Source organism: Rattus norvegicus, chromosome 13 (genome assembly GCF_021556685.1).
Source record: "Rattus norvegicus strain SHRSP/BbbUtx chromosome 13, alternate assembly SHRSP_T2T, whole genome shotgun sequence".
Classification (NCBI taxonomy): Eukaryota; Metazoa; Chordata; class Mammalia; order Rodentia; family Muridae; genus Rattus; species Rattus norvegicus.
The window spans coordinates 26,901,828-27,190,185 of NC_141546.1; the positions used below are offsets into that span (position 1 = coordinate 26,901,828).

General features: G+C 35.9%; 1 protein-coding gene across 2 annotated transcripts; it reads left to right on the forward strand.

The window, feature by feature from the left end:
• Window positions 1-75,716: 75,716 nt before the first annotated feature.
• On the forward strand, window positions 75,717-228,777 carry Cdh7 (cadherin 7). Of its 2 annotated transcripts, none has more exons than XM_087580490.1 (12): window positions 75,717-76,123; window positions 86,636-87,041; window positions 137,128-137,422; window positions 141,077-141,196; window positions 149,447-149,614; window positions 159,627-159,814; window positions 185,259-185,512; window positions 202,697-202,833; window positions 203,652-203,773; window positions 204,439-204,556; window positions 207,758-208,009; window positions 226,557-228,275. In XM_087580490.1, the coding sequence occupies exons 2-12, from the start codon at window positions 86,832-86,834 to the stop codon at window positions 227,048-227,050; spliced, it is 2,358 nt and encodes a 785-aa protein (XP_087436616.1). In that variant the 5' UTR covers window positions 75,717-76,123; window positions 86,636-86,831; the 3' UTR covers window positions 227,051-228,275.
• The last annotated feature ends 59,581 nt before the right edge of the window (window positions 228,778-288,358 follow it).

The window sequence follows — 288,358 nt, forward strand, 5'->3', positions numbered from 1 at the left end:
GTGGAACGTTTGGGATCACTTAAATATACTATCATATCATCTGCAAATAGTGATATTTTGACTTCTTCTTTTCCGATCTGTATCCCCTTGACCTCCTTTAGTTGTCTGATTGCTCTGGCTAGAACTTCAAGAACTATATTGAATAAGTAGGGAGAGAGTGGGCAGCCTTGTCTAGTCCCTGATTTTAGTGGGATTGCTTCAAGTTTCTCTCCATTTAGTTTAATGTTAGCAACTTGTTTGCTGTATATGGCTTTTACTATGTTCAGGTATGGGCCTTGAATTCCTATTCTTTCCAGGACTTTTATCATGAAGGGGTGTTGAATTTTGTCAAATGCTTTCTCAGCGTCTAATGAAATGATCATGTGGTTTTGTTCTTTCAGTTTGTTTATATAATGGATCACATTGATGGTTTTCCATATATTAAACCATCCCTGCATGCCTGGGATGAAGCCTACTTGGTCATGGTGGATGATTGTTTTGATGTGCTCTTGGATTCGGTTTGCCAGAATTTTGTTGAGTATTTTTGCGTCGATATTCATAAGGGAAATTGGTCTGAAGTTCTCTTTCTTTGTTGTGTCTTTGTGTGGCTTAGGTATAAGAGTAATTGTGGCTTCGTAGAAGGTATTCGGTAGTGATCCATCTGTTTCAATTTGTGGAATAGTTTTGATAATATTGGTATGAGGTCTTCTATGTAGGTTTGATAGAATTCTGCACTAAACCCGTCTGGACCTGGGCTCTTTTTGGTTGGGAGACTTTTAATGACTGTTTCTATTTCCTTAGGAGTTATGGGGTTGTTTAACTGGTTTATCTGTTCCTGATTTAACTTTGGTACCTGGTATCTGTCTAGGAAATTGTCCATTTCCTGAAGATTTTCAAGTTTTGTTGAATATAGGTTTTTATAGTAAGATCTGATGATTTTTTGAATTTCCTCTGAATCTGTTGTTATGTCTCCCTTTTCATTTCTGATTTTGTTAATTTGGACACACTCTCTGTGTCCTCTCGTTAGTCTGGCTAAGGGTTTATCTATCTTGTTGTTTTTCTCAAAGAACCAACTTTTGGTTCTGTTGATTCTTTCTATGGTCCTTTTTGTTCCTACTTGGTTGATTTCTGCTCTGAGTTTGATTATTTCCTGCCTTCTACTCCTCCTGGGTGTATTTGCTTCTTTTTGTTCTAGAGCTTTTAGGTGTGCTGTCAAGCTGCTGACATATGCTCTTTCCTGTTTCTTTCTGCAGACACTCAGTGCTATGAGTTTTCCTCTTAGCACAGCTTTCATTGTGTCCCATAAGTTTGGGTATGTTGTACCTTCATTTTCATTAAATTCTAAAAAGTTTTTAATTTCTTTTTTATTTCTTCCTTGACCAGGTTATCATTGAGTAGAGCATTGTTCAATTTCCAAGTATATGTGGGCATTCTTCCTTGATTGTTATTGAAGACCAGTTTTAGGCCGTGGTGGTCCGATAGCAAGCATGGGATTATTTCTATCTTTCTGTACCTGTTGAGGCCCGTTTTTTGACCAATTATATGGTCAATTTTGGAGAATGTACCATGAGGAGCTGAGAAGAAGGTATATCCTTTTGCTTTAGGATAGAATGTTCTATAAATATCCGTTAAGTCCATTTGGCTCATGACTTCTCTTAGTCTGTCTACATCTCTGTTTAATTTCTGTTTCCATGATCTGTCCATTGATGAGAGTGGGGTGTTGAAATCTCCCACTATTATTGTGTGAGGTGCAATGTGTGTTTTGAGCTTTAGTAAGGTTTCTTTTACATATGTAGGTGCCCTTGTATTTGGGGCATAGATATTTAGGATTGAGAGTTCATCTTGGTGGAATTTTCCTTTGATGAATATGAAGTGTCCTTCCTTATCTTTTTTGATGACTTTTAGTTGAAAATTGATTTTATTTGATATTAGAATGGCTACTCCAGCTTGCTTCTTCTGACCATTTGCTTGGAAAATTGTTTTCCAGCCTTTCATTCTGAGGTAATGTCTGTCTTTGTCTCTGAGGTGTGTTTCCTGTAGGCAGCAGAATGCAGGGTCCTCGTTGCGTATCCAGTTTGTTAATCTATGTCTTTTTATTGGGGAGTTGAGGCCATTGATGTTGAGAGTTATTAAGGAATAGTGATTATTGCTTCCCGTTATATTCATATTTGGATGTGAGGTTATGTTTGTGTGCTTTCATTCTCTTTGTTTTGTTGCCAAGACGATTAGTTTCTTGCTTCTTCTAGGGCATAGCTTGCCTCCTTATGTTGGGCTTTACCATTTATTATCATTTGTAGTGCTGGATTTGTAGAAAGATATTGTATAATTTGGTTTTGTCATGGAATATCTTGGTTTCTTCATCTGTGTTAATTGAGAGATTTGCAGGATACAGTAACCTGGGCTGGCATTTGTGTTCTCTTAGGGTCTGTATGACATCAGTCCAGGATCTTCTGGCCTTCATAGTTTCTGGCGAGAAGTCTGGTGTGATTCTGATAGGTCTGCCTTTATATGTTACTTGACCCTTTTCCCTTACTGCTTTTAATATTCTTTCTTTATTTTATGCGTTTGGTGTTTTGACTATTATGTGACGGGAGGTGTTACTTTTCTGGTCCAATCTATTTGGAGTTCTGTAGGCCTCTTGTATGCCTATGGGTATCTCTTTTTTTAGGTTAGGGAAGTTTTCTTCTATGATTTTGTTGAAGATATTTACTGGTCCTTTGAGCTGGGAGTCTTTACTCTCTTCTATACCTATTATCTTTAGGTTTGATCTTCTCATTGAGTCCTTGATTTCCTGTATGTTTTGGACCAGTAGCTTTTTCCGCTTTACATTATCTTTGACAGTTGAGTCAATGATTTCTATGGAATCTTCTGCTCCTGAGATTCTCTCTTCCATCTCTTGTATTCTGTTGGTGAGGCTTGTATCTACAGCTCCTTGTCTCTTCTTTTGGTTTTCTATATCCATGGTTGTTAACATGTGTTCTTTCTTGATTGCTTCTATTTCCATTTTTAGTTCCTTCAACTGTTTGATTGTGTTTTCCTGGAATTCTTTCAGGCATTTTTGAGATTCCTCTCTGTAAGCTTCTACTTGTTCTCTAAGGGAGTTCTTCACATCTTTCTTGAAGTCCTCCAGCATCATGGTCAAAAATGATTTTGAAACTAGATCTTGCTTTTCTGGTGTGTTTGGATATTCCGTGTTTGTTTTGATGGGAGAATTGGGCTCCGATGGTGCCAAGTAGTCTTGGTTTCTCTTGCTTGGTTCCTGCGCTTGCCTCTCGCCATCAGATTATCTCTAGTGTTACTTTGTTCTGCTATTTCTGACAGTGGCTAGACTGTCCTATAAGCCTGTGTGTCAGCAGTGCTGTAGACCTGTTTTCCTCTCTTTCAGTCAGTTATGGGGACAGAGTGTTCTGCTTTCGGGCGTGTAGTTTTTCCTCTCTACAGGTCTTCATCTGTTCCTGTGGGCCTGTGTCTTGAGTTCACCAGGCAGCTTTCTTGCAGCAGAAAATTTGGTCTTACCTGTGGTCCCGAGGCTCAGGTTCGCTCGTGGGGGTGCTGCCCACGGGCTCCCTGCAGCGGCAGCAACCAGGAAGACCTGTGCCGCCCCTTCCGGGAGCTTCAGTACACCAGGGTTCCAGATGGTCTTTGGCTTTTTCCTCTGGCGTCCGAGATGTGTGTGCAGAGAGCAGTCCCTTCTGGTTTCCCAGGCTTGTCTGCCTCTCTGAAGGTTTAGCTCTCCCTCCCATGGGATTTGGGTGCAGAGAATTGTTTATCTGGTCTGTTTCCTTCAGGTTCCGGCGGTGTCTCAGGCAGGGGTCCTGCTGCTCCTGGGCCCTCCCCCACGGGAGCCCAGAGGCCTTATACAGTTTCCTCTTGGGCCAGGGATGTGGGCAGGGGTGGGCAGTGTTGGTGGTCTCTTCCGCTCTGCAGCCTTAGGAGTGCCCACCTGACCAGGCGGTGAGGTCTCTTTCCCACACGGTCTGGGAGCAGAGAGCTGCTGCGGGCCGGGATCCGCGGGTCCTCAGAACACATCTTAAACTGTAACTTCTCTTAAATTTTAGACTACCTGGACTGAAATAAAAACTATTAATCTTTATGTTAACAGTTTCCTTGTTTTGTTTGATGTATTATAGTTGACATTTCATTTTAATTGACTTCTGAACCTTAATTTTGAATTTGGTTCCTTTTAAATGACTTTTCCCTCATGAGGTTTTCTTTATATTTCTGATATTGTAAAGCAGTTTTTACATATAGCTCAATGAGTGCATAAACTACTTTTCTCATCATTCTACTCATAACCAACTATCAGAAGCAACTTAATAGGTAAAGAACATATTTATGTCCACAAATCCAGAAGACACAATCTATAATAGAGGCATATTCATTACCACAGGAGCAAGTGGTAGCTAGTAACTATGTCAGGAAAGTTGATAGGAATGAAAGACAGAGACAGAGACAGAGTCAGAGACAGACAGACAGACAGACAGTGAGAGAGACAGAGACAGAGACAGAAAGATATTTGTGTTGAGTGGACATGAATCACAGTGCAAGTACCAATCTCTAAACAATATCAAATTACTTTGCTGAAATTTTAGATGTTGAAAGAGATTAGAAAATTAGAGAATTTTTCTTGATTGATATCAGTTGTATGCAGGGCTGAAGAGATTGGCTGAGCATTTAAGAACACTTGCTTGCCTTTCTTTGAAGTATAAAAGTTCTGTTTCCAGTTCTCATGTTAAGCAGCTCACAGTTACATGTAACTCCAGTTCTATTCGATCTAGTTCTTTCCTAACCTCCACAGGCACCATACATTTATGTGGCAAACACATGCCTTGCACTGCACTTCTGGGCTACATAAATAGTGATCTTAGAAATCTGCCTAAATTTACTCTCAATTACAGTTCATCAGTAATATATTTTCTCTGAGCTATATCAACTCAGAATTACATTTAGATTTTCTCTTTCTGATAGTTGGTATTGGAAAATCCAGTTTTGGCTAAAGCAGTGATGGAGGGACAGTCACTGATACAATATAAATGTCTGTGACGTAGTCTGTGATGTCTAGGTCTGCTCCTACTTGCCTAAATATTCATCTTCTGTGGGCTAATGGAGAGTCGCCATTCTTCTTCCCCAGTCAAAATGTTAGGCAGGAGAAACCATTGTTCAGAATGTCAAGTTCCATTTCATGTTCCTTTTATGTCTCTGGTTAGATAATCTCTTTATACCAGGATAAGCAGATAGCCATAAGCCATATCTTTAAGAATGAAACATGTTTCTTTTTTGTAAATGACATACACTTCCTTGTGTCTAAAACTAACAAACTCAATACCTCATTAACATCTCAATGCATGTGGACTGAACCTCCGTCATATTTTTCCTAATATTTTGGTGGAAGAGAGGAATTGGTTTGTTTCAGCTTATAAACCCAACAGAAGGGAATCCAGAGCAATAACCTGGAGGCAGGAACTGAAGGGGAGAGCATGGCAGAATGCTGTTTACTGCTTTATTTTCTTCCTTTAATCTCCTTAAAAATTAGAGAGACCTTTGTTTAGATTGTGGACTTGCTAAGCTTGTGAACACATGTTCAAACAACACATATGGGACTTCTTGCCTTCTGAACTCATAAAGACCTATGAAGCATCTGTTTCTTAGTAAATTTACCAGATCATTTAATCCCTCAAAATATCACTAGAGTACCCTCTGTATGGTACAAGTGTAATTTCTAACATGTCCTCCAGTTCATGCTCACTGGTTAGAATGATACATAGCATTCAGTGTGGTGATTCAATATTCTTAGAGTAGCAGTCTATAGTCAGCACCTGGGAAAGATTGTAGTTACAGGTTTCTTGTTTGTTCCTCAGTTAGGCAAATTAATTCTTATAGTTCTTTCTACAGAAGAGTAGGAATTAATCTGTCAGCCTAAAGCTACCATGTGCTGGAGGCTTTGTTTATGTTGATATATCAAACATACTGTGATTGGCACAGTGAGTATTTCTTCTGGGTAGCTATTACCTGAAGAGGAAGTCTCTGGTTGTCTTACTAAGGCAAGAACCATAGGAGAACATGTGATGTTTGGAGAGAGTATAAATAGGTCTCAACTGACACTAACAGGAAACATACACAGAACTTTGCAAAGCTTCTCTGCTCTCTCTCTCTCTCTCTCTCTCTCTCTCTCTCTCTCTCTTATATCTATCTATATTAAGGTGTATATTGTAACAATAACAATGTAAGAAGAGGTCATGAATTTAATATATTTGCTGAGTAAATATTCTGAAAGTTATTGCATTATATCAATTTTAATATCAAAAGATATTTATAATGTATTTACATATATTCATTATATATTTTAGTGTTAGATATATATTTTATACATATATAATTTAGTGTTAGAAATATTTGTAATTGGTTATTTTATTTATTTACATTTCAAATATTATCCGCTTCCCAGTTTCTCCTCCACAAATCCCTTATCCCCTAATCCCTTGCCCCTGCTTCTGTAAGGGGGCTCCCCTACCCTCCTGCTCCTGCATCCATGCCTTGGCATCCCCCTATGCTGGGACATTGAGCCTCCACAGGATCAAGGGGCTCCTATCCCATTGATGTCAGATAAGGCCATCCTCTGCTACATAAGAAAATGTGGACACTGGGGAAATTTTCCTGAACAAAATACCAATGGCTTATGCTCTAAGATCAAGAATCAACAAATGGGATCTCATAAAACTTCAAAGCTTCTGTAAGGCAAAGGACACTGTCATTATAACAAAAGGCAACCAACAGATTGAGAAGAGGTCTTTACCAATCCTACAACTGAGAGAGGGCTTATATCTAATATATACAAAGAATTCAAGACGTTAGACTCAAGAGAGCCAAATACCCCTATTAAAAATGGGGTACAGAGCTAAACAAAGAATTCTCAGCTGAAGAATATTGAATGGCTAAGAAGTACCTAAAGAAATGTTTAACATCCTTAGTCATCAGGGAAATGCAAATCAAAACAACCCTGGGATTTTACCTCATACCAGTAAGAATGATTAAGATCAAAAACTCGGGTGACAACAGATGCTGGCAAGGATGTGGAGATAGAGGAACACAACTCCATTGTTGGTGGGATTGCAAACTAGTACAGTCACTCTGGAAATCAGTCTGGAGGTTCTCAGAAAATTGAATATTGTATTATCTGAGGACCTCATTATACCACTCTACCACTCCTGGGCATATTCCCAAATCTTCTCCAACCTACACAAAGACACATGCTCCACTATGTAACTATCAGCCTTTTTTTATAATAGCCAGAAGCTGAAAAGAACCCAGATGCCCATCAACAGCAGAATAGATACAGAAAATATAGTGCATGTACACAATGGAGTACTACTCAGCTATCTAATCAGTGACTTCAAGAAGTCCATAGGCAAATGGATGGAACTATAAAATATCCAGAGTGAGGTAACTCAATCACAAAAATACACACATGGTGTGCACTCACTAGTAAGTGGATATTAGCCCTAAAGCTCGAATTACCCAAGATACAATCCACAGACCACATGAAGCTCCAGAAGAAAAATGACCAACGTGCGGATACTTCAGTCCTTCTTAAAAGGGGGAACAAAAATATTCATAGGAAGAAGTATGAAGACAAAGTTTGAAGCAGAGACTTAAAAAATGACCATTCAGAGTGCCCCACCTGGGAATTTAGCCAATATCTATCTATCTATCTATCTATCTATCTATCTATCTATCTATCTATCTTATATTGACGAAGCCAATAAATGCATGCTGACAGGAGCCTGACATAGCTGTCTCCTGAGAGGCTCAGCCAGATTGTGACAAATACAGAGGTTAATGCTAACAGCAAATCATTGAACTTAGAACTCGGTCCCTATTGATGGAGTTAGAGAAAAGATTGAAGGAGCTGAAGATGCTTGCAACCCCAAAAGAACAACAATATCCACCATCCAGAGCTCCCAGAGGCTAAACAACTACCCAACGATTATACATGGACAGGCCTATGGCTCCAACTGCATATGTAGCAGAGGATGACCTTGTTAGGCACCAATGGAAGGATAAGTCTTTGGTCCTGCCAAGGCTGGACCCTCTCAATGTAGGGCAAGTCAGGATGGGGAGAAGGGATGCGGGGTTGGTTGGGGAGGCAGAACACCCTTAGTGAACAAAGGTAGGGGTAGGGATAAGGTGATTATGGATGGAAACCAGGAAAGGGAATAACATTTGAAATGTAAATAAGTAATATCTAATAAAAAATATAAATCTGCATATTGCTTTTCCGTTGTGGTGTGGTATCCAGGACTTGCTGTAGTGGGAGAACTGGGTTCTGATGATGCCAAGTGGGCTTGGTTTCTGTTGCTTATATTCTTATATTTTTATATTCTTATATTCTATTGCTTATATTATATTTCTTGCCTCTGCTATCTGGCTATCACTAGTGCTACCTGTCCTTGCTGTCTCTGACTGAAGCCTGTCCCTCCTGTGATCCTGATTGTGTCAGAACTTTTCAGAGTCCAGGTGCCTCTGTGATCCTATGATTCTGGGATCCTAGGACTCAGAGATCTTGGGTATGTCAGAGCTCCTGGGAGTCAACCTGCCTCAGGGATCCTGAAATCTTTGTGTGATCAAGGTCCTGAGATCTTGGTGTGTCAGAGCTTCTTGGAGTCAAGCTCAGGGTATTTCAGAAGTGGGTGAGGAGCCAGAACCCTGCGTTTGCTCAGGGCTCTGGTGCAAGCTGGAAGGAACCTATCCCTCTGGCTGGGCAGAGTTTTGTATTTCCCTGGTTTCTGTGGGGGTTTCAGTTATGCTGGGTGTTTGGAAAGATGTTGTGGCTTCAACTGTGATCTTGAGTATGTCAGAGCTCCAGTGCTCCTGGTTGGAACTGATTTCCTGGGAGTTGAGCTTCCTCTGTGGTCCTGTGATCCAGTGATTTCAGAGCACCTGGGAGTCGGGCTCCCTCTGCGTGTTGTAAGAATGGCTGCAGAGCCAGCACCTCAGGTTCAGGTTCAGACCAGAAGAATCCAGTGCCACTGACTTAGCAGTTCCTGCAACCCTAGGTCCTGGGAGACCCAGGTACTACAGGTGTTTGGATAGATTTGTGACCTCTCTTTTGATCCTGGGTGTTTCAGAGCACCCGGGAGTCAAGCTTCCACTGGATGTTGTGGGACAGGTTGTAGAGCCAGTGTACAAGGTCTGCTCAGGGTAATGGTTCAGATCAGAAGGGAAATCTAGAATTTTAAAAGTAAAGATTTTTCATATAATTCAAGACTTTTTTTCTGTTGTAATCAAAACAGAATATCAGGACCCTTCTTTTGGTATATATTTAATAAACAATTGGTTTTTCTCTATTCTATTAACAAAGATTCACTCTGAGGAAACTTGTTTATCAATATTGTACATTCCTATCCATACATTCAACTTATGAGTATTATACTTAGGTTTATAAATAGCATTTACTTTAAGAGGTACAACCGTTTTTTAGAAGATATTACAAACATGTTAACTGACAAGGAAGAAACAATCTACCTTGCAGATGCTACTCCTACTTACTTTGATAACTTCAAGGTGGGTCATATTCTTAATATGCACTTCATCAATTAACACAAAATTCTAATGAAAATTCTACCTTTAATGTGTGGGAGGTTTGTGTAGTCTTAGTATTCTTAAATACTGGTATATGTTGACATTTAAGTTAAGGGTAGATGTCCACTTATCCTTTACTCAAAAGTTACTACCATAATAATTTCTAAGCCTAAATATGATTATCAATAGTATCACTATAAAAGCTTGTTTTCACATCAGTTATTTATAGTGGTTCCATTTAAGTGATGGAGTGAAATCATGATATTTAATAATAATATCTAATAATTTTAATAAAACACATAAAATTAAGCTGGAAATGTTAATTATGCTTACAACATTTTTCTTTCTGATTTTATTTGGTTTCATTTAACTGAAAACTGTGTATAATGTTTGGAATTTTGGGGAAATTTCTTTGGCAGGATTTCAGTGTACCAGTTTGGTTCATTATGTTTGTGACCTGTGTGAGTTTGTGTACATCTTTGCAAGTAATTGTAGACTGCAGAAATGGATGTCAGACTTTCTAGTGCTGAAGTTACAGATGATTGTGAAACTCCATGATATGTGTTCTGAGAATGAATTTAGATCTTTTGTAAATGCAATGTTCTTTTAATTGCTAAGCTATTCCTTCAGCCTAGTGGACATATCATCAAATCCAATACTTCTTTACAGAAAAGTTAATAAGTTCTATAGTTTATTTTTACTTGATTGCTTGCTTGCTTCTTTTTTACCTTTTCTTCCGTTATTTCTTTTCTTTCATTCTTTTCTGTCTGTCTTCCTTTCTTTCCAGTTCAATAAGAATTTTTTTGAGTAAAGCATGATTATTTCATAATTTTAAACAAAATAATGTATCTTAAAATTTACACTTTTGATGGTATATTATTCTATGAATCTTGGATAAAATTTCATTGTACTAACAGAGAATCACCTTGCTTCTGATGGGGAATCTAAATATAAAACCGATTTTTAGTTGTTGCCTTTTTCTTTACTTCTCGACTATTGATATTTTCACACCAAGAATATCCTATGAACTGTATAAAAAGTGAGTGCTATTTCAGCCATAACCACCTGCATGTGAGAAAAGTACATTTGAGAGCTTCCATTTAGACTTTCTCGTTCTTGTACACTCAGTAACAAAATCCATCACCTCACTCAAATATTAATTCAAAATTCACTCTCCATCAGACAGATGTTCAGTGCTCATCATGCTTAAATTCTGATTCTATTTCTAAAATTGCTAATTTTCTTTATTTTTGCAAAAAACAGAATATTTTAAGAGTATTTTATATATAGGAATAAGACTCTCATTAGCCAAGATAGGTTGATTGAAAAAATACAGTTGAATTCTGGACAAAATAACCCAAAATCTCCTTGGACTTTCGTACTCATATTTCCATGGCTCTCCCTGATAATCAGTCCACACAACATATCGAGTAGGATGCTGTACTACAGCAGTTATGAACAATGTTTGTAGGCATTTAAAGGAGGGAGAATTGGCTATAAGAAGAGAGAAAACATTCCAAGAGAGACCTCCTTGACAACAAGTACTATTCAGAACTTTTCCTCAGCAAACATAGAAGTCCTGTCTTTTAAATGGGTCTATTAAAAAGTAAAACAGGTTCACAGATCATATGAAGCTCAAGAAGAAGGAACACCAAAATATGGATGCTTCAGTCCCTCTTAGAAGGGTGGGGGGCAAAATACTCATGGGAGGAAATATAGGGACAAAGAATGGAGCAGAGACTGCCCCACCTGGGGATCCATCTCATATGCAGCCACTAAAACCAGACACTATTGCTGAAGTCAAGAAGTACTTGCTGATAGGAACCTGATATGGATGTCTCTTGGGAGGCTCTGTCAGAGCCTTACTGAAACAGGTGAGGATGCTTGCAGTTAAGAATCAGACTGAGTACAGGGACACCAATGAAGGAGTTATAAAAAGGACTGAAGGAGCTGAAGGTATTTGCAACCCCATAGGAAGAACAACAGTATAAACTAACCAGATTCCCCAGAGCTCCCAGGGACTAAACCACCAAACAAATAGTACACATGGAGGGACCCATGGCTCCAACCACACATGTAGCAGAGGATGGAACTATCTGATATCAATAGAAAGAGAAGCCCTTGGTCCTGTGAAGACTTGTTTCCCCATTGTTAGGGAATGCCAGCGTGTTGAGATGGGAGTGGGTATGTTCAGGGAGGGAGCATCTTCATAAAAGCAGGAGGATGGATAGGAAGTGGGGAAAGGAAATAACATTTGAAATGTAAATAAATATAATACTCAATTAAACAAAGTTTCAACTGTTCTTAACCTTGGTGAAATTCTTACTGGGTTTCCCTTCTTTCAGAAAAAACAGGTGTAATTTTCTCCACAATAAGAGGAAACAAAAGTCAGTGACAATACAAAAACTATTTTTGTGATCAAAATGGATTATTATCTCAACTGATGGTCACTGTTTCCTTTGTGAAGCATGGTCCTTTGCTTAATGAGAAAGGTTTAAAGAGAATTGGGAAGATAATTAGTATTAATTGTCAATTTGACAGCATTTACAATCACCTGGGAAAAACATCACTATCCAACTAGGCCTGTGGGGAATTATCTGGATTACAGTGTTTATTGAAGGAACACGATGATGATAGTGAACAAGCCTAGTCTTTAGTCCTGGGAATTGAGACTTCAGAAAGTAAAGAAAGTGAGTTGAGGGGTAGCAATAATTCACTGTTCTTTGATGCTGATTATGGATACAAATTCACCAGATGCTCTTAGCTTTTGCCTTTCCTGATTTTCCTGTTTCAATGCACTGTTCCCTTGATCTTTGGACACAAATAAGCCCTTTCTTCCTTAAATAGTTTTGTCAGAATATTCTATCATGTGAGAGTAAACAAATGGGAACAATGACCATGACAATTTATTCTTTGAAGGAACTAAAAGTATAGACTTAGTTTTTGAATCACTGGATTTATTTTTTGAATATTTTTTGTCTAACATAGATTATCAGAAATTATCTATATAGTTAGTGTAGAGAATGCAAACAACTCTGCACTTATTTTCGGCCACAACTTAGGAAGACTACAATTAAAAGCAAATGTTTATTATATCCATAGGCCTATGATTAAGAAATAGATTGTATAATTTATGATAGACACAAAGTGATAAAGAGAAAGTGGCAGAGAGAAATGCAAAAGGGAGTCAGATTTAAAAAGTGTTAATACATAGAAGAGCAATAAGGGTGAAGAATCGTTGGAAGATCTGAGTCACTTGGTTGAATAGAGCACTGGCAGTTATGTTTTCACAAAAGAGTGACCTTTGAAAATTGTCTCCTTTATTTACTTTATACTCTAATTTTCTTTTAAGACAGGGTTTCATTCTGTGAACCAAGGTCCCCTCAAACTGATAGTAATTATTTTCCTTCAGCCTTACTCATGTTCCAAGCTCTATTATAGTTAAGTGAGTAATTAATTTTAGTGATTTTGAATGGAGACTTGTCTATCACACTGATATGGTTGTATTTTCTTTAAAAAAAATAGATGCTCTTGTGCATTCAGGTACGAAACTGACAAAACTTTGCAAATCTGAAGCCAATACAATAATGAAGGCCATTTTCACATAAAGTCATTCTACTTTATATTTGTTGCTTTGACACAGAAATTCAAATACCACCCTGTTTATAAACAAAATCTAGCTTGTTCATTCATACATATTAGATGGATGGATCAATTTCCAAGGCTTGGAAATATCTTTTATATTTTTAAGTTTCAAATTATTAGTTAATTATTATATATCTTATTGCCAAAACCTCCCTGTCTTCTTCAAATTCATAGAAGCAAATATAAAACGCATTTTATGTAAAAATGACTTTTTATTACATTAGTCTTAGAAAAACTTTATTATTATTGCATGTGACTATGTGTAGAGATATGTATTCTTAAACATAAGCCAGACAGCGAATATACTATTACAGGGCTAAGCAAAGTTTTGTAATAGAACTCTACTTGATTAAACCATTATATTTCATTTAAAGTTATGTGAAAAGAATTCTTTCAGCATAAAACTGGAAAGGGACACTGTCATTAGGACAAAACGGCAAACCACAGATTGTGAAAAGATCTTTACCAATCCTACATCTGTTCAAGGGATAATATCCAATATATACAAAGAACTCAAGAAGTTAGACTTCAGAAAGCCAAATAACCTACTACAAAATGGGCACAAAGCTAAACAAAGAATTCTCAACTGAGGAATATCGAATGGCTGAGAAGCACCTAAACAAATCTTCAACATTTTTTGTCTTCCGGGAAACGAAAATCAAAACAAACCTGAGATTCCACCTCACACCAGTCAGAATGGTTAAGATCAAAAACTCAGGTGACAACAGATGCTGGCAAGGTAGTGGAGAAACAGGAACACTCCTCCATTTTTGGTGGGATTGCAAACTGGTAAAACCACTCTGGAAATCACTCTGGTGCTTCCTTAAAAAATTGGGCATTGCACTATCTGAGGACCCAGTTATACTTCTCCTGGACATGTACCCAAAAGATGATTCAACATAAAACAAAAACACATGCTCCATTATTCTCATAGAAGCCTTATTTATAATAGTCAGAAGCTGGAAAGAACTCAGATGCCCTTGAACAGAGGAATGGATATACAAAATGTAGTACATCTACAAAATGGAGTATTACTCAGTTATCAAAATCAATGACTTCATGAAATTCATAGGGAAATGGATGGAACTATAAAATATTATTCCAAGTGAGGCAATGCAATCACAAAAAACACACATGGTATGTACTCACTGATAAGTGGATATTAACCCAAAAGTTCGGATCATCCAAGATACAATCCACAGACCACATGAAGCTCTAGAAGAAGGACGGCCAAAGTGTGCATGCTTCAGTCCTTAAAAGAGAGAACAAAAATCTTCATAGGGGGGATATGGAAACAAAGCAGAGATTGAAGGATTGGACATTCAGAGTCTGCCCCACCTATGGATACAACATATATATATATATATATATATATATATATATATATATATATATATATATATCCACCAAAACTAGATAATATTGATAAAGCCAAGAAGTGCTTGCTTACAGAAGCTGATATAGCCATCTCCTGAGAGGCTCAGCCAGAATATGTCAAATACGAAGGCAAATGCTAGCACCAAACTATTAAACTGTGAACAGGGTTCCCATTGGAGGAATTAGGGAAAGGATTGAAGAAGCTGAGGGGTCTTGGAGTACCATAAGGACAACAATATCAAATAGCCAGAATTCCCTGGGACTAAGCCACTACCCAAAGAATACACATGGACAGATCCATGACTCTTGCTGCATGTGTAGCAGAGGATGGCTTGTTGTACAACAATGGGAGTAGAAGCTCTTAGTCCTGCCAAGGCTGGACCCTCCAGTATAGGGCAGAGAGGCGGGAAGTGGGGTGGTTGGGGAGGGGGAACAGTCTTATAGAAGAACGGGTGGGGGATTTGAAATGTAAGTAAAAAATATCCAATCATTGAAAAAGGAAATAAAAAATAAGTACAAGTATAAAAATAAGCATTTGCAAGTTGGGAGGTGGTGGTGCACATAATTCTAGCACTTAGAAGGCAGAAACAGGCTGATCTCTATGAATTGGAGTCCATTCTCATCTCAATCAAAGAGACTGAGTTTGGGACAGCCAAGGCTACACAAAGAAACCCTGTCTCAAGGAAGGAAAAAGTAGAATTTGCTTTCAAAAAAAGAAAAACTGGCAAAATGCTGGCCCAAGGATGGAATCAATAAACACTATTCTTCCATAGATTCTGCTTTAAGTTCCTATCCTGACCTCCTTCCAATCAAGGGCTGTGACCTGGAAGGATAAAATGAAATAAACTCTTTCATACAAAGAACAACAACAACAACAACAACAACAACAACAACAACATGTCAGCTTGAACAGATGTGAAAAGTTACATTCTTATCAATGACCTCAACTAAATCATGTTTGGGAAAAATCTCTCCAAACACATTAAATTAAAACCAATGTCTGTATACTCATTCAAAGCTTACATCATGAAATATAAAACATACTCAATTGCAATGTAGCTACAAAAAAATTGGTATCCTGTGGGATCCCCAAAATCATAGATCTACACAGTAGGCGAACAGCATCCAAACCCTGTTTGGCAGAGATGCTGCTCTCTCAACAGGGGGAGGCTGTGGCACAGAACCAAAGCATATCTACACCATCTGCTCCTATTGGCAAAGCTCATGTCAGCTGCCAATTGTAATACTCAACTCTGTCCCAAAGGCCTTTTACTTCCTTTCAGGTTATTATAATATATTAAAGCTTTCAGTGTACTTATGTAGTTTGGTATTTCTGTATCATCTTAGCAGTTGTAAAGAAAAAAATGTTTGAAACACAATATTTTATTTTAAAATTTATAGGCATGAGTATTTCACTTAAAACTTAATTTTTCTTGTAAAGGTTTTGTCTATTCTAGATAACAGTTTATATTAGAATAACTTATTGGAAATTTCAGAATGTAGTTTAAACACATTCTTTCCTTGCTTTAGTTCTCCATCTTCTTGTATTTGTGAGTAAACTTTCATGCTTTAAAGAGTGAACTTCTTATGCTTGTTGAATATGCACCACAATTTTAGCTTCTCATAAACATCTCACTATAAATCAGTCCCACATGAAAGCCATGTAGTACTCAAAATTACATTCATATATTTTTAATTAAAATATAGGTATATTACTTCATACCTTCTACCTCCAACCACTTCCACTACTCCCCAATACCTCTCAAACTGAGCCACTGTTATTACTTATCCATAGAAGTTACATACCCATAGAAGTAGATAAATATATAAATACAGAATGCTGAGTCAGGCATAAATATCCATTTAGGTCAGGGCTATGAGCTAAATACCTTACAGTGAAGCATACCATCACTGCCAGTTTTGACACATCCATTATCCATGAAAGAATTCTCCTCTGACGTCTACTCATTCTTTGTCTCCTTTCTTTGCCTCTGTCTCCTGGCCCTTGTCACCTCTAAGGTAGTTTATTGTGATAATATATTTCCAGGTCTTCAAGAGTCCAGATTGTACCTCAACTTTCCCTACACAGCTTAGATTTCAAAATCTAAACAGCATAATCACATTGCTGCCCTTTTTTTTAATGTCAAAGTACCTCCTGGTAAGCAGGAATAGATTTGGGAAGTTGTGTAGAGCCAATATTTGAAAACAAATAGAGTAAGATGACTAGGAGATAGAAGGTGAAGTTTTCAGGTTTTTTTTTTTCTTCAGCTAACACCATTAAAATATATTGCAGTGAAATAATGAAATCTTAAAATGTAAAATTATAAAAGATTACATAATATATATGTTAATTAAAATTTTAAGTAGAAATTAACTCTGAATAAAACAAAAATTAAAGTGTTATATTAAGTAAGAAGCAAATAATAATTAAAAGTTTTTATTTATCGTATATAGTTCATTAAGTATTACTTTGAGATAAATTTTCTTCTCTAGAAAACAATTATAAAATGAAAAAAAATTATAATGATTTATAAAGCATATTTTATATTCTCAAGAGGAATAGCCTACAACACAAATATGAAATAATACTTTGAAAGAAAGAGCTTTGTCAATCTCTTGAAAAATAGCTGTTTTTATATATCATAGCATTAAGAATGTTTGCGTTGGCCTGCAAAGATACACTCACTTTTATTGTCTATTATGAATTGGCTCTATAATACAAAAGTCACCTAATCTCGAGGTTTTTATATCAAATGCTGAGTATCTCCAACTAATACTGTCTGTCATATTAGCTGTAAATGGCTTTAATACATAAAATACTGTACATGCTTTGGAAACCATTGGTATCAGCTGTTATTTATGGAGCAATGACATTGATAAAAAGATTTGTATGTGCCTAGTCCAATCATAACTTCTATTTGTTGTGGAATGTCATTTCAGAGAGGCAACGTTTGGTGGTACAAGAACATGGTGATAAGAATGATTTTTCACAGCAGCTATGAGTTTATTCTAGAATCTGTTAGTGTGCTACATATGAAAAAGCCTGAAGCCTAAAGAGGAGATCAAATACATTAGCACTGCTAACATTTAGGTTGCCGTCTTAAACTCACATTCCTCAAAATAAAGCAAAGTATCTTTACTGAATTCAGTATGAGCCAGGAAAACAAGATTTACTTTGCATATCTTACAATATTAGATGGTGAAACTACTATGGTTACATTGATACAATTAGGAAGTATGATTCCTGCTCAAAACAGAGTAGCACATGAGAAGAATATAACGTAGGACATAGAAATAAATCCACAGAGATACTGACATCTGATTCTTAGGAAAGTACCAAAATCATTCATTGGCTAAATTGCAGTAACCATAGAAAACATTGTGGGGAACCAAGATATCCACATGTAGAAAGTAAAGTGAGATCCTTACCCCTCAACTTATGCACATAATCAAGTTATACTGTGAAGTGAGACATAGATGATTGATAATACTAGAGGAAAACAATTTAAGATATAGCAAGAGGCAATTCACTTCTGAACAGGACTAGCAAGTACAGTTTACTTCCTAGATAGTAACCGTCATATTTTAGTATATTCAGTGGCTTTCAAATACAAGAAAATAAAGATTCACTTGAGGACAAACACAAAAAAACTAATGCTTCAGTCCATTTCGGGGAGATTTAAGCAAAATTTCAATTCACTTAGCTTACTTTTTTTCTCATCCTCATACCTCCCGTCCTTACATGCAACCTTGTTAAAGGGCCTTTGAGGAAATATTCTTCATCCGATTTTATGTCCTACATTGTATCTTCAAGGGCATCCTGATCCAGGACAGTTGGTATCAGGAACAGTCTTAGTAAACAAATTCTAAAATGGGATTTAGAGAATGAATCACTTGCTGGACAGCTGGCAGTGTCAGCACTCTCAGTACTGGTAGGTAGAATATGAATAGCTTCTGGCATGCCATGCCAATGTAATAGCTAAATATTTACCATTGATGCTCTGGAATGAAATTCTTATAAACAGAAGATATTCTGGAAGATTTAATGTGCACTTGAATTTGAAAAGTACAAAGAAATGCTAATCTTAAGAAAGTTAAGTTGGGTCTCTGTTGCTTATTCATAGCAAATAATGTCTAATAAGAGCAGAGTGATTAATCACCAATTCAAAACAAGCTGTGAAGTTATCCTCAGTAATATGTGAAGAAAACAGAATCTTCTGCAGCCTGACCTTAAGTACAAACACCTAGTTCCCTGTCTTAATCATTAGGGAGGAAAGAATTAGACAGATATGAATTGTCACGTATAGAAGAGTCACAGATTCTAGGCCTAAACCACAAGCAATGTAGGGCATAGTCAGTCAGGAGCTGATTAGTGCTTATTATTTTGGGTAAAAATATATAGGCATATGCCAGAGGGAAACATAAATTAAGCAGTTTCCTGAATACTCTGAGCTGTAAGGTGCTCCCTTGGTTAAACACAGTGCCCTTCAGCCTTCCTTAAAGAAAAGGAAGGAATGAATCACATTGAATGCTTCACTCAAGAGAAAAAAAATCACAATCTTTTTAGATATTTAAAGGAAAATTAAGTATTAGCAAGGTGTCACTGAGAATGAAGAGGGAAGAGGCACCTTCTACACCAAAGAAGTTTTAGGCTTTAGCTAATTTTCCAGCAGAAGCTTGAACATGCATCTCTAGCTGTAAGATTTCTGAGTCCCATGGAGCAGAGCATAACTTTGTGTAATGAAAAGTGTATTCTGATGAGATTGCAAATGTGCTTGCACTTTCTTGCAGTGCTGGTGAGAATGCAAAATGGTGTTACTCTGTAAACTAGCTAGTATTTTGAAAATATACAAAAAATGTGCTTATCTTATGTGTATCCTTTACGTTTAGTTATTCCTGACTATTATGAAGGATGTCATTTCCCTAATTTGTTGCTCAGCCTGTTTATCCTTTGAGTAGAGAAAGGCTACTGAATTGCTGTAGTTAATTTTTTTAGACAGACAATTTGATGAACGTGTTTATAGGCTTCGTAGTTCTCTAGGAGAACTTTTGGGGTCACTTAAGTATACTATCTTGTCATTTTACCTCAGATTCTGTTGTTATGTCTCCCTTTTCATTTCTGATTTTGTTAATGCGGATACACTCTTTGCTCTCTGGTAAATCCAGCTAAGGGTTTATCTATCTTGATGATTTTTTTTTCAAAGAACCAGCTCCTGGTTTTTTGTTTGTTTGTTTGTTTGTTTTGTTTTGTTGATTCTGTATATAGTTCTTTATCTTTCTACTTGGTTGCTTTCAGCCCTGATTTGATTATTTGCTGCTGTCTACTCCTATTGGGTGTATTTGCTTCTTTTTGTTCTAGAGCTTTTAGGTGTACTGGCAAGCTGCTAATGTGTGTTCTCTACAGTTTCTTTTTGAAGGCACTCAGAGCTATGTGTTTTCCTCTTAGCACTGTTTTCATTGTGTCCCATAAGTTTGCGTATGTTGTGCCTTTATTTTCATGACATTCTAAAACATCCTTAATTTGTTTCTGTATGCCTTCCTTGACCAACTATTCATTGACTAGAGAATTATTCAATTCCTATGTATATGTGGGCTTACAGTCATTTTTTTGTTATTGAAGACCAACCTTAGTCCATCCTGATCTGATAGGATGCATGGACAGGATAGGATTATTTCAATCTTCTTGTATCTGTTGGGGACTGTTTTGTGACAGAGTATATGGTCAATTTTGGAGAGGGTACCATGAGGTGCTGAGAATGTATATTCTTTTGTTTAAGGACAAAATGGTCTATAAATATCTGTTAAATCCATTTGGTTCATAATTTCTATTAGTTTCTCTATGTCTCTGTTTATTTTCTAATTACATGATCTGTCCATTGATGAGTGTGGGGTGTTGAAATCTCCCGCTATTATTGTGTGAGATGCAGTGTGTGCTTTTAGCTTTAGTAAGGTTCTATTATGAATGTAGATGTCTTTGCATTTGGAGCATAGATATTCAAGATTGAGAGTTCATCTTGGCGGATTTTTCCTTTGACGAATATGAAGTGTCCTTTCTTATCTTCTGATAACTTTTGATGAAAGTCGATTTTATTCAATATTAGAATGGTTACTCCATCTTTTTTCTTGGAACCATTTGCTTGCAAAAATGTTTTCCAGCCTTTTATTCTGAAGTAGTGTCTGTCTTTGTCACTGAGGTATATTGCAGCAAAATGGTGCTCTTTATATATCTAGTCTGTTAGTCTATTCCTTTTCATTGGGGGAATTGAGTCCATTGATATTAAGAGATATTGAAGAATATTAGCAGCTTGATAGCACAAGCTAGATCTTAAAGCTCTAGAACAAAAAAGTATCAAATACACTCAACAGGAGTACATGGCGGGAAATAATCAAACTCAGAGCTGAAATCAACCTAGTAAAAAGAAAAAGAACTATATAGTGAAAGAATAAAACCAGGAGCTGGTTTTCTCAGAAAATCAACAAGATAGATAAACCCTTAACCAGACTCACCAGAGAACACAGAGACAGTATCCAAATTAACAAAACCAGAAATGAAAGGGAGACATAACAGAAACTGAGGAAATTCAAAAAAATTATCAGATCGTACTACAAAAGTCAATATTCCACAAAACTTGAAAATCTGAAGGAAATGGACAATTTTTCTGATACAATGTACCAAAATGAAAATTGGATCAGGTAAACCAACTAAACAGTCCCTTTACCCTTAAGGAAATAAAAGAAGTCACTGAAAGTCTCCTAACCAGAAAAACCCCACAACCAGATGGGCTTAATGTAGAGTTCTATTAGACCTTCAAATAAGACCTAATGCTAATACTCTTCAAACTATTCCATAAAATAGACACAAAAGGAACGCTACCCAATTCATTCTATGAAGCCACAATTATGCTCATACCTAAACCACACAAAGATGAAAAACATAAAGAGAACTTCAGACCAATTTCCCTTAGGAATATCTATGTCAAAATACTAAAAAAAAAATAAAAAAAAAAAAGAAAGAAAAAAGAATCTCGCAAACCAAATCCAACAACACAACAAAATGGACCCATGATGATCAAGTAAGCTTTCTCTCAGGGATACAGGTCTGGCTTAATATACGGTAATCCATCAATATATTCTACTACATAAACAAACTGAAGGGGAAAAAACTACATAATCATCTCATTAGTTACTGGAAAAGCATTTTACAAAATTCAGCATTCTTTCATGGTAAAAGTCTAGGAAAATCAGGAATTCAAAGCCCATACCTACACATAGTAAAAGCAATATACAACAAACCAGTAGCCATTCTCAAACTAAATGGAGAGAAACTTGAAGTAATCCCACTAAAATGAGGCCCTAGACAGGGGTTCCCACTCTCTCGCTCCCTGTTCAATATAGTACTTGAAGTGCTAGACTGAGCAATCAGAAAATAAAAGGAGGGCAATCAGATACAATTTGGAAAGAGAAAGTCAATATATCACTATTTACTCACGATATGATAGCATTTTGAAGTTAACCACCAGAGAACTCCTAAACCTAAATACTATCATTAGTAAGGTTGCTGGATTTAAAATTAACTAAAATAATCATTAGCCTTCTTCTACACAAAGGTTAATCAGTCTGAGAAAGAAATTAGGGAAACAATTTTCTTCACAATAGTCACAAATAATATAAAATACCTTGGTGTGACTCTAACCAACCGAGGGAAAGATCTGTATGACAAGAACTTCAAGTCTCTGAAGACAGAAATTGAAGATCTCAGAAAATAGAAATATCTCACATGCTCATGGATTGAGAGTATTAATATATTAAAAAGGGCCATTTTACCAAGAGCAATCTACATATTCAATGCAATCCTTATAAAAATTCCAACTCAATTCTTCATAGAGTTAGAAAGAGCCATTTGCAACTTCATTTGAAATAACAAAAAACCCATGATAATGAAAAATATCACAACAATAAAAGAACTTCTTAGGGAATCACTATAAGTGACCTCAAGTTCTATTACAAAGCAATCATGATAAGAACTGTATGGTATTAGTACAGAAACAGGCAGGAGGATCAATGAAATAGAATTGAGGGTCAAGAAATCAACACATATATCTATGGTCACTTGATCTTTGAGAAAGAAGCTAAAGCCATCCAGTGGGGGGGAAAGGCTGTATTTTCAAAAATTGGTGCTGATTCAACTATCAGCCAGCACATAGAAAAATGCAAATTAACTCATTCTTATCTTGTACAAAGCTCAAGTCCATGTGGATCAAGAATCTCCACATAAGCTTCCTGGTTGCTGCCGCTGCAGAGAGCCCGTGGGCAGCACCCCACCAGCGAACTTGAGCCTCGGGACCACAGGTAAGACCAAATTTTCTGCTGCAAGAAAGCTGCCTGGTGAACTCAAGACACAGGCCCACAGGAACAGATGAAGACCTGTAGAGAGGAAAAACTACACGCCCGAAAGCAGAACACTCTGTCCCCATAACTGACTGAAAGAGAGGAAAACAGGTCTACAGCACTCTTGACACACAGGCTTATAGGACAGTCTAGCCACTGTCAGAAATAGCAGAACAAAGTAACACTAGAGATAATCTGATGGCGAGAGGCAAGCGCAGGAACCCAAGCAACAGAAACCAAGACTACATGGCATCATCAGAGCCCAATTCTCCCACCAAAACAAACATGGAATATCCAAACACACCAGAAAAGCAAGATCTAGTTTCAAAATCATATTTGATCATGATGCTGGAGGACTTCAAGAAAGACATGAAGAACTCCCTTAGGGAAACACAGGAAAACATTAATAAACAAGTAGAAGCCTACAGAGAGGAATCGCAAAAATCCCTGAAAGAATTCGAGGAAAACACAATCAAACAGTTGAAGGAACTAAAAATGGAAATAGAAGCAATCAAGAAAGAACACATGGAAACAACCCTGGATATAGAAAACCAAAAGAAGAGACAAGGAGCTGTAGATACAAGCCTCACCAACAGAATACAAGAGATGGAAGAGAGAATCTCAGGAGCAGAAGATTCCATAGAAATCATTGACTCAACTGTCAAAGATAATGTAAAGCGGAAAAAGCTAATGGTCCAAAACATACAGGAAACCCAGGACTCAATGAGAAGATCAAACCTAAGGATAATATGTATAGAAGAGAGTGAAGACCCCCAGCTCAAAGGACCAGTAAATATCTTCAACAAAATCATACAAGAAAACTTCCCTAACCTAAAAAAAGAGATACCCATAGGCGTACAAGAAGCCTACAGAACTCCAAATAGATTGGACCAGAAAAGAAACACCTCCCGTCACATAATAGTCAAAACACCAAACGCACAAAATAAAGAAAGAATATTAAAAGCAGTAAGGGAAAAAGGTCAAGTAACATATAAAGGGAGACCAATCAGAATCACACCAGACTTCTCGCCAGAAACTATGAAGGCCAGAAGATCCTGGACTGATGTCATACAGACCCTAAGAGAACACAAATGCCAGCCCAGGTTACTGTATCCTGCAAAACTCTCAATTAACATAGATGGAGAAAACAAGATATTCCATGACAAAACCAAATTTACACAATATCTTTCTACAAATCCAGCACTACAAAGGATAATAAATGGTAAAGCCCAACATAAGGAGGCAAGCTATACCCTAGAAGAAGCAAGAAACTAATCGTCTTGGCAACAAAACAAAGAGAATGAAAGCACACAAACACATCCAAATATGAATATAACAGGAAGCAATAATCACTATTCTTTAATATCTCTCAAAATCAATGGCCTCAACTCCCCAATAAAAAGACATAGATTAACAAACTGGATACGCAACGAGGACCCTGCATTCTGCTGCCTACAGGAAACACACCTCAGAGACAAAGACAGACACTACCTCAGAGTGAAAGGCTGGAAAACAACTATCCAAGCATATGGTCGGAAGAAGCAAGCTGGAGTAGCCATTCTAATATCAAATAAAATCAATTTTCAACGAAAAGTCATCAAAAAAGATAAGGAAGGACACTTCATATTCATCAAAGGAAAATTCCACCAAGATGAAGTCTCAATGCTAAATATCTATGGCCCAAATACAAGGGCACCTACATATGTAAAAGAAACCTTACTAAAGCTCAAAACACACATTGCACCTCACACAATAATAGTGGGAGATTTCAACACCCCACTCTCATCAATGGACAGATCATGGAAACAGAAATTAAACAGAGATGTAGACAGACTAAGAGAAGTCATGAGCCAAATGGACTTAACGGATATTTATAAAACATTCTATCCTAAAGCAAAAGGATATACCTTCTTCTCAGCTCCTCATGGTACTTTCTCCAAAATTGACCATATAATTGGTCAAAAAACGGGCCTCAACAGGTACAGAAAGATAGAAATAATCCCATGCTTGCTATCGGACCACCACGGCCTAAAACTTGTCTTCAATAACAATAAAGGAAGAATGCCCACATATACTTGGAAATTGAACAATGCTCTACTCAATGATAACCTGGTCAAGAAAGAAATAAAGAAAGAAATTAAAAACTTTTTAGAATTTAATGAAAAAGAAGGTACAACATACCCAAACTTATGGGACACAATGAAAGCTGTGCCGAGAGGAAAACTCATAGCGCTGAGTGCCTGCAGAAAGAAACAGGAAAGAGCATATGTCAGCAGCTTGACAGCACACCTAAAAGCTCTAGAACAAAAAGAAGCAAATACACCCAGGAGAAGTAGAAGGCAGGAAATAATCAAACTCAGAGCTGAAATCAACCAAGTAGAAACAAAAAGGACCATAGAAAGAATCAACAGAACCAAAAGTTGGTTCTTTGAGAAAATCAACAAGATAGATAAACCCTTAGCCAGACTAACGAGAGGACACAGAGAGTGCGTCCAAATTAACAAAATCAGAAATGAAAAGGGAGACATAACAACAGATTCAGAGGAAATTCAAAAAATCATCAGATCTTACTATAAAAACCTATATTCAACAAAACTTGAAAATCTTCAGGAAATGGACAATTTCCTAGACAGATACCAGGTACCGAAGTTAAATCAGGAACGGATAAACCAGTTAAACAACCCCATAACTCCTAAGGAAATAGAAGCAGTCATTAAAGGTCTCCCAACCAAAAAGAGCCCAGGTCCAGACGGGTTTAGTGCAGAATTCTATCAAACCTTCATAGAAGACCTCATACCAATATTATCCAAACTATTCCAGAAAATTGAAACAGATGGATCACTACCGAATACCTTCTACGAAGCCACAATTACTCTTATACCTAAACCACACAAAGACACAACAAAGAAAGAGAACTTCAGACCAATTTCCCTTATGAATATCGACGCAAAAATACTCAACAAAATTCTGGCAAACCGAATCCAAGAGCACATCAAAACAATCATCCACCATGAACAGGAAGGCTTCATCCCAGGCATGCAGGGATGGTTTAATATAGAGAAAACCATCAATGTGATCCATTATATAAACAAACTGAAAGAACAAAACCACATGATCATTTCATTAGACGCTGAGAAAGCATTTGACAAAAATTCAACACCCCTTCATGATAAAAATCCTGGAAAGAATAGGAATTCAAGGCCCATACGTGAACATAGTAAAAGCCATATACAGCAAACCAGTTGCTAACATTAAACTAAATGGAGAGAAACTTGAAGCAATCCCACTAAAATCAGGGACTAGACAAGGCTGCCCACTCTCTCCCTACTTATTCAATATAGTTCTTGAAGTTCTAGCCAGAGCAATCAGACAACAAAAAGAGGTCAAAGGGATACAGATCAGAAAAGAAGAAGTCAAAATATCACTATTTGCAGATGATATGATAGTATATTTAAGTGATCCCAAAAGTTCCACCAGAGAACTACTAAAGCTAATAAACAACTTCAGCAAAGTGGCTGGGTATAAAATTAACTCAAATAAATCAGTTGCCTTCCTCTATACAAAAGAGAAACAAGCCGAGAAAGAAATTAGGGAAACGACACCCTTCATAATAGACCCAAATAATATAATGTACCTCGGTGTGACTTTAACCAAGCAAGTAAAAGATCTGTACAATAAGAACTTCAAGACACTGAAGAAGGAAATTGAAGAGGACCTCAGAAGATGGAAAGATCTACCATGCTCATGGATTGGCAGGATTAATATAGTAAAAATGGCCATTTTACCAAAAGCAATCTACAGATTCAATGCAATCCCCATCAAAATACCAATCCAATTCTTCAAAGAGTTAGACAGAACAATTTGCAAATTCATCTGGAATAACAAAAAACCCAGGATAGCTAAAGCTATCCTCAACAATAAAAGGATTCAGGGGGAATCACTATCCCTGAACTCAAGCAGTATTACAGAGCAATAGTGATAAAAACTGCATGGTATTGGTACAGAGACAGACAGATAGACCAATGGAATAGAATTGAAGACCCAGAAATGAACCCACATACCTATGGTCACTTGATTTTTGACAAAGGAGCCAAAACCATCCAATGGAAAAAAGATAGCATTTTCAACAAATGGTGCTGGTTCAACTGGAGGTCAACATGTAGAAGAATGCAGATCGATCCATGCTTATCACCCTGTACAAAGCTTAAGTCCAAGTGGATCAAGGACCTCCACATCAAACCAGACACACTCAAACTAATAAAAGAAAAACTAGGGAAGCATCTGGAACACATGGGCACTTGAAAAAATTTCCTGTACAAAACACCAATGGCTTACGCTCTAAGATCAAGAATTGACAAATGGGATCTCATAAAACTGCAAAGCTTCTGTAAGGCAAAGGACACTGTGGTTAGGACAAAACAGCAACCAACAGATTGGGAAAAGATCTTTACCAATCCTACAACAGATAGAGGCCTTATATCCAAAATATACAAAGAACTCAAGAAGTTAGACCGCAGGGAAACAAATAACCCTATTAAAAAATGGGGCTCAGAGCTAAACAAAGAATTCACAGCTGAGGAATTTCGAATGGCTGAGAAACACCTAAAGAAATGTTCAACATCTTTAGTCATAAGGGAAATGCAAATCAAAACAACCCTGAGATTTCACCTCACACCAGTGAGAATGGCTAAAATCAAAAACTCAGGGGACAGCAGATGTTGGCGAGCATGTGGAGAAAGAGGAACACTCCTCCATTGTTGGTGGGATTGCATACTGGTACAACCATTCTGGAAATCAGTCTGGAGGTTCCTCAGAAAATTGGACATTGAACTGCCTGAGGATCCAGCTATACCTCTCTTGGTCATATACCCAAAAGATGCCCCAACATATAAAAAAGACACGTGCTCCACTATGTTCATCGCAGCCTTATTTATAATAGCCAGAAGCTGGAAAGAACCCAGATGCCCTTCAACAGAGGAATGGATACAGAAAATGTGGTACATCTACACAATGGAATATTACTCAGCTATCAAAAACAACGGCTTTATGAAATTCGTAGGCAAATGGTTGGAACTGGAAAATATCATTCTGAGTGAGCTAACCCAATCACAGAAAGACATACATGGTATGCACTCATTGATAAGTGTTTATTAGCCCAAATGCTTGAATTACCCTAGATGCCTAGAACAAATGAAACTCAAGACAGATGATCAAAATGTGAATGCTTCACTCCTTCTTTAAAAGGGGAACAAGAATACCCTTGGCAGGGAAGAGAGAGGCAAAGATTAAAACAGAGACTGAAGGAACACCCATTCAGAGCCTGCCCCACATGTGGCCCATACATATACAGCCACCCAATTAGACAAGATGGATGAAGCAAAGAAGTGCAGACCGACAGGAGCCGGATGTAGATCGCTCCTGAGAGACACAGCCAGAATACAGCAAATACAGAGGCGAATACCAGCAGCATACCACTGAACTGAGAATAGAACCCCCGTTGATGGAATCAGAGAAAGAACTGGAAGAGCTTGAAGGGGCTCGAGACCCCATATGTACAACAATGCCAAGCAACCAGAGCTTCCAGGGACTAAGCCACTACCTAAAGACTATACATGGACTGACCCTGGACTCTGACCTCATAGGTAGCAATGAATATCCTAGTAAGAGCACCAGTGGAAGGGGAAGCCCTGGGTCCTGCTAAGACTGAACCCCCAGTGAACTAGACTGGTGGGGTGAGGGCGGCAATGGGGGGAGGTTTGGGAGGGGAACACCCATAAGGAAGGGGAGGGGGGAGGGGGATGTTTGCCCGGATACCGGGAAAGGGAATAACACTCGAAATGTATATAAGAAATACTCAAGTTAATAAAAAAATATTAAAATAAAAAAAGAATCTCCACATAAAACCAGATACAATGAAACTAATAGAAGAGAAAATGGGGGAAGAGCCATGAACACATAGGTAAAGGGGAATTTTTCCTGAACAGAATACCAATGGAATATGCTCTAAGATCAAGAATCAACAAATGGGATCTCAGAAAACTGCAAAGTTTCTATAAGGAAAGGACAATGTCAATAGGACAAAATGGCAGCCAATAGATTGGGAAATTTTCTTTACCAATCCTACAGCCAATAGATGACTATGTCAAATATATACAAAGAACTCTAGAACTTAGACTCCAAAGAATCTAATAACACTATTAAACAAAGAATTCTCAGCTGAGGAATATGGAATAGCCAAGAAGCACATGAGGAAATGTTCAATGATGTCTACAGCCTCATATATGGCAGAGGATGGCACTTTTGCAAATCAGTGTGAGAAGAGGCCCTTGGTCCTCTGAAGGCCAAATGCTGCACTTCAGGGGTAATGCCAGGGTGGGGAGAAGGGAGGGAGTGCATGGGTGGTTGGGGGAACACCCTGATAGAAACATGGGGAGAAGGGATAGGATAGGGGTTTACAGAGGGTCAACCAGATCACGGGGTAACATTTGAAATCTAAATAAAGAAAATATCCAGTAAAAGAAAAAAATTTAAAAAATGAAAAACAGAAGATAGAAGTGTCACAAGGTCATGAGTAAGGTTATAGTTCATGATATATGTATATGCAAATGGATTTACTAAATCATCATCTTGTATAATAAATCCCATAGGGGAAATAGTCTATTGTCTCTGAGAGATTTCTGGAGATATTTTAGTTGTCTACTAATGTTTGACAAGTGTGTGTGTGTGTGTGTGTGTGTGTGTGTGTGTGTGTGTGTGTGTGTGTACGCATGTTTGTGCACAAGTGTGTGAATGGGTATAATATATATATACATATCTGTATCTGAACAGAAGAAAATTATGTATTTGTTTACCATGGTTTACCACATTATCATGGTTTATATAGAAAGACAATATATGTACAGTTTCTAGTGCTTCTACTGCAAACAATATGTACCTTAAGCATTTGAGTTGTTTAATAATTTATATAATATCTTAAAATGCTTTTTTATATTTTAATTTTGATTAAAGTCTTATTGTCTTTTTTTTTCTAAATTTGTTCTTTACTTTATTGTTTAGTTTTTGTAACAATTCTGTTCCTTTTGGTAAAAGTTTTCACAATACAAAATAAAAATAAAATATGGTCATATTATCTCACAAGTGATTTGCAAATGGAGAGACTCTTAGTGAGAATTCTAGTAGCTGTATCTCATTAAATGTAGAGTTCAGAATCGACAGAATTGCTAGGTGAGTCTAATGAGTACACAGTGTTCCTGTTGACAATGCGGAATCTCAGGCATTGTACATTTTCATACTGCCTCATCTGTTTTTGGTCAATCGTGGTTGCAATGACTAACTCAAAGCCTTTATCTGACCTATTAATCACTAATTTTCATCAAATTAAGTAGATACTTTTGTTGCGATTGTAGAGTTAGTGGTGAAAGACAATTGCACAAGTTAAATAGTTGTAGTTTTAAACACATAAATTTGAACATTGCAGAGAATATATTTAGGGTATTTTAATGCTAATTATTTTAACATATATTTAATCTACTTAAATTTGTAGAAGTACTTGTAATACATTCAGGTCATTTTGAAACTCTTTTGAAAATGCATAGGATACATTTAGTTTAACCAGCACCATTTACAATACCACAGGGTCAGCAATCATTGCTTTTCTCCCTAATCTCTTTCTAGCAAGTAGTTCAACAGTAAGAGGTCAGGCCCATTGAACCCCTTTTTTATGCAGGGCTGATTTCTGACAGATTCATTCTTATGTAGACTCAGTTTAAGCATCCTCAGCTGCTGTGAGTTCTGGATTGCAATGACTGTGTCTGCCTAAGGAAATGATAGTTTGCAGCCCTTCCCCCTTCCTTTCTGATCTTACATCCATCCTTTCTATCCCCATTTCTCCAGTGTGGCTTAAGCTTTAGAGTTTGTAATATGATTTCTCTTTTGGGCTAGGCACTTTTCTGACATGTAAAGTCAGTACCCTTTCAGCCATGAATCTCTGCATTACCACCTTTCACGGGAAATAAAAGCTTCTCTGATTAAGGTTTTTTTCTGTGAGATTAAGCATATATACTTTGAAACAATGTGATGTTGTAAATTGCCAAACAGCAGTATTCATGATCCCTTGACCATGTTTTTTTTTTATTTTTTTTTCTTATAAAGTTTACAGGATGAGGAGTTCTCTTCTCTGAAGCAGGTCTCAAATCTAATCAGAGACCACTTGGTTACTGCAATAGCAATACTGCCACTATTGCACAAATGAGCATATCCTACCTAGAAGGGTAGATTTCTAGTTCATAGGTCTTATGGCTAGTCAATACCATTAATACATTTTTCTCTTCAAATATTCCAAGAGCACCTTTCAAAAGTATGAAAGCTAGTCAGATGAAGGAAAACATCTCTTCAGTCACTACTTAATTTTTCTATATCATTAATTCAGTCTTTGTGGTATCTTCAGCAATATTATCTTCTTATCTAGTTCTTCTGGGCAACCAAAGGGAATGGAAAGAATCTTCATTGTTTGATGATAGGAATCTATGGCAAACCCCTGACCCACCACTGAAGGAGATATACCATGATGGGACTTTTGTTTAATAGCCCACAGTTTCTATGAGAAGCCTCAAAATGTATTTATTATGAACACAATTATATGATAAATGGCTACTTGTAGAAATCACTTAGTAAATGAACTTTTGGGTTGACACAATACACAAAGCTTTGAAAATATTAGTACTGAGCTGATGGTTTAATTGGAAAGAATATTTTTGTTCTTAAAAAGAACATAGGTTTGTTTACTAGCATCCACATTGTGGCTTAAAACAGCTTAAAATTCTGTTTTAGGACTCCAACACCCTACTTTGATTTCTGCTGTCTCTTGAATATACATGGTGTATACATACACTCAGACACATATACATGCATATGAATTAAATAATATATTAAAATAAATTATATTTATATAATAAGACTTGCCAAAAATATATGAATGTTTATATAAAACATTAAAAATAGACAAGTTTTTGATAACTGTAATATAGTTTTAAAATAGAATGACATCCCTGAGAAATGACATGAGTATCAAATAATTTTTATACTATTCAAAAGAACAAATGTTACCTTGTTTTAAAATGGTCTAATTATATAAATTTGAACAAAAATATCTGATTTCCTTTAGAGGAAATCACTCTTATCCTAGGTTTAAAATTTATATCCTTCCTTCGCCAAATGTTTTTATTAATAGAAAACAATATGATAAGAGCAAAAATTTAGGAATAAATATTACAAATAACTTCAAAAAATCTTTCTAAAAACATAAAAAATTCTACAAGTTACATTTAGTTGTGTTGAAGTTTTCCAGCCCTAAGGAATCTGCTGAGGTCACTGGTTTTCTACACACTATTCTTCTCCATTTTCTGAGTACAGAGGGGAAACCATAACTTCCTAAATTTTTTCTACTTTACTCTGACAGGAAATTTTTAGTTAGTTGGTTGTGTGGCTTCATAAACTACTGTACTGTATTCATGGATATGTCAGCCTCCATTGAAGACAGAAGTGCTGTTCATATGTATCAAGATTAGATTGATTTGATTATTCTGTTTTTCAAAACACTATCAGAAGAAGAAAAAAAAAACATTTGAGATTGTGAACATCACTGAGTTAATATGTGCCATGTAGTAGGATGTTAATAGCATTGAACAGCATTAAAAAAAAAACCAAACATGCGAATGCTTCCCTCCTTCTTTAAAAGGGGAACAAGAATACCATTGGGAGGGAATAGGGAGGCAAAGTTTAGAACAGAGGCTGAAGGAATACCCATTCAGAGCCTGCCCCACATGTGGCCCATACATATACAGCCACCAAACTAGATAACAGGGATGAAGCAAAGAAGTGCAGGGTGACAGGAATTGGATGTAGATCTCTCCTGAAAGACACAGCCAGAATATGGCAAATACATAGGCGAATGCCAGCAGCAAACCACTGAACTGGGAACTGGACCCCCGTTGAAGGAATCAGAGAAAGGACTGAAAGAGCTTGAAGGGGCTTGAGACCCCATATGAACAACAATGCCAAAAAACCAGAGCTTCCAGGGACTAAGCCACTACCCAAAGAGTATACATGGACTGACCCTGGACTCCAACTGCATAGGTAGCAATGAATAGCCTAGTAAATGCACTGGTGGAAGGGGAAGCCCTTGGTCCTGCCAAGACTGAACCCACAGTGAACGTGATTGTTGGGGGGAGGGCGGTAATGGGAGGAGGATGGGGAAGGGAAAACCCATATTGAAGGGAAGGGGGAGGAGTTAGGGGAATGTCAGCCTGGAAACTTGGAAAGGGAATAACATTTGAAATGTAAATAAATACTCGATTTAATAAAGATGGAAAAAAAAAACCTAAACAAATATTCATTTGTACAGTTTCCAAAATTAATTAGTCAGGGTAGTTTGGTGGACATTTCTCTAACTTGCCCTTGGTGGGAGAAAATGATGAGAGTGGAGAATCCCAGTCATGATAAAGATAGGCAAAGAAGAAGGTAAGAGACAAGAGTCTAGCCATATCACATGGGCAGTCACTGTGTTTGAAAGACTATGTTTATTCTCTTTCTGTAATGGGATGAACATGAATGTCTATAGATGAACAACTAATGCCTCTTCTAGCTCAAGCATATTGATCCATATTAACAAAAAACAATGACATCAATAACATTAAAACTTTAAAACACAATTTTTAAGAATGAAGCATGAAGTTTTATTGTATTAATTTTGTTTAAAAAATTCAGGACCTCATTTGTTTTACATCATTTTATCCCAAGTTCCTCACACAGTATAATATTCACTACTTGTTCATAAATAGGACTGAAGAGGAAAAGAGGAGATACTCTAAATCAGCAGTTATCAGTGTCTGAAAACCTTCCCTGATGTTTTCAAATTATAGGATTTATATATAGTTCCGTATGTTGTGTTTGGTAGTTTCCTGAAGTTTATATGTAAGACACTTAAAGCATACATTTTCATTCTTAAAGTTAAAGGCTTTGCCATTTTTAACAAGAAAGACACAAACTCTTTATAAACCCTTTGTACCCATTAAACCAGTGAACAGATGCATAAATCCATCAATGATCGTGTTACAAATCGAAAATGTAATTAAAATAAAAAAGAAACATTGTTTTAGTTATGGTTTCTATTGCATTAAAGAGCCATCATGAGCACAGCAACTCTTTTAAGCATTTCATTGGGACTGAGTTATGGTTCCAGAGACTTAGATCATTATCATCAGGATGAGAAATGTGGTTGCTCACAGGCAGAGGCAGTGCTCATGTGGATCAAAAGACAGCAGTCATACTGGGCTTGGCTTGAGTGTTTGAATCCTAAAATTTCACCCCTATTTCACATATCCTCCAACAAGGATGCACATATTCCAACAAGGTTAGAGTCTATGGGGCTAATTTTCTTCAGTCCATGACACCAATTCCTATGATCTTTGCACTGGGTATCTAGGTGACACTTTAGAAAAAAAGCACTGTGTCTTTTACAGGCTACATTTTATATGCACAGATTGAAGCAGCTTTGTTTTGAAAAATGGGGTTTATCTAATTTCCTTATACCTGTTTATTTTTTTACAAATAATTAAAAGGTAGAAATTCCTTATAATTACTAATAGCTGCCTCATATGCTTCCTGACACAAATTTATGGGGTTAACTCTAACACTAGAATTTTACTATTCATATAGATTTCTTTTTTGTATGGTGTCTTAGTTCGAGTGACTATTGCACTGATGGAACTTCATGCACAAATCAACTTGAGGAAGGATATATTTGTTTAACCTACAGGTAACAGTCCATCACTGGAGCAAGTCAGAACAGGATCTCAAACAGGACAAGTACATAGAGGCAGGGGCTGATACAGTCTGTGAGAAATAATGCTTATTAATTTGCGTGTAATGGCTGCTTTCCTGTAGAAACAAGAACCACCTGCTCAAAGGTGGTCCCACACAACATAGGCTGGGCTCTCTTCCATCAATCACTCATTAAGTAAATACCCTGTAGCCTGACCTTACAGAGTCATCTTCTCAATTGAGGTTCTGCCTTTAAAATGACTTTTCCTTGTGTCAAGTTCTCTTAAAACAAGTTGGCACATGGCTAGTGAGTTTGGAATACCACTAATGAATTCTTTAGGAATATCAGAATTCCCAACCATCCATTATTCACAAAAGATGCAAAAACATAAAAAAAATTTCAAAAATGAGTGTTTGTATTATGTCACAACTAATAAAGTCTTAACAGTGAGTGTTAAAATGCATATCCATAAGTACAAAGATGACAAAGAGTGCTTTTTTTATTTACAAAACACATGAGACTCTATCTGATTCATTCATTAATCTTAAAATCATTCAGATTTGGTGTTTGCTAGTTAAACAAAATCTAGGAATGTTTTCATGCTAACAAAGACTCAGATTGACAGGTTTATAAGTTCTGTTTTAGATACTGATTATAACATGATAATGAATATTTTAAATTCTTCTTACTGTATATTTCAGGATACATACTAGAGATGAGTACAAATATTCTTTTACATAGAATTAAATATAATTATGAATTCATATACAGAGAAACTGAGAAATAAAGCACTTCTTGTTTTAGAAAGTCAGTAATATAAATATCAATGATATTCTAACAGCAGTATGCTCAGATTAGTGATTTCTCTATGAAAGATAATTCTAAAAGAAATTCATGCTATGTTCCTTGTAATTTGAATTCCATTTCTTCTTTGCTATTATTTAAATTTACCATGTACAATAATTCATTCACTTGCTGTATATAATAAGAGAATGTAAGAAATGGCTAAGAAATTACATTTAATATACAATAAACCTGGGAAAGGATAATACATTAGCAAGTCTCTTTTAAACCTTGATTATATGAAATTTGTCAAAGCATCTAGTAATTCAGATTAGTAATCTGTATCTTTGAGATTTTATTTTAGAGTAAATCCTGAATACCTGATATTTATCAAATTATGTAACATCGTAATAAAAATTAGAGTAGAGAAAATTTCAAGACATGATATTCACAAAAGTAAAAATAGTACCTTTAAAATTACATAAATGATGCAAAACTGAGAAGCATAACAAAGAATAATATAAATGATTCAAATGAAGTCTGTAAAGATCTTGCGAAAGTAACAACAGAAGTTGAACCTGCAATTGTGTATGAATGTAGTAGGCTGTTAAATGTAAGTTATTATCAATTTAACATTTGACATGTAACCTTTATGAAAACAAAAAATATTTAAGAAGCACACACACACACACACACACACACACACACACACACACACGTGTGCGCGCCCGCAGCTCTTTTATAACTAATTAATTAAACAAAAAACAAGATATTACTTCAAATGTAAGGGAAAGATATACAGGAAACAGGAGACTGGACAGAAACATGACTCAGCAGTTAAAACCGCTGACAACTATTCTGGAGGATTCAAGTTTGATTCTCACTACTCACCTGGTATCCTACCACTGACTCTATTTCCAGTTCTAAGACATGCAATGGACTCTTGTGGCTTTCTCTGGCATAAGGCACACCTTCAGTACACAGACATGATTGCAGACAACTTTTTGGAAAGATATAAAGAAGAAAATTATAAAATAGTCAATCATTCTCAATAACCACTTCAATGCTGGGCATAACAGTGTAAGTCCACATGAGAAATTGAGGCAGAAATAATACAAATGTAAAGCGAGCCTCACTTGTGAAAAAAAAAAAGAGAGATACAGATTGGAATGCTTTAAATGAAATGGGTGAAAATTTCCAATCCAAAGACAGTGATTGATACATGGTAAAAAAAAATCTGATGTACTTCCTGCTATCCATAGAAGTCTCATGTTTATTTTTAAAAATACAAATAAATAAAAAGAATGGTTAAAATATATACTATATGCAAATAGTAATCAAAAAAGAACTAGCATAGCCATAAGATGGTTAGGTGAAATATACTTTATGTTTAAAGGGTTACAAAAGACAATATAGATTTTGTATATTGAGCTGTTGTAATTTCTCGAAAGGGTATATCAATTAAAACATATACATCAAACAAAACTACTCCCCCAAAGTATGAAATATAGATTGACAGAAATGACGGGAGAAATGGCATTTCTATAATAAATGCTGGAGACATCAATATATTCCTTTAAACGATAGATAGAATGTCTAGGCAGAAGATCAATATGGGAATAGATTACTTGTACAGCACAATGAATCAGCTAGGGCTACAGACATATCTAAAACAATTCACCTAACATTAACAGCAATAATTATTTTCAAGTCCTCATAGAACATTCTCCAGGATAGGTTTAATATTAGGTCCCAAAATACTTCTCAGTTATAAAATAATATAAAAAATATAAAATAATAACTTGGTTATACGGTCTTTAGAAAATGTATTATGGAGTGCTTTCTTCTGTTGATAGAGAAGCACCCTGTAAATTTTAGCACCTGCATGTGATTTTTATCTCTGTTCTCTAAGTAAAATTTAGGTTAATTGTATAGTATAAGATCTGAGAGGGTAGTCACATATCTGGTAAGCAAGATGGCATCTGAGAGACAATAGACTTGTGTAATAAACACAGCCCATATACAAATGAGTGGTGTGTTAACCAGTCAGATTGGAGTGTATGGTATTTCATCATGTTAGCTAGAATTTTGTTAAAACTAGTTGTTTGTTATTTCTGGAATTTTAATTTAAAAAATTTCAGACTATAATTTAACGTTGGTACCTGAAAACAGAAAATAAATGTGTATCAAGATCCTAGTGTATTCCAAATGCAATTCTATGTGTCATAAGCATTTGGATCTTCTTGCTATGTAGAATTGGAAGGGAACGCAAGTACTTAAAATAAGCGAGGAAAAGAAAAAGAAATGCTTATGACTCCCTACCACCCCACCCCCTCACACCTTCCAATTCCATAATTAATGAAGAGACTATAGTTGTAAAAATAGTATAATGCTTGTACAAATATACAAAAATATCACTATGCAATGTCAAAAATACACCATATGTAATACCTCACTATATAAGTATATGTATGTGTTTATATATGTATATTATATGTATATATGACTAACTGACAATGGAGAGATTACTTGGAAAAAGAAATAAAACACAGCTTATAGGAAAAATCTTAGACAGAAATTTTCATTACCTTGAATTTGGAAACAGAACCTTAGCTGTGACACTAACAATATTACAGTTCATCAGATTAAAAAATGATTTTTTTCATGCCAAGGTGGATGGAGAAAAGCCTGTAAATCCTCAATTTCTCCAGTTATACATATTTTTTTAATTTTGATACATTGTATTACTTACATTTCAAATATTATTCCCCCTCCCTGTTTCCTGTTCATAAGCCCCCATCCCCTCCGCCTTCCCATCCATTTCCCTTACTGCCCTCCCCATATCCCCCTGCACTGGGGGTCCAACCTTGGCAGGACCAAGGGCTTCCCCTTCCACTGGTGCTCCAACAAGGCTATCTCTGCTACATATGCAGTTGGAGCCCTGGGTCAGTCCATGCTTAATCTTTGGTAGTGGTTTAGTCCTTGGAAGATCTGGTTGGTTGGCATGGTTGTTCTTATGGGGTTGCAAGCTCCTTCACCTCTCTCAATCCTTCCTCTAATTCCCCCTAAGGAGGTCCTGTTCTCAGTTCAGTGGTTTGCTGCTAGCATTGACCTCTGTATTGGACATGCTCTGGATGTGTCTCTCAGGAGAGATCTATATCCCATCCCTTTCAACATGCATTTTTTAGCTTCATCAATCTTATTTAGCTTTGGTGGCTGTATATGTATGACCCACATGTGGAGCAGGCTCTGAATGGCCTTTCCTAGTTGCTGTTCTAAACTTTGCTTCCATATCCCCTCCTATGGATATTTTTCTCCTTTCAAGGAGTGGGAGCATCCACATTTTGGTCATCCTTCTTGAGCTTCTTGTGGTCTGTGGATTGCATCTTGAGTAATTCGAGCTTTTTGGCTAATATTCACTTATCAATGAGTGCATACCAAGTGTGTTTTTCCGTGATTGAGTTACCTAACTCAAGGATGATATTTTCTAGTTCATTCCATTTGCCTGTGAATTTCATGAAGTCATTGTTTTTGATAGCAGAGTAGTACTCCATTGTGTTGATGTACCACATTTTAATCCATTCCTCTGTTGAAGGGCATCTGGGTTCTTTCCAGCTTCTGGCTATTATTAATAAGGCTGCTATGAACATAGTGGAGCATGTGTCTTTGTTATTTGTTGGAGCATTTTTTGGTTATTTGCCCAAGTGCGGTATAGAGGGTCCTCAGGTAGTGCAATGTCCAATATTCTGAGGAACTTCCAGACTGATTTCCAGAGTGGTTATACCAGTTTGCAATCTCACCAACAATAGAGGAGTGTTTCTTTTTCTCCACATTCTTGCACCTTCTGCTGTCACCTGAGTTTTTTTATCTAAGCCATTCTGACTAGTGTGAGATGGAATCTCAGGGTTGTTTTGATTTCCATTTCCCTGATGACTAATGATGTTGAACATTTCTTTAGGTGCTTTTTGGTCATTCGCTAATCCTCAGCTGAGAATGTTTTGTTTAGATCTGTACCCCATTTTAATAGGGTTACTTGGCTCTCTGCAGTCTAACTTCTTGAGTTCTTTGAATATTTTGGATGTTAGCCCGCTATCAGATGTAGAATTGGTAAAGATTTTTTCCCAATCTGTTGGTTACCATTTTGTCCTAATGGCAGTGTCTTTTGCCTTACAGAAGCTTTGCAGTTTTATGAGGGCCCATTTTTCGATTCTTGGTCTTAGTGCATAAGCCATTGGTATTTTGTTCAGGAAATTTTTCCCAGTGCCTATGTGTTTGAGACTCTTCCCCACTTTTTCTTCTATTAGTTTGAGTGTATCTGGTTTGATGTGGAGGTTCTTGGCCCACTTTGACTTAAGCTTTGTACAGGGTGATAAGAATAGATGGATTTGCATTCTTCTACATGCTCACCTCCAGTTGAACTAGCACCATTTGTTGAAAATGCTAATGGAAGATTATATTAACAAAGTAAAAATATTATGTACACAATGAAAATATTTCCAAATGGTTTTATCTTTTGTTTTGTTTTATTTCATTGCACACCATGTTTCACTGTGTAGTTGGCTGGATTTGGATTGGTCTTTTTAGGCCACATATGGTTACATATGTCTATATATGCGAAACGTATACACATAATGTGTGTAACACATACATCAGTAATCATTATTTTCCTGCACTTCTGAAGGAAAGATTTTTATCTCTTTCAGTTACTATGTTATATATAATTTTCCCATCTTAAAGTGATCTGCTGCCAATAAAAATTCTTCATTATCTAAAGATACAAGAACCCAGGTTAAACTAACCCACAAATTCAAATTTTAGCACATGCCAAACATTCTTGGCTTTGAACATTTTATTTACTCATTTATTTATTTATTCATCCCTTTCCCCTTCTTTTTAGTAATCCAATCTTAGTATCCTAGATAAGTGTTCTTTCTTCCTTGTCATATCTGGAGTGAACACATAGTTGATTTAAGAGTTCTTTTCATGGTGAAGCAGGTGGTAGGCCTGAGGATGCTGGCATACTTGTGCTTTTACCTCTCAGCACAGTACAGATGGTAGAATCACTGATTGAGACAATGGCCTCATATGTAAATCTGAGCAACAGGGACAGCTACTACCCTTCTGTGCTTCCCCTCCCAATTCCATCAGGGAAAAAGATTTCCAACTCAAGAAAAAAAAGACTTTATGGGGAAGTCACTGGTTGAAGAAAAATACACTTTGTAAGATGATAAAGACCCAATAGATAGTTGCCTAAAGAAAAGAGTTTAAGTGTTTTCAAGTTCTTTTATGAGCCAACACCCAATGTTGAAGTTCAGGTTCTAAATGAATATGTGAACTTTTCATTATCCAGTTTATCCCCTTTATAATACACATATATTTGTACTTGTTAAATAAAATATGGCTTGTGTCCCTATGGCCTAGACATATTCTAAGCAATAAATACAATCATTGATTTGTGTAATTGAAAGGAAATATCAAGTTATTCTCATTTATAATAAAAATTTCTCTCCCACAAATCTTATCTAGTGGGCAATTTTTGTCTTTCACAGTATGTATGTATACTGTTATAATTTTGTTTCAATGTGGCAATTTTAAAAATGACAGTTTACCACATTTTTCTTCTTCTTTCTATTGCTTTGTGATTGTTGTAGTTACATTCATCAAACACCACATTCATATACAGCAACATAATTGTGGCCATTTAGTGTCTATAATCGCTGACAGAGAATGAATCAGAATTAGTCCTTCTTTGGAGTGGATAAAGAAGGAAAGTGCGAGCTTTGGTGTTTAAATACAGATGAGCCACTTCCTACCTTCAAATTTCTTGCAAGATGTATGCCTTGTCTGATTTTCTTTAGATTGGGAAAAGTGTGTGCATCTAAGAGGAATGTAAATAAGTATACCATACGGTTGTTATTTTTGTAGTAATATAATATCATGTTCTGTGTTTAAGCAACTCACAGATTTAAAGTTCAGTGTGACAGACATCCATTCATGTTTTGGTGATCTAAATATCCAAGGAAAATTTAATCTTCAGAGAGAACATTTCAAACATTAGGAATTTTTCTTTTCATATATTCCTTAAGGAAGTATGGAAACACTGAGGCGCATACCATAATCACAACAGCATTCCATTTAAATTAAAACACTTACTGATGCTTTGAAATTGTTTTTCATGCAGCATTTTCCTTTCTCTCAAAGAAGTACAGAATATATTCTTGCTTTTAAATGTGAAAACACTGTACTCATATTGGCTTAAGCAAATTGGGGAAAGAAAGAAACTCAGTGATGAGTGGTAAAGTTTTTCTCTTTCAATTTCCTTCTTATTTGTTCATTGCCAGGAAATTTGTTATAACTAAAAAAATACCATTTGTTTATCACCAGCTTTAATATGAAGTGCTTAAAGAGTAAATCCTTCCTCTTTTAACAAGAGGATTTCTCCATAGCGATACATGCAGTGAAGGCACAAGATGGTCTGTTTTCTGAAGTGCAATCCTATTTTGTTTAGGTGTTACAAAACTTTTGAGGAAAAGCTGAAAATTGCATTCAACAATAAAACATGTTGTATTCAATGTTTCCACTATTCAATTATGACTGAATGGATAACGAGACATCTTATCCTGAGTCTTCAACTGCTTCATTTGTGACCAGTAATTGTTTGAGGGAGTGCTGAAGAAGCAATTCTAAATATCAATGATGAAAATTTATAATATGAACAAAATTGTCCATTAAAACATCATAGAAATGCTGGAATTTATCATTATGAAATGCTAATGTGTTAGAAGGAAGAGCAACTCAATAGTAATATCAATAGTAATGAGAAATATCAATAGTAATGGCAATAATTATAATTAGCAATAATAACAAAAATATTAAATGTTGCATATATTTCTAAAGTCCAACATCTTTAATCAATATTGTGTCATAGTTTAATAGCAGAGTTAATTCCCATTATTAGAACAGGAAATAATAAGTGAAGATATACAACCAACTCGAACTTAACCAGAAAATTAATGAGCCTATGGATATGTTAATAATTCTTGTAAAATGAAATTTAGAACACATTGTTTGTAACTGTTCAATGTCATTGTTTGAGTTAGAAGTGCCTCCACATGGCCTCAGGAATTTAAATACTTTGTACCCAGTTCGTGGCACTGTTTGAGGAAGCATAAATGATACAGCCTTGCAAGAGAATGTAGGTCATTAAAGGCTGTGAGAGTAAAGCACATCCCATATTTACAGTTTTCTTTCTCTACTTCACACTGTCCCTCTTAGCTTACTGGCCCAACAGTCATGCCTGCCACCATAGTATGCTTCCTCACAATTAACATTCTGGAACCTTAACCTCAAGTAAACTCATCCTTCTATAAGTTGCCTTGGTTATGTTATTCTATTACAGCAGTAATTTATCAAGTAACACAGCATCCTACAGTATCCAAACTACCTTGCCAGGACTTGCTTTTCCAAGAATTGTAAGAAATAATATGTATTATTCCTAACACTGTCAATCAAATGAATTAATAATGAACAAGAGTCATCTGTTAGGTAAAGGACACAAGCTCAAGCAGCAAAAACAAGTCAGTGTTCTCAAATCCCAAGACCTGATTGAGAGAAATGATTGAAAGGAACCAGAAGCAGGAGAGAATAAAAGGATACATAACTAAGGTCAAATTAGGATAGGGACCTTTTATATTTTTCCTTGGTCTACAGATTACAAATAGCTTGTACCAGCAATGAGGAGTCAGAAAGAGATAAGATATTTGAGAAAATAAAGGTGACTTACAAAGACTCAGTGTGCTGACACTGTTCTGGAACAGCTAAATTTGTCAGTAGTTATGGGAAGCAGTGAATCATGAGAAGAATGCTTCAGGAGTTAGGGCAGCTGATGTGAGTTCTAGGCCAGGCCTCATTACTAACGGTTTGAGAGGGGTGGAAGTCATCTTGCGAGTTATTATATTCTCTTATAAAATTAAGTGAACCAATTTGTTTGTAATCTACTAAAATGTCAATTCTAAAATTTATTTAATTTATTTAATTCTAAAATTTATGTTTAAACATTAGGAAACCAAAAGCTCAATTTAAATTGTTAACATTGCACAATTTAGAATCACCAAAGAATTGAGTCTCAATGAGAAATTATCTAGATTTGGTTAGCCCGCTGGCTTGTTCATGAGGAATTATCTTGATTATGTTAATTAAGGAAGGAAGACTCTCATTCTGAGGGTGCAATCCTTTCCTTAGCAAGAGATTCTGAACTGTTCAAACTTAAAGAAAACTGCATACCAGGATGTGTGCACTAATTAATTGGGCTGTTATATTAACTTTGAATATAATATATGAAGCTGCTTCCTTGAATTCTCTGTAATGATAAACTATTATCTGGAGTTGTGAATCAAACTATTTCTTTCTTAAGCTGCTTTAGTCAGAAAGTTTTGTCACAGAAACAAAAATGCAGTTAAGTGTAGCTGGTGTTTGCTATTTTATGGGTTCTTTTTCTTTCACCTTTCTCCACCCCATTTTCTACCCTCTAAACTCCTTAATATTAGATAAGAGAGAAAAAAGAATAGAAAAAAAGGGTATGATTGCATAGTTAGCCTACTTTCTGCTGATGAGAGTTTCAAGTTACTTGGGACAAGTTTGATCTTCACTGTGAGGATATATAATTTCTTGTTTCATTTGGCTCAAGACTACTTAACAAACTGACTAACAACAATCAACAATAGCCAACAGCAACCAATGCAAACAATCTCCAATGAAAAACCCACCAACTTCTTGGGACCAAGCATTTATATACCCTCTGGAAACTGCCCAGAATTCCAATGGTCACACAATCACAAAAACCACATAATGCTAGCAAAATCTCTCCCCTGCTAGATCATGAGTCAAATCAGAGTCAGCTGCAGTGGACAATTTGAAACAGTCCCATTTCCCACTCATGTTTGAAAACAAAAACATATTTTTATATTATTTCTGTTTGTGTGTTTGTTTTTATAAGAAATCAAAATTCTCACTACAGCTAAGATAGTAGGAAACTGATATTCATGAGGGAAGAACAGTAAATTCTATCAAGGAACAAGAACTACCAGAAAGGTAACTTACCTGTTTTCCTTGTACAACCTACTGATCATCAACATTCCATTGATAATAGGAGTATTTCTTTCTTACATTTTCCCACTTGCTATTTTTGAAGTTATCTTTGGTAAAAATTTGTTGTAGTTTTATAAACCAAACACAAAATAAGTATCAAAATCTTTGTCTTTGCTTCCTAACACCCATTTAAAGGATTTTCTGTGGAATAAATTCAGCACTCAAATAGAGATCTAAAGAGATAGTTAGAAATAACTATTCATCATGGTTCTGGGTGAAGGAATTGAGGTAGCAGAATAAACTCTATTTTGTTTTTAAGACTCCATTCTAAGTTAACTTGCCCTTAGAGAGGCATGGTCCCTACCCTTGAGGTCTGATAAAAAATCATTAAATGTCTCTGACAGTAGCAAAATAGACACAACACCTGCAACTAAGTGATAACAAGAGAGTGGGCTAAGAAAACATAAGTTATTCCAAGGACAACATGTTCCATTTTGATGTATGCTTCCTCCTTTTTGTTTAACCAGGTGCTGTAAACCAATTAGCTTAAAGACCAACAGTTCTTTACCCTTTCATGTAATGTCAAGGCTAGGAAACCCCTCCTTCCACCTTGTGTTTGTTTTTGCTTTCTTTATAAACCCATTTCACCTAGATTTGGGGGTTACTCCTATCCCTTTCCTCCAGGAAGGTTTGTGACCCAAGCTCCAGCTTGAAAAAAGACCTTCTTGTGCTCGCCTCAGAGTTGTGGTTCCTGGTAGATTCTTTGGGATCTTTGTAACATGGGCACAATTATGGGCACAGTGCCTCCTCTATCCTCACTTTACATTCTTCATTCTTCAAAATCTTTGCATTCTATCCTGTGATAGTCCCTTTCTCTGCTACTTCCTTTCTGACACAACAGGCAAGCATAGATTCTTGGGAAAGAATCAACTTCTCTGTAATTTTGTTTTATATAAACCTATTTCATAAAACCAGTGGTAAGTTGTCCAGATTTCCACAATCAGACATCATAGCCTTTCCCATATTGCATGTAAATCATCGTGGGAATTTTCAAAGATGTTTGGAACAGAACAACTACCAAATGTCATATAAAGTTTTGCACATATCATTTCTCCTTATTACCTTGTTTATACTTTTGTTTTTCTTTCTGATTTTTATGAAACTACTCAGAATTTGAGTACAGAGTATAGACTGTGCTCCAACTCCTTTACTTAACTTTAGAAAGCTGAGATTTTTGTGTGCTTGAGGCATGAATTTCTTAACTTTTAGATAATTTGACTGTATGGGGTTATTATATCATTTCAATTTAATTTTAAGGATTAAGTTATCATTATATAGTATTTAATATGAAAGGAATAATTTGGTGCTAGGTCTTTCTCACAGTTATAAAAGCTAAACACATTTTGTTACTAGGAGGCTATTTTCTAAATTGGATTAAAAATGTTCCTCTTGGTTTTAATGTTTTCTTAGCATTTGTGATTAAGTATAATTTCCAAGAATGAAACATTATGATTTATTCCAATATGGACTAGAAGCACATGATATAAAAGAGAGAGAAATAAAAAGAGGGAAAGGAGAGAGAGAGAGAGAGAGAGAGAGAGAGAGAGAGAGAGAGAAATAGAGAATGAGACTAGTGTAGATACCACTTATTATAAGCTGTCCAGACGATGCTATGTGCTACACATGGTAAACAAAATTGAAGAAACAGAGGACACAGATTGAAAGACATTACTGCTATACTTATGGGGCTGTGCTTACTCAACACATGTTAGTAAGAGTCATAGGAACATAAGAAAGGAAATCATAGGGTTTGTTTTAGTAAACAAAAAATATGCTGGAAAAGTGGAAAAAGAAAACTCTAATATGGAGGATCAGAAAATACTTTATGAGAGAAAAATAACATTTGAACATAGGCTTTGATATGGTAGCAGATCAAACAATATTAACAAAGTTAATTGATATAAATATATTCTGTGTTCAGAGAACAGTAAGTAGTTATCAGAATTATAAAAGTGTGCTTCAAGGAGAGGAAGAGACCTAGACCCCCAGACGTGGGACACTCTTGAGAGCTCAGAGGTAACATCTACTTTCTGCCCATATTCCTGACTCAAGAGCAAAAGACATAGTGCCATCTGTGCTCGCTGCTTACAGGGACCTAGGAGCAGTCAAGGAGAGTAACCTTCGGGTTTCTCCCTGCCCCAAGAGCTGAAAGCCAGACTCCAGGAGCACCTACACACCTGAGAACAGAGCTATCTGTTTGCAGATCCAGCTGAAAGAAAACAGGTCTACAGGAGTGCTGACATACTGGCCAAGGGTCAAGCCACTGTCAGAGACAGCAATGCAAGGTAATACCAGAGACAACCTGATGGCAAGAGCACATCAGGAACCTAAGCACAGGAACCTAAGCAACAGAAACCTAGAATACACGGCATAATCAGAGTCCAGTTCTCCCACCAAAGGAAATACTGAATATACAAACACTGGAAAAGCAAGACATATTTAAAATCACATTTCATGATGATTATGGAGGACTTTAAGAAGGATACAAATAACTCCCTTAAAGAAATACAGAACAACACAAGTAAACAAGTAGAAGTCCATAAAGATGAAAAACAAAAATCCCTTAAATTATTACAGGAAAACACAACTAAACAGGTAAAGAAATTGAACAAAGCCATCCAGGATTAAAAATGGAAATAGAAATAATAAAGAAAGCACAAAGGGGGACAACGCTGGCGAGAGAAAACCTAGGAAAGAAATCAGGAGTCATAGATACAAGTATCACCAACAGAATACAAGAGATAGAAGAGAGAATCTCAGGGGTAGAAGATACTAGAGGAAACACTGACCCAGCCTTCAAAGATAATGTAAAGCACAAAAAGCTCCTAGCCCAAAACATCCAGGAAATCCAAGACACGATGAGAAGATCAAACATATGAAAAGATTCCCAAATTAAAGGGCCAGTAAATATCTTCAACAAAATTGTAGAAGAAAACTTCCCTAACCTAAAGAAAGAGATGCCCATAAACATACAAGAAGCATACAGATCTCCAAATAGTTTGTACCAGAAAAGATATTCCTCCTGTCAGATAATAGTCAAAACACCAATTGCACAAAATGAAGAAAGCATATTAAAAGCAATAAAGGGGAAAAGATCAAGTAACATACAAAGGCAGGCCTATAAGAACTACACCAGACTTATCACTAAAGAAGCTAGAAGATCCTGGACAGATGTCATATAGACCTTAAGAGAAAACAAATGCCAGCCCAGACTAACATATCCAGGAAAATTATCAATTAGCATAGATGGAGAAACCAAGATATTCACGACAAAACTAAATTTACACAATATCTTTCTACAAATCCATCCCTACAAAGGATAATAGATGGAAAACTTCAGCACAAGGAGAAAAACCACACCCTAAAAAAAGCAAGAAATTAATCTCTTTGAAACCAAACCAAAAGAAGAGAGACACGCAAACATAAATCCACTTCTAACAACTAAAATAACAGTAAGAAACCATCAATATTCCCTAATTTCTCTTAGCATGAACGGACTCAATTCCCCAAGAAAAAGACATAGACTAATAGAGTGGATACGTAAAGAGGACCCAACATTTTGCTTCATACAGGAAACACACCCCAGAGACAAAGACAGCACTACTTTAGAGTAAAAGGCTAGAAAACAACCTTCCAAACAAATGGCCCAAAGAAAAAGCTGGAGTACCCCTTCTAATATCAAATAAAATCTACTTGCAACCAAAAGTTTAAAAGACAACAAAGGACAATTCATATTCATCGAAGGAAAAATCCACAAAGACGAACTCTCAATCCTAAATATCTATGCTCCAAATGCAAGGGCACCTACAACCATAAAAGAAACCTTTCTAAAGCTCAAATCACACATTGCACCTCACACAATAATAGTAGGAGATTTCAACACCCCACTCTCATCAATGGATAGATCATGGAAACAGAAATTAAACAGAGACATATTGAAACTAATAGAAGTTATGAACAAAATTGATTTGACAGATATTTATAGAACATTTCATCTTAAAACAAAAGGATATACCTTCTTCTCAGCAATTCATGGTACCTTCTCCAAAACTGACCATATAACTAGCCACAAAACAGGATTCAACAGATACAAAATAAAAAAATAATAATAATAATAATAATAATAATAATAATAATAATAATAATAATAGGAATATAATAATAATAATCCCATGCATCCTATCAGATCACCAAGGACTAAGGCTGGTCTTCAATAACAACAAAAATGACAGAATGCCCACATATACATGGAAGTTGAACAATGTTTTACTTAATGATAACTTGGTCAAGGAAGAAATAAGAAAGGAAGTAAAGACTTTTTAGAATATTTTGAAAATGAAGGCACAACATACTGGAACTTGTGGGACATAAAGAAGAAAACTCATAGATCTGAATGTCACCAAAAAGAAACAGTAAAACAGATTGAGCACACCTTAAACTTTTAAAACAGAAAAAGCAAATACACCCAAGAGGAGTAAAAGGCAGGAAATAACAAACTGAGGGCTAAAATCAATCAAGTAGAAACAAAAAGTACTATACAAAGAGTCAACTAAACCAAGAGTATTTTCTTTGAGAAAATCAACAAGACAGAAAAACCCTGAGCCATACTAACCAGAGGGCACAGAGAGTCTATCCAAATTAACAAAATCAGAAATGAAAGGAAGACATAACTATAGAATCTGAAGAAATTCAAAAATATCATCAGATCCTACTTTAAAAAAAAACCTATATTCAACAAAAGTGAAAAATCAGGAGGAAATGGACAATTTTCTAGACAAATACCATGTAAATCAGCAACAGATAAACCATCTAAACAACCCCATATCTCCTAAAGAATTAGAAGCAGTTACTAAAAGTTTCCCAACAAAAAAGAGCCCAGGAACAGATGGGTTTAGTACAGAATTCTAACAGACCTTCATAGAAGAACTCATACCAATCCTGCCCAAAGAATTCCACAAACCAAAAAAGAAGAAGCACTACCCGATTCAATCTATGAAGCCACAATTACTCTTACAGCTAACTCACACAAAGACCCAATAAAAAAGAGAACTTCATAACAATTTCCCTTATGAATATTAATGCAAAAAATTCAATAAAATTCTCACACATGGAATCCAAGAACACATCAAAATGATCATCCATCATGATCAAGTAGGCTTCATCTAGGGATTCAGAGATGGTTCAATATATGGAAATCCATCAGTGTAATCCACTATATAAACAAACTCTAAGGAAAAAAAAAAACGCATGATCATTACATTAGAGTCTGAGGAATCATTTGACAAAATTCAACACCCCTTCATGATTAAATTCTGGAAAGATCAGGAATTGAAGGCCCAAACCTAAACACAATAAAAGCAATATACAGATAACCTGTAGGAAACATTAAACTACATGGAGACAAACTTGAAGCAATCCGACTAAAATCAGGAACTAGACAAGGCTGCCCATTCTCGCACTACTTATTCAATATAGTACTCGAGTCCTAGTCAGAGAAATCAGACAACTAAAGGAGGTCAAAGGGATAAAAATTGGAAAGGAAGAATTCAAAATATCACTATTTGCAGACAATATGATAGTATAATTAAGGGACCCCAAAAGTTCCACTAGAGAACTACTAAGCCTGACAAACAACTTTAGCAAAATGACTGGGTATACAATTAACTCAAACAAATCAGTAGCCTTCCTCTACTCAAAGGATAAAAAGGCTGGGAAAGAAATTAGGGAAAGGACACTCTTCTCAGTATTCCCAAATAACATAAAATACCTTGACATTACCCTACCCAAACAAGTGAAAGATCAGTATGTCAAGAACTTCAGGTCCTGAAGAAAGAAATTGAAGAAGATCTCAGAAGATGGAAAGAACTCCCTTGCTCATGGATTGGGAGGATTAATAGAGTAAAAATGGACAATTTGCCCAAAGCAATCTACAGATTCAATACAATCCCCATCAAAATTCCAACTCAATTCTTAAAAGAGTTAGAAAGAGCAATCTTCATATTTATCTGGAATAACAAAAAACCCAGGATAACTAAAACTCTCCTCAACAATAAAAGAAATTCTAGGGGAATCACAATCTCTGACCTCAAGCAGTATTACAGAGTAATGGTGATATAAAACTGAATGTCACTGTTACAGAGACAGGTAGATAGATCGGTGGAGTAGAATTGAAAACCCAGAAATCAACCCACACACCTATGGTCAGTTGATCTTTGACAAAGTTGCTAAAACCATCCAATAAAAAAAGATAGCACTCTCAACAAAAGGTGCTGGTTCAACTGAAGGTTAGCATATAGAGAATGTAAATCGATCCATTCTTATCACCCTGTAAAAAGCTTAAGTCCAAGTGGGTCAAGGACCTCCACATCAAACCAGATACTCTCAAACTAAAAGGATAAAAAGTGGCGAAGAGTCTCCTACATATGGGCACTGGGGAAAATTTCATGAATATAACAGCAATGGCTTATGCTGTAAGATCAAGAATCAACAGATTGGATAAAACTCATAAAACTCCAAGGCTAAGGCTAAGACACTGTCATTAGGACAAAATGGCAACCAATAATTTGGGAAAAGATCTTTATCAGTCCTACATCTGATAGATGGATAATAACCAATATGTATAAAGAACTCAAGTAGTTAGGCACTACAGAGTCAAATCACCTTATTAAAAATGGAGTACAGAGATCAACAAAGAATTCTCAGCAGATGAATATTGAATGTCTGAGAAGTACCTAAAGAAATGCTGAACATCCTTAGTCATCTGGGAAATGTAAATCAAAACAACCCTGAAATTCCACCACACACCAGTCAGAATGACTAAGATCAAAAACTCAGGTGGCAAAAACTCAGGAAAGGATGTGGAGAAAGAGAAACACTCCCCCATTTTTGGTGGGATTGCAAACTGGTACAACCACTCTTGAAATCACTCTGGTGGTTCCTAAGAAAACTGCACATTGCACTACTTGAGGACCCAGCTATCCCACTCCTGGTATACCCAAAAGATTCTCCAAAATACAGTGAAGACACATTCTCCAGTATGTTTATAGCAGCCTTATTAATAATATCCACAAGTTGGAAAGAACTCAGATGCCCTTCAACAGAGAAATGGATACATAAAATGTGGTACATTTACACAATAGAGTACTACTCAACTATTAAAAACAATGACTTCATGAAATTCATAGGCAAATGGATTGAACTAGAAAATATGCTGAGTGAGGGTAATCCAATCACAGAAAAACACACGTGGTATGCACTCACTGATAAGTGGATAGTATTCCAAAACTCAAATTACCCAAGATATAATCCATAGACCCCATGAAGCTCAAGAAGAAGGATCACCAAAGTGGGATGCTTCTCTCCTTCTTAAAAGCGGATCAAACATATTCATAAGAGAGCATATTGAGGCAAAGATTAGAACAGATACTGAAGTAACAGCCATTCAGAGCTTCAGAGCTTGTCCCACATGTGGCATATATATATATATATATATATATATATATATATATATATATATATATATATATATATATCTCCACCAAAATTAGATAAGATTGATGAAGATAAGAAGTGTTTGCTTGACACTAACCAGATATAGATGTCTCCTGAAAGACACAGCCAGAGCATGTCAAACACAGAGGTGAATGCTAGCAGCAAACCATTGAACTGAGAATGCAATCCATGTTGGAGGAATTAGAGAAAGGATTGAAAGAGTTGAAGGGGCTTGCAACTCCATAAGAACAACAATGCCAACCAACCAGTACTCCCAAAAACTGAATCACTCCCCAAAGACTTTACATGGACTGACCCATGGCTCCACTTGCATATGTAACAGAGGATGACCTTGTTGGGCCCCAATGGAAGGAGAAGCCCTTATCCTGCCAGATTTGACCCCTAGTGTAGAGGAATGTCAGGGGATGCAAAGGGGGGAGGTGGATGTGGAGGGGAACATTCTTATAGCAGAAGGCCAGGGAGTTGGGATATGGGACGTATGTCCGGGAAACTGGGAAAGGGAATAACATTTGAAATGTACATTTAAAAAAAAAAACTCTTTCAAAAAAAAGTGTGCTTCCTGATAAAGTTCTAAGGCAAACTGTGGGCGTATTCACCATACTCTTGAGTGTCTCGGTGAGAAATTTTGGCAGGTCTTAGGTAATAGGAGCTTAGCAGATTTGGGACAGAATGTTCTGAAAACCTCAAATAGATTAGAGAATTGACTCTCAGTCATACAAAGGCGTTCAAAACAAACAAACAAGCCAATGGGAAAATGCTGAAGAAGATAAAGCACAGGAAGTGAGAATACCTAAGAATTTCTCCATTGGCCAGGCAACATAAGGACAACACAGGCTAAGACTGAGATCAATAGGAAAAATGATATTGAGGAAGATAAGTGGGGAAGAAAGCAATAATTGACTTATAAACATATGGACTGCCTGTTTTTTAAAGAGGATCATAAGATTGCAGGATGCCTTCTCCTGGAGACACAGATCCCTGGATGAGATCTGTGACAGAGCTATGGTAGAGCACATATTTAGAATGAGGATGAATATATTGACTTTCCTAATCACAATCTTTGCTCCAAAATGTTGATACCGATACTGAAACCACCCAACAACCCCCTCCCCCCCCAAAAAAACTTAAATTTTAAATACCAGCTGTCTTCATACAACAACATTGGCTAGCTTAATTCATTCAAAACATAAAGGAGATTCTCGTGGTATGTAAATCGTTTTAGCATATTCAAAAATGTTCCCAAATGAATGTTGTGATTTTAAAATATGTGCCTTGAACATGCACTTCCAACAAAGCCAGATGTTTACATGACTTAATCTATGCTAGGCTATGACTTAATATAATACTATGCAGAAGAGTTAACTAATGTTGGAATAGATATTTCTATCTAAGCATATTCTCCAAATAACTCTGAGTGGCCACTTGTACTTGGCTCCTTTGCGGATAACAAAGTCTTTAACAAGTTCTCTCACTAAATGCTAATATTTTCTTTTTTTTTTCTGTTATTTCACGAGTTTCATGAGCTCTTCACTCAGACACAAAGGGCTGTCTCCCAGTGACAGTCTAATTCTAGTATATTATAAAGAATGCTACTATAATTAGTGGACTTTTGTATAAGCCACACAGTCTACTATCTTTCCTCATAACCACTGGGAAATGTTGATGGCAGTGTTTTTGGTGGGGACTGGCAGAGAAGGAAGTCTTCAGAACTGGACAGCTCCAGTTTAGAAAATGATGAGGGCTGGGGGTTGGGGATTTAGCTCAGTGGTAGAGCGCTTGCCTAGGAAGCGCAAGGCCCTGGGTTCGGTCCCCAGCTCCGAAAAAAAAAAAAAAAAAGAACCAAAAAAAAAAAAAAAAAAAGAAAATGATGAGGGCTGAATTGGTAAGGTAATAAGAGAATTACTGGATGAAACAAGGTTTGGAGTCAAATCCATCGTTGTTATCAGTTCTTAAAAAAGCTTCCTATTAACTTAACTAGAGATTGAGTAATAAGAATGAGAGGTTTATCAGAAACAAGTATAAACTAAGGTGTACATGAGTGAATTTGAGCCTCATGCCTGTTAATCATAAAGCTAACAATCCTCATTGCAATTTCATGTTCACGGAATAACAGTCTGATTACACTGTGGCTTCCCATGTGGTATGCCTGCAGGTAGAGTGTTTGGTTGCCTCTCCAATTTGATTGCTCATTATAAATTGATAAACTTATGTGCATCTTTCTTTTTTAAGCTAGGTTAACTAGAGGCCCCTCCTGTTTTCATTATGGTGATAAATCAGCTTTCTAAGTTCTCGAGTCTTTTAGCCAACCCTTGATCCATGATGGATTTCTGAGTGTCACCTGAGAACCTTCTTGGGAGATAGATAGAATTTCTTTCCTTCAGACTTCTAACTTTTCATTGATTGCAGCTTTTATGAATTGCATCAGGATAATTGCTACTATTGGCAGACTGAAGGTCAGGAGGAGCTAAAATATAAGGTACCATGTTTGACCTAGTACTGTCACAGAGTCAAGGTGAGGATATAATTCAGAGTTTGGTGCCAGATCACATTTGTAAGGGAAATATGACAACCGAAAACTTAAAAGCCAGATGATATAAACAGGGCCTGCCCCAGTAATACATTTTGGGAACTTAAAAATTCCCCTTCAAAAAACTGAGATTCGCTAACTGTAAAATTGAACTGAATATTTAAATGATGACTATTTGCTTTCAGTGAAGATGTCATTATCCCATAGTACATAATGGGCTACATCTGCCATGAGATCACTCAGAGGTCCCTTAAAGTGACATGGCACATCTCCCTAGTTTTTCTGCATCGTGATTCTATAACTCAGACTATAACCTCTAAGACGAAATCCTTGATTAGTACTTAAAACTAAAGTAGAAATTTCAGTTTGTTATTTCTTACAAAAGGACATATTTCAATTATTGTTTTCTAGACTCTTAGGATTTCTTACATTCATTTAACTTTTAAAACAACTACCTCTCTACATTTTCCAGGAAGCAATTTTTCTCTTCTCAAATTTTTGAAACATTTGTGAAGTCATACAATTAAGAACCCTGTGGAAGACATGAAATCCAGAATATTAAATTTTTGAGTATCACTGGGACTTGTACAAGTAAAAGGGTACAGTACATGTTTAATATAATAATATCATGTGTGTGTGTGTGCGTGCGTGTGTTTGTGTTTGTGTGTGTGTGTTTGTATATGTGTGTGTGTTTGTGTGTGTATGTATGTGTTTATGTGTGTGTTTGTGTGTGTGTGTGTGTGTGTGTGTGTTTCTTACAATGCATTCTCATCCTTGGGCAGAGTGAAATGTCTCAGTGGAGACTTCATTTTTTTATAATTTTCAACACAGATCATAGAAGAAGACTGCGTCTCTAATTCTTATGAAGTTACATTTTTATTGAAATTTGTTAAAATTAAAACATACACTAGAGAAAAAATACAAGTAGAAAAATAAAATAACACTTTATTAAGAAACAAACCAAGTACTGTGCTCCAAATGGCTCCCTCTGATTGTTTGTCTTGTCCTGTTTGCAATAACACCTCATAGCTCAGGTGAGATTCAAATTCACTTTCTAGGTAAGGATGACCTTGAACTGCAAATATTTATTGCCTTACTCTCTTCATGCTAGAATTATAATAATGTGCCAAGATACCTACTTTTTGCTCTGTGTTTGATACTGTTTTCTGTTACAGTGTCAATGCTAAGTTGCAGGATGAATAATCCCAACAATATAATCAGAAAAATTATATCAGTGAAAAATAATTCTCATATAATAGTTTATTATTTATATAGATAATACAGTTTCAACTATCAAACACAAAACAAGTGCAGTAAGTAAATAACTGAATAAATAAACAAAAATTGTTTTTAGTGCACACCCTAAAAGTAAATCAAGAAAGAAATAAAAACCTTGCTACCTATAGCATAACTTCTGTTTGTCATGTAATCATGTTTTCAGGAAAACTGGACATAAGCATAATATACTCAGAAAGTGGACAGTTATAAATGGTTAACTTTCGAAGACATTATTCAAGGAGAAAAAATTCAAACTTACGTAATTCATTCTCAGTGAAGCCAGATGGAAAATGTACTATAGTTTTCATGATGTGAAAAAATAACATCATGTCTTTCTCAACACTTCCATTTTAATGTGTTCAAGCTGATAATAATGAAATAGCCATTTTAAAGACATTACTTCAAGGAAGAAACTTTTGTTTGTGCAGAAATATTAATTCTGAGTTGTAAGAGCAAAATTCTGTTATATTAATCATAAAGTGGCAACATTCGTTGAGTGCTTTCAAAAAGTAGGCATTTTAAAATTACTATGCATATGCATATGTTTCTCTATGTTAATACACTGGGAATGGAATAATTATATTTCCATCAGAAACATGAATAAGCTGAGGGCCAGTGATGTATTCAATGTCATTATGCTAGTAGATATTTCCTCTAACAATCTAACTGAAGAAGTCTGCCCTTAGAATTCTCACAATTTTTTTTTTTCTTATATACATTTCGAGTGTTATTCCCTTTCCCGGTTTCCGGGCAAACATCCCCCTCCCCCCTCCCCTTCCTTATGGGTGTTCCCCTCCCAACCCTCCCCCCATTGCCACCCTCCCCCCATAGACTAGTTCACTGGGGGTTCAGTCTTAGCAGGACCCAGGGCTTCCCCTTCCACTGGTGCTCTTACTAGGATATTCACTGCTACCTATGGGGTCAGAGTCCAGGGTCAGTCCATGTATAGTCTTTAGGTAGTGGCTTAGTCCCTGGAAGCTCTGGTTGCTTGGCATTGTTGTACTTTTGGGGTCTCGAGCCCCTTCAAGCTCTTCCAGTTCTTTCTCTGATTCCTTCAATAGGGGACCTATTCTCAGCTCAGTGGTTTGCTGCTGGCATTCGCCTCTGTATTTGCTGTATTCTGGCTGTGTCTCTCAGGAGCGATCTACATCCGGCTCCTGTCGGTCTGCACTTCTTTGCTTCATCCATCTTGTCTAATAGGGTGGCTGTATATGTATGGGCCAAATGTGGGGCAGGCTCTGAATGGGTATTCCTTCAGTCTCTGTTTTAATCTTTGCCTCTCCCTTCCCTGCCAAGGGTATTCTTTTTCCTCATTTAAAGAAGGAGTGAAGCATTCACATTTTGATCATCTGTCTTGAGTTTCCTTTGTTCTAGGGATCTAGGGTAATTCAAGCATTTGGGCTAATAGCCACTTATCAATGAGTGCATACCATGTATGTCTTTCTGTGATTGGGTTAGCTCACTCAGGATGATATTTTCCAGTTCCAACCATTTGCCTACGAATTTCATAAAGCCGTTGTTTTTGATAGCTGAGTAATATTCCATTGTGTAGATGTACCACATTTTCTGTATCCATTCCTCTGTTGAAGGGCATCTGGGTTCTTTCCATTTTCTGGCTATTATAAATAAGGCTGCGATGAACATAGTGGAGCACGTGTCTCTTTTATATGTTGAGGCATCTTTTGGGTATATGCCCAAGAGAGGTATAGCTGGATCCTCAGGCAGTTCAATGTCCAAATTTCTGAGGAACCTCCAGACTGATTTCCAGAATGGTTGTACCAGTCTGCAACCCCACCAACAATGGAGGAGTGTTCCTCTTTCTCCGCATCCTCGCCAGAATTTGCTGTCACCCGAGTTTTTGATCTTAGCTATTTTCACTGGCGTGAGATGAAATCTCAGGGTTGTTTTGATTTGCATTTCCCTTATGACTAAAGATGTTGAACATTTCTTTAGGTGTTTCTCAGAATTCTCACAATTTAAGAACATCTGAAGACACAGAATGATGGCTACTTACCGGTGTTAGTCCTGCTGTGCATCATTAGATAATATGTCCAAGTAACAGAATGATGTGTAAGGAATTTTACAGATTTAATTTTAAAATCTATGCATTTAATACATTTTAATTATAATTACTTTAAAATAGTATTTGTAATTATTGCATTCTTTTCGAGATCGTCAATAGCTATAAAGAAGAAATAAAATAGTTGACAATGGAAAGCATTGATTAATTGAAGTTGGCAAACCCTAATAATGGAGACAACCCAAATGGCTATAGTCCAAATGCAGAGATGACAATTTATCTCTGAGATAATATTGGGGAAGAGAGAGGGGAAGCTGTCCTTCACCCACACATATAACCTAAGAATTTGGAGCAACAGTCATCCAGCCACACAGATAGTTTGGCATCCAATGCTATTGTGAGCAAATTCCTTCCAAACACAGGAAAGCGGACACAGAAGGTAATGGTGTAGATCTATACATATATGAAGTAGAAATTAATCATTGAATTCATATTTCACAGAAGTTGAAACATATATCCTATTTCTATGCCCACAAGAAGCCAGAGACCAATAAAGATGCCAAGCTTAGATTCTTGCTCATTATAGCCATTTTCCTTTCTGATGCTTTGCTGTTCATTAAATAAATGCACACAAAAGTACACAATAAATGTAAGTTATTTTAAAATAATTCGTCTTTTGCAATTTAGAAGTTAGTGAATTTTGAAAATCTCTTAAGAATTGGAAAGTGAAGTATAAAATATAAGTAAGGGTGGCATGACTTCCACTGATGTAGGATAACATGCTCTGAGAAATAGGGGTTAACATTCTGGAACTGACAGAGGGTAGATTTTGTCTGGTGGCCAAGGCCAGATGTTTCACTGAGAGGAATAAACTCTCTATGATATATTTAATTTCACGATACTGTACCAAAGGGGTGAATATCATCCTGACCCATCTGTTGAACAGCTTCTGCCCTGAAGCATGAAGATTGATAGCTAGTACAATTCTACCCTAGCTCTTGTACTGTAACTGCAGACACAAGCCTTCTTTCTATGAATGTTTAATTAGTTTTAGGATAACTTTTTCATTCATATCCTGTTGCCTATGGTTATACAGGTTAAAATGATTGTTTTTCCTTTTGTTTTGATTTGATTTGATTTGATTTTGATTTTTTTCCAGCTGTCTCCCTCCCACTCTCTCAATTCCCAGCATCCACCTCCCCAACTTGGATCCCTCAGGCTCCAGCAGACTTCCCCCTAGTTCATCAGCAAAATATATTCTAGTTCCCTTTCCAGGGAGCTTCATGTAACCTGTGCTGTTAATCCTTGAGAGTTATTCAAGTTATTAGAGGACACATGTGGGTTTAATGTATGTTCTATTTTGCTAGCTACAATCAAACTGCATTTTTAAATTAGGGGTTTCCTATTTAATTTGTATTTACCTCAATACTTGGAGGAGTACCTTGAGAAACTTTTTTCAATGAAAATACATTAGTATCACTATTCCCATGTCAAGTGTCTTTAATCTATATCAATATATAACCATGTAGGTATTCCTTTCTATTAATTTTCCTATAAATCCGACTGTGTTCTTTTACACCCTCTAAGTTCTATTGTAACAAATCAAGACACTGGCATTATATGACACATAGAGCAGTCAACAGTAGTAGTGGCAGAGTAGTTAATTTTCAAACAAAGATATCATTCCCTATATTCACTATCAATAGTGTCTGCCTAAAACAGAGGTTCTCAACCTTTCCGATGTTGCTCCATTTTTAATACAATTATTCACGTTGTAATGATCACTGACCATAACACATTTTACTGCTATTTCATAACTGTAAATTTCTAGTTATGAATTATAATGTAAATATCATGTTTTCTGATGGTCTAGGGTGAGCCCTGTGAAAGGGTAGTTTGATCCTCCATGAGGTCATCACCCAGAGTATGAAAACCACTGGCCTAGAGTGTTTACTTCCATTTATATTGACTATACATCAGAACAACATATTGTCACTTTCCAAGGTCACTGCAAAATTTAAATAATACGGTATGACTCTTAATATTATAATAATATTAATATAGGTAAGTGAATAAAAGTAACAATATTCAAATTTCTATTTTAAGAAGAATGATTCGTGGAGGAACACACATGACAAATCTTCATTTTAAATGTTAGAGAAAATTTAAATTGTCTTTTTATAAATGTAAGCCAAGTATAGTTTAGATGACTATGAAATTTAGTATAAGGTACATTTTTTTCTGTGTGGAGATGGCTCAGTGAGAAAATTACTTGACGGGATGTATGAGAAGGTTGGTTCAAATGTGGTGTAAGCCTCTGTGAAATCTGACTTCTCCCATGACAAAACTGAGATTTTGTACGTACAATCCTGCAATTGGCGGGCTGCTTAACCTAACAGATGCTGTAGTGAGGCATTATCTCATGAGATTATCCTTTGACCACCATATCCACATTCTGGCATGTGTGCACTCTCCCATACACATGTGCGTGCATGCATGCACACACACACACACACACACACAAACACACACACACACATACACTCATACACAGTAGGACACAAATATTTTTCTAAAGATAATCTTTCACTCAGGCCACAAACTATATCTAATTAGTTGAATGTTCAAGTAATTTCTTTCTTTTACTTAAGCAGATAATAACAATAAAAAAGTAAATATTATGCTTATTGCCAGATAGGAAAATGCATTTAATCTCCTAATTTTGCACTATCATGTATTATTATATATCAGTATCATTCAAATTATTGTTTATGCTATCATTAAAGCAATATTTATATGAGAATTTTGATTAAAATGCACAAGCATGAACACCAGATTTTTTCTTAATTTCATTGAATTTTTTGAGAATTTTTCTCATTCAATATATTTTGATAATGTTTTCCCTCCTCTAACTCCTCTCATATCCTCCTCACTTCACCTCCTACCTAAATCTATATCCTTCCTTGCTCTCTCTATTGAAAAACAAATCGACAGCTAAAGTAATAATAGTGATGATGATAATAATTGATAAGATCGAATAAAAACAAATAAGAATGAGAAAAACAAGAAAAAAAAAGAAGCTGACAGAAAAAAAATTCAAAAATCCCACAAAATTAGAAATTATAGTATATAATCGAAATACCTTTAGGATAAGAAATAAATGAAAAAGCTGAAAGATGATAGAGATAGAGGGAGAGAGAGATACAGAGATAGAGATAGAGGGAGAAAGAGGGTAGGGGTGAGAGGGAGGGGTTGGGGAAGAGGGAGGGGAAGGGGGAAGTGGAGGGGGAGGGGAGGGAAAGAGAGAGAGAGAGAGAGAGAGAGAGAGAGAGAGAGAGAGAGAGAGAGAATACCCAGACAAAGCATTATGAGACAAAAATAAAAATAAAAACCTGGGTCCTGGCCTCAGTAGAGCAGTGGATTAGAGATAAATAACTTTCCATTGGCAAGTAATTGCCAACTGGTGATATCTTCACGGTGAGGGATGGTGCATGAATTCACTTCAACTATAAGCACTGGGACCCTCTCAGGTCAAACCTGTGAAGGCTCTAAATGCTGCCACAGTTCCTATGGGGTTATGGTGCATTAGCTCTGGTTAGTTTAGAAGGCTTTGTTCCCTTGCAGTTCTACATGTCTTGTGGCTCTTACAAACATTTTGTCTTCTCTTCTTTAGAGTTCCCTGAGGTCAAAGAGGATGGCTTTGCAAAAGATAAACCTTGCAGGACTGAATATTCCCAGATCCACCCCTCTTTGCATGTTTTCCGTAATGTGTATGTATATTTGTTCCTGTGTACTGCAGGAGGAAACTTCTCTGATGATGGCTGAGCAAGTCACTGAACTATTCATATGACAGAATGTCATGGGGAGTCATTGTCTTGCTAAGTTCCTTCATCAGAATCATGGGTTTTGGTTTTATGCTTGGTCATTATATATTTTAGATATTAACCCACTATCTGAAGTTACCTAATAAAACTTTTCCCATTTTATAGAATGCTGTTTTGTTTGCATAGTAGTGTCTTTTGTCAAGCAGAAGCTTTTCAGTTTCCTCAGGTACCATTTACTATTTTAAGCAACAGTTCAGTGTACATAACAAGACATAGATACTGAAGTCTCATCACTGGTTCCAAATCTAGATTTGTGGTTGTTAGTCAGGAAGTAGCTTTCTAAGAACTCTAAAACCATAACCTTATGTTAAGTTCTATGAATTGAGACTTGTGTTATTGGTGCTAAATTCTTCTATCTAAACAATCATATATCCTTATATAAAATAAGGGATTAGGGCAAATTTAATTTAAAACTAAGTAAAAGACCACTAGAGCAACCACACCTGATTTTCTGTCTCACAATCAAAGTTCAATTCAAAGTGAGTGTCATTTAATCAAATTTGTACTTGTTTCACTACTTTTGGTAGCCATTTGAACACTACTTTCTACTGCTGCCATTTTTTTCCTGTATAAGTCTAATTTAATTGTTTCAAGCTGTGTGGACAATTTACATTTTACTAGAAGACGTCCTTGTTAGTCTTCATCTATCACCATGCTCGTGCCTTATCCAGGTGTCGTTTGTTTCAAGTTCACAACTGTCTTCATGTAGTCTTTTCACACGAACATCTAGTGAATTAGTTGTATACCTCTGTGCAAGTGAGAAAGCCACAAAATTGGGCACCTAAATATGAGGGTACTTGATATTTAGACATAATTTAATAAATGTTCAATTACTGTTTGTCCTCATTGTCATTTGGAGAATTCTCTTCTGTCTTTATGGCCTACTTTAAAGTATAACTGTCTTTATTTTGAGTGTATCAAATTTGTTCCAATGGTTTATTATAGGCAACTGTGTGGTTGGTGTGTTCTGAGCTTTCCGTCCTCTACGGTGAATGGAAGTTATACTTATGCCCTGATGATACATTGACTCACATCAATTTTTTCTGGCAATCAGAGGCAGCTGTTCTATGTGAAGTGCATGAGGACCACTGAGCATCACATTAGGACTGGCTTCAGACTGAGTGTAAAAGACTCAACCCTTTCTGCCAGGTCCAGTAGAACTTGTGCAAAGAGATCTGCTAAAGTGGAAAGTGATGCACTGGTTTAAAGCCTGGCTTGCACTCTTATCCCCTTTATCATGCTCCTGGATTTTTGTTTTTATTTCTGTGTACATTTTTGTTTTACTTCTTTAAAAGTGAAACAGGATAGCCCACAGGCTGGTATTAGCTTAGCAACGTCTGTTGCCTTTCACAGGGGTCTTGGCTCAGGAGCATATTTAAAAAGAGGGGGGAATCTGATGCCCTGATGAAAGGGGTGAACTAAATAATCTCTGCTTAAGAGAAAACAGGAGCACAGTAAGTGCTTTCCTGAATTCATTCAAAACGCCTACAAAGAAAGGGTTTTTTCCTCTTTCTGTGATGAACCTGACAGAAAAAGGAATTTTAGTGATTGGTAATTAGTGAATTTAAAGAACTGTAGTTACATTTCACATCTTCTCCCGTTTATCTTTAGTAGCTGGAGCTCAAACTCAGATGAGGAGCAGTGTAAAGAAACTGCTAATCCATCCTTCTTGTCACTTCACAGTTGTCTTTTCATAATATGTCTATAGCTTTTCTTTTTCTTGAAATGATTGATCCACATATATTCTCCCCATAAATTTATCTTACTTTGCTTTGTATAGGAAAAAGATTGTGCTTCTTTTGCAAGGAATTGTTCATGAACAATATCATTGACTTAAACAGTCACTGTTTACAATACCCAAATAAAATGATTTAGCCTGTGTGTGTGTGTGTGTGTGTGTGTGTGTGTGTGTGTGTGTGTGTGTGAGAGAGAGAGAGAGAGAGAGAGAGAGAGAGAGAGAGAGAGAGAGAGAGGGAGGGAGAGAGGGGGGGGAGAGGAAGATGGAGACAGAGACAGAGACAGACTCAGAGACACAGAAAGAGAGAGACAAAACGTGAGTGACTGTTCTCCTTTAAGATTTTTCTCTCTGAAAAAAAAAAAGATTTTTCTCTCTGAAAAGAAGGGAAAAAAATCAACACCAGAATCATGCTTTCACTGACAGTGTATGTTTTCATGGACATGAAGGGGGACGTATACGTACATAAGAAATTCATACTACAGTTTTAAAATACATGCAATATATCTAAATATATGTATATATACATATATATAGACACTGATTGATTTGAATAACTTTCTGATATTTATAAAGTGTAATATTTAATAAACACATATAATGTATGCAATAGTATTTGATTTTATACATGGCTCTTTAAAATATAAATAATGTGGCCTGGCATCCACATAATTTATTACCTTTGTGTTTAAAAATTAGTTAATTTTATTTAAAAAATCTAAATGGTTATAAATGTACTTTTATTTCAAAATTAATGCATAGTGCCTGAAACCATTAAACACATCCCTTTTAGATCAGCTGCATTATTTGTTTTCTAACATTTAGTGTTTTCATTTAAAACCATGAATCTGACCTATGATTTTATTTGTGGTTATCAAGTTTTCATGATTTTTAACTAGAAAAAAAATACCAAAATATTTGCATTACAATTAGAATAGAGAAAGATAAAATCAAATATATATTATATATTATATATTATATATTATATATTATATATTATATATTATATATTATATATTATATATTATATCTGTGTATGTATATATAATATATATATATATATATATATATATGTGAAATAACTTTTAAGGAAAAACATCTTAAAACCATCCATTGATTAATATCTAGAGCATCATTTTGTTACAGAGACTCAGTTTAAGATAGTTTCTATTTTTTATAATGTGCTGATTCATGATTTGACTCTTTTCCAAAAAAAAAATCACTCTTATATCCCTTTAAATCAATAAAAATGCCAAGCCATAGACTTTGATGGCACAGCAAACGTCATTTTAAAATTGTTCTATAATAGTGTGTTTCTGCCCCAGTGGGTGGAGTAAAAAAATTTCCCAGGTATGGAGTAATAATTCAGGCTTGAAGTACAGTGAGTAATTCCATTCATTTCAACAACTCATAAAGCCTAGCCTGTTGGCTTGGACGTGTAAATCTAGCATCCAGCAGTTGCAGCCCAAGGACTACAACTTAAAGGACTTCCTTCCCTGCAGTGCGTACATGACATCCTGACAATTTTGTCTCTAGAAGGTAGAGCTGAGCTGGGACAGATTTGGTAGGACACATTAACTTCAACCTCAAGTGCCAAGGAAGAAATAACTAGACAAGGTTGATCATTACATACAATTGCTAGGGTCTGGAAGAAAAAGATTAAATAATTTACAAGGATTGGATACAAACAAAATCTTAGCCTTTAAAGTAACTTTACTTATATGTCATCTCATCAATATTAAGAATTTGAAACTCACTTGGCTACATGGTCTATACCTGTAAATGAGTGAGAGAGCTGACTAGTATGCTTGTGACTGGTCTGTAAGGCAAGTATAGACACCTTGAAATTCCCCTTAGACGGTAAGATAACAAAGCTATGGAGAATCGGGTTTGATCTGAGTTTATTATTATGCATAGTCTTCAAAGAACAACCATTAGAAAACCTTTTAAAAATGAGATAAAGAACAAAACAGCACCGACAAGGGAACAGAATAGGTTCTGTTGTGCAGGAGGGGAGGGCTGGCTGTAAGAAAGGTTGTTAAGTTAGCAGAGGTTGGTTATTCAAATGCAAAAACAGAGACATGCCTTTGCATTGCTCCATTTAGTGCCCACTTGAATCTAAAACTTCTGTTAGGATAATTTGCATGGTTAATTAATGAACTGTTTGAGACAAATTAGAAACTTGGAGAGATTAAACTTTAGTTGTCTCAATCTATAAGGAAATAATTAAATATTTAAGAGTATCTAATAAATTTCAAACAGGTGATTTATAATGGTGTTTTAATCAACTACAAAGTCTTAACTGTTTAAATTCTGGAGGAAAGTGCTTTCATATTTCCCACTGAAAGTATCTGAATTATAAATCAATGTAAATACTCATACCTCATAGCATGTTCCATGACTTATTTTTTCTTTTATTTTATAGTCTTCCTAAATATTAGCATTTTACTCTTGCTAAAATGGTTAACTTGATTTTTCAGTCTTTTGAGAACTAAAGGCTCATATTAATAGTTAAATACAATTTTGGGGTTATATCACACAGATTATTTTTATATAAAAATTCAGATAATGGAAACCAAGCCTTAAGATTTGGATGAAATAAAAACCACTTTCATCTACATTGTGTGCCTAGACATTAAAAATCAACAAAACACTTATTAAACCTTGTATTCCTGGAACACATGCACAAATGTTTCATGACAGCAAGAAGAAAGTTAAGAGACCATAGCGAATAAAGCACAATGAACAGAACCTTAAGGCAACAACATTATAACACCTATCTTAATATGCCTCAGATAATTCCTAACTATTGATGGTATAGAAAGGCCGTGTTACTTTAAATACATTCTATAATATTTTTATAACTTTCATTTCATGTTTTTCTTAATTTTTGGCTTTTCTTATAAATTATGAAAGAGCAGACCAATTAAACTCAGAATTTTTACACATTTTATAGCTACTCTAAGTAACTGCAAGACATGTATCTACCTATACTGGTACATAGTAATGGATCTACCTTTCTTTTTCTTCCTGTGGAGACTGGAATGAATACGGTTTCTAATGAAAGCCCAGTCTCCCAAGTCCAGCATAGCTGCTTTCTCTTCCCTGGTCCTGATGGCAGGCTTTTCTGTTATCCTGGCCGAATCCTGCAGAAGCAGCCAATGGACATTTGCTTTACTCGTTTTCATTCACACTGGTTTGTGCTGGTGTGCAACAGGACTGTGGTAGTCGTCCTGCTAAAGTCACAGAACATATTACAAGCAATATACTACACAGGACACATTAGACATATAACATGCAATATCTCACACATGATATTCCATATATAAAGAGCAATGCACACAATACATGTAGTATCTTATACAAGTATCTTACATATATCCAATACATAATATATTACAAAGAATCCAATACATACATGTGAAAAAGAGCAAGAACTCATGTCTACACATCCACTTAGCAACTGTGTTGTAGCACAGTTTTGGTTTAAATACAATTTTGAGGAGTGCACAGAGAGCTAATTTATATAATAATTTATGAAAATATATTATTTTTAATAATTATTATAAATCGTCTCTAGGTTGAGCTCAAATAAATACCACCTTGAAAATGAGATCAGCTATAATCAAATACTTACTCTGATTCTTAGAAATTCTTAGATAATTAGAAAATGTTAACTAAGATCTTCCTTGGTATTTGTAATTTAAAATAGCAAGTAATAATATCTCGATATATGGATCTGTAGGAATACTGTTGATACTGCAGAATAGACCACAGAGGCTTTCAGGTGAGAATTAATTCTGATTTACATATGTAAGGTTTGTTAGGAGACTCTGAGCCAATGCTTACACATTTCTGCATTTCAAGTCTATCACGAATAAAATAAGAGAATACTATTATATGTCTTCAAAGATGTCATATATAGGTAATTTCATGCATAAGGTATAAAATCCAATTACCAATAGTGGCTGTGTGTCCCCTGTAATTTTGTTGTTTAATGATGCTAATTAACTCTTTTGAGCCCCTCCCTCACTTTAGGATCTATAACCATCCTTCAAAGGCAATAGGTATATCATTATATATCACGCAAGTCCAATGTAAAATGTGAAAAACACTAACACACTAGTGCTTATTCATGTTCACTAGCATGTACCCTCACAAACAGAATTTATGAAGTATCATTCTTCATTTAGTGCATGAGATCTATTTTGTTTATGTTGATCTCAAAATATGGTAGTTTGCATCCTTCATTGTGAGGCTTCCTGGCTTAATTTTTGGTTCATGATAAACACTTTGCCAGATGGGTATGGTATAGGCAGAGATGTATTTTATGTTCCTTTGTGTCGTTACGATACAAACGGAGAAAATGTAAACAATGCACAGAGATAATAGTTATTTCTTCAGTGTTCATCTTTGTGCATGATGTAGTTCAAGTACATAAAACGTCTCTCCCATGGGTACCTTCTTGGGCAGCGGTGTTTTAACAGTTTCCTTTGAAGACAGTGGCTCATCAAAGCATTCTTTCTTAGACATATAGTTTCCTATTTTTCTCTGCTGGAGATTCCTTCTGAATAAGTGGTTAACCCTAAAGTCTCACACATTAGACTCTGAGCAGTTGCTGTGAGTAGGATCATTTCTGCATGGGCATTTCATGTGTGTGCAGAGAGAACCAAGTAGAATTGAGTGGACAAGCAGAGGGCAGTGAGGTTAGTGCTACTAAGAGAAGCACAGCAACTATGCTGAGAGTGAGAAACTGTGTCCCCCACACAAATGCAATAGAATGAGTGAAGGCATCCTTGGGGAGGGGTCCCTTTCTGTTTAACAACATAAAAGTGTCCCCTATAATCTAATTCAATTTTTATTAGTCCTTTATTTTTCTCCTTCTAGAAGAACATTTTCCAAATACTTCTCTGATCTTTCCATCTACTTCATCTCCATTACACCCATTTGTAAATGCCAACCTGAAGGATCAAGTATCAGCATGCTATGAGAATACTCCAAATAACATACATATGCTTCTTTCTTGAATCCTATACCTCACTGCTTGCTAGTTACTTATCAGTACATCTTTATTGTTTTTGTATAGCTTTGCATGTGTGAACTGTGGCCTTGGCCTTACTTTATTTGTGGATCCTGCAGTTTATGCATTTAAACCTGCAGTACAGAGGAAATTCAATAAATATTTTTGAGCTAAGTTGTATTAGTGTTGAAACCTACTTTTCCCCCCAAATTTTATAGCTTATCACAAAGCTAAAGACAAAATAGTGTTCAGTGGAAATTTCCGTTGTTGCTTTTCTCTGCAGGTTCTAAAAGAATTCAAGAGGCAGGTATGTGTGGTATAGGCAAAGATGGATAGTACAAGGCTAGCTGTAGTATTTCTGTGATGTTTAATTTGAGATGTATTTTAAAAAATAATGTGTGGAGTCTGCTCCCTGGAAAAGGCTATATTTTGAGGCATACCAGAGGATCCTCTGCACTCAGAGACTAAAGTGAAAACCATGTCCTCCCTGAAGTTCCATAGCTGCCACTGTGAGCCCATGGACTAGAGGACCCACTATCTCCCCAACCTCCTCCCTGCACACCAAATACTACTCCCCTTCTGCAAGGTCATTTCTGCTGAGGCAACATGCTGGCTAGTCTCCCTGGAAGAGACAATATTTTGAGGCATACCAGAATATACTCAAAGCATTTGACTGCTAGCTAGTCTGCTCCCTGAAGATACCATATCCTGAGGCATTTTAAAAGTTCGGCTGCACTCAGAGTATTTGATACCACACCTGGAGACATCTCAGGAGATCCACTGCACCCAGGACACAACAGCTTGAAGGCATCCCAAGAGTACCTTTGTACACAGAACAATTGGGCAAACTATACTACAGTCAGTCTGGAGACCTCTTGGGGCTCTGTGGCATACAGAGCAACTACCCAAAAGACCAAAAGCCTCACTGGAGTTTGCTGTAAACAGGGAAACAGAAACCACAGTCCACAGATCCCCTCCCCCACCGAAGGTCTTCATACAGGGCAACAGTTTGACTTCTCCTCTGAAGACCCAACAGTCTGAAGTCCTCTCAGGAGATCTATTACAGCTAGGACAATAAATCAGCAGCTTCTCCACCCCTCTGAAGAACCTCCGGTTGGAAAGTCCCTCAGGAGATATGCTACAGTCAGTGAAGCAGAACTACCAGGAGACCTGTAGCAACCCAGGGATAAAAAAGGCAGACTCCAGACAGAGTTACCCAGACCAGTAAACACCAGGGATAAACAGATGGTAAGAGGCAAGCACAAGATTATAAGCAACAGAAGCCAATATACGAGGGCATCATCAGAACCCATTTCTCCCCTCATACAAGCCCTGAGTACATTAACACACTTGCAAGTCAAGAAGCTGACCTAATATCCTATTTCATGAAGATAATAGAGTCCTCTTAGGAGGAAACCTCACCAAAAGAAATGCAGGAAAACATAGGTAAACAGGTAGAAGCCCCTAAAGAGGAAATAAGTAAATCCCTTAAAGAAATACAGAAAAACACAATCAAACAGGCGAAAGAACTGCATAAGGCAGCCCAAGACCTAAAAGTGGAAGTAGAAGCAATAAAGAAAACACAAATGGAAGCCTAGGAAAAGGAAATGGAAAACCTAGAAAAGAGAATTACAGATGTAGGTATCACCATCAGAATAACAAGAGAAGTTCTCAGATGTAGAAGATACCTTAGAAGAGATTAACATGAACTCTCCAGGATAATTCGCAGCATAAAAGTCTCCTAACTCAAAACATCCAGGAAATTCCAGACAACAATGAAAAGACCAAATCTAAGAATAAAGGTGAATGAAGATTCCCAGCTCAAATGATCTGAAAACGTCTTCAACAAAATCATAGATGAAAACCTCTCTAACCAAAAGAAAGAGATGGCCATAAAGGTACAAGAAGCCTATAGAACAACAAATGAATGGGACCAGAAAAGAAAATACTCTCGTCACATAATCCTCAAAACACTAAATGTACAAAAGAAAGAAAGAATATTAAAAGTAGTAAGGGAAAATGGTCAAGTAACATATAAAGGCAGACCTATCAGAATTACACCAGACTTCTCATCAGAGGCTGTTAAAGAAAACCAGAAGAGTCTGGTCAGAGGTCATGCAGACTTTAAGAGAATACAAATGCCAGCTGCTACTGTACATAGCAAAACTCTCAATCAACATAGAAATTGAAATAGAAGCCAAACTATTCCAGGAAAAAGAAAACAAATTCAAACAGTATCTATCTACCAGTCCAGCCCCACAGAGGCTCCTAGAAGGAAAACTCCAACACTAAGAAGACACCTACACCAAATAAAAGACAAGATAGTAAGCTTCCCACAAAGAAGCCAAAAGGAGAGAACCACAAACACACAAAGCTACCTATAAAAGCAAATGTAACAGGAACCAAGAGTCATCTAGCTTTAATATATCTCAATATTAATTGACTCAGCTCACCTATAAAAAGACATAAGCTAACAGACTGAATAAGCAAACCCAATCCAGCATTTCGCTACATACAAAAAACACACCACAGTAACAAAGACAGATACTGTCTAGGAGTACAAGGCTAGAAAAAGATCTTCCAAGAAAATGGTCCCAAGAAACAAGCTGGATTTGCAATCCTAGTATTCAATAAAATGAACTTACAACCAAAACTTATGAAGCAGGATGAGGAAGGAAATTTCATATTCATCAGTAGGAATATGCACCAAGATAAGGGCTCAATTTTGAGCATCTACGCCCCATATTCAAGGACACACACATTCATAACAGAAACTTTACCGAAGCTCAAACCACAGATTAAACTCCTCACCATGTGCTACACACTGTTCAAAGATGTTTGTATCTGTTGTTTTATAATAGACTTCAAGATCATTGTGTTACTATTCCCCAGCCTAGGAGACCATAAAGTGGCAATTCTAATTATGTTTACTGAATAACTGAATAAACTATCTGAGGTAGAATCTCTTCTCAAAAATGTTGCTTTTTCAATAAAAGAAAATATGCCTTAGTAGGCAAAACAAATAGAAAATAGCACCTGAAAATGATAAATACAATGAAATATATTTTATAGGTATTTATGTTTATGCTGAAAAAGATGGTAATGAAAAGCTCAGCCTGTTGAGATCTTGTCTCAAGGAACATATTTTGATTTTATGCCCTAACTATTCCTTTTCTCCTTATTGCTCTCAAGGCTGTTTTGGCCTGAGTTCTCAATATTAAGCTTTTTGAAATTCAAAGCTATCAATGCTTTTAATTTTATTTTGTATTGTACTGATTTTATTCTGTTCAGATATGCATGTATGTGTGTATATATATTTTTGGTATATATATATTTTTGGTATATATATTTTTTGATATATATATATATATATATATATATATGGTATGTGTATGTATTTGTGTGTATGGATGTGCTTGTACCAGTGCCTGTGAATGCTGATGTACATGCCTGTGTGTGTGTGTGTGTGTGTGTGTGTGTGTGTGTGTGTGTGAGCGCATGCGCGTTCGCACAGTGGTCAGAATAATAAGTAGAAATCAATTCTCACCTGCTACTATGTGAGTTCCACGGATACACCTCAGTGTGTTAGGCTTGGTATCTTGGTATGAGGGTATTAGGGTATTTACGCATATGTAGCCATCTAGAAGGCCTAAACATTTGGATGTAAGGAAATATCAGGACAAAATAGATGTGTGTGATGTGAGTAGCAATCTCATCAGAAGCTATCCACTTGTATAAAATCTACTTCACTTTCCACACACTTAGAGAAGCCATAATAGATTTATTCAATTTCTTTCCATTCTCAAGTTGTATAATTTAATCAAATTGAAAAAGCTTTTTTAAGTAATTCAAAAGAAGAAATTTATAGTATATTAAATGACCTTACATACAATAAAAAAGAAATAAAGTTTTTGATTCCACAGGTTTCATTTTCTTTCTTCCTCCATTCCCTCTCTCTATATCTGTATAAATATACGCATATATTCTCATATGTATATGAATAGAGACAGTATAAGGTAAGTGTGGAAGTTTTAATATATTATCTAGTTTGATATGCACACACAAGAAGTTGTTGATTAGCAAGTTTGGCTTCACACATTAACAGCAATTTTATTTGAATTTATTTACTCAGAAGACTAGGTTTCCTAATAGGCAAGGAGCCATGAGCAAAGGAGAGAAGAATTAAGCCAATAAATCATGCCTTTGTCTAATGACTATGCCTTAAACTTGAGAGCTCTTCTTTTACTATTGCCCTCATTGTTTGGTTTCATCCTAGGAACAGAGCGTAAATATATCTTTCAAGAAAGAGAAGGCTCTGAGAGACCTATAACATAACAGATATTATGGAGTCCATCTCTGCGATAAGTTGTGGTTCTAAAGTATACTCATCCCTTTTGTTCCCCTTTCTTCCTTCTTGTTTTCTCTGCACAAATCATTTTTCCTCAGATCTTTACAAACCCTACTATTCATATCATGCTTCCTTAGCTTAAGTTCTACCTGCTCAAAGATGGCCTGGCATGTTTAATCTTGCCAACCTGATTCAGAAATACCAAGGACATTGAAGTACGCTTCTGGGTATATCTGTGAGGGTGTTTTTATAGATATAATCACCAGAACTCTGTTGTAATTCATTTTGTATTCTGTTGGTGTATTAGAATTTTGAACACAATTGGGAGGCAATGAAAAGACTTAATATTGGAGGCAGGCTCGAGAAAATGAGTAACTTGGAACAAGACAGCATGGAATGGTCCTTCTGAACCATGAGTTCCATTTCCTTCCCCCAGGTAGTCAGGTATTTTGTCACCACAGAAAAAATCATTTGACTATTACAGGGACAGTTCCTTAAGTCGTCAGATGGAAGTTTCTTTTAGTCTCTGTTTTATCATTCTCATCTGTTACCTTTCCTCTCTAGAATGTACTATGTGTCCAAATGAAGTTACACCTTCCTCTGGAATGAGCTGCTAGGTGAACAGCTTTTGGAGAACACAATAGCCAAGACCAATACTCTGGTTGACTGAACACATTGACCCCTTTTACAACTGTTATACCGATTCTGTTTGAAGGCTTCTTTACTTCTGTAAGGAAACCAGGTAAAATGAAAATGTCTGTTTTAGGATACAACCCAAACTTATAATTAATCTTTATGTGCAAATTCAAGGTGTGTGTGGGGGGTGGAAAGCTAAAAGTCTCACAATTTTTATAAACATTTTTATTCATATTGTTATTTGTGTAAGAAAGAGGATCTGGCCTCATGGTTAGCCTTGGTTATATAGAAAGTTCGAATTTCAAAGCTAGACTGGACCATCTCTCAGAAAAGTAAATAGAAAACATGGTACTGTGAATGCAATGACGGCAAGTCAGTGTCCTTTTCTGGTTGAATGACTCAGGCACACAGCAACATTCAGTTAGCTTAGTGTGCTCCTAATTAAATGTCTGGATGAATACAGACATTGGTTACAAAAACATTTATTACAGGATCCAAACTTCCTTCATATTTTCCTCCAAATGAATCCTGGTCTTTACCTTTTTGGTAGTTTTCAGTCCAGAAGGGCTATAAGAAGAGTTAGTGCCCCAGAAGGCAGTTCATTACACAAAAATTGAGAAGAAGGGCACAACATTGCAGATTGTATGCCAGGAGCAAGGAAGACTTAGGATTTGAGCCTTACAAAGAACTGGAACTATATGCCAGTGTTTAAGGTGTACATATCTGTTTCCCTGGCCATAGAGAAGCATAGTCCTGGGGAAATCAACATACGATCTAAGAAAAAAAACAAGGGCATTTTCCAAAGCCCTTTTAGTTTTGGTATAGCAATAGAAAGTAAAGAAGCAGCAGAATTACTGGGAGTTCAAAGAGACTAGATTACTAAAATAAAATTTAAGATTTTACAGTATGTATTTCTTGTTTATATTTGAGACAAGGTGTTTCTGTGTAGCCGAAATATCTTTGATTTCATGATTCTCCTATCTTAGTCACTTGAGTGCAGTCCATTTTAAATACTGGGCAGAGGGGGAGGGGAATGGAAGTTAAAAGTTCAGAACAGACTAAATTGGATGAAGAACAAGAGCGATCTACTGAAGGAGAAATCAAGGAATCAGAGTCTGCAGGCAAGCCTGTGCTCTGATTGTGGAGTGGGTTGAGTAGGTAGAAGGAGGAGTCCATTACCACAACGGGTAGAATGAAAAGCAAGAAACAACACACAGATCTGTTCACCTCTCATCTCCATGATCAAACACCAAGTCACCAGGTTAAATCAAGCACCCAAAAGAGGAAAACAAAGCGAGTTCCATGCAGATGGCTGAGTGCATTGTGAATAAAAGCACAGTTGCTCTCTCCTTCCCCTCTTGCTGGCCTCCAGAAGCTCCTAGATTCCACCCTGCGTGGAAATCACACCTCTCGGAAGTTTTGCGTTAAAGAGTACAGCAGGGGAGGACATTTGCTGCAAGTAAAGAAAGAAAAAGTAGGGCAGTCCGAGGAGAACGAAAGGGCAAAACTATCAAGCAATAAAATTGTAAGTTCTGGTTAGTTTTATGACTGCCTTGGTGCCTCAAGAGCTTAATTGATAAAAGCTTCTTCGACAGGGGAGGGCAAAGGGTTGAAAGTAATTCCTCAAAACTCCCCTATTTTCTTGTTTAAGATGCAAATACTTTGGTGGTGGAAAGAATGGGGGGGGGGGACTTGAGCCCCTCACATTTTCAACTGTCTTTATTTCTCTGCAAAGGAATCCATCTGCACTGATTAGTCAGCCAGGAGCTGGCGGAGGAGAGAGAGAGAGAGAGAGAGAGAGAGAGAGAGAGAGAGAGAGAGAGAGAGAGAGAGAGAGAGCGTGTGGCGCGCGCGCAAGCCTTATAAGCGGCTCCCTCTTGGTAATCTTAGCCAAGAACCCTTCTTGTTTCTCCAGCAGGTCCAGAAGTCTCAGTAGCTTCTCAGACAAGGTGCTGTCAGTGGTAAACGCGGGGATCTGCATCACCCTCTAACGCTCACTCCCAAATCGGCCCCCGCGCGCCCTCTCCCAATCACCCGGGCTCGCCCTCCCGCCCTCTCTGGGGACGCGCGCTTTGGTAGGCTCCGGACTTGGTACCCAAGACTATTGTGCAGAGGATTAGCGTGTGTGGGGGATGGGGGTGGAGAGTGGGGGTGGGGAGTGAGGAGTAATGATGGCCTTTTTAGTCTCTGCCAAGAGCGGGACCCTAGCATTCAATGACCCCCAGGGTCCCCGTGCCCAGCGGAGTGTGTTGTAATTGGAAGAAGAGCAGGCTGCGGCGGGCTGAGCAGGTGCTGGTCTGCTGCCTCTGTGTCTGCCCCGCGCCCATAGCTGGATCCCGTGGATCCCCCCAGCCCCCAACTCCCTTGCCAAGTGCGTATTCTTTTAAATGCAAACGCCATGGTTTCAGATGTCTGACGCCGCCGGCAGGGTAGCCAGGCCCCAGGTGAGTGTGTGTGCCTGGTTTGGGTCTGGGGAGGTCGCCCTCGCAGATGCGCGCCCTTGCTGCGCACCGCGGGGAGCCGGAAAGATAAGTGAGCAAAGAGCGGGAGGGCAGGGGGGGGGGCGGTATCCGTGCGGAGTTCCCTGTGGCGTTCCCAAGTTACTGCGTGCTGTGATGAGACCTGCTTCTGCCTGGCAGGACAGGCGTGAGGACTGAGTACTCCCGGGCTCGGCCGGGAAACCAATGTTGACAGACACCAGGTGCAACGCAAGGGAAGTAGTCAGGGCGAGAGTGAATCCCAATCTCAGCCCACTCCAGACGCGGTGTTTACACTCGCCATCTGCACCACGGTCCTCAAAGAGGTACCCAGCGGACCCTTCCCTGGACCTTGGACTGATGCAGGCACAACGCGGAGCAGACTGTGCCTCCGCTTTTTGCAGAGGTCTGAGGCTGGAAGGAGGTGTGTGCCTTATGTATACAGGAGCAGGAATCCTTTGAACCATCTGCCCTAGACCTTTTTGGCTTTCTGTGAATGTGGAACTCAAGTAAGGTTGCTCTTTTTCCCCCACTAGTAATTAGCATTCCGTTGGTCAGGTGCATCTTCAGGGTTTGCCTCTATTTCACCTCTTGGTACCTTTGTTGTGAGCTGGGAAAAGGGCATCCTGCTTCTTTGGAATGCATGTTGGACTTGGACATCTTCGTGGATTCACTTGGCAAAGGGCTAGTTGCTGGTATTCAGCCTTCCAGCCTTCCAGCGTGGATTAATACAAAAGGACCTTTGCTTTGAATGGCTTCACGTTTTAGATAATTAACCCTTCGGATTTCTTAGATATCATAGTTCAGGTAAGTAAAGATTACCAAAATGAATTAATTCTGAACTGGAAAAATCATAAGCTATTAGGGGTAAAAATTGTAGATTTAGAATGTCAAGACTGGAAATTTGCATACTAATCCATTAATATTTGTAAAGCACCTCTTATTTTGCAAGAGATACTTTAAGTCATGTATTAAAATCAATATTTATAAAAATAAGACTTACCCTCCACAATGTCAGTGCCTAGCAGGTGTTTTTTGTTTTTTGTTTTTTTTTTTTTCTACAAAGGTGGATAAACAGAACTTTAATCTCTCTTTACGGAGAGTAAAGATTAATTTCAGCATATTGAAAATGCAAATTGACAATATTTGTTGTTAAAGATAGATTGCCAGCGCAAAAAAAAAAATGCATTTTCAGAGTACTGCTGTAGTAGTAAGCGTTGTTAAAGGGAAGTTTGTGTAGATGCCTGGTCAGCAAAATCTAAGTAGTTTTGAGTCTCTCTAAAGAGAAGTTGTTATGGGGAAGGAAGAACTAAGAGTAATTCCAACTGCAGCTTCCAGAAACCCACTGGAACAGCTTGTTTTCTAAAGAACTGGATAGACATCTGGTTGACCCAAATGTTTTTCTTGTTATTCTATGTGGAAGAGAAATGAATGCAAATGGTTTTCTTTGTTTTTAGGGGCTATTTTGAAAAGCATAGAGTAACTGCAAAAGTGTAGGGTGCTAGTCTGGCCAGCAACTTTAAGGCAATCTTCCTTGTGTACTCTTGTCAGTGGCTAAGTGGAAGCTGTGAGGCAGCATCTAGTTTTCGTAGATTTATCTGAGTAAGCTTGCTGAGATTTTGTGTGTGGAAAGAGAAATGAAACAAGCAGCACAGCCTACCACACTTCTAGAAGCTATTGTAGTTTGCAGTGTTCCTAAAAGGGCACTGTGCACTCTCAGAGGGCGGTATCACTGTAATTAAGGACTGTGATAGGTCATTAGAATTGTGTTAACTGTAAGTTGACAAATGCACGATTCTTCCTAAGTCTACTTTTACTGATTTAATGACAGAGAGTTGTTCTCTTTCTTATGCCAGTTGTTACATTAGTGAAACTTACCCTTGAATTGACTCTGGGTTTTAGCATCCAATAGGGAGAGAGGGTGGAGAACGTATTTGTTGGCCACTGTTCAGTCTTTTTTGGTCTGAAAAATCAAACCACTGTCTCTTCTCAGGCATCATTTCTTGCCAACATTCCTATTATTCAGTATTTTGGTTTCTAAATAGCATCAAGGATCTAAACTTCTCAGACTATATGTGGATATCAAGAAAAGAAAAGAGAAAAGAAAAAGAAAATGAATACATTTATGTGTTAAGTTAAATACTTTTCCAGATCTTTCAGAAAAGTGCAGTTAACTACTAAATTCATAACTTGTTTTCTGTTGTACATATTATTGCTGAGTGATTCCAGTCTTCCTGAGTTTTTTAAGGTTTTACTTATAAAATTTATTGCTTCAACAGCTTGCATTACATCACAGTGCTCTTTCTTGGATGAAAAGGGAAATAGAAAATGTTTTTTACTTCATTAGAAGGTTTCAAAGACATATATATCTTAAATTGAGAATTTTAGAAACTTCTAGAATAGCCATAATGCATGAGTTAATTTCAAAGGGACAGAACAGAAATGCAAGTGTTTCCTCCGTGAATAAAGCAATCTGACTTTTCTTGCTGTGGTGGTAAAGGGGAACTGAGGACAAACCATGTGACAGAGTCCTGTGTGACCATCTCCCTATCCTCTAACAAGCAGAGGATATCTAGCTGTGACCAACAGTACAACAGTGCCTCCTCTGGGAATTTGTTGGTTCTGCAGAGAACCCCTTGATCGCTGTCCCCTCCCCCACCTTGTCCTTCTGCAAGACTCCTTAGTGACATAGTTTCCAGGGCCATTTAATATGCAGATGTCTACCCATACATTTTCTATAGTAATATAGATTTTTCATTCTTGTAAATTTTATTTCATGTTATTTTGTAAAGTATTTATTGAAACATGAAGCCTTTCATGGAAGTCATGTAAATCACACCTGACAGAAAAGTGTAATACAAGGGCAAATTAAAAATTAAAACTGGAAAAGCTAAAATTCCTTATAAGAATGAAATATAAAGAGATAGTCCTGGAAGTACAATACTTCCATTTAGTTAATATATAAATAATTCAGGAGGGCTGTGCTTTGTTACTCTGTTTACCTTTCAATTTGTACAGGCTTCTCTCCTTCAATATAAACCCTGTATCTTTTTCCTGTTTATTTCTTTCTCTCAAGATAGAGGTTGTTTCTGTTTCAGTGCAATTAAGTATATAATCCACTTAGGGAAGTTTTTCTTTTATGTTTGATAGCCAGATGTACACTAAAGGCTATGTGATTAATTTCTAGGGCCCCTGACTCTATACTTAAGCCGGTTACCAGTAGGAGATTGTGGTGTGTGGTTTAATGTTGTGTAGCCTATGGAGCTAATGGATTTCATCATGGTCTCATTATGTGAGGAATCTCAAATCACAGAAATTCCCAAGGCTCACTAATTGAAAGTAAATTATATACATACATACAAACACACACACACACACATATACACACACACACACACACACACACACACACACACAAAGTACATAGGAGGAGTTTCATCAATATTAAACTCACAGAGTGTCATGTTAAATAGCATTCAAATTCAGCCTAATGCACAACCGTGTATTATCCTGCTAAAAACTGTAGATGGTAAGATTAAATCTAGAATGATAATAATAGCAGACATCTTTAAAAGTTAGGATTTATAGTAACAACCCATAAACTACAACTGGCGTACTAGTTATTTTCACAATCAAAATGGTTCTATTTATTCATTTTATATTCTAAAATACTGCTCTAAATTGATGTCCTATTTCTAAAATTCTCAATGGAATGTTGTTCAGTTTTTCAGTAGAAACGGATAACTTCTTAGTGTTCTTAGTTTTTGATAATCAAGTTATTTTAGTAGTGAAAATGTAATCTTATTTTTGGATATTGTTCACTGTCTGTTTTTTTTAATACAGTGAAAGTTTCTAGAAAATAGTTTCCTTAACCATTAACTGTCATTCCCAACTTCCTGTTTTTCTGAGTTGCTATCAAAATGATTTCTTATGTCAAAAATTACAAGTTAAGTTTAAAAAGAGCTTTGAATATGATTACATAATTCTTGCTCATGAAAATGATTGGAACTTCTGAAAATTGAACGTAAAAAGACTCATTAACTTAACTAAATAATTCTTAGCAAACATTTAAAAGTACTCCCTACATCTATTGTCGCAAATACAAAAGAATGGATCTTTGTGACCTTGCACATTGAGTGAGAATTCTATAGAATTCATTTCTGTGGCTTATGCTTCTTATCTGTGTCTTTACCAATATATTCCAATATCAGGAACAGTATATTTGTGAGTTCTTCATGGTTTTCTCTTGCATGAACTCTCGGTATATCTGGAGTGTTTTATTCTTCGTATCGAACCGATATTGTCTTAGACTGTTTCATAGATATTGCCCTTATTAGCTTGTCTAAAGACACAGATGGAATTGAAAAGTGGCTGATACTATGAAAGTCTTCTTGTCTCAGTCATCTCTCAAAGGCAGAATTCTGACACTTGACCACCCATGAGTTGAAAATTATTAGAATGCCTGATTTTATTTTAAAATATATTGAATGTTTCTCCATTATAAAGAAAAGCAATAATGAGAATGTGATATCCATTATGCAAAGCAACTAGATATCCCTCAATGCAAATTCCTCCTGGAGCTTAAACTACACCACTTTCTTCTAAGGATTATCTGCAAAGGAACTGTCTTCTCTCTCAGACTTAGCCAAAGAACCAGCAGTGAAAGATTGTTCTAATGCATCGTGATTCTGCACAGTACCTGCTAACTACTTCTCTTGTTGCATTTCTACTTTTAAGCAAGTGTGTTGGTTGTCTTTCATGAGAATTGATTTAAAATGTTCTGCTTGTCAAAGTGTAGTGAAGTTTTACAGTAATCTTGAACATGACAGTTTCTTCCCAATACAGCAAGAACCTAATGATTTTCACTTGATATTATTGTTACAACCATTATTTTGTGTATTGTCATGCATTAATTATAAGACAACAAAATAGGCAAAGGATTAGTAGTCAGATTCTGCAGTGTTTGTCAGGCAACCATTCTGGACTGTGGTTCTCATTGTCTGTTTCAATAACTGCATTATCAGCCTTCAAATAGCATGTCCTATCATTATTCTTAAAAAATAAAAAAGAAACTATTATGAATTTTACAGTATTATGCTCTCTTTCTTAAAATCAATATTAACTGTTGTAATTAAGTTGTGTGCTAGTATGAGATTCACCAAATATATCTTAAAGCAGTTTCAGGACTATGCTTGATGCAGACTCCAAAGATCATCAGTTCTTCCTTGCGTAGGGTTCAGTGAATTGTGGAAGCAAAGGATCTCACATTATAATAAAATACTGCTTATTTACAGCAGACTTCAATAAACATATTCCAATAACTGCATAACCTAAGCTACTAACTTTTTTCATACTATTGACAGGCGCACATCTCATCTATTTCTGTAGAACATTTAGCACAATGTGCTTTTCTGAAAACATAGTACTGCACATCTACATTGCCTGTTAAATGATCTTTTAATTGCTGTTCATATGTATTTTTCTCCCAAAGTGCCTGTATATAAGGTAGGATAACCTTGATAGCTTGCCTCAGTCTCCCATGTGCTGGAAGACTAAGGAGCATATCAGTACATTCTTAGGTATGCTTAAAAACTGTTAAGTTATCTGTTAATGTGCAGGATCTTAGTAGGAACTGCTTTACATGGCCTCTCATGTTCATGTTGTGCTAAATTTTATTTGGATGGTGCAGATAGGCAATTTGCATTTTTGATGATTGACAATTGATATGCTGAAGCATAAAACCTTTTACTCCTTTTGAGTGAACAAAACATTGCTTCTAAACAAAACATTTGGTTAACAGCATGACAAGCACTTGTTTATTTTTTAAAAGTGGTTTTACATAAATTTCAAGAAAGGAACAAAGTCAAGAAAAGTTGTAAAAATGAACTCGTTTTGATTAAACAGTGTTCTCTAATGAATTTGAATATCTAATAAATAACCCCTATAATAATTCTTGGCGACTTATGCGAAATTAAAGATTGCACTGAAATAGTTGCTGCCAAGGTTATTTTAGTTTAAATAACTGGTGTTGATTGGCTGATGCTCACCATTTCCCATCTTCTCTTTACTTCATTGCATTTGACATTTCCTTTCCAAGGCTCTGATGACCCGATTGTTTAATACGTACAGTATGCTGATTATCACTACTAGTCATAATGATATTTCATATAAACCACTTCAGAAAAAGTACAAATTTTATAAATAAAATATAAGCCTATACTCTAAAGTATAATAGCAAGCAAAGATATCTTTTAAATCTTTCAATATTTTTCCTTCTGTTTCACAGTGAGATCAGTCTTACCACTTGTTTATAGTCCCCTTGTAAACATTTTTCTTTTGAACTCATTTACTCCTCTTCTCACATGTAAGAAGTTTATATATTTATATATATATATATGTATATATATTTGCAGTTACAATGCTGCAAATCTGAATTTCTTCTATACATGACCACGATCTGGAGAAATTTATGGTTTACCTTTTAAACCATAAAGATTGTGTATACTTTTACTAAGCCATCAGTTGTCCACATCTCCATAGAGTTGACTTCTTCCGTTAGTTATTCCACAAGGGCAGACAGCCTAGCCTAGAACATGGCCACTTAAGCTTCTGCTTATCTTTGACTTAAGTATGTTTGCTGATGTGTGTTTGTGAAACTCAGATATGTGAGAAGGCCACAGGGAAAATGAGGAATTATGGAAAACCTAGGGCTAAATGTATTGTTCTTGGTTTGAGACACAAATAGGGGATGATATTGGGCTTGTTATGAAATGCTGATATATGTAATTTGTTCTGCTTAAAATCAGTCACATGCATAAATTGTTCTGTGGTACCATTACACACACAACACACACACACACACACACAACACACACACACACACACACACACACACACACACACACACACACACACACACATATATATATTAGGGTGCATATTCCTTGCGTAGTCAACTACTACTAAAAGTATTGGTTAATATGCCATGAATACACCAAGTTCAGATCAGAAGTATGAAGATACTATTTTCTGATTTTCAAGTAATTCTTGAAAGGGCATTACTATTTCCATCACACAACAGAATTCCACTCTTTAATCTTGTACACAAAGCCAACTGAAGTATCCTGGTGTAATACTTCAGAAATCAAAGAAAAATGCAGATACTTTGTTTAACAAATAATCCAAATTCTGCAATAAAATATGTTAGATTTATTACAAAATTATATTCATTAATATGATAGAGATGCCAAATAATTCATATATTGTTGGTTAATATTCCACAGTGGAGATGAAATATATTGGAATGCAGACATTCTCTAAAGACTTTTTCTACCCTGTTCTAGGCTCCAGGCCTATAAAGTACATGCATCTGTTAGTCAAGGTTAGTTCTTAAGCCAACTTCTTTCAAAACCCTCTATTTAAATGAGAGAGCACACAATTATTAGGTATCTTCCCTTTGTTGATATTATCTCAAGAGTCATAATGTGTTCAGCAATATTCCTCTTTGTTCTAGTTGCTATAATCAATCTACAATGTTTTTAAACAGGCAAGAAAGAGTCTTCAAGAAGCAATAAGAGTAAATTGAACAGACCTTGTTGCAGAGTTCATTGTGCTTCACAAGCAGACCAAGAGCTTCCATTGCAATCTCATTTCTTTGTAAACTTCTCAAGCTCTTGTCTTTAATTATTAGCAATAAGTTTCTCATCACAGGTTTAAAATAATTGACTCATGTAATTCTTAAAAGTCTAAAAGTAAGAATTGGGAAAAGTATCCGAGGCTATATAATGATATTTATTTTAGGCTTTTCATTTTGTACATAGAAAGAATAAAATTTGAGAGGAATCCAAAGTTATACAACAAAATCACAGTGATCTCACCCTATTAGTATTTTGGCTTCATTCTCCATCATCAGGGGATACCCTCATACCATTAAAGGAAGTGAACATAAATCAACTGCAATTTCAATCCAGTGTTTGGTTTGCCAAAAGTGTCTTTTGGAAATAGAGTACAATCCCCTCCCCCACCCCTACCCCGCCCCAGCAAGTACTGTAGGGCCTAATGTCCATGTGACTGTGTTTGATTCATGAGTACATAGTTCCTTGCCATTGAATCTGCCTACTTATAATGTTTACCTTTAGGGTAAAAAGTATCTCAATAGATTGACTATTGGTAACCTTGGAATAGAAAAATTAACATCAGTTCACTAATCATCTTTAATTTCCAGATAATGATTTCAACACAAAAAAAATTTTCTGTAACAATAACCGTATTGGCCACATTTAATCACGTTTATACATGCCAAGGTCCTTTCTTAGCATTTTATAACTTGCCAGGAGGATACTATTGCTACTGTAATTGTTACTGTGACAGGCTAAGGTGTGTGACACTGAATCTAGGAGATTTCTGCCTTTCTTGTAACTTTCCTCATCCAAGATCATGGAGCTTAGAATCACAATCTCATATTTATTTGAATGGGAACATGCATATGCTTGGCCGGTATTATTTGGACTAAACCCCCAACCATTTTTTTGATTTCAAAAATAAATTCCTGTTTATTTCCTTTAAAAGTTGGATATATTTTTACACTGAAACAATGCCTTAAAGATGCTCATGTATAACCTATTCTATATAATTCAATTCTAGTTTTTCATCTTTTAAAGGTATTTATTAAAAGAATACAAAGTAGAGAAGCTGGAACTCTTCTTTGTTCTGTTTTCATCTGACTATGACCAAAACATCACTCCTGGTGCCCAAAAATGCAGTTGGTGGCTTGGTGTAGGAAAGGCAGACCTTGTTTTACTTTTGATTCGCCACTCTTATTGCACCCATTTGTTTGCACGACTCTTAGGTCTTACCCAATATTTTCGAGCACACATTAGATCACAGAGTAGTTTTAATCTACTCAGCTACAGATAGCCTTCCTATCTGTGGTTTTTGTATCTTAATTCACCTGCCTCTCTGTCCCACTCTGGTCTTCATTTCACTTTGCCATTAGTAACTGGTTTGGGGATCTTTAATTCACAGCAGGCTATAGGCAGTAAAAGTTTATTAGAATTATCTCCTTCTCATGGGTAGCAGCTAACATTATTTACTAAATAGTGAATCACTCTGAACTGCACTCTGGATCTGAACTTTATAGAGATATGTTTTAAAGCAATATAATAATATTCACAGGACTAAAGGTTACTAGGATTTCTTACTTTCTTCCATGATGCAAACTGATTTATATATCCTCAAGAAAATTACATAGTCCTATGCTCACTTTTTTCTTCTTTGTATCCTTTTTTCTGAAAATTTTAACTGTTCAAGTATTTATCTGTTGATTAGCCAGTGTGTTTTGTTACATAGTACATTATTACAAAATGAAAAATAAAATAAAATATAAGGATAATTCTTTTTCTTCTTTAATAAGTAGAGAACGTTTGACTTTATGTTATTGATATTATTATCTACTCTACATACACACACACACACACACACACACACACACAGAGGGGGGGGGAAGATTCATCCTTTTGATGATTACTAATGGAAGGTAAAAAGTCCAACCTAGTGATTTATGTGAGAATTTTGTCATGAATTCTTATCCTTCTGTGCTTTGAGGTTGTATACAGGGTTTCTTTGTAACTGATTTTCTATACCTTTCATAACCAGGATGCTGTGCCTGCAGTAAATAGACACCTGAGTAAGGACTTTTCCCACACTGTCCCTGAACCACCATCTGGTTGCAAGCTTAAAATCAATAAGATTCTCAAATACAGTGCTTTTTTTGCCTATCTATTGAACATTATGAGTCAGTTCTTCTACTACTTATAGAGTAAGACCCTATTATGTAAAAGTTTTATTGCAAAACATTTAATAAAGATTTATGGAATAGCAAGTGACTACAGTAAACTCATACACCAACCATGCTACAGTGCAAATGACAATAAGTTTGAATCTTAGAAGATGGAAATCACTGAGCTTTAAAGATGATCACAAACCAATCGGAACACATCAAACACATCCTCAGTCTCAGTCAACCAGTTGGTAGTGAATCACCTCATGCTTTATTTCTCCTTGCAGTTTCACTGGGGGGATTTAAAATACATAGCACATATCCATCTGCTAAACTCCCTGGTTTGAGACGGTTGCTTTTCACATCCTAAGACCAATGAATACAACTAACTGTAATTTTTTTTAAAGGCTAACTTTAAAATATCGTTTCACAATGATGTAGAATTAATGTAGAAAAAAATCATACCATACAATGTCCCTAGAAGATGAAAATTGTACTGTGAAATGAAGATAATTCTTCAAATGGCAGTAATTTTGTAATTTATAAATGTGGCTACTATTATTATAATTTTGTAAGTGTACATATTAATATTTTAATGTTTATACAAATACTCTTCATGGTAATTTAGTATTCTTCCTAACTGAAATCTTAGCAAGATTACATACTCTGATTTCTGACATAAGCTCTTGTCTCTGTTCTAGGAACTTATTACGCCATTCCTTGGCAAGTGCTCTCCAGCACTGGTGACCTCTTCCAGTCCAACACTCTGCAAATTATTATCTCTGGTCTCCCAGCTGACACACTGCCGGAGGCAAGAGCTACGAAGCCAACTAGAACTTTGCCTTTTCTCTTGTCAAGGTTTTTTTCTTACACAGGAAAAAGGAAGAAAAAAAAAAGATGAAGCTGGGCAAAGTGGAGCTGTGCCGTTTTCTACAGCTTATAGCTCTCTTCCTGTGTTTCTCTGGGATGAATCAAGCTGAGCTGCCAAGGTCCAGATCCAAGCCATACTTCCAGTTAGGAAGGTCCCGGACCAAGCGCAGCTGGGTTTGGAATCAGTTCTTCGTGCTGGAAGAATACATGGGTTCAGATCCCCTCTATGTAGGGAAGGTAGGGCATTTGGCCTTTTAAAATTGCAAATGGGTAGTGTAAATGTCTGTAGTTCACTGGAGAGCTGCTAACTTTTTCTTTTGTGATAAAAGAACAAAATTTTCCTCTCTGAAAGGATCTATAGTGCTTCTGTTATGTAAGGTTGGACAGTGAAGCCATAAGTTAAGGAGTGATGTTTCTTTTTAAAAGATCTTAGTGGCCTGATTTATCACTATCGAAACACGCTGCAAAGTCTTATTACCACAGTTAGAACAAGACGGCACAGTTTGAATGCAGTAATATGGTTCTTCCACCAGTTGATATTGAATGAATTTTGTCTGTAAAATATTGGAACAGGATGAGTTTCATTATAACATTTCCATGCATATATATTATGAATTTTGACCATATTCAAAGCCATGCCTAATACCCCCAGGAAAACCCCTCCTCCATTTTAGACTGCTATGCTTCCCCTTGCCAACTAATCTACTATCTGATCTCATCATTTTTGTTTATTTTAGTTGTTTATTGTTTAATGATGCAGTATGTTTCATCTGGGTTTCTTATAAGAAACTGTGGGAATGATAGAGTTACTTCTAGGAGTGTTCTCAACTTCCGGTGTCTATGCCATGGATGACAACATCGGCTCCTCTAACAGCCAACTTTACAGTTGAGTCCCTAGTGGGTCGTTTTGGATGCTGTGTAAACATACCCAAATCAATTATGCTTACCATTACAAATTGCAACATGAAATTTTCATACCTTATGGATTCACTTATTAGAAGTCCAAATCCAGGTTCTTAATTATTTTTTTCAAAGAACTGGATTTATTGATTGTTTGTTTTTGGGTTTTTTTGAATTATTTTTGTGTTTTTCCTTTTTCTTTTGAAAATACCCTTTTGTAACATAAGAGTATGAATAAAATTCAGTTTGAGACATTACTAGGCAAATGATAAGCAGTTCAAGGTGTATGTTTCTCTTGGTATGTGACAGGCAAATGGAAATTTTTTTCTTGTGTAAATAATTGGATAGGAAATGTTGTTCTATGTTACATGAGCAAGGACTGATGCTAACTCTTCCCTGACCTTATTCCCAGGCCATAGGCTTTTCAAAATGTTATATCCTAAGTCTCTTAGTTTAGTACTAGCAATGGGAAAAGGATCAGGAAGGACATTATGTAACTGTTTATTTCCCTTTCCCCTCAGCAGTTTTAAAGTGTCTCATAAAATGTAGCAGTGTTTCCAGGTATCTAGAAATAAGGATTTTTTTTTATTTCAGAGATTAAAAAAAAGGAGATTGCATATTTGATATTGGCGATTTTTCAAATGAATAGGTTAAAATTTTGAAAAAAAATAATGAATAGCTACATTGTTATAGGTAAAATTTGGAGTATTTATTGTATTTTTTTAATATTTAGGACACAAATTGATTCTGTGTGGGAAAAGAAAGATATAAACTAGTTAAAGTGTCCAAGGACCAGGGACTTGCATTTTCCTAAAGTAAAATAACACATGTAAATACCAAGAAATGTAACATATATAGTTATTTTACAGTCATTATCTTATACAACTACCAAAATCATTTATATATGTGCCAAAATTTTACTCATTATATTTTAATTTGTTTCTTTGTAAAATAGTGATTTAGATTAAGTCACTAACCACAAAGAACTAATGTGAATTTAATCCCTATGACTCACATAGTCGAAAAAGAAACTAAGCCCTGAAAATTGTCCTCTGACTACTGTCCATGCATGCGTTTATCATATGGGCTCCTAATTATTAAAAAACACATTACAGACTTTTAAATATAACAATATTAATCATAATTCAAAAATTTGACTAAGAAAATATCATTTTTCATTATTTAACATATGGATTAAGCTTTCTTTAGTCTTTCCTTGATCATGACATTGAAATAATTCACAAACAGCATGTAGTACACATAAGTTTATTTCGTGACCATGTTCACAAGGTTTTAAGGACAAGAAAAAGTTTCCTATTAAGTTAATAATAACTGAGGTTGTTATGAACAAGTTGTGACTTTGAAATTCAATCAAATTATGAAATACTAAAATATTTCTCTTAACTTTCCATTTCATAATAATTCAGAATAGAAGTTACTAAATATTAATTTAAATTTACAAAAAATGTGTGCTTTAAGTTATTTACACTGAAATATGTATTAAGTTATTGAACAACATTGTGTTCACTTCCTATGGCAAATAGTATAATATCTAGATATTGCTGGGCTTGTCTTTAATCTTTTTTTTTTTTTTCCGGAGCTGAGGACAAAACCCAGGGCCTTGTGCTTGTTAAGCAAGCACTCTACCACTGAGCTAAATCCCCAACCCCTCTTTAATCTTAATTAAGAAGTAGAAAAGGAGAATCATAAGTGTAAGAATTGAAGGCTAGCCTGGGCTACTTTGTATCCTGTATCACAGAAAAAGTGTGTATGTGTTTGCATGTGGGTGGCTCTGTGTGTGTGTGTGTGTGTGTGTGTGTGTGTGTGTATTTGTGTATTCGAGTGTCAGAAGTGAAGACATATATTATTGGACATTTAAGTAAGCCTGTGTGTTTTTTCTTGCACAATGTGAATTGAAAATTACCAATGGAAGTTTTTCCAATGAAGATAGAAAATGAGTTCATGAAACATGTCCCTGACTACAACACAAGAAGTAAAAGTAAAAATCTAATACTTGATTCCTTGATTGAATGAGTGATTTATATTCCAGGGCAAAAAAAAAAAAATTAGACCACATCGTAGTAATTTGTATTTTTTTGTAGAGCTTCAACACAGAAGATGAATGCTGTATATTTTGTAAAAATGAGCCAAAATTTGAATCTTTGGGGGATTAGTGATCTGAAGTAGCATAATAACAAATTATAAAAATAAAACACAAGCAACTTTAACATTATACACGTAAGGTTATATAATAATTTATGTATCTCCCTTTTTTGCTTAGTTAAGGCATGCAGTGACTATGGTCAGATGTGCTTGTAGGACAGAAAGCTAAATATTGCAGAGAGAGGTTTGGAGGATAAGTAGGCTGATGCTTATAAAGAAAGGCAAAGCAAAAATACTTTCCAAAGACATATGTCAAATTCTCTATCATGGTAAAGAGCTGGCCGCACACTTTATGAACGAAGAGTATAAACAAAATCTATGTTTGTGGATATTTTAGAAGAAATTGAAGTGACTTTGATAAACATCTTGGCTTTAACGGGTCACATAATCTAGATACAGAGCACATCAGATTGACAATTTTTGTTGCTCTTTCTCCCAATTAATGTGGTTTATGTTATTTGAAGTAAATTGTCTTTTGCCCTTAAAGTTTTCTTACGATGCTTCTAAAATAGAAATACTGACATCTGCTGTTTATTTTTACCACTTAGCAAATGATATAAAATATTAGGCGAGCTACTGCGATGTCTCAGCTCTTAAGAACATATTTCCTGCATCCAACTAAGGCAGTTTACAAATTTCTAGTGCCGTGGTACTACATTCATGTGTACAAACCCCCACAAATATATATACATGCGCATAAGTTAAATTGTTTTTAAATAACTTTAAGTATTATTATTCTGGGTATTCAGTGTAATAATAATTTGATATTTTGCCTTTGTCACATAATATATAATAATAGAGTTATGGATACTCCATGTCAAATTCTTTATTAGTGATTCCCTACATGAACAAAGCTACTGATATATACATTGAATAACATTTGTACTTATTTTGAATGTTTACAATAACTGTCTATTTGAACTGAGCTAAGAAATGAAAAAATAATTTCTGTAATCTTTTTCAGAATTTCAAACTCTAAGGCTATGGTAATACCACAAGACTCCCACAGTTAATTCAATAACTGCATGGAAAATATGTTTGTCATTAAGATTCCCTGACTTGGCTAGACTGATTGGACAGCAAGCCCCAAAGATCCTTATATTTATAGCTATGTAGCCCTGGGATGGCAATTAGAATTCAGGTCCTAGTGGGCAAGGCAAGCGTTTTACTCTGTAGTTCCCAGGACTAGACTGATTTCAGATATGATTAAAGACCTTCATTGATACCTTTCCCTGCTTTTCATGATGGAAATTGAAAAATTAGTGATCCTAAATGCACATAGAGTTAAAGAAAAGTCAGTATTTTATAATGATTGAGTTCTGTTTAGTGTATGATTTCTTGTTAGTGGAAATGACGTGAGGGGCTTTTTGTTGTTCTTGTTGGACTGCATATCACAGTGGATTGCATGATTACATTGCTGCAGGTTTACAGCTCAGTCTTTTCCTCACCTCGGTACTTCTCACTTAACATGCCCTAACCACCTGACAAAAAAAATTGTCTACAAAAGCACCAAGATTCTGTTCCAGGTATTAAGTAGTTTTCATCTTTCCTAACTGTAATGGGCTGCCAGCCGATGGCTGCGCCCGAGGCCATTACTTTCTCAGAAATATGTGCTTCCTGCATCTCCCACAGTCTGCTTCCCTCATTGTTAACATCATTCTAGCCTTTTATGCTACTCCCCTTTCTTCTGTACTCATTCAGAGAGAATTTATTCCTATTGCCCAGTAGAAATCAAATACATAGAAATGTAGTATTCCTGACTCCCATTCCTTTAAATTGAAAGTGTTGGCGAAAATTCCCTACATGCTTCTTTCATTGCACACCAGCACATCCTTTTCCAAAAGCGTCTGTACCTTTCAACACCGTGACTGCGTTCATTGCTGCAGAAAACAAATTTTATTATGAAAATAAATTACATTAATGGGATGAATTCCAACTTATATTACTTCTAGATTTTGTTAGACACACAAAGGAGAATAACAAATTCAAAGTATTAATTACTTGGGAAAAGCATATCTTTGTAGTTGAATATATATTATCTTGATTCTAGCATAGGAAAAATAAATCAAAGAGAACTGTTCTCTAGACATATATATATATATATATATATATATATATGTATATATATATATATATATATATATATATATATTTGCTAGAGTCAGTTTGAAACATAAGAGGAAAAACTGAGGTTTTGTTCTTATTATTGTCGATGTTGTGGCTATTGTACGAATGAATAGGAGCTGGTTTTCTTGAGAATTCTATAATCATTTCGTGGACTAGAAGGGTCTTTTTCCTTAATTCTTAACTTTCTGATAGAAGCCTGGAATTCCTGGTGGTTTCAAAGAATTTGGACATGGATCAGCTCTGTGGGAGGCAAATAAGTTCCTGTTTATAATAAATACTTACAAGCACTTAGTTTTGCTTGCAATAATCAATTACCCTGATACAGAATTAGATGAATTCTCTCCATATAAAATCAGTAATTGAAAATATTTGTTTGCTCTATTTTTCACAATATGGAAAATACACTTCCATAATGTGATAGAAAATGCAGAAACTTGCAATTAAGTGCATTTTCCCATCTCTGTTTTATTTATGAATGAACATGACCAACCCCAAAGATTCTCTTGGAACAGTATAAAGCTAAAAGTTGGAGGGCATGAAGATGGATTGGATTACAGACAACTCCATAGTTATGGATGCAAATTTTCCTTTCAATCTATGCTGCTCAAAATGATGTAATGAACATTCTACTTTCACAACTGTTCTTACTGACAAAGCAGCAACAATGACAAGAAGGCTTAAAAATGAAGGATATAATATGATCTGCTCTTGCTTTTTTAATACTGTGTTTACAGTGAGGTTTTATGTATAATAGATAGGATGAAAATATTAACTCACATGATGTTTAAGTTCCTATGAAAAGTCAACTGTCATTATCTTGATGTGTTCTGATATGATTACCCTACTGACGTGGAGCCATTGATCTCACTGCTCTTTCTTGGGTCACTAAGATAATTACAGTATTACATAATAATAAATTAGAGACAAGTTTTTTGAATTAAGCATACACAGAAATGTCTAGCAATGAGAACTTTTGGCCCAAACATTTTTACGAATAACCATATAATTTTAGGCCTTAGTATGATTGCCCAGATAGTGTTTTCACAAACACATTCAACATTGTGTCCCACAAAATCTCTTTCAGGATTTAGTAAACATGACATTTGCTTCTTTTCCCCCCTCTTTCTATCATTCCTTCCTGAAGTATGACAGCTCTATTTTGAGGAAATACTGTGCTCCCATGCATGATTGAAGAGTTGAAGAGCTCAGACTAAAGATATTTTAATAGAAAACACCCCTAGATTTGTAAGCAAAACAGGTGACCAAATGACAACAGATAGCAGTGAAGTTTAAGATGAAACTTTAGTTGTGGAGGAGGGGAAAAACAGAAGTGCTGACTCAGGGATTTGTGAACAAATGATTATATGAGCATCCACAGTTCTGTAAATTGCTTTATATTTTATATAGATTCTTAAAGCCAAGGCAAAATTGGGAAAGCAACATATCTCCCTTGGAAGTAGAACAAAGTACTCTAAAACTCTACTGGGAATCTTTACCAAGCAAGTTGATAAAGCTGTGGTTTTCTTGTTATTTTGAGCATGTGATTGAAACAATTCTTCATCTGTCAGATGAAGATACATATTCTAACAGTTTTGAAGATATTTTAAGCATAAGAATAAATTGCCTAAATTGAGTTTTTTCAAAACTTAATATCCTAAGTGAGTATTATAAATACTAAAACTAGGAACATGTACTAATCAAGTTGTGTTCATTTTTTTTTTTATTAACTTGAGTATTTCTTATATACATTTCGAATGTTATTCCCTTTCCCAGTTTCCGGGCAAACACCCCCCTCCCCCCTCCCCTTCCTTATGGGTGTTCCCCTCCCAACCCTCCCCCCATTGCCGCCATCCCCCCATAGACTAGTTCACTGGGGGTTCAGTCTTAGCAGGACCCAGGGCTTCCCCTTCCACAGGTGCTCTTACTAGGATATTCATTGCTACATATGGGGTCAGAGTCCAGGGTCAGTCCATGTACAGTCTTTAGGTAGGGGCTTAGTCCCTGGAAGCTCTGGTTGCTTGGCATTGTTGTACATATGAGGTCTCGAACCCCTTCAAGCTCTTCCAGTTCTTTCTCTGATTCCTTCAACAGGGGACCTATTCTCAGTTCAGTGGTTTGCTGCTGGCATTCGCCTCTGTATTTGCTGTATTCTGGCTGTGTCTCTCAGGAGCGATCTACATCCGGCTCCTGTCGGTCTGCACTTCTTTGCTTCATCCATCTTACTATTTGGGTGGCTCTATATGTATGGGCCACATGTGGGGCAGGCTCTGAATGGGTGTTCCTTCAGTCTCTGTTTTAATCTTTGCCTCTCCCTTCCCTGCCAAGGGTATTCTTTTTCCTCATTTAAAGAAGGAGTGAAGCATTCACATTTTGATCATCCGTCTTGAGTTTCGTTTGTTCTAGGGACCTAGGGTAATTCAAGCATTTGGGCTAACAGCCACTTATCAATGAGTGCATACCATGTATGTCTTTCTGTGATTGGGTTAGCTCACTCAGGATGATATTTTCCAGTTCCAACCATTTGCCTACGAATTTCATAAACTCGTTGTTTTTGATAGCTGAGTAATATTCCATTGTGTAGATGTACCACATTTTCTGTATCCATTCCTCTGTTGAAGGGCATCTGGGTTCTTTCCAGTTTCTGGCTATTATAAATAAGGCTGCGATGAACATAGTGGAGCACGTGTCTCTTTTATATGTTGAGGCATCTTTTGGGTATATACCCAAGAGAGGTATAGCTGGATCCTCAGGCAGTTCAATGTCCAATTTTCTTAGGAACCTCCAGACTGATTTCCAGAATGGTTTTACCAGTCTGCAATCCCACCAACAATGGAGGAGTGTTCCTCTTTCTCCACATCCTCGCCAGCATCTGCTGTCACCTGAGTTTTTGACCTTAGCCATTCTCACTGGTGTGAGGTGAAATCTCAGGGTTGTTTTGATTTGCATTTCCCTTATGACTAAAGATGTTGAACATTTCTTTAGCTGTTTCTCAGCCATTCGGCGTTCCTCAGCTGTGAATTCTTTGTTTAGTTCTGAGCCCCATTTTTTAATAGAGTTATTTGTTTCCCTGCGGTCTAACTTCTTGAGTTCTTTGTATATTTTGGATATAAGGCCTCTATCTGTTGTAGGATTGGTAAAGATCTTTTCCCAATCTGTTGGTTGCCGTTTTGTCCTAAACAAAGTGTCCTTTGCCTTACAGAAGCTTTGCAGTTTTATGAGATCCCACTTGTCGATTCTTGATCTTAGAGCATAAGCCATTGGTGTTTTGTTCAGGAAATTTTTTCCAGTGCCCATGTGTTCCAGATGCTTCCCTAGTTTTTCTTCTATTAGTTTGAGTGTGTCTGGTTTGATGTGGAGGTCCTTGATCCACTTGGACTTAAGCTTTGTACAGGGTGATAAGCATGGATCGATCTGCATTCTTCTACATGTTGCCCTCCAGTTGAACCAGCACCATTTGCTGAAAATGCTATCTTTTTTCCATTGGATGGTTTTGGCTCCTTTGTCAAAAATCAAGTGACCATAGGTGTGTGGGTTCATTTCTGGGTCTTCAATTCTATTCCATTGGTCTATCTGTCTGTCTCTGTACCAATACCATGCAGTTTTTATCACTATTGCTCTGTAATACTGCTTGAGTTCAGGGATAGTGATTCCCCCTGAAGTCCTTTTATTGTTGAGGATAGCTTTAGCTATCCTGGGTTTTTTGTTATTCCAGATGAATTTGCAAATTGTTCTGTCTAACTCTTTGAAGAATTGGATTGGTATTTTGATGGGGATTGCATTGAATCTGTAGATTGCTTTTGGTAAAATGTCCATTTTTACTATATTAATCCTGCCAATCCATGAACATGGGAGATCTTTCCATCTTCTGAGGTCTTCTTCAATTTCTTTCCTCCGTGTCTTGAAGTTCTTATTGTACAGATCTTTTACTTGCTTGGTTAAAGTCACACCTAGGTACTTTATATTATTTGGATCTATTATGAAGGGTGTCGTTTCCCTAATTTCTTTCTCGGCTTGTTTCTCTTTTGTATAGAGGAAGGTAACTGATTTATTTGAGTTAATTTTATACCCAGCCACTTTGCTGAAGTTGTTTATCAGCTTTAGTAGTTCTCTGGTGGAAGTTTTGGGATCACTTAAATATACTATCATGTCATCTGCAAATAGTGATATTTTGACCTCTTCTTTTCCGATCTGTATCCCCTTGATCTCCTTTTGTTGTCTGATTGCTCTGGTTAGAACTTCAAGAACTATATTGAATAAGTAGGGAGAGAGTGGGCAGCCTTGTCTAGTCCCTGATTTTAGTGGGATTGCTTCAAGTTTCTCTCCATTTAGTTTAATGTTAGCAACTGGTTTGCTGTATATGGCTTTTACTATGTTTAGGTATGGGCCTTGAATTCCTATTCTTTCCAGGACTTTTATCATGAAGGGGTGTTGAATTTTGTCAAATGCTTTCTCAGCATCTAATGAAATGATCATGTGGTTCTGTTCTTTCAGTTTGTTTATATAATGGATCATGTTGATGGTTTTCCGTATATTAAACCATCCCTGCATGCCTGGGATGAAGCCTACTTGGTCATGGTGGATGATTGTTTTGATGTGCTCTTGAATTCGGTTTGCCAGAATTTTATTGAGTATTTTTGCGTCGATATTCATAAGGGAAATTGGTCTGAAGTTCTCTTTCTTTGTTGTGACTTTGTGTGGCTTAGGTATAAGAGTAATTGTGGCTTCGTAGAAGGAATTTGGTAGGGCTCCATCTGTTTCAATTTTGTGGAATAGTTTGGATAATATTGGTATGAGGTCTTCTATGAAGGTTTGATAGAATTCTGCACTAAACCCGTCTGGACCTGGGCTCTTTTTGGTTGGGAGACCTTTAATGACTGCTTCTATTTCCTTAGGAGTTATGGGGTTGTTTAACTGGTTTATCTGTTCCTGATTTAACTTCGATACCTGGTATCTGTCTAGGAAATTGTCCATTTCCTGAAGATTTTCAAATTTTGTTGAATATAGGTTTTTATAGTAAGATCTGATGATTTTTTGAATTTCCTCTGAATCTGTAGTTATGTCTCCCTTTTCATTTCTGATTTTGTTAATTTGGACGCACTCTCTGTGTCCTCTCCTTAGTCTGGCTAAGGGTTTATCTATCTTGTTGATTTTCTCAAAGAACCAACTTTTGGTTCTGTTGATTCTTTCTATGGTCCTTTTTGTTTCTACTTGGTTGATTTCAGCTCTGAGTTTGATTATTTCCTGCCTTCTACTCCTCCTGGGTGTATTTGCTTCTTTTTGTTCTAGAGCTTTTAGATGTGCTGTCAAGCTGCTGACATATGCTCTTTCCTGTTTCTTTCTGCAGGCACTCAGCGCTATGAGTTTTCCTCTTAGCACAGCTTTCATTGTGTCCCATAAGTTTGGATATGTTGTATCTTCATTTTTATTAAATTCTAAAAAGTTTTTAATTTCTTTCTTTATTTCTTCCTTGACTAGGTTATCATTGAGTAGAGCATTGTTCAATTTCCACGTATATGTGGGCATTCTTCCCTTACTGTTATTGAAGACCATTTCATAGGGCCAGCATTTCATAGGGCCAGCAACATATTTTATAGTTTGTTTTCAGCTGTGGTATACTGGAACTTCTTAGAGCACATTTGAAATGTGTTGATAAAATTGTTTCAGGGAGTGATTTAAATTCATCAGATTTGTTTCAGGGAGAGCAGGTGTCTAGCCAAGAGCTAGAGAAACATCTTCTGACCTGTTCACAAACAAAGACAAAATACACAATCAAATTTTGTGTGATGAAACAGTGTGGTGAGGCAATCTACATTTCTAGTTCAACTAAATTTCTTGTGTTCTGTAAATGGATGCAGAAGGGTAATTTTTCAAGATGTGGCTGTTTTACTGGAATTGTAATTAAAGCAACATGATTACCATCATCTCAGCAAGTTTTGAATACAAATACTACAATTATCTGATAAGAATGCCTCCCTTCAAGTGTTTGCTTTTGTCCTTAGTTAAAATGCTGACATGTTTTTAAGGTACTTAGCCAAAAACACACAAACAAAATTTGGCCAACATATACATAATGTTCAACAGATGTGCGTGTCTGAAACATTCGTGATGATCACTAGTGGAATTAGTCAAACCATGCTCAAATTAGATTTTTCTGATTTGTGACTCATTTAAGTGACCACGTTAAAGCTGAACATGTAGGGAAAGATTACACATTCTGCAGTTGGTTCTCTAGAACAAAGTATAAATAACAAAAAACTGCCATTTTCGTTCCCATAACACATCCAAGAAGCTCAGTTCTGAGTTGCACATCGTTCTTATTCCTGACATAGTTTATATAATTTTCGGAACTGAATCATAACAGAGCTGCTACACTTGCTTATTCAAGAGAAATAGAGCTCCAGGCACTGAGGTTCAATTTAAATATATACCAGAACATGATTTCTACAAAGAGCTACAATTCTTATCAATCAAATATGAGTTTTAAAGACATTATAGATGACTACATTATGACATTGGCTAGTGTGGTATCGCTTTCAAAGGGAAAGCCATATATTGAATCTATAAAAAATATTTATATGACAATAATAAGAATGTACAAACTTGAAGTTGTGCTTGTTCTAAGGATATCTTGGGATATGTGTTAAGGTTTATTGCCAGTAATCCTCAGAGTTTATAACAGAGGATAATTTGAAAATTTCTTGACCATTATAACACCTGAGAGTAGATATTTACCTGTGATGGAAGAGCTATGATCATTAATTTGATTGGTGAGTTTGATATAATGGCATGAAACATGACACTCTGCTCCTGACTAATAAATGACCTCTTATGTTGTAAACATATTATAGAATATCAGAGATAGGACTCTGTCTTTCATGTGTTGGAGAACATAACACAAATAGAAAGGTGACCTCCTGTTTGGGATTTCAGTATTTCAGTGTATGAACCTGACCATTTTGACTGTTTTGTTTTGTTCGTTTTGATTCATTTTAATGTAAGGCCATGTTTGTCTTTTTTATTTTATTGTACTTAATTATTTTTCAATTTTTAATTTGTTTATTTTTATACTCCAGACATTGCTTCCTTCCAGATTCACCCCTTACTGTTCCACATCACATACCTCCTACCTACCCCCCCCCAACTCCCGTCTCCACAAGGATGTCACCAGCCCACCCCTCCTAGCCATCACACCGGATCTCTAAAATTCCTGGAGCCTTCAGTCTCTTAAGGGTTAGGTGCATATTTGTTGAACTGAGACCAGGGAGTCCTCTGCTGTTTATGTGTTCCAATTTTCTGAGAAAACTCAGTTTGCAATCCCACCAACAATGGAAGAGTGTTCCTCTTTCTCCACATCCTCATCATCATGTTTTGTCATTTTGATCTTAGCCATTTTGATTGGTGTAAGTTGGAAACTCAGGGTTGTTTTGGTTTGCATTTCTCTGACCACTAAGGACTTTGAACATTTCTTTAGGTGCTTCTCAGCCACTCAAGATTTCTCTGTTGTGAGTTCTTAGTTTAGTTGTATACACCATTTTTTGAATGGATTGTTTGTTTTTTTGATGGTTAGCTTCTTGAGTTCTTCATATATTTTTGGATAGTAGCCCTCTATCAGATATGGGGACAGTGAAGATTTTTTTCCCAATCTGTAGGACGCCAATTTGTCTTACTATGTCCTTTGCCTTACAGAAGTTTTCCAGTTTCATGAGATCCCATTTATCAATTCTTGATCTAAGAGCATGAGCCACTGCAGTTCTGTTTAGGAAATGTCCCCTTGTGTCAATGTGTTCAAGGAGCTTTCCTACTTTCTGTTTCATGATATTCAGGTTATCTGGTTTTATGTTGAGGTCCTTGATCCACTTGAACTTGAGCTTTGTGCATGGTGAAAACATGGGTCTATTTTCATTTATCTACATACAGACAGCCAAGTCGACCAGCACTATTTATTGAAGATGCTTTCATTTTTTCCATTGTATTTTTTCTTCTTTGTCAAAGAACAAGTGTGCATAAGTGAGTGGTTTTATTTCTGGCTCTTCAATTTTATCCCATTCATCAACCTGTCTCTCTCTGTACCAATACCATGCTGTTTTTATTGCTCTGTAATCGAGCTTGAGGTCAGGGATGGTGAATTCCCTAGCCATTCTTTTATTATTAAGAATTGTTTTGGTATTCTGGGTTTTTTGCATTTTCAGATGTATTTGAGAATTGCTCTTTCCATGTCTTTGAAGAATTGTGTTGGGATTATGATAGGGATTGGATTGAATCTGTAGATTGCCTTTGGTAGGTTGGCCATTTTTACTATGTTAATTCTGCCTATCCATGAGCATGGGAGATCTCTCCATTTTCTGAGCTCTTTCATTTCTTTCCTGAGAGACCTGAAGTTTTTATCATAAAGATCTTTCACTTATTAGAGTTACCCCAAGATATTTTATATTATCTGTGGCTATTGTGAAGGGAGTTGTTTCCCTAATTTCTTTCTCAGCACATTTATCATTTGTATAAAGGAAGGCTACTTATTTATTTGAGTTAATTTTGTATCTGGCCACTTTGCTGAAGTTGTTTATCAGCTGTCCGAGACGTTCTCTGGTAGAATTTTTGGGGTCACTTATGTAGTCTATCATATGGATTTTAATATATTGAACCAATCTTGTATCCCTGGGATGAAGCCTACTTAATTGTGGTGAATGATGATGGTTTTGATGTGTTCTTGGATTTGGTTTGCAAGAATTTCACTGATTATTTTTGCATCGATATTTATGAGCGAGATTAGTCTGAAGTTCTCTCTTTTGGTAAGGTCCTTGTGTTGTTTAAGTATTAGAGTAATTATAGCTTCATAGAAGGAATTGGGTAGTGTCCTTCTGCTTCTATTTTATGGAATATTTTGACAAATATTGGTATCAGGTCTTCTTTGTAGATCTGGAAGAATTCTGAACTAAACCCTTCTAGCCCTGGACTTTTTTTGGTTGAGAGGTTTCTAATGACGTCTTCTATTTCCTTAATACATATGGGCCTATTTAGAAAGTTTATCTGTTCTTTACTTAACTTTGGTATGTAGTATCTGTCTGGAAAAACCATCCATTTCTTGTAGATTTTCCAGTTTTCTTGAGTATGGGCTTTTATAGAGGGATCGAATGATTTTTTTTTTTGCATTTCCTCTGTCTCTATTGTTATGTTTCTCTTTTAGTTTTTGACTTTGTTAATTTAGATACTGCCTCTGGGCCATTTACTTAACTTGGGTTTATCTATCTTTTAATTCTCTCAAAAAAACAGCTTTGGGATTTGTTGATTCTTTGTATTGTTCTCTTTGTTTCTATTTGGTTGATTTCAGTCCTGAATTTGACTATTTCCTGCAATCTACTCTTCTTGGGTGAATTTTCTTCTTTTTTGACCATATAATCAGTCAGAAAACAACCCTCAACCAAGACAAGAAGATTGAGATAATTTCATGCATCCTATCAGACCAACAGGGTCTAAAGCTCCTCTTCAATAATAGCAAAAGCTCCAGAAAATCCACATGCTTGTGGAGACTGAAAAACTCTGTACTCAATGAAAATTTGGTCAGGGATGAAATAAAGAAAGAAATTAGAGACTTTCTCGAATTTAATGAAAATATTAACACATCGTACCCAAACTTATGGGACACAATAAAAGCAGTGCTAAGAGGAAAATTCATAGCATTAATTATACTGGCAAAGAAACTAGAGAGATACTACACGAGCTCCTTAAGAGCACACCCGAGAGGTCTAAACTCTCACCATTTTATGTCCCATAGATTCAAGTACCAGTTCAGTTAAAGTTTCAGTTCAATTGTGGTATGTGTAACCCAGGCTTTAGTGATAACTAGACTTGATTTGTGGCATTATCATTTAAGCATGTATGATCAACTTACTATAAGCAATTCCTAAGAGATTTCTGTCTCTGTTTTAAAAATGTTTGTCATTCCAACAGAATGGAATAAAATGAGAATAGGGAGCAAAGGAGAGATCTTGACAACTCTGCAACTGTATAAATAGTTTTCTTCTCATTCATCCTTCTGCCTCACTGAGGATCACAGAAAAAATGAGTCAGAACAGAGTGGCAAAGAACAAAATGGGGGAATTTTACCTTAAGAACTTTGAACTTTAGAGAAATTGGAAACTCTCTATTATTTTCTAAATGGAATTGGACAATCTGCATTTTGTAAACTACTGTTGGATATGTTATCTAACTAATTAAGTTATACAGAGCAAAAGTTCATAGATTAATCCAGAACACTATCGCTTGCTTTAGCTATTCATAAAAGAGGAATAATATTATTGGGATATATTTTATTTCATTTAATTTTTTTTATTTCTCTTCTTTCATCTCTCCTCCCCAACCTGATCCTTCCTGTTTTTATCTATCTATATTCTATTTTCCATTCATAGGGAAATCCATACTCCCCCCCAAGCCCTCCTTTTTACTTACCTTTTCTCAGCCTGTGGTTTGTAGTTTGATTACCATTAAGTTAAAAGCTAAAATCGACATATAAGTAAATACATATCACATTTGTCCTTCTGGATCTGGATTGTCTCATTCAAGATGAGTTTTTCCTACTTGCATCTATTTGCCTGTAAATTTCATAATGGCATTTTTTTAAACTGTGGTGTAATACTACATTATGTAAAGGTACCACATTTTTTTTTATCCATTCTTCAGTTGAGGAACATCTAATGCACATATACCCAAAGGATTTTCAATCCTACTTGGTTTACTATGTTCATTTTTCTTTTATGCATAATAGCCAGGAACTAGAACAACCTAGATCAATATATATTAAATATTAGAACCACTTACTATTTTAAAATATATATTTCTATTTTCCTGGACACAGGATTTTTTGCTTTGTGTTTACAATGAGTAGGAATCCTATGGTTCATTTCTTAGTGAGCAGAGGAGTTTTGAAATATTAATTTCAGAGTGAACTTAGGCTCATAAACAATGAGAACTGTCTACAGATGTACACATGATCCATTTCAATCAGCTTTTTCTATGGCAAATGGGTTTTATAGTAGATAGTTTGCGAAACTCTTCATGTTCGGTATGTCTGTAGTATGGATTGTTATGGATCATAATGAGAAATAATATTTTTGCTCCACATTTGCTACTTTCTATACTTGAGTAGATTAAAATATTTTCTTTTAAAGCATATTTTAAGCATGATTCAAATCTGAAGTAAAAACAAGAATGGGTGTGTGCAAGCTTTATTGCACTGGTACATTTCCTAACCATAGACAGGATATCTAAATTAATCTTTCTCCCCTGTCCTTTTTCAGACTAAGATAATAATGTCATCTCCCTCTCCTCAATAAAAATCAAATCGAACCAAATCCAACTTCAATTTAATGTCATCTGTTAAGAAGATGTTCTGTGTACAAAGTACTAAGTGAGATGATGTTCACTGAACAAAATACTAAATGTTAAATGAAATACTTAAAAGGGGAAACAGAGCAAACTGCTCACACTATTAAAACTCTAGGATAGAAATGGTGTTGCTGGTGCCAATATTTTTGGCAAAGAATCATAAATGATACTTGGATGGGATGTTTTGATACTTATGACAAGTATTGTATACATAATATGCCTAAAGCAACGCTTTCATTTTAATAATTTAATTCAAGAGTTAAGACAAATTCTAAATAACTTAGAACAATTTTTGAAACAACAAATATATAATGCAAATAACATTATAGTTACTGAGCAGGCTATATTTTGGAAAAACATGTATGAATGCACTAACAGTGCAAAACAATGCAAAGACATGAAGGAGAATCAGGAGGGAAATATGGGAATGTTTGGAGGGAGGAAAAGAAAAAATATATTGTAATTGTATGTGATCTTAAAATTTTTAAAAAGTTTTGGATAACACACACGCACACATATAGTTCCATTTTAAATATATTTTATTATTAGAAGAAAATTAACTCTTTCAAAGTGTCCTAGGAGGTAAGGGATTCCACTAAAATTGGAATAGTGTGATGCTTTGTGGCACCAGATAAAGGGACTGGCTTGAGAATATTTTTGTTCTTCAATTCATACCTTAGGGAAGACCTTTAATTGTTCTGAAATTTGTATCAGATGGATTTGTAGGGATTACAGATGCTATACATCATTAAATTCTGAATTTGAAACTGCATTTTACTATAATAGAGTCCAGTTGGACAATGGGTAGCATTAAAAATTTGCATGCCAAGTACTAAGAATCAATTTTATTATAGCACATTTCTAGACCCACAACACTAGTTGAATTTTAGGAATAATGAAGTTTTAAACATCTCTGTTTACTTTAATTACTCACATAAACAATTTCTCCTGAATGGTCTTAAAAATACGTATGATGAATATAATCTGTGTTGTTCCATTGTGGTAGCCTTACCAACATATAGAATAGTGAAAAATGTAAGGGGGGAATGTTGCAAGGGCATAGAGAAATGCAACTCAAAGACAGTAGTTTAGTTAGGTAGATGTTTCACAATCAAATTAATCAAACACAGGGAAAAATGAAACATACATCATTTTCTCTTGCTTCATAACTCAAGTAAAATGAAAATTGTGAAGCTGACATAAATCATCCAGAAGGAGTTGTTACAGAAGGAGCAGGGGCTCCTGGAGATTCTAGTTTGCTTTTCTGTTGCTGTGATTTATCATGACCGAAACAACATGGTGAGGAAAGGGTTCATTTCATCTTGTGGGTTAAGCTGCATCACCAAGGAAAGCTAACACAGGAAATCAAGAACTTTGAGAACAGAAACTGTGAAGGAATACTACTAAATGGCTCGTTTCCCCTTAGTTGTTCAGTTTACCATTCTTATATATCCCAAGACAGTCTATTAATATCACCTCCCACAACATCAATTATCATGTAAGAAAATGCCTCAAAACATGCCCAAGAATATATCTAATCCACAAAATTCTCATGTTGTTCCTGCTTCCATGTGACTCTGGGCTTGTATCCACTTGATAGGTGAGCTAATGATAAGGATGAAGACAAAAATGGTATTACATTGATTTTCACTCAGAAACAGTATAAATTGATTATATGTAAGCTGTAAAATGCATGAGGATTAGAACATTGCTAGAGGAAATGAATATTAACCAAGGGAAGGGAAAGTAGAAACTGGAACAGGGATTTGAATGATAACGTATGAAAAATGGCTGTTTGTTGGTTCAATCACAAGCTCATGTTTAGTTAGTATTTTTCTTTATTTTTCATTTTTAATATTTTATTTATTTATTTATTATGTATTTATTTATTAATCACTTTACATACTGATCACAGTCTCCCCGTCCAGGCTCTCCTCCCAGTACCACCCTTGCATACCCCTCCCCACATCATCACCTCCCCAGAAGGGGAAATTCCCTACATCAATTCCAATTTGCCCAGGCAGATCACTTTGCAGTAGAACTAAGCTCATCCTCTCCCCTTGAGTCTAGAAAAGACTAGGGTAGGAGATAATCACCAACCCTACATCAGACAGAATATTGGTATTTAAAATATATAAAAACTCAATAGATTTTTAGACACTAAAAAAAATCAAATAACCCAATTAAAAATGGGACACAGAACTAAACAAAATTCTTAACAGAGGCTGAGAAAAACTTACAGAAATGTTCAACATCCTTAGTCATCAGTGAAATGCAAATCAAACAACTCTGAGATGCCTTCTTAACCCTGCCAAAATGGCTAAAATCAAAATCTCAAACCACAGCACACACTGGTTAGGTTGTGGAACAAAAGGAACACTCCTACATATATGGTGGGAATGCCAACTTGTACAATCAATTTGGAAGTCAGTTTGGCCTTTTTTTAGAAGTTTGGAAATAGTTTTACTTCAAGACCCAGCTACATCACATATCTAATTTTTTTAAAGGATGCTAATGCATCTGTGCCTTTGTTGGGGATATGGACACATATGTGTAGTCACCCATAAAGGCTTCAAGAGGATGTTTGACTCCCTGGATCTGGATACTCAGGTAGCTCTGAGCCTCCTGACATGGAAGCTAAGAATGGATTTTCTGCAAGCAATGTTTGCATTCAAAATAGCTGAGCCATCTCTCCATCGAGCTTAGGTTTTTATTCAACCTAGTGACAATGGTGTTCTCTAAGGTGGGGTGACCCTTCTATATGCACTAACAGTCAAGGCGATCTGCCATAGATATGCTCAAAAACCAAACCTATTTGGGCAGTCTCTCACCTGAGACTACCTTCTTGAGTTATTCTCAGCTGTGTCAAGTTGACTGTTCAAACTAACAAGAACACATATCATCTTTCATCTTTTTTCTTTTTCATATATCTGAATTGATAGAAATTTTAGAACGATTACTTGATTAGATTTATGGAGACTCTATATTCAGAAAGTTCTAAGATATTTTTGTGTGTGTGTGTTGTGTTATCATTTAGTAAATACATTTATCATATCTCAAGCAAAACATGATTAAATTAAGAAACACTGAAAGTAACAATGGTAAGTTAAAGCTTAAATTTACATATGGAATAGCCAAAGCCTAACATTAGAATACATAAAAATATGAAACCTTTTGGAAATATTTGTAAGGTAACTATGTGTTTTCTGATGTTCTTTATACTTATCTGTGGTATGTTACTGCGTATCTGTAAGTATTGTGCATTAGAGAAAATAACATATAAATTAGCATTGTGAACCGTTGAAGGGGTGTTGCTTTAAGAAAAAAGATAGTACAGAGATATTTATGCAATCAAAACTTGCTTTTCTTTTACATTTATTTATTTTTGGATATGAGGAGGAATGTGCCAGAAAGCTCATGTGTAGGTTAGAGGAAAGCTTGCATTAATTGATTTTCTATTTCCATCTGTGGGTCCCAGGAATAGAACTTAAAATTTCATGCTTGGGAGTAAGCTTCTTTACCATCTGAGAAACCTTACAAGTCTCCAGTTTAAACTTTTAACTTTGACTTCTCCCACTTTTCTTTCCCTCTAGACCAATCTTTTTTTATTCCTAACTATTGCTCCTTCACATTTTAGAAGGTAGGATACTAAGCAGGAAGAATAAACCTCTTAACATAGGACAAATTGTCTTGCTGTACATTATTATGTTATCCATATAGCAATTAAATTTTGGGGGTAATATTGGTTTCAAATTTGGAACACATATGTTGTTGGACAGGAGAGCATTATATACAATTGACTCCCATTTTATATGGTAGTTTTTCAATACAGCTACTCTTAAAATTAGAGCAACTAAATATGAATCACAGGAGTCTCTAGTAATTTGCATCAATTATCCAACTCTCACTCTGTTTTCTGTCTGTTCATGTTTAATGTAGATTTCAGTTCTCTTAATATTCTCATACAAGCAAAACACCTCCTATTCCTGATTCAACATATGCATGTTGGACACGGTGATAAGTCAGCCAGTGAAGACTTTGACAGGGTGGCTAGTTCAAGCTGCAGATAAAAAAGTAAGCCCAACAAGGCATGGAAATGTACCTCAAAACTGAATGTAAGAAGGATAACAGTTTACAACATAAAAGCTCAAATTCAGCACTAACTTCAATTTTTCTGAGTATTCATAAAGGATCATAGATCATTACATTGTACTGCATAAATTATTAAACACAAAGTACAAAGGTAATGATGAGAAAGTGCTTATATTTGACAAAGTAAGAATAAAACCCACGTGGACCACGAACACTTATTCTGTACTTAAGTAATTAGTCCTCTCGAATAAAGCCATGGGAAACTGAAAATACTGATGGCAAATGGGGAGTGAAATAGCTGGAAAGCAATTGTAGATGTGAATGAAAATTCTGAAAACATCTAAAACATCATCGAAAACATATGTCCTTCTTTTAGAATACTAAGCAGAGTTTCCACTTCATTATTTGTGCAAATATGTTATAGGAGAATGACAAAGTGATACAGGACTTCATGGCAATCTTTTACTTTTAAAGGCTGAGACAATATGTAAAGAACAGTGATGTTAATTTCTGCGTGGCTGATTTAGTCAGGAGCTTATACTGACCAATCTCTGAGCATCATAGAGGCTCTCTATGGAAAATGCAGCAGAGTTATCGGCCAAGGTTGAATCCCCAGTGCAGGGGAATATGGGGGGGGCAGTAAGGGGGATATAAAGGGGGAATACACGTATGGGGAAGTGGGAGGGGAGGGAATGGGAGCTTATGGACAGTAAACAAAAACAAAAAAAGGAAAGAATGCTTGAATCTCTCCCTAGGATGAAGAAAGACTGAAGACAATACACAATGAGAAGTTTTTAAAAGTTCCTCATATTGTTCTCTTTTCTTCTAGCATTTATGATGGGGATCCTATCTATTGCCTAGATAGAAAGTTGAAAAAGTAAGCAGTTATTACAAGGAAGTTTAATTTGGATTATTTTGTGAATTATAGAAACTAGAATTCTACTGCTGGGTTTTGGAATTGTATTCAACTAATCAAAAGTAGATACTACTTTGAAATAACAAATAACATTGCAGTGTGTTCCAACTTTGTCATGGTTGAACACATGTGACATATAAAATAATTTTTCTATGAAAGTAGTTTTGTAAAGACTGTGTTAAAATTAATTTATATTTTCAACTCTGCTAAGATTAGCAAACATCTTACACACTGATGAAATATACCTTTGTCTGTGTGTGTGTGTGTGTGTGTGTGTGTGTGTGTGCATGTGTGTGTGTGCATGTGTGTGTGTATTTTAAGGTACTTTCAAGGAGCATTAACTCAATTAAAGGCTTGCCCGTAATGTGGGTATTATTATCTCCTGGGCTAGAGTCTGAGAGTGATTAAATGCAGAGTATTGGTATTTTCCCTTCTGATTTTCCTGATCAGAGTCATGCTTCAAGTGGCTCCTGCCACCATGCTTCTCAACCACTATAGACAGAATGCCTCGGAACATTAAACTCTAATAAACTCTTCCTCTATTAGCTTGACTTTGTAGATTTTTGTTTGCTACTCTTAAAAATATCAATAAGACAGTTGTGTCTAATATAACCATTTATGACATAGGACAGTGCCATATAAAATATAACTTCAAAAAATTTATCAGATAAAGGAAATCACCATAATAATATTTCTTTGGAAATGCTGGTAGACATTATTGCATGTCATACAAATTTTCTTTTAGGAAAGTGTATCTATTAAAAAACAGTTGAATGAAATTATGCTTTTGTCAAGGTGAATACCATTTCTTTAACAAATATATTTCTGTATATAAAAATGACTTAAAAGTAGATAGCATATAAACAGTGAATCCTCATCCAACAATTCAAGAGAATTCTTCTTAATGTAGGAAAAAATAGCCTTAAAGATTCTTGGGAAGGAATAGTGTCCAAATCAATGGAAACATAAATAATCAGGTTTAATAAACAATGTCTCATTTCCTTCTTACTACTAGGCTATGGTTCATATGATAAATCTGAAGATAATATTACTATTAATAACTGTGTCCTGAATATATTATTAAAAATAAAGCTTTCTTTTTTCATTAACTAATTAATTTATTTACTTTACATTCAAATATCTGCCCCTAGTCTTTCCAGTACCTGCCCTCCCACAGCTCCTTCCCTTCTCCTCTGAGGAGTGACCAAGCATTTACAGTTATAGGATTATCATGTTTCTTTATAATAAAATAAAGCAAAATTTTTGACAGAATTGAAATTTTCCACACAGAATATGCAATTTGTAATCATATGAAAAGTGAAAGAATATTTTTGAGAAATGTATCATCCTAATACACTAACTTTTAAAATGCTGTATATTACAATAGATGTGGTGTCTTTGCACCCAAGGATCTTTTTTTTTTCTTTTATTGGATTTTTTTATTTACATTTAAAATGTTATTCCATTTCCTAGTTTCCTGGACATAAGCCCCCTCTTCCATCCTCCTCCTCTTCTTCTATAAGGGTGTTCCCCTCCCCGTCCACCCTCCCTTAACATAGGAATTCAGAATCTTTGTTGCCACAATTCTCCATATTCTTTGTATTAATGCATAATAGAAGTTCTGTTGAGTTAATGATGCCGATTAGTATAACGGTTGGCAATTTATGTTTGAATAGAGCATTTTTCACATGCCATAACTCATGTTTCTAACATGAATGTACTTTTTAAATTGTGGAGAACGGTGAAGAAATGTATTTCCCTATAAATAATCTATTTAATATATACCTCCAGAATCATTTCTAAACCTTAAAGTGATAAGCAGATACAAATATGAGATTTTGGAAGCCTTGGGTTGAAATTAAACATGGCTCTGCCAATATAAAAATATTTTATTTTATTTTATTTTTATTTATTTTTTTTTGCAGGACATGTCCTTATTCCCTTGTGGGGATTGGTTGACAATGTCTCCTTGTCATCACTAGGAAAAATATTTCAATATCATCTAGAATTATAACTATATTGTCTTTTTTATACTTCCCCTTCATAGTTATGAAGCTATGAGGCTCTAGAGATCTACCAACACTAGCTTCATGATAAATACACTTCCGTGTAGAAAACCATAAATCTATACAGGAAGTACTTAATTGAATACATTAATGTAATGTCTGTGATGCAATTGCATAATTGTTAAAAACTATGCAAAAGGATTCCTAAAGGGTTCGTACATCTCTGGGCCATAATTTAAAGCTATTATTTCTGACATAAAATTGTGTCTTTTTATATATTTAAAATAAAACAAATTATAGGTCATTATTATTACCCATATTTAGTGATACAGGCAGGGCAGATGTTAGTATGAAGCTTTTGCAGTCTTTTTTTAAAATATAAATCAGTATAAATTTTTATAATTTTAGCAGCATTTATATTAGTAGAGATTTTTGGTTTATGTTAACATTTTGATGGGGGTGGTTGTTATTACTTGGTTCCAATTAGTCTCTTGCTTTAACTATTGCTCCCTCACCTTTACCTGATGGTAGAAGAGAGGACTGGGGAATCAGTTCTATTGAACTTAAGGTATTTTTATACATTTCTTAGTGTACAAGACACGATTGAAGATTATTTACTAGCCTGAGGATGAAGAGTCATTATCATATGCAAGCAACATAATTTAAGAAAGTCTGTCTAGATCACCAAAGGTTTATCTGGAGTAGTCAGAATAGAGACAGACTATAAGGGGAAGCAGAGCTTGACTTAGGAGTTCCCTGCACGAAGGGAAAATTGAAAATTCAGATACATCAATAGAGCCTTGGCAGTGTGCAAAGGCAGAATTGTAATTATTTAATTATTTAATGAATATGTTCTTTCTTGAGTAAGGAGAGACTCCTCCTTAAATTTTACACCCTCAGTTACTAGCAAATGACCTAATTATTTTTAATTTACATAACATAGACATTAGGCTAGTTGCTAAGTAGATGTAGACTAATTGTGCTGTGCATTCACTGGATGTACCGGTAATACATTTTCCGCAAAGATTGGGGAAATGTAAGACATAACAAGGAACCAGTTACTGTGAAAAATAAAAGATCATAATTGCATGCCATTCAGTGGAAGTCACTTTAATATAATAAAAGCTAAAACATATTCTTTAATATATTAGAGAAATAAAAAGAATTTATCCAAAAAATTTATCTAAATCTTTCAACATATTTATTGTAGTTTGACTTTCATTAAAATATTCTCTGAAAACAAGCATGTGCAATCATAAATTTAACTATGTTCACTGTGTGAATAATTTATTAAGATTTAACTAGACGTTATGTGTTAAGCATGAACTTCCTTGTATGCCCTTAGCAGATATAGCAACATACTACATTCTCAAAGATCTTTAAACCTAGTTAATGTTCTTAGAAAAATTACATGTATACTTGAATCCAGTTCTATATTATCTCCTGAAATAGTCAATGACATTTAGAGCAGAAAAAGACATAAATATCCTTGTATCCCCATTTCTAAAATAATTGAGGTTTAATTATCTAATCTGCTCATTCTGAATCACAAGCAAAGACTGAAATCTTAGAAAGAAAGAAGATAAATAAACAGTGCAGAAGAGAGTCAGAAGAGAATGAAAGGACACAGAAAAGAAGGAAATTATTTTGTCATGTAATATATAATATTTTATGGCAACCATGCTTGGTTGGTGATCCAGGGTCAGAGATATCGCAGAGATCCAATTTAATTGAGACTGCTGGTCCTCCTACAAAGTCACCCTACTTCTCAGCTTCCTTTACCTTTTCCCTAATTCAACCAGGGTGGTCAGCAGCTTCTGTTCATTGGTTGGGTACACGTATCTGCATCTGACTCTTTCAGCTAATTCTTGGGTCTTCTGGAGGGAAGTCATGATTGGTCCCCTTTGGTGAACACCCCATAGCCTCAGTAATAGTGTCACGTCTTGGGGCATCTCCATGAGCTGGATCCCACTTTAGGCCTGTGGCTGAACCTTCTTTTCCTCGGGCTATTCTACATTTCCATCCCTGAATTTCTTTTAGACAGAAGAATTATGGGTCAGACTGTGAGATAGCAACACCATTCCTCACTTGATGTCCTGTCTTTCTGCTGGAGGTGGGTTCAATAAGTTCCCTCGTCCCACTGTAGGGCATTTCATTTAGGGTCCCCCCTTAGAGTCCTGAGGGTCTCTCACTTTCCAGGTCTCTGGTACATTGAAAGGGTCCTCCCAACCTCCTTCCTTCGGAGATCTCCTGTTTACATTCTTTCTGCTGGCCCTCATGATTTCAGTCCTTTACCCCACCCAATACAAGATCATGTTCCCCATTCCCCCATGCCCATCCCCTTCTCCCATCTCTCCTTCCCCCTTCCCTTCAGCTTGTTGACCTTGAATCAGTATTATTAACAAAGCAGAGCAATTGTGAGGAGCTTCATAATTAGCTTCAGTTGAGTATTCAGGAGGGATCTTGAATTCTGTGCAGGGACACTGTCTCTAACTTATGCATGTGTTCATCAAATCTGCCATGGTATCAACATTTCATAAGTATATCCAATCTACAAATGATGGGACAAATACGTGAAAATATAATGACAATGAGTATGGCTTAACACAAAATTATAACATACTCTAAGATCATGGAATTTCACAATGTATTTTTCTTTTTAATTCAATTTCCAAGTTCTTAGCAATATCTGTAAGTTACATCTATGAAGCCATTAATTCCATTTGACTGGAGGCAAAGAACTTGGTATTTAGTGCCTTGCAATCTAAAATTGTGTTTCTAAGATATAAACACTGTGCGATACACTGTTTTTGGTTTGTTCATTTTTTACTCTATCAATCTTTATTTTCCTTATTTGATAACTCAAATAATCACATTTCTAATTTAAAGTCTTTTGGATCATTCTCAAACATTTTCATAAGGATTATGAAATATAAAGCCTTGGCTTCATATATACCCAATAGCTTATGACACATGTATTGTTAGTCATTGCTTCTGTAATTATATATTATTTATACATCACCAATAGAAAACTATTTATTCTGAAAAGGATTTAAGAACTATCAAAAAATTGGACATTTTATTACTGATCTTTGGGAAATAACATTGAACTAATGTAATATAAAATACTGCTAACATATATGGAAATGAACATTTAAGTGGTACAAACATAATCAGCCAAAGCTATGAATATACTCATGTACACAAAGTAGTGAAGTACCTGGATCTGCAATTTGTTCTTTCTATGCGTGTAATGAAAGTAGACTTTTGTAGTGAAGTGGGTTATATAATCAGGGTACTTTGCAGTACCTTGTTAAAATCTCACAAGTTTTTGAAGATGAACATACATTAGGATTGGGTGTTGTCTGTATAAATGAGAAGGTATAAAACTAACAGTAATGTAGATGTTTTAGCAAGAAGCAGCAAAATCAAATCTTGGATCAGCTATTTTATTGTAAATTAAATCATTAGTGGTGGCAATAGATACTTATTCATTGGCCAAGCATCTCATTGTCACTGAGTGAATGACCATGTTTTATTCTCTGCATTTTTGCTTTTTTCCAATGTTGCTTCATCTGTGCAGCCTGGTTCTCTTTGTTATACATAAAACTGAAACTCTTGGCCAAGAGCCATGAAACTTCCAATTAAAATGTGCATTTTTCAACATTTAAGGAATCATTCTTTAATATAAGTGTGTCATAGCACTTCTCTTAGCAAGTGGTTATCTGGTGTTTTGTCCTTAGTTCTTCCAGTATTGATGCCCTTGCTTGAAGGTTTTAGTTCATTCCACTAGCTTCTTCTCTAATGCTGTCAATAATAGAGAAGCAACATTCACTTTCTCATTTCTCAACTCACTTTCCCTCTCCGTTCCCCTTCTCTTCATTTATTCCTAAAATTTTAGGCACTATCTCTTGTATGTTCAGCCTTTTGTGTAGGGTGTTAGAGTCCTGTTCTTCATCCTGAAAATCCTGAGATATTTTCTCAACAGGATAATAAATATGAGCAATTGCATGGAACATATCTATTGCTCTTTTGATAGTGTGATTGCATTAAAAGAAGGTAAAATAATGTTATGATACCTCAGTGTGTAGGTAGAGTTGAAGCATTAGGTAAGATATTTTGCCAGTGATGGTAACAGTTAATGTTTTAAAACATGTCATTCAGCATAATTGCACTGGAAACAATTGTGCAGTAAAACAAAACTAAGATAATTTTATGTGGAAAAGATATAAGCAGTAGCAACCATCAATAAAATGTAAGCATTCATCAATGCTGTTACTCTGAGAAACTTATACTGATCATTGCTTCATAGTATTTGCTGTTTCTTAAACTTTACTTGAGGCCAATGTAAAGCATGAAAAATTATAACATGGAATCTGACTTATTTATAGTAAAACCCTAGTTAGTCATTGTAATGTAGGTTCCTGAAGGATAGGCATAAGGGAAACTGTAGAAAAACAGAAAGAAAGAAAGAAAGAAAGAAAGAAAGAAAGAAAGAAAGAAAGAAAGAAAGAAGGAAAAAAAGAAAGAAAGAATCCAGGTAGGAAGTGAGATACAGGAATCAAAAAGCACAGCATATTGCATTAATTTACAAGTTGCACCATTTTACCACATTTTACATTCCATAAAACTAGTGATTATTCTAACAAATGACATGGTAACATGCTCTTTTATGGTATATTTTCTCTTTTAACTTTAGTAGCAAACTATCTTGCATATCAATGCCAGAGAAATCACAGAGTTAGCCTACTGACTACCAGCCTAAACTTTGGTAAGCAAATTTAAAAAATGTCTGACGGTTATAATTATTTTGTTTTAGTAGGGTGCATAAGAAAATCATGTAGAAACATATGCCACAGGTATTACATTATGAGAGGCCAAGTAAAGGCTGGTAAATTCTATTCTTTTTTTCTGCCTCATCTATAAAATTAGCATACTAGCCTATAATAGTGCTTTGTCAGAAAAAATAAATACCTCCTTTCCAGAGCTTTTACACAGGATTACTCTCCTCTATTCACTTGAATGTAATAGACATGAAACCACATATAAGCAGAGCAGATGAAGGCTGAGTTTAGAAGTAATGTTTGAAGTTACAGCAATAACAGAAGAATTGCTTTTGCAGAAGAGCTGAGGTTTCAAATGAGATTTGGTCAATTGTTCAGGATATTTTCCATCATAACTTAGTTATATTTTCTAAAGAGAAATGGAGAAAGAATAGATCTGGGGTAAAAGAAGATTGGAAAGAATAAAGGGAGGGGCAACTGATGTGTGGATGTATTGAAAACAAGACAAAACAAAACAGCAACAAAAACAAAGACAGTCCCATGCACTGAGTATCCACTGAGAAGCCCAGTGTTTACCAGTTTAGTGTTTACTGCTAATTTATAATTGGCATATGCACATATAAGTCATGGAGATATAGCTTCCCTCTCAGTATTTTGAATTATCTGCAATTATAAATGAAATGTATTTCAAACATGCTTTTTTCCACTGCAGAAGGTATTTTAATAAATGAAAACAGCATTTACAATAATGATGTAAACATCTGTCCGAAATCATGCCCCTTAGAGACAATCCTGTGTATTAGTGTTTTTCAATAGTAGGTCAGTGCCAGAACTTGTGATCCCCACAGGGCTACAAGAACTTCTGGATAGCTTAAGTTGATATAGTTTGAAAGGATGTCTGTTATAATATCTACAGTTGAATAACTGATACCCAGTTGGTGATATTGTTTGAGGTGGCTAAGAATATTTGGCCTTGTTGGAGGAGGTAGGTGGCCCTTGGGAGTTTAAAGACTCATTTCAGTTTGTGATTGTGATCTCTGCTCTAACCTTTTGGATTTAAAATGTGTGCCTTCAGCCTCCCGCTTCAGGCACCATACCTCCACTTTGACACCATGGGCTTTTATTCATCTAAAACTATAAGCCATATAAATCCTTCTTTTATTAGTTGCCTTGGTCATAGTGTTTTCTTTCAGCAATAGAAAAGTAACTAAGAAACATCTGAAGCTTTTAATCATAATGTGACCAGTTTAAGTACAGAGAAAATATATATTGTACATCTCAGAAGATAAAAGAGCAATGGCTTTTCTTTAGTGATTCTAAATGAAATTATATATTAGATCTTAGATAAATAAAAAATTCTCTTCATAATGTGCCATTGTTCTTGCTCTCAAAATTGTCTTTGTAGGTCACATATTATATTGTCATACCATTTAAAGATATTTTGTATGTGTTCTTGACATAGAGTTTTAAATTAAAAGCTACTTCTTCTGTTGAATTATCTTGACCAAATTGCAATCTGGTATACATAAGCACACATAAGTCATTAATCCAAATTATCAGAAATTAAGGCCTTTTCCTTTTCTCCCATCTCATTGCCAAGTAAACATTGTAGGGTAAAATTTTACAAAAGTGTAGGATGAAATGTTACATAAATATATCTGTGACATTGTTTAAAGACAGAAGATTTTGAGTGTGTTCTCAAAAATTTTAATTTAACCTGTTTGTAGAGCTATATAGTCCTACATTTTAAACTAAGTAAAAATGGTTTACCTAAAGGTTATTCCTGGTCTTCGCAGTGTCTGGAATCAAAGTGTTCAAAGGCTGGTAATTACATAATCAGTGACTACTCACATGACCTGAGATTATGTCTTAGGCTTGTTCAATTTTAGATAACATTAGAACACTAGATATTCAGCCACTTAGCTCTTTTTATATTTCTTATTGTGTAAAGCAATTATAAATTGATTTAAGTTATTCTCAATCTTTGGTGTGATTATTTCCATGTTGCTGAAATGGTTGATTTAGTCCTCTACAATCCCATTTCTATTGAATTATGGATAATAGAATTAAGTCCTTATGGGTGATAACACATGGGGAAAGAAGGGACAAAGTATTCTGCAATGAAATATATATGGTTGGGAAAAATCATCAGATAATCAAACATTTCATCAGTTGGAAAGCTAAATATAATTTTGTGAAGTTCTATTAATCCACCAACAGTGTTATTCATCCTCATTCATCCTGTTCTCTTCTCCTTGAATTTACACTGTGCTACAAGGTGTCCTTCTATACCCACCCTCTGGTATGAGAGTTCTCCTGCTGACATAAGAATAGTCTAACTGTGGAAAGACAGGAAAGCAAAAGCTATTCTCTTCAAGAAAACTCAGAAAACTTTGAAAAGATTTTCCACCATGTCTTATCCTAATTACTAACTTTGTCTTCTGATGATTTCTATGTGTCTGATTCTATTCCAATCTCATTATCTTTGTTTCTATTTCTTTAGTAAGTTTATCACAGTGGTCCATGAATACATTTATTCTTAGGGAATTAAACACGTAGTCATAATGGTAAAGATTCAAGCAATGAAGGTCAAAATAAATGCAAACATGAGAAGGGAGCAGAGCATTCAGAAGAGATTTGGTCATCATTTTGCTCTGTATGATGTTGCTTTCAGAACAAAACATCTTTCATGTCCTCTGCCAGTCAATGTGTACTATGGTCATATTAATCCTCATACTGGCTATATTTTGGATGAAACAATTACCACTCTCACAAAAATTCTGTCCTTGGAACTTGGCTAATTTTTTCATTTAGGAATTTTTAGAATTTATTAAAGCTACTCCAGAGATTATTTTTGAAGAATTCTTTAATTTCTTTAACAGTCTTAATACATTATAACAAAAATTCTATATACTTGTTTATTTTTCCTTTTGACATCTAGGTAGTGAGTCTATTTATTTCCTATCTTTCAAAATGAGACCATCAATATGATAGAAAATCATTTTTCTCAGATACCCTGTGTATTTCTTTCATCATTTTAGATCAATGGTTCATATCTTGGATATACAATAGTTTGATTCAGACAAATGAGAAAGTCTACCCCATGGAGAAACATTCTTGTTGTGTTATTTTTTTATCAGCTTCAACCTGGAGCTTTGTTAAAGATGAAGGAATTAGAAAGATTATCAGGACTAGATACTTTTGCTTCATTCATTGAACAAAAAACATCAAACTGAAATCTCCTCAATGATATTTGATACAAAAAAAAACACATTTGTGAGTATGAATTAAACAGGAGTATTCAATGAAAGTGTCACAATGTTATTGACTTGAAACATTAAAGAGACCTTTCAAGAAGAATCCTGATCCCTGGCCCATATTTACTTTGATCTGTGAGGAAGGGCCAATTTTACTATACATGGTAGAATTCCTTACTCCTCCTTTTGTTTCTTAATAACAGAGAACACATGGATTCTTAATAGTACAGAAGACTTCCTAATAGACTTTGTCTTAGTTAGTGTTCTACTGCTGTGAAGAGAGATCATGAAAAAGGCAAGTATTATAAGTACAACATTTATTTAAGTCTGTCTTACAGGTTCAGAGGTTCAGCCCATTATCATCAAGGCAGGAACATGGTAGCATCCAGGCAGGCGTGGTACAGGAGGAGCTGACAGTTCTACATCTTCATCTGAAGGCTGTTAGCAGAATACTGACTTCCAAGTAGTTGAGTGAGGGTTGGTGACATACCTATTCCAACAAGGCCACACCTTCTAATAGTGCCATTCCCTTGACCAAGCATATAAAAACCATCCCAATCCTGAAACATGCTTTGAAATGAATTACATTAAAAATCAATGACATGCTTAGTTTCATATTTTTGTGTAACAGACTTTATGGCACATAATACTATAATATTTGCTAAACATTTTTCTCCATTTCTTTCTTACCTCTTCCTAGGTAGAGATATTTAGGCTTCAGACAATACTTGTTTAACTCAACTCCTAAACTACACCCAGTTTAATAGGAAAAAAAGTTTTCCCTGAAACAAAACAGGTCAGAACTTTCAAGAATTTGCTTTTAATTGTTCCTGGTTTATTCCTAAAACTGACAATTTAGTTATCCAGGTGCAGTCTTCCCTGGGAACTTAGAACCAGAGTTCATGTTTGTATTAAATGGGGGTGGCTCTTCTGCTTCAGTCTTCATGAGGGGAAAAAAATAGGGTCTGGCAAGGTTTATAGAGTGATAAATGTTTTTGATCTAGGATATCAGAAAACCAGTAAGAGCTAGAATGATTTTGTGAAGTTTTCATTGGAGGTTTGACACAACTATGTGAGCAGGCTATTTTCTGTCTTAGTTGCCATCTTCTCTCCCCGCCAAGAGAAGCTGTAGATATGACTCCAGTTCTTTGCAAACAGACTGTAGGTGCCAATGTACACATTTGTCAAGCAAAAGCAAGATCATTATCTCTGAGGAACAAAGACAATTCTATTGTTCCATTGTAGAATGTTTAGAAACATGTATAGGGAGCTTTGCTTTGCAGTATTACATCCACAGGCACGTATTCTGTGTTATTAAGAAACAAAAGGGCATTATTAACTTTTATCTGTTTTTTTAACTTTCAAGTCTGAGTGATCATTTATAATATGAATCTATAATAAAATAAAGTGAAAATTAAGGATCATGAACAATAAAAGATAAAACTGATGTCAAGATCCACACCTTTGGTGCCTTGTACTCACCTTGAAGTAGCAACATACCTTTAAGCAAATGAACCAAGATTCCACAAAATTTCAGTTTGAACATAGATCACAAGTGGATTACTGAGAACTCATTCAGATTGTCTACACAATATAAGTACCTTTATATTTTTATTTGTTCTTGAAAATGAGATGAGGATCTCTTGTCAGTTTAGTCATTGCATAAGCACTTCCGGAATCATGCTCCTGTACCGCGATTCACTGTGCTTGGTAATTAATAACTCAAGATCTTAAACCACGTATCTTTTTTTTTGAAAAAATAATAATTACCAGATATTTATTGCTCACAATTTTAGAGATCAGAGGATGTAAAATTAAGATGCTGGTATGCTCAATGTCTGGCGATGGCCTGTTATTCATATATGGTAGCTTCGGTATCCTTGTGTGGTAGAATGAGCATGCAGATTCTTGCCATTGTATTTAGAAGGGTATCCATTGCATTCGTGGGGAAGTACAAAGGAACACAGAGCCCTCATGACTCACTTTCCAAGAGTCCCCATATCTTCTTCTTGCTATGACATTGGGATGACATTTTTTTTTATTAACTTGAGTATTTCTTTTTTTTTTTTATAGCTTATAATATTCTTTCTTTATACTGTACATTTAGTGTTTTTTTTTTTATTAACTTGAGTATTTCTTATATACATTTCAAGTGTTATTCCCTTTCCCGGTTTCCGGGCAAAATCCCCCTCCCCCCTCCCCTTCCATATGGGTGTTCCCCTCCCAACCCTCCCCCCATTGCCGCCCTCCCCCCATAGTCTAGTTCACTGGGGGTTCAGTCTTAGCAGGACCCAGGGCTTCCCCTTCCACTGGTGCTCTTACTAGGATATTCATTGCTACCTATGGGGTCAGAGTCCAGGGTCAGTCCATATATAGTCTTTAGGTAGTGGCTTAGTCCCTGGAAGCTCTGGTTGCTTGACATTGTTGTACTTTTGGGGTCTCGAGCCCCTTCAAGCTCTTCCAGTTCTTTCTCTGATTCCTTCAACGGGGGACCTATTCTCAGCTCAGTGGTTTGCTGCTGGCATTCGCCTCTGTATTTGCTGTATTCTGGCTGTGTCTCTCAGGAGCGATCTACATCCGGCTCCTGTCGGTCTGCACTTCTTTGCTTCATCCATCTTGTCCAATTGGGTGGCTGTATATGTATGGGCCACCTGTGGGGCAGGCTCTGAATGGGTGTTCCTTCAGTCTCTGTTTTAATCTTTGCCTCTCCCTTCCCAGCCAAGGGTATTCTTTTTCCTCATTTAAAGAAGGAGTGAAGCATTCACATTTTGATCATCCGTCTTGAGTTTCGTTTGTTCTAGGGATCTAGGGTAATTCAAGCATTTGGGCTAATAGCCACTTATCAATGAGTGCATACCATGTATGTCTTTCTGTGATTGGGTTAGCTCACTCAGGATGATATTTTCCAATTCCAACCATTTGCCTACGAATTTCATAGACTCGTTGTTTTTGATAGTTGAGTAATATTCCATTGTGTAGATGTACCACATTTTCTGTATCCATTCCTCTGTTGAAGGGCATCTCGGTTCTTTCCATTTTCTGGCTATTATAAATAAGGCTGCGATGAACATAGTGGAGCACGTGTCTCTTTTATATGTTGAGGCATCTTTTGGGTATATGCCCAAGAGAGGTATAGCTGGATCCTCAGGCAGTTCAATGTCCAATTTTCTGAGGAACCTCCAGACTGATTTCCAGAATGGTTTTACCAGTCTGCAATCCCACCAACAATGGAGGAGTGTTCCTCTTTCTCCACATCCTCGCCAGCATCTGCTGTCACCTGAGTTTTTGATCTTAGCCATTCTCACTGGTGTGAGGTGAAATCTCAGGGTTGTTTTGATTTGCATTTCCCTTATGACTAAAGATGTTGAACATTTCTTTAGGTGTTTCTCAGCCATTCGGCATTCCTCAGCTGTGAATTCTTTGTTTAGCTCTGAACCCCATTTTTTAATAGGGTTATTTGTTTCCCTGCGGTCTAACTTCTTGAGTTCTTTGTATATTTTGGATATAAGGCCTCTATCTGTTGTAGGATTGGTAAAGATCTTTTCCCAATCTGTTGGTTGCCGTTTTGTCCTAACCACCGTGTCCTTTGCCTTACAGAAGCTTTGCAGTTTTATGAGATCCCATTTGTCGATTCTTGATCTTAGAGCATAAGCCATTGGTGTTTTGTTCAGGAAATTTTTTCCAGTGCCCATGTGTTCCAGATGCTTCCCTAGTTTTTCTTCTATTAGTTTGAGTGTGTCTGGTTTGATGTGGAGGTCCTTGATCCACTTGGACTTCAGCTTTGTACAGGGTGATAAGCATGGATCGATCTGCATTCTTCTACATGTTGCCCTCCAGTTGAACCAGCACCATTTGCTGAAAATGCTATCTTTTTTCCATTGGATGGTTTTGGCTCCTTTGTCAAAAATCAAGTGACCATAGGTGTGTGGGTTCATTTCTGGGTCTTCAATTCTATTCCATTGGTCTATCTGTCTGTCTCTGTACCAATACCATGCAGTTTTTATCATTATTGCTCTGTAATACTGCTTGAGTTCAGGGATAGTGATTCCCCCTGAAGTCCTTTTATTGTTGAGGATAGCTTTAGCTATCCTGGGTTTTTTGTTATTCCAGATGAATTTGCAAATTGTTGTGTCTAACTCTTTGAAGAATTGGATTGGTATTTTGATGGGGATTGCATTGAATCTGTAGATTGCTTTTGGTAAAATGGCCATTTTTACTATATTAATCCTGCCAATCCATGAGCATGGGAGATCTTTCCATCTTCTGAGGTCTTCTTCAATTTCTTTCCTCAGTGTCTTGAAGTTCTTATTGTACAGATCTTTTACTTGCTTGGTTAAAGTCACACCGAGGTACTTTATATTATTTGGGTCTATTATGAAGGGTGTCGTTTCCCTAATTTCTTTCTCGGCTTGTTTCTCTTTTGTATAGAGGAAGGCAACTGATTTATTTGAGTTAATTTTATACCCAGCCACTTTGCTGAAGTTGTCTATCAGCTTTAGTAGTTCTCTGGTGGAACTTTTGGGATCACTTAAATATACTATCATGTCATCTGCAAATAGTGATATTTTGACTTCTTCTTTTCCGATCTGTATCCCCTTGATCTCCTTTTGTTGTCTGATTGCTCTGGCTAGAACTTCAAGAACTATATTGAATAAGTAGGGAGAGAGTGGGCAGCCTTGTCTAGTCCCTGATTTTAGTGGGATTGCTTCGAGTTTCTCTCCATTTAGTTTAATGTTAGCAACTGGTTTGCTGTATATGGCTTTTACTATGTTTAGGTATGGGCCTTGAATTCCTATTCTTTCCAAGACTTTTATCATGAAGGGGTGTTGAATTTTGTCAAATGCTTTCTCAGCATCTAATGAAATGATCATGTGGTTTTGTTCTTTCAGTTTGTTTATATGATGGATCACGTTGATGGTTTTCCATATATTAAACCATCCCTGCATGCCTGGGATGAAGCCTACTTGATCATGGTGGATGATTGTTTTGATGTGCTCTTGAATTCGGTTTGCCAGAATTTTATTGAGTATTTTTGCGTCGATATTCATAAGGGAAATTGGTCTGAAGTTCTCTTTCTTTGTTGGGTCTTTGTGTGGTTTAGGTATAAGAGTAATTGTGGCTTCGTAGAAGGAATTCGGTAGTGCTCCATCTGTTTCAATTTTGTGGAATAGTTTGGATAATATTGGTATGAGGTCTTCTATGAAGGTTTGATAGAATTCTGCACTAAACCCGTCTGGACCTGGGCTCTTTTTGGTTGGAAGACCTTTAATGACTGCTTCTATTTCCTTAGGAGTTATGGGGTTGTTTAACTGGTTTATCTGTTCCTGATTTAACTTCGATACCTGGTATCTGTCTAGGAAATTGTCCATTTCCTGAAGATTTTCAAATTTTGTTGAATATAGGTTTTTATAGTAAGATCTGATGATTTTTTGAATTTCCTCTGAATCTGTAGTTATGTCTCCCTTTTCATTTCTAATTTTGTTAATTTGGACGCACTCTCTGTGTCCTCTCGTTAGTCTGGCTAAGGGTTTATCTATCTTGTTGATTTTCTCAAAGAACCAACTTTTGGTTCTGTTGATTCTTTCTATGGTCCTTTTTGTTTCTACTTGGTTGATTTCAGCTCTGAGTTTGATTATTTCCTGCCTTCTACTCCTCCTGGGTGTATTTGCTTCTTTTTGTTCTAGAGCTTTTAGGTGTGCTGTCAAGCTGCTGACATATGCTCTTTCCTGTTTCTTTCTGCAGGCACTCAGCGCTATGAGTTTTCCTCTTAGCACAGCTTTCATTGTGTCCCATAAGTATGGGCATGTTGTATCTTCATTTTCATTAAATTCTAAAAAGTTTTTAATTTCTTTCTTTATTTCTTCCTTGACCAGGTTATCATTGAGTAGAGCATTGTTCAATTTCCACGTATATGTGGGCATTCTTCCCTTATTGTTATTGAAGACCAGTTTTAGGCCGTGGTGGTCCGATAGCATGCATGGGATTATCTCTATCTTTCTGTACCTGTTGAGGCCCGTTTTTTGACCAATTATATGGTCAATTTTGGAATAAGTACCATGAGGAGCTGAGAAGAAGGTATATCCTTTTGCTTTAGGATAGAATGTTCTATAAATATCCGTTAAGTCCATTTGGCTCATGGCTTCTCTTAGTCTGTCGACATCACTGTTTAATTTCTGTTTCCATGATCTGTCCATTGATGAGAGTGGGGTGTTGAAGTCTCCCACTATTATTGTGTGAGGTGCAATGTGTGTTTTTAGCTTTAGTAAGGTTTCTTTTACGTATGTAGGTGCCCTTGTATTTGGGGCATAGATATTTAGGATTGAGAGTTCATCTTGGTGGATTTTTCCTTTGATGAATATGAAGTGTCCTTCCTTATCTTTTTTGATGACTTTTAGTTGGAAATTGATTTTATTTGATATTAGAATGGCTACTCCAGCTTGCTTCTTCTGACCATTTGCTTGGAAAGTTGTTTTCCAGCCTTTCACTCTGAGGTAGTGTCTGTCTTTGTCTCTGAGGTGTGTTTCCTGTAGGCAGCAGAATGCAGGGTCCTCATTGCGTATCCAGTTTGTTAATCTATGTCTTTTTATTGGGGAGTTGAGGCCATTGATATTGAGAGATATTAAGGAATAGTGATTATTGCTTCCCTTTATATTCATATTTGGATGTGAGGTTATGTTTGTGTGCTTTCATTCTCTTTGTTTTGTTGCCAAGACGATTAGTTTCTTGCTTCTTCTAGGGTATAGCTTGCCTCCTTATGTTGGGCTTTACCATTTATTATCCTTTGTAGTGCTGGATTTGTAGAAAGATATTGTGTAAATTTGGTTTTGTCATGGAATATCTTGGTTTCTCCATCAATGTTAATTGAGAGTTTTGCTGGATACAGTAACCTGGGCTGGCATTTGTGTTCTCTTAGGGTCTGTATGACATCAGTCCAGGATCTTCTGGCCTTCATAGTTTCTGGCGAGAAGTCTGGTGTGATTCTGATAGGTCTGCCTTTATATGTTACTTGACCTTTTTCCCTTACTGCTTTTAATATTCTTTCTTTATTTTGTGCGTTTGGTGTTTTGACAATTATGTGACGGGAGGTGTTTCTTTTCTGGTCCAATCTATTTGGAGTTCTGTAGGCTTCTTGTATGTCTATGGGTATCTCTTTTTTTAGGTTAGGGAAGTTTTCTTCTATGATTTTGTTGAAGATATTTACTGGTCCTTTGAGCTGGGAGTCTTCACTCTCTTCTATACCTATTATCCTTAGGTTTGATCTTCTCATTGAGTCCTGGATTTCCTGTATGTTTTGGACCAGTAGCTTTTTCCGTTTTACATTATCTTTGACAGTTGAGTCAATGATTTCTATGGAATCTTCTGCTCCTGAGATTCTCTCTTCCATCTCTTGAATTCTGTTGGTGAGGCTTGTATCTACAGCTCCTTGTCTCTTCTTTTGGTTTTCTATATCCAGGGTTGTTTCCATGTGTTCTTTCTTGATTGCTTCTATTTCCATTTTTAATTCCTTCAACTGTTTGATTGTGTTTTCCTGGAATTCTTTCAGGGATTTTTGCGATTCCTCTCTGTAGGCTTTTACTTGTTTATTAATGTTTTCCTGTGCTTCCCTAAGTGTGTTCATGTCTTTCTTGAAGTCCTCCAGCATCATGATCAAATATGATTTTGTAACTAGATCTTGCTTTTCTGGTGTGTTTGGATATTCCATGTTTGTTTTGGTGGGAGAATTGGGCTCCGATGATGGCATGTAGTCTTGGTTTCTGTTTCTTGGGTTCCTGCGCTTGCCTCTCGCCATCAGATTATCTCTAGTGTTACTTTGTTCTGCTATTTCTGACAGTGGCTAGACTGTCCTATAAGCCTGTGTGACAGGAGTGCTGTAGACCTGTTTTCCTCTCTTTCAGTCAGTTATGGGGACAGAGTGTTCTGCTTTCTGGCGTGTAGTTTTTCCTCTCTACAGGTCTTCAGCTGTTCCTGTGGGCCTGTGTCTTGAGTTCACCAGGCAGCTTTCTTGCAGCAGAAAATTTGGTCTTACCTGTGGTCCCGAGGCTCAGGTTAGCTCGTGGGGTGCTGCCCACGGGCTCTCTGCAGCAGCAGCAACCAGGAAGACCTGTGCCGCCCCTTCCGGGAGCTTCAGTGCACCAGGGTTCCAGATGGTCTTTGGCTTTTTCCTCTGGCGTCCGAGATGTGTGTGCAGGGAGCAGTCACTTCTGGTTTCCCAGGCTTGTCTGCCTCTCTGAAGGTTTAGCTCTCCCTCCCACGGGATTTGGGTGCAGAGAACTGTTTATCTGGTCTGTTTCTTTCAGGTTCGGGCGGTGTCTCAGGCACAGGGGTCCTGCCGCTCCTGGGCCCTTCCCCACGGGAGCCCAGAGGCCTTATACAGTTTCCTCTTGGGCCAGGGATGTGGGCAGGGGTGAGCAGAGTTGGTGGTCTCTTCCGCTCTGCAGCCTCAGGAGTGCCCACCTGACCAGGCGGTTGGGTCTCTCTCTCACCGGGTCTGGGAGCAGAGAGCTCGAGTATTTCTTATATACATTTCGAGTGTTATTCCCTTTCCCTTTCCCGGTTTCCGGGCAAACATCCCCCTCCCCCCGTCCCCTTCCTTATGGGTGTTCCCCTCCCAACCCTCCCCCCATTGCCGCCCTCCCCCCATAGACTAGTTCACTGGGGGTTCAGTCTTAGCAGGACCCAGGGCTTCCCCTTCCACTGGTGCTCTTACTAGGATATTCATTGCTACCTATGGGGTCAGAGTCCAGGGTCAGTCCATGTATAGTCTTTAGGTAGTGGCTTAGTCCCTGGAAGCTCTGGTTGCTTGGCATTGTTGTACTTTTGGGGTCTCGAGCTCCTTCAAGCTCTTCCAGTTCTTTCTCTGATTCCTTCAATAAGGGACCTATTCTCAGTTCAGTGGTTTGCTGCTGGCATTCGCCTCTGTATTTGCTGTATTCTGGCTGTGTCTCTCAGGAGCGATCTACATCCGGCTCCTGTCGGTCTGCACTTCTTTGCTTCATCCATCTTGTCTAATTGGGTGGCTGTATATGTATGGGCCACATGTGGGGCAGGCTCTGAATGGGTGTTCCTTAAGTCTCTGTTTTGATCTTTGCCTCTCCCTTCCCTGCCAAGGGTATTCTTTTTCCTCATTTAAAGAAGGAGTGAAGCATTCACATTTTGATCACCCGTCTTGAGTTTCGTTTGTTCTAGGGATCTATGTTAATTCAAGCATTTGGGCTAATAGCCACTTATCAATGAGTGCATACCATGTATGTCTTTCTGTGATTGGGTTAGCTCACTCAGGATGATATTTTCCAGTTCCAACCATTTGCCTACGAATTTCATAGACTCGTTGTTTTTGATAGCTGAGTAATATTCCATTGTGTAGATGTACCACATTTTCTGTATCCATTCCTCTGTTGAAGGGCATCTCGGTTCTTTCCATTTTCTGGCTATTATAAATAAGGCTGCGATGAACATAGTGGAGCACGTGTCTCTTTTATATGTTGAGGCATCTTTTGGGTATATGCCCAAGAGAGGTATAGCTGGATCCTCAGGCAGTTCAATGTCCAATTTTCTGAGGAACCTCCAGACTGATTTCCAGAATGGTTTTACCAGTCTGCAATCCCACCAACAATGGAGGAGTGTTCCTCTTTCTCCACATCCTCGCCAGCATCTGCTGTCACCTGAGTTTTTGATCTTAGCCATTCTCACTGGTGTGAGGTGAAATCTCAGGGTTGTTTTGATTTGCATTTCCCTTATGACTAAAGATGTTGAACATTTCTTTAGGTGTTTCTCAGCCATTCGGCATTCCTCAGCTGTGAATTCTTTGTTTAGCTCTGAACCCCATTTTTTAATAGGGTTATTTGTTTCCCTGCGGTCTAACTTCTTGAGTTCTTTGTATATTTTGGATATAAGGCCTCTATCTGTTGTAGGATTGGTAAAGATCTTTTCCCAATCTGTTGGTTGCCTTAAACCACGTATCTTAATCAAAGATGCTTACAAAATAGATTGTGTTCTATTTTCCTTGGCCACATGATAATTATAAATTAGGAGTACTTCAACCAAAAGGAAATGACTCACACACTTGTTTCCTATTTCAATATTTCTTCAACAGCTTAATAATTACAAAGTGTCGTCTGACAAATGGAAAATATTCTTTCAAAGTCATAATTAGAAAAGAAAATCTGGATGTAGTAAGCATATCTCAGCAGCTTAATTTCTGTCAACTACTGTTTAAATTGACTGTCTATACTTACAATGTTTTATAAATGTAATAATAGTAAATATTGTGAAAGTCTTGGAACAATCAGAAATACACTATATTAAACACTAAAGCCAGTAATCTATAATCATGAATCAATGAATTAACATTCTTTTTAGGTGGGATAGTTAATATGTAATATAAATCATTCCAGATTGTAAAAGGTTATATATTTTCTTTTTGATGAAGGCTTTAATGTAGCTCCAATGTTAATCTCAATCATCCATAATTTTCTGAGTGTTATCTTTGAGGTGTTTGCAATTACCCTCAGATGAAAAGAATTTACTTGTTATGTCCTAACATCACTATTCCATTTTCTTACACACAAATTCAATAGACTTATAGGATTATATTAAATACTTCATTTTCATTTTTTATTGGGCAACTTCCAAAAAAAAACCACTCATCTAGAGTTATAGTCATTGCTAGTATTCTCATAAATGAATCAGTGTGGATAGATGAGTCTACAACTTATTGTTACTTTGAGTATCAAAATTGTCAAGAAATATACCAGTTCCTCCATAGTTTTACTATGTTTACATTTGCATTTTTATTGATATAAAATATAAGATGAAGATATTAAGAGGCACAATTTCAATGGTAAACTAATTTACCTTAATAATCATTACATTTAAAATAGTATTTATAACAGCACAGTGAATTGCAGTTATATGCGTCTTAGTTTTCACATGATACTTTTATTGATTGTTTGGTAATTTTGCATAATACAAACCAATAACACCCACTTCCCATTCTTTACTAGTCCTGCTCAACATTTTGAGCCTCCCTCTCACCAAAGAGGAGAAAAAAGAATAGAACAAACCAAACCAAACCAAACCAATCCAAACCGAAGCAAACACAAGTCCCAAATTGTGTATCTCATATACTCAGTAAGCACAATCAAATTCTCAAGGTGCCAAAACCTTAAATAAAACTAAAACCTTCTCATCTCTACCACAGTCATGGCTCAAATATTAAAAGATAGACTTATAACAAAATATAAATTTATGCCTCTTTATCTTAGCTTTACACAGGCTTAAGTGAAGAGTCATCAATATAGCTTTAAAGTAAAATCACAAGTGCTTGGTTTAAAAAGATTATGGGGTTACTTGATTCTCCAGAGTCTTCTTGAGTTCTTTGTATATATTGAATATTAGTTAGCCCTCTATTGGATGTAAGATTGGTAAAGATCTTTCCCCAATCTGGAGGTTGCCATTTTGTCCTAATGACAGTGTACTTTGCCTTACAGAAGCTTTGCAATTTTATGAAGTCCCATTTGTTGATTCTTGTTCTTAGAGTATAAGCTATTGGTGTTCTGTTTGGGAAATTTTCCCCAGAGCCCATATGTTTGAGGCTCTTTCCCAGTTTTTCTTCTATTATTTTGAGTATATCTGGTTTTATGTGGAAGTTCTTCATCCACTTGGAATTGAGCTTTGTATAGGGTGATCAGAATGGATCGATTTGCATTCTTCTACATGCTGACTGTGAGTTGAACCAGCGCCATTTGTTGAAAATGCTATCTTTTATCCCACTGGATTTTTTTTTTATCCTTTGTCAAAGATCAAGTGACCATAGTTGTGTGGATTCATTTCTGGGGCTTCAAATCTAGTACATTGATCTACCTCGCTGACTTTGTACCAATACTATACAGATTTTATCATTATAAAAAATGGGGTACAGAGCTAAACAAAGAATTCTCAACTAAGGAATATTGAACGACTAAGAAGCACCTAAAGAAATGTTCAATATTCTTAGTCATCAGGGAAATTCAGATTAAAACAACCCTGAGATTTTCACCTCACACCAGTCAGAATGGGGTAAGACAAACAAACAAACAAACAAACAAACGAACAAACAAACAAACAAAAAACCACAGATGACAACAGATATTGATGAGAATGTGAGAAAAAAGGAAACTCCTCCATTGTTGGTGGGCTTGCAAGCTGGTACAACTATTCTGGAAATCAGTCTGGAAGGTCCTCAGAAAATTGGACATATTACTACCCGAGAACCCAGCTATTCCAGTCCTGGGCATATACCCAAAATATAATCTACCATATAACAAGGACACATACTCCACTATATTCATAGCAGTCTTGTTTATAATAGCCAGAAGGTGGAAAGAACCCAGATGTCCCTCAACAGATACAGAAAGTAAGTTACATTTATACAATGGAGAACTACTCAGCTATTAAAAACAATGACTTCATGAAATTCATAGGCAAATGAATAGAACTAGAAAACATCATCCTGAGTGAAGTAACCGAATCACAAAAAGTCCACACATGGTATGCACTCACTGATAAGTGGATTATTAGCCAAAAGATAGGATTACACAAGATACAAACTACAGACCAAAGTGAGGATGTTTTAGTTCTTCTTAGAAGGGGGGGGGATCAAATATATTTATAGAAAATACAGAGACAAATTTTGGAGCAGAGACTGAAGGAAGGGCCATCCAGAGACCGCCCTACCTTGGGATCCAGCCCATATATAGTCACCAAACCCAGACAATATTGCTGATGCCAAGAAGTGTATGCTGATAGGAGCCTGATATAGCTGTCTTCTGAGAGTCTCTTACAAAGTGTGACAAATACAGAATTGGATGCTTGCAGCCAACCACTGAACTGAGAACGGGGTCCCCTTTGGAGGCTTAGAGAAAGTATTGAAGATCTGAAGAGGTTTGCCACCCCATAAGAATGACAATACCAATGAACCAAAGCTCCCAGTGACTAAACCACCAACCAAAGAGTAAACAAGGACAAACCCATAGCTCCAGCTACATATGTAGCACAGGATGTCTTGTATGGGCACCAATGGGAGGAGATGCCCTTGGTTCTGCCAAGGCTGGAAGCCCCTCCCTCCAATGTAGGGGAATTTCAGTAGGAGGAAAGGGATGGGTGGATGGGTGAACACCCTCATCGAAGCAGGGAAAGGGGTAGTATAGGGGGTTTATGGACAGGAAACTGGGAAAGGGGAGTAACATTAAAAGATTATGGAGGAAGACAAAGTTGACCAATATATTAACATCTCTTCAATTTCAGTTTTCTTTAAGGAATGTTTATCACTAGCAATTGATATTTTAATGAAACCAATAACATGGTCTGGTAATGTTTATCAGGGTTGTCTCATTAATATGTATGTGTGTATATATATGTACATATATATATATAAATTATTAAATCAGTGTCATAATCCTAAATTACAACATCAAAGGTAGTTAAGGAAATGTATGAAATACATTTATTATCTAAAGAAATGCAAATCATTCAGTAGTTTTAAACTCTATTTGATTTGATTTGCATTTCCTATTATCGTTAAGCCTATTAAGAGAATAACAGAGAATTAAACCATAACTGGTACTTTACAAAGTGGATTATGAATTTATCAAATTTTCTGCTAAATATTATTATTAAAAGTATGGTGTTTTTGAAAAAATATTTTACTTAGTTAATATCAAACTTTTATAGCAACAGAAATATGGGGCTTTAGTAAAGATGGGCCCTCATGTCATAGAACTGGTCATGAGATAGTTACAGTGCATTGATAGGTGTGTCCTAAAACTATGGGCATTGCTAGTTATAGTCATGTAGCAGGTGCTATCTCGAAAACCTTTTCTGAAAGAATGCACCTTGGCAAAGTGAATGAAAGTACAGAAAGAGATTTGTGCTTTGGTAATATTACAGAAAGAGATTGAACCTGATGTCAGGAAAAAGGAGAAACAAATTGATGTTGAGAAATAACCATATTTAATGAACATTTTGAAAACACAAAAAGGAGATGAAGTCAATGCAATAAATGTTATATTCAGTTTGAATTGATCCATCAAAAGATGGTTTCTCAGCAAAGATGTTCTTCCTGCAAACTATGTATAGACCATGAATATTTCAATTGATGCTCTATAAATCAATCAGCCATAAGCAAAGGAAAAGTAGGCTATCTCTTCTAGATACTGGCTTACCCTGTAAATCTGTCACAATCAATATTTCTGATCAAGTAAGTTTTTTTCTTAATCACTTCTGGTCTCCTCATACTAAAACGTGCATTTAACAAAAGGAATTGTGTAACTCATACTTGTCAAAGGAAATTCATATTTGACAATGATAACAGTATAGAAAGGGGTGTAACAGAAAGAAATAAGTGACAGTATTAGAGCAAGGTAAGAATGAGAATATTCATAACAAGTAAAATGTTAAAATATTGAAACTTAAAAATATTTACTTGTTACTACCATGTAACATTATCTAGCCTGAGAAGTAGGAGAAATGCTATTTCAGAGATAATGGGTCCACAGCATATTATTAATATATATGTTTTAGAACATGTTTATTTATTATATCTAGCCACCTCTGCTTTCTTCTAGCTCCATTCCATCTCCTTTTAAACTACATGTCTCTTTTTCTTTTGCTTTGTTTTGTGTTTTGGCTATTAATAAACTATAAGTCCAATTAATATTTCTTATTATGTACATGGATTCTAAATGTATGAAACTTTAAAATATAAAAAGTTTTTAAATTATAATAGCTGTTCACAGAGAAATATACATGTACAAAAATATACACACACATATGCGAAACCCATTTTCACTTCTTCCTCTCTCATCTCTGTCTCTGTCTCTGTCTCTGTCTCTCTCTCTCTCTGTGTGTGTGTGTGTGTGTGTGTGTGTGTGTGTGTGTTTGACTACACAGGTATTTGTCAAATTAAGAATGGCAAAATAAAATGTGATGACCTGCATTTGATTAACAGTTAAGGGAACAATCTATTCTTACAGAGGACTCATATTTTTTTCCATGCTCCAATACAGAGTGGAGCATAAATTTCCTTTATATAGAACACCTGGATTTCCAAAGCATGCTTCTAGCCTCCACAGGTACTTGCACTTAAAGAGAGATTCACACACACACACACACACACTCACACACTCACACACACAAACACACTCACACACACAGTGATACACACATTAAGAATGCAGTTTGCACTTATAATACAATGCATTTATTCTATACTGAGGATTCTTTTTCTCAAGGGAGAATAAGAACACAAATTTCTCTACCTCTTAAGATTAAGATAGTGCATGAGTCTAGGAACTGAGCATGTGTCTATGTTCCTCAACAAAATGGTAGCTGCTGTGACTACACAAAATATAAATTGTATGAGGGATTTCATAGACCACAAATAACAAAACAGCAGCAATAATAATGCAACTTTGCAGAAAGATCCAAAGTAGGAAGTTAAGTTAAAAGTCAGCCTAAAACAGAATAAGTTTAGGTCCAGTTCTGGTCGAATTGGTAATTTCAGGACAGGATCCCACCCAGCTAGTTAATTGTCTGTGCTTACAAAGGAAAGTAGATCTCTGGATTTAATTGGTATGTTTAAAATTGTACGTGCTATCTTCTTTTTAAGAGTCATGGGGCTATGTTGATTTGCAGAATTATAAAAAAGGATCCAGGGTGGATAATTGAATTTATATGCAAATAGAGTCTGTGGTTTGGTCTGCAAGAGAAAATTGTCTTAAGAAAGAAGCTTGGCTGTCAGCTTCTACTCACGATTGACTTTCATTTTTAAATACTGCCTTCTAAAGAAATTATCTAGAAATCTTAGATAATACAGCAGCAATAGGATTTATGTAACAGAAAAATTCGGCTGTGTGTATGTGTGTAACATGATTATGGGTATTTAGTGCCATGACAGATATCTGCAAACTGGCAGACTACTTTATGGGATCTATTTCGGAAATCTTTATATGATGATCAATGTTAGATTGCAAGCTTTCCACACCATAGGCAGTTCCCAAAGACCCATCGCAATGATACTCAAATAAGATTAGTTGAAACATTACATCAGTAGAATTATGTTTTCTTTTCAGATTGTAAACATTGTCTTCTAAGGATAGAGAAAACAAGACCATTTGAATAATAAATCCTATTTCCAAATTTAAAAAAAGATTATGAGGGTGCATCTAGATTTGTAATGTACACGTGAGAATATCTAAGGTTGGTCATTATTTTTAACCAAAGTAGCTTATGCTAACCTTGCAAAAACAGAGTGTTGATTTCAACAAAAATGTGTGTTGCAGTGTGGCAATTATCAGGGATAATACCAGCTTAGCAGAAGTTGTGACAGAGAGGAGGTGGTGTTCTGTGTCTGTGAAATTATATTTATATATTTGTATTAGGAAGAAGAGTGGTAGAAAACAAGGAATGAGATTTTTGAATGAATAACAAAACAAATAATATTAATCATCAGTCTCTAAACTCTCTTGTGATCACAGTCATGCAGAACAATCAACGTGATAATACAAAACATAGCATCAGAGCTCATCTTGAAGTTCATGTTTAAGACTGAATGTGTATTATCTTTCCTGTACCTATCAAATGATAATGTCGCTCTGCAACCCTGTCTTTAAACAAGAATTAGTTGACGGGAATTAGCTAAATGAGGCATATGAATTGTCTCTGAAAATGGGAAAGCTGTATGTAATTTATATGAAAGTTCATCAAGAAACAAAATCTATATATGCCGAGTATGTATCACGATCCCTTTGAAGTTCATGGATTTCCCACAATCCTTTCATGGCAAACATGAGGGCTTCCCAGGAGTTGCACCTAAGCAGACAAGTAGAAGCAGGGTTAGGAGAGTAGTTGAAAAGTGACTTAATATCTTCTTGAGAGCTGCTTAACAATATCATATCCCATCTGCTTTTTGTCTCAGAACAGCATACTTTTGCTTTGTGTTGCTAAATGTTGGGTCTATTGTATTTATAAGTAGAAAGAATGGACTATTTTATGAGTCATAAAATGAATTCATGAAAACTACACTGAAGCCCCAAACTTCAGATACGGGGAGTTTGTGGAAGGAAGTCAGTTGTACTTCATTTTCCCAAAATTTCCTTTGTGATAATTCTTCATGTCCTCCTGCATAAGATCACAACTCCTATCCCAGAGGAAGCATTGGAATCTAAATATTGTATACTTAATACTCACACAAATCAGTGAGTTTCCAGGATATTTTTTCTGTAGGGAGCAGTTTTTGCTTTGAAATACAGCGTAGTCAGTCAGTCTTTGCCTGCATCAGTTTCTTCATCTGCTGATAGGATTTGGAAAGAATTTACGTACATTGAATGAGATACTGTGTTGATAACATTAAAAAGGTGATATTTAAGGTTTATTAAATCCAATTATAACAATTCATACGTATATATGTAGATTACTCTATATATTATTACATATACACAATATACTAATATGCATATCAGTAATTTTCAGTATTATTTGAGATAATGAAGTAATTTATTTTCCTCATAGATTGGTAATACACATGATTCATGAATATAACTTTCTGACACACAATACCAAAAATAAAACCACAATCACAAATATATATGTCATATCAGAATGCATTTCTGTACTATTTATTCAGAAAACAAAGGATAAATTAGGTATTTTAAAACCTGAAGCACATCTGTCAGAAGCATCACTTGCACAATTGTAAACCCCATCCTCCATATCATGAATAGATGTAAATGCTGTGCCCACAACATTTTAAGTATTTTCCAATGTTCTCTTTTGAAAAATGCAAATGTAGTGCTACGGAAAATTTCAGTATTTGGTAAATTGGCTTTTTGAGTTATTAACCAAAGTCCTAGATGGCAATAGTTTCAAGTGATGATCAATTGGTGAATGATGGATTGGTTTGCATATTTCTCAGGTTATGAAGCCCAGGGAATTATGTAATTATTTCTATGTTTATTTCTCAAGGTTCCTCTATTCAACATTATGTCCTGATATACAGCAGGGCAAGTTTCAGATATGACGTATAAATCAGAAAGCGGTACCCTGCTGCTGATGCTAAGGTTAATCATGCAAATCTATTGCCATTCTTGGTATTTCAGGAAATGTTGAGTTGAAACCCATGCACATACTGATTTAAAATCTCTACTTTCCAGAGCAATGAATTTTCAGTTTCAAAATTTAAAAAACTGAACAATTAAAAAACTGGATTTTCATCTCTGCTGATTAATCAGAGAATGAATGGGGACAAGCTGGGGAGGTAGGAGAAAGAGTTTCTAAGAGAGTGAAACATGTATATGAAACATAAACACATATATGCAAATTGATTACTATTTCAGAACTAAATTTACAAATATTCTAAAGAAAAATCTCATAGCATGAAAGTCAAATCAACTCTATGCATGCATATGTATTTAATATATATTTAGGAATGGTGGGGAGATATGTTTAGAAATGAGAGTATGTGCAGAAAGAAATGAAATCTATGTGTTCTCAGTACTGCATTTCACATTGTATATTCTGGCTACTTAGCACAATCAGCACTCAGCTCATCTTTCCATAAACAATGAAATCTCTTACAGCTGTGACATGAGAATGACTTTTACAGAACTTTATAGTGCTGACTCTCTTGTAAGTTAATCTCATCTCACATGAATTTTTCAACAGCTTCACTCTGATGTTGATAAAGGAGATGGTTCCATCAAGTACATCTTGTCAGGTGAAGGGGCAAGTTCAATTTTCATTATTGATGAGAACACTGGTGATATCCATGCTACTAAGAGACTGGACCGGGAGGAGCAGGCCTATTATACACTCAGAGCCCAAGCTCTGGACAGACTCACCAACAAGCCTGTGGAGCCCGAATCAGAATTTGTTATTAAGATTCAGGATATCAACGACAATGAACCCAAATTTCTAGATGGTCCATACACAGCAGGAGTTCCTGAGATGTCTCCTGTGGGTAAGTAAAGAGCATGCTGTTTTTGCAATAAGTATTTGAAAAAAATATTGTTGTAAGGATAGTCAGAACTTTCCTTAGGAAGAACACCAGTGACATGCTAGCTTCCTTCAATCTTCATTTTACCATTTGTAAGCTTTATGTTTGTTGTTTTATACATTTACATTTTATACTGATTTTATTCTGTTCTTTTGGCACAGATCTCATTGCCTTTAATAAATGGCTTGTGCATTTTCCTTCTATCAATACTTTTTTAAAATTATGATCATAATAATCTCTAACAAGTTACTTTAAAAATAATAAAAGGTACATCACTGTATATTCTTCCCACTCTCCTTCTAACACCCGTCCTCTTGTTTATCTTCCAAGTGCAGCTTGAACTCTAAAAGAAAACCAACAAAAAATAAACTACTCTGACTATAGTTAAGGCCCCCTGATTTGCACTTTTGTTACCAGAAGGCTGTTAGCAACTGTGCAACTCAGCCCAGAACTGCTGGCTCATTATCTCTCTGAGTATCCAAAGCCCCCAGGACTAATCCTTTTGTAACCTTTTCACATGTAAATCATAAACCCAGTTGGTTTGTAGAAGTAAAGCAATAGAGAAACAGGAAAACAATGGAAAGCCTCTTCCTATAAAGTCTTTCATCATTTCTTCTTTACAAAACAAAATGTAAATTCTTCATTTCCCTTTATGCCAAACCCTATAAAGTTTTATAGTATTTCTTCAATGGCATTTTCTTTAGCCAATATAAACAAAATTTTTTAAATGGGACTATAAGATAGGGCAATGTATCTATAAAAGTTATCCTTGTTGATTTTATTTTTAAAGTGTAAGTTTCATATAATACATACAGACCACAAGCACCCCTTTGACTCCTCCTCTGAGCCACCCAACCAGATTCCCTGCTCTCCTATTCCTCCTCAGAAGAGAGAGGCTTTCCAGTGATATCAACCAAATTTTCGCATTATGAAATGCAGTAAGACTAGGTATACCTGCATATCAAGGCTGGACAAGGCAACCCAGTATGAAGAAAAATGTCTCAGGAGCAGTCAAAAAAGTCAGAGACACCCCCACTTATACTTTTAGAAGTCCAACAGTAACTCCAAGCTAAAGAAACACATCTTATATGCAGAAGGCCTGATGCAGATGCATTCAGAATTTATACCGTATAGACATTTTTAAACAGCATGTTTTATCTTACTTTATACATTCAATCATTTAACTGGTGCTTTTGTACCGGCAGTGGGATTGGACAGATAAATATTCTTAATGTGTTCCATTTATAGCATCACAATTTAGACCCTAATCTTTTTGGGACATGTGGCTTCAGCCGTCAGATAAACTCAAACTGAATACAAGAGAATCATTGGTACTTGTAGTCTATAAATGTCAGTACACATATGTGCATGTCTGTGACATAGTAGGTGTATTCTAATCCATGACTTCAAAATGCTTCTGGCCAAGAACAGCAACAACAAAGAGAGTGAAGACTGTGGGCAGGGATGTGTTTATGAGAAGTTGGCATGTTTCCTCTTCCAAATAGTAATGCTTACTAAAACAGGTTTTAGGTATGTTTGACATAGTGTCATATTTCTACCTAATGGGAAGTTTATCACCAGATATGCTAATTGGATATGCAAATTGGTTCTTTTTTGAGACTACATAATGTATCACTATTTTGTTCTGGATGGTTTCTATTCCAATATCAAGAAGCATGAACATTATGCACACACACAAATTTTTTTATTGAATTGATTGATTTAGATGAAATAAAACATTTCATTTAATTTACATTAAGCATATGTTTTACAAATGATAATTAGACCCGTAGAACATTTTACACATTGCCACAGAGCATAGATAAGCATAGAAACTTTACACTCAGAGACTAGAAAAAAGAAGAAAAAGCTCCATCAATAAATTGCTTGCCATGAAAGCATGAGGATCTGAGCTCAATTGCAGAATCCATGGCATAAACTGGCAGTATACATGTGTAATTCCAGCTCTGGGAGGACCAAAGAAGGATTCCTGGGTATTCGGCCTGATCCATTCACTGAGGCCTAGGTCAGGGAGAGACCTTGTTTCAAATACCAAGCTGGATGGATGATTCATAATGGTGCTTAGGGTTGGTCTCTGTCTAGCACCCACAGAAGTGCCCCCACCTACACATATGAAACCTCAAATTTCATAAGAAAGTTTATAAGCACATATTAACAAATATATTTGTACATGCATTCATTAAATAAATATGCTGATAATTTATCATGTTTTCAAATATTTAAAATATAACTTTTAGATTCATTCATGAGTATATATTATTGACCATATGGGTTCTATAAGAAATAATTGGTGATATTAGCAAAGAGGAAATGAAATACAAAAAATATTTGTGACAATAACTTAATAATTTCTACTCAAATATAAGAGAGTTGGAATTAATAAGCTATATTATAATATGAAAATTGAGTGGAATTTTCAAAAAATTTTAGTGACAAAAGCCATTAAAAGCATCTATCAAGATAATAGTAGATTTAAAATTCTGTATTTATGAAATTACTGTAACAAAACTAGTATTCAATTATAATGATAACTTTTCCTTATGCATTGAGCAGAACATAAATTACATGATAACATATGCATAGATGCATGAAGTAATTATGTTGATTTAAAGCTCAAAATTCGAAGTGCAGGTGAAAACCCGAGCTTGAGTTTTGGATCCATGCTTTCACTTTGTTTACTCTTTTATTTAAAACACATTCTTTCTCCTGACTTGATATATCTGGATTATGGTTTTCTTCACAGTTCCTCCCAGCTCCTCATTTCCCCCTCTCCCATCTGGGTCCACCCATTTTGTGTGTTTCATTAGAAAACAAATGCTTTTGCCCACTTTTGTATCCCAGTCCTTCTATTTGGGTTGCCTCATCAAGTATTAATATGAAGGGGGTGTCTAATTTTATTGCAACTTGATAATGACATGGTTGGTTGATATCTCTGGGAGGCCTGTCCTTTATTGAAGGGAAACTGAGGAGGAATGGTTAGAATATTTAGCATTCAAATTACAGAATGATGTTTTCTCAACTTTGTAGTGGTTTGGTTAAAATTTTTAATTCAGTATTTTTAAATGAAGAAATAAAAACAAATAAAAATAGAACACTTATCAAGAATATAGAGTAAGTACTTAACATAAAGTTAAATGGACAAAATATCCACTGTAGAATTGCAAATTTCACTTTCTCTTTTACTCTTGATACACAATAGATGAGCACCAGCTTGTTGTAACCTCTTAGTCTGCCCTTTGGCCAGTCCCTTATTCTTGAGACAATGCTCTGAGTGCAAACTTGTCATCTGACCATGATGGGGAAGACATCTATTATTTCAATCTCATTTGGCTCTGACTTGATATGAATCTAATATTCATTGTTCATCATATTTAGGTAGTATTGTTACCTACATATTTTCAAGTTTTGTTACTAACTTTTATTTCTTTGGTTTGGTTTGAACAACAAAATATATGAGATTGATATTTCATGCACCTTGGTGAAGAAGAATTAAACATAATAATCCAGTGTGATCTAGAATTTCTCATAGTTTGTAAGTTCTTCAGTGATATTTACTTGGGATTTAATCAAAACAACAATAATTTGGTTGTTACCTAGGGACTTCAGTGGTTCAAGTGACAGCAACAGATGCTGATGATCCTACTTATGGCAACAGTGCTCGAGTAGTCTATAGTATTCTGCAGGGACAGCCATACTTCTCAGTGGAACCAAAGACAGGTACGAAATAATATTTACACTTATGGTAGTTGTCATTTTTGTCTTGGATTATACTTAATATTTACTTTCTATTACTGTAATAGTAATAGGTCCTCTCTCATTCTGTTTTTCTCAATATGCCAAAATCTTTAAAATTAGCCTATTATGAAAGAGTTGTCATCTATTTTACTAAATTTATCTAGATTCACTAAAAAATATCAAGTTAAATGCTGTTCACATCTCTATCATATGTGATTCCTGACTTTATCAGGACATTTTCATAATCTGCTGTGTATTTTAATTTTTCTGTATTAATTTCACATACAATATTAGATAACTCATAATTTAAAACAAGTGAAAATATTTTTTCTGAAACATACAAGAAGTACTTATAAGCCAAACCTAAAGGTGTTCAAAGTAAATTAGACAAAAAAATGAAATACTAAATTAGAAACAAATTTTTCTTTCATTTCTTGTTAAATTCTTAGAGTATTTATATAGTTGTTTTAGTTGTAGTTTAGTTTTAAGCAAGATTAGTACAAATTGAGTGATATACTATGAAGAATTATTTCAGTACAAAATGTTTCTTTCTTTCCTTTTCTCCTTGTGGAAAGACTTCTGTGTCTAAATATTTTAAATTTCTCTCATTGAATATTTTGTCACTATAAGATGATATTAGTTGAATATTTTAATGGCAATGATTTGGTTGATTATATTTCACAAGGTAGAAATAGTATTTCATTCTCAAATCAAAGCAACTACAAATAGGTTGAATGTGTTTGTGAACAATAATTTTAATATATATGGAAAGTAAATAAAATTTTACTCAGTCATTGTAATGCCTGATTTGGCCAAGGCATACCAAACAAATCATAAGATTTAAAAAATACCTGAAAATTTTAGTAGAAAAGAAATTATTATAATTAATCAAGCAAGTGTTGAAGGTGAATAAATGAAAGCATTTGGTTTTGCTATGAACCATGTAAATATAGAAAGTGTGTGTGTTGAACTGAATGGCATATTAGAAAAATAAAATTTAGACACCATGTTCTTCAATTATGTAAGCTACCACAAATGGTATGGACTTTTAGTCTTGCTGCAGATGGTATAGTTTTTTTCTGACCTACAGAACTGAAACTACACTAATTCGTCAATTGTATATGTCATGGGATTACATTATTCATGTTGACAAAAGAAAATTCAATTTTAATTTCAAGATATAATAGATTCTATTTGAAAGAATGTGAAAAACATATTTTTAATACTGTAGTCATGAACATTATTGGGATATCTCTCCCTACAGCTGTTCACATAGATATCTTTTGTGAATCGTGGTACATTAAGCTACTTATGCTTTTCAGATATGCTTTTTAAAAAATTATTTTATATATTTTTGTGGTAAAATGGAAATTTCTAATCCACTAGGTCTAGAGAGCAGGAATCAAGTTTTAGTTAGTCTTGCTTACAGGTGTGACTATGTTGTTTATTTATGAGAGGAATAACATTTTTCTATTTCTACAAATTTCAAGATTTTATGGAAGATAGTGGAATTTTGACAGAAAAATATGGTGATAATATGCTAAATATAGCATGGTAATAATTGACAAATGCAATCACTCTTAGGTGTGCTGTGCTTCTTATGTGATAAGGAAGTAGATAAGTTAATACCTCAAAGTTCATGTGCTATTAATGCACTGTTTAAGTATCATATATAAATTCAGAGGAAAAGCATATTTTCTACCATAGTTTCTCCTTCCGCAAAACCATATTGTGTGTAGTAGCAAAAGTTAATATTGACAACTTGCTTAAGGATGTAATCTGTGTATGAATATATTTGATATATGACAGGAATTGTTAAATAAGTTTCAGTCCAAATGAAAAGTATCCCTTTTAAAGATTGTTTTGAATTGTTATGGAATTCAGAAGAAATTTAAGTGAAGCAAGAATATAATTCCACTTAACAACCTCAAATCCTGTGCACTTCATTTAGACCAGGACAGTTCTGGTTACAATTTTTGAGAGGGACAGAAATATCCAGAGACTGAAAAAAAGGCTACCCAGAGACCGCTCCACCATGCAATTTGTTCCATCTGCAGACATCAAACCCTGACACTATTGCTGATGTCAAGATGTGCCTGCAGATAGAAGCCTAGCATACCTGTCCTCTGAGACCCTCGGTCATCACCTGACTAAGGCAGATGCAGACACTCACAGTCAACCATTGGAATAAGCCTGGGGACCACAATGGAAGAGTTAGAAGAAAGGGTGAAGCAGCTGAAAAGAATTGCAACCCCATAGGAATAACAACAGTGTTAACTAACTGGACCCCTCAGTGCTTCTAGAGTCTAAACCACTAACCAAATATACTCGGGCAGGCACATGGCTTCTCCTACATATGTAGCAGAGAATTGCCTTGTCTGTCATCAGTGTGAGGGGAAGTCATTGGTCCTGTGGAGGCTTGATGCTCTAGAGAAGTGGGATGCTAGAATGGAGAAGTGAGACTGGATGGGTTTGGGAGGATGCACCCACTTAGAGGCAAAGGGGAGGAAGATGGGGTGGGAATTTATGGAGCAGAGAACAAGAATTGGTAAAACATTTAAAATGTAAGTAAATAAAATGGTTAATAAAGTTAAAAAAACTCAAAGCCATAAAGCTAGCTCAGGAAAAGGAGTTCAATGCCAAAGTTCATTTGCCACTTGGTAGTTGTTTTGCTTTAGTTTAAATGTGTATGAGTAGTTTCTCTACATACATGGCTGTGAACTGCATGACCAGATGGTGCCCTGGAAATGAATGTACAGATAAGTGTTATCAATCATGTAAGTGTCACGAGTAATGTGTGAGCCATTCCTCCAGCTCCCATTGAGGAGTGTTTTCTTGAATATACTACTTAAGTTAACTTATTAATAGCTGCCATATGTTATGTGAGGATTTGTTTTAACTAAATTTTATGTTAATAGTTCATCATAACACCTGAAACCTCTCCAATGTGCTTCCATCATTCTCCGTTCTCTAAAGTGGTTTATACAGTGGTTTAGACACAAGATTTTTCTACCATTGAAGTGCACTTCCTCACATCAGGTATGCTGGCTGGCTCAGTAATCCCATGGATTTGCCTCTCTCCACATCCTCGGTGCACAGTACAATTTCTGGCTGTTTTGTATGGGATCCTGGAATCAAACCTGGGAGCTAATGCTTACAGTCACACCAGACAAGAACCAAATATTCGAGCATATGAACCTTCAGTGCAATGTTCGAGCATACGAAACTTCAGTGCACAGTTTACATTCAAATACTCACTTTCAAAATATGAAGTCCAGCTTAGAAGAAAGGAGAAACATTCTTCAGAAAGAGATTAATCTTTCATATGTCAGCTATATAGTAATTATATAATTATATTTCATATTTAGTTTTGGATGTTTTTCTGTTCCTAAGAAATGTTTCAGGTAAAAGCATAGCATTTTCATAGTAAACTCATGCTTTTACTATGAAATCACAAATATTTGATGAAGAGTGCCAACTAGCCAGTGAGAAATGTATAGATTTGAGCCTGTTACCCCTATGTGGATTTAATTCCTAATTATTGTTTTATTACCATTTACTCTAAAAGATATTTGCTTAAATCAACAAACTTTAAGTATTATGGTATTTAATTTTCTAAATTCCTTTGAAATTTAAATTTCAAGATCCTGTGTAATGGACTTATTTGAAATAGTTGAGTTCTGCTTTAACAAAGACCTTTTTCATCATGCCCTATTCAGAATTGTACAAATTCTGCTCATTTTCTTTAGTTTGCTCTATTTTTGGGCTCTATGGATATATTACTCAATCATTCCCAACATTTACATTTCATATTTCCCATTGTATTATCTGGTATACTTATCTTCCCAAGACACAGTATATATTCCTAAGAATTCTTTTTGTTTTCTTTGTTTGATCTTAAATTTTATTAATTACATATTGCTTCTTACAGTTCAATTTTTCTTCATTTTTAAATCCACTTGGATTTCATCCATTTCTGTTTTTCTATTCAAAAGTGAGTTTCTTTACGTGTTTATTATGCTTAGAGAAGAGAGTCTTTTTTAAAAAAGTGATATTTACAGAGGCCATCATTGCTACCCAACTTAAGTACACATAGAGGACTGTCATCTTCTCACCTATAATTTGGCAACTCATCATATTGTGTTAAAATAAGCAGTTGGTATTGTAGATGTTTCCTAGGTGGGTAATGTTTCTAAACACTATATAGCATGACAGCCATCTGTAAACTGAAAAAGGTTAATGCCGGTAGTAACTAATTCTAAGATATATATGGTATATTGACAGAAACTGAATGTATAGCAGGTGAATATATTTAGTTCGTAGTCACATATACTGTTGTTAGTCATAGGTCTATATTCACATAAAATTATTGTCTTTCAGATAGGTACCAATAAAACTGATATAAAAACAATTCAAAACAAAGGAAAGAGGTAGATGACAGAATTATCTGATATAATGTACTTGCAGATAAAGTCATTGCTAATACCAGCAGCTTTCTTTCAAGGATGGGGCATTCCTATTGGACAAATGTTGCATCAAGTGACTTTATGACCTTCACCTCCTACATGCATTTTCACCTCTTACATGCATTATTAACTACAGAAATAACAAGGAACTTGATATGTCCAATTTTTAATTTTATGTTCTTGAGTAGTAAGAATGACTATATACAATGAAATCAGTCATAATGGAAGAGAGGTGTAAAATTATGGTCAATGTTATTTAGTAAGGCCAATGTATTGACCATTCATAAATTAAATATCTCTGGCCTGTGTTTTCTTTGACCATGTGTTTTTTGAAACAGATAAATCAACGTAGAATGTGAAGAAAGATTGCAATCTCTAAGCTGTCTGCTCACTATGATTGATTAAAGAAAAAAAGGATTCTTACTGATTAAATATGATCACACTGAGAAATTATAAGACACAGTAACTGAATAAGGTATCATAGTTGGTAGCGCATTAGAAAATCATCAGAATGTTTACCTCAGACTACAGAAGAGACACTTGTTAAACAAAAGTAAATATATATTCATGCCTTCCCTTCCATGTGTAACTCCTGGAATGCTTTCTTTGAAATCGAGTTATGAATAAATCACAGTTTCTTAGTTATAGAAAATATTTTGTCAAGCATAAATTTCAAATTTTAGGCATTAGTTTGAAATAATAAATGGAAAATGAAAAAGAAAGCAAAATATTTTCCTGAAGTGCTAGTAATAGATTTATTTTTCACTAAATATGACAATAATTATTGATTACTGAATATTTTTAATTTCATAATATTATCATAAAATATATGGTTCCAGTTTTATCAGACTAGCAGTTATATCCATCATATTATAAGTTACTTACTGTGTACCTGTAAGAGTGTGTGACCACATAATTACTAAGAAAATGAAAATATAATAAAATGTCTAAGGATACTTTTTCAAACATTAGTTTGTAACTTCAAGCTAACAAAATTTAAATAACCAGAAGTGCAGTATTGCTAATTAAGAGTATCTGAACTCAAGTGATGCCTTTTATTTCATCCCTGTGTAATAGCTCAGGAATTTGGGTATTGCCTCTGCTACCTGCGTTCAGTTAGTTCTAAGCTTTGTGAATATTTTAGCATGGGGAGAGTGCTGTCAATAAGATCTTTTATAATGAGGCAATTAGAGGTGTGAAAAGTAAGCAGGTAACTTTGATACCCAGATTCAATCATAATGATGTTGTAATTGCTTCAAAAAATGGAACTAAGTAAACCTTGGAAGTCAAGGGCATCCAATTGCTTTCTGTTGTAGTTTGTGTGCTTGTGTTTGTGTGTGTGCGTGTGTGTGTGTGTGTGTGTGTGTGTGTGTGTTTGTTTGTTATGCATTTTCATGTGGTATAAGCTCACATGTATGTGAAAGTGTGTATTCTTGTAATTTGAAACATATAGAGGCATCGGGTTGACAGGGGGTTCTTCCTCAAACTCTACATTTTTCATTAAGGAGGGTCACTTTGTGATTGTGAAACGTGCCATTCATTTCTACTAGCTTAGCTTGTCAGCTTCCTCCAACGTTCCTGGTATCTGTCTCAGAGAGCAACGATTAATGATGACTGCCACAGCTGCTGGACTTCATTGTAGGTTCTGGGAATCCAAACTGGTCTTCACTCCTACACAACAAGACTGTTGTTCACCAAACAACCTCACCTACATCTTCAAATTTCTTTTTTTGACCATGTGAAATATCGTGGACTTGTATTTCCCAAGTATTTTGCAAAGGAGGTAACATATACATATTAATATTAGAAGAAAAAAGGAGAAATGTGTAGAAATTAAACACTGAAACCATGAATAGAATTTTTGTAAAATAATTCATTTTTATGCAAATGAAAAATGTCAAGCCAAATTCTCAAGATTACTAGTTTTTAACTAAAAATTCGCACAAAATTTATTAATAAGTAAAAGCAAGAACAAAAGATGTAATTATATAAGTTTTAGAATTCTTAGAATAAGAAAGTTTCTTTGGAGATATTCATAGAGTGAAGCCCATGCTTTTTGTGCTACAGATTTAGAAATATGGACAAACATGAAGTATTAAAAAAATCATTGCAGTTCATCAAGGGTACTTTTTATCAGATACTTCACACATAAGTCTGTTGAGCAAACAATATTTTTTTCACTTTATTTCAAAAGTAAATAATCAGTATACAGACAGCAGAAAAGCCACTGAGTAGTTAATTTGTGATGTTTTCCATGTACCTCTTATCTACAGTTATACAAATTGTGCAGAGAAAATGTGTTTGATATTAAGAAATAAAATATGGCCTATGTGAGTAGGTGTTATTCAAACATGTAAATGTAGAAATGTTGCAGATGTGATGTGCATGGGGGTGGTTGTAATTGTGATTATGTTTGGCAGACAGAATTAGAAATAAAATATTGTGATATAAATATAAATGCCATACAACCTGCAATCTTGGTACTTAAAATTAATTATTATATGTATTTTGGGTGGGAGAAAAGAACGGACAAATTAATTGTCATATCCTTTTTTATGTTCTTATTAGAAATAAGACCGACACTCTCTTTGTAAATTGTTATTCATTTCCCTATCTTTATTTGAAAGTTTTAGTTGTTCTTGACTCCATTTGGGCTTTTTAATTCTTGGTATTTTTCAAACAAAACTAAGACAGAATATATAATGAGTAGTAGAAAAGACTTTTTGATGATGATGATGATTATGATGATCATGATCATCATGATCATGATGACCATGATGATCGTGATGATCATGATGACCATGATGATCGTGATGATCATGATGACCATGATGATTGTGATGATCATGATGACCATGATTTCTGAGACAGGGTGTTCCAGGATGTTCTGCAGGTCACTGTCATTAAGGATTAGTTGTCCTGAGCAAGTGATCATCTGTTCTTTATCTCAGACATGCTGAGATTATAAATTTCTTTCAATTTATGTGGTTTTGATATTAGATACCAAGTTTCACTCTACAGCCTACCTGCCCTGGAACTCACTATTGCCTAAGAATAGTCAAGGTGGGAGGATTAACTGGCCAATCAACTTCTCAACCTTTTGGAAGTGGAGATGTTAAAAATAGAAAACAGAAGAAGTGTGAAGGTTTAGGTTCAGAAATGGAAGAAGTGTTCATATCATTCCTATGAGTCATGAGGATTTTCCCAGAAATCTATGTGTGCCATATTTTTTATTTGTGTGTTTTCCTCTGGTTGTCACTATGTCAACTGCCAGCTCCTCAAATACTTGAAGATGCACTATTTAGCATGCAGGTGAGATTATAATGAAGTTAGAGTTTCTTTCCATTCCCTTTGACAACTCTCTTAAATACAGCTAGTTAAGTCACCAGAAGTAGAAGTTCAGGTCTACATTTATCAGAGATAAGGTATATCATGCCTGGTTAGATGTTTAGCCAGGTCATATAGGCATGACTCAGAGTAACAAAACCTAAAAATAAAATGTTCAAATCAATACTAAGAAGAACACATTGTACTGTTTTCTCTACATTTTAGTAGGATATGAAAGTGTAAACATGAATTCTTTGAACATTGTATAAGTGTCCATTTGAACTGTATACCCCTTGGTCTCTAAACTAAACTAATATAACAAAGTAATCCAAAAAACAGAAGACCTCAACGGAAGAGTGACATAATACATTATCAATGTTTGTTGCTACTATAATTCAGTGGATCTTGGTGTGCTTTACTGAGATTTAAAATCTTACAGGAGTCATCAAGACTGCCCTTCCAAACATGGATAGAGAGGCTAAAGACCAGTATTTGCTTGTCATTCAGGCAAAGGATATGGTTGGGCAAAATGGCGGATTGTCTGGAACAACTTCAGTTACTGTGACCCTAACTGATGTCAATGATAACCCACCTCGCTTTCCACGAAGTAAGTTATTCAATACAATGAGTAATATGAAAGAAAATGTTTATAACACTTGGTTTCAAGTGCTTTGAAAAAAGTAATTCTTATGATTTTCTCCCAAATTTACATTTCATTAAGGATCTAATTTAATCACACATTATAGATGATGAAGGCTAACACAGTTAAAATCACAGTTTAATATTTCTTTCCAAATGCAATAAAATTTGTTTTGCATTTATACTTTAAATCCTGGATAAATTTTCTTTGTAATTCTGTATTTATATTTATCAATCAAACCTTTTATAATTTTTTGCTAGTAAGAATTTAAAGTTTTAATCATTTATTTTTAAATAATTTTTATTAATTATTTATTAATTATTAAGATTGCCATTTAAAAAATTGATGAGATTCATCTCATTATAATCATATGTCCATTTTATGAGTCCAAACAGGTCAGATAAAATGTAGATTCCTTTTACAACTGTATCACATTTCTCTCATAAAAAATGAAGGTCTAAAACAATGCAATCCAAAACAACAGAAAGAAAAACTCTCAGATGTGCTACTCCAAAAAGTGTCTTATGACAGATCCAGGTATAAGAAAAAATAAATAAAAATAAAAATTTGTATCCTGTTTATAAAACTGCTTTGTTATGCTCTTTTATTCTTCATGGTGTTTGTAGCATGTGGGATTTTTTAAAAAAAGTTATTGGATATTTTATATATTTATATTACCCTCTCTCCCATCCCCCCTCACTCCTCCACCTGCTTCTATGAAGATCCTTCCACTTCTACACACCCACTCCTGTCTTAACACCCTGGCATTCCCCTACACTGGGGAAAAAGCCAAACAGGACTAAGGGCTTCTCCTAATTGATGCCAGACAATGCCATACTCTGCTACATATACGGATGGAGTCAAGGGTCACTCAAACTATACTCTTTGATTGGTGGTTTAGTCTTGGGAGCTCTGAGGAGGTCTCGTTGGTCAGTATTGTTGTTTTTCCTATAGGGTTGTTCACCCCATCAGCTCCTTCAGTCCTTTCTGTAACTCCTCCATTGGGGCCTCCATTCTCAGTCCAATGGTTAACTGTCAGTACCCTTATCAGTATCACTCTTGCAGAGCCTCTCAAGAGACATTCATATTTGGAAGAACTTCTTGGTATCAGCAATAGTGAATGGGTTTGGTGGCTGAATATGAGATGAATCTCCAGGTTGGACAGTCTTCTTTTCTTTAGTCCCTGCTCCACTTTTTGTCCCTGTATTTCATTATGTGAGTATTTTGTTCCTCCTTCTAAGAAAGACTGAAGCCACTGAAGACTGTGGATTTTGGTCTTCCTTGTTCTTGAGCTTCGTATGGTCTATGAATTGTTTCTTGGGTATTGTGAGATTTTGGACTAATAGCCACTTATCAGTGAGTACATATCATGTATGTCCTTTTGTGACTGGGTTACTTCACTCAGGATGTTGCTTTCTAGTTCCATCTATTTGCCTAAGAATTTCATGTAGTCATTTTTTTAATAGCTGAGTAGTAATCTATTGGGTAAATATACCACATTTTCTGTATCCATTCCTCTGTTGAAGGACATCTGGGTTCTTTCCCGCTTCTGGCTATTATAAATAAGAAAGACTGCTGTGAACATGGTGGAGAATGAGTCCTTGTTGTATGTTGAAGCATCATTTCAGTATATGCCTAGGAATGGTATAGCTGGGTACTCAGGTAGTACTATGTCCAATTTTTTTGAGGAACCACAAGACTGATTTCCAGAGTAGTTCTATCAGCTTGCAATCCAAAAATGGGTGAATGATTCTCGTTGTCCACATCCTCACCAACATTTTTTGTCACCTAAATTTTTGATCTTAACCATTCTGATTGCTATGAGGTAGAATCTCAGGAATGTTTTGATTTGCAGTTCCCTGATGACAAAGGATGTTGAACAATTCTTCAGGTGCTTCACAGCCATTTGATATTTTATAATTAGTTGAGAATTGTTTGTTAAGCTGTATGCCCCATTTATAATACAATTATTTGGTTTTCTGCAGGCTAACTAATTGAGTACTTGTATATATTAGACATTAGCCCTCTATCAGATGTAGGATTGGAAAGATCTTTTCCTAATCTGTTGGTTGTCCTTTCGTCCTATTGACAGTAACATTTGCCTTACATAAGCTTTTCAATTCTATGAGGTCCCATTTGTCAATTCTTGATCTTAGAGCACAAGTTATTGGTATTCAGTTCAGGAAATTTCTCAATGTGCCCATGTGTTTTAAGGCACTTCCCCATTTTCTCCAATATTAGTTTCAGTGTATCTGGTTTTATGTGGAGGACTTGATCCACTTGGACAAGACATTAGAGATATAAGAATGAATTCATTTGCATTTTTTACTGTTGACCTCCAATTGAGCCCGAACCATTTGTTGAACATGCTGTCATTTTCCACTGGATGGTTTAGTTCCTGTGTTAAAGATTAATTGACAATAGGCATGTGGGTTCATTTCTGGTTCTTCACTTCTATTCTGTTGCTCTACCGGCCATTCTCTGTACCAATAACATACAATTCTTATCATGATTGCTCTGTAATATAGCTTGAGGTTAGGGTTGGTGATTCCCCCAGAAGTTCTTTTATTTTTAAAAACAGTTTTTGCTATCCTGTGTTCTTCAGTGTTCCAAATGAATTTGCAAATTGCTCTTTCTAACTCTATGAAGAATAGAGCTGGAATTTTGATTGAGATTGCATTGAATATCTAGATTGCTTTATGCAAGATAGATATTTTTACTATATTTATCCTGCCAATTCATGAGCATGGGAGATCTTTCCATCTTCTGAAATCTTCTTCTATTTCTTCCTTCTGAGACTTGAAGTTCTTTTCTTACAGATCTTTCACTTGTTTGGACAGAGTCACACCAAGGTATTTTATATTATTTGTGACTGTTGTTAAGGGTGTTTTCCCTAAATTCTAACTCAACCTGTTTATCTTTTTGAGTGTATGAAGAGTTCTGATTTGTTTGAGTTAATTTTATATCCAGCCTCTAGCTGAAGTTGTTTTTCAGGTTTAAGATTTCTCTGGTGGAATTTTTTATGTAATTTCAGTATACAATCATATCATCTGCAAATAGTGATGCTTTGACTTTCCAATTTATATTCCTTTGACATCTTTTTGTTGGCTAATTGCTCTGGCTAGGACTTCAAATACTGTATTGAATAGGTAGGGAGAGGGTGGGCAGCCTTGCCTAGTCTCTGATTTTAGTAAGATTGTTACAATTTTCTGTCCATTTAGTTTGATGTTGGCTACTGGATTGCTGTATGTTGCTTTTACTATGTTTAGGTATAAGTCTTGAATTCCTGGTCTTTCTAAGACTTTTATCATGAAGGTGTGTTGAATTTTGTCAAATGCTTTCACAACATCTAATGAGATGATCATGTGATTTTTTTTTTACTTAGAGTTTGTTTATACATTGGTTTACATTGATGGATTTCTGTATACTGAACCATCACTACATTCCTGGGATGAAGCCTACTTGATCATGTTGAATGATCATTTTGATGTGTTCTTGGACTGTGTTTGCAAGAATTTTATTGAGTATTTTTGTATCTATATTAAAAAATAAATTGGTTTGAAGTTTTATTTCTTTGTTGGGTCTTTGTGTATTTTAGATATAAATCAAATTGTTGCTTCATAGAACAAATTTGGCACTGTTCCTTTTGTTTCTATTTAATGGAATTGTTTGAAGAGTACTAGCATTAGACCTTTATCAAGGTATCATAGAATTCTACACTAAACCCATCTGGTCCAGGGCTTTTTGTTGTTGTTGTTGTTGTTGTTGTTGTTGTTGTTGTTGTTGTTGCTGTTGTTGTTTTTGTTGTTCATAGACTTAATGACTTATTCTAATTTGTTAGGGCATAAGGGACTATTTAGATGGTTTACCTGATCATAATTTCACTTTGGTACCTGGTATCTGGAAAAATTGTCCATTTCTCCAGATTTTCTAGTTTTGTTGAGTATAGGCTTTTCAGTAGGATCTGATAATTTTTTGAATGTCCAGAGTTTCTGTTGTTCAGTTTCCCTTTCCATTTCTGATTTTGTTAATTTGGATACTGTCTGTGCGGTCTGGTTAGTCTGGGCAAGGGTTTACCTATCTTGTTGATTTTCTCAAACTACCAGCTCCTGAGTTTGTTGTTCATTTATATAGTTCTTTTGGTTTCTACTTAGTTGATTTCAGTTCTGAGTTTGATTATTTCCTGCTGTCCACCCCTCTTGGGTGTAATTCGCTTCTTTTTTTTTTTTTCCTGAACTTTCAGGTGTGCTGTCAAGCTGCTAATCTATGCTCTCTAGAGTTTCTTTTTGGAGGCACGTGGGGTGATGATTGTTCTTAATAGCACTGCTTTCATTCTATCCCATAAGTTTGGGTATGTTGTGCCTTCATTTTCATTGAATGCTAAGAGTCTTTAATTTCTTTCTTAAAGAACTAAATTAAAAACTTAATTATTTTAGTTTTCTTCATAACTTCCTTGACCAAGTTATCATTTAGTAGAGCATTGTTCAGCTTTGATGTATATGTGTTTTGTTGATGTGGTTGTTGTTGTTATTGTTGAAGACTAGCCTTGGTCCATGGTGATCTAATATGATGGATGGGATTATTTCAATCTTCTTGTAACTGTTGAGGTCAACTTTGGGGAAAGTGTCATGAATTGCTGAGAAGAGGTATATTTTTTGGTTTTAGGATGAAATGTTCTTTAGATATCTGTTAAGTGTATTTTGTTCATAACTTCTGTTAATTTCACTGTGTCTCTGTTTAGTTTCTGTTTTCATGATCTGTCCATTGATGGGAGTTGGGTGTTGAAATCCCCCACTATTATTGTGTGTTATGCAATATATGCTTTGAGCTTTAGTAAAGTTTCTTTAAGGAATGTGGGTGCCCTTGCACTTGGATGTTCAGAATTCAGAGTTTACCATGGTAGATTTTTCCTTTGATAGTTTTGAAATATCTTTCCTTATAATTTTTGATAACTTTTGATCGAAATTTTTTTTTCTATATTAGAATGGCTACTCCAGCTTATTTCTTGGAACCATTTGCTTAGAAAAATTTTTTCCAATTTTTTTACCCTGAAGTAGTGTCTGTCTTTGCCACTGAGGTTCGTTTCCTGTATGCAACAAATTGCTGGGTCCTGTTTACATATTCAGTCTGTTAGTCTATGTCTTTTATTGGGAAATTGAGTCCAATGATGGTAAGAGATATTAAGGAAAGGGATTGTTGTTTCCTGTTATTTTTGTTGTTAGAGGTGGATTTATGTTTGTGTGGCTCTCTTCTTTTGCATTTGTTGTAAGAAGATGACTTTCTTGCTTTTTTCTAGGGTGTGATTTCCCTTCTTGTGTTGGAGTTTTCCATCTTTGTAGGGCTGGATTTCTGGAAAGTTATTTTGTATATTTGGCTTTGTCACGCAGTATCTGGATTTCTACATTTATGGTGATTGATAATTTTGCTGGATATAGTAGTCTGTGCTGGCATTTGTGTTCTACAGAGATTGAATTTCACCTGCCAGTCTAACTTTGATAGACTTTGTTGAGAATTCTGGTGTAATTCTGATAGGTCTTCTTTTATATGTTGTTGGATTTTTTTCTCTTAACTGCTTTTAATATTCTTTTTTGTTTTGTGAATTTGGTGTTTCGACTATTACATGATGGGAGGAATTTCTTTTTTGGTCCAGTCTATTTGGAGTTTTGTATACTTCTAGTATGTTAATGGGTGTCTCGTTCTTTTTGTTAGGGACATTTTCTTCTGTAATTTTGTTGAAGATATTTATTGGCACTTTAAGTTGGGAATCTTTGTTCTCTTCTGTTCATAATATCCTTAGGGTTGTATTCTAATTTTGTCCTGGATTTTCTAGATGTTTTTTTATTAGGATCTTTTTGCATTTTGCATTTTCTTTGACTATTGTGTCAATGTTTTCTTTCTTTTTTTTTTTTTTTTGGTTCTTTTTTTCGGAGCTGGGGACCGAGCCCAGGGCCTTGCACTTCCTAGGCAAGCGCTCTACCACTGAGCTAAATCCCCAACCCCTGTGTCAATGTTTACTATGATCTCTTCTACTCCTCAGATTTTCTCTTCAATCCCCTGTATTCTGTTGGTGATCTTGCATCTGTTACTCCTGATTTCTTTCCAAGGTTCCCTATTTCTAGGGTAGTCCCTCTTTGTGATTTCTTTATTTGTTCTATTTCCTTTTTTAGGTCATAGAAGGTTTTGTTCAATTCTTTCACCTATTTAGTTGTCTTTTTCCTGTAATTTTTAGAGATCTTTGGGTTTCCTCATTAAAGGCTTTTACTTGTTTACCTGTGTTCTCCTGTATTTCTTTAAATGAGTTCTTTATTTCTTTCCTAAAGAATCATGAGATGTTATTTTAAATCCTCATCTTCCTTTTCCAGTGTTTTGAGGTATCCAAAACTTCTGTTGGGAGAACTGGGTTCTCATGATGCCAAGTATTCTTGGTTTCTGTTGCTTAGGTTCCTGTACTTGCCTCTTGCCATCTGGTTATCTCTGATGTGAGTTGTTCTTGCTGTCTCTAACTGTAGCTTGTCCCTCATTGTGACCCTGTGGACCATTGATCTTATGAGTGAGAGCCCTCCTAGGAGATCAGCTCTCAGGGTACATTTTGGGTTCTGAGGCCTGTGGGACAGCTTTAACTCTGTTTGCATATGGTGTCCGGAAGGATCCTGTCTCAGGCTGCTCTGAGGTTCCTTTGGCCTGTGTGCTCCTGGTGGAGCACTATTTGGCAGTTTGTGAAGCAAAAATGGGGTCTCTCTTTTGGGCTTAAGAATGACAGCACTCTCGGGAGACCAGCTATTTCTGTGCTTGTTTTGGGTCCAGAGAGCAGTGGAATAGCCTAAGTCCTAGGCTCAGATGGAGACTGGAAGGCGTGGGACTCATTTAAAATGTCCAATTTTTTTCTTCTTTCTTCCCTTCCTTCCTTCCTTTCTTCCTTCCTTCCTTTTTTCCTTCTTTGACAATTGTGTTACTTACATAATGTCTCATGATAATATTCTCCAATATCATCTGCTCTTATTCCTCCTCCTTCCTCAGAAGCCCCTCCTTCCCATGAATCACCTCATCTTTTTCATTATTTGTCCCCCGCCGCATTTACATTGCATTGTCTGAATGAGCACGGGTAAATTGGCAAATCATTACAAGTACAAGGTTTTCTTGACTGTGTGTCTTTAAGGAAGAGGATTCTTGTCTACCCAGGAAGCCCTAAGTATGTGTAGCTTAAAAGTGATAGGCTGGGGGCAGCTGTGCTATGTCTCTAAAATGGTTGTCTAGTAGAAATATGCAACATAATTCTCTAACAACAAACAGTATGGAAAGCCAAATTGGCTAATATGCAAAATCTCATTCTTTTTTCATTCAAATTATGTTTAGTTATTTTAACCTACTTTAGTATTCTTGTGTGTGTGTGTGTGTGTGTGTGTGTGTATACATCCAAAAATTATAGAAAAAGTAGAGTTCTTTTCATTAAAAACAATCCTTCATGTCTTTAAGGAAAAAAGGATTTTAGAAAAGAAAACAAAAAAACAAATCTCTTGTTAGCTTAGTTTTCAAATGATGTGACTGCTTTTCTCTAGAGCTGGAGAAATGATGACATTAAGATATTTAATGTCTGTTTCTCATGCCCTTCTGACATGTAGCTGAAGTTTTCCAGGGTTTCATTTCCTCTCCTTGATTCTAAAGTAAACAAACCCAAGCATATGAATTTTTTCTGTTTTTCATTTACTCAAGTTTTCTCTAAAAATTAGTTGCTGTTATATCTTTGAAATCTTTGAAGTTTACTAAGGACACGTAAATGCATACAAAGAATCCATTAATATGTTACACATATATTGCAATCATTTAAAAAATTCCATATTCTGTCTTTCAAAATTGTAGACCAAAATGACAGTACTCCCTTTCTGTCAACATTCTTCTCAAAGATATTCTCTTTCCTATATATGGCAAATTTCAAATGCAGCAAGAATTTACAACCAGTAAAGTAGGAAGTAAGGTCTGAGGGCAAGAAAAATAAATGATTAGAAGAAAATTGTAAAGGAACGTATTTGTGGGACTTCTTCCTAATTTTTCCACATGTGCCTTGTAAAATACTTTTTATCTGAAAAGGTGTGAAAAGGAGTATTAAGGATATACAATTTTTTTACACTTCTTTGTTTTTTCTTTAGAAAATAATTTTACTTATTCTTTTGTAACATTGTGTCTCATATCACAGCTACAGAAGTCAAAGATTCAACTCTTTTATCTCTTAAAGATATTAATGAAAGAAGATATGTATTTTCATTCCCACAGCCTCTTGCCCAGTTTTTTAGAAGTTTCTTTGTAAAAGATACCAAGTGAATTCCAGAGAATCAAATAATCCTATTAAAAAATGGAGTTCAGAGCTGAAAAAAGAATTCTCAAGTGAGAAGTATCAAATGGATACAAAAAATGTGGTGTATTTACACAATGGAGTACTACTCAGTTTTGATTATTAAGAACAATGACAACATGAAATTCCTAGGCAAATGGATGGAACTAGAAAATATCATCCTGAGTGAGGTAACCCAATCACAAATAGCCCACATGGTATGCACTCACTGATAAGAGAGTATTATCCCAAAAGCTTGGATTACACATGATACAATCCACAGACCACATGGAGCTCAAGAAGAAGGATGAGCAAAGTGTGGTCCTTCAGTCCTTCTTCGAAGTGGGAATAAAAATATTCATAGAAGAAAATTTGGAGAGAAAGTTTGGAGCAGAGACTGAAGGAAAGACCATTCAGAGACTGCCCCACCTGACGATCCAGCCCATATACGTACAGCCACCAAACCCAGACAATATTGCTGATGTCAACAAGTTCATGGTGACAGGAGTCTGATATAGCTGTCTTCTGAGAGGCTCTGCCAGAACATGGAAAATACATAGGCAGATGCTCGAAGCCAACCATTGAGCTGAGAACTGGGTCCCCACTGGAAGAGCTAGAGAAAGGATTGAAGGAGCTGAAGGAGTTTGCAACCCCATTAGAACAATACCAATCAATGTGAGCCCTCAGGAACTAAACCACTACCCAAAGGGTACATACGGAGTCCCATGGCTCCAGTTGCTTATGTAACAGAGGATGGCCTTGTTGGGCACCAAGAGAGGAGAAGCCCTTGGCCCTGCCAAGGATCGACTTCCACCCCCACCCTCCCAGTATAGGGGAATGTCAGTGCTGGGAGGCAGGGAGACAGGCAGGGGTGGGTGGAAGAGTGGGGAAACACCCTCATATACAAAAGGGGAGGAGGAATGGGATAGGGACTTTATGGACAGGAAGCCAGGAAAGGGAATAACTGTTGAAATGTAAATAAATAAAAAACTATCCAATTAAAAATAAATTCCAATGTTAACTTATCAGAAATAATAGGCCTGTATTTGGACCATTATACCAGAAATTGTTTTATTTTTTAAGACAATCATAGTGATTATTGTATCTAATGACATACTTAGTAACTTCAATTGTACTTCAATTACTAGTTTAGCTTCATTAACTATAGAAGCATATTTCTTGCACATAGATATACAGCAATGGGGATTCTAACTTGTCTTCCTGCAATTCATTTCTGTCTTTTGTTACTGTTGCCTCATCACCTTCAAAGTTCTTGAGACTTCATTAACCTTGTCATTCATTTTAGCTTGCCTTAGCTTTTCTTTTTTTTATTTGTTATTTTATTTATTTACATTTCAAATGTTATTCCCCTTCCCAGTTTCTTCTCCACAATCCCTCTATCCTCTTCTTCCTCCACCTACCTCTGTGAGGGTGCTTCCCCACCGGCCCACCTATTCTTGCCGCAGGGGCTTAGTGTTCCCCTATACTGGGCCAACAAGCTTCCACAGAACCAAGGGGCTACCCTCCCAGTTATACCAGATTTCTTTACCTGGAAAAACAAACAAAAAATTTACAGAGAATGAAAAAGAAGAGTAGTTCCTAGGAGAAGGAAGTTCGAAGGTTCTGTTCATTCTTTACTCTGAAATTTTACAGGATCTTACCAGTATAATGTTCCAGAATCTTTGCCTGTGGCATCAGTTGTGGCCAGAATTAAAGCTGCAGATGCAGATATAGGAGTCAATGCAGAAATGGAATATAAAATAGTGGATGGTGATGGACTGGGCATTTTCAAGATATCTCCTGACAAAGACACACAGGAAGGAATCATTACAATACAGAAGGTAATGTTTCCTTTGTTATTGTTATTGTACAGGTACAAGGCCACAAACTATCCTGCTACCAGGACGACATTCATGAGCAAGTGTGCCAGACATGCTGACTGTCATACAGCACTATTGCTATTTTAATTTCCTATATAATAAGTTATGTATTTACATTTATGTCTCAACATCTTGTATAAATTTGAATGGTATTTTCAATAGTACCTGTCGATAATATTCTCTGATAAAACATCATGGTTGTTTATAGTGCTGTGCCAATCAGATCACTGATAATCTTGGAAATTTTGGACATTTTAGTAGTCAGAGAGTGATAAAGGCTATTTTCTTGAGAGGTCGATTAATAGGCATTACATTTTACCCAAATTCTTTTTTATGCAAGACAATTAAAATTATGCACCATACATGAGAATAATGCTAATAACTGGGATAATCAAGGTGAGGGATTCTTGCTACATTATCAATTACTCTTTTAAAATTATGTAACAGGTATGATTGGATGAATTTATGATAGTAAAATAGCATGGTGAGCTTTCAAATCCATTTTAGTCTATCCTTTACATAAAAATATAGATGAAATAGCAGGATAATGGGAAATAATATTTCTTTCCTTTAGCATACTCAATTTGCTCTACATAAGTGTAGGTAATATTAGTCTTTTTAATGTTGTGTGTAAAGTTTGTCAAACTGTAGTAAAGAAAAAAATTAAGAGAATTGGTTGCCAAATAATAAAGTAATATAATATCAAATACTTGAAATGTTAAAAATTTTGAGATTCACAACTTTCCTCAAATTAGCAGGTTTACTTGGGTTAAAACCCAGGTGCATAACTCTGTAATTAACAGCCACTGATAATTAACAAACCAATAATGAAAGTTATAGCTTAATTATTTCCTTAAGACATATGTTTGATTTTAGGCTAATAGGCAACACATTTCTGTTTTGTATTGCCAGTGGACAGATGCTGTTTTAGCTCATCCTTGCAATGATCTTTATGCAAAAGTTTTAATAAATAGGCTAGACCAACTGTTTGCAAAATGTTTTCTTTTGTTGCCTAAAACAAAAGGAATGAAATAAGGTATATTTCTTCTGAAAGATTTCAAAACTGTTATAAAATCAATATGGTCATATTCAAGAATTTGAAAACATACTAATGTTTTTTATTGATCTTAATAATGTACATTATAGGTCTTAATAGATGTGCTATAAATCAAATTTTGACTGGCATGAGATATTTAACTCAGTAATAGAAAACTAAAAAGTTGTGTTTGATTTTCATTTATTTTAAATTACACTTTCATTAAAGATGAGTGTGTGAACCTATGTGTTGGCATAAGTGTGACTATTCGTGGGTGCATGTTTTGGAGGCTTCTATGTGATATGTATGACACCTTTCAAAACTAGTTCTTTTTGTCACTATGTGGTTTCAGATTCTGGTCCTCGGGGTTGGCTGGAGGAGCCTAAAGCCTCTGATAAAATTGATAGGCCCAAATATCAATTTATAAATAATAAAATAATTTCTGGATATTTTAAAATATTAAAAAGTGAACAATAAAATAGAACCTTCTCACATCAAAACATTAAATCACTGAAATGAACTTGAAGGGGAAATGTATTTTAACAAAGACAAATGTAAAGAGTACAAGTAATCTTCCATTATAGGTGACTGTTACTATCAGGAACAATTTAAAGTTACTTAGTCAGATTTCATTTCTAACTTCTTGCTCAATATTGTGAAGGTATTATTTATTCCAGAAAAATATGAGAAAATTATTAGTTGTCTCATAATGGAAGTGGTAAATTACTCATATAGAGAATTTCAAAAAAAATTACATGATATTGCTTTATCATATTAAGCAGTTTAGAAATCCTTAAAGAACAAGCAAAAAATAAAAAAATGTATTATCTACAATTTCTAAACCCTGTTATGATTTTATAAGAATCACATTTATAAAGAATGAAATATTATGAAATAATAGCTAAAAAATTAATGCATGCTATGCATTTTGAGTACAGTAGGGAACGTTCTGTAATATGTAAATGCACTTTATAGTCAACTCTGTTGCCTAGAGAAGGAACTCATATAAATACAGAAATACTTTCCCAAGAAGTTGCTTTCTATAGAACAGAGTCTCCTTTTGGAAGAGTGTACATTCACCCATTTAAATGAATTTGCATTTTCACAAACTGGAACCTTAAAGAATTGTTGCCCTCCAGACAACTTTCCTACTACACTTTGTAGAACTGGAGGTATGTCTTTAAAAGTTACAGAAAAATTTTTTTTGTAAGTAACTTGGCTGAAACCTAAAAAGTTTCTTTGGTGTTTGTTGATTGGTTGTTTTCTGTGTCTTTTTTTTTTCTATGAAACTCAACATGATTTTTGATTTTCCTGTGTATGTGTGTGTGTGTGTGTGTGTGTGTGTATCTGTGTTTGTATGTCTCTGTGTGTGTGTGTGTTGTTTCTGTTGTTGTTTTGCCCTCTTCTATTGCTCTTTTCCCCTGTAGAACTATGTAAGTCTGGTGAGTATTAACAGTGACACAAAAATAAATGCTTTACTTGCTGCCTTAATATTTTCTCTGACAAATATTATTCTGTTACTTTTAAATTTAACCACATTGAAGTTGCAAGACAAAGTCATAAAGTATCTAAATCCTTTATCAGATTTTAATCTTAATAGTTTCTAACCCCCTTTCCTCGAGAGTCTTTTCCCCATGAATACCCTACAGCAAACATATCTCTTTATCTTCTGGGTTTTCTAAACCTGATTAAAATGGTCCATTAAGCTCCGTTTACACCATTTTATGGCATTTCTTACTGTGCTATCCTAATTCTTCATTTCCAACTTAGTGGCAGGAGCCTGTTGTAATGGTTCTTGCTCTCCTTGCTTATTGAGAGCAACCAACAAAAACAATTCAAGATTCAATTCCATCCCTAAAGCCACCCTTTAAAAATCATTGCTGTTCCAAAAGTAAACGCAGGTAGCTTCTACAATTTTGACTAGTTTGAAATAATCTACTTCATATTTATAAAACATTTACAAAATTTTATTTAATAGAAATAGTAAAATGTTTAGTATAATGAAGTCTAGAAATCAGATATATTTTACTACTTTTATCCCTTTGAAATAATTTTTCATTTAATAGTATCTCTACATATTAATGAGACTTCCTTTAGTAACAGCTACAAAAGTACACTAATGTCAATAGTCTTAATATACTCACATTGTTGGAACATTGGCGTGAACTTCTTGCCCCATTTTGACTGAAAGTGCAAGTTTGTCTATGTTATAAGTAGACTCTCTAGCTCTATCTCTTCCTTAAGTCTGTGGACCTTTGCGAACCAAATCTACACTCAGACCCAAATGTGCCAAGTCAAATGAAGTCTATGTCTTCTATTCCAGAAGAGACTTTTTGGTTACATTATATTACTGAGCTTGTACTGGAGAGTCCTCCAAATTCAAATTTTCTATTCTTTAGATTTCTACAATTGGGTTTAACATCTAGTTGTATAGTTAATGTGAGGGTTTTCCTTTTTATATATGTTGATACCAATGCGTCAGTGAACCAAGGCCCATGTTATTTCCCCCTAAACATTTCTAGAGACTCAAGACTATGGAATTATCACAACATTGAATGGCTCACCTAATTTTATGATCTCTTTTAAGAAACCTCATGGCATTATCTGTAAAATCTGAAAAGGCTATTTCTTGCCCATATTCTGAATATAACCAAGGAATTCTGAAATAAAAATGTTAACTCGCCTTTATTGTTTTTGTGACTACTTAAAAATATTCCCAAGATAAACAGTGAAACACTATGGGCAGTTCCCCAAAATAATCAACTTGTTAACAGATTTTCCAGTTCCTCCCCAATTTAGGAAAACATTTACAATCAGATAAGCAATATGTTGCAAGATTTCAGAAAAAGACATAAATGTGTTTCTTCTGCTCATTACAAATATGCAAATATTATCTCACATTGTATTACCAGGGTTCTAGTATTCATATAGTAATTACAGTTTGATTATGTCTTATTTGGAATATAGTTCTGATTATTTGAATGCATGCTTCTCTGATTCATAGTATAATTAAACTTCACGTCATATCTTTTTCATAAACTATATAACATTATATAGGAAAAATTATTCCAGCTTGAACATTTTTCATGACATGTGTTAAATATTTGTATATTCCTTTGTTAACATGAAATGAACTTAGGAACACACAGAAATTGGAAAGACTATTTTTAAATATGCGATTTTTGCATGAATTTCTACAGACGATGCTTAATGGATCTGTAGTGCAACATCTATAAGACTCAGTGTATTTTTAAGTCCTCATGTTATTTACATAATTTAATCAAAGCTTCTGTGCTATATGAATAGTATAATTACATAGTAAAATATAAAAAAGAACCTGATGATAATGTAAAAATGTTCATCATTTGGAAAAATGCATATTCTAATCTGAGGCCATTAATGAATAGTTTTGTGATGTTGTTTTTAACATGTCTGATAGAAATTTAAAATTCACATAGTGTAAACATTAATATTATCCCATTTGAGTAAAAACAAAGTTTTGCAATCCACATAGAGTACATTTCTATACCTAAATTTACAACTTAGGTCTTCAGGCTTTCTTATTTTTTCTTAGAGTTATAGCAATTTTCCATTATTGTACTTCAATTTTCATTTGAAAACCTCAGCAGGAATTAAATATGGAATTTATAAAATGTATTATTATTGGGTTATATTCGAGTGAAAAATTTGCATTTCTAAATGGCCTTCCCTTTGAAAGATAAGTAGTTCCAATCTGCTCCATAATTTGTTTATGGTTCATATTGTCGCCTTGTAGAGAAAATGTACTCATGCTACGTTAGCAAGATAATGCTCTGCAACCTAAACAATTTTTCTATGCCCATCCTTGTTAAGTGGGCTAAAGAAACTCAAATATGTATGTTGGCAGAATTTTTGATAATTATGCCTTCCTCTCTCTGCAGAGAGGAAGAACTAGATAGAACTTCTAATTTTGTTTCAACCTTCAACTCCTCTGCACATAATTGTCATATCTGTACTTATTTCCTTCTGTGGAAATATGTCTGTAGCCTATTACATGAAGTAATGATATAATGACTTTCAAAAGCAACTGTTTACTTCACTATCTCTTAGATGATGGCTGAGGTTGCATGGAAGACACATGCAATTTCATGCTCATTTTTCCTCTCATTAAAACTTTTCCTTTATGGATTTTATTCAATTAGTTCAGCTGCTGAAGAACTGAAAAAGTACTAGTCTTCTGTTGTACTAAAGATTGTTCTCTCTCTCTCTCTCTCTCTCTCTCTCTCTCTCTCTCTTTCTCTTTCTCAACCAAGATATAATAAAATTATAGTGCAAACACTCTGACATATGAGCACATATGCATATGAATATATGCTTATAACCTATTTATTATTAGACATTGATTAATCAACAATAGAGATAGATTTCAGGTCATATAAAGAAATAAGAAATCAGCAATCTTTGGTAAATATTGATAGTAATCTGATGCCAGCACAAAATACTCATGGTAACAAAACACTAAGACACTTCACTTAGATTTATTTTCTTCCTTGATTTTAATAATTACCAACAGCATGATTTCAGAGTGTTTGTGACTGATGTGTGCGTGCGTGTGTGTGTGTGTGTGTGTGTGTGTGTGTGTGTGTGTGTGTGTGTGTGTCTATGTAAGAGTGGGAGAAAGACATACACAGAGTGTAGACAGACAGAGACAGTCAGAGGCAGAAAGACAGAAACAGAGTCAGAGAGAGAGTCATAGACAGAAAGACAGAGAAATAGACATAAAAATAGAGAAACATTTTCTAGGTGAAAGTCATAAATTTTATAAGGCTAAATAAAAGTCATTAAAATGTAAATGTTTCCTTTTTATTCTGACTTTTGACATGACATTTTGATTTCTAAATTCATTTGACTGGCCAATTTTAATAAAGATTTTAAATCATGGATTCCACAGTATTTAGTCATTATATTATGTGCACAAAGGGGAAAGGCAACATTTAAAAGCAATACCAGTGGTTCATGTCTGGATATTTGTTTTCCCCCTTTTAGAATTGCAACATACAAACTCTCCATACACTTAGGAACTTGCTTCATTTGACACACATTTTATATACAGGTAAACATTTCTAGGTCAGAAGCCAAGTTTAAAGTTCAAGAGCATAAAACAGAGTATACATTTAAAGAGATGAGTTGTAGCTGCATAGATGCAATACATTTACTATGTGGTTTAGAACGCTAGCAAACTGTGTATGCTGAGTATATAAGGATTTTGACATTCCTTGGGAAAACTTAAAAAAAACAACAACAATGGTTTACAGTAAGATGAATACTCAAAAAGGCAAGTTTAAAATTCCAGAATAAAAATTCTCCTCATAATTTTGGGTGAGCACAAAGATGCATCAGCAACCACTTACTGGAAAGAGTGTGAATTCTGCTTCTATGGGTCAGACTGGTGGCTAGAAGTAACAGAAGAGAGACTGGGAATATGTATCCATTAGATAACCAGTATCCCTAATTTGTTCCAAGGGGAATCTAAGAACAGACACTATGAAGTCTCTTGAAATTCTTGACCTAAGAGAAAATACTGCTTCACTCCCAAAACATGAATCAACTCATAACTAAAAGGTCTAGATTCTTTAACTATATCTTAGTTTTGATGTAATTACTTTCTTCCCTGCCCTGATTTCTTCTTTATCCTAGGTCTTCTATCCACCCCCTCCTCAGCTATCATTCTGCATTTCTCTTGAACATCGTTGTGTGTTTTACCAGAGGCCAACAGCAATTAAATGGAGTGAACAAGAAGTCATATTTCTGAAATCATTGTTCCTTACTTAGATTATTTTCTTGAGTATTTTCTTATAGTAACAGAAAACTTACACATACACTGTGTGTGTGTGTGTTTGTGTGTGTATGTGTGTGTGTGTGTATGTGTATGTATGTATGTGTCTGTGTGTTGTGTAGGGTTTTTTGGACCATATCTGGGCATCCACTGGGCATGGCTACTTGGGACAGTGGAATGGTAGGCAGAGGGAGTTTGATTGCTTATCCCTTGCCACTGCCTGGTGGCTGCTGGGCTGGAGGGAAGCACCAAGACAGCATTCCCAGGGTAGGAAAACATGTTTTAGGTGTGGAGTTCTCAGAATCTTGGACATCCAGGTGCTGCTAGGAGTCATGAAAGAACAGAGAACAGAGTCGGGGGCCTGAGGGCTGGGGACAGCATCTAGCCCAGGGCCAGAGAATGAGGAGAGTTCAGGCTTTTCCTAGCCAGGAACTGTCCTAAGGTTGAATGTGGCAGGCTGGGTGGCAGTTGTGGCTGGGGGCATAGAGAGACCTTCTATGGAAGATTAGGCTGCTGTTCTGTAGGTAAAGGCCTTCCTGTTGAAAATAGACAGTCCATGCATCCAGTTTATTGTCATGGCCAAAAATGTTATGTGTAAAATCATAACCCACTTTTCAGAATGGGCCTGAGACTAAATACAATTTGCAGGGAGCAATGTCTGGGAAGGGAGGCTTATTGGCTACACCCTCTGGAGCTCTATGTACCTCATTAGCATGGATAACTCTGCGTTAGGCCAACAAGACCACAGGTCTCATCTCTTTAAAGTGAGATGCATGGCATTTGTTCCAAGTAAGGAGTCTGGCAGGGAGCTGGTGGTCACCTATATCTCAGGTGTGTGCCCATAGAATCTCGGGGGTTGACCTGTTCTACTTTATCAAAGTTCCTGGCATGGTTTTATGTCCCACAACTCAACCCTTTTCTTCTTTTTCTAAAGTTGTTTTTCTTTTTTTTCCATTTTTATTGGATATTTTATGTATTTACATTTCAAATTTCCCAATCCCTCCTTCCATCCCCCTACTCCAGCTTCTATAAGAATGTTCCCATTGCCACCCACCCACTCACACCTGACCTCCCTGGCAGTCCCAAACAATGGGGAAACGAGACTTCCCAGGCCCAAGGGCCTCTCCTGCTATTGATGTCCAAAAAGGCCATCCTATGCTACATATGTAGTTGCGGCCATGGGTCCCTCCATGTGTACTCTTTGATTGGTGATTCAGTCCCTGGAGCTCTTGGAGTTTGTTTGGTTGATATTGTTATTTCTATAAGATCGAAAACCCCTTCAGCTCCTTCAGGCCTTTCTCTAACTCCTCCATAGGTGTCCTAATCCTCAGTCCTATGCTTAGCTGCAAGCATTCCCATTCTGTTTCAGTAAGGCTGAGTCAGAGCCTCTCAGGAGACATCCATATCAGCTCCAATCAGCAAGCACTTCTTGGCATCAGCAATAGTGACTGAATTTGGTGGCTGCATATGCGATGGATCCCCAGGTGGAGCAATTTCTGGATGACCTTTCGCTAAATCTCTGCTCCACTCTTTGTCCCTATATTTCCTCCTGTGAGTAATTTTTTCCCCTTCCAAGAAGGACTGAAGCATCCAAATTTTGGTCTTCCCTCCTTTTGAGCTTCATATGGTCTGTGAATTATATCTTTTTTCTTTAACATGTGACTGTGTCATTTGTAGTGAAATATTTGGGGTAGTGCAGAGTTATCAAAATAAAATACAACATACCCCAGAAGGGTACCACAGCATAAGCCAGCTGGGTAATGAGGAGTGGCTGCTAGAAGATTATTGAACCAATTGTTTGATGGGTTTTGTAGTTTGTGAGGGTAGTACCATCGGTTTTAAACATTTGATTAATAAATACAGATGACATGATTTCCTTACTATCATATACACTTCCTCAAGTTTGGTAGCCATTTGAATTTGGCAAGAGAGTTCATCAGTATCTGGAAGATCCCGTCTGTCCTCTGTGGGCAGCTCTCATCTGTGGATCTCAGTTGTCTAGATAGATTTTAGCCTGATAAAGGGGCTTCATTGTCCTAGGCAGATCCAAGGAGATTGTGGTCAGTCTCTTCTGGATCTGTGACATTACTCTCCTTTACTTTTGTAAAGATTAATTTGTAGCATAATCACAACAGAGGTTCAGAACCACAGCAGGGGAATGTCTGCATAGGGTGGGTACTATGTATTAAGCCTGTAATAGTTTGCTTGTAAGTATATCCTAGAAAGGCAAGGGAGTTTGAGGAATTTAGCCTAGCATAGGCAGAAACAGTTTGTAAAATTAAAGTGGTTATTAATTAAGGATTAAATAATGGTTATCAGCATAATTGGTTTGGCCTGTGGGAATAGATTAAATGACTTTTGAATCTTAAAAGAAATCTTGAATTGATAATTTTTATGACAATTTTAAGTTAGAAGTTGGAAAAATAAACATTCAAATAAAGAAGCATGAAAATTTTGAGTTAAATGGCACAAACATTGTTTTAGGTGTTCCTCAAAAGGAGAATAAAGCATTTCAATTTTATTCCATTGATTTACCTGTCTGTCTCTGTAACAGTAATATGTGTACGGTTTTTATCATGCTTACTATGTAATATAGCTTTAGATTGGGGATGATGATTCCTCCAGAAGTTTTTTATTTTTAAAAAGAGATTTTGCTATCTTGGGTTTTTTGTTTTTCCAAATGAATTTGCAAATTGCTATTACTAACTCTATGAAGAATTAAGTTGGAATTTTGATGAGGATTGTATTGAATCAGTGGATTGCTTTTAGGAAGATAGTCATTCTTACTATATTAATCCTGCCAGTCCATGAGCATAGGAGTTCATTCCGTCTTCTGAGATCTTCTTCAATTTATTTCTTCAGAGACTTGAAGTTCTTGTCATACAGACTTGCCAGGTTTAGAGACTCCAAGGTATTTTTTTAACTATTTGGGACTATTATGAAGGGTGTCATTTCCCTAAATTCTTTCTCAGCCCATTTATCCTGTGAGTGGAGGAAGGCTACTGATTAGTTTGAGTTAATTTTATTCCCAGCCACTTTGCTGAAGTTGTTTATCAGGCTTAGTAGTTCTCTGGTGGAAATTTGAGGTCACTTAAATATACTATCATATCATCTGCAAATAGTGATATTTTAAATTCTTCATTTCCAAATTGAATCCCTTTGTCCTCCTTTTGCTGTCTGATTGTTCTGGCTAAGACTGTGAGTAATATATTGAATAAGTAGGGAGAGAGTGGGCAGCCTTGTCTAGTCCCTTATTTTAGTGGAATTGCTTCAAGTTTCTCTATATTTATTTTAATGTTAGCTACTCATTTGCTGTATATTGCTTTTACTATGTTTAGTTATGGGCCTTGACCTCCTGATCTTTTCAAGATTTTTATCATGAAGGGGTGTTGAATTTTTTTTAGTTTGTTGTTATATATTGGATTACATTGACGGATTGCTGTATATTGAACCATCCCTGCATTTCTGGGATGAAGCCTCCTTCATCATGATGGATGATCATTTTGATGTGTTCTTGGATTCTGTTTGGGGGAATTTTATTGGTTATCTTTGCATTAATCTTCCTAAGTGAAATTGGCCAGAAGTATTCTTTCTTTGTTGGTTCTTCCTGTGTAATGGGTATAAGCAAAATTGTGGCTTCATAGAATGAACTGTGTAATGTTCCTTCTGTTTCTCTTTTGTAAAATAGTTTGAAGAGTATTGACATTAGGTCTTCTTTGAAGGTCTGATAGAATTCTGCACTAAACCCTTCTGGTCCTGGGCTTATTTTGTTTGAGAAACCTTTAATGACTGCTTCAATTTCTTTAGGAGTTCTGGACTATTTATATAATTTATCTGATCCTGATTTCAGTTTGGTACTTGGTATCTGTAGAGAAAATGGTCCATTTAATCCAGATTTTCCAATTTTGTTGAGTATAGGCTTTTCTTTTCTTTTTTTTTTTTTTTTATTAACTTGAGTATTTCTTATATACATTTCGAGTGTTATTCCCTTTCCCGGTTTCCGGGCAAACATCCCCCTCCCCCCTCCCCTTCCTTATGGGTGTTCGCCTCCCAACCCTCCCCCCATTGCCGCCCTCCCCCCATAGACTAGTTCACTGGGGGTTCAGTCTTAGCAGGACCCAGGGCTTCCCCTTCCACTGGTGCTCTTACTAGGATATTCATTGCTACCTATGGGTTCAGAGTCCAGGGTCAGTCCATGTATAGTCTTTAAGTAGTGGCTTAGTCCCTGGAAGCTCTGGTTGCTTTGCATTGTTGTACTTTTGGGGTCTCGAGCCCCTTCAAGCTCTTTCAGTTCTTTCTCTGATTCCTTCAATAGGGGACCTATTCTCAGTTCAGTGGTTTGCTGCTGGCATTCGCCTCTATATTTGCTGTATTCTGGCTGTGTCTCTCAGGAGCGATCTACATCCGGCTCCTGTCGGTCTGCACTTCTTTGCTTCATCCATCTTGTCTAATTGGGTGGCTGTATATGTATGGGCCACATGTGGGGCAGGCTCTGAATGGGTGTTCCTTCAGTCTCTGTTTTAATCTTTGCCTCTCCCTTCCCTGCCAAGGGTATTCTTTTTCCTCATTTAAAGAAGGAGTGAAGCATTCACATTTTGATCATCCGTCTTGAGTTTCGTTTGTTCTAGGGATCTAGGGTAATTCAAGCATTTGGGCTAATGGCCACTTATCAATGAGTGCATACCATGTACGTCTTTCTGTGATTGGGTTAGCTCACTCAGGATGATATTTTCCAGTTCCAACCATTTGCCTACGAATTTCATAAACTCGTTGTTTTTGATAGCTGAGTAATATTCCATTGTGTAGATGTACCACATTTTCTGTATCCATTCCTCTGTTGAAGGGCATCTGGGTTCTTTCCATTTTCTGGCTATTATAAATAAGGCTGCGATGAACATAGTGGAGCACGTGTCTCTTTTATATGTTGAGGCATCTTTTGGGTATATGCCCAAGAGAGGTATAGCTGGATCCTCAGGCAGTTCAATGTCCAATTTTCTGAGGAACCTCCAGACTGATTTCCAGAATGGTTTTACCAGTCTGCAATCCCACCAACAATGGAGGAGTGTTCCTCTTTCTCCACATCCTCGCCAGCATCTGCTGTCACCTGAGTTTTTGATCTTAGCCAATCGCACTGGTGTGAGGTGAAATCTAAGGGTTGTTTTGATTTGCATTTCACTTATGACTAAAGATGTTGAACATTTCTTTAGGTGTTTCTCAGCCATTCGGCATTCCTCAGCTGTGAATTCTTTGTTTAGCTCTGAACCCCATTTTTTAATAGGGTTATTTGTTTCCCTGCGGTCTAACTTCTTGAGTTCTTTGTATATTTTGGATATAAGGCCTCTATCTGTTGTAGGATTGGTAAAGATCTTTTCCCAATCTGTTGGTTGTCGTTTTGTCCTAACCACAGTGTCCTTTGCCTTACAGAAGCTTTGCAGTTTTATGAGATCCCATTTGTCGATTCTTGATCTTAGAGCATAAGCCATTGGTGTTTTGTTCAGGAAATTTTTTCCAGTACCCATGTGTTCCAGATGCTTCCCTAGTTTTTCTTCTATTAGTTTGAGTGTGTCTGGTTTGATGTGGAGGTCCTTGATCCACTTGGACTTAAGCTTTGTACAGGGTGATAAGCATGGATCGATCTGCATTCTTCTACATGTTGCCCTCCAGTTGAACCAGCACCATTTGCTGAAAATGCTATCTTTTTTCCATTGGATGGTTTTGGCTCCTTTGTCAAAAATCAAGTGACCATAGGTGTGTGGGTTCATTTCTGGGTCTTCAATTCTATTCCATTGGTCTATCTGTCTGTCTCTGTACCAATACCATGCAGTTTTTATCACTATTGCTCTGTAATACTGCTTGAGTTCAGGGATAGTGATTCCCCCTGAAGTCCTTTTATTGTTGAGGATAGCTTTAGCTATCCTGGGTTTTTTGTTATTCCAGATGAATTTGCAAATTGTTCTGTCTAACTCTTTGAAGAATTGGATTGGTATTTTGATGGGGATTGCATTGAATCTGTAGATTGCTTTTGGTAAAATGGCCATTTTTACCATATTAATCCTGCCAATCCATGAGCATGGGAGATCTTTCCATCTTCTGAGGTCTTCTTCAATTTCTTTCCTCAGTGTCTTGAAGTTCTTATTGTACAGATCTTTACTTGCTTGGTTAAAGTCACACCGAGGTACTTTATATTATTTGGGTCTATTATGAAGGGTGTCGTTTCCCTAATTTCTTTCTCGGCTTGTTTCTCTTTTGTATAGAGGAAGGCAACTGATTTATTTGAGTTAATTTTATACCCAGCCACTTTGCTGAAGTTGTTTATCAGCTTTAGTAGTTCTCTGGTGGAACTTTTGGGATCACTTAAATATACTATCATGTCATCTGCAAATAGTGATATTTTGACCTCTTCTTTTCCGATCTGTATCCCTTTGATCTCCTTTTGTTGTCTGATTGCTCTGGCTAGAACTTCAAGAACTATATTGAATAAGTAGGGAGAGAGTGGGCAGCCTTGTCTAGTCCCTGATTTTAGTGGGATTGCTTCAAGTTTCTCTCCATTTAGTTTAATGTTAGCAACTGGTTTGCTGTATATGGCTTTTACTATGTTTAGGTATGGGCCTTGAATTCCTATTCTTTCCAGGACTTTTATCATGAAGGGGTGTTGAATTTTGTCAAATGCTTTCTCAGCATCTAATGAAATGATCATGTGGTTCTGTTCTTTCAGTTTGTTTATATAATGGATCACGTTGATGGTTTTCCGTATATTAAACCATCCCTGCATGCCTGGGATGAAGCCTACTTGATCATGGTGGATGATTGTTTTGATGTGCTCTTGAATTCGGTTTGCCAGAATTTTATTGAGTATTTTTGCGTCGATATTCATAAGGGAAATTGGTCTGAGGTTCTCTTTCTTTGTTGTGTCTTTGTGTGGTTTAGGTATAAGAGTAATTGTGGCTTCGTAGAAGGAATTCGGTAGGGCTCCATCTGTTTCAATTTTGTGGAATAGTTTGGATAATATTGGTATGAGGTCTTCTATGAAGGTTTGATAGAATTCTGCACTAAACCCGTCTGGACCTGGGCTCTTTTTGGTTGGGAGACCTTTAATGACTGCTTCTATTTCCTTAGGAGTTATGGGGTTGTTTAACTGGTTTATCTGTTCCTGATTTAACTTTGATACCTGGTATCTGTCTAGGAAATTGTCCATTTCCTGAAGATTTTCAAATTTTGTTGAATATAGGTTTTTATAGTAAGATCTGATGATTTTTTGAATTTCCTCTGAATCTGTAGTTATGTCTCCCTTTTCATTTCTGATTTTGTTAATTTGGACACACTCTCTGTGTCCTCTCGTTAGTCTGGCTAAGGGTTTATCTATTTTGGTGATTTTCTCAAAGAACCAACTTTTGGTTCTGTTGATTCTTTCTATGGTCCTTTTTGTTTCTACTTGGTTGATTTCAGCTCTGAGTTTGATTATTTCCTGCCTTCTATTCCTCCTGGGTGTATTTGCTTCTTTTTGTTCTAGAGCTTTTAGGTGTGCTGTCAAACTGCTGACATATGCTCTTTCCTGTTTCTTTCTGCAGGCACTCAGCGCTATGAGTTTTCCTCTTAGCAAGCTTTCATTGTGTCCCATAAGTTTGAGTATGTTGTATCTTCATTTTCATTAAATTCTAAAAAGTTTTTAATTTCTTTCTTTATTTCTTCCTTGACCAGGTTATCATTGAGTAGAGCATTGTTCAATTTCCACATATATGTGGGCATTCTTCCCTTATTGTCATTGAAGACCAGTTTTAGGCCGTGGTGGTTCGATAGCACGCATGGGATTATTTCTATCTTTCTGTACCTGTTGAGGCCCGTTTTTTGACCAATTATATGGTCAATTTTGGAGAAAGTACCATGAGGAGCTGAGAAGAAGGTATATCCTTTTGCTTTAGGATAGAATGTTCTATAAATATCCGTTAAGTCCATTTGGCTCATGACTTCTCTTAGTCTGTCTACATCACTGTTTAATTTCTGTTTCCATGATCTGTCCATTGATGAGAGTGGGGTGTTGAAATCTCCCACTATTATTGTGTGAGGTGCAATGTGTGTTTTGAGCTTTAGTAATGTTTCTTTTACGTATGTAGGTGCCCTTGTATTTGGGGCATAGATATTTAGGATTGAGAGTTCATCTTGGTTGATTTTTCCTTTGATGAATATGAAGTGTCCTTCCTTATCTTTTTTGATGACTTTTAGTTGGAAATTGATTTTATTTGATATTAGAATGGCTACTCCAGCTTCCTTCTTCTGACCATTTGCTTGGAAAGTTGTTTTCCAGCCTTTCACTCTGAGGTAGTTTCTGTCTTTGTCTCTGAGGTGTGTTTCCTGTAGGCAGCAGAATGCAGGGTCCTCGTTGCGTATCCAGTTTGTTAATCTATGTCTTTTTATTGGGGAATTGAGGCCATTGATATTGAGAGATATTAAGGAATAGTGATTATTGCTTCCCGTTATATTCATATTTGGATGTGAGGTTATGTTTGTGTGCTTTCATTCTCTTTGTTTTGTTGCCAAGACGATTAGTTTCTTGCTTCTTCTAGGGTATAGCTTGCCTCCTTATGTTGGGCTTTACCATTTATTATCCTTTGTAGTGCTGGATTTGTAGAAAGATATTGTGTAAATTTGGTTTTGTCATGGAATATCTTGGTTTCTCCATCAATGTTAATTGAGAGTTTTGCTGGATACAGTAACCTGGGCTGGCATTTATGTTCTCTTAGGGTCTGTATAACATCAGTCCAGGATCTTCTGGCCTTCATAGTTTCTGGCGAGAAGTCTGGTGTGATTCTGATAGGTCTCCCTTTATATGTTACTTGACCTTTTTCCCTTACTGCTTTTAATATTCTTTCTTTATTTTGTGCGTTTGGCGTTTTGACAATTATGTGACGGGAGGTGTTTCTTTTCTGGTCCAATCTATTTGGAGTTCTGTAGGCTTCTTGTATGTCTATGGGTATCTCTTTTTTTAGGTTAGGGAAGTTTTCTTCTATGATTTTGTTGAAGATATTTACTGGTCCTTTGAGCTGGGAGGCTTCACTCTCTTCTATACCTATTATCCTTAGGTTTGATCTTCTCATTGAGTCCTGGATTTTCCTGTATGTTTTGGACCAGTAGCTTTTTCCGCTTTACATTATCTTTGACAGTTGAGTCAATGATTTCTATGGAATCTTCTGCTCCTGAGATTCTCTCTTCCATCTCTTGTATTCTGTTGGTGAAGCTTGTATCTACAGCTCCTTGTCTCTTCTTTTGGTTTTCTATATCCAGGGTTGTTTCCATGTGTTCTTTCTTGATTGCTTCTATTTCCATTTTTAATTCCTTCAACTGTTTGATTGTGTTTTCCTGGAATTCTTTCAGGGATTTTTGCGATTCCTCTCTGTAGGCTTCTACTTGTTTATTAATGTTTTCCTGTGCTTCCCTAAGTGTGTTCATGTCTTTCTTGAAGTCCTCCAGCATCATGATCAAATATGATTTTGAAACTAGATCTTGCTTTTCTGGTATGTTTGGATATTCCATGTTTGTTTTGGTGGGAGAATAGGGCTCCGATGATGGCATGTAGTCTTGGTTTCTGTTGCTTGGGTTCCTGCGCTTGCCTCTCGCCATCAGATTATCTCTAGTGTTACTTTGTTCTGCTATTTCTGACAGTGGCTAGACTGTCCTATAAGCCTGTGTGTCAGGAGTGCTGTAGACCTGTTTTCCTCTCTTTCAGTCAGTTATGGGGACAGAGTGTTCTGCTTTCGGGTGTGTAGTTTTTCCTCTCTACAGGTCTTCAGCTGTTCCTGTGGGCCTGTGTCTTGAGTTCACCAGGCAGCTTTCTTGCAGCAGAAAATTTGGTCTTACCTGTGGTCCCGAGGCTCAGATTTGCTCGTGGGGTGCTGCCCAGGGGCTCTCTGCAGCGGCAGCAACCAGGAAGCGAGTATAGGCTTTTCTAGTAGGATCTGATAATTTTTTGAATTTCCTCAGTTTCTGTTTTTATGACTCCCTTTTCATTTCCGATTTTGTTAATTTGGATAGTGTCTCTGAGATTTCTGGTTAGTCCACCTGTGTGTTAATTTATCTTGTTGATTTTCTCAAAGAACAAGTTCCTGATTTTCTAAACAGTCACTTTTTATTCTATTTGATTGATTTCAGTCCTGTGTTTGATTATTTCCTGCCATCTACTCCTCGTGGCTGTAGTAGTTTGTTTCTAGAGCTTTCAGGTTTATTGTCAAGTTGCTAGTATATACTCAATACAGTTTCCTTTTGAAGGCACTCAGCTATGAATTTTCCTCTTAGCGCTGCTTTCATTGTATTCCATAAGTTTGAGTATGTTGGTCTTTTATTTCCTTAAATTATAAAAAGTCTTTATAATCTTTATTAATTTCTTCCTTGACCAAGTTATCATTGGGTAGATCGTTTCTCATCTTCCATGTATATGTGGGCTTTCTGTTGTTTTTTTTTTTTTTTTTTTGTTATCGAAGACCAGCCTTAGGCCATGTTGATCTGATAGGATGCATGGAATTATTTCAAACTTCTGTATCTGTTAAAGCCTATTTTGTGAACAATTATATGGTCAATTTGGGGAAGGTACAATGAGGTCCTTAGAAGAAGGTATATTCTTTGGCTTTAAGCTGAAAATTTCTACAAAATTGTATAAAAATTTTGTTAAATCTATGTGCTTTGTAGCTTGTGTTCATCTGACTGTGTCTCTGTTTAGTTTCTGTTTCCATGATCTGTCCATTGATGCGAGATGGGTTTTGAAATCTCCAAACATTGTTGTGTGGGTTGCTATGTGTGCTTTGAGCTTTAGTAAAGTTTCTTTTGTGAATGTGACTGCCCTTGCATTTGGAGCATAGATGTTTAGAATTGAGAGTTCATCTTGGTAGAGTTTCCCTTAATGAGTATGAAGTGTCCTTCTTTTTTGATAACTTTTGGTTGAACATTGATTGTATTCTATAGTAGAATGGCTACTATAGCTTATTTCTTGGACCATTTTCTTTTGGGAAATTTTTTCCCAGCCTTTTACTCTCAGGTAGTGTCTTTTTTTGTCACTGAGGTCTGTTACCTGCTTGAAGAAAAAAGCTGGGTCCTCTTTATGTATCCAGTCTGTTAGTCTATTTCTATTCATTGGGGAATTAAGCCCATTAATATTAAGAGATATTAATGAAAAGTGATTATATCACCCTGTTGTTTTTGTGGTTAAAGTCGAAATTATGTTTGTGTGGGTATCTTCTATTGAGTTTGTTTAAAGCTTTTTCTAGGGTGTAGTTTCCCTCCTAATGTTGGAGTTTTTCCATCTATTATCCTTTGTAGGGCTGGATTTATAGAAAGAGAATGTGTTGCTTTGTTTATTCATGGAATATATTGGTTTCTCCATTCTTGTTAATTTAGAGTTTTGCAGGGTATAGTAGCCTTGGTTGACATTTGTATTCTCTTAGGGTCTACATGACATCTGCCGAGGATCTTCTGGCTTTCATAGCTCTGGTGAGAAGTCTTGTGTAATTCTGATAGGTCTGCTTTACATGTTACTTTACTTGACCTTTTCTCTCAGTGTTTTTACTATCCTTTTGTTGTTTTGGCATGTGGTATTTTGATAATTTTGTGTAGGAAGGACTTTCTTTTTTGTTCCAGTCTATGTGGAATTATGTAGGAATCTTGTATGTTCATGAGTATCTCTTTCCTGAGGTTAAGGAAGATTTCTTCTATAATTTTCTGAAGATATTTACTGGCCCTTTAAAGTGGGAATCTTTGCTCTCTTCTATACCTATTATCGTTAGGTTTGATCTCCTTGTGTTCTGGATATCCTGGACGTTTTAGGTTAGGAGCCTTTGCATTGTCCAATTTCTTTGACTGCTATGTCAATCTTTTTATGCTATCTTCTGCACCTGAGAGTCTCCCTTCTCTCTCTTGCATTCTGTTGAGGATGCTGGCATTTATGTCTCCTGATCTCTTTTCTAGGTTTTCTATCTTCAGGGTTGTTTCCCTTTGTGATTTCTTTATTGTTTCTACTTTCATTTTTAGATGCTAGATGGTTTTGTTCAACTGTTTTACCTGTTTGGTTGTATTTTCTGATAAATCTTTAAGGAATTTTTTGTTTGTTTGTTTGTTTCCTCTTTAAGGTTTTCTACCTCTTTACCTGTGTTCTCTTGTATTTTTTTTAAGGAATTTATTTATATCTTTCTTAAAGTCTTTTATCATCATGTTGAGATGTGTTTTTAAATCAGAATCTTTGTTTTCTATTGTCATGGATTCTCCAGAACCTGCTGTAGTGGGAGAACTGGGTTCTGATGTTACTAAGTAAATTTGGTTTCTGTTGCTCATATTCTTGTGCTTTACTCTAGATGTCTGATGATATATAGTGCTTCTTGCTCTTGCTGTCTCTGACTAGAGCCTTCCCTCCTGTAATACTGGTTGTGCCAGTGTTCCTGGGAGTAGATCTCTCTGTAGGATCCTGAAATCCTGGTATGACCAAGCTCCTAAAGTCTCATTTTTTCAGAGTTCCTAGGAGTCAAACTTTCTCAGGCTGTTGCAAGAGTGGGTGGGGAGCCAGAGCCCTGGGCTTTCTCCAGGCACAGCTATAAACTGGAAGGAACCTATGCCTCTTGCTGGGCAGGTTTGGCTTTCCCTGGTTCTTGGAAGGGTCTCCGTTACACTGGGTGTTGGGAAAGATATTGTGACCTCTACTGTGATCTTGAGTATGTCAGAGTTCCAATGCTCCTGGTTGTGTCTGATTGTCTGCAATTGGAGCTTCCTCTGTGATCCTGTGATCCTGGGCTTTTCAGAGAACCTTGGAGTTGGGCTATCTTTGGGTGTTCTAAAAGTGCATACAGAGTCAACATCCCAGCTCTGCTATGGGTCCAGGATCAGACAGATAGGAAACTGTGCCATTGGCTTAGCAGGGATACCTGTGTGTTGGATCCTGGGGTACCCAGTTATTCGGGGTGCTGGGACTGATATTTTGGCCTCTCCCATGATCCTGGGTGTTTCAGAACACCTGGGATTCAGGCTTCTTTTGGGTGTTGTGGGACTTGGTTTTGAACCAGCACCCAAGGTTTGCTCAGGGCACTGGTTCAGACCAGAAGGGCATTTGAAATCTTTTAAAGTAAAGATTGTTATCTCAACATTAAATATAAATTAAAATATATATGAAAATAAGAGTAACGTTTTTGATATTTTAGAAATTAAGTTTATGATATTAATAGCCATATTTTTATTTATGATTTACTAACATAACTTAATGTTTCAAATTTAATGTAATACTTTGTACATACTAACCCAGTATATTTGCATAATGTAAGTGTTGATAATGTGTATTCATGTGGTCTTGATAAGCATACAATTAAAGCATATTTTTTAATGTTAACATTATGATTTGTAGGGCTATAGAATTCATTCAGACACAGTGCGGTTTTGGTTTTGTTGTTTTGTTTTTGTTTTACTTTGTTCATTTTGTTTTATTAAATTCATTTTGATATAGTTCATGTAAATTATTATAAAATATCAAAATAATATCATAATCTATCCGCTATATGTATTTGTCATTTTCTTCCCCTGATGAACAACTTCTTATTCATAAATTGGTATAGATTAATGCTTCAAAAATGTCTCAAGACAAACCCTCATTTTACTAAAATTACTTGTAGTTGTCACAAAATAAATAACATTGTACATTTAAATTTACCAGACAAAGTAAACTTCAATTCCATGACCACTGTTGTAAGAGAGAGAAAAATATCAGACTTCATTGAACTGCAATCTGAATTCAGGTTTAGTAAAGAAACAGAAATTGGTTTTGTAAATGAATTTGAAAATGAGGCACCATGGCACCAACTGTCTTTTTTGTGTCTTTATGACATCAGAGAGTATTACGTTGAGAAAAAGACACTTGAAAACTAGTCAACAACTCTTCCATTCACTATAGGCGGGAGGCCCTCTCATCTCTTTGGTTACATTTCATTGTGTTGAATCTTGGGTCTTAGAAGGAAATAATCTTGTGTTGTAAGAAAAGGCCAGACGTTTTTAAAAGGGTTTAAATCTCCAAGCAACAGAGAAACAATTTACACAATGGCAAGTTTTCTAAAAAAAATGTTTTTAGGAAAAGGAGGCCAAAAGAAGACTGGCTAAATTTACTACAGCTGAAGAGAACATTAAGATCTTCTTGGTCACAACCCAGGGACAAAATGAAATGACAGTTCTGCATAATGAATATGTTGTGTTTGGCTTTTAGAAGCTACTGGGGAAAGAACATAATCATTATATAAAATGTACAGAATTACTTTTTGCAGCCATGATTTTTTTGTGGTGGTAGATTACATTGAAAATTCTGAACAGTCAATTTATTTAGAGTAGGATTGTCTTTACAGTAGAATTGTAGGACAGATCATTTTGTCTATTGATATTGTCTTTTTTTACAGTCACTTACTTACAAGAAATAAGTTTAGTAAACAAATCAAGAAGAAAGAATGCTGGAAATCATACATTATATCTGATATAAAACATAGATCAAGTGTGAATGGAGTGTTTTTTTACAATCTATTTTATATTTATATGTCTGTTTTTTGGCATGTGCAGTATCTGTCAGAAGACAATGTCATATTCCTTGGAATGGGAGCTATGAATTGTTGTGAACTGACTGATTGGAGTGTTTTTAAGACATACAAAACATGCATTTCGTTAAGAAATCAATGTTAAATATAAAAGAAACTATCTCTCTCTCTAACACACACACAGACATACACACACACTTATTTATACACATATTAGTCAGTTTTGATGGTTTAAGAGATTGAAAGATTAACTTGGATATATTTCTGAATCATCACCAAGAGTTTTGACCAAAGGTGCAAGGGTGTAAGATCTAAAAGAAGTGAGGAGATCACTAAAGATCGCTTTAGTACACTGAAAGAGTGAGTATAGAGCAGGAGCCAAGCTGTATTGAGAAACAAACAAACAAAGAAAAAGATTAAAAAGCAAATGCAGTACTTTTTCTTTACTTGTATTTATTAAAATTCCACCTTACTGAGGTTTCAATTTCTATACTACAGAGACAATGGGTATCTTGTTCTTTTTTGATGCACCACTTATTTCAGAGAAATAATAAAAAGCCAACTATTATGATAACCTAACTAATAACTGTGTAACTGTTGCCCTTATCCTATAGCTATAGTTTTTATATGTTTTGAAAGGATTTATGAAAACCTGAATTTGTAAGTGAAATATGCAGGTGCCTAGATTTGATAATATAGAGTGCAACTCTACTTTTAAAGCTTGAAGAAATGCTGTGTGATATATCATGTGGGGAGCCTATAAGGCCATAATTTCATAGAGTATTTTTGTCTCTTAAACATGGATATTTGGAACTTTCTCTAGGATTCTGAACTATATAGTTTTCACAACTATTCAAAACAGTGTACATTCCATATTAAGCTGCTATAGTAAAAATATAATACAGTGTATTGTTTAAACAATTAAAAAATCTATTTGTTTTTCAATTGAAATTGGGCAGTCCCAAATCAAGAAAAAAATCAATTCCTGTAGAGTGCATTCTTCCTAACTCTGAGAAGGGTCTTCTCAGTGTGTCTTCTTTTTACAGGCACAAACAATCAAACCTTAATGCATACTAATCTGCCATTTATTTAAATGTCTTTTTAAAATTATTATTTTTTAAAAGTCCAGCCATTGACTCTTCCAATGCTCCCTTGTGCAGTTACTCTGAACAATGAAGCTTGAAAACTGACCCAGGGGTTCATATATTGTTGTTGCTGGTTCAATTCCTAGTAAGTTTGTTGGACTGCTCACCCCTACCTGTAATTTCAGCTTTAGGGACTCTGATGTTCTCTTCTAATCCCCGTGGATAACTGCATTAAAGTACACATATACACCCTCTGATACACATGCATTCATATAATTTCAAAGATACTCAAATGAATCTTAGAGAATTAAATGAAGAAAATTACTTGGGCATGAGTGTATTTTGATATAAAAGCTTGTTTTTTATGCCAGGAAGTTATAGGAGTACCTATAAAGAAGATAATGGTCTCTAAAACAATTCCCATTCATCTAAAAAAGAGAAAGTTACAGGAGAAAGAGAGAACACCAGGTACATGTGTGCAGTGAAAGGTGTTGAAAGAAGAGTGAAGAGTTGGTAAAAAAAACATGCTATGTCTGGCCTTTTTGGACTGCCTTGATTTTTTCTTTTACTCAGTGGAATTGTTATTTACTGTTGTGTGTTTCATAAAATCTAGGGACTAAATTATTTTCTGATTTTAAGTCACTGGAAAACCTGGATGCTCTGGGATATACAGAAATGACACAGAATTACGTGTCATCTGTGTAGAATCACTGATGTATGACTATGCCTCTTTCTTCACATGTGGTAGAGAATATGCTGCCTATTAAGTCTGATGTTTACCAACTGGCTAGATGCAGGAAATTGACAGATCCTGGTCTTAGATATAAACTTATTTTAATGCTCAATTTTATCATCCTTGCTGATAATAAACTTAAAATATCTCTTTTGCAGCCAGTGAATCAATTTTAGCAAACCAGCTGCTTTTGACCCTGGCTTATGACTCTGACATCAGAATCCTTGATAGGTCATTAATCAACACCTATAATTCCCAGAGTGACTTTGTGGCTTTACTAATTTTGAACTTTATAGAGACATCCATGCCTCATTAATCTTACTTATTAATATATATTCAAGGATCCAGTATGATGCAGATTTCTTATACAACTTCCAGTATTAAGAGATTCAAGTTTTATACCTGTGGTTTCCTTTCTTCTTATGGACCATTTTAAGATCATCATTACCACTGTGTAAAGGATTATCCTGGTAAACAAATATAACACTTTTAAAATCCATTTCATGAATATCAATAATGCAGAAAAGAAAGTGAATTAAATGCCATTTTAAAAATGTATTTGTTATTATTACTATTAATGATACTACTTCCCACTTGAACAGTGTACACATGGCTGTCTGTGACATACTCTGCAATTGTTTTTTTAATGTCACATGTCCTTGATACTTGATTTATACTATTTTATCCAAATTCTTTGATTATCTTGTTTTCATCATGCTCTAGACAGACTATTTCTTGAGTATTAGTGCTTTTATAAGAATGTATAACTTCCAGATTCTGTACTTCATATGCTGCCTTCTAAACATGTTTAAAAATAAGTAATATAAAATAATTATGTTTACTTTTGTAGCAAATTTCAAATTATTATTACTGGTGAGACAAAACTTTACTTGAACAGTAACTTTTTTGTACTGTTGAATGTGTTTCACTGCATATCTTAAAGTAGTTTAGGGTTTGCATTGGTTTGCAAAGAGATAGCAAATAGAATCTTAACCTGCCCTGTTTAACATAGTTATAGTTAGATAAAAGCTTTTCTCGTACATTTTGACATTTATATAGATAACATGAGACTAAAACAAGTTTATGTACAATGTTTTCATAGTTGGTCAATGTCTGCAAACACTTTCTGGTGAATACAGATTATCTACTTGATCCTGATAACAAGCATTGAATTGTAGGGGCAGGCCTAGGAAAATTTCTCAACCACTGGGAAATATCTAAATAAGGAATTGTGTCAGAATTACCTGACAGACCACTTAAAATATGCATACAAGCAAATGTCCTGATCATCATCAAATTGATGCCTCATCAAATAAGCTGGAAATTTCCAAGTCTCTGACTCTACACGCTCTTAGACTGTAGCCAAATGAGAATCTAAGGAACTGACACAGTAGGTAAGAGTGAATCCAGTACAGGCATGGAATCCTAGTTGATTCCCACGTCAAACAGATGGTATTTTTAATTTGCACAGATGGTATTTTTAGTGCAATATTTATTTTTTATAGTCCTTTCAAACTTCTAGTGGCTGCCTTTGAACAGCTCTTTAACATCATTAGTCCTCTTAGAATATCACATTCAAATTTAGTAGTCTGAAATATAAGTTTCATTCACCTAACTAGAGAGCATTTAGATTTAGCAATAGACCGTTAAGGAAAGTATCAACAGTGGGTACCTTATAGAAAGGAATAAGGATAGTGTGAGTCTGAGCACCATAAATATATTTCCACTGCCTACATCTACATTTTGAGCACTTTAGAACTCAGAAAATGAGCATCGCCCCTAAAACATTGATCTTTTACATGAGGGACTGAGTGAACGCAACAATTTTCTTTCTATTTAATGTATATGCCTGAGTAAAGTAGATATAATATTCAATAATATTAAACTGATGCCCTGTTGGATAATACTTTTAAATCATAACATATTTTTTCAGATAAAGTTGTGAAGACTTGTGTCTGTCCAAACAATGCATAACATTAAAATGGACTTACTATATTAGCTCAAAAGCACGTGGCCAGTGTATGAGCTGGAAGACTACTAAGGACTCTGATTGACAGAAATGCTTATTGTGTTTGAATGCTGATTGTGCATTTTCCTGATGGAGTCTCCTTTATGGTTATTCATATTCATAAATGGAAAGACTGTGCTTTGCTGACTATCCAATTGGTAATTTAATTTCCTTGATAACTTTCTTTATAGGAGCTCGATTTTGAAGCCAAAACAAGTTATACACTGCGCATAGAAGCTGCAAATCGAGATGCTGATCCCCGGTTTCTGAGCTTGGGTCCATTCAGTGACACAACAACAGTTAAGATAATTGTGGAAGACGTGGATGAGCCCCCTGTGTTTTCGTCACCCTTGTATCCAATGGAGGTGTCAGAAGCGACACAGGTGGGGCATATAATTGGCACTGTAGCAGCTCATGACCCAGATTCTTCCAACAGCCCTGTGAGGTAATGGTTTGTTACTCCCGTTTCCTATGATTCTCATCAGCATTCTTGTACTCACAGTCATCATTCTGCATAATGACCTTTTCTGATTTGCATCAAATGAAATGATTTTTTCTTTCTATGCAAAGCCACTGCCTAAGACTTTTCAAGAGGAACAGAACCACACAGCAATTTTACTAATTCAGTATAGGGATTAATTAACTAAATTAAGAATCAATAAACTAAGTAATCTTTCAAATCAGTCTCTGAAAAGCATGTGCTTTTAAACTTTCCTGGTTGTAGTAGTAAATATGAAATAATACCTAATCTATATATGCAGATAATTTAAATTACCATTCTTTAAACAAAACTAGACCCATTTTTATCAAATAATCTACTTTGATATAATATATTTTTGATATGTAAACATTTCAAACTACCTATATTAGCCTATTTGAGATCAGCTGGTGTTTATGTGAATTCAATGAATAATTCAAGTAGGCTTTGAAGAGCAGAGTAGGTAAAACATACTTGGGAAAATATTTCTGTTCTATAATTTGAGTTTGTAATACATTGCTTCACTCAGTGGCTAGTCTAGTCTACTATTTATTTATTTATTTATTTATTTATTTATTTGCCTTTCCTAAAATATCTTTACAACAATCAGTCTAAAGAAATGGGACTTCATTTAGGTCACAGTACTATGTTACAGTCCATCATGAGAGTAGATACAAAAGGTAGCTGACAATGTCTATATTTATAGTGAAACATAGAAAGAGAATCAATGCATATGAATAAATAAATATAACATGCTGAGTTTATTTAATATTTCTCATACATACATTTATTTAGGTTGACTGTTTATGAGCAGATAATCTGTCAGGTGGCTTATCCTTGAGGAAGACTGGTTGGTGTTCTCTTTTAGTAGCTATTAAGTGCCTATAGCTCTTCATCTATGGGTGTAACCTTATGGAATTTATCCAAATTGTAAAATGTGGGTAAGAAAAGTTTCTCCATTGTTTCATAGGTCAGGAGCTCCTTCCTAGAAAATGATGCACTCACAGAGATTTGGGTTATCCCACATTAATTAAGTTAGTTAATACATACCCTCAACAGTCATAATCACAGTAGGTATAAACCAGTCACTGAAAATAATGGAACTTCTACTTAAATTGTTTAATTTCATGAAAGGCACCAAAATTTTGTCTAGTTGGTGGAAGTATAGAAAGGGATAAAAGCATTCTATCATAGACCACTATTTATGATATCAATGAAAAGGGGCATTCAAAGGCATTTATAGAGGCCATTGGTATTTGTTACCTTAGTTTTGTTTTCATTTTATTCATGCATCTGTATATAATATTGTTGATGGTTTGCTGAGAATCACTTTCATTTTTCATAATATTATACATGAAAAGAGAAAATGGAAATTCTATATAGTAATTTAAGGAAAAGGAAGGACAAATAGACTGAATTGTGTAGTTACTTTTATTAGGGAAATTGAAGTATGGACTTCAAATTTCAGAAAGAAAGAGCCAAGCAAAAGGCTGAATTCCAAGCTATATAGTCAAGATATCATGATTTTTCCAGTGGGGGGGGGGAATGTCTACCATTGTTCACCTTGTTTTGCTTTCCTGCAAGAGGAGGGGTTGGAAGTCAAGGAAAAGCTTACATTATTTTTTCACAGAGAGACAGGTTTGTCTTAAGTAATTTAAAATGGTTAATTGCCGTTCTTATGTCTCTTAGTTTTATCAAATTAACTGCGTGACTTGAGGCTAATACTGTTATGCTTGAAACATTTCATTATATTCATTTTTAAAAGATTGATTTATTTGATGTATGTGAGTACATTGTAGCTGTCTTCAGACACACTGAAGTGCATCAGATTCCATGAGAGATGGTTGTGAGCCAACATGTGGTTGCTTGGATTGCGAGCCATCATCTAGTTGCTGGAAACGGAACTCAGGTCCTCTGGAAGAGCAGTCAGTGTTACTAACCATTGAGCCATCTGTCCAGCCCCCTATTTTTTAATATTAGCAGTAACATCCATGGCATATATTTTTCCCCTTAATCTAATTTATATATTTCTCTTCCAAATCCATTTATGATGCTCTTTTAGCATTCCAGGTTTTTCTGTGTTAACTGTGTTTACTCTCATGAAAGCTATAAAAATTTGGTCTCTTCCCAGCATTGTACATTGAATGATCTACATTATGTCAAGTAACTCCCTATTTTACTCTTTGAACCAACAGTGGGGAAACAGTACACTCCACATTGTATTCCCCTCTATGTCCAACCCCCAAATGTTCCACATCCCATGTCTCCTCCCTGCCCTGCCCGCGACTCCATAAGGATATCCCCACCACACTCACCTCACCAGACCTCTAAACTTACTGGTGCCTCCATACACTTGAGGGTTATGTGCATATTCTCTGATTGAACCCAGACCTGAATGTCCTCTGCTGTACATGTGTTGAAGGTCTCATCTCAGCAGGTGTATGCTGCTTGGTTAGTGGTCCAGTTTTGAGAGATCTCGGGGGTCCGGGTTAATTGAGATTGCTGGTCCTACTACAGGATTGCCCTCCTCCTCAACTTCCTCCATCTTTTTCCTAATTAAACCACAGAGGTTGGCAGCTTCTGTTCATTGGTTGGGTGCACATATTTGCATCTGTCTGAACTGCTTGTTGGGTTTTTCTGGAGTGCAGTCATGTTTGGTCCCTTTTAGTGAAAGCCTCATAGCCTCACTAATGGTTTCAGGTCTTGGGGCCTTTCCTTGAGCTGGATTCCACTTTGGGTCTGTAGCTGGACCTCTTTTCCTCAGGCTCTTCTCCATTTCCATCCCTGCATTTCTTTCAGAGAGGAAGAATTATGTGTCAGAGTTTTGACTATGGAGTAGCAACCTCCAACACTCACTTGATGCCCTGTCTGTCTGCTGGAGGTGGACTCAACAAGTTCCCACTCACCAATGTAGGGCATTTCCTCTAGGATCTGCCTATTTGAGTCCTGACATCTCTGGTACCTTCTGAAGGGTACTCTAAACCTTCTTTCTCCCATGGGCACCTGTTTCCATTCTTTCTGCTGCCATTAGGGGCTTCAGTCCTTTCCTCCCATGCAATACCAGATTATGCTCTCCTCTCCCTCCACCTCCACCTCCTTTCCCTCACTTCCCTGCTCCCACCCCCATGGCTCATTTCTTTCCTCTCCCTCACAAGAGGGACTGAGGTGTCCTTGCTTGGTCTCTTCAGTGTGTTGCCATTTTTGAGTTCTGTTGACTGTATCTTGGGCATTCTGTGTGGGATTTTTTTTTTTTTTGGCTGATATCATTTTGGGTCTGGTAACCTCACTAAGGATGATATTTTCTAGTTCCATCCATTTGCCTGCAAATTACCTGAGTAGTATTCCATTGTGTAAATGAACCACAATATCTGTATCCATTCTTCTGTCATGTGACATCTGTATTGTTTCCAGCTTCTGGCTATCACAAATATGGTTGATATGAACATAGTGGAACACGTGCTTCTGTGGCATGGTGGGGCATCTTTTTGGTATATTCCCGAGTGGTATTTGTGGATCTATTTGTAATTTGCTGAGGAACCACCAAGTAGATTTCCAGAGTGGTTTACCAGTATACAATCCTTCCAGCAATGGAGGAGTGTTCCACTTTGAACACATCCTTGTCAACATGTGTTGTCACCTGAGTTTTTGATCTTAACCATTTTGATTGGTGTAAGGTGGAATCTCAGGGTCATTTTGATTTACATTTGTTTGATCACTAAGGATTTTAAATATTCCTCAGGCATTCAAGATTCCTCTGCTGTGAATTCTCAGTTTAGGTCTATACCCTATTTTTTGTTTGGGTTGTTTGGTTTTATTGCTGGTTAGCTTTATGATTTCTTCATATATTTTGGATACTAGTCCTCTATTGAATGTGGGCTTTGTGAAAAGATTTTCCCAGTCTGTAGGATGCCAATTTGTCATATTGACTATGTTTTATCCTTTGCAGAAGATTTCAAGTTTCAGGAGGTTGCATTTATCAATTCTTGAAAATAAAGCATGAGCCATCTGAGTTCTGTTTAGGAAATTTCCCATGTGCCAATGAATTCAAGACTCTTTCCTACTATCTCTTCTATTAGCTTCAGTGTACCTGGTTTTATGTTGAGATGTTTCATCCACTTAGATATGAGCTTTGTTCATAGTGACAATTATTGTCTATTTTCATTTTTCTACATATAGAGAGTCAATTAGACTGATACCATTTATTGAAGATGCTTTCCTTTTTCCATTGCATAGTTTTTTCTCTTTATCAAAGATCAAGTGTGTGTACATGAATGGTTTTATTTCTGTGTGTTCAATTCTATTCAATTGGTCAAACTGTCTGTACAAATACCATATAGTAGTTTTTAATCACTATTCCTCTGCAGTAGAACTTGAGGTCACGGATGGTGATTACCCCAGCCATTCTTTTATTATTAAGAATTGTTTTCACTATTCTGTTTAGGTTTTGTTTTGTTTTGTTTTATTTGCCTTTCCAGATAAATTTGCAAATTGCTTTTTCCACGTCATTGAAGAATTGTGCTGGGAATTTGATGGGGAATTACAGTGAATCTGTAGTCACCTTTGATAGGATGGCCATTTTTACTATGTTAATTCTGCCAATCCATGAGCATAGGAGATCTCTCCATTTTCTCAGATCTTCTTTGATTTCTTTCTTGAGAGACCTGAAGTTCTTACACACTGATCTTTCATTTGTTTGTTTAGAATTAGCTAAAGATATTTTATATTATCCGTGGCTATTGTGAAGGAAATTGTTTTCCTAATTTATTTCTCAGTCTATTTACCATTTTTATACAGGAAGGCTGCTGATTTATTTTAGTTAATTTTATATCTGGCCACTTTACAGAAGTTGATTATCAACTGGAGAAGTTCTCTGGTAGAATTTTTGGGGTTGCTTATTTATGGTATCATATCATCTGCAAATAGTGATACCTTTAATTCTTCTTTGCCAATTTGTATTCCTGTGATTTCTTTTTGTTTTCTTATTGTTCTAACTATCACATTGAGTATTATATTGCATAGATATGGGGAGGGGGGGAATCCTTGTCTTGTCCCCAATTTTAGTGGAATTGCTCCAAGTATCTCTCCATTTAATTTGATATTGTCTGTTGGTTTGCAGTAAATTACTTTTATTATGGTTACATATGTGCCTTGAATTCCTGATCTCTCCAATACTTTTAAAATGAAGTTTTGTTGTATTTTGTCAAATGTTTTTCTGCATCTAAGGAGATGGTCACATGATTTTTTTCTTTGAGTTTGTTAATATGGTGGATTAAGTAAATGGAATCTTGTATATTAAACCAACCTTCCATCCCTGGGTAAAGCCTACATGATCGTGGTGAATGATGGTTCTTGGATTCAGTTTGCAAGAATTTAATTGAGTATTTTTGCATCAATATGTATATGCAAGACGGGTCTGATGTTCTCTTTTTGGGTAGGGTCCTTTTCTGGTTTAAGTAACAGAGTAATTGATTTGTGGCTTCACAAAATTAATTAGATAGCGTTCCTTCTATTCCTATTCCATGGAATTGTTTGAGAAATATATTTATCAGGTCTTCTTTGAAGATCTTGTAGAATCCTGACCTAAACCCATCTGGCCCTGGGCTTTTTTTGTTTTTTTTTTTTTCTTTTTGTTCAGGAGGTTTTTTAAGGACTTCTTCTATTTTCTTATGGCATATAGGCCTATTTTAAAAGTTTACCTGCTCTTGATTTAACTTTGGTATGTGCTATCTGTCTAGAAAATCATCCATTTCATCTAGCTTTTCCAGTTTGTTGAGTATAGGCTTTTGTAATAGTATCTGATAATCTTTTTTAATTTTCTCCATTTCTGTCATTATGTCTACCTTTTCCTTTCTTATTTTGTGAATTTGGATACTGCTTCTGGGTCCTTTATTGACTTTAACTGGGGGTTTATCTATCTTGATGATTCTCTCAAAGAACCAGATTTTGGTTTTGCTGATTCTTTGATTGTTCTCTTTGTTTCTGTTTGGTTGATTTCAGCTATGAGTTTGATTATTTCTGGTCTTCTACTCCTCTTGGGTGAGTTTGCTTCTTTTTGTTCTGGGGCTCTCAGGTGTGCTTTTAAGTTGCTAGTGTAAGATCTCTCCAGATTCTTTACCATTGCACTTAGTGCTATAAATTTTCTTCTTAGCGCTGTTTTTATTGTGTCCCAAACATTTGGGTATGAAGTATCAATATTTCCATTAAATTTCAGGAAGTCTTTAGTGTCTTTCTTCATTTCTTCCCTGTGCCAATTATCATTGAGTAGATAGTTATTCAGTGGGAATATATATGTGGGAACATGTATGTGGATTTTCTCTTGCTTTCACAATTATTGAAGACAAGCTTGAGGTCTTGGTGATCTGATATGATACATAGGATTATTTCAATCATCTTTTCTTGGTTGAGGGATTTTTTTTGTGACCAATATTGTGGTTGATTTTGGAGAAGGTACCATGAGTTTCTGAAAAGAAGTTGTATTCTTTTGTTTTAGGGTGAAATATTTGGTTGACAAGTTCTATTAGGTTTACTGTGAATCTATTTAGTTTCTATTTCAATGACCTGCCCATTGATAAGAGGGACATATTGAAGTCTCCCACTATTATTGTGTGGAGTTCAATGTGTGTTTTGAGATTTAGTAAAGTTTCTTTTATGAATGTGGGTACCCTTGCATTTGGGGCATAGATGTTCAAAACTGAGAATTTCATTTGGTGTATTTTGCCCTTGATGAATATTAAGGATCACACTTGATAACTTTTGGTTGAAAGTCTATTTTATTGGATATTAGGGTGGCAACTCCAGCTTGTTTCTTGGGACAATTTGCTTGGAAAATCTTTGCGCATAATTTTTCTCTGAGATCCTGCCTGTCTTTGTTATTGAGATGTGTTTCTTGTATGCAGCAAAATACTGAATCTTGTTTGTGTATCCAAGCTCTTAGCTTATGTCTTTATAGAGTTGAGCTGAGTCCATTAATATTGAGATATTAAAGACAGTGATTATTGTTTCCTGTTATATTTGTGTTTGTAGGTAGCTTTATGTGCTGGTGGTTCTCTCTTTTTGACTTTGCTGTGAGATGCTCAATATCTTGTCTTTTCTTTGGTATAGGTATCTTCCTTGAATTTTTGCTTTCCCTCTAAGATCTTCTGTAGAGCTGGATTGGATATATATATATATATATATATATATATATATATATATATATATATATATATATATATATACTGTTTGAATTTGGTTTTGGTTTGGAATATTTTGGTTTCTCCATCTATGTTGATTGAGAGTTTTCCTGGGTATAGTAGCCTGAGCTGGCATTTGTGTTCTTTTAGGGTCTGCATGACCTCTGACCAGGCTCTTCTGGCTTTCGTAATCTCTGTTGAGAAGTCTGGTGTAATTCTGATAGGTCTGCCTATGTATGTTACTGCCTTTTCTTTACTTTGTGCCTTTAGTGTTTCGATTATTATGGGATAAGAATTTCTTTATTGGTCCCATTTGTTTGGTGTTTTATAGACTTCTTGTACCTTTGTAGCCCTCTTTTATTTAGGTTGTAGAAGTTTTCTTCTACTATGTTGTTGAAGATGTTTTTAGGTCCTTTGGGCTGGCAATCTTCCTTCTCTTCTATTGCAATTATTCTAAGATTTTGACTTTTCATTTTGTCCTTAATTTCCTGAATGTCTTGTGTTAGGAGTATTTGTGTTCTGATTTTTTTTCTGACCATCCTGTCAATCTCTTCTACAGTATCTTCAACACCTGAGATTCTCTCTTCTATCACATACATTCTGTTGGGTATACTTACATCTGTAATTCCTAACCTCTTTCCTAGGTTTTCTATTTCCAGGTTTGCCTACATTTCTGTTTTCTTTATTGTTTCTACTTCTACTTTTAGGACTTGGATTGCTTTATGCAATTCCTTTATTTGTTTGATTGTGGTTTTCTGTATTTCTTTAAGGGATTTGTTTCCTCTTTAAGGGCTCCTACCTGTGTACCTGTGTTTTCTTGTATTTCTTTAGGTCACCTTCCCGATTTTCAGTTGTGTTGGTATATTCAGGGCTTGCAGTGATGGGAGAAATGGGTTCTGATGATGCCCATGTATGTTTGCTTCTGTTGCTTATAGTCCTGCACTTCCCTCTCATCATCTGGTTATCCTTAGTATTTGCTGGTCTGAGTGACTCTGTCTGTAGTCTGCCTCTTTGTTCCCTGTGTTGCAACATGTCTTCTGGTAAGCCTATGACCTTAACTTTAGCAAACCTCCTATGGGGCTTTCCAACTGAGGTTATTCAGAGGAACAGAGAAGCTGCTGATTTGTTATCCTGTCTGCAGTAGGTAACCTTGGTGGTCTTCAGACAGTTGGGTCTTCACAGGGGCAGTAAAACTATTGCCCTATGTGAAGCTTTTCTTCAGGGGGAGAGTCAATGGAGTGTGGTTTCTATTTCCTTTGGCAGTCACACTCCAGGCAGTCTGTCAGTCTTTTTCTTCAGTTGCCCTGCATGCCATTGAGATCTGGGAGGTCTTAAGTCTGTGGTGTCAATTGCCCAGTTGCCCTGTGTACAGAGGAACTCTTGGGGTACCTACATGCTGTGGTGTCCTAGGTGCAGTGGATCTTCTGGGATATCTTTGGTTGTGGTGTCAGATGCTCTGAGTGCAACAGCTATTCTGGGACGTCACAGAATACAGTATTAAATATTCTTAATTCAGTGGTTCTTCTGGTATGGTTTGGGATATGATGTCAAATATTCTGAGTGCAGTTGGTCCTCTGTTATGTCTCAGGATATAGTGTCTTCTGGGATGCAGACTAGCTAACAGTCTGTCTCAGCAGAAAAGACCATGCAGAAGAGAATAGGTATACAGTGGGTGGGGTGTTTGGGGTATGGTGGATCCCTGAGTCCACTGATCATCAGCCTCAGGCCTTGTACATCATTGTATGTGTACATGAGTACAAATACTGAGTGCAGTGGATCCTCTGGTATGCCTCATGGTATAGTCTCTTCTGGGGAGCAGACTAACTAGTAATCGGTCCCAGCACTATGGCCCAGATAGAAGGGTATTGGTATTTGGTGGGCAGGTGATTTTGAGGGGATGGTGGATTCCCGAGTCCACTGAACTCCTAGCAGCATGTATGGGACTTGGGAGGGGGTTGTTTCTTACCAAAAGCTGAGAGCAGTGGATCCTCTGGTATGATTCAGGATATAGACTATCCTGGGGAGCAGGTTTTCCCAGCAAAATTGACCTGGGAGAAGGGATGTTTTCTTTTTGTTAATGATAAATAGAAATCCAGACCAAGAATAGCAAATGTTATCATTATGCATTTTAATTGTTATGTTTTCATTACAGTTTTATGTCAAAAAGTCAAAAAGAAAATTTACATTTCATAAGCAATCAAATTGACTGTTTTTAAGGATTTAGTGTGTGTGTGTGTGTGTGTGTGTGTGTGTTTGTGTGTTTGTGTATGTGTGGGCACATGTCAGAATAATATGCAGACAGCTGTGACGTCTACAAGAGTTGGAAGCTGGAATTACAGGCAATTACTCGGCATAAATGCTTGTAACCAAACATGGTTCCTCAGAATAATAGTGTGTGTTGGTAACTACTAAGCTGGCTCCCTGCCTCCAACTATTTATAATAAAGAATACTTTGTATTCATATATATATATATATATATATATATATATATATATCAGTAAATGGCAAACATTCTACAATGCCTTTGTGGAAGTTAACATCTATTTTCATCCAGAGATCATTGAACTTTCATACTTCAAATCCTTCCTCAATATGGACCTACACATGGGAAACAACAGTGTTTTGTGGAAGCAGAAGACAAGAATTTCCAGATGGTAGTCAAATGTGATGAATCTTCATAATTTGATCTTGCCTCTATGACATTACAGATACTCATTTTGTTTTACATCTATTTAATGTGTGTTTGTGTATACATATGTATGTATTTGTGAACATATGTGTGTTCTACATTTGTGCACGAGTGGTTATACAGTATATTGAGGGAAGATGGCAGCTTGTGAGGTTTATTTTCATCCTCAACATATAGTTCCAGATCTCCAACACCTATTGTTCTTGAAATATAAATAAGCAGTGCTTTATTATAATAATTTAAAGGGAAACTATTATTAGAAATGTTAAACAGTTCAGACATTGAAACATCAATTCTAAATTTATTAACATTTTTATGTTAACAAATTAAAATATGATATTGTGTAGTCTGTAGTCTCAGTAGAAACACAAGTTCCAATAAGGCAAAATCAAGAACCTCTTCGAATGTGATCCAGTCCATACATATGCGAAAGGAAATATCACCTTGTTAATGCATCCAACATAGTGGCTTTTCTCTACACAACTGCCCACTGCTAAGAAAAAATAAATTACTTGCTTGCATCATTGTCATAACATTGTCATTTTGACTGTTGTGGAGGTCATGGTACAAATGGCAAGGTTCTATAAGCCCAGACCTCTGTGTTTGTATGGATTAGAACACCATTAGGAAATGGTGGGTCTCTCTATGGATTTCTTTTCATCTAGATATCTTATTTAAACAGTCCCATAGTTTATTTTATTTGCTTTCCACTTTCCACAAGTGAACTGTGAAATACAAAGGAGGGAAATAGGTGATACTTAAAATTACTCAGGACAAGAAATTATTATATTTTTAATTTTTTCTTTAAGCAATAGTAGATTACAGAGTGTACAACTAACCCATTTAAAGTGTTTGTATAATATTTTATGTCACTTTGAACAGTAAATACTAACATCTACTGAACAAGGAGGGGCAGGCTGCTGTCAGTTGTATCTGATCATCTTTTAAAACAGTAGCAACCTGACTTTGAACTTCTTATCCCTGATTGCATGGACCATAACATAACCTAGAGAGTAAGAACTCAGACTCATTGTTCATATCAGTACTGGTAGACTGACCAATGATTCAACCTACATTTAAGAAACTCATCTGTGCATTGCTCTGGTTTACATGGCAGTGGAAAACAAAGAAGAATAAAACATTTCTTCAACATCTAGGAACTTAACAACTAAATGACTGGGAAGATTGCATAAAAATAAGAACTAAAAGGAAAAATGTCTTCATTGTAACAAGGAAAATTTTGAGACAAATCACAACTCAGTTCACTTGAAGAAATTATAGCACCGATATTGCTTTGAGTATGTCAGTCTTTGGATAAACTGAACAAATACAATGTAAAGGATGATTATGTTCCTTTTAGTTATATCCTAAGAGTGTAGTGCTACATTATGAAGTTACAATATCTTTTAGTAACAGGCACAGAGAAAAGGGCAAAGATACAATTGCTGAACCCAGACCTCTGTGGTTATCTGCAATATAACACCAGTAGGGAATGTTAAGTCTCTCTGTGTCTTTCCTTAAGTCTAGATAGCTTATTTGAATAGCCCCATATTGTGTTTCACTTGCTTTCCATTATCAGCATGTGAACAGTGAAAACAAAGAATGGTCAAAGTAGCTATGTGTTGAAGTATAATACTGTTAAACTGAGTATGGCTGTATAAAATATATTAAGGAATATTTTCAGGGTTTTTCACCATTTCACACTAAAATTATATGAGCATATTACAGTATGTTTGAATAATATGTGTTATAGGCCCTGCTAACATTTTTTTTTCATTGCATGTCTTCCAGTACAAGACATAAATTGGTTTTGGAAATAGCCTGATAGGGTGTGGCAAGTATGAACATATTTGGTATGTTTCAATAATTTAATGTGCATTTTTAAGTAGCCAGTATACATACATATAGTTCCATGCATTATTCTACATAATTTATGATTTTCTCCATTGTATAATACACAAATTGAACTAGTGCCATGCAGAAAAATAGTGTTAGCAGTGCAGATGGTTAATATGAAAAGTAGCAGGAACCAGTTCTGTGAGAATATTAGGAGCCCTGTTCCATTTTAAACTGTTGTTCATTTCAACATAATTCTAGTAAAAGTGGAGAGAAAAATACACATACAAATTTGATAGAATCCAAAAATGTGTTTTGTTAGACTAGTGTGCTTATTGTGGAAAGATCATGTTAAAACTGTGTTAAGCAAGACATGACATTGAGACCATTTTTTTAAAAATTTTGCAAGAAATTATTCTTGAATTAAAATTCTGAGCAAAGAACTGAGTTATCATTTCAATGCTCTGGAAAAAATAAATTTATTGAAAGTTATGTGTTGCCTGATTTACCTCAAGTCAGTAATTTTTATTTCTAATACCAATTAAAGCATCTGATTAGTTGAAGAACAGAAAAATCTACAATTTGTCTTTCTTTGTGTCTCTTTGTATCTCTGTCTCTGTCTCTGTCCCTCTCTCTTTCTCTGTTTCTGTCTCTCTCTGTGTGTGTGTTTGTGTGTGTCTCTCTCTCTGTGAATATTGCCAAAATTCACACTTATTTATCTTCTATTTTCGTGATAGCATGCTTTAACTGCAATCAGTAGAAACTACTGATTAACTTACTACCTATAGAAGAAAGAAAGAAAGAAAGAAAGAAAGAAAGAAAGAAAGAAAGAAGAAAGAAAGAAAGACATACAGACAGACAGAAAGAAACAGTGAGGGAAGGAAGGATGGATGGAAGGAAGGAGGGAGGGAAGGAAGGAAGGAAGGAAGGAAGGATGTTATTCTAGAATAAACTGACCAAAATTTCAAGCCAACCAAAATTCTAATTGAGCTGATCCATCCTGTACTAAAAACCCCTGTTTTTTTAAGAAATAAGGAGAAAATAGAAAAGGAAAAAAGGAGAAGAGAGCACAAAGTAATAAAAGAAAAGAGAGGAAAGCCTACTAAAATTAAATTAGATAATACTTGTGGTGCTCCTGTGCAGAAGAGGCTAAGTCTTACTTGCTTACCAGCCGTTAGATGACTGCAGTTATTCTCTAGGGTGGAACTTCAGGAAACTTTGCCCTTTCAGCATTGGTATGTCTACTGATATTGTCATTTTTCAAGTCTTGAGCTTTGAAATCATATGCACACAAACAATATTGACCAAGCTTATTAGATTTTATATTTTCTTCTATGAATCTGTATGTAAGTTTAATAATCATAAGTAAGAAAGCTGCCAATGGACTCTGCTGAGAATGGAAGAAATTGGAGAATGGAAGGACAACTTATAATTATGTTTTATTTAAAATATATAAATATGTTAAAATGTACTTAGCATTTGAGACAAGCTTGTTAGTTCATTGAGATATGAAAGAATAAGAAAGACCATGAACACTACCAAGGAAGAAGCATGGCTACTGGTATTTATGGGCAACTACTATAGTAGCATAACAAATCCCTAGTCAATAATCTCTCTTAGAAATATAGACAATTAATCTTGATCAATATTTACATTATAAGAACATTTGACATTTGTTTATTAGCTTGGATCAATCAAAGACATAAAGAAACAAGAAGTTTACAATAATTCTGAAACATAAATTTGTATTTATGCTAGGCATTCCTGTATTTAACTGATAGATACGTGGAAAGACAAATCACTGCTGGAAAATATCATAGAAACTTAGCCAATTATAAAATTAGTATTCATCATTTGAATGGCTCGACTTACTAAGAAGTTAAATTGCCAGTTATTTACATGTTTATTCATTAGATCAATGCAATTCCATCAGGCATTACTTATAGATGTGGATAAATTTGAATAAAATATAAAGGGCTTTGAGTTTCTAAGCAAATAAGAAAAGGATGATTAAAGACTTGAAATCAAATTTCAGGACTTAGAGATATAACTATAATGTTACATTCTGTGTGCAAAGTGAGGTTAGACACAAAAAAAAGTACAAAAATTATAGAAACTGATCCATAAATGTATGTATGATCAAGTTATTTTCTCTGTGTTAGAGGACAGCATAATGGATGAGGATAGAGGTGGTTTTGTTTGTTTTATTTTGTTTTGTTTTTGAATAAAATTGAACTTCACTGCTTCCTTATTTGTGGAATCTCTGTGGGGAAAGTTACAAAGACTGGACTAGTTAGATTAAGTGTTACTGGGAGTAGGATTTGAGATTTTATTGCTAATATGTGCTCTCAGTGTTTGGTCATCTCTACCCTCATGAACACTGATGATCTGAAATTGCAAATCCCTATAAAACTCTGTATAAGTTGCCTTAATCATTCTTTCTTATCACAGACATAGAAATGTGTCTCATATCATAGGGTTTCCAGGACACAGTGAGTTATTTAGGAATGCATATGGTATTAGTTACTTTTCTGTTCCTATGACAAAACGCATAGCAAAATAATCTTAAAGCTTACATTGGCTCATGGTTTAAGGTCCTATATTCCATCAGAATATGGAAGGCATAAGACTGTGAAAATGATGCAGACACTCACAAAGGAGGCACAATCAGCAATTATAGAAGACTGTTGGTGCTCCTATGTCGTCCTCTTTTTAATCTGAGAAAGTACAGGTGCTATCCACATTCAGGGCATATCTTTGCTCCCCCAGTTAAATATCTCCTGAAACACCTTATACATATAGATCCTGGGGAGTTTTTCTTAGTTGATATCAAACTCACTCAAGTTGACAATAAACATTAGCCATTACATGAACCAAACCTATTAAATTTAACCATAATATGTCAGCTTTGGTCCACAAATTTTATTGCCTTCTCATATTACAAAAAGAATTTAATACATCTGTAAGACTCATTTATATCAGAATAAACCTAATTCATCTGTAAGAGTTATGTAATTCTTATATTTTCAAAATATCAAAGTGCAGTATTTTGACTTATACCTAATTCAAGGGAAAACACAGGGAAGCTCATGGGAGGAGAAGGAGGGAAGCAATTGAAACAAGAGAATGATGTGATGATTATATTGAGAAAAATTATTATAAAAAATTAAGTTATATCCTTACACTATGCAATGTGACTCTTTCCCTTTCAAAATGGAGAAGGGGTCATATGGAGAATAGAGTGGGACACATGGAGACTAAGACACAGAAAGGCAAACACTAATTCTAGAAAGCTCCATCACTTACACCTGGGATAGATGGCAGTATTTGAGTTATAACCGGATTAAGCAGCTATATCTTGCAGTTCCATGTCTTGTGATATCATACCTTCTTTCTAATATGAGTTCTATTCTGTTTCTATAGTTGAGGAGCCACTGTTCTGTATCTCCTCTGAGCCGTTAAAGTTGAACCTGACTGCATACACTCCCATGATAGTAATTTGAACTCCTTCAACCGAATTCTCAATTCCGTCTTTTCAAAAGAGTTTACACACTTAACAGATATACTCTTCCATGGGTACAGTTTCAATTTTTGATGAGTATAAGATTTCTGCTCTTTCTCTTTAACATTTAGACCTGCCTGGATATCTTTAACTTTTCTCTGAGAACCCACTTTTCTTCTGTGAGAACACCTATGAAGAGAACTATCATAAGCTAACAATAACCTACGCATTCCATTCATTTGATATTCATCCATGGAAATAAGACACTTTAGAAAAGATCTCAAAATATGGGATATCAAATGACCCTATTCTCAGCCAATATTGGTCTGCAACCATATGAGATTAAGATTTGAAAAACTGCTTCAAGAGGATCCTTCAAATTCCAATTCAGAAATATAAAATATGCTAAACCTGTGTTTTAAACTATTGATGTTACATGTAGTAGCCATTCCACAGCAGTGACATAAATAAGGGCTGTGGCACATAGATTGGTCAGAAAGAACAGAGACAATAGAAAATAACAAACTGAGTTTGAAATATACTGACAGCATTAGTACATTGTTTAGTATGGATGTAAATTACTGGGTGATGAATAGAGGACAGAAGATCATGTTTAAATAGAGTTTCACTAGTACTACATATGTGTGCTATGAAAGCTAAGAATATGTTTATAAGGATTGATGACAGAATTAAGGTAGAGAAAAAGATTATGTGAGACAAAGAGATAAAAAATTGTTTTAAAGGTTCAACACATATGCAATTTAGTCATTATTGGCAATGCCTAAAATGTATGCACTTGTTAAGTTTATTTTTATTGGAATTTTATTTACATTTCAAATGTTATCCCCTTTCCTGGTTTCTTGTCCATAATCACCCTAACCCACCCCCTTCCCCTTCTTCTACGAGGGTGTTCCCCCTCCCCAACCACTCACCCTTTCCCACCTCCCCATCCTGACATTCTTCTACAGTGGTGGTCCATCTTTGGCGGTACTAAGGGCTTCTCCTCACTCTGGTGCCCAAGAAGGCCATCCTCTGCTCCATATACAGCAGGAGCCATGGGTCTGACCATGTGTAGTCTTTGGGTAGTGGTTAATTCCCTAGAAGCTCTGGTTGTTTGGTAGTGTTGTTTTATCGGGTTGCAAGCCCCTTCAGCTCCATCAGTTCTTTCACTAAATCCTCCAGTGGGGATCCTGTTCTCAGTTCAGTGATTGGCTGCTAACATTCACTTCTATATTTGTCATGCTACTTGTTAAGGTTTTATTTGTTGTTTTTGTGCTGAATTATTTGTTATGAAATTGGAACTACTTTCCAATATATTTATGAAGACTACAGTGGAATGTAAAGATGGCCATTTTGATGGAATATTAACATGGCCTGAGAATACCAGTGTACCACGATTATTCTCAAATGTTCACACTGTAGATGTTCTGGGGAAGAAAAGGATGGAATTTATAGCATAAAATAGCATTCAGCTTTAGCTGTACAACTTTCTTTCATGTCTTTGAAAAGCAAATTAATACTTCTAAGTGATGATTCCAGTCATAAGACATGAGTTAATATTGGGATGATGTTGTCAAAAGAAAATGTGATAGGACCATAAGATCAAAAGGTACCCAGATATGTTTAATTTTACAGGGATACATATCCAGGATTGGTGCTAGTGTCAATTGAAAATAATGGCATCAATGTTTGAAGAGGTATAATGGAATATTCAATGCCATGCTGAAGAATAAATGTATTTTATGATGCTCATTTTAAAACATTTGATAGATGAAGAAATAGATACACAAGTTGTAGATCTACAGCTACACAGAAAAAGATCCAAACATGACATATGTTACTGGAATTAGTTAGCAGGACTTGATAATCACCTAAGAAATCATTGAAACATATTTTAAAAAGATTCTAAGTAAACATGAATGTAAAATATTTTCTCTAAATTTTCACCTAGATACTCAATTGACAGAAACACAGACCTGGAGAGATATTTCAATATTGATGCCAACAGTGGAATTATTACTACTGCCAAATCATTGGATCGAGAGACAAATCCTGTTCATAACATTACAGTCCTCGCAATGGAGAGCCGTAAGTCAAAAGGTTTAAAATAAATTTAGGATAGAGCAAGGTGGGAATAGAGAATGGGTACTTATATGGTGAAGTCAATTTATCCTTTAATAATTGTCTGACTAAATTGAACAAACCTAGCACGTCCTAAATCACTAAGATATAAAGTACATATAAATTTCTTGTTTCTTTGTGCTGAAACTTACATGGATTATACAAAAGAGAAAACTTCTGAAGACTTCTGAAGACTCCAGTCTGTTTACATCATACATACTGTCTTTATCTTGATAGGAGGTTACTGAATTGGTCTCTACCAGTACACATGTATATCAAAGTTGTGATATTGAGCTAATTTTAATCTGTGAATAAAATAACTGAAGAGACAATATGACCAGATACTATTAAATAGTCAAAGAAAACACATGTATATAATATGCTTATGCTAAAATAAATATGGGCTATGGCACCATTAATGTGAATTACATAGTTCACTATTCCTGAGTCAGCACATTTCCCATCAGGGATTGTCCCCATGTGTACATATACATAATCATTAGAAACATATAAATATAGATACATCAAAACTATACATATGTACAACCATATACAATGTATGTTTGAATACATACACATATACATTAATGAGTTTATGTGGGTAAGCTTAACTGCAATTATGTTTAAATAGTATTTATTGTACTGTGAAACCAGTTTTTGAGATTTTACTTTAAAGATGGAAATTTTTCAATTTTTTGCTTGTTTTTCATGTTCCTTGAATAAAATAGCCATGTATGACAAATATTTTATCAGAGTTAATTATGAAGTATTTTCCTATCTATCAGAGAATCCATCCCAGGTGGGGAGAGGCTATGTGGCCATCACTATACTGGATATTAATGACAATGCTCCCGAGTTTGCCATGGAGTATGAAACCACTGTCTGTGAAAATGCTCAGCCAGGACAGGTGAGACGCTTTGCATCAGCCCCCTTCATGCAGTTTCTTTAAAACAAAAGCATTCCTCCATGGTGCCTTGGGAATTTCCAGTTTTAAGATAACTCACGATCTGCTTGTTTCAGCAAAATTATCACTTTGATATGTTGCACAAGCTAATATGAAAGGAACTTTCAAATTCTTATTTAATTGGGCTATGAAATTCCTCAGGAAGAGAAGGTAAACACTGTAAAGAAGCCCTAATATGTACTTAAAAGCCTAGATTCCTTTAAGGAGGAATAAAATGCATTAAACTTCATTGGTCTATTCCCTACATTATATTATACAACTGCGTTTACATACATCAAGTTGCCGAGAATTAAGTGCATTTCACAATGGCTTGGCTTGCCTGTCTCTTTTCCTTAGAGTCTTTAGATGGTTATAGGGATGTCTAATCAATTGTTACAGCTTGGTTTTGAGATTCACAAATTCAACTTCAAACGTGTGCTTTGAAAAGAACATGATTTGTTTTCTTAGGCACATTTTAGAATGATTTCAAGTTTGTAGATTTGATCTGTTTCCTGAACTCATTCAGAAAGATAGCATTTGTGATAAAGTGTAAAATTACAGTGTCCTGCTGTAGAAAACTCAGCAGAGTGCACTAGTATACCTTCCTTGTTTACATTCTCTCTACCTAGGTTATCCAGAAAATCAGTGCAATAGATAAAGACGAGCCATCCAATGGACACCAGTTTTACTTCAGCTTAACAACCGATATGGCAAATAACCTTAACTTCTCTTTGAAAGATAACAAAGGTAAGCCTAGTTATGTCAATGCAAACATTGGCTCCTAAGCAAGTCCAGTATTTCATTTTGAGATGCTTTTTATAGGAGAAAAGAAGAGCAAGGAAATTAATTAAAAGACAGCCATTTTTATCCATGGATTGGCTATTATGGAAAAGCTGTTAGAGCATGGAGTCAAATGAGAAACCTTAGATCTATATCTCTTGGATGTCTCCTAGATATTTGCCTCCTTGTTTATGTACCATGCTGGTTATCCAAATGATATCATACTTTGAAGGCCAATTAAGGTCCTTATTAAGTAATAGGACTGTACTATGTAGACACTACTTGAGAGCTCAGAAAATGCTTGGATTATTTACATTTAAAATTAAAATCACATAATGTTCTTAAAATGGCAAAATTTATTGTATTTTTCCATGAAAATGTAAATATTACATGTAAAATAATAACAATAACAATAATAAAAATAATGAGGAGGAGGATGAAGAAGTAAATTTGGATAACGAATTTGAAGAATATTGACACCATATATATCAATTTACATGAAGGAGGTATTCCGGAGGATTGTGCATACTTTTCTATTTCCTGCAGTAATAGTTCATTAAAACATATATAAATTGATCACCACTCTAGCCAGAAACTCTGAAAACTCCTTGATTTGCATAGTAAACAAGGGGGAAATACAACCACTACTCATCTTCAGAAAAGTTCATGGGCAGCATGTAAGTTACTATGCTTCTTATGTCATCTCAAATGAATTGCACTTTTGCATTATTTCATATTATCATTAAACCATTTCATAAGAACTTTTATATTAACCAACAAAAATAAACTATTAAATAATAAAAAGTCATCTCTTTTATGTCAAACTTAATTTCCTTGCTTGAAAGTTAGCTGTGCGTACCATGGATAAGTGTTATTGTAGTGATACTTTACAAGTACCTATAGGCAGATTGCTGTTTTGCTTAATATTCATTAAGCATAATATCAGACATTCTTAAGAAAACATTTGAACTTACTCATATTTTATAAAGGGTTTTGTGTAAATCAGGTTTAGTTATAAAATAAAGAGTCCACGTAGCTTACCGGAACAGACCTGCTTTCAGAAGGAATTTAGGAAATATTTTGCATGAAGATATAACTTTAGGGCAAAAACTGATTTTGGCCAAAAAATTCTATCTGAAAGTAATATTTTTTTCCTGATCCTATTTTCCACCTAATGAGAATACTCCAATGTCCCTTTAGTAATATAAAGGAGAGATTATCCTCTTGGTGAGTAATTCCAAACTCTCTGACTTAATCATTGTTGCAAAGGTTCACACAGTCTTTGAAGTCATCTAACACAGATGCAGATAAGGGAATATATGACCTTCACAAGAAAATGGTGAATATATCCCTCAAGTGACACAGTCCTATAGCATCAAGATTGCTGTAGACTATGTGCAAGAAAATGTCTGTATTTATAGGGCATCCATACTGTTATACATGTGAAATATCCCTGCATCACATTCAGCAAGCCCAACGTTTCCAAGACTGTATCATAAAGGGTATCAATGGAATAATTTAAAAGTATTAGTGTTGTATTCCACATTAGGCAAGTAAATACAGAGTACTCTACAAGCTGTTTCTTAATCACGGAGTCCTTCTTCCACATGCTGAGCATTTGGACCATGCTTCTCAATGCTCTATGTGTGGTGTGTGTGTGTGTGTGTGTGTGTGTGTGCATGTGTGTGCGTTTGTGCATCTGTATGTTTTGTGTCAACGTATATGCCTCTATATCTTTCTATGAATGATTTTTATGTGATCAATGTCAGACTATCAATAAACAATTTTATGAAACATTTTTAATAATTCATAGACAGTATTAACATTTTTGAAAAGTAAACCACTAGCCTGTATATTAAGTGTATGTTAACATAAAAGATATCCCTAAACAATTCCATGCTTATTCAGCTAATGTGCCTTACAAATTTAATTTATATCTTAAAATTAAATATTTTAATAAATTAATTTTGAAAAAATTTCAAAATCGCATGTGTGAAAATACACTAAATACAAAATGATACTGAAATATTTATAATTTATCTAATCTAAAATTAAGGGTTTTTACTGCATTTGAACATTAGCATATTGTTTTGAGATGCTTGAAACAAATTATATCAACTTGTTTTGTTTAAGATATTACTGAATTCTTTGTGCTAATATTAAACAAGCAATTTTCAACTATTTATGAAGTATTATCAAATATAAGGTATATTTGCATACAGGATAATAGTATGACTGATTTTTTTGTGTTTCTGTTTTACTAGTCAGTATACATTTTAAGATCCTATAAATTCATATTAGTTGAGAGACATGACCCAAAGAAGTACTGCAAAATTATATTAATTTCTATATTATAAATTGCAGTTATGTAAATGTATTGATTGCCTTTCAGATATTCATAGCTACTATAACCATTTTAAATAAACATAATAATGAATATAAATTAATATCTGTGCTATTAATAAAACACTTATAAACATGCTGCATGAGAAATTGTGAATAACATATGTAAAACTATTTCAATAATTACATTTTTGAATATTTCTATTTAATATTGCCCTCCTTTTTTTCAGACATTAATAGACTATGCCTATGATGGAAGACACATAAGATTGTATTTCCTAATAAAATCATAAATATCTTAGTTTATATCAGTAAATCATGATAAGAACATAAAGAAGTCACGTGTGTCCTTTCTCAGAATATATGCCCTAGTTCAGTGATAGTTGACTGCATAGCAATTTAAATAAAATCTATGTTATTTTATGGTAAATTTTATTACCTTTTTGATCTGGAAACATTTAAATAAGTGATGGGTTGGAAATGATGCTAAAAAGGAATACCTATTAATTCAAATCTTTATCAGGTTTCTATAAATATGATTTGAAATTTTAGATACGTAAAACTTTAAAGGAAATTATGTATAAAGATTCCATTTAATAAAGCATTCAGTTTTACATCATAACGGAAATACCATAATCATTACTATGAATTACATAGGAAATCTCTCTTTCTGTGCAAATAAATTTATTGAGGATATTTCAAAAAATCTTATGCCACATATGTTTTGCCATTCAGAAGAAAAGTGAAAAGCATAACTTCAAGTTTGTAAACATACTTCTGTTTGTAAACAGAAGCTTTGTTATACATTTTTGTTCTTTATCCTAGACAATACAGCCTCAATACTAACCAGGAGAAATGGCTTCCGCAGACAGGAACAGTCAGTTTATTATCTGCCGATTTTCATCGTGGACAACGGATCTCCTTCACTAAGCAGTACGAACACACTTACCATCCGTGTCTGCGACTGTGATGCTGATGGCATAGCGCAGACCTGCAATGCAGAGGCCTACATTCTACCCGCTGGCCTCAGCACTGGGGCCCTGATTGCCATACTGGCCTGTGTCCTGACACTATTGGGTAGGTACTGGTTTCTGTTCTTGCTTTGTAGGAAAAAACCAAAACATCCAAACACCATGGTTTCTTCTCTCATTTTTATTTGTTTTGAGTATCTTTTCAAGGCTATGTATATAATTTACCAGGAGGCACACTACTCATTTTTCAATCTATCAGTGTGCTTGAAAGAACAACATATAATAAAAGAATGGGTGTTTCACTTTCAAAAAGCAGCATAAAATAAATTATCTGAACTTACTGTGAATGCTTTTCAATAATTTAGTTTTAAATTCACCCTAAAAGTTTCTTTCTTTAGAATCTTTAGATTAGAAAGAATACTTTTTATATATTGCTTTGATAGATAGTATATTTATTTGATAAATTATTTTACAGTGGACAGAATTTTCAAAAAATATATACATTAGGTTTCTTAACTTATCTTGCTTTTTTAAGAAACTGAAGAACAACAATATCAACCAACCAGACTCCCCACCCCGCCCAGAGCTCCCAGGGACTAAATTACCAACCAGGGAGTACACATGGAGGGACCCATGGCTCCAACTGCTTACGTAGCAGAGGATGGCATAGTTTATCATCATTAGGAGAAAAAGCCCTTGGTCCTATGAATATTAGGATGTTGACATGAAAGTGAGTGGGTGGGAGTGGGAGCATCCTTATAGGAGCAAAAGGAGGGAGTATAGGAGAGGGAGAGAAAGTGGATAACATTTGAAATGTAAACACATAAAATATCCAAAAAATAAAATTTAAAAAAAGAAACTGAGGTTGTGGCACACAAACATATTTTTTGTAAATTATTGTCATACCTAATTTAATTTTTCTAAGACTAATTTATTATCCGGATGAACTAAATACACAGATCGTATTAGAATTAGAATTGCATAGGAGATAATGCACCATCTTTTTTAATATTGGTAGCCATCCAAAATGGCCATTGAATAATTAATGTGTTTATTCTAAGTTAACATTCTCCTTCACAGTATAAATTCCTACAAGGATTGCAAGAACTTAACTTTGCACTTGTGGCTATATGCTGCGTTTTCTTGAATTTTAAAGAATTTAGTAAATCTATATACAATAAATGTTTATAAAAGTAGCATTTGAGATGGAAGTCAGCATGGCATGTTGTTTGAGATAAATTTGTGTAACTGTTTCCTAGTCTTTACCTTTATTGTACCTTAGTTCTTCACAAGGAGGATACTAGTTTCTCTGTAAGATAGCTTCATAGTCTCAAATGTGAGCTTATATTGCTAGCCTTGTTTGATAAGAAGTGAGAATTCAATTAGATAATTCATGTACAGAACTGAATGACTACTACATAGAGACATTCAATTTGTCTTTTAAGTGTTATTGATGGAAGAAAAGACCTCACTGTATTAACCAATCTAAGACTTAAGTGCCAATACAATGTAAACAGTCTCATAAAATGGAAGTTATTGTTTTTAATAACTTCAATTATACAAGCAAGTATAGAAGAAAATAAACGATTATTTCTGAAGAACTGTAAATAGGTGTCAGAAACTTTCTGAACTTCATTGTAAATGACAGGTAACTAATTAACAGTTAAAATGTGATAGAATATAAAGATGAAGAGTAAATATTTTAAAATGAAAGTATCTTAAATAAGTGTTTTTGATCTGCTGTGATTCTAAAGCCTAAATATGAATATGAAAATTGTATGTTTCCTCTATAAAAGCAGAATAAACCACATAGGATATAAAGCCATTATATCTTGAAAGACAATGAACAGTTTAAAGAAACAGATTCATAGAAAAGGGAGAGGAGAAACAGAAGGTAAACTTTTAAACTTTAACAATTTATCACACACATGTATGCACACACACACACACACACACACACACACACACACACACAAACACACAATCCATTATACCATACTTCCAGGAACAATATACAACTGAATGTATTATCTTAAATTTGCTTATCATTGATAGTGATTTAACTTTTATATTTTAAAAGACTATCTAAATAAAGCCTGTTTCACCTTTAATTTAGAAGAATGTCTTGCGTGACAATTAGTTTTTTGTAATCAAGTTTGTTTGATTCTTTTATAGTTTATAATCATCAGTGTTACTGAAAGTAAAAAGTTTTTATAAGTATCATTGTTGGTTGAATCTAGCAATTTATACTTCCATCCATCCATCCATTCATCCATCCCTCCATCTATCTATCCATCCATTCATCCATCCATCATCTATCTAATCTATCCATCCATCCATCCATGCAACCATTCATCCATCTATCTGTCATTTATCTATCAAATATCTGTCTTTTTCTCTCTCCATGTGGCATGGTATAGAGGCAAATGTTAATAAAAAATACACCATCCCATTAGTGCTGCCACATGACATCTCTGTGATATTTTCATCTTTATCAACAAAGTGTCTCAACCCAACTACCTCAGTTTCCAATTTCCGTCCCAAGCTGCTGCCAATTAGTCTCCATGCTCTACAGCAATCTAGCCACCACGGCTAGCCGCACATTGTCACCTCCTGCTCTCTGACACTAGAAGCAGCCATCCTTTGCTACACTCTGCTGGCATCTCTGTTCACAGTCCCAACAACCGTCCTCTATTTTTATAGCCATAACTACCAATAATCTGTTAAAAATCAAAACACAATATGTTTGTAATTTATCAGTCAGATTTATATCTTAAATTCACTCCACAAAATGTTCACACAATAAACTCTAAACCAATTAATAGTGATGTAAACTGACCACTTAGATAAGACAAAATGTCATATAAGAATCCATCCCTTATGACATATTCATAACTACCTGTGGCCCTTTAAGGCCACACAGATCTGGATCATCCTTTTCTGCTTCCATTTTGTTTCATCTCATTTTTTTCCCTCTTTCTCTCCTCTTTTCAAATCTCTGTGCCTGCCTTACTTTTTCACTGACCAAGAACATGCCTGCTTTTACCTGCATATAGACAATTATCCCCAGAATACTGTTTGTGCTGTGTCATATGTGTGCATGTGGTGTGTGTGTGTGTGTGTGTGTGTTTGTGCGCCCGCATGTATATCTATGTGTTTGTCCTGTATGGTATGTGTCTGTGTCTGTGTGTTATGTATGTTTATGGTATGTGCTGTTTAGAGGGTGTTTGTGACTGGTGTGTGGTATGTGTATGTGGCATGTGTGTACATGTGTTGACTCAGGAGATGGTTAATGAAAGAATCTTTCTGTCTGTTTCAGGGATGTCACTTGAGACTTATAAAAGTCAATTCTCTCTCTAGACTAAAGTTTTGTACACTGTATTTTATTTATTTTTTTAAAGTTTCCACAGTTATACCAAAAAGTTAGTCAAAGCAGAACATTTTCATACTGAAAGAAAAATTTGAAACAAGTAAAATAACTTTAAGCTTCATGTATTTAGTTAAACTATAAACCTGTATTCTAAACTGTTGGGTGATAGAAGCAGGAGAATTTACAGTTTAACGTCATCCTGTCTACAAAGTAAGATGGAGGCTGACTGAGCTACATGAGATCCTACCTTTAAAAACAAAACAAAACAACAAAAAACAACAAAAACCAAAACTTCACCTCCATCTCTATATTTCTAACCGTGTGAATGATTTCTTGGCTTACCCTCACCTTGGTCTAAAAAATATTTAAGCCTGAATACTCTAAGTAAAAGCAATAAACCAGAACTCTAAGTATGATGTTTCTTTTATTAAGACTGACTGAAAATATCTTGAGAGGAACCAGAACTTGCAGCTTCAAATCTCTTGAAATAAAAAAATCACCTTAAATATTTTTCATATGGAAAAGTTTTAATCAATATGGGGAAAACATTTTAGTGATCTAATACCTGAATAAAAACTATGACCCATAACTAACCACAATACTAATTTAATCCTCTGTATTATTACAATTAACTTCATATTTAATAAATGCACATGATTTTCTACCAGTGTGAAAACACTTTAAGGAAAGAACAAAGTGTACAACTGACACTTTCAATTATTACTGATGTAGACCTTTTAAGAAATTCAAAGGATGAATTTCAGCTGCTTTGGCTTAAAATAGTTCTCCTCATTAACAGATGCACAAGTATTTTCAGACTACCACAGCTGGATTACGTTGTTCTGCCCAGGGATGTTATTTCTTCTCCCTGAAATTTCTGTACATTTTTGGAATTAGCTTCTATTTGTTTCCCTATTTGGAGCATAATTCCAAGTAATTGAAGTGCTGTTGTTCCCTTTCCTACTCTTTGCTTTTTGATTAGAGTGCCAAGGTTTTTCTACAAACTCATCATTCACCTCCAATAATTCTTACTCTTCCACCATGTCTATACAAGAAAGCTTGACTTTCAAATGTCATGTGTCTCTTCATTTTGCATCTGGGACCTTCCAAATATGAATATGCTTATGCTTCTTTGTTGAAGCTGTTTGTGATTTTTTGTTTGATGTGAAAATGTTTTCTTGTTTTTATAAGTGAAGACAATTTTTAACTATTATGCAAATATGTACACCAAGTGACTGGAAATAATGATAATATCAGGAAAGGAGTGTACAAAACATACTATTTCTCCTGATTTTTCACAATGGACTAGAGTTCCCATGTTGTCTTTGAGATAATGGGCAGGGTTTCAGTTGCTCATTCATGAAAGCAAATGTGTTCCTACTTAAAGGAAACATAAAACATAATGAAGGAGAAATAGATTACTTTCAAAAGCTAATGCAATGAGCTTGGCATTAACTCAAGTACTTTGTTACATTTCAGAGTTATGCAAGTAAATTCTCATAAACTGTTTCCTAGGCAACTATTATTGCTGTACGTCTCTTTTCTCAGAACAAACAAAAGAATATGTGTAAAGCCATAGGGCCACTTTCGGTCACACTCAGAAACCAAACAGAAGCAGCAGAGAGAAGGAAAGAGGTATTCTATAAAAAGTCCTGAAAATCTAGTTTTCCAAATGTGTTTCCAATATGAAATACAAAGATGCCACTGGGAAGTGGCTTAATACTTCTAAGTATCTCAAACCTGGAAGCTACCACAATAAGAGATGAAGGATCTATTGTGCTTCACATGATGAGTTTCTAGATGTTTAGTTACCTCAGGGAGTCTAATTCATGGTGTACTCCAGTTAATTTTCACATTTTCAATTTTACATATGAATTTATTTTGGTACAAAATATAGCACACATGTTTTACTTGTGTATAAACTATTCATTATACTTTGAACAATTTTTCTCTGTCTTAACTCAGTTTCAAATTAAATCATTATAATGATCATATTAAATGAGAAGTGCCCTGAGACAGTAATTTTCAGTAAAGAAGAATTAAATTCAGGTGTAATTAAACATCTCTATGTCTTGAGACATGATGATAATTATCTAATTTTTGCATGTCATTTGGAAATCTTTAGTTGGTATAATTAGCATCTGATGTAAAGCATGTACCATGTTTTCCTGAATAGCTGAAATCTTGAACTATACTCCTAAATCCTGCCTCTTCTCTTGATTTACACTCGTTTTATTTTTTCCAAGTCAGTCTTCTCTCTGTTCCATGTTCTAATCTTACATAATTTTAATTTATTCATTCTTTACTTTAAACTTATTCTCTTGGTGCTGAGGCTGATTTTGTACACATAGCTTTTTGTACGCTTGTTTTTCTTGCCTTATATGTACCAACTTGCCTAGAGTACTGCTACACAGAACATCTAAGAAGATCCTTTTATTTTGTATAATAGACACTCTCTGTAGGTTTCTGAACCCAATTATGTGCTCTTATCATGGGCCCACTTAATATTGGGGATATGGTAGTTTCAGAGCATCCATCCTACTAGAGAAACCTCTATCCATTACTTATGTTTAAATTTATTATTTTATTTTCTTCTGTTTCATTCTCTTCATTAGAAGAGTCTAATGAAGTCCTGCATTCAAGGCAAGAGGTAAATACTATTTTGCCATTATATAAAATACCTCATGAATCGATTATCTAAAAGACAAAGGAATTCCATATTCTCATGCTGAATAATCTCAGTAAATTGAATGCACTCAGTTACAGAAAATAACATTTAATTTTTTATCATTATTCATAAGCAATATATATTTTGGAATATAATTTTCTTCTTTCTCCTAATGTCCAAAATTTGAAGGTATTTTTACAATTAATTTATCTCAATTAAAAATATATATGGTGTGGGTAAAATTTCATAATGTCTTCAGGTTAATAGTATTGTGTGTGTGCATGTGTGTGTGTGTGTGTGTGTGTGTGTGTGTATTAAAGAAAAATATCAGAATTTTATCATTACTACATAAGATCATATCCCAGAAGACAAGGCAGATAAATTGTCATCAGTTTAAAATATTATACTTGCTTTATATTTACCACAATGACTTACTTGATCTATATATAAACTATAAATAATTCATTTTAAAAGATGTGCCAAGTGGACTTAAAATGCTAGCTAAATTGTTGCCTTTTTGTTTCTGAGAGTATGTGTGTATAATTGTATTTTACAGTCAATAGAGCAAACTGAAAATCTTGTTTTCTCTTTGTACATGTGTCCCTTAGGTATTGTCTTAGATGACACTCTCTTTTTGATCAATAGAAGTATCCCTGTGCTTGTCTGAAAATTTACTTTTTTTTATCTTTATTAACTTGAGTATTACTTATTTACATTTCAATTGTTATTCCCCTTCCCGGTTTCCTGGCCAACATCCCCATAAACCTTCACCTTCCCCTTCTATTTTGGTTCCTCTCCCCATCCTCCACCCATTACCATCGTCCCCCCAAAAATCACGTTCACTGGGGGTTCAGTCTTGGCAGGACCAAGGGCTTCCCCTTCCACTGGTGCTCTTACTAGAATATTCATTGATATCTATGAGGTTGGAGCCCAGGGTCAGTCCATGCATAGTCTTTAGGTAGTGGCTTAGTCCCTGGAAGCTCTGGTTGCTTGGCATTGTTGTTCATATGGAGTGTCGAGCCCCTTCAAGCTCTTCCAGTCCTTTCTCTGATTCCTTCAACGGGGGTCACGTTCTCAGTTCAGTAGATTGCTGCTGGCATTCGCCTATGTATTTGCAGTATTTTGAGTATGTCTCTCAGGAGAGATCTACATCCGGTTCCTGTTGGCCTGCACTTCTTTGCTTCATCCATCTTGTCTAACTGGGTGGCTGTATATGTATGGGCCACATGTGGGGCAGGCTCTGACTGGGTGTTCCTTCTGTGTCTGTTTTACTCTTTGCCTCTCTCTTCCCTGCCAAGGGTATTCTTGTTCCCCTTTTAAAGAAGGAGTGAAGCTTTCCCATTTTGATCATCCGTCTTGAGTTTCATGTGTTCTGTGCATCTAGGGTAATTCATGCATTTGTGCTAATAGCCACTTATCAATGAGTCCATACCATGTGTGTTTTTCTGTGGTTGGGTTACCTCACTCAGGATGATATTTTCCAGTTCCATCCATTTGCCTATGAATTTCATACAGTCATTGTTTTTGATAGCTGAGTAATATTCCATTGTGTAGATGTACCACATTTTCTGTATCCCTTCCTCTGTTGAAGGTCTTCTGGGTTCTTTCCAGCTTCTGGCTATTATAAATAAGGCTGCTATGCACATAGTGGAGCACGTGTCTTTGTTATATGTTTGGGCATCTTTTAGGTATATTCCCAAGAGATGTATAGCTGGGTCCTCAGGTAGTTCAATGTCTAATTTTCTGAGGAACCGCCAGACTAATTTCCAGAATGGTTTGTTGTACCAGTCTGCAATCCCACCAACAATGGAGGAGTGTTCTTCTTTCTCCACATCCTTGCTAGCATTTGCTGTCACCTGAGTTTTTCATCTTAGCCATTCTCACTGGTGTGAGTTGAAATATCAGGGTTGCTTTGACTTGCATTTCCCTTATGACTAAAGATGTTGAACATTTCTTTAGGTGTTTCTCAGCCATTAGGCATTCCTCAGCTGTGAATTCTTTGTTTATCTCTGAACCCCATTTTAATAGGTTTATTTGTCTCCCTGTTGCCCATGTTATATGTATTCTCTTGAAAAAAAACTTAGTAGTAATAAATATGCTTAAAGAAAGTCAAAATGTCTTTTATAGGTCTAAAAGCTAGACATATTCTTCCACAGGCTCACTACTGGAAAGGTACCAACCTGTGTGATTTTTCATCATCATGTAGCAATTGTTGTTGGAAACTTTGTTTCCACTGTTTTTAAAATTATAACCATTTTCCTGAAAATATTTCATATATTCTTTCAGGTTCACACAATATATTTTGCTGTAGGTTTGTGATTTCTTTTCTAGGGAATGTTCTCATATTTACCATCCTCTATATCATAATATGTACTTAAAAATTTCCATTATATATACATCTGTCAGTTACTCGTTCCCCTTCTTTACATTACTCTTGCCTCACTCTCATATACCTTTTCCTTTATCTAGTAGTATATTATTAAAACCTTCCATAAAGCACATAGGTGACAAAATTATTTTTAGTGAATCCATAAATAATATTTAACCATATTTAGACATTTATAAACTTTGTTGCATAATGAACACAATCAGTATATCACCAGTAAATAAGTATTCATCATACACCACAATTAATATCAGATTCATTAAGTATGTTTTTGGCAATTATTCTAATCATTCTACTCATGTGAATATATATAGATTTTATACTTATTTTTGAATACTAGGTTGGATATTTTGGATACTTCAAATTTGGATGCAATAACCGAAGAAATAGGCACAGCGATGATTAAGACTTTACAGTCATGTATGAATATTAATTAATATTTAATAAAAACAGGTAATGTTTACTATATATACTTCATAAATACAAATTCACCCAATCTTCACAAATTACTAAAAGTTAGTGCTTATACAACAACAGGACTATTATAAGTATTTTGTATTTTAGAAAATGGAGGTAGATGAAAGTAAATTATACCTAGTACTACTCCTTTAGTCAGTGCAGCCTCTGGATTCCAAAGTAGAAGAGACCTAGCAGATCAGGGCACTCGACTTAGTGGAGGAATGTGAGATATATTCACATGAACTATAATAAAGTTCATGTAGCGTACGGTTGATTAAAGTAAAAGATATATATGCATTGAAAAGAAGGAAGTAATTGATAAGTTAGAATCAAGGACAAACTGGATGTTTCTGACCTAAGTGTTTTCCTATTTAAAAACAAAAATAGCAGGATACGGCATGAAGTGTAATTATATTAAATCCATAATTTTTGAATATTGTGAATGAAAGTGAGGTGAACACAAACTATAAAAAGAGAGGTCGTGATAAAATAATAAAAGATAATTGCTAAAAATTCTACTTGTTTCATTATGTTCTGTGTTGTTTCTGCTTTTCATTTTAATGAACATGTCAACGATCATAATACAATAGGGTCTGTTCATCCAGAAACCCAGAAAGGATATTTGGATGGGAAGGTTATCACCATTAGTGCATTAGACTCATCAAGGGAAAGTAAGGAAGAAAAATGAAAGAAAGCAATGGTAGAATGGGAGAGATAGAATAAGAAATTTTTTCATTTTTTTCTTTTTAATAATTATTTACTTTATATGACTTTTATTTTATTTATACTTTCTACACTCCAGATTTTATTCCCCTCCCAGTCCATCCTCTGACAGTTTCCCATGCCATACCCCTTCTCAAATCCCTTTCTCCATGAGGATATCCCCACTCCCCTATCCTCTACCACACCAGACTTCTAAACACTCTGGGGCCTCCATTCTCTTGAGGATTAGGTGCATATTCTCTTACTGAACCCATATCTGACAGTCCTTTGTTGTATATGTGTTGGGGGCCTCATATCAGCTGGTGTATGCTGCCTGGTTGATGGTCCAGTGTCTCAGTGTTCTCAGGGTTCCTGGTTAATTGAGACTGCTGGTCCTCCCACATGGTCTTCTTCTTCCTTAGCTTCTTTCAGATTTTCCTAATTCAACACCAGGTTTCAGAGGCTTCTGTCCATTAGTTGTGTGCAAATATCTGCATCTGACTCTTTCAGGTGCTTGTTGGGTCTTTCAGAGGGCAGTTACTATAGCTCACTTTTTTGATTAGCCAACTCCTCAGTAATGGTGTCAGGTCTTGGGGCCTCCCCTTAAGCTGGATCCCACTTTGGGCCTATCACTGGACCTTCTTTTCCTCAGGCTCTTCTCCATTTTCATCCCTGAATTTTTTTTTCAGACATGAAGAAATACTGTCAGAGTATTGATTGTGAGATAGCAACCTCATCCCTCACTTTCTGCTGGATGTGGGCTTTATAAATTTCCTCTCCCCACAGTAGACCACTTCATCGAAGGTCCCTCTCTTTGAGTCCTGAGATTTTCACCTCCCAGGTTTCTGGTACATTCTGGAACACCCCTGCTCCCACCTCCTACCTGCCAAAGTTGTTTGCTTCCATTCTTTCTGATGGCCGTCAGGACTGCAGTCCTTTGCTCCCATTCAATACCAGATCATGGTCTCCTCTCCCCTTACTTCGGACCTTCAGCTTGTTGACCTTTTAGTCTTATGTGGACTGTGTTTTAGATATTCTGAAATTTTGGCTAATATCCACTTACTAATGAATACATACCATGCATGGCATTTTGGGTCTGAGTTACTTCACTCAGGATGATATTTTTCCAGTTCCATCTAATCACCTGCAAAACTCAGGATGACCTCATTCTTAATAGCTGAGTAGAATTCCATTGAGTAAATGAACTACATTTTCTGTGTCAATTTTTTGTTGTGGGACATCTGGCCTGTTTCCAGCTTCTAGCTATCATAAAAATGGTTGCTATGAACACAGTGGGACACATGCCCCTGTGATAGGATGGGGAATCTTTTCATCTTTTTGGTATACACCCAAGAGTGGTATTGTTGGGTTTTAAGGTAGATCTATTTCCAATTTTTTGAGAAACCTCCATATTGATTTCCAGCGTGGTTGTACCATTTTGCAATTCCACCAGCAATGAAGGAGTGTTCATCTTTCTTTCACATGCTTGCCAACAGGTGCTGTCACCTGAGGTTTTGATCTTAGCAATTCTGATTGGTGTAAGGTGGAATCTCAAAGTTGTTTTGATTGACATTTCCCTGATTACTAAGGACTGACCATTTCTTTAGGTATTTCTCAGACATTCAAGATTCTTCTGTTTGGAACTATCTGTTTCGTTCAGTACCCTATTTTTTGATTGGGTTGATTGAGTTTTTGGACATTACCTTCTTGTATTTTTATATATTTTAGATATTAGCAATTATCGAATGAGGAGTTAGTACAGATTTTTTGCCAATGTGTAGGTTGCCGATTTGTTTTATTAACTATATCCTTTCCCTTACTGAATCTTTCTAGTTTCATGAGGTCCCATTTATCAATCCTTTATCTTAGAGCAGGAGCCATAGGGTTTTTTTTTTCCTTTTTTTTAGGAAAATTCCCCCTGTGCTAATAAGTTCAAGGCTCTTTCCCACTTTCTCTTTTTTTTTTTTTTTTTTTGGTTCTTTTTTTCGGAGCTGGGGACCGAACCCAGGGCCTTGCGCTTCCTAGGCAAGCGCTCTACCACTGAGCTAAATCCCCAGCCCCCTCCCACTTTCTCTTATATTAGACTCCGTGTATCTATTTATTTTGCTGAGGCTCTTGATCCACTTGAACTTAGGCTTTGTGCAAGGTGTCAAATATGAGTCTATATTCATTTTTCTACAGACAGTCATTTATTGAAGATATTCTTTTTCCATTTTATATTTCTTTGCCTTTTTGTTACAGATCAAATGTGCTTAAATGTGTGGTTTTATTTGTGGGTCTTCAAATCTATAACATAGATCAACCTGTCTGTCTCTGAACCAATACACTGTAGTTTTTTAATCACTATTGCTCTGTAGTATAGCTTGAGGTCAGGGATGGTGATTCCCCCAGCCATTCTTTTATTTTTCTCACTATTCTGTTTTGTTTTTTTGTTTTCTCCTTTCTAAATGAATTTAAGGATTGCTTTTTCCATGCCTTTGAAAAATTGTGTTGGGATTTTATTGTGTTGGGGATTGTATTGAATCTGTAGATTGCCTTTGGTAAGATGGCCAGTTTTACTATGTTAGTTTGGCCAATCCATGAGCATGGGAGATAGCTCCATTTTCTGAGATCTTTGATTTCTTCCTTGAGAGACTTAAAGCTATTGTCATACAGATCGTTCACTTGTTTGGTTAGAGTTACCTCAAGATGTTTTATATTATTTGAGGTTATCGTGAAAGCATGTGTTTCCATAATTTCCATCTCAGCCTGTTGATCATTTGTATAGCAGAAGGCTATTGATTTATTTGAGTTAATTATATATCTGGGCACTTTGCTAAAGTTGATTATCAGCTGGAGAGGTTCTCAAGTAGAATATTCAGGGTCGCTTATTTATACTATCATATCATCTGCAAATACCTTTAATTCTTCTTTGCCAATTTGTATTCCCTTGATCTCTCTTTATTGTCTTATTATTCTAGTTAGCACATTGAGTACTATATTACATTGACATGGGGAGAGTTGGCATCTTTGTCTTGTCCCCAATTTTAGAGTGATTGCTCCAAGTATCTCCCCATTTAATTTGATATTAGGTGTTGGTTTGCAGTAAATTGCTTTCATTATGGTTAGGTAAGTATATTGAATTCATGCTATATCAATACTTTTAACATGAAGCTTTGTTTTATTTTGTCAAATGCATTTTGTGCACCTAAGGAGATGGTCATGTGATTTTTTTCTTTGAGGTTATTTATATAGTGGATCACATTAATCGATTTTTATATATTGTACCATCCTTGCATCCCTGATTTGAAGCCTACTTATTTATGGTGAATGATGGTTTTTATGTATTCTTTGATTTGGTTTGCAAAAAAATTATTGAGTATTTTTGCAACAATATTCATAAGTAAGGTTGGGCTGAAGTTCTCTTTTTTGGTTGGGTCCTTCAGTGGTTTAGTTTCAGAGTAATTATAGCTTCAAAAATGAATTAGGTAGTGTTCCTTCTGTTTCTATTTTATGGAATAGTTTGAGGAATATTGGTACTAGGTCTTCTTTGAAGGTCTGGTAGAAATCTGCACTACATCTCTTTGGTCCTAGGCTTTTCCAGGGTGGGAAGTTTTTAATGATTTCTTTTATTTTCCTTATGGGATATGGACCTATTTAAATGGTTTACCTCCTCTTGATTTAACTTTGTATGTGGTATCTTAATAGAAAACTATTCATTTCTCCTAAAGTTCCCAGGTTTTTTTTTTATTTCAGTTTTTGTAGTAGGATATGATTTTTTAATTTCCTCCATTTCTGTTATATCTTCTTCTTCACTTCTGCTTTTGTAAATTTGGATATTTTAGGGCTTTTCTACCTTGTTGATCCTCTCAAAGAACTAAGTTTTGGTTTTAGTAATTCTTTTTTTGTTCTCTTTGCTTCTTTTCATTTGATTTTGGCAATGACTTTGACTATTCCCTGCCTTCCAATCCTCTTGGGGTGTTTGCTTCATTTTATGCTAGATCTCTGAGGTATACTGTTAAGTTTTTTGTGTAAAATCTCTCCAGTTTATTTGCCAGGGCACTTAGTGCTATGAATTTTCCTCTTAGCACTGCTTTTACTGTGTCCCATATGTTCAGGCATGATGTTTCAACATTTTTATTAAATTTCAGGAAGTCTTTAATTTCTTTCTTTTTTCCTTAACCACATTATCATTGAATAGAGTTATTCAGTTTCCATGTCGATGTTTTCATTCTGTTTTTGCTGTTATTGAAGACCAGCATTAGGCCATGGTGATCTGATAGGGTGCATGGAATTATTTCAGTCTTCCTGTTTTGGTTCAGGCCTTTTGTTTTGTTACCAATTATGTGGTCAGTTTCGAGAAGGTACCATGAGGTTCTGAGAAGCAGGTGCATTTGCTGTTTTATGGTGAAATATTCTTTAGATATCTTTTAAATCCATTTAGTTCATAACCTCTATTAGTTTCATTGTATCTCTGCTTTAGTTTCTGTTTCAATGACCTATCCATTACTCAGAGTAGGGTGTTGAACTCTCCCACTATTATTGTGTGATGACAATATGTTTTTTGAAATTTAATAAAGTTTATTTTAAATGAATGTGGGTAAACTTGAATTTTGGACATAGACGTACATAATTGAAATTTTCTCTTGGTGAATTTTCCCTATGATGAGTATGAAGTGTCTTTCCGTATCACGCTTGAACATTTTGGGTTAAAAATTTATTTTATTGGATATTAGGATGCCAACTTCAACTTATTTCTTGGGACCCATACTTTTACTCTGAGATAATGTCTGTCTTTGTTATTGAAGTGTTTTTCTATTATGGAGAAAAATGCTGGATCCTGTTTTTGTGTCTAATCTGTTACCTTAAGTCTTTTTATGGGTGAGTTGCATCTACTAATATTGAGAGACATTAAAGATGTCTGTTGGTTCCAGTTATGTTTGTTTTTATACGTGGCTTTATGTGCATGTGGTTCACTCCTTTTGACTTTCTTGTGAGATGTTTGAAATATCTTGTCCTCTCTTTGGTATAGATAGGTACCCTTCTTGGGTTGAAATTTTCCTTCTAGAATCCTCTGTAGGATTGGATTGTAAATAAATACTATTTGAATTGGGTTTTTTCATGGACTACATTGTTTCTCCATCTATGTTGACTGAGAGTTTTGCTGGGTATAATAGCCTGAGTTGACATTTCTATTCTCTTAGATTCTGCATGACCTCTGACCAGGATTTCTGGTTTTTAATATCTCTGTTGAGAAGTCTTGTGTAATTCTGATAAGTCTATACTTTTATGTTACTTGGCACTTTTCCCTTGTAGCTTTTAACATTCTTTCTTTGTTCTGTTTTTCTGTGTATTTAGTGTTTTGATTATTATATGATGAACAGATAATCTTTTCTGATCCCATTTATTAGATGGTCTATGGTCTTTTTGTACATTTATGGTCATCTCTTTCTTTCTCTATTCCAATTGTTCTTGGATTTGGTCTTTACATTGTGTCCTGAATTTCCTGAATGTTTTAGGTTAAGAGTATTTTATGCCTTGAATTTTCTTTGACAGTTCTTTATTGCTAAGAATTACTTTCACTATTCTGTTTTTTTTTCATTTCCAGATGAGTTTGTGACTGGTTCTTTCCATGTTTTTGAATAATTGTGTAGGGATTTAGATTGGCAGTGCATTGAACCTGTAGATTGCTTTTGGTAGCATAGCCATTTTTAATATGTTATTCCTACAATTCATCACCATGGGAGATCTCTCCATTTTATTAGGTCTTCTTCAATTTCTTCCTTGAAAGATTTGATGTTCTGGTTGTGTAGATTTTTTCTTTATTTTGATGGAGCTATTCCAAGACATTTCCTATTATTCATAATTATTGTCCTAGGTGTTGTTTCCCTATTTTCTCTCTCAGCCCTTTTATCATTTGTGTAATGAAAGGCTACTGATAGGTTTGAGTTAAATTTATGTCCAGCCATTTTGCTGTAGTTGTTTATCAGCTGTATAATTTTTCTGGTAGAATTATCTTATCATCTGCAAATAGTGATATCTTGACTTGTTTGACAATCTGTATCTCCTTAATCTCAATTTGTTGTATTGTTGCTCTAACTAGAACTTTGTGTATTATATTGAGTAGATATTGTGAGAGTGGGCAGCCTTGTCTTATCCCCAAGTTTAGTGGGGTTACTTCAAGTATCTCTATGTTTAATTTTATATTGTTTGTCAGTTTGCTGTATATTGCTTTCATTATATTTGGGTATTGTTCTTGAGTTCTTGATTTTTCCAATACTTTTAACCTGAAGGGGTCTTCGTGTTCTATTTTTTCAAATGCTTTTATATCATCAAAGTAGATGATTATGTGATTTTTTCAGTTTCTTTATATAGTGTGTTATGTTAATGGATTTTTATATATTGAAACATCCCTGCATTCCTAGGATTAAGCCTAGTTGATCATGGTAAGTGGTTGTTCTGACGTGTTCTTGGATTCAGTTTGCTAGAATTTTCTTGAGTGTTTTTGCATAGATATTTGTAAATGAAATTGTACTAAAGTTCTCTTTCATTATTGGGTCTCTCTGTGGTTTAGGTAATTGTGGCTTCATAGAATGAATTAGGTAGTGTTCCTTCTGTTCCTATTTTATGAAATAGTTTGAGGAATATTGGTTTTAGGTCTTCTTTGAAGGACTGATAGAATACTGCACTAAATACATCTGGCCCTGAGCTTTTCTTGGTTGGGAGGTTTTCATTATTTTTTAAATTTTTTTTCTGTCAAATTTTCCTGTGTTTACACTCATGCGTAATAAAAATTTTGTGGTGTTTTGTAAGTCATTCAGTTTTACTTTCTTAATTTATTTTTTTATTTGATAATTTTTATTTACATTTCAAATAGTATTCCCTTTCCTGGTTTCCCATGCATAACCCCTCTTTCCTATCTGCCTTCCCTTCTTCTATAAGGGTGTTCCCCCTCCCCAACTACCCCATTCTTCCTGCCTCCGAACCCTGACACTGGGAGCCCAGCCTTGGCCATTTCATCTAGATTTTCCAGTTTTGTTTTGTTTTTTTGTTTTTTGTTTGTTTGTTTTGGGGGGTTGTGGGGGTTTGAGTATAAGGGTTTTTTTTTTTTTTTTTTTTTTTAAGTAGAATCTGATGATTTTTAGATTTCCTCAGTTTCCGTTGTTAGGTCTCCCTTTTCATTACTTTGTTAATTTGGATACTGTCTCTCTGCCCTTTGGAGAGTTTAGGTATGAGTTTATCTATCTTGTTGATCTTCTCAAAGTTTTATTAATTTTTTTGATCATTCTCTTTGTTTCTATTTGATTGATTTCAGCACTGACTTTGACTATTTCCTGCTGTCAACTCTTCTTAGATGGGTTTGCTTCTTTTTGTTCTAGGGCTATCAACAGTGTTGTTAAAGTGTAGGATCACTTTACTTTATTTAAGAGGACACTTAGTGGTATGAATTTTCCTCTTAGCACTGCTTTTATTTTGTCCCATAAGTCTGGGTATGCTGTGTCATCATTTTCATTAAATGATAGTAAGCCATTAATTTCTTTCTTAATTTTTTCCCTGACCAAGTTATCATGGAGTAGAGAGGGTTGTTGAGTTGCCATGGGCATGGGGTTTTTCTGTTTTGTTTTATTTGTTTATTCTGTTTTGTTGTATATATATGTTCTATTTTTTATTATTTTTTTTATTAACTTGAGTATTTCTTATTTACATTTCGAGTGTGATTCCCTTTCCCTGTTTCCGGGCAAACATCCCCCTAATCCCTACACCTCCCCTTCTTTATGGGTGTTCCCCTCCCCATCCTCCCCCCATTGCCGCCCTCCTCCCAACAATCTAGTTCACTGGGGGTTCATTCATACCAGGACCCAGGGCTTCCCCTTCCACTGGTGCTCTTACTAGGATATTCATTGCTTCCTATGAGATCAGAGTCCAGGGTCAGTCCATGTATAGTCTTTAGGTAGTGGCTTAGTCCCTGGAAGCTCTGGTTGCTTGGCATTGTTGTTCATAAGGTGTCTCGAGCCCCTTCGAGCTCTTCCAGTTCTTTCTCTGATTCTTATTGTTACTGAAATATAGCCTAATTTGGGGTGATCTGATAGGATTCATGGGACTATTTCAATCCTCTTTTATCTGTTTGGCTTATTTTATGACTGATTATATGATCAATATTGGAGAAGGTACCATGAGGTGCTGAGAAGAAAGTATATTCTTTTGTTTTAGGGTGAAATGAGGGACAGCCATTTTATTTAACCTGTTTCTAATCTACAAGCCATGACTGGCAATGTATTTTCAGTCTTAGGAGTCACTTGTGTTTAGTGAAGTCTCATTGAAAGATTGTTTGTATTGAAATGAGGATGTATGTATTTAATCTGTATAATATTAAATGTTGTAGTTTGTTCCTTTTGCTTTCCAGAGGAGCTGCATATTTCAACATTTAATATGTATTTTTATATAAGAAGAAAATTCAAATGTTAAAATGATTTTTTTCTTAAATCTTTGACAATTGCTGAAATTCTCATTGCCTGTTTTCTGTCTCTAGGTGAAGTACAGAATCCTGTTATTTCACACATTAAAATAGGACTTATTTTTTAATCTTTATACATGGTATGACATGCTAGATTTTATTAAACAGCTGAATTTCATAACAAGGATCAGACATTCATTTCTTCAAAGATCCAGATCAAATTCTGTAATATATTTCCATCTGGCATTGCACTTGTTAGACACAAAACTTTTATAAATGACATTTTGTCTTCCTACTTCATAGCAATTAAGAAATTAAAAGTCTCCCTTTGTTATATGTGTCTTTGAAATTATATTTTTTTTGGATTTGGCCCTAAAATTTGCTTTATCAATTATTTCATAGGTTAGAATGAGACATCAATCATGAGCGCGTGTAGAAAAGAGTTTTTTGATGTATAAAAATATCCATTTACACACATCATTTGACGTTTTAACTTATCTCTGCTATGAACTTCCATAAAACAGGGAAGCCAACCTCTTTGCTTACTAAGGCAATGGAATGTTTGAGTCCTACCACATACTGGACTCCTTTCTCAATGATCTGACATTTTTCTCTTTGCTGTCTCATGTTTCAGTGTTGATCCTCCTTATTGTCACTATGAAAAGACGAAAAAAAGAGCCTCTCATTTTTGATGAGGAGAGGGATATTAGAGAAAACATCGTCAGATATGATGATGAAGGCGGGGGAGAAGAAGACACAGAAGCTTTTGATATGGCTGCACTGAGAAACCTCAATGTCGTAAGAGACACCAAACCTCGGAGAGATGTGACTCCTGAAATTCAGTTTTTGAGTCGACCGACTTTTAAAAACATCCCAGATAATGTCATTTTTAGGGAATTTATTTGGGAAAGACTAAAGGAAGCTGATGTGGATCCAGGGGCACCACCATATGACTCGCTTCAGACTTATGCATTTGAAGGAAATGGCTCAGTAGCTGAATCTCTCAGTTCTTTAGATTCTAACAGCTCGAACTCTGATCAGAATTATGACTACCTTAGTGACTGGGGTCCTCGCTTTAAACGACTGGCTGAAATGTATGGAAATGGCCAAGAGAGTTTGTACTCATAGCCTTGGATCCTAATTTGGAATGTACTGAAGAAAAAGGCAGCAGAAAAAATTCAAAAGGGAAAGAAAAGTGGTAAATACTACATATAGTAAACAGGAATTCCACTTGTGGGACAAAAAGAGGTTGTAAATATGTTTCCATTTTTAACTGTTAAGGCCTTGTGAAACATTCACTAGGTTATCCAAGGGATTTCACTGACCACAGACTCTGATCATTTGTAGTTGTGTTTTTCGTTTGTTTGTTTGTGGTTCCATAAAAAGAAATACTTAGTAGATCGTGGATAGGTAGCAACTCTCCTATACCTACAAAGGCATCTAACATGCCTGATAAAGTAATGTCCTGTGTTGTCAGGGAGCCAAAGGCACCTGGCTCTAACTTTCATGATATCCTATGTAAGAAAAATAGAGTCCAGTGCACCATTCAAAAAGTCCTAGAACTTCTTGCCTATCAAAACTTGGAAGAATTTAATTTCTACTGGAGATTTTAAGATTGCTATAAAAAGATAGAGTTCAAAAGAATGTTATCACTGTTGGCACACAGAAATATTTTATTTATTAATATTTAAAATCTTATAATAACTTCTGTAAGTGAAAAACAATAAAAATCAATAATTTAATATTAATAAATTAATATAGTCATTGTTTTACCAATATACTATGTGCAGTGTTCCAAGTAAGAAAAAGGTAAATGAGTCTCCAAGTTTAAGTAGTTTTGAAACACTAATGTATGTAAGATTTAAATCAGTAGTTGCTGTCTATTTGTTAATTTTTATTATCTTCTAATTTGTACAGGAGAATATATTTTTATTGGCAATATAGTGTTGTGTTTATTTTGGAGCTTTAGCCACTACTCAGTTCATATTTATCTTACTGCCTCATGGTATTAAGCTCATATGCACGTGCTGACTTTTCTGCAGCTTGAACTACAGGAAGGTCATGAAGCATGGAAATGGAGAGACACAACACAACAGTTGAACATCCTTGCTACACACATCTCAAAGTAAAACACGGCTCCAAGGACGTACACATTGTCTTTCTGACCCACTAAAGTGTACAAAACTGTGAGAACAAAGTATTTAAATTTCAGTAAGACTTGGGGAATATTGAATTTTTCTTTGACATAGATACCAATTTCCAAAATCAACAGTTCTGTATGCTTCAAAGACTTTCAAGGACCCAGCCTTCTTTGCTGTAAACACATTAAGTAAAATACTGAAATTTAAGTATATTTTACAAAGTATGATGTTATTCATTTCAACCCATTGTGTCATGCAAGCACTGAATGATGTGTAAGTTCTCTAGTTGTTTAGATGTACCGAAATGAAAAGAGAACAATTTCTAGTAATCATGTGTATTTAGGTTGAGATGGATGTCTCAAAATCAAATGTCTTTTTTACACAAAATATTTCTACATATTTTTCCTAGATTAACCCTAGTTCGTTGTGCACATAATCAAGTAAGAATGAACTTTTTTTTCTTACTTTTTTGTTCCAAAGTTAGCTAATTGTTCAGTTCAGAATAAGCATATAGATTGTGAGCACTGTGTATGAATTGTGTGCTAAAAGTCCTCCTTTGGAGACACAGAAATCAGAATTATTCTGTTGATTAAATGAGGAGAAGCTATATAAGATGCTGTAACTTGCAGTCCACAATTAAAACTGGGGTATGTGAAAGTGGCCTTCAGCTTCATAATCTCAACAATTCAATAAATTGGCTAATCATATACAGTCCTTAAATTGAATAAGTTATTTAGACATTGTTCCATGACTAGACTGCTATATTTTCCACTGTATTCAGAGACTTAGGTATAAAGTTTTACAAGAGAGGAAAATATCCTGTTTATAACTCTTAGACAGACCTGAAATTTCTTCAAATTAAACCAAATATGCCTTCCTAGTTTAATAAATTCATATATGGTGCAGGAACTATGTAGATGCTGAGTCTGCAAAATGCTGAAAAAATAGTTCATAACATGCCCCTCATATCTGAAAGACCATGAGATATTTATTGCAGTGTGTAGTGGTGTCAAAACTGCTGATTTTCATATACATGACCAAATAATATTGTAGTAAATTTCAGCTAAAGGAACCTTTTTTTCTGACACAGATTTTCTGACCTTGAAATTTGAATGGATTTTACATTTTGCTAGTGGTAGCTCAAGAAAAGGATGGTTTATTTTGACTACTGGTTTGACATTCTTTGTATCTATCACAATATTGTTTCATTTATATTGTAGTTTATGAAATTGCTAAAAAGAGATTGGCAAATGTCCTTATTATCAGTGCAACTTACATGATACACACAAATTTAACAGCAATGGGGACAGGACTGTTATTATTAAGTTAGCTTGCGTTTATATTATAAAATTTAATAGTATATCTGACATACTAATACATTAGAGTTAAGAGATTGCGTCAGTTGACTGAAGAGATGAATTATTACACAAATTTAGGGATTTCCCAAATTGTATTTCAACACATATTTATTATTTTGTGATTTATCATTGTACTTTAAACAAATGTCTCTCAAGAACCATTATATACCTTAGTCTCAAAATTTACTTACATTAATATGATTTTCATGAGTTTGATATCTGCATAATATGGAAACTTGGGCAATTCAGATAATGATATATTATCTGCTAAAAAGATTTTATTTGCTGTCTGCAAATTTCCCCTTTGTTTCCTTTTACTTTTGAAACCTGGTCCTGTCTATACCACAGGGTTGCCTCATACTCATAGCAATTCTCTTTTCTCAATCTCTATTCTACCTGAATTAACGTGTTACAGGAACACACTTGACTTCCATACCCAAAATAATCCATCACACCATAACTCATCATTATTGATATATTTTTGAATAATATCAAATAGTGATGTTAAAAGATCTGCTAAATTCTATTCTTAATCAGAGATGCACCATCAAGAGTAATTGTGGTACAAAGGGACCAAACACTTCCTTGTAAGAATCGATGTTTCAAAAATTTGTAGTTTAAAAGAATAGGGCAGTAACTCATATGTTTAAACATCTCCCATTTGTACATCACAGTAATTCATTGTCTTCAGTTAAATGTTTATTTTGAACAGTTTGATTTCTTTAAAATCTAAGTTCATTATTATTGCTACGTACATCGAAAAAAATGCACATTTAATTCAGAGACCTCCTGAATTAAAATTTTTGGATAATTTAAAAAATTATAATTATAATTAAAAAATATAAATTACACATTGTCAGCTACAAACCAAAATCAAGAATAAGTTCACATATAAAGAAATTGACAGGCAGGAGCTGTCAGTGCACAGTATCAGAACAGTGTATCAATAATCAATGTACTCAATGGACCTGGACTCTTTGTTATAAACATCTCCTGAGACAAATTAAGTTGGGTCTGGATACAAGAATAGGCAGGGCATACAAACATTGTTTAATGATATGGATATGATGGTTCTACCCTCCATAAACATTTTTAATTACCCTAATTCTAAGTATGTTTAATCCATAGTTTCCTTGGTAATATGGTAAAAGTGTTAAAGATACAGTCAACATCTGTCACATGATCCATGAGGAAAAATAGAAATGCCAATGCAGTACTCAAATGGTGACCTGAGAGAAACTGAAAATAAGCTGTGTAATACATTATGAGAGAAAAAAATTTTTTGTTTTAACATTTTAAACACTCTAAACACTAGCAGGAAATATTAATCATGTTTTTAAATTAAACATGTCATCTGTTGACTTACACAATATTTTAATTGCTCAATGGTATTATTCAATCACTATTTACATGTTTATTTATAGTTAATCTAAATTTAATTATAGTTGATAAACACTTCATCTTAACTCTTTCAGGTCAGAGACAGCTGAAGGCAAGAAAACGACATGGTAATTAGTACATGAGTTCATCTACTTTGTGTTAGTCTACACATATTATGATCTTAATGAAAAGACTAAATTATTCATAATAAATAGTGAGCACATGTAAAACAGTACATAAAATGTTGGCAGGTGAATTTAATACAGTCTTGTGTGGTAAGTAAATATAATTGATCAAAATTGAGAGTCAAACTCCAGTGCCTTGTATATAATAAAGATTAAGAAAGAATTTATACCCTGCACAGATTGAATTTAACTGGATTATGTTGCAAAGAATATGAGTAATATTTAAGTCCATGGTTAGGAACCAAAGAGAGAAAATTCCAAGTATAAGTTTCAAGCATAAATCAATGTGTATGATAGTCCCATACACTTAACTTGCAATGCTGATTTCTATAGACTTGGTTTACCTGAAATGTATAAATGTGTAATAGTGGAAACATTGAGAAGTTTGTCTGAAGCAAGTGTAAACAAAGTAGTAGAGAGGCAGCTGGCTAAGGAACTACTTTGTTTCTCATGTCAGATTTAATTATATGTTTTAAAAATACAATTTATATTGGTAGAATGAGATTGGTTGTTAAGGAAGAACACTTAGATGAACAATATATAATTGTCACGATTTGCCATGTAGATGTGATCTCATTTTTAACATGAGATCATGAAAAAGGATCAACTTTTGTGAAATGCTATAAGCCCCCATGAATATTAGTTAGCCAAGGTCAATAAACCTATACAAGAGCCTCTATGTAAGCATACAAATCTGAAGCAAAGACACAAGTGGTTTCTTTACACTGCTATATCTCAGTTATTAAAACAGAGTGAGGGATCATCTTATTTGTTTAAAACCTCATGAGATTAAACTGATCAGGGTTAAATTTCCTAAACATCCCCAGTGGCTCAAGCTCTAAGATGGAAAACTGATAAGTGGGACCTTATGAAACTGTAAAGCTTCTGTAAAGCAAAAGACACACAGTCGATAGAAAAAATCAGCAAGCTGTATATTGGGAAAAAAATCTTGAGCAATTCTACATCTGATAGAGAGCTAATATTCAAAATATATAAAGAACTCAAGAAGCTAACCTTCAATAACACTAAATAGCCCAATTGAAAAACTGGGCACAAACTAAACAGAGCATTCTCACCTGAGGCATCACATATAGCTGAGAAGCACTTAAAGAAATGTTCAAAGTCCTTTAGTCATCAGGGAAATGCAAATCACAATAACCCTGAGATTTAATTACATTTATTTTTATATAATGAATTCAGACAATTACTGAATCCTAAAGCAGGTCATTGGTCTAGTTAACAGAAAATAGACTCAAATTCTGCTAGAGTGTTTTACAAGCATCTGATCTCAATAACTTACAAAAGTTAAACTATCAGTGTCCATAAGGGATAATCAGTCAGAAACAATTTTTCTTCACTCAGGTCATAACTAGGTGGAAGACTGAGGCTTTCAATGTTTCCCAGTATTACCACAGAACAAAATATAGCAAAATATAGGGGAAGCAATAATTTTCACAAGTCGGTTTGTCTGTATGCACCCACAGCAAAAGAAAAAATGAGATTCTAAAGAATTCAGTAATTTTTGTCATACACACACGCAGAATGCACTCAAAACACACACACACACACACACATACACACAAACACACACACACACACACACATACACACACAGGTGTCTCACATAGATTCAAATGCCTTCCAGTTTACAAATATATGTGATTTAAAATGTCATGAAACACATATATGACTTAAAATTTTGAGTTTATACAGACACTTGTTTTAAATTTTCCATAAACTGGTAAACCTATGGACCTAAAAAATATTTGAGGGTGACATCAGAACTGTACAAAGCAACTCTTCAGAACTAGTGTTACCGAACCACCTGGAAGCCTCACAATAGCAGTGGAGCTCCTCCAATGAAAAGGAGAGCTCGGTGGCAATAGGACAGTGAGTTTCATTGCACTCTTGTCTACCTTGTCCCTTTGCAGATTTATCTCTGACACTGAGCATTGAGGATTAATGATGGAGCTCCTGTAACATTCTTCGCATGTGTGTGCACTTTTTTGATTATGTTTGCATACCCTTTTACATATGGACCTTCAATAGAGAAATGTTAAACCTTTGAAACTTCATACTAATGTTATCACTATATTAATCATTCATCATTGAGAAGCAGTAAGTAATACATTTTTCAGATTACTGTTTCTGTCACTTAAATCCTGATTGTAGAGTATTAATAGGTCAAGGAAATGTTATGGTTTTTAGGCAGTTTCTTTAGTTCATTTATGGACTGATAAGTTACAGTTATTAAACTTAATGCAATTTGTAAGCATTAATTTTGAGTACTGAAATATTTTTTGACAAATAAACCAATCTAAGTACCTTGATCCCTTAAATAAACATAAACTGTATGTAGAAAAAAACATTTAGCATCATCTTTAGCAGCCTAACCTTACTCAGAGCTCATTTGATAGATCTGCTTCTTCTTCTTGGCAAGGAATACCAGTTTATGAACACAGCCATGATCCTTTTGTCATCTTGTGCTCTTGGATTTATGTGAGATGTTCTTATTGAATCTTCGGTGAGGGCAGAAAATAACTAGAACTAATTTTCATATTCACAGTATAAAATAGGTTAAATTATTGTGAATTTAAAACATCAATAAAGTTGTACTTTCTGTCTTTTCTAACGTAGTATAGAGGAACTACATGAGCAAATACAGAAAATTAAAGAGAAGAATCTTGTTTTGATAATTTGGAAAAAAATTAATGTTATTTCCATCTGATAGTTCATGTTTTAGAACAGAAAGTGTGATTTAAATTTTAGGTTCAAATATTTCACTTCTACTGCTGAGATCTGGATTGCTTAAGAAACATTTCGGACACTGATCTTTGTCAAAGAGGGCTAGTTTCTAGAACACAGCCTTCCCCCTCCCCCAAGACTGATCAATCAGGGACACAGTATAGACTTGTGAGCAGAAATGTGACACCAAGTTGGAATCCTATAAAACTTTTAAAACTGAAATCCGCAAGCATTTGTGCCAAGTTATTCTACCATTCAGGATTTAGGGATAAAAAAATAAATGTTCCTTAGGAACATATCTTTGTTGTACATTTATCCTCTTCACGTTGGTTGGGTTATTCAACTGTACAGGAAACTTGCTTTACCTAACATTCATGTCATAATTCACTATTCCGGACACCAATTCGCATGTGCATGTCTCTTTCTACCAAATAAGAAATCAGTTTTCAGTGAAAACTTGGGCACTTTTATTTACCATACTGAAAATGGAAAACTTATTTCAAATACCTTTTTGTATTAGTGCAGCTGTCTCTCTTATGTTGGGATCCATCGTAAAGGCAGCTTATCATACATAGGTAGAGACAGTTTATATTCAAGTGTATTGTAGCTAACTATACAAAACTATACAAAAGAGGTCTAACTGACTTCTATTGTTTCCAAAAACACCAAGGCAAAAAACATAGCAGAATCAGCAATTACCCAAATAAAAATCATTACTATAGAAGAGAATTACTATATAATAAATTTCCTTGTAACATCAGTAACAGCTTAAAATGGCTGGTTAGCCAGGCATCAGTTTTCTAGGTCTTAACACCTACGTCAACTTCATGAAAAATGAAGACATAGTATGTGCACTGAGTAGTTCTCCCATTTCTTATCAAGATACTTCAGAAATAAGAAAGAGTATCAAGTATCAGAAAGTCACAAAATATTTGTAAAATGGTGTTTAAAGATAGCATTCTTATTTATAAGACGCTGAAAAGAACCCAGATGCCCTTCAATAGAGGAATGGATGCAGAAAAGGTGGTACATCTACACAATGGAGTACTACTCAACTTTCAAAAAAATGACTACATGAAATTATAAGGCAAATGGATAGACCTAGAAAATATCATCAAATGAGGTAACCCAGTCAAAAAAGAACACACATGGTATGCAGTCACTGATAAGTGGATATTAGGCCAAAAGCTTGGAAAACCTAAGAAAAAATTCGACAGATCATATGAAGCTCAAGAACAAGAAAGACCAAAAGTGGATGCTCATTCATTCTTAGAAGGGAGAACAAACTACTACACATGGGAGGAAAAACTGGGACAAATTGTGGAGCAGGGACTGAATGAAGAAAAGGTCATCCAGAGACTGCCTCACCTGGAATCCATTCCATACACAGCCACCAAACCCAGTCACTATTTTTAATACCAAGAAGTGCTTGCTGACAGTAGCTAGATATGGTTGTCTCCTGAGAGACTCTGTCAGAGCCCTATTGATAAAGATCCAGATGCTTGCAGTTATCCATTGAATTAAACAATGGAACCCTAATGGAAAAGTTAGAGAAAAGACTGAAGGAGCTGAAGGGGTTTGCAACCCCATAGGAAGAACAACAATATCAACCAACCAAACCCCATTAGAGGTCCCAAGAATTAAACTACCAACCAATGAGTACACATGGAGGGACTCATGCCTCCAGTCACATATGTAGCAGACATTGGCATTGTACAGCATCAATAGGAGAAACAGCCCTTGTTCTTATGAAGGCTCATTTTCCCGAAGTAGGGGAATACCAGGGCATTGAGGTTGGAATGGGTAGGTGGGAGTGGTAGCATTCTCATAGAAGCAGGAGTAGGTGTAAAAAGTATGGGAGAGGATACAAGGGATAATATTTGAAGTGTAAATACATAAAATATTCAAGAAAATAAAATTTAAAAACAGATAAAATTTCATTTCAGGAACCTAGAGATTGGTGGGTAGCCTGTAATTCCATTGGAAAAATGATACCCTTATTCTACTTTAAAACTATGTATTTATATTTTCCAAGACTCCAGACAACTTTATCAAAATTCTCACCAGAACACAGCATTTATATGTTTCAATGTGAACGTCTATTAAGTTTTAGGTAAGGGAAAGTAATTCATTTAATATATAATTTTTTCTTCTTCCTCAACCACATATCCAAACTATATATTGTCATTATACATTTAACTACCATTTGAAGAAACTCTGAATTTAAAGCTACTGATATAACTCAGTAGAGTACTTACCTAGCATATAGGAAGACCCAGGTTTCATCCATAGTACATCTTAAAACTGGGAGTGGTGGCCCACAGCTCTTTTAAAAGTAATACTACTAATGATATATAAGAAAGCAAGAAGTAGAATCAGGAGCAGGCAAGGTCAGTGCTGAGTGAAACTGAGATAGATTTTACTTTTTCTTTTACTTTTAAAATTTTTATATATTTATTATTTTTATAGGATATTTTATGTATTTGCATTTAAATTGTTATCCCCCCATATCTCTTCCCACTTCCTCTGCTTCTATGAGGATGCTCCCATTCCCACCCACCCACCCACTCCCACCTCCACTCTCTGATATTCCTCTACACTGGGGAAATGAGCCTTCATGGGACCTAAGTTTTAACTATTGATGTCAGACAATGACACCCTCTACTGCATATGAGGCTGGATCCATGGGTTAACTCTGTTTTGTGGTTTAATCCCCAGGAGCTCTAGAGGGTCTGCTTGCTTGATATTGTTGTTATTCCTATTTTTTCTTTTCTTTACATTCAAGATATTTTTCCCTTTTTTGAGATTACATTATAATGTACCATTTACCCCTTCCCTTCTTCTCTCCTTCTATAGGCATCTACTAACTGCTGAGCAACAGTGAGAAAGCCCTTCTCAGGGTCATCTCTTGATTGCTTACCTGATACAACATGGTCTGAAGTTTTAAGCATGGAAGATTGAGAAAGTACATGTGTTCAGTCATTGAATAGAATAAACCAAGTGTGTGTGTGTGGGTGGGGCATCCTAAAGTAGAATCATGTTTAAATGTATTTTCTGTATCAGTATTTTATATACAGTGGCTTACAAGTTACAGCACAATTAGTAGCTAAAATTTATGCTTTATAAGTAATTACATTTCGTTAAGGCAGAATGATGGATCATAAAGTTTGCACAAGGGAATTGAGATACGTATTTTGGTCGACATGGGGTTTCTTTCAGTTTTCTAGAAAATTGAAGTTTAAGTGCTAGGAAAATAGAAAGGCCACATTTTTCTAAACTTTTGCAATTGATATGTTTGCTTTCTTATTTTCATTGTATATAAAAGACACACTGTGTCTATGTAGGCTTCCTGCACATTAATATGAATTGCTCTGAAATTCTTAACTTCCAGCTATCTAATTTCTGTAATTCTCTAGGCTAAGAAGCTTGTCTGCCTGCCAAGACCCAAAAAAGAAAGAGAACGCCAAAACAGCAACCAACAGATTGGGAAAAGATCTTTAACAATCCTACAACAGATAGAGGGCTTATATCCAAAATATACAAAGAACTAAAGAAGTTAGACCATAGGGAGGCAAATAACCCTATTAAAAAATGGGGTTCAGAGCTAAACAAAGAATTCACAGCTGAGGAATGCCGAAACACCTAAAGAAATGTTCAACATCTTTAGTCATAAGGGAAATGCAAATCAAAACAACCCTGAGATTTCTCCTCACACCAGTGAGAACGACTAAGGTCAAAAACTCAGGTGACAGCAAATGCTGGCAAGGATGTGGAGAAAGAGGAACACTCCTCCATTGTTGGTGGGATTGCAGACTGGTACAACCATTCTGGAAATCTGTCTGGAGGTTCCTCAGAAAATTGGACATTGAAGTACCTGAGGACCCAGCTATACCTCTCTTGGGTATATAACCAAAAGATGCCCCGATATATAACAAAGACACATGCTCCACTATGTTCATAGCAGCCTTATTTATAATAGTCAGAAGCTGGAAAGAACCCAGATGCCCTTCAACAGAGGAATGGGTACAGAAAATGTGATACGTCTACACAATGGAATATTACTCAGCTATCAAAAACAGTGACTGTATGAAATTCATAGGCAAATGGTTGGAACTGGAAAATATCATCCTGAGTGAGGTAACCCAATCACAGAAAAACACACATGGTATGCACTCATTGATAAGTGGCTATTAGCACAACTGCATGAATTACCCTAGATGCACAGAACACATGAAACTCAAGACAGATGATCAAAATGTGAAAGCTTCACTCCTTCTTTAAAAGGGGAACAAGGACCGGAAGTCCCACACCGGCGGATCCCGGACCGCAGCAGCTCTCTGCTCCCAAACCCCGTGGGAGAGAGACCTCACCGCCTGATCAGGTGGGCACTCCTGAGGCTGCAGAGCGGAGGAGACCACCAACACTGCCCACCCCTGCCCACATCCCTTGCCCAAGAGGCAACTGTATAAGGCCTCTGGGTTCCCATAGGGGAGGGCCCGGGAGCGGCAGGACCCCTGCGTCTGAGACACTGCCGGAACCTGAAGGAAACAGACCGGATAAACAGTTCTCTGCAACCAAATCCCGTGGGAGGGAGAGCTGAACCTTCAGACAGGCGGACACGCCTGGGAAACCAGAAGAGACTGCACTCTGTGCACATCCAGGCGCCAGAGGAAAACACCAAACGCCATCTGAAACCCTGGTGCACGGAGGCTCCCGGAAGGAGCGGCACAGATTTTCCCGGTTGCTGCCACAGCGGAGAGGACTTAGGCAGTACCCCACGAGCAAACTTGAGCCTTGGAACCACAGGTAGGACCAACTTTTCCCCTGCAAGAAACCTGCCTGGTGAACTCAAGACACAGGCCCACAGGAACAGCTGAAGACCTGTAGAGAGGAAAAACTACACGCCCGAAAGCAGAACACTCTGTCCCCATAACTGGCTGAAAGAAAACAGGAAAACAGGTCTACAGCACTCCTGACACACAGGTTATAGGACAGTCTAGCCACTGTCAGAAATAGCAGAACAAAGTAACACTAGAGATAATCTGATGGCGAGAGGCAAGCGCAGGAACCCAAGCAACAGAAACCAAGACTACATGGCATCATCGGAGCCCAATTCTCCCACCAAAGCAAACACGGAATATCCAAACACACCAGAAAAGCAAGACCTAGTTTCAAAATCATATTTGATCATGATGCTGGAGGACTTCAAGAAAGACATAAAGAACTCCCTTAGAGAACAAGTAGAAGCCTACAGAGAGGAATCGCAAAAATCCCTGAAAGAATTCCAGGAAAACACAATCAAACAGTTGAAGGAATTAAAAATGGAAATAGAAGCAATCAAGAAAGAACACATGGAAACAACCCTGGACATAGAAAATCAAAAGAAAAGACAAGGAGCTGTAGATACAAGCTTCACCAACAGAATTCAAGAGATGGAAGAGAGAATTTCGGGAGCAGAAGATTCCATAGAAATCATTGACTCAACTGTCAAATATAATGTAAAGCGGAAAAAGCTACTGGTCCAAAACATACAGGAAATCCAGGACTCAATGAGAAGATCAAACCTAAGGATAATAGGTATAGAAGAGAGTGAAGACTCCCAGCTCAAAGGACCAGTAAATATCTTCAACAAAATCATAGAAGAAAACTTCCCTAACCTAAAAAAAGAGATACCCATAGGCATACAAGAAGCCTACAGAACTCCAAATAGATTGGACCAGAAAAGAAACACCTCCCGTCACATAATTGTCAAAACACCAAACGCACAAAATAAAGAAAGAATATTAAAAGCAGTAAGGGAAAAAGGTCAAGTAACATATAAAGGCAGACCTATAAGAATCACACCAGACTTTTCGCCAGAAACTATGAAGGCCAGAAGATCCTGGACAGATGTCATACAGACCCTAAGAGAACACAAATGCCAGCCCAGGTTACTGTATCCTGCAAAACTCTCAATTAACATAGATGGAGAAACCAAGATATTCCATGACAAAACCAAATTTACACAATATCTTTCTACAAGTCCAGCACTACAAAGGATAATAAAGGGTAAAGCCCAACATAAGGAGGCAAGCTATACCCTAGAAGCAAGAAACTAATCATCTTGGCAACAAAACAAAGAGAATGAAAGCACACAAACATAACCTCACATCCAAATATGAATATAACGGGAAGCAATAATCACTATTCCTTAATATCTCTCAATATCAATGGCCTCAACTCCCCAATAAAAAGACATAGATTAACAAACTGGATACGCAACGAGGACCCTGCATTCTGCTGCCTACAGGAAACACACCTCAGAGACAAAGACAGACATTACCTCAGAGTGAAAGGCTGGAAAACAACTTTCCAAGCAAATGGTCAGAAGAAGCAAGCTGGAGTAGCCATTCTAATATCAAATAAAATCAATTTCCAACTAAAAGTCATCAAAAAAGATAAGGAAGGACACTTCATATTCATCAAAGGAAAAATCCACCAAGATGAACTCTCAATCCTAAATATCTATGCCCCAAATACAAGGGCACCTACATATGTAAAAGAAACCTTACTAAAGCTCAAAACACACATTGCACCTCACACAATAATAGTGGGAGATTTCAACACCCCACTCTCATCAATGGACAGATCATGGAAACAGAAATTAAACAGAGATGTAGACAGACTAAGAGAAGTCATGAGCCAAATGGACTTAACAGATATTCATAGAACATTCTATCCTAAAGCAAAAGGATATACCTTCTTCTCAGCTCCTCATGGTACTTTCTCCAAAATTGACCATATAATTGGTCAAAAAACGGGCCTCAACAGGTACAGAAAGATAGAAATAATCCCATGCGTGCTATCGGACCACCACGGCCTAAAACTGGTCTTCAATAACAATAAGGGAAGAATGCCCACATATACGTGGAAATTGAACAATGCTCTACTCAATGATAACCTGGTCAAGGAAGAAATAAAGAAAGAAATTAAAAACTTTTTAGAATTTAATGAAAATGAAGGTACAGCATACCCAAACTTATGGGACACAATGAAAGCTGTGCTAAGAGGAAAACTCATAGCGCTGAGTGCCTGCAGAAAGAAACAGGAAAGAGCATATGTCAGCAGCTTGACAGCACACCTAAAAGCTCTAGAACAAAAAGAAGCAAATACACCCAGGAGGAGTAGAAGGCAGGAAATAATCAAACTCAGAGCTGAAATCAACCAAGTAGAAACAAAAAGGACCATAGAAAGAATCAACAGAACCAAAAGTTGGTTCTTTGAGAAAATCAACAAGATAGATAAACCCTTAGCCAGACTAATGAGAGGACACAGAGAGTGCGTCCAAATTAACAAAATCAGAAATGAAAAGGGAGACATAACTACAGATTCAGAGGAAATTCAAAAAATCATCAGATCTTACTATAAAAACCTATATTCAACAAAACTTGAAAATCTTCAGGAAATGGACAATTTCCTAGACAGATACCAGGTATCGAAGTTAAATCAGGAACAGATAAACCAGTTAAACAACCCCATAACTCCTAAGGAAATAGAAGCAGTCATTAAAGGTCTCCCAACCAAAAAGAGCCCAGGTCCAGACGGGTTTAGTGCAGAATTCTATCAAACCTTCATAGAAGACCTTATACCAATATTATCCAAACTATTCCACAAAATTGAAACAGATGGAGCCCTACCGAATTCCTTCTATGAAGCCACAATTACTCTTATACCTAAACCACACAAAGACACAACAAAGAAAGAGAACTTCAGACCAATTTCCCTTATGAATATCGACGCAAAAATACTCAATAAAATTCTGGCAAACCGAATTCAAGAGCACATCAAAACAATCATCCACCTTGATCAAGTAGGCTTCATCCCAGGCATGCAGGGATGGTTTAATATAAGGAAAACCATCAACGTGATCCATCATATAAACAAACTGAAAGAACAGAACCACATGATCATTTCATTAGATGCTGAGAAAGCATTTGACAAAATTCAACACCCCTTCATGATAAAAGTCCTGGAAAGAATAGGTATTCAAGGCCCATACCTAAACATAGTAAAAGCCATATACAGCAAACCAGTTGCTAACATTAAACTAAATGGAGAGAAACTTGAAGCAATCCCACTAAAATCAGGGACTAGACAAGGCTGCCCACTCTCTCCCTACTTATTCAATATAGTTCTTGAAGTTCTAGCCAGAGCAATCAGACAACAAAAGGAGATCAAGGGGATACAGATCGGAAAAGAAGAGGTCAAAATATCACTATTTGCAGACGACATGATAGTATATTTAAGTGATCCCAAAAGTTCCACCAGAGAACTACTAAAGCTGATAAACAACTTCAGCAAAGTGGCTGGGTATAAAATTAACTCAAATAAATCAGTTGCCTTCCTCTATACAAAAGAGAAACAAGCCGAGAAAGAAATTAGGGAAATGACACCCTTCATAATAGACCCAAATAATATAAAGTACCTCGGTGTGACTTTAACCAAGCAAGTAAAAGATCTGTACAATAAGAACTTCAAGACACTGAGGAAAGAAATTGAAGAAGACCTCACAAGATGGAAAGATCTCCCATGCTCATGGATTGGCAGGATTAATATAGTAAAAATGGCCATTTTACCAAAAGCAATCTACAGATTCAATGCAATCCCCATCAAAATACCAATCCAATTCTTCAAAGAGTTAGACAGAACAATTTGCAAATTCATCTGGAATAACAAAAAACCCAGGATAGCTAAAGCTATCCTCAACAATAAGAGGACTTCAGGGGGAATCACTATCCCTGAACTCAAGCAGTATTACAGAGCAATAGTGATAAAAACTGCATGGTATTGGTACAGAGACAGACAGATAGACCAATGGAATAGAATTGAAGACCCAGAAATGAACCCACACACCTATGGTCACTTGATTTTTGACAAAGGAGCCAAAACCATCCAATGGAAAAAAGATAGCATTTTCAGCAAATGGTGCTGGTTCAACTGGAGGGCAACATGTAGAAGAATGCAGATCGATCCATGCTTATCACCCTGTACAAAGCTTAAGTCCAAGTGGATCAAGGACCTCCACATCAAACCAGACACACTCAAACTAATAGAAGAAAAACTAGGGAAGCATCTGGAACACATGGGCACTGGAAAAAATTTCCTGAACAAAACACCAATGGCTTATGCTCTAAGATCAAGAATCGACAAATGGGATCTCATAAAACTGCAAAGCTTCTGTAAGGCAAAGGACACTGTGGTTAGGACAAAACGACAACCAACAGATTGGGAAAAGATCTTTACCAATCCTATAACAGATAGAGGCCTTATATCCAAAATATACAAAGAACTCAAGAAGTTAGACCGCAGGGAAACAAATAACCCTATTAAAAAATGGGGTTCAGAGCTAAACAAAGAATTCACAGCTGAGGAATGCCGAATGGCTGAGAAACACCTAAAGAAATGTTCAACATCTTTAGTGATAAGGGAAATGCAAATCAAAACAACCCTGAGATTTCACCTCACACCAGTGAGAATGGCTAAGATCAAAAACTCAGGTGACAGCAGATGCTGGCGAGGATGTGGAGAAAGAGGAACACTCCTCCATTGTTGGTGGGATTGCAGACTGGTAAAACCATTCTGGAAATCAGTCTGGAGGTTCCTCAGAAAATTGGACATTGAACTGCCTGAGGATCCAGCCATACCTCTCTTGGGCATATACCCAAAAGATGCCTCAACATATAAAAGAGACACGTGCTCCACTATGTTCATCGCAGCCTTATTTATAATAGCCAGAAACTGGAAAGAACCCAGATGCCCTTCAACAGAGGAATGGATACAGAAAATGTGGTACATCTACACAATGGAATATTACTCAGCTATCAAAAACAACGAGTTTATGAAATTCGTAGGCAAATGGTTGGAACTGGAAAATATCATCCTGAGTGAGCTAACCCAATCACAGAAAGACGTACATGGTATGCACTCATTGATAAGTGGCTATTAGCCCAAATGCTTGAATTACCCTAGATCCCTAGAACAAACGAAACTCAAGACGGATGATCAAAATGTGAATGCTTCACTCCTTCTTTAAATGAGGAAAAAGAATACCCTTGGCAGGGAAGGGAGAGGCAAAGATTAAAACAGAAACTGAAGGAACACCCATTCAGAGCCTGCCCCACAGGTGGCCCATACATATACAGCCACCCAATTAGACAAGATGGATGAAGCAAAGAAGTGCAGACCGACAGGAGCCGGATGTAGATCGCTCCTGAGAGACACAGCCAGAATACAGCAAATACAGAGGCGAATGCCAACAGCAAACCACTGAACTGAGAATAGGTCCCCCGTTGAAGGAATCAGAGAAAGAACTGGAAGAGCTTGAAGGTGCTCGAGACCCCAAAAATACAACAATGTCAAGCAACCAGAGCTTCCAGGGACTAAGCCACTACCTAAAGACTATACATGGACTGACCCTGGACTCTGTCCCCATAGGTAGCAATGAATATCCTAGTAAGAGCACCAGTGGAAGGGGAAGCCCTGGGTCCTGCTAAGACTGAACCCCCAGTGAACTAGACTATGCGGGGAGGGTGGCAATGGGGGGAGGTTTGGGAGGGGAACACCCACAAGGAAGGGGAGGGGGGAGGGTGATGTCTGTCCGGAAACCGGGAAAGGGAATAACACTTGAAATGTATATAAGAAATACTCAAGATAATAAAAAAAATAAAATTAAAAAAAAAAAATAAAAGGGGAACAAGAATACCCTTGGCAGGGAATAGAGAGGCAAAGAGTAAAACAGAGACAGAAGGAACACCCATTCAGAGCCTGCCCCCCATGTAGCCCATACATATACAGCAACCCAATTAGACAAGATGGATGAAGCAAAGAAGTGCAGGCCTACAGGAGCTAGATGTAGATCTCTCCAGAGAGACACAGCCACAATACTGCAAATACAGAGGCGAATGCCAGTAGCAAACCACTGAACTGAGAGCAGGACCGCCGTTGAAGGAATCAGAGAAAGGATTGGAAGAGCTTGAAAGAGCTCGAGACACCATATGAACAACAATGCCAAGTAACCAGAGCTTCCAGGGACTAAGCCACTACACAAAGACTATGCATGGACTGACCCTGGACTCTGACCTCATAGGTAGCAATGAATATCCTAGTAAGATCACCAGTGGAAGGGGAAGCCCTTGGTCCTGCTAAGACTGAACCCCCAGTGAACGTGATTGTTGGGGGCAGGGCGGTAATGGGGGGAGAATGGGGATGGGCACACCCATAAAGTGGGGGAGGGGGAGGGGTTAGGGGATGTTGGCCCTGAAACCAGGAAAGGGAATAACATTCGAAACGTAATTAAGAAATACTCAGGTTAATAAAAAAATAAAGAACACAGACCAATTTCCCTTATGAATATTGATGCAAAAATACTCAATGAAATTTCTTGCAAACCAAATCCAAGAACACATCAAAATGATCATACCTCATGATTAAGTAGGCTTCACCCCAGGGATTAAAGGTTTCAGGAAAATGCATCAATGTAATCCGCTATATAAACAAACTCAAAGATAAGAGACATCTGATCATTTCATTTGATGCTGAGAAAGCATTTGACAAAATTTAACACCCCTGCCTGATAAAAGTCCTGGAAAGATCAGGAATTCAAGGCCCATATGTAAACACAGTAAAAACAATATACAGCAAGCTAGTAGCTAACATCAAACTAAATGGAGAGAAACTTGAAGCAATCCCACTAAAATCAGGGACTAAACAAGGCTGCCCACTCTCTCCCTACTTATTCAATATGTTACTCAAAGCCCTAGTCAGAGCAATCAGACAGTGAAAGGAGGTCAAAGCGATACAAATTTCAATGGAGGAAATCAAAATATCACTATTTGCAGATGATATGATAGTATATTAAAGTGACCCCAAATGTTCCGCCAGAGAACTACTTAACCTGATAAACAACTTCAGTAAAGTGAAAAATTAACTCAAACAAATCAATAGCCTTCCTCTACTCAAAGGATAAACAGGCTTAAAAGAAATTAAGGAAATGACACCCTTCACAATAATCCTAAATAATATAAAATATCTTGTTGTGACTTTAACCAAGCAAGTGAAAGATCTGTGTGACAAGAACTTCAAGTCTCTGAAGAAGAAATTGAGGAAGATCTCAGAAGGGAGAAAGATCTTCCGTGCTTATGAATTGGCAGGATGAATATAGTAAAGGTGGCCATTTTGCCAAAAGCAATCTACAGATTCAATGCAATCCCCATCAAAATTCATATCAATTCTTTATAGAGATAGAAAGGGCAATTTGCAAATTCATTTGGGATAAAAAAAATCTCAGGATAGTGAAAAGTATACTCAACAATACAAGAACTTCTGAGGCAATCACCATCCCTGACTTCAAGAAGTATTAAAGAGCAATAATCATAAAAATTGTACGGTATTGGTACAAATACAGGCAGATAGATCAGTGGAACAGAATTGAAGACCCAGAAAAGATGCCCCACACTTATGGTAACTTGATCTTTAACAAAGGAGCTAAAAGCATCCAATGCAAGAAAGAGCATTTTCAACAAATGGTGTTGGTTCAACTAGAGGTTAGCATGTAGAAGAATGCAAATTGATCCATTCTTATCACGATGTACAAAGTGTAAGTCTAAGTGGATCAAGGACCTCCACATCATTCTAGGTACACTCAAACTAATAGAAAAAAAGTAGGGAAGAGTCTCCAACACACGGTCACTGGGGAAAATTTCCTGCACAAAACATGAGTGTTTCATTCTCTAATATGATGAATCGACAAATGGGACCTCATAAAACTGCAAAACTTCTGTAAGGCAAAAGTCATTGTCATTAGGGCAAAATGACAACTAACACTTTGGGAAAAGATCTTTACCAATCCTACATCTGATATAGGGCTAATATCCAAAATATATAAAGAACTCAAGAAATTATACTACAGAGAGCTAAATAACCCTATTTAAAAATTGAGGTAAACAAAACATTCTCAGCTGAGGATTATCAAAACACCTAATACACCTAAAGAAATGTTCGACATCCTTAGTCATCAGGGAAATGCAAATCAAAATAACCCTGAGATTCTATCTCACATCAGTCAGAATGGCTAAGATAAAAAAACTCAGGTGAAAACCGGTGATAGTGAGGATGTAGAGAAAGAAGAAAACTCCTCCATTTTTGGTATAATTGCAAACTGATACAACTACTCTGGAAGTCAGTCTGGAGGTTCTTCAGAAAATTGGACATTGAACTACTTGATGACCCAGCTATACTTCTCTTGGGCATATACCCAAAAGATGCTCCAACATACAACAAGGACACATGCTCCACTATGTTCATAGTAGCCTTATTTATAATAGTCAGAAGCTGGAAAGAACCCAGAAGACCTTCAACAGAGGAATGGATTAAAAAAAAATTTGTTACATCTACACAATGGAGTACTACTGAACTATCAAAAACAATGACTTCATGTAATTCTTAGGCAAATGGAATGAGCTAGAAAATATCATCCTCAGTGAGGTAACTCAGTAAGAGAAAAAATCACTTGTATGCACTCATTGATAAGTGGATATTAGCCAAAAAGCTAGAGTTACCCAAGATGCAATCCACAGACCACAGGAAGCTCAAAAAGAAGGGTGACCCAAGTGTGGATGCTCCCACTCCTTCCTAAAAGGGGGAAAAATAACCATAGGAGGGAATATGGAAACAAATATGGAAACAAAGTTTAGAGCAGTGACTCAAGGAACAGTCATTCAGACCCTAACCCACGTGTGGTCCATATATATATATATATATATATATATATATATATATATATATATATATATATATATATATAGTCACCAAAACTAGATAAGAATGATGAAGCTAAAAAATGCATGCTGAATGCGACTGAATACAGATCTCTCCTGAGAGACAGATCCAGAGCATGTCCAATACAGAGGTCAATGCTTGCAGCAAACCACCAAACTGTGAAGAGGGCCACCTTTGGTGGAATTAGAGGAAGTATTGAAAGAGTTAAAGGAGCTTGCAACCCCATAAGAACAACAATGCCTACCAACCAGAATTTCTAGGGACTAAACCACTGCTAAAAGACTATACATGGATTGACCCAGGGCTCCAAAGGTGTATATAGCAGAGAATAGACTTGTTGGGGCACCATTGGAAGGGGAAGCCCTTGGTCTTGCCAAGATTGGACCCCCAATGCAGAGGAATGGGTGGGCAGTAAGGGAGATGTATAGGGGGAATACCCATATGGGGGAGGGGGAGGGAAGGGAATGGGGGCTTATGGACAGGAAACTGGGAAGGGGAATAACATTTGAAATATAAGTAAGAAATATATCTAATAAAAAATTTAAAAAAAGACTCTGATAGAATAGGTTTGACCTTGTGGAGTAGGTTTGTCACTGTGGGTATGGGATTTAAGAGCCTCTTTCTATCTGCCTAGAAGTGAGTCTTCCACTAGTTGCCTTCAGTTGATGTTGAATTCTCAAATCTGACTGCACAGTCCCCAATTCCAACTTTTGTTATACTGTATTTAACCTCTGAAGCTATAAAGTAGGCCCAATTAAATATTGTCCTTATAAGAGTTGTCTTGCTAATCGTGTCTGTTCACTGCAGTAAGACCCTAAGATAGTCTCAGACTTAAAAATAAACATGCGATTTCATCATCCATTTCAATTTGATTTATATTGAATTCTAAAGTGCATAATTTATAAATTACATTATCTTTTTAGTTTCAAAAAGAAACTCATCTGTCAAAGTGCTAAACTACCAATTAAAAATAAGTCCTCTAAAGCATCTGTGATTTTTTTTTGCTAATAATTGAATACCAATGTAAAAGTAACTCTTATTTGTCTGATGTAATTGTCATTTCTGAGGATTATTGCTGAATAAGCTTACCCTTTCTAGACCTTTCTAAACTCTTGTTACTTGGCTCAACTTAGTTATTATTTCTTCAAACTCCTCTCCAAACTCAGTGGTTCAATTTGGATCTTCTTTGTTTCTTACTGAATTGCTATACTTGGCCTCATTCTAATTTTGGCCATTGATCCTAACCTCCTTAATCCTAATACTCTGGCTCATTTTGTCTTATCCTGTGTCTAGTTTGTTTTCTCTGCAACTTTTCTCTATAAACCTGTCCCAGTAAAACTATGAACTTCGGAAAATGAACTCAACCAAATGAACAGCCCAACTATACTCCACTGTGCTGCCTTTCAACTGACTTCTGAGTGCTAGGATTAAAAGTGTGTACCGCCATGCCTGTACCTACAGTTTTCTGTACTAGGAGCTTACTCTGTCCAAGATTGACCTTGTACTTAAAGATCTAATTGCCTCTGTCTCCTAGATTTAGAGGTGTATCTGTATTAAACTCAGAATAGCCACCTTTATGTGTGTTAAGATTCCTCTACATGCCTATAATTAGCTTTGTAGCTTATAATCCTCATAGATACTTTTCCAGCAATTTAAAACAATACCAGATAGTAATTTTCGATTTTTCTCCATAATTCAATACTCAACAATTTTCCCTAGGAATAATGATATGTTAATTTACAAATCTTTCACAGAATGGTTGTCCAGGGTCCCCAAACTGATGTGAGTGACAAGTCTAGCTCAGTGACTCAGTGTTGAATAGTAATGTTCACTAAAAATTTTAGCAATTACACAGACAATAATATAGCTTGAAGTAGTCAAAGAAAATAGATACTGGTGAGATTTTCATTTGGACATTGCAATAACTAGACATATGTTCCTCCTTTTCACACCATTGGGCTATTAAACCTGCCATGTCAAACAGCTGAAAGAAAACTCATATGTCTATTCTTTCTCATTAAAGTTTGGTTGCTGCTGATTCTTTTTTCTGTTACCTTCAACTGTACAATATGATTTATTTTTGAGAACATGATTCTATATTTTTCATTATAAATTCAATATTTAATGCTATTTTTCATGGCAGAGTAAACCAATGATTACCAAATTCCTATTATCTGTGAAATGGTTGTGATGATATGGATCCCCACATCCTCCTGTGCCAAAGGCCACACTTTCATTGTCCTTTACAAATTCATATAGCAGAGGATAGCCTTACTGGGCACCCATGGGAGGAGAAGCCCTTCTGCCAAGTCTCAAAACCCCCTCTTATAGGGGAATGTTGGGGGGGATAGATGGGGAGAGGGAACACCCTTATAGAAGAAGGGGATGGGATGGGATAGGGGGCTTATGGACTGTAAATTGGGAAAGGGAATAACATTTGAAATGTAAAAAAAAAAAAAACAATTTTTTTAAAAGGAAATTCAAATAGGATTTCCTGTCTCCAAGTGTGCACAGAGCTGGGGTTGTTCCACTGACCTCAGACTCAAAAATTGCCTGCAAAGAGTTGGTCTGCCCATAGCATTCCTCCTTCTAAGCCCACAGTCTAGTCCCACAGGAGGGACCCCACTTTCTCACCACTGAATGTCCAAGGAGAGATGCATGGGGAATACACAAGGCCTTAGAGCTGCAGAACCTCCAAGGACAGGATCTTCCATTCTTCATCTATACCCAGAGCTGGGGCTGTCCCAAAACTCTCAGACCTAACACTTGCTTGCAGAGAGCTTGTCTGGCAGAAGCACTCTCACTCCTAAGATCACATGCTCACAGGCTCACAGGCTCACAGGAAGGACAAGCTCCAGTCAGAGAAAATATCACCAATTGACATCAGAAATAACCAAATGGCTAGAGGCAAGCTCAAGAAACTAAGAAACAGCTCTAGAGCAAAAAGAAGAAAGTTTACTCAAGAGGAGTAGACATCAGGAAATAATCAGACTCAGAGCTGAAATCAACCAGGTAGAAACAAAAAGATCCACATAATGAATCAACAAAACCAGAGGCTGGTTCTTTGAGAAAATCAATACTATCGATAACCCCCTTTGCCAAACGAACCTGAGGGCCGAGACACAGTATCCAAATTAACCAAACCAGATATGAAAAGAGAGACATAACAACAGAAACTGAGAACATTTAAAAAAAACCTCAAGAGGAGTAGAAAGCAGGAAATAATCAGACTCAGAGATGAAATCAACCAATAGAAACAAAAAGAATCATACAAAGAATCAATAAAACCAGAGATTTCTTCTTTGAGAAAAATCAACACTATAGTTAAACTGTTAGCCAGACTAACCAGAAGGTATCCAAACACAGTATCCAAATTAACCAAACCAGAGTTGAAAAGTGAGACATAACAACAGAAACTGAAGACATTCAAAAAATTAGCAGATACAACTACAAAATACTATAATCAGTAAAACCAGAAAATCTAGATGAAAGGGACAATTTTCTAGGAAGATACCAGGAACCAAAGTTAAATCAGGATCTGATCAATCTTCTAAACAGTCAATAACCCCTAAAGAAATAGAAGCAGTCATTAAAACTCAACCAAAAAAGCCTAAACAGATGGGTTGGTGAAGAATTCTATCAGACCTTCAGTGAAGACCAAATATCAATACATTTAAAATTATTCCACAGAGTAGAAGTAGAATGAACACTTCCCCATTCATTCTTTGAAGCCACAATTATGAGTATACCTAAACCACACAAAAATCCTACAAAGAAAGATTACTTCAGACCAATTTCCCTCCTGAATATTGATGAAAAATACTAAATAAAATTCTGGCAAATGGAATCAAAGAACACACAAAATGATCATTCACCATGATAAAGTAGGCTATATCCCATGGATGCAAGATTGGTTCAATATATGGCAATCCATCAACATAATCCACTATATAAACAAACTCAAGGAAAAAAAAAACATGGTTATTTCATTAGATGCTGAGAAAGCATTTGACAAAATTCAACAACCCGTCATGATAAAAATCTTGGAAAGATCAGGAATTCAAGGCCCTAAACATAGTAAAAGCAATATACAGCAAACCATAGCCAATATAAAACTAAAGGGAGAGAAACTTGAAGCAACCCCACTAAAATCAGGGATTAGACAAGGCTGCTCATTCTCACCCTACCCAATATAGTACTCAAAGCCCTAGCCAGGACAGTAGGACAACAAAAGGAGGTCAAATAGATACAAATTGAAAAAAAAGTAAAAAAAAATATCACTATTTGCAGATGATATAATTATTTAGGTGGTCCCAAAAATTCCAACAGAGAATTCCTTCAGCTGAAAAACAAGTTCAGGCAATGGGTGGGATATAAAATTAACTAAAAAAAAATCAGTAACCTTACTCTACCCAAAGGGTAAACAGGCTGAGAAAGAAGTTAGGGAAATAACACCCTTCAAAATAGCCACAAATAATATGAAATACTTTGGTGCGACTAACCAAGCAAGGGAAAGATCTGTATAACAGAAACTTCAAGTCCTTGAAGAAAGAAATCGACGAAGATCTCAGAAGATGGAAAGATCTCCCATGCTCATAGACGGGCAGAAAAAATAAATAAAAAATGGTCATCTTGACAAAAAACAATTGACAGGTTCAATGCAATCCCCATCAAAATTCCAACTCACTCCTTCATAGAATCAGAAAGAGAATGTCCAAATGTATTTGGAAAAGCAAAAATCCCAGGATATCGAAAATTATTCTCAACAATAAAAGAAGTTCTTGGGCAATCACCATCCCTGACCTAAAGCTGTATTACAGAGCAATCATGACAAAACCTGCATGGTATTTTTACAGAGACAGGCAGGTAGATAAATGGAACAGAATAGAAAATCCAGAAATGAACCCATGCATCTATGGTGACTTGATCTTTGACAAAGAAGCAAAAACAATCCAGTGGGAAAAAAAGATAACTGTTGTTGTAGACATATTAAAAATAAAAAAAAGTATTAGTATCTTTTATCCCAGTAAGTCCGGCACCATAGTGCCCCAAGATAACTCCTAGATATCTTGGCGGAAACACATCCTGACTCTGCAGCAGCCAAGACCAGCCGCCCCACACTCCATTACAATTAAATCTACACAATAAAGAACACACAACACAATAACTTTAGATTCAGTTTGTAAGATATAATTGCCTACATAAACATACAAAGCCCAGTACCATCCATCCCTTAAGAACATTTGTAACAACCTGTAAAGGAACAGCGTGGAATCTTAACGTCATCCACCATATTTTTCTGTCATGGCTTCTCTCTCTCCCTCTCCTCTCCTCCTTTCCATTACAGTCTCCTTCTCTTTCTTCAAACTTCTCTCCCACCCACCCTTCCTTCTCCTCCAATGACAGGCCTCCTATCCTGTACCTGCCCCTCACCTGTATTTTACAAATTCAGTGGGGAGTAGTTTATGGTGAAGTCACCTGATTCCTGAGTACAGGACTAGGCCGCTGTCCATGGAGCAGTGGAATTAGCATCAAAATACGGATAACTCTAAGGCAAACCACAGCAGATAACTTTTTCAACAAATTGTGCTGGTTCAATGGATGCCTGAATGTTGAAGAATGCAAATTGACCCATTCTTATTTCTTTGTTCAAAGATAAATTCAAGTGGATCAAAGACCTCTACATAAAAACAGATACACTGAAACTAATAGAAGAGAAAATGGAGAAGGGTCTCAAACACATAGACATGGTAAAATTTCTTGAACAGAACACCAATGTCTTATGTTCTAAGATCAAGAATTTAAAAATGGGACCTGATAATGTTTCAAAGCTTCTATAAGGCAAAGGTAATTGTCAATAAAAGAAAACAGCAACCAACAGATTAAAAAAAGTTCTTTACCAATCCTACATCTGATAGAGGGCTAATATCTAATATATATATATATATATATATATATATATATATATATATATATATATATATATATATGTTTAATTCAAGAAGTTAGACTCCTCAGAATCAAAGAATCCTATTAAAATTTGGGTTCAGTACTCAACAAATAATTCTCAACTGAGGAATAACAAGTATCTGAGGAGAACCCAAAGAAATGTTCACCATTCTTAGTCATCAGAGAAAGGGAAATCAAAATAACCAGCAGACACCACCTCACACCCTTCAGAATACCTAAGATTCAAAACACAGGTGACAATAGATCCTGGGAAGTATATGGAGAAATAGGTGCACTTCTCCATTGTTGGTGGGATTGCAAGCTGGAACAACCTCTCTGGAAATCAGTTTGGGGGTTGCTCAGAAAATTGTACATCATACTACCTGAGGACTCAGCTATACCATTCCTGCACATACACTGAAAAAATACTCCAAATTATAAAAAGGACATATGTTCCACAATGTTCCTATCAGCCTTATTTATAATAGCTAGAACCTGCAAAGAATCCATATATTCTTTAATAGAGGAACGGATACAGTGAAAGACCCCTGGAGCAGACAGACTTTCACTCAAGTCTCTGGATAATGCGACCCCCGTGAAATCACAAGAGACCATCCTGTAATCATGTGAGGTTTATTGATAGGAACCAGTTCCCTGGGGTCGACACAGGGATAGAGGAATTTGACCCTGAGTAGCTGAGAGAAGGGGGATTTAAAGGAAAAAAATCACAACCCAAGGGAATGGGGATGACGTCATTGGAAAACGTCGAGAATGTCAGTGAAAAACCACAGGGAGAAGCTTCCTGTTTCTCAGGATAGTTCTTTAAGGTTTTAATCTAACTTTATGGTCAGCTAGTTCCTGGGAGAGAGTTGTCGAACCGGCTGGTATAATCATCAGTTCTGTGGTCAGTCAAGTTCCTGGAACAGAGTCACTGAACTGGCTGACCTACATTTTTGACTATACTCTGTTTGCTAGGGGTCTGAATTTTTCCTGGTCCTTCAACAGAAAATGTGAAACATTTACACCATGAAATACTATTCAACTATGAAAAGCAATGACTACATGAAATTCTTAGGCAAATGGATGAAACTAGAAAATATTATCCTGAGTGAGGTATCACAGTCATAAAAGAACCCACATAGTGTGCACTCACTGATGAGAGAATATTTGCCAAAAATCTAGAAAATCTAAGAAAAAAATTCACAGATCATATGCAGCTCAAGAAGAAAGAAGACAAAATATGGATTCTTCATTCCTTCTTAGAAGGGAGTACAGAATACTCACAGGAGGAAACACAGGGACAAAGAATGGAGTGGTAATTGAAGAAAATGTCATCTAGAGACTGCCCCACCTAGGGACCCATCCCATTTGCAGTCACCAAAAGAGGATGGTCTTGTTGGGCACCAATGAAAGGAGAAGCGCTTGGTCCTGCCAAGCCTGGACCCCTCGGTTTAGGGAAGCAGAAGTGGTTGTGAAGAACACCCTTATAGAAGAAGGAGAGAGAGATGGGATTGGGCTCTTATCTCCAGGAAACTGAGAAAGGAAATAAAATACACAGTGTAAATAAAAAAAATTCCAATTAAAAAAGGTGCTTAGTGACATGAGCCAGATATGGATGTCTCTTGAGATGCTCTTACAGATCCCTATTGATAAAGATGCAGATGCTTGCAGCTAACCATTTGCCTGAACAAGGGGACCCTAATGGAGGAGTTAGGGAAAAGGCTGAAGGACTTGAAGGGGTTTGCAACCCCATAGGAAGAACAACAATATCAATCAACCAGATCCCAATAGAGCTCCCAAGGACGAAACCACCAACCAATAAGTACCCATGGAGGTAAACATGACTCCACATATATATGTAGCAGAGGATGGCATTTGCCAGCATCAATTGGAAGAAAAGCCCTTGGTTTTGTGAAGGCTCATTTCCCCAATATAGGTAAATGCCAGGGCATTCAGGATGGAGTGGGTGGATTGGAGTGGGTGAGTTGGAGTGGGACATTCCCCATAGAAGCAGGGATAGGGGGTAGAGGGTACGGATGAAGGGGTAAAGGGAATAACATTTGAAATGTTAATACATAAAATATCAAAGAAAAATAAAATTTAAAAAATTTAAGTAGATATTTGTTGAGAAAATCTTATGCATAGATTTGTTTCCTAATGTTTCAATGTTCAATTTTTGATAGAATTCTTTTTTTGTCCATACCATGATCTTATACAGTTATATATTTTATAAATATCTCATAATTCTTAAGGATATTATTTATGCTTCTTGAATATGGAGCATCCATTTTTCATGTTTTCACAATCTATAAACAACCAATAACCTATATGTTGAAACTATTATTTTGTATTTCTAAAAATGTATAGGAACTTATTTAATTACTATATACCCTTTATTACCAAACTCATTTATTGTAGCATTCTTGTACATTGGTTTTCCCTGGAATTTCTGAGCCTTGCTTCACTGTACAGATATATCACAGTTATAGGCAGACATCTGATATTCATTTAGTTTTTCTTAGTTTCAAATAAAGGTACTATAACCACTTGTACTAAACTTCCTCGGATCTGTATGCCAATTTTATAGAAATGTGATGGATGTGCATTTAAGTTTGTAAGACTATTCCAACATTTTTATACATAAAAATGTTGTTCATGGAAATCATTGAATTTCAGTGAGTCAACTAAAGACCAATCATTGAAAAATTCATGCTATTGCAACAATACTTAAAGGTGAATGATTTAACAGGAGACTAGACTATGAAATCTTTGCCTCTTATGATTTCTGAAATCCTTCAACATAGGAATAGCCTTACGAAGACATGAACCAAGTCATTTTTATTTTTCTCTTCAATTTTTGTGGTTATGTCATGTATTAATGTGGCAGGAAGGTTCCTGTTCCTTCTGAAATACAAAAATCAGTGATATAATTTACAGTAGCACATTAAAATAATGGCCATTAGAACACTGCAAGAAGTTCTCAAAACCAAAATCACGTGGGGGAAGAGAGCGTATCACCCAGAAGTGCAGACATCCTGTGGCTGGAGGACCGACTGCCACCTCTGTACACCTTGGTCCACGACCCTGGTCCAAGAGGAAACTTCACAGTGCCTCTGGACACAGGGATATAGGAACAGAGAGCCGTCAGGACCTGCGGTTCTGGTCTGCGCCCAGGACCATGCAGAACCTGACAAACAGCTCCCTGCACACAAATACTTTGGGGGAGAGAGTTGGAACCACAGAAGTTTGGATACTCCTGAGAAGTCAGAGGAGAATGCCTTCTGACCATAGTCTAAACCAAGAGAGAATCATATTGTAACAATTGTGCCTGGGGGACAAGGACTTACAGGAGCAATAAGGGGCAGGACCCTTTGATTCCTGCTGGCACCTACAGCTGGAAGACAGTCTCTAGGACCACTGAAACACTTGAAATGAGAGCACCTGGTCTCAGGAACCACACAAAGACCCAACGAAGAAAGAGAACTTCAGATCAGTTTCCCTTATGAATATTGACGCAAAAATACTCAATAAAAATCCTGCAAACCAAATCCAAGAACCCATCAAAATGATCATCCATCATGATCTAGTAGGCTTCATTCCAGGGAAGCAGGGGTGGTTTAATATAGGAAAATCCATCAATGTAATTCACTATATAAACAAACTGAAAGATAAGAACCACATGATCATTTCATTAGATGCTGAGAAAGCATTTGACAAACTTCAACACCCCTTCAAGATGAAAGTCCTGGAAATATCAGGAATTCATGGCCCATATCTAAACATAGTAAAAGCAGTATACAGCAAACTGGTAGTAAACCATTTAGTACATCAAACTCAATAGAGAGAAACTTGAACAATCACACTAAAATCAGGTACTAGACAAGGCTGTCCCCTGTCTCCCTATTTATTCAGTATAGTACTTAAAGTCCTAGCAAGAGCAATCAGACAGCAAAAGGAGCTCAAAGGATAGAAATTGGAAGGGAGGAAATCAAAATATCCCTGTTTGCAGATGATATGATAGTATACTTCAGTGACCCCCAAAGTTCCACCAAAGGAATACTTAACCTAATAAACAACATAAGCAAAGTGTCAGGGTACAAATTTAACTCAAACAAATCAGTAGCCGTCCTCTACTTAAAGGATAAACAGGTTGAGAAAGAAATTAAGGAAATGACACCCTTCACAATAGTCCCAAATAATGTGAAATAACTTGACGTGACTTTTACCAAGCAAGTCAAAGATCTGTATGTCAAGAACTAAGTCTCTGAAGAAAGAAATTGAGGAATATCTCAGAAGATGGAAAGATCTTCCATGCTCATGGATTGGCAGGATTAATATAGAAAAGATGGCCGTTTTGCCCAAAGCAATCTACAGATTCAATGCAATCCCCATCAAAGTTACTACTCTATTCTTTATAGAGATAGACAGAGCAATTAGCAAATTCATTTGTAATAACAAAAACCCAAGGATAGCTTAAACTATCCTCAAAAATAAAAGAACTTCTGGGAGAATCACTATCCCTGACTTTAAGCAGTATTACAGAGAAATATTCATAAAAACCTGTAGGGTATTGTTACAGAGACAGGCAGATAAATCAGTGAAACAGAATTGAAGACCCAGAAATTAACCCACACACCTATAGTCACTTGATCTTTGACAAAGGAGCTAAAACCATCCAATGGAAGAAGATAACATTTTCAACAAATGGTGCTGGTTCAACTGGAGATCAGCATGTAGAAGAATGCAAATTGTTCCCTTCTTATCACCATGTACAAAGCTTAAGTCCAAGTGGATCAAGGACCTCCACATCAAAATGGATACACTCAAACTAATAGAAGAAAAATTGGGGAAGATCTCGAACACATGGGCACTGAGGAAAATTTCCTGAACAAAACAACAATGGATCATACTCTAAGATGAAGAATCGACAAATGGGACCTCATAAAACTGCACAGCTTTTGTAAAGCCAAAGACACTGTCATTAGGACAAAATGACAACCAACAGATTGGAAAAAGATCTTAACCAATCCTACATCTGATAGAGGGCTAATATCCAAAATATACAAAGAACTCAAGAAGTTAGAGTCCAAAGAGCGAAATAACCCTATTAAAAATGGGATACAGAGGTAAACAAAACATTCTCAGCTGAGAATTATCAAATGGCCAAAAAGCACTTAAAGAAATGTTCATCAGGGAAATGCAAATCAAAACAAACCTGTGATTCCAAGTCACACCAGTCAGAATGGCTAAGATCAAAAACTCAGGTGACAGCAGATGCTGGGGAGGATGTGGAGAAAGAGGAACACTCATCCATTGTTGATGGGATTGCAGACTGGTACAAACATTCTGGAAATCAGTCTGGAGGTTCCTCAGAAAATTGGACATTCCACTACCTGAGGGCCCAGGTATACCTCTCTTGGGCATATACCAAATAGATGCTCCAACATAAAACAAAGACACATGCTCCACTATGTTCTTAGCAGCCTTATTTATAATAGCCAGAAACTGGAAAGAACCCATATGCCCTTCAACAGAGGAATGGATCAAAAAAAATGTGGTACATTTACACAATGGAGTATTACTCAGCTATCAAAAACAATGACCTCAGGAAATTCATAGGCAAATGGAATGAACTGGAAAATATCATCCTGAGTAAGGTAACTCAATCACACAAAAACACACTTGGTATGCACTCATTGATAAGTGCTCAAATTACCCAAGATGCAATCCACAGACCACAGGAAGCTCAAGAAAAAGGATGACCAAAATGAAGATGCTCCCACTCCTTCTTAAAAGGGGAAAAATATCCATAGAAGGGGATATGGAAGCAAAGTTTAGAGCAGTGACCCAAGGAATGGTCATTCAGAACATGCCCCACATGTGGCCAATATATACACAGCCACCAAAACTAGATAAGATTGATGAAGATAGAAAATGCCTGCTGAAAGGACTGGATATAGATGTCTCCTGAGAGACATATCCAGTGCATGTCCAATACAGAGGTCAATTCTTGCAGCAAATGACTGAGCTGAAAACAGGACCCCTTTGGGGATAATTAGAGGAAGTATTGAAACAGTTGAAGGAGCTTGCAACCCCATAAGAACAATGCCAACAAACCAGAATTTCCAGGGAGTAAACCACTAACGAAAGACTATACATGGATTGACCCAGGGCTCCAAATGCATATGTAGCAGAAAATAGCCCTGTTGGGTCACCAGGGGAAGAGGAAGCCCTTGGTCCTGCCAAGGTTGGACCTCCAGTGCAGGGGAATGTGGCGGGGGACAATGGAGGGGATGTATAGGGGTAATACCCATATGGGGGAGGGGGAAGGGAGGAAATGAGGGCTTATGGACAGGAACCAGGCAAGGAGAATAATGTTTGAAATGTAAGTAAAGAAATATGACTAATAAAAAAAATAAAAAAATATATAAAAAATTAAAGCTAGAATTCATATATATGTGTGTGTGTGTGTGTGTGTGTGTGTGTGCGTGTGTGTGTAAAGAACACTGCAAGAACTACAAATCCTCACACTTCATATATCACTTTTTGTACTTTCAGAAGTTTAAGCAGACATCAGATGGTATCTGTATATCATTTTAACTTGCAGTTATCTGAGCTATAAACTTTCCACATTTCCCATATGTGAAACTGATATTCATATTATGTTGTGTGTCAATTTTCTCTGCATTTTATCCCTATCCCTTATTGGAGGAGAGGGATATTAACTCTTCAAACTTATAACATCTTTTTGAAAATTTACCTAAGCATAAAATAGAATGAATAAACTACAGGTATAGAACAAGATACTCTTCAGTAATATAGTTATGTGAACATTGAATATAAATACCATAAGTCATTGCCAATGCTGTCTAGTTCCCGTACCTGGCCTGCTCTTGGTAAAGCCCTTCCTCAAGTTTAATAAGTAAACTTAAGCAATTCAATGTCTCACTAAGCTGAATGTGGTTGGAATTATGTCTGTGGTCTGCTGTTACCTTCTGTTCATGAAGTAGAGGGAAAATTAATTCCAGGAAAGGCAACACTACTAGGCTCTTAGGTTACATGCTGTCACTGAATTATTTCTAGTCTTTAAGTCTCTTGGAAACTCTCCTCATTGCCTGACAGTAGTTTCTGTGGTTGACTGCTGCCTTTGTCTGTCATTTGAATTGTTTTTGCTGTTGTTTTGTTTTTAGATTCTAGTCAGAATTGCATGGAAATTGTCACAATTACGAATTGAGTTCCTGTTTCCATTATCCTGAACCTATTCAGAAACAGTATAGTTCTGACCTAGCAATAATTTTATATATCAATTTTTAGTGATTCCAACCATACCAAAGTTTGAGAACCACAGACATAAATGACCTTACCTTGTTAACTAAATTGCCTCTCAACTTGCCATAGCAGGGATCCCTTGTGGCAACTTTTATTCTAATATTGATTCTGAAACTTAATTCAAACTTTCTTGTTACAAGTCAATTTATTGATCTGCTTGATTTAGAATAGGTGCTTCACAAGAGTAAAATATCTCTTAAGATTGAAAGATAATTTTTTCTGTAATATTTACAAATTAATGAATTATTTAAAAAGTGAGCTATAAGATATCCTTTCCTTAAACTGTTTAAGGCTTCCCATATATACTTAGATTCAAAGCTAAAAATAACATTGATAGTAAAAAGTATTTTATACAAAATGTGCTTTGTGAACCTCAAATCATGAAGCAGATAAAAGACAGTTACTTGGTAGTGGTAATATTACTAAATTATTATGATTTTTATTTTAAATAATTGTTGATATAAAATTCATTGTGACAAGCCACTGATCTTTTCTTTCTTTCATTTTTTTTTCTTTTTAAGCTGTCACATCTAATTTGTATTTATTCCTTTCATGGTTTTGAAGAGAAGAATTTGAAAGTGTCTGCTCAATGTACAAAACCAAAATAGTAACATCATTAGAGGTTAAGAGTGTCTTTGAAGGCAACGATTAAAACAGAGACAGAAGGAACACCCATTCAGAGCCTGCCCCACATGTGGCCCATACATATACAGTCACCCAATTAGACAAGATGGATGAGGCAAAGAAGTGCAGGCCGACAGGTGCCGGATGTAGATCTCTCCTGAGAGACACAGCCAGAATACAGCAAATACAGAGGCGAATGCCAGCAGCAAACCACTGAACTGAGAACGGGACCCCCGTTGAAGGAAACAGAGAAAGAACTGGAAGAGCTTGAAGGGGGTGGATGCCCCATATGAATAAAAATGCCAACCAACCGGAGCTTCCAGCGTCTAAGCCATTACCGAAAGACTATACATGGACTGACCCTGGGCTCCAACCTCATAGGTAGCAATGAATATCCTAGTAAGATCACCTTGGTCCTGCTAAGACTGAACCCGTGAACGTGATTGTTGGGGGGAGGACGGCAATGGGGGAGGGTGGGGAGGGGAAAACCCATAGGGAAAGGGAGGAGGAGGGATTAGGGGGATGTTTGCCCAGAAACCGGGAAAGAGAATAACATTCGAAATGTAAATAAGAAATACTCAAGTTAATAAAAAAAATAAAATAAAAAAAAGAGTGTCTTTGATTGTCAATGGACTGAGTAGCAAGGGCTGTGAAAGTTATAACTCAAACCTTCCATCGAAGAATTCCCATTGGTGATCAGGGATTGATGATCAATAACCATTTTATCTGATGAACTTTGACAAGTAACAGATGTGGATAAATCATGGAAATTGATTAGTCATTTTCAAAGTATCTTGAATTATTTTCAGTTACAATCTCCGGGTGTCTCCATTCTGTCTATGTAAAATTAAGATACACGAGAAAAAAATCTGCTTTTTCTCTGAAACACATTCAATGTACAGAATTCTTCTTATCTATCTATTCCATTAACCTAGCAATGTGGTAACAATGTGGTTGAAGTTCATAGTACAGGAATCTGTCTTTTTAACCAAAGTCTTTGGGGATGGAGTTCTTACCTGGGTTCACTCACTGCTCATGAATGTGCTTAGGTGCTAGAGTCAATGCAATAAAAATAAAAAATCTAAAAAGATAAAGACTTCTTGAATCAAGTTCATCTGGTAAAACAAAAATGCCTTTAACCTGTAAGCTCCACTAGTTTAAGGAGAGATAACTTTCTGGAGGACTGGACACTGTTGTTCACGTAAGATAAAAAAACCCTGTGTCATCACTTTTATAAACAAAGTTGATTGACCCAACTGCATAGGATATGATTGACCACACATAGGTGGTAGGTGTGAAGACAAGACGTAGATCAGTACTGATACACATAATTGGACAAAGGTAGGAAGCACAAAGCCTTGTGGGGTTTGCCTGCATAAGTACCTGGCTAATATAATTTGTGGCCATTCTCTGAGAATGCTGAGAATAGATGTCACCACCATCAATTGACCTGGTTAATTTGAATTTGAATTTGGTTAACGAATTGTGGTAGTGATGTGGTCTTATTCTTGTCTGGTGGGATTAACAAGTTCTAAGGCAGTGATCCTTACATTTTCTTTAGTTATTCTTTTACTTGATAAAAGGATTTTAATTTCACATGTTCTTATTTTTCTTTTCTTAATATTATCAGTTTTAATACATTTTGTTGTGTTCTCAGATGCTTTTATTATAGATGTGAATTTAAATTCAAATATCCCTTTGGTATTAAATGTTTAATATTGTTTATATGTAACACATTAAGGATACTTTAAAATTATTCGGTAAATATCCTAGTATAAATGACAGATGGGTGGACCTCTGCCAAATACCAAAGGAGCAAAGAATTAATGAAACTCACTAAAAGCTACATGGGGAATTTTATGAGATAAGAAGGACAAATAATACTTTTTCATTTCTTTTCTAGAATGAGGAAGATTTTCTCCTAAATACTGGTTAACGATCATAAAGTGCATTGAAAATATGTAAGTTCCCTATGCAATCTTTAAAATCGCTGGACCTTTATGACTCTTTTAAATTATATGATCATTTAACAATATTTGGAAACCTTTTATGTTAATTGCCTTTTCTAGACATTTGCTTTGCAGAGTGACTGCTCCTATTCTGAGAGAAAAATATTTATACTCTGAGTTCTCTTCCTGTTGATAGAACATGTTTCTTTTTTTCATGTTTGATTTGGTTCTAATATTCATTTAAATACTAAACTATAGGTACAATCTTCAATTGCAATAATTACATATCAGTAGAATAGATTTTTTTCTTTTTTGTTTTACTCTTGCTTAAAAAATCAACATTACTAGGGCTTAGGAGATGGATTAGTGAGTAAATTTCTGTTTAAAAAATTGATTATTTTATTTACATTTCTTTTTTAATTATTTTATTTGTTTACATTTTAAATGATAGCCCCCTTCTTAGTTTCCCACCATACCTTTATTACTCCCCTTTGCCTCTATGAGTGTGATTTTCCACCCACTTACGCACTTCCACTCACTGTTTAGCATCCCCCTCCATTGGGGCATCAAGCCTCCATAGGTCCAAGGGCCTCCCTTCCCACTGATGCCAGATAAGGCCATCCTCTGCTACATAGGTAGCTAGAGCCCTGGATCCTTACATACATACTCTTTGTTTGTTGATTTACTCCCTGGGATCTCTGGGTGGTGTGGTTAGTTGATATTGAATTTCAATCCCCTTCTGCTCCTTTAGTTCTTCCCCTAAATCTTCCTTTGGGTTTTCCCAGGCTCAATGGTTGGCTGTGAATGCCTGTATATGTAGTAGTCATGTGATAGAAACACTTCTCAGGGAACAGCCAAACCAGGCTCCTGTTGTATGTGCTTCTTAGTATCAGCAATAGTGATTGGGTTTGGTGTCCAGTGGATCCCTAGGTGTGGCGGCCTCTGGACGACCTTTCCTTCAGTCTCTGCTCCATTTTCCCCCTGTATTTCCTTTAGACAGGAACAATTCTGAGTTAAAAATTATGAGATTGATGGGTGGCCCCGTTTCTCATCTACTGGAGATGGTCTCTAAATGTACTCTCTCTACGTTATTGGGTATTTCGGCGAAAGTCATCCATATTACTTCCAGGGAGCCTCTCACATCCCTAGTGTCTGGGACTTCCTAGTGCTTCCGTCATTCCCAATCCCCTTTACCCACGGCTACTTATTTCTGTTCATTCTCCTAGCCCTCTTGTCTTCTCTCATCTCTCTTCCCATATCTAAATCTTTATCTCCTTTTTCCCTTACCCTCCTCTCTCCTACTCAGTACCTTTCCTCCCTTCATCGCTCTGCCTTCTGTGATTATTTTGCTCCCCCTTCTAACTGTGACTGAAGCATTCACACTTTTACCTTCCTTATTGATAAGCTTCATATGATCTGTGAATTGTATAGTGGGTATTCTGAGCTTTGGACGTAATATCCACTTATCAATGGATACATACCACGTATGTCCTTTTAGGTCTTAGTTAACTAACTAAGAATGATATTTTCTAGTTCCATTCATTTGACTGCAAAATTTGTGAAGTCATCGTTTTTAATAGCTAAGTAGTATTCCATTATGCAAATGTACCACATTATCTATATCCATTCTTCTGTCAAGAGACATCTGGGTTCTTTCTAGCTTCTGACTATTATAAATAAGGCTGCTGTGAACATAGTGGAGCATGAGTCCTGGTTGTATATGGAAAATTATTTTGGGTATAGGTATAGTAGTGGTATAGCTGGGTCTTCATATAGAACAATTTCCAATTTTCTGAGGAAGCTCTTTTTATTTTTTATAAGCATGAGAACCTGAGTTTGTATATCTAGGACCATACTAAAATGTCAGGCATGACAAAACACACCTGTAATTCCTGTTCTTGGTGACAGACACAGTTGGACTTCAAACACAGAACTGAATATTAACTGTAGCCAAAACAGAAAGTTTCAGGAACATTGAATGCCTAATTTTAAAAGTAAGATAGTTAACTGGGAAGCCATGCAGTGCTAACCTCTGTTTTTGCACACAACAGAATTTATGCACACTTATAATGTAGAAGAAAATATAACCTTTACAAAAATTTTGTTGAATGCTTAAGTATATCGTACAAGTTTGTAATTTATATAATATTTAAGCACAAACAGATCCTATTTAGATCAGTTGACACATTTCTTGCTACCTCCTTCTCCTCTGAAGACACAAGTTAAATTCTCTTGTGAATTCCTTGGCAGCACATTTTGTGTTGAGCACTTGGAATTCTGCCAGAGTAATGTAATGTTATATATATATATATATATATATATATATATATATGTATCTGTTTAGGAAAAATAAACCCTAATAAACCCTAAGTCAAACTTTTTCACTTTGGCATAATATGAGATTACCAATATGCTGGGTTTTTAATATCACTTTTTTTCCTTCTGTAGCTATCATCTTAGCTGTTGTTATTCATATTGATTTTCTCTCATCTCTTTGTAAGATATGATCTTCTGGTGCTAAGTTCTGTGCCTGAGCTGAGCATCAATCAATTTGTCAATGAACATTAAGTAATCAATGTGGAAAAATGCAAGGAATATGTTAAAATGAGATCTCCTTTTACATTGTCTCTTGTCACCTGGATCCAACCTACAAATCTGTAGTACACCAAACAGAACAATAATTTATAACCATTAGTAATAAACATTTGTTATATGTCACTCATGTGATCAAAATTATTTGCTAGCAGTGTATGCATCTATGATCTCAGAATTATCATTGATTCATTTAGTGTATTTAACATTGTCACATCAATTTATTAAAGGTAAATATCAATCATCGTATATTCATTTTTAAAGTGCGTCAACATTACAATCTGTTTTTCATGAATTTATTTTTATAGTCTCATACATTCCTCTAATTTAACACTTATAATTAACATTTTTAGGTTTCTATGAGTCACATGTCAAAACAAACATGAATTTCACATTTTGAGAGAATATTAAATTAACACTCAGCATAGTGAGAATGTTTTACCTCAGTTTTGATATCTTATGTTTAAAACTAGAAAGTTTAACAATTCATGAGTCATGGTGCCACAGTTCTAAAATGGACTCCTGGGGTTGGGGATTTAGCTCAGTGGTAGAGCGCTTGCCTAGCAAGAACAAGGCCCTGGGTTCGGTCCCCAGCTCCGGGGAAAAAAAAAAAAAAAAAAAGAAAAAAGATAAAATGGACTCCAAACTTTCTTAGATAATTGTCCTTAGGAGAAGACATCCTTTTGTTCTTGGTTACTTTACAATTTATGTCCCATTGATCTCGTTTTGTTGTATTATTGCTCTATCTAGAACTTCAATAATATATTGAATTGATAGGAAAAGAATGACTTGCATCGTCCTCTCCCTCACTATAATGGGATTACATCATTTCTCTCCATTAATTTTGATGCTATCTATTGGCTTGGTGTATATGACATTAGGTATGTGCAAAAAAGGGATGGTGGGTTTTATAAAAGGCTTTTTTAACATCTAACGAGATAAACATGTGATTTTTTTTCTTTCATATTGTTTATAGAGTAGACAATTTCTATGGATTTTAGTATATTAAATCATCCCTTTATCTCTTTGTTGATTCCTTGTTTGGTTTATGTATCAAAGTGACTTTGGCCACATAGAATGAATTAGAACGTGTTCCTTCTGTTTCTACTTTGTGGTATAGTTTGTAAAGTATTGGTATTAGCTCTTCTTGGAAAGTAAGGTGGAGTTCTGTACTGAAACCACATGGCCTGGGGCTTTTTTGGTTTGGAAACTTTGAATTATTGCTTCTATTATCTTAGGAGTTATGTGACTTTTTAGATATTTAGGTAAGTGGTATCTGTCTATAGAAATTATTCATTTCATTAGGAATTTCTAGTTTTGCTGAGTAAAACCTTTTGAAGTCAGAACTAATGATTCTTTGAATTTCCTCAATGAAGTAGGCTTCTCAGAGGGTAGAGAACAATGCTACATGCCTACCACAGTTAAGAAAACAGAGAATAAATGAAAATGCAAGAAATCAATGCTAACATAAGCAACTGAGTTCTTTGTACATGAACTCCATAGGAATACTAAGACTGTTCAGTCCCCATTTGACACATGTGTTGTCATGATCATGTCATGATCAAAGAGTTACATAGTAAATAAAAGAAAGTTTGATTGAAGCTAAATACAAAAAAGCATTCTAATAATTACTTTAATTGTTTTTAAGGATAGAAGGGAGAAATAGTGGAAATTACTTTAAATGTTTTTAGGTATGCATGGATGATTAAGTACATCCAGGCCTTTGATCTCAATGTGTACTAAACAAATGCATGCATAGTTTCTTGTGACTCTGAAATTAACCAAAACTCTAAACAAATCCAGGTCAGTTAAGGCTTCACATAGAAAATCCTATCTCAGTAAATAATAATAATTAGTTTACATTGTTTTAATTATCCAGATGAAGGTGGTTCATGACGAATACTCTGTGAGAAAGGTCAAAGCAGAGCAGGCCTAAATAAGAAAAGAAAAAAGCTAATAAATTGAATCAGTCTATACTTTTGATAACTTGTGGTTTCTGAACAAATGACATGTTCTTTTGGGAGAGGAGGTCTGTATTTGTGTTATAAGAAAATAAAAAAAGGCTTTGGACTCTTTCCAAACTAATACAGATCAAACACGACAGAGGAAGATCCCTTGAAGATCATGAGTACTGACAGGAAATAAAAGTTCAAGAAGACCGAACAGTACAAGTAACATGATTTGCTGATCCCTCTATATCAGAACAACTCCGTAATTTGCTGAGATATAAAAATGTCTCGAGCCAAACATCAGGTAAACATAGTTTATATAAAAATCTTGTTGGTTACAGAATTCTCAAAATTTATCATTCCACCTTTTCATATGACATAAATGAGGATTTATTACAATTATGTTATTGATCAAAGTAGCTCCCCAGTAAAGACAATTGTCTTTTTTTACTTCCTCAAACAAGGAGCAAAACTTCATCTCTGCACCTTGCATATTCCAAAACTATATATTTTAAATTTTTATAATTTATAAAAATAAATAGTGGTCATAATATTCACGTATTAAAGAATGAAACACCAAGAGGGAAGACCTGAGAAGATTTACCTTCAAAGATGATGAAATGACCTGCTCTTCCAGCTCCTTGCCTGATCCAGTCTTAACTGTTTCTCCAGAATTGTTTTGAGAAAAGCTTCAAAAATGGCTGCTAATCCCTGATGATTTCCATTTACCCAGCCTTTCAGATGGTTCTAGCTAGGACTTTGATTAAACACTAAACTTTCTCTGTATACAGAGACTGGACAACAAATGTTACAGCTAGCAGTCTTAAGACAAATAAATCATTTCTTCCAATCCTCTTGTCATCCCCCCCCACATACACACACACTCACACACAGGATTTTCTTTGCCTCAATTTAGCAGGAAGCAGTCATAGAAAATCAGGATCCCAATTCCTTAGTTTGGGAAGTCTGGTTTTTGTTACTTTATAAATTATAGATATGTTGTCATTTTAAAGGATAATCCACTAATAATTATAATTTTGAACAGGAAAAAAACAAAATAGAGACCTTAGACTCAGAGATCTCTATATGTTCTTTTTGTTTCTCTATCCTCCTTTCTCAAGTAAAGGAAAGGGTGTAAAAAGAAAACCAGGAGATATAGTAATATTATAAAAATTAGACAAATAGGGATGGATTATTAAGATTATTCTTAAACTATTTCATAGTCATAATCTTACATTGATATAAATCTTGATATTTTGATGCAGGATTGAAATTATGTTTTGTACATTGATACAGAATTTGTATATTGATACATGTTTAAGGTTTTCATTGGAAAACCTCATTATAAATTGATACAAAATTTAAAATTAATTTTTTTACCCTTAGATAGACATCATGCCTACCAAATTCATTTAAGTATACAAAGATTAGACCAAGTCTTTTCAGTAGATGTCATTACAAACAATTTAGAATAATTAAGTAATGCAAGTTAAGAATCAGATGTCAAAATCATGGTTATATTAGACTCTAATTTAGTTACAATAAAACATACTCAAGATTATTCAGATAGAAAAAAGCTTAAAGTAATAAATGCTTACACATTAAGTTAGAATATATAGATAGATTTTCATCAAAAGCTTTAGATATCTACAGATATGGCATTTAATGTTATGTCATTACTTGAAGATCTTTTGCAGAAAAAGTCTAAAAAGGATAATTTTCTCTTTACTTATCCATACTTTCTCTCTGACTCTCTCACTAATCTTCCATCTATTCCTCCCTTGAACTTTCGACATCCAATGATTTGCTCTTCATCCCACATCAAATGGCCATGACTCTGATGTCAGTAAGAACATTGCCAATGATTTTAGCTCAATCATGGGCAATCCTCAGACATCATATCTGAGCAAAATACCAATTGGTATATATGCTTAGAATTATTGCTATGGAATTATATTGTATTAGAAATGCTTTCCAAATTCATCTTTTATCTGTGTTTTATCTATGGGTACAGGTAAACTATCCCTAACATCTCTTATCAAGGTCACAGAGTGTATTGTATCTACTGGTCTTTTGATTATTAGATGTCTGCTCCCAGGCAGTACCCCCATTCAACTTTAAAGAAGGTGATGACCATCAATACTTGTATGTGCAGTTGCATGAAGTGTGGCAAACTATCCACTTGGAAAGAAATGCCCTAATTTTATTTGCAGAGATAAGGCCATTCTAAAAAAAAAAAAACAAACAAAAAAAAACCAAACAAACAAAAAAACAAATTGATATAGATAGTCAAATACTAAGCTCACGCAAGACAGAGAAAGCTAGTCCTTCATAATTCTTCTTTCACTTAATGTCTACCAGATACTCTGGAACAGAAAACTGAAGATAGATCCTCTAATGTTATGAGCAATGTTGAAGAGTGTCCAGGCAGTCAGGTGTCTCTGTAATTTCTACAGTTTTGAAAGCTGTGTCATGGATTTGGTTTGCAAGAATTTTATTGAATATTTTTGCATTGATATTCATCAGTAAAATTGTTCTAAGGTTCTCGTTCTCTGTTGGCGCTTTGTGTAATTTAAGTATGAGCATAATTGTGGCTTCATAGAATGAATTGGTTAGTGTTCCTTCTGTTTCAATTTTGTGGAATAGTTTGAAGAGTATTGGTATTAGGTCTTCTTTGAAGGTCTGGTGAAATTCTCCTCTAAACCCACCTGGTCCTGGGCTTCTTTTCTGTTCCCCTGCATATTCCAGTAGTATATAATCGCCAATCAATTCTCTGATGGGATTGAAGACAAGATAGTTATACTTTCACAATTAAATTTAAGTTATTTAGCCTTGAAGTTCTTATGGATTTGAAAAGATGGTTTTAGGGTGGTAATATAAGTTATAATAATTCATTGAGATATGATAGATGGTTAAGTACCTCATCTAAGTTACAAAATACAACTGGACTTTTAAAGGTAAATCATAATTAATAATTTTTATAGTTGTCTCAAAATAGTTCTTACTATATATTGTTGGTTACTAAAAGAAGAAGAGACAAAAAGGAGGAAATATAGTAATTTTGCCTAATGCTGCCTATAGTCTAATGTTTACTGCAGGCTCCAAAGATCTGGAGTCTGCAGACCGAATCTGTGGCCTTGCCCCAAGTTATTTCTGATTCATAATAAAGACACCAACAAACAATAGCTGGGAAAGAAAAGGTGGGATTTAGGATTCCTGTACTGGGGGTGGGAGGATAGGAACAATAGAGTAGAAGAAGAAGAAGGAGAAGTTGCCATGGGTTAGGTAAGTCATAAGAACATAGCTCTGAGGGCTGGCCAATTGGAATTAAGAGCAACCCATATGAAACAATAAATAGTAAGTAATAACTCAGAAAGAGCGAGAAAAATGTAGATTCTAACATCATGGAGGTTAGGCAGCTGCCCACCTCTTGTGCTGCTTAAGACTTGTTAAAAAAATAGAAAGGCTGTGCGTGCTTTTTACCCAAGAAATCATTAGCCAAATGTAGGGTACAAACCCTTGCCCAGGATTACATTACTTTCTACAACAGTAAATCAGAGTTCATCGCTACTAGACTTGCTAGGGTCCAAGCATGCAGGAACAATTGGCCATGGGGGGGGGGGTGTGTCAACTGGAGCAGCATGGGAGTATGCCATGTTATTTTTCTGACCTGTTAATATTTCTAACAAAAGTAAATGAAAGTATTTTCCATAGTTTTTTATTGCCACTGACTCACTAGGTCATCTTCAACAACTCAAAACATTTCTGGTGAAAAAAAGCTGTTTCCATGGCAAGAATGACCTATGGTTTTCCACCAAATTAAAGGTGAATCACCTTTAAAAAGCTATTTATGAAATTCTGTTCCTAAGTATATAACAATGTTCTGCCTGTTCTTAAAACTGTAAATATTTGTAATATAGCATACAGAATACACAGATTTCTGTCATATATATATATATATATATATATATGTATATATATATATATATGAATCTTTGAATTACAAAGATAAAATTCAATGTATAGAGTGGATGATATTTAAAAGAAAGGACAACATTTCTTACAACATATCTGTAGAGGTTTAGTATGATCCATTTACTAATAAAAATGATCAGTCTTAATTTAAATAAAATTAAAAGTAAATAAAATAGTAAGTACTTCTGGAATGATTGTTTACCAAGATCTTCATGTACCCTATTTTAGGAGTTCATATACTTAAACTTTTTTAGGGATGCCTATGTAGTAAATCTGCTACCTTCGCTTCTTTAAAATATCCTATTTTTACTGTTTTATTATTGAATTCAATTCTATGTTGTATGTATATTAAAATATGATAAGCTGAAATTGTGTGTTCAAATTTCTTTAGTGTTTAAATTTAAATGATAAGTGTGGAGAGTTTTATTACAGGTATAAAACTTAAATTTTCTTGCATTTGTAGATGCCCAGATGAACATGGCACTGAGAACCAGGCATAAACCTGTGGGATTAAAATACACACATATGCTGGTTATTTGTGTTAAGAAAGAATACCAATTCTGTGGTGGCAACAATGACTGCAGCAATGCCAAAATCTCTGTGATAACAAAAGGTGAGGGGGAATCCTCCATCTTCATCTAAGGGCACAGGAATGACTCCCCCAAGTCACGAGAGCTGAATCTTCATATTCCCATCATCTACATGTTTCACCAACCACTCTGGCAGCTGGCACATTCCTGCAGAATCCTGTAGGAAAAACACAAACATGCCCTCTTTCCCATATAAAATACCTAAATAAGATCATGCCAATACGTGGATCCTTCCATTTCAACTAGACAGAAGTATGCCTCATTGTAGGGTGCCATAAACACTCAAAGAGTTTCTTGGCATCCAAATTTTAAAATTGAAAATAAAAAGAGCATTATATAAATAATTGTATGGCATACAGGGATATAACTCTCCCTTTTTATTTATTTAGATATTGTTTATAAGTCTTCGATGATTAACACTATTATGTGATACAGGAAGAAATTGAGGACACTGAGGACTTGCACTTATAATTTGACTTGTATACCAAATTATTGTCCCTAGCTATTAGAGAATGAGATTGTTTGGTTAATTGTTCCTATGTAATGCCTATAATCTGCCTGGTATCATTGACCTCCCTCGCTAAGGGTCCAGGCAATCCAGTTTGAGTTCTTAAATGGCCTATAAAGGAAAAGTACATTCTCTGGAAGAGCGACTAGTGCTCTTAACCAGTGAACATCTCTCCAGCCCCTCACAAGTCTTATTTACCTAAACATTAAGCATTAATTAGAAATACCAAGTCCTGTAAACATTGTCCAGATTCAGCCTTACTTAGAAATCCCTGAGCTGGCAGGGCAAGGCTGGGAGCTGAGAGTGAGCAAAAGGAGTCTTAATCTATCCCTGAGGTGTGCTATCAACTCCATTAACATTTCCAAAGAGCTGGGTTTTAGTCTGGTTTTGTTTAGTTTTCTGAGCCAGAGCACTGAAAAGACATTGAGTAGTCAGACATTCATACTAAAATCATCACTGATTTCATGCAGAAAACTTGCCTCCAATCAGATACATAGCATAAATAATTGTAAAATTTGAGGGTTAGCACTATCTGAAAAAGGAAAAATTTTAAATCATTGCAAACAATAAGCCATATATTGGCTATCAGTATATGACTTGAAAGTTTGATTTTTAACATTTAAAAACAGTGGAAACTCAAGAGAATAAGCATGTGGTCCAATTATATATGTTGCCTTTTCATTAGACGAACCATCTATAAATACAGTAAGCACGTTTTCTATGGGCTGCATGCACATATTTACAGGAAATACAAAAGCATGCAGAGTAAAATTATCAATTTTGCCTGAAAATTTGTACATGTAATAGGCCAAATATCAGTATTTTGTAATAACCAATTTAATTGCTGTTTGGAATAAGGTATGTTTCACCAGGTTTCTTTTTAAAATACTTCTATGACTCTATCCTACAATTTTGTATTAACATCACAACAGCTTCATAATAGGGTGTTAAAACTTTTACTTGAAGAGGAAAACTGAGTCCACAGTAATGGTCCCTTTTGCCAAAGGATTACTTCGGGTACAGACAATCAACAATTGATCATGGTCCATATAATTAACGTATCTGTTGTTGACACATAGCTTTTTCTGTTTTCTGCAAAGCTATCCCCCCCCCTCATCAATTAATTGTCTAGAAGAAATAGGATTTGCATCTGCCTTGAGGCTAACAAAGGCTTAAGTCCTCAGTGGTAAAGTTAAGGTGGGGCACGTAGCCAATTAACATATCTTTAGAAGTTTAAAATTGGTTTCAAATATTAAAAAGGAATATTGAATCTTTTCTGGAGCAACAGTTACTCCCCAAAATTTAAAACTCATTGTGAGTAAAGGTTTGTAGTAAAAATTTCCATATACACTGAAAGATTCAAAGTCCTAACTTCTTACATTGAAGCAGCGACAAAATTACATAGTGTAGGGCTATTAGCCATTCTTTTGTAAACTTTTTAATGACAACACTTCATGGCTTCTCTAAAATTATAAGCATGCTCACGAAATGAAAACCTTTCACAATCGCCAGGATGTAAAGAAATGACGTAAAAACAATCCTCTAAATCTGTCTTGAAATGGCATTTGTAGTAAGCAAAAAGGCTGTAATTCTCTCACAAGTTCCATAGCCCCACCAATTCTTCGTAAATCCTGTACCAATCTCTACTGAAAGATCCCCAGAGTGGGGAGACCCTCACTCAAGTCTCAGAATGACACGACCCCCCCAAGAACTCACACAAGACCATCTTTGCTATAATCACATAAGGTTTATTGATAGGAACCAGTGCACTGGGGTTGAGACTCATATCCCAGGCAGGGGCAGTAGAGTTTGACCACGAGAAGCTGGGAGAAAGAGTATTTAAAGGAAGCGGCTGTGAGCCAAGGGGATGAGGGGATGTCAAAGGGGAATGTCAAAGATACCACAAGTTACAGGATTATTTTATGGCTCCAGGAGATAAGGGGACGCCAAAAGGTTTTATGGCCCCCTGGTTCCTGGAACAGAGCTACTAAATCGGGAGAAGGGTCCGGTCCTCAGGTCCTCATTATTTTTTTATCTCTTGTCCTGTCAAGGTAAAAGTTTGTCAGAGTTGATGAAGCATCTGCATTTGAAACACATCTGGTTAGGCTTGGGCCTCTGGTTTCCTGGAATGCTCTCTGCAGGAGAGGCTGGAAGGCACAGTGGGGGCTTAAACAAACATCATAGGCGCAGAACAGTTACTCACACCAGGTGATAAGCGAAGTAGTTCTCTTGCAGTTTTAACAATCTGTCTTCCTGAGTCAGGTCCTGTTGCTGAGTTTTGGGCTAATTTAAAACTATATCTCTCACTACCTGTTTGATTTTTTCTTAATTACAAATGGTTGAGTTAGCCAATGTAACACTGGCAATTTTTCACCACAATCTATAAGTTCTCCTTGTAATACCAGAGCACAACCACAAATTTGGAAAGCAAAACTCAACATTCAACAAACAATCTAGTCTCCAAAATCCAGTCTCTCCAAAATACTGAGACTATCCTTCATGCTACGAGGATTTACTGCCAATTCCTACATATGAACGCACGATGGTGTGGTCTCCAACACCTCAACATTTAGAGACATTGCCCTAAATTCTTTTTAGAAGTCTGGTTTCTAGGATAAGAATTCCATAGAAATATTACCCCAATTTAGACATGTTTCCTTAGGTTGGCTCATGCCACATGTTGTCTAGAATAACTCTATCCAAATTACCAGTTTTAGGCCAAATTTCTGTTACCAATGTTACACTTTTTAACCATATTCAATAACTTAAAAGTCAGTAGTCCATAACTAAGGTATGAATATCATATTTATACATTTAAAACCAATCAGAAACAAAATTGATGTGGCTATATATATCTTTAACATTTAAACCAAATACCATTTTTACTTTTTCTAGCTGTAATTTTAAGAGAAGTACCTTGTCACCTGCTAAGTCCAATAAACAGTCAGGGATTTTTCTAAGAAAAACAGCCATCAGCTCCTTTACCATAGAAGCCGAGGAGCTGCTGGTGCCTTTAAGATCAGCTTGTGGATACATTCAATTCCCCGTGCAGCTTCTCCAGATGACCTAGGCTCCTGGCTACAGGTGCAGGGCTCCAAAAACCGACTGAAACTGCTTTTTATTTATTCGTTCCTTTTTTGAAAAAAAAGTTAAAATCAAATAAAGGTGTGAAAGACAGGCAGATAAAGTTTTTACCATTTTTTTTCTTTTGAACATGAAACATAAAACATTTAAACAACAAGAAACAAAAACCACAGACATAAACTGACAGACATGGACAGCTTGGTGCACCAAGGACAGACAAAAGACATAGAGGAAAAAACCTAGATGGTGTCCCACCAAAGGGACCCAGACATCCTACCTATGGAACACAGAACAGAAATAAGCATTTCTCTAGTGAGATCCAGCAGAGAGGTAGGACATCTCCTGCCTTCCTCTGTCCCTAGGAGAGCTCTGAAAAAGTTTAACCTCATTTTCCTTTTCTTTCTCCAAAGCATCCACAGAGAGTCTGGGAGGACTTTTTTTCCCCCAATCCCATTTCTCTCATGTCTAGGGTGTAAACTTTCTCTAGTCAGGGTCCAAAGACTAAAACATAACTCTAAAAGAAGACAGACGCAAAAACACTTTACCATTACTTTTTCCCTTTTTATTACAAGTTTTACTCACGCTAGCCCAAATCACCAAGGTCTTTTATAGCCCATCTTACCCCAATACATCCCTTCTTTGCTGGCCGGCTTCCCTGGACATCCCATCAGAAATCTTCTCTTCCTCAATCTTAGTGACAGCTCCATTTGTTGATGAACACACCGACATGGCACTGAGAACTGGGCATAAGCCTGTGGGATTAAAAAACACACATATGCCAGTTATTCGTATTAAGAGAGAATGACAATACTGTGTGCACAGGAGCGGCAACAATGATTGCAGTAATGCCAAAACCTCCATAATGACACAAGGTGAGAGGTAATCCTTCATCTTCATTCAAGGGCATAGGAATGACTCTAGGGATCAGAACCTCGAGAGCTGAATCTTCATGTTCCCAGTATCAGAATGTTTTACCAGCCACTCTGGAAGCTAGCACACTCCTGCAGCGTCCGGTAGGAAAAACACAAACATGCCCTCTTCCCCATAGAAAATACCTGAACAGGATCATGCCATATGCGAATATGTGGAGTGTTCCATTTAACCTAGGCAAAAGAATGCCTAGTTGGAGGGTGCCAAAACCCTCAAGGAGTTCCTTGGCATCCAAATTCTAAAATTGAAAATAAAAAGAGTATTATTGTTGTTTGCCGGAGGTCCCACACCCGTGGATCTCGGCCCACAGCGGCTCTCTGCTCCCAAGCCCCATGGGAGAGAGACCTCACCGCCAGGTCAGGTGGGCACTCCCGAGGCTGCAGAGCGGAGGAGACCAAAACACTGCCCACCACTGCCCACATCCCTGGCCCAAGAGGAAACTGTATAAGGCCTCTGGGTTCCCGTAGGGGAGGGTCCAGGAGCGGCAGAACCCCTGCGCCTGAGACACCGCCGGAACCTGAAGGGACCGACCGGATAAACAGTTCTCTGCACCCAAATCCCGTGGGAGGGAGAGCTAAACCTTCAGAGAGTCAGACACGCCTGGGAAACCAGAAGAGACTGCACTCTGCAAACACATCTCGGACGCCAGAGGAAAACACCAAACGACATCTGGAAACCTAGTGCATGGAAGCTCCCGGAAAGGGCTGCGCAGATCTTCCTGGTTGCTACCGCCACAGAGAGCTCGTGGGCAGCACCCCTCGAGGGAACTTGAGCCTCGGGACCACAGGTAAGACCAACTTTTCTGCTGCAAGTGACCTGCCTGGTGAACTCAAGACACAGGCCCACAGGAACAGCTGAAGACCTGTAGAGAGGAAAAACTACACGCCCGAAAGCAGAACACTCTGTCCCCATAACTGGCTGAAAGAAAACAGGAAAACAGGTCTAGAGCACTCCTGACACACAGGCTTATAGGACAGTCTAGCCCCTGTCAGAAATAGCAGAACAAAGTAACACTAGAGATAATCTGATGGCGAGAGGCAAGTGCAGGAACCCAAGCAACAGAAACCAAGACTACATGGAAACATCGGAGCCCAATTCTCCCACCAAAATAAACATGGAATATCCAAACACACCAGAAAAGCAAGATCTAGTTTCAAAATCATATTTGATCATGATGCTGGAGGACTTCAAGAAAGACGTGAAGAACTCCCTTAGAGAACAAGTAGAAGCCTACAGAGAGGAATTGCAAAAATGCCTGAAAGAATTACAGGAAAACATAAATAAACAAGTAGAAACCCATAGAGAGGAGACACAAACATCCCTGAAAGAATTCCAGGAAAACACAATCAAACAGTTGAAAGAATTAAAAATGGAAATAGAAGCAATCAAGAAAGAACACATGGAAACAACCCTGGATATAGAAAATCAAAAGAAGAGACAAGGAGCTGTAGATACAAGCTTCACCAACAGAATACAAGAGATGGAAGAGAGAATCTCAGGAGCAGAAGATTCCATAGAAATCATTGACTTAACTGTCAAAGACAATGTAAAGCAGAAAAAGCTACTGGTCAAAAACATAGAGGAAATCCAGCACTCAATGAGAAGATCAAACCTAAGGATAATAGGTATAGAAGAGAGTGAAGACTCCCAGCTCAAAGGACCAGTAAATATCTTCAAAAAAATCATAGAAGAAAACTTCCCTAACCTAAAAAAAGAGATACCCATAGGCAAACAAGAAGCCTACAGAACTCCAAATAGATTGGACCAGAAAAGAAACACCACCCGTCACATAATAGTCAAAACACCAAACACAAAAAATAAAGAAAGAATATTAAAAGCAGTAAGGGAAAAAGGTCAAGTAACATATAAAGGCAGACCTATCAGAATCACACCAGACTTTTCGCCAGAAACTATGAAGGCCAGAAGATCCTGGACAGATGTCATTCTGACCCTAAGAGAACAAAAATGCCAGCCCAGGTTACTGTATCCTGCAAAACTCTCAATTAACATAGATGGAGAAACCAAGATATTCCATGACAAAAGCAAATTTACACAATATCTTTCTACAAATCCAGCACTACAAAGGATAATAAAGGGTAAAGCCCAACATAAGGAGGCAAGCTATACCCTAGAAGAAGCAAGAAACTAATCATCTTGGCAACAAAACAAAGAAAAGAAAAGCACACAAACATAACCTCACATCCAAATATGAATATAACGGGAAGCAATAATCACTATTCCTTAATATCTCTCAAAATCAATGGCCTCAACTCCCCAATAAAAAGACATAGATTAACAAACTGGATACGCAAGTAGGACCCTGCATTCTGCTGCCTAGAGGAAACACACCTCAGAGACAAAGACAGACACTACCTCAGAGTGAAAGGCTGGAAAACAACTTTCCAAGCAAATGGTCAGAAGAAGCAAGCTGGAGTAGCCATTATAATATCAAATAAAATCAATTTTCAATTAAAAGTCATCAAAAAGGATAAGGAAGGACACTTCATATTCATCAAAGGAAAAATCCACCAAGATGAACTCTCAATCCTAAATATCTATGCCCCAAATACAAGGGCACCTACATACGTAAAAGAAACCTTACTAAAGCTCAAAACACACACTGCACCTCACACAATAATAGTAGGAGATTTCAACACCCCACTCTCATCAATGGCCAGATCATGGAAACAGAAATTAAACAGAGATGTAGACAGACTAAGAGAAGTCATGAGCCAAATGGACTTAACGGATATTTATAGAACATTCTATCCTAAAGCAAAAGGATATACCTTCTTCTCAGCTCCTCAAGGTACTTTCTCCAAAATTGACCATATAGTTGGTCAAAAAACGGGCCTCAACAGGTACAGAAAGATAGAAATAATCCAATGCGTGCTATCAGACCACCACGGCCTAAAACTGGTCTTCAATAACAATAACGGAAGAATGCCCACATATACGTGGAAATTGAACAATGCTCTACTCAATGATAACCTGGTCAAGGAAGAAATAAAGAAAGAAATTAAAGACTTTTTAGAATTTAATGAAAATGAAGGTACAACATACCTAAACTTATGGGACACAATGAAAGCTGTGGTAAGAGGAAAACTCATGGCACTGAGTGCCTGCAGAAAGAAACAGGAAAGAGCATATGTGAGCAGCTTGACAGCACACCTAAAAGCTCTAGAGGAAAAAGAAGCAAATACACCCAGGAGGAGTAGAGGGCAGGAAATAATCAAACTCAGAGATGAAATCAACCAAGTAGAAACAAAAAGGACCATAGAAAGAATCAACAGAACCAAAAGTTGGTTCTTTGAGAAAATCAACAAGATAGGTAAACCCTTAGCCAGACTAACGGGAGGACACAGAGAGTGTGTCCAAATTAACAAAATCAGAAATAAAGGGAGACATAACTACAGATTCAGAGGAAATTCAAAAAATCATCAGATCTTACTATAAAAGCCTATATTCAACAAAATTTGAAAATCTACAGGAAATGGACAATTTCATAGACAAATACCAGGTACGGAAGTTAAATCAGGAACAGATAAACCAGTTAAGCAACCCCATAACTCCTAAGCAAATAGAAGCAGTCATTAAAGGTCTCACAACCAAAAAGAGCCCAGGTCCAGACTGGTTTAGTTCAGAATTCTATCAAACCTTCATAGAAGACCTCATACCAATATTATCCAAACTATTCCACAAAATTGAAACAGATGGATCACTCCTGAATTCCTTCTATGAAGCCACAATTACTCTTATACCGAAACCACACAAAGACCCAACAAAGAAAGAGAACTTCAGATCAATTTCCCTTATGAATATCGACGCAAAAATACTCAATATAATTCTTGCAAACCGAATCCAAGAGCACATCAAAACAATCATCCACCATTATCAAGTAGGCTTCACCCAGGCATGCAGGGATGGTTTAATATACGGAAAACCATCAACGTGATCCATTATATAAACAAACTGAAATTAAAAAAACCACATGAACATTTCATTAGATGCTGAGAAAGCATTTGACCAAATTCAACACCCCTTCAGGATAAAAGTCCTGGAAAGAATAGGAATTCAAGGCCCATACCTAAACATAGTAAAAGCCATATACAGCAAACCAGTTGCTAACATTAAACTAAATGGAGAGAAACTTGAAGCAAACCCACTAAAATCAGGGACTAGACAAGGCTGCCCACTCTCTCCCTACTTATTCAATATGGTTCTTGAAGTTCTAGCCAGAGCAATCAGATAACAAAAGGAGATCAAGGGGATACAGATCGGAAAAGAAGAAGTCAAAATATCACTATTTGCAGATGACATGATAGTATATTTAAGTGATCCCAAAAGTTCCACCAGAGAATTATTAAAGCTGATAAACAACTTCAGCAAAGTGGCTGGGTATAAAATTAACTCAAATAAATCAGTTGCCTTCCTCTATACAAAAGAGAAACAAGCTGAGAAAGAAATTAGGGAAACGACACCCTTCATAATAGAACCAAATAATATAAAGTACCTCGGTGTGACTTTAACCAAGCAAGTAAAAGATCTGTACAATAAGAACTTCAAGACACTGAAGAAAGCAATTGAAGAAGACCTCAGAAGATGGAAAGAACTCCCATGCTCATGGATTGGCAGGTTTTATATAGTAAAAATGGACATTTTACAAAAGCGATCTACAGATTCAATGCAATCCCCATCAAAATACCAATCCAATTCTTCAATGAGTTAGACAGAACAATTTGAAAATTCATCTGGAATAACAAAAAACGCAGGATAGCTAAAACTATCCTCAACAATAAAAGGACTTCAGGGGGAATCACTCTCCCTGAACTCAAGCAGTATTACAGAGCAATAGTGATAAAAACTGCATGGTATTGGTACAGAGACAGACTGATAGACCAATGGAATAGAATTGAAGACCCAGAAATGAACCCACACACCTATGGTCACTTGATTTTGACAAAGGAGCCAAAACCATCCGATGGAAAAAAGATAGCATTTTCAGCAAATGGTGCTGGTTCAATTGGAGGTCAACATGTAGAAGAATGCAGATTGATCCATGCTTATCACCCTGTACAAAGCTTAAGTCCAAGTGGATCAAGGACCTCCACATCAAACCTGATACACTCAAACTAATAGAAGAAAAACTAGGGAAGCATCTGGAACACATGGGCACTGGAAAAAATTTCCTGAACAAAACACCAATTGCTTATGCTCTAAGATCAACAATCGACAAATGGGATCTCATAAAACTGCAAAGCTTCTGTAAGGCAAAGAACACTGTGGTTAGGACAAATCAGCAACGAACAGGTTGCGAAAAGATCTTTACCAATCCTACAACAGATAGAGGCCTTATATCCAAAATATACAAAGAACTCAAGAAGTTAGACCGCAGGGAGACAAATAACCCTATTAAAAAATGGGGTTCAGAGCTAAACAAAGAATTCACAGCTGACTAATGCCGAATGGCTGAGAAACTCCTAAAGAAATGTTCAACATCTTTAATCATAAGGGAAATGCAAATCAAAACAACCCTGAGATTTCACCTCACACCAGTGTGAATGGCTAAGATAAGAGCTTCCAGGGACTAAGCCACTACCTAAAGACTATACATGGACTGACCCTGGACTCTGACCTCATAGGTAGCAATGAATATCCTAGTAAGAGCACCAGTGGAAGGGGAAGCCCTGGGTCCTGCTAAGACTGAACCCCCAGTGAACTAGACTGTTGGGGGGAGGGGGACAATGGGGGGAGGGTGGGGAGGGGAACACCGATAAGAAAGCGGAGAGAGGAGGGGGATGTTTGCCCGGAAACTGGGAAAGGGAATAACACTTGAAATGTATATAAGAAATACTCAAGTTAATAAAAAAAAAGAATAAAAAAAAAAAAACTCAGGTGACAGCAGATGTTTGTGAGGATGCGGACAAAGAGGAACACTCCTCCATTGTTGGTGGGATTGCAAACTGGTACAACCATTCTGGAAATCAGTCTGGAGGTTCCTCAGAAAATTGGACATTGAACTGCCTGAGTATCCAGCTATACCTCTCTTGGGCATATACCCAAAAGATGCCCCAACATATAAAAAAGACACGTGCTCCACTATGTTCATCGCAGCCTTATTTATAATAGCCAGAAGCTGGAAAGAACCCAGATGCCCTTCAACAGAGGAATGGATACAGAAAATGTGGTACAACTACACAATGGAATATTACTCAGCTATCAAAAACAACGGCTTTATGAAATTCGTAGGCAAATGGTTGGAACTGGAAAATATCATCCTGAGTGAGCTAACCCAATCACAGAAAGACATACATGGTATGCACTCACTGATAAGTGGCTATTAGCCCAAATGCTTGAATTACCCTAGATGCCTAGAATAAATGAAACTCAAGTCGGATGATCAAAATGTGAATGCTTCACTCCTTATCTAAAAGGGGAACAAGAATACCCTTGGCAGGGAATAGAGAGGCAAAGATTAAAACAGAAACTGAAGAAACACCCATTCAGAGCCTGCCCCACATGTGGCCCATACATATACAGCCACCCAATTAGACAAGATGGATGAAGCAAAGAAGTGCAGACCGACAGGAGCCAGATGTAGATCTCTCCTGAGAGATACAGCCAGAATGCAGCAAACACAGAGGCGAATGCCAGCAGCAAACCACTGAACTGAGAATAGGACCCCCATTGAAGGAATCAGAGAAAGAACTGGAAGAGCTTGAAGGGGCTCGAGACCCCGTATGTACAACAATCCCAAGCAACCAGATCTTCCAGGGACTAAGCCACTACCTAAAGACTATACATGGACTCACCCTGGACTCTGACCTCATAGGTAGCAATGAATATCCTAGTAAGAGCACCAGTGGATGGGGAAGCCCTGGGTCCTGCTAAGACTGAACCCCTAGTGAACTAGACAGTTGGGGGGAGGGCGGCAATGGGGGGAGGGTGGCAATGGGGTGAGGTTTGGGAGGGGAACACCCATAAGGAAGGGGAGGGGGGAGGGGGATGTTTGCCCGGAAACCAAAGAATTATTATTAAGTATTAAATAAATTAAAAAAAAAAGTAACCAATAAAAATGTGAAAAAAAGAGTATTATTTAATTAATTTTATGGCATACAGGGCTAGAATAAGCTTATCCTTGGGAAATCTACATTCTTGTGTATGTGACTAAATTCGAGTTTAAAACTTCAATATTTTTAAAAGATTTATTGCAATAGATTTCTAAACAATTATAACTAATCCTGTTTATTCTCTGATACCTTCTTTACACTACCCTTTGAAAACAACTGAAACAAATAAACAAAACCCTTTAATATTGTGATACTCCCCTTTCTGTTGCTTCTTTTACTAACTCTATTATTTAAAATCTTCTACTTAGAGATACTCATGTCAGGCCTGTCTAGATCTGACTCTTCATCCCTCATGTGGCTACCTTTTTCTAATATACCTTGTATTTAGTTCGGGTTTTAGGGATTTCCCCTAAGGTTTTGCCAGGGTATTGTGGCTATGGTGGATCTTCTTAGATTTCCCCCTGTTGTTTGGGGTCTGTTAACATTTTTGGTAATGTTTTCATGGCGACTTTTTTCCCCTTTGTACTACCATGTTCTACCCCTTTTTTCTTTCTTTCTTAGTTTGTGCTCATATTAAAGAATCTACTCATCATAAATCCATTATTACAATCTTTTGAGTCTTCTTAATCCTTTTTTCTCCATTCAGTGTGTTGGTCTCTTTGTTATCCCATATTCACAAGGTAAATTGAGGCTCATAAAGATGTGTTTCTACTATCTATCCCTATTTTTGACCAATCTGATTAATAAAAGTAAAACGAACAAATAAACAAACAGAAGACCCTTCCCAGTGGACACCCTTTAGTCTTGCCTATTCAAAGATTCCATCGTGGGGTTCCTTGTTTATGTAATAATTAATACATGTAATGTGTTCTTGGTGTCTCTACTGCAATGTAATAAGGTAAATACATCTTGCTTATCAGATCAGAGAATTTCCAGTCTTCCACGGTTGATTTCTTTAGATTCTTCTCCTTTCATCTGTGCTTTACATTTTCTTCTGCCAAATATTTTGGCCCTGTCACTGGACTTGACAGTGAGTATCCCATTTGTACTACAGTCATCTCATTCTGCTTTGAATATGTGCTATTATCATTTTACTATTTTTATGAAGACAGGACAGCCAACGTGTTTAGTGTATACATTATCTTGGTAAATTCTCGTGTTCTGTTCATGCTCACTGAAAACTGGTACAGGTTCTGGAATTTGACCTTCTCACTTTAAAATAAGTATATTTTCTCAATGTTTCCTTTAAATTCTCCTTTCCTAGCTTAAGCTGTTCAGTAATTCAATAACAGGAAGAAAAGAGAACAACATAATAGACAACAATATAAACAGTATGCCTTCAAAGACAACTGAAAGGCAAAGTATTTCCTACAGAGGCTACTAAGATTTATACCAGGATGTTAAATGTCTTTAGGGGTATGTCTAATAGGAAGTCTGTCTGTATAGAGAACACTGCAAAGATAAACATTCAGCAAGTTCTTCATCTCAGTTTCAACAGAGCTTCCTTATCTGATTGCTGCTAAATGTAGAAAATATTGGTTTAGTGCTGGAGAGACAGCTTAACCGTTAAGAGCACTGACTGTTCTTCCTGAGGTCCTGAGTTCAATTCCCAACCATTCCATGGTGGCTCACAACCATCTGTATCGGTATCCAATGTCTTCTTCTTGTGTGTTTGAAGAGAATGGCAGTGTACGCATAAACATAAAAATAAATAAATACACAGAGTTTAAAAGGAAAGAAAATATTAGTTTGATACTACGCTGTTCTTTATGTCTTCTCTATTTCTGTTATGTGTACATATTCAAAACCCAAAGCAGAGTCATGTTAGATCGGTATTTGAATGATACGAAACACAAGAAAATATTTTACTCTCTTGTTTAGTCAGTTTTTCTGAGAACTTGGAATGCATAATAGCATAGTAATATGTGTACCAGAAATATCAATTTATATGTATCTATACTATATATTTAATCATGCTATATATGTAATTTTGATTTAGACCTTTGTCAAAAAGATTCTAAATGCATGTATTAATCTTACCATGTCTCATCATATAAAAATGAAATAGAATAGAACTATGCTTAGTTTAAAAAGGTTTATGAATGAAGACTAAGATTTCTGGATATGTTTTAAAAATGAAAAAGGGAAGAATTTAAGCAAATGATAAAAGGTCTGAATAAGTTTTATAATACATGCAAAGAAATAGAAATGATGCTTTTCTCACAGCACATTCATGTTCTAAAATTTCTTATGCCAGAGACTACTTAAAGACCCCCCACCATGTAAACAGAATGCTGTTCCAACATCAGAGTGTTATGATTATAATAACTCCTCTGTTTCAATAATATTTAAAAAGAAAGTCAGAAACATTATATATAACTTAAACATTTTATAACCATTTTGTTTTATCTGCGACTCTCCCAGTAACTACAGTAGTTTGGAATGTATATTGCTCTCTCTCTCTGCCTTTCTCTCTCTCTCTCTCTCTCTCTCTCTCTCTCTCTCTCTCTCTCTCTCTCTGTGTGTGTCTATAAATTGTATGTGTCAGTCCTCTACAACATTTATTGAGTTTTAGATTTTGAACACAGGTCAGGAGGCTAGCAAGGCAAATTCCTTTACCTTCTGAGTCTCTGCCCCAATATATACATACATGCATACATACATACATTCATACATATATACATACATACATACTACATATATTGTGTGTTTGTGTGTGTGTGTGTGTGTGTGTGTCTTTGTGTGTGTGTGTGAGTGTATTCCAAATTACTTACTGTCCTGCTTTATGGAGCCCTTACTAAAGATCTCTTGGACAAAGTTTGTTAACCACCTAATATTCTTTATGGCTACATGTTCCTCATTATCCCTAGCAGATATCAACCATGAGTGTAAACAATGACATTTTCAAATTCTTTCCCAAATTCTATTTCTTCCTGTAACAATTTCAGCTTTTAATCAAATGCCAGAATGACTCTTAAAGAGTTTATCTAAAGGACTTTTCATTGTCTGAAGGATTCTACTCATCTGCTTATTGATTTTACCTTGTTACTAATATCTTGGAATTGTGTGTTACTATTTCTTAAGTCCAGAGGAATTAATCCAGCAATATGGTTGATCTGATTACATCCAAAGATATTCTAGGTTTGTGTGATCTGGGTACAGTACAGACATGCACTTAGTATTCAACTTTAGTATCAAGCAAAGAAGTATTAATTGAGGGGCAAAGCAGAGAATCAGTGAAATTTGCCAAAATGACTCAGAAATAAGTTATACTCATCTCTCATAAGCAGCTATTTAAGTGTACCATAGACAGAAGGAACAAGTTGAGTTGGGAGTCAGTGGGAGTCAGTGCCGTGAGTATAGTTCAATGAAGTTGAGTTCATTTGTCAATTCCTGCACAGGCCATTAAAGCCAGAGAACAAAAACGATCCAAATATTAGAATGAATTTCCAGAGTCAGTTTGAGGCAAAGCAGAGCAATTCAGTGAGAGGCTGAGAGAAGCCAGATTGAGTCAGTTACCTTAGAGATGAATTTGAGCCAGAACAGCTGAGTTGAACCAGCCAGCCAGAGTTCAGAAAGAGCAAGAAAAAAAAGCTTAGTCAGCAAGAAGCCTGGACGATGACAATTATATCAGGGAATAAAAGTTACTCTTACAGTTTCGACCAATACATACTATTACCAGCTACATTCCAACCTTCTAGAATTACCTATATTCTTGCTCTCCAACTCAGAGAATGATCAAATAAAATTTTGTAAACTGACAATGAAATTACTTCCAGATAACTAGTTTGCAGAATGTAATGTCTATCTTATTTTATTTTATTTTATTTTACATTGTGCAACTCGGGTTAAATTTTCTTTTCTTTTTTAAATCCTTTTCTAACACAATATATCTCAAAGCTAGTTTCCCCCTTTTTTCATACTTTTCGTCCCCTAGACCACCTCTCTTCTGTTCCAGGTCCACTTCTCTATTTCCCTTTGGAAAAGGGCTGGCATCCCATCTATTACTAGTTTATTGTGGTGGTCATGGTAGTAAACCTAGTTACAGCCATAACTTGATAATCCATTTCAATAAAGATTGTTAGGTACTGATGCTTTGATAAATGCACAAGTGGTCACTGACAAATGGCAAGCACTTTACATTAGAGAAGTTACATTAGTATGAAAATCATTCCATGTTTATTAAATAATTTCTGAAAATAGTGTAGAATTTAGTGAATAGGTACTTTATAAGTTGGAAATCTAAGTTTATGAATCTAATGT

Bases quoted from the DNA above. Each gene is read 5' to 3' on its own strand.
- Cdh7 (XM_087580490.1), top strand. From the start codon at position 86,832: ATGAAGCTGGGCAAAGTGGAGCTGTGCCGTTTTCTACAGCTTATAGCT. The intron at 87,042-137,127 runs GTAGGGCATTTG...ATTTTTCAACAG, and splicing joins ATCCCCTCTATGTAGGGAAG to CTTCACTCTGATGTTGATAA. The intron at 149,615-159,626 runs GTAAGTTATTCA...GAAATTTTACAG, and splicing joins CCCACCTCGCTTTCCACGAA to GATCTTACCAGTATAATGTT.